Genomic DNA, 288,358 nt, shown 5'->3' with positions numbered 1-288,358 from the left:
AGACGAGCCATATGTAAAAATACTGAAAAATATCTATAGCGGCTGCACAGCCACCGTAGTCCTCCATAAAGAAAGCAACAAAATCCCAATAAAGAAAGGCGTCAGGCAGGGAGATACGATCTCTCCAATGCTATTCACAGCGTGTTTACAGGAGGTATTCAGAGACCTGGATTGGGAAGAATTGGGGATAAAAGTTAATGGAGAATACCTTAGTAACTTGCGATTCCCTGATGATATTGCCTCGCTTAGTAACTCAGGGGACCAACTGCAATGCATGCTCACTGACCTGGAGAGGCAAAGCAGCAGAGTGGGTCTAAAAATTAATCTGCAGAAAACTAAAGTAATGTTTAACAGTCTCGGAAGAGAACAGCAGTTTACAATAGGCAGCGAGGCACTGGAAGTCGTAAGGGAATACATCTATTCAGGGCAGGTAGTGACTGCGGATCCGGATCACGAGACAGAAATAATCAGAAGAATAAGAATGGGCTGGGGTGCGTTTGCCAGGCATTCTCAGATCATGAACAGCAGGTTGCCATTATCCCTCAAGAGAAAAGTGTATAATAGCTGTGTCTTACCAGTACTCACCTACGGGGCAGAAACCTGGAGGCTTACGAAAAGGGTTCTACTCAAATTGAGGACGACGCAACGAGCTATGGAAAGAAGAATGATAGGTGTAACGTTAAGGAATAAGAAAAGAGCAGATTTGGTGAGGGAACAAACGCGAGTTAATGACATCTTAGTTGAAATCAAGAAAAAGAAATGGGCATGGGCAAGACATGTAATGAGGAGGGAAGATAACCGATGTTCATTAAGCGTTACGGACTGGATTCCAAGGGAAGGGAAGCGTAGCAGGGGACGGCAGAAAGTTAGGTGGGCGGATGAGATTAATAAATTTGCAGGGACGGCATGGCCACAATTAGTACATGACCGGGGTTGTTGGAGAAATATGGGAAAGGCCTTTGCCCTGCAGTGGGCGTAACCAGGCTGATGATGATGATGATGATAATGATGATGATAATGGTGTTCGAGACGCAGGGATTGCAGGTATTTTGTCCTTCTGCGCAAAGTCGAATACTGAAACGTGCTTTGAAGCTCACGCGCTAACGTTCGGCGTTCACTCGTGCTGAGCAATTTATTTACCATCGACAAAAGGGCTGTTTCCGAACTGTGACCATCCGGTTCTTCCAGCACATCTGTGTGTTCAACCACTAATAAGGACGCGTGTTCCTTGGCGAAGGCTAATTTCATGCCACCTGTTAGTATAACGGGCTTCTTAGAACAGTTTACTCTCCAGAAGCCAGTGCGTCCGCCTTTGATCGACCCCACACAATGTGGCACCAACACATTCTTCTTCACACCGTTAAAGTGCATCGGTTCTACGGTAGCTTCGAAGCTGTCGGAATCGGCGCCGCAACAGACAACGGGAACGCAAACGGTAGATGATGCAGGTATGACCGTATCATCACAAGCACACAGTGTAGTTTCGCGATCTACAGGGTTCTCCAGGAGTCCTGATCGAATCCTACCACTTATGAATACCTTTTCTGTGCCGCAGTCGACAGTAGCACCACACTCCCGCAAGAAGTCCATGCCGAGAATAACATCATGGGTCGACCGAGGAATAATTACAAACTCTGTCGTAATAACATGCCTCCCAAAAACACGTCAGCACTACACACCCCAATAGGTCGCAACGGCTCGCCACTCACTCCACAAAACTTTGAATCTTCGTCCCATTTATAGAAAACCTTTCGCCCTAACACGGGTTTAAAAGAGACACTCATTACCGAAATTGTTGCGCCTGTGTCCACCAGAGCCATCACAGGGACATTATCTACAAGAACGCGCACTTTGTTTTTCAGCATCAACACAGGAGGTATTTCTGTCAGTAGCATGTCTCCAGCGACCTCACCTCCATCGGCCGCGCTAGCTAGTTTTCCGGTGACGAAGGGGACGTGGTGCGACGCCGCGGTGAGGGAGAATGGGGAGTACGACGTTGCAGTGGGGTGTCAAACTCCTGTCAGATGCCGGGAAGCGATTGCGGGAGCTGCTCAGCCAATACTCGTCGCCAGATGATACGTGTGCTGGCCACGGGGCACCGTGTGGCCGTTCGGAGGGCCGAGAAAACTCTGAGGGCTAGCCATGCCACGTGGTCATACGCTGGTTGCAAAACCGTGTTATATGACCCGGGACACCACAGGAATAACACACCGGGAGAGGTCGAAACCTTGGTTGTTCGTCGATGAAGCGGATATTATCACTTTCCCGCGTGTAGTGGGTTGGTTCGTGTCGTGTGTCACGACGATACATCGGGCGTCGAGGAGTCGTGCGTTGAGCGCGTTGGTCATAGCGTGGAGTCGGAGGGCATGTTGTCATCCTCGACTGTGGGACTGCACTGTACTCTACGGCCGCTGCGGTAACCATCGGTTGCCAAGGGGCCAAATGTGGCATCGTCATAGCCTCACGTGACGTGTACACGCCATGGTGGTCAGCAGTTGAACGCAACAACTCCTCGCGGATTATCTGTCGGATGGTGGAAGGAAGGTCGAGGCAAGGACTCGTGTCCACACTGGCAACCGTCGTAACGTTTGCCAACCGACCAAACTTAGGCGCAATCCGACGCATCTTGGGCGTTTCAAAAGTTTTGCAGTGCCGAATGACGTAAGACGCAGAACTGAGGCTCTCCTTTCCAATTAGAAAATTGTACACATCCTCAGCCACTACTTTCAGCAAATGTCCAACTTTATCTTCTTCCGACATGCGAGCACTGGCCACCTTGCACAGATTTACCACTTCTTCGATATATGTTGTGCACGTCTCACCTGGTAGGTGCGCCCGTTGCGACAGTGTCTGCTCCGCACGCTTCTTTTTGGCGACTGATTCCCCAAAACATGCCTTTAGCTCGTCAACAAAATCTTCTTATGTCGTAAGCGCGTCCTCGTGGTACTCGTACCCCACGAGGGTGGTATTGGTCAGGGAGAACACCACATTGCTGAGCTGAGCGGTTGCATCCCACCCGTTGGACTTGCTCGCTCATTTGTAGTGGACGAGCCACTCGTCGGCATCTTCCCCCGCTTTGCCTCCGCAGCAGCAGCAGTGGCGGTATGGCGTGTATGCATGCTTGAATGTTTCGCCTCGAAATCACAGGTTTACGCTATCGGCCTGCCTAAAGAAATCTTCAGCACCTACTCGCGACCCTGCTCGTGCAAGTAACCGGCCCAATCGGCAGCTGCGTGCGTCATCGGGCTCCCGACGTGATTCTGACAGCTCACCGCAGCCCTCGGATCTGCGCCTGCGCCTGGTCGCCAGCAGCTTGCCTATATAAACGTCCTATGGACCACTCAACTTCATTCAGCAGCAGCAGCAGTGGCGGTGTGGCAGTGTATGCATGTTTCGCCTCGACATCACAGGTTTACGCTATCGGCCTGCCTAAAGAAATCTTCAGCACCTACTCGCGACCCTGCTCGTGCAAGTATCCGGCCCAATCGCCAGCTGCCTGCGTCATCGGGCTCCCGACGTGATTCTGACAGCTCACCGCAGGCCTCGGATCTGCGCCTGCGCCTGGTCGCCAGCAGCGTGCCTATATCCCCTTCAGTCACGAATTAAAGCAAAGTGCGGGAAAATTATTCTACATGCTTTTTCGACAAGAGGATGTGCCCAGAATGAAAATAAAGCAAAGAAAAAAATTTTTTTTCCTCCTTACTGAATTTTAGCACGCGTACACATATGTGTACATTGTGACTCAGCCAGTACAAATGAGACAAAGTTGCATTTCGAGTCTGAGGCAAAGTATTTGTTTATTTCGCATAGAAATGTGATTCAAAAAAGGAAACTGAAAGCTCATTTGTTATGGAATGCGTAAAAGCAGTCATTTGTCGCTGAAAGACAAAGGAACACGTTGCATTTGCGGCATCGCACTCGCGTCCTTGAATTGCAGCCTTCTAGCTTGCAACGCTGAGCAAAGCTATTGCCTGTGTGTGCTGGCCAGTGGTTCATTCCGTCATACCGGACGGCATTTACGGGCCGCGGCTCAGCATTGTGCACCTTCCTTGGGGGCTCCTTCGCATCGTTGCTTGGGCGACCGCGTTTCCTGGCACCATTCTTGTTGCACATTATCAATGCCAAGCCCACATCATTCTGAAATGCCAACAAGTCCAGCATTTTCCTGCGTTGGAAGCAGTTGTCATTTGCGTCAGCCAGGTACTCTTGCCATCCATTCACTAATGAGAATGACGTGAAATGAGAGATGACGCGTACTGGCCACTTCCTTGTTCTTTGTTTTAGTGGGTACAACGACAGCAAAAAATCCATCTTGTCAACTCCGCCCATCGATTCATTGTACTGGCTGATGATTTCAGGGCACGGTATGTCGACATGCTTCTTTGATGCCTCACTCCAACGTTTAACATTTGTAGGCTCCCCAACACCCACGAATGTCGACGCAATATTCACAATGCCATTGTCCTGCCACCTGACAACTGTGACGTCACCACTTTTGGTGACACTGGCATCCATACTGCCGCGTCCTTCTTTTTTAAGGGCCTTCTCCGACTTCAGTGGACATCCTTGCAGCCTATTGCTACGGATGGTGCCAATAGCCCAAATACCTATTTCCTTCAGTTCTTGAAGCAGTGTTATCGAAGTGAAATAGTTATCAAAATAACATTTGAAGTTACGCAGTTTTGGGAGGTGCTGAGTCAACCTCATCACAATGGAGCCACCAAGCCCTAGGTGCTTGTGCTCCACTGATGTGCCGGTACCTTTTCCCTGGTAAAACTCGAAGTCATGCGCGACACCACTGGAGCTGCAACGAACAAACACTTTCACACCTTCGGGGTTGGGTTTGTTACGGACAAATTGCTTCGCAACGACTCTCCCTGTAAAGGGGATCATTTGCTCATCGATGCTGTTTTTTTCAGTAGGAGGCAGTTCAAGGCATCTCTTCCTGACAGCATCAAGGAGCGGTCGCACTTTCCAAAACTTGTCAGTTCCAGTGTGATCTGGGTCTGGCTCAGTGACATGTAGTGCAGAACGGAGCCTGAAAAATCTGTTCACGCTCATTGCTCCCGACACACTTGGAATTTGCGTTGCAGGACTCCAGTACATCCTGATGCGTGGGAATTTCAGTGTTCCCATTATCAATAACATTCCAAAGAACGTTTTTATTTCTTCTGGTGTTGTTCCAAGGATGGCTCCTGAAGTCTGAAGCGCGTAGATGTTCGTGCAACGTGCAATCTCTTCAAACAGTTCTTCTGTAAAGTACCTGAAGAAGTACTCACACGGTTCAATCACAGCACTGACATCACGGCCTGCAGAATGAAATGTGGTGTCGGGCGGCTCAAATTCCGCACTGGTCCAAACAGCTTTCCTCTTTTGTCGGCCGGCGTATTTTTGTTGCTCATCATGGTCTAGCAGAGGATCAAGACGCTCAGCTGCTCCGGAAGGACCAGCTTCATTGTCTGTGACGGCCGCCTGCCAAACAAAATTTATTTTATAATTGCCCAGGGAAACACGACAGAATCACAATCGCGGTCATTCCGCCACTTACAGATTGATTGGGATGCCCTTCTTCTTCCTCGTCGTCAGAAAGTCCAATATCCGACGTGTTCCCATCGCCAATTCTGGACAGCAGACTTTCTGCCGAGTCATCATCGAGTCTTCTTCGTTGTCTTCCATGATTTCTCAAGTCTGAAATGCGGAAACACCAAACGTTCTATCAGTAAAAACCTCAAGTACAAGATACGCCATCTTTCGGTTTGTGCCGATAGCGGCACGCCGTACACAATTGTGTACGCTCAAGTTTGAGCTGGATTTTCTAGCGCGGTAATGCAGCTCTAATAGATTTCGCGGTTTCTACGTGTTCCTTGTGTCTTTACGAGCATAAAAAACGGCGCAGTTGCTTCCCAATAGCACTATAAATCCAGAAACCTTTGGTTTGGTAAATCACTTACCAGCGTTCCCGTAGAATGCGGCGGCGTCCATCTTGGAAGTGGCTGTTTACGACTTCATTTCTTGATTGCAACGACAGATGGCGTTAGTAGTCTTGCCCAGTGCCCATACAAACCTACACAAACGTCTTTCGCGCGGGAAATTTGAACTCCAAGAGAGGAAAAAAATCCGCAAAATCGCGTACACATATGTGTACGCCGTGACTGAAGGGGATATAAACGTCCTACGGACCACTCAACTTCATTCAGCAGCAGCAGCAGTGGCGGTGTGGCAGTGTATGCATGTTTCGCCTCGAAATCACAGGTTTACGCTATCGGCCTACCTAAAGAAAGCTTCAGCACCTACTCGGGACCCTGCTCGTGCAAGTAACCGGCCCAATCGCCAGCTGCGTGCGTCATCGGGCTCCCGGCGTGATTCTGACAGCGCACCACAGGCCTTGGATCTGCGCCTGCGCCTGGTCGCCAGCAGCGTGCCTATATAAACGTCCTACGGACCACCCAACTTCATTCAGCAGCAGCAGCAGCAGTAGCGGTGTGGCAGTGTATGCATGCTTGACTGTTTCGCCTTGACTTCACAGGTTCGTGCACATCTTCCCCTGTGTACATATTGGTATTCATTTTGTTCATAATTTAGTGCCACTGCTGCTGCTGCTTCCGGTGTTATCATTGAACCTTGCCAACTGTCGCCGAACTGTCCAAACGCGTGGAACAGCTAGAAAATACCTTTAAAGAGAGAATTGATAACCTGCTTGAAAAGATAACGACAACTGTAGTATCCAAGCTAGATTCCCAGGCTTCCTTGATCATTAAAGGCCTAGAGGGACTAACAAGCAGTCTTGATTTTCTGAACAGAACTGTTGAATCCCTCGAATGAGAAAAGGAAGAACTAACTGCAATGAACAAATCCCTGATTGCGCATAACGAGTCTTTGGAAATACGAATTGGTAATCTGGAGCAATATTCGCGAAAAAACAACTTAGAAATCAAAGGCGCTCCAGTTACCCAGGGTGAAGACTGCATGACGATTCTTCAAAGTATTGCCTCTAAAATAGAATGCCCTATCTCTGTTAATGGTATTGATGTCATTCATCGTGTTCCGTCCGCTTCTGAGACAAAGCACTTGCTTGTCCGATTCCACTCTCGAGCCTTGAAAACCGAGTTCATCAGCAAAGCGCGAAAGGCACGCCTTAACACTAGTGACATTGGATTCGGCAAAGCACGAGGCAAAGCTTTTTTCGTAAATGACCACCTCACTCCACAGGATAAGCAATTATTCAGCAAGGCCTTGCAACTGAAGGAAGAAAAAAAGGCGAGGCAATCTACTGACAGCAAAGTGTTTCGCATAAGGACTGACATGGACCTTGCAGTATTCAGTTAAACTGTCAAATATATTTCTTTTTTTTCCTCGATTCCTGGTAACCTAATATGATTGCATGTCGTACATTTCGGTTAACGATATTCAATCCTATTTTTCGGCTAACTATCATTCAGCGATCCATTTTATTTCACGTAGTCTTCGTAAACATTTCCGTGATTTTCGGAGCCTATTGTCTTCTTTTCTTCATTCTTTCTCAATTATATGTGTTTCTGAGACATGGCTGAGTGATTTCGACAAAATCTTTATGGTTTTCCGTCATACAATTCAGAATATTGCAATCGCATTTCATTACAACATGGTGGCTCAGCTATGTTTATTAGGTCCGGCATTAGATACAAGCATAGGCTTGAGCTTCATTTAAATATCTGTGATTGTGAGTTCGTGTGGATTGAGGTTGATCATTTTGTACTAGGCATTGATAGTCATATTGTCTTCGGTACCATCTATCGACCAGCACATTTGCCAATTCATGCTTTTTGTGAAGCACTTGACACTATTCTTGACATTCTTTCAAAAGAAAAAAAGTCCGTTGTCATCTTGGGTGACATTAACATTAATTTACTTGATGCTTCCTCCTCTTATCTAACTCAGTATCTCAGCTGTTTCCAAGGTTATGGTCTTGAATCTCTACTCTCCCTTCCTACCCGTTGCACTAATAATGGTTTAGGAACACTTATTGACCATGCACTTTCGAACCTTCTTCATCCTCCCTCCGCATTCATTCTTCAAAGCAATATTACAGATCATTTCCCAGTTGTACTATTCTTTGAGAACAGTCCTCGCACAAATAGTGTAAGCTTTGTTAAAAACAAGTTTGATCGTGACTAATTCATAGAAATGCTATCTAATTCTGATTGGTCTTGTGTCACTTCAGTGAATAATGTTGAATCAGCATACACCGCTTTTATTTCTACAATATCCAATTGCGTATCTTCATCGACAACATGTATACAGTGCCATAAACATTATTCTTCCCCTAGAAACCCATGGTTAACAAATGGATTACTTAATAGCTTGCGTAAGGAAGATGACCTATATAAAAGAAAAAAAGACAGCCGTTTAATGCGCATCTACTTGACCGTTACAAGAAATATTGCAACACACTTAATACTCTAATGAAGAATGCGAAAAAGCGCTATTATCAAAACGAAATAATTGTACTGGTTCAGATATAAAAAAACAATGGCGCTTGATCAATTACTTTCTCAATAAAACCATTAACCCGCCTATAGCCAACATTAATCATGAAGGATCTGTTATATCTAACCCACTAGATATCGCCAATGTATTTAGTGACTACTACTCCTCTCCCATACCAGTTCCAGCTAGTACGCATAACGAACTTGATCATTGTGGCCACTAATTTTTTTCTTTTTCCTCTTACCCCGGATGAGGTAAGAAGAACAATTATTAGTGTAAAATCCTCTAGTGCAGGTATCGATAATATTTCTGCTAACCACGTGAAAATGATTGTCGATCATATTGCGGATGTGCTCACCTACATAATTTACACCTACATTTACACCTACATTTACATTTACATGTGCTCACCTACATTTACTTCACAGAAAATTGTAAACTAGAAATTGATAATGGTAACTTCGTTGGTTCTGTTTTTCTAGATTTTACTAAATCTTTTGATACTCTAGATTATGACACTCTTTTTTCTAAACTTGCATTTTATGGCATTATTGGTCACTCTCTCAATCTTTTCCGTAGTTACTTATCTGATCGTGAGCAATTAGTATCCATCTCCGGCATCTATTCCATTAAAAAAAATATTAACATCGGCGTTCCGCAAGGCTCAATTCTAGGCCCGCTTTTATTTTTGCTATACATTAATGACCTTCCACACTGTCTAACCACATTGTCAAAATGCATCTTATATGCTGACGACACGACTGTTTTATGTTCGAGTAATTCTCTAAGCAACCTTTCAACAACCCTTAACGCTGAACTTATTAACGTTAGCGCATGGTGTGATAAAAATAAGCTTTTGATAAATCCCTCGAAAAGTAAGTTCTTAATTTTTTATTCCAGGTTAATAAATAACGCACAAGTTATGCCCCTCTTTATAAACACACATCCTGGTCATCTATCAGATCAATGTTCCTTCCTTGGTATCAAACTTGAATCCCGCTTAAAATTTAATTTGCATATATTAATGAGCTACAGCGGAAAACTTCCTATGGTATTAGGGTATTACTAAAAGCTAGATGTTACTTTGACTTGACTACTTTGGTCACCTTATATTATGCATTCATTCACAGTCATCTAAATTATTGTATTGCTTCCTGGGGTCAAACATATCATTGCCACCTTTGTTCCCCCAACATGTACAGAATGAAGCCATTCGCATTCTCACCAGGAGCAACCGACGTTCACATGTTACTGATCTGTACCGGGAACCGCACATACTAAACATTGACAATCTAATCAAATTTAATGTCTGCAGGTTTGCTTATCAAGCAGTTCAATACCATAACCTTCTCAAGCTCGTTCTATTCCGTGCTTTTCCTCCAATAACAATCTTGTACTCCCTAAGGTACGAACTAACTATGGTTCACAAAGAGTAGCATTTCTTTTCATCAAACTTTGGAATTCATTGCCTTTTAACATTAAATGTTCCTTTTCTATATCGTCATTCAAGCATGAGCTTCGCAATTTCATGTTTAACCTATGGCTCCGTTTATTGAATATGTCTTTTAAAACACAACTTCAGTTCTGCCGTTTCTAATACTGTTTGCTTCGTTTCTTGCTTCTACTTAAGCCTTATCCCTACCGTTTTATATTTTCCATTGTATTATTCTTTTGCATCATTATGTATTTGCATTTTTATTTGCATTTTAATATTTTTATAACTCGCTGCCTTTTTTGCTGTCAAGAGGTATTACTGTTTTTTTTAACATTATAAAAGGTCCCCCAACTGTGTTTACAATATGGGACCTTTTTTAGTACTAAATATCAATAGTTTTATATCTGCACTAAGCATTCAATAAACTTCAAACTTTCCCCGAAGGTGGGTGGAACTCGTAGTATGGCAGTGGACTGCTAGGCGCTGCCCTCGGAGCGGCTCCTTCTTCTGGCATCTCGAAGACGGTCACGGCTGATGGCGGGTGGCCGGCAAGTCGACGGCTTCGACGAAGCTGCGGCAGTGACGGTTCCGTTATTGTGAGCGGTACCCCGCACCTCCACCACTTTGTAACGCGCGAAGGAGACCGTTTTTAACCCTTAAAGATGAAGGGGACCGTTTACTTGAGGTCGCGAAAGTGAGCGCAAGAGCGGCCAGCTGGTGAATCAACTCAGCGTCTTTCTCTTCTTCCTTCCTCCACTCGGGACCGCAAGCACGTTCACCGGTCTTCGTTTTCTTCATGCGTAACAATATATATATATATATATATATATATATATATATATATCAGGCTGGTTCAGCAAACACAGTAAACAGTGTGTTGATCAGCGCCATCGGCCTCACTAAAGAGGCTAGCGGAGACAAATCATAGTGATTTAAGGTGTACTTGACTTAAAATGCGTGAGAACGATGCGGGTGTATGGCGAACGTTTGACACCGCCCGGTTCTTCGATGTTTCGGGACTGCCTTGGGCTGGCCGTACACGAGCATTCGATCTGATGATTTAGTTCCTCTGCCGAGCGATCACATAGTGAGTAGATTTTCAATTTCCTGGAAATACACAAACACCGGTTCTCTTCGTTGAATTGAAACCAATACGCCCGAAATGTGTTCACACACGCCGCCACTGATGAAGCGCGTCACATACGTTTGCGCCTCCAAGAGCTTTTTCGCATACTGTAGTTACCGATGCACCGAAAGGCTGCACGTTGGTTCCCCTACGACCTTGTATGAACGGACATTGCGTACATTATAAAAAGCGCGAGCTAGGACATCTCCAATCGTTCTACAGCATGGGATAGCAACACTTTGAAGCAGTGCCGCGCCACATTGCACAAGCCTGAGAGGAGGAAACGCTCTCCGTGCACCCTTTCCTCAGCAACTAATGAAAATGTCTATGTGGTCACGTGGTTGTGACGCATAAAGAACACAATAGCAATACTGTGAATGACAAAACTAACTTTTACTGGGCGAACCTGTGCTCTCAAAATTGGCTACACTTAAATAAAAGCGACAACGGCGAACACAGTCGGTGATCGTCAAAATGTGATGAGCGGGTCAAGCGTGTCGGCTTTTGCACATGGGTCGTCGAATGTTGTAGACTAATCGCTGGGACCCGCCTGTCTTCCAGAAAGTTCTACACCATTCGCGTCAAGAGATGAAAACAGATAACACAAGGTTCGGTAAAAACAGACAGCGGATAGAACCATCGATAACTTACGAGAAACTTCCGATACATGCAGGCGCGTCCGGTGCTGTGCGATATCACTTGTTAGGCGATGAAACGTTATCACCTGATAGAAATATACAAGTACACGTGTCAATGCCCTCCTCTTAAAAATCATCGATACGATGTTGCAAATAAACGAAAGTGATAAGCATAAACAGCTCTAGTAGAGAAACAACAAACTAAGGAAGTTCGGCAGCGGACGTAAAATGCCTTAAGGCGCACCACGACGCAACACATCAGTTCGTGCGCGGCACCGCTCTCAATGCGAAATGCCGCCCGGCAGTATCTCACAGTCCAGTTCACCAATACGTCGAATGATCTTGTAGGGTCCGAAACAGCGTCGCAATAGTCTCTCACGGAGTCGTCGTCGGCGTATCGGGGTCCAAGCCCAAACACGGTCACTGGGACAGTTCTCGACGTAGCGTCGTCGGAGGTTGTGGTGCCGGCAATCGGTACGCCCCTGGTTGTTGATCCGTACTGGCAGGCTGGCGGGCGCTGATCCGGCGGGCGAGCTGTTGGGGTTCCTCGGCGCGCTGGAGATAGGTGGCGACGTCAATATTACCTTCGTCGGTGCCTTGCGGCAGCATGACGTCGAGAGCCGTCACCGGGTTCCTGCCGTAAATCAACTTGAACGGCGCGATCTGTGTTGTTTCTTGCACCACCGTGTTGTAAGAGAACGTTAAGTACGGCAGTACGGCCTCCCAGGTCTTGGGCTTGACGTCAACGCACATTGCTATCATAACGGCGAGGGTCTTATTCAGGCGCTCCGTAAGACCATTCGTCTGTGGGTGTTAGGCAGTTGTCTTCCTGTGCCTTGTCTCACCATACTGAAGAATGACTTGGCTTACCTCCGCAGTAAAGGCCGTTCCCCTGTCGATGACAATGACTTCTCGGGTGCCATGTCGCAGCAGGACGTTCTTGACGAAGAATTTCGCCACTTCGGCTGCGCTACCTTTCACCAGAGCTTTCATTTCAGCGAAGCGGATGAGGTGGTCATTAGCCACGATGATTCACATATTTGCGGTTGTTGACGTCGCAATGGGTCTCAACAAGCCGAGCCCGATCTGCTCAAATGGTCAGCAAGAAGGCCCGATGTGGTGTAGTAATCTCGCAGGCCTTCATGGTGGTGTGTTTATTGCTGGCTGTCTCGGCATGTCTTGACTTAACAAGTAACGCCGGCGATTAAGCGTGGCCAGTAATATCTTTCCTGTACCCTCGATAACGTCCTGAATATTATGAGATACCCAGCTATCGGATTGTCATGCAGGGTGTGCGGTACTTCTGGACGCAGCGCTGACAGAACAACGAGAACGTAGTTGGTGCGGACTGCTTAGAAGTTCTTCTTTACTAATAGGTTGGTATGAAACGAGAACGAAGAGAATCTTCGCTTAACTGCCTTTGGGACAACGTAGGTGTACCCTTCCAAATACTCGACGAGGCTTTTTAGCTCCGGGTCTGCTCGTTGCTATTCAGCGAAGTCTTCCGCGCTTAATATTCCAAGGAAGGCATCGTCATCCCCGTTCTCGCGAAGGCGAGTGAATGCGGGCGCGTATTAGGCAATCGGCATGAGAGTGTTTTCGTCGGGACTTGCAGGTCATGTCGTATTTTTGTAGTCTGAGGCTCCACCGGGCCAGCCATCCTGTAGGATATTTTAAGTTCGCTAGCCATCGCAACAGGTGATAGTCGCGGACGACATTGAATGCCCTGCCATATAGGTAAGAGCGAAATAGTGCTGTAGCCGAAATGATGGCGAGGGATTTCTTTTCGGTCGTAGAATAATTGCCTTCCGCTTTTGACAGCGACCCGCTACAGTAAGCCATGACTCGTTGAAATCTGTCTTTCCTCGGGACTAGGACGGCACCGAGGCCTAGGCTACGGGCGTCAGCGTGGATTTTGGTATCGGCGTCCTGGTTGAAGTGCGCAAGGACCAGCGGCGAGTGTATGCTTTGTTCGAGTTCTCGAAATGTGTCGGCGTGCGGTATTTCCCATTTGAACTCGCGTCACATTTCTTTAGATGTGTCAGTGGCTCAGCGTTGCGTGAAAAGTCAATAACAAAGCGCCTGTAGTAGGCACACATGCCAAGGAATCTGCGTACTGCATTCTTGTCAATGGGCTGCGGAAACTTTGCGATGTCAGCGGTCTTATGCGGGTCGTGGCCGACTCCGAATTCGCTGATGGCGTGGACCATGAACAGAAGCTGATCGTAGGCGAAGCTGCACTTTTTCGACTTCAGAGTGAGCCCTCACAGCTTGACGGCCTCTAATACTGTCTCAAGTGGCCAGGTTGATCGTCAAAAGTTTCGGCGACGCCATCCGAATAAACAAGACAGGGGTGCTATGCAGGATGCGACAAATTTCTCGTTCACCCGAATTTTACCCGAGTTGGCTCGACGGCAGTACGTGATCAGAGATAGCGTGGAACGCGCAAAAGCTACAGGCAAGAAATATGTAGACATAAAGCCGCGTATGACAACATAAGCGTTCCTGCGCGGCACCCTGCTTCCACGTTTCAAGCGCAGAAGTCTGCCCAGCGCGACGTGCCAGCGCCACGTATTGTTATCATCGGATTATCTCAACTTTACAATACGGTGACTGTCCAGTTGTATGTCTGCACACTTGCCGTGAGCCGCTTGTCAAGCCTTTCCCGGGCGTGTCAAGGGGGTGCCTCCGCTTTCGGGCACTATCTTTCTATCCTCCGACGAATGCGAACAGGGTACATGTGGTGCATTCCCGCACCCACACTTTCGCTCAAACGAATACGTTAAAATACAACAAATAAAATAATTTTTTTCTTTCTCTAAGTATGTGTTTTTGTTTTGAATGCTAGAATATTGAGGTGACAAACGGAGATCGAGCAAATTATTAAATTTTGCACTTCTCGCCACGAGAGGGGGCCAAGCAGTGCTGACGCACTTCGCATGGGCTCCTGCATTTTTCGGCAATTTTCCGGACACCTGCTTTTATTCATCGACACTGTGGCATCGACGGAAGCGGCACGGGAAGCGGTACCGGAGGATATCAAGTTTATGAGCGGTACGTGGAATTCTCGTCATTTTTTGCCGTTTGAAGGTTTCACGCCACGCTAACGGAGCTAACCCTACAAGGGCAAGCGGCCAGCCGAACGCGCGTGACCCGTGACCCGCGGAGCGTATCCCGTGGCTCGTGAGCGCTCGTGAGCCGCCGCTCGCTCTCTTCGAGGGCGACTCGGCGCTGCTGCTGTGTACCAATGACTGACGCATCCGACGCAGCAAGTACACGAGAACTGAGCCAGGAAAACAACAGCACTGAAATGCAGGTGGAGACGATACAAGGGCAGCAACAACTGGGAGCGGGGTGGACGTATGACGTGAACAGCGGAAAGGCGATAAACATCCAGGAAAAATGGCACACATGGGAGAGGAGAGGCAAGAAGACCCAGGTGCATACAAAACCCACAGCCGAGGAAGCAGACCAACTACGAACGCAGCAAGCGGGACCAACAACACCTATTGCGGGAAACATGCCACATTATAGAAAACCGAGACTTCCGCCTTTGCCAGTGGACGACACGAAGATAATCTACAGACCTAAGGCGGGATTACAACTCTCCAAATAGACATTGGTGGCAGTGACACATGCCATCGGCCGAGCTAGCAAGTTGTCCCAGAAAGACTTCTACGACAACATCCGGATTCAAGTGCAACATGCCGAGAATATAATCATCGCAAGTACACCAAACAAAGACATAGCGTACGACATGCTCCTCAAGATCACCAGCATCCAGCTTGGAGGGTCCATTTACGAAGTCAAAGCACATGTCAGGACCCCAGAGGGCATCAGCAAAGGCGTAATCTACAACATCCCGCCAGGCACGAGCGAAGAACTACTACAAGGACTACGAGTATCCGCAAGATACACGGTTCTCGCAGCACGCATGCTGGGAAGATCGTCAACAGCACTCATCTACTTCGACGGACCGCACGTCCCATACAACATCATATATAAATGCTGTGACTACCGCTGCAAACCATACAGGAAATCTGTGCAGTACTGCAGAACCTGCGGAGAACTAGGGCACCGGCAGGATATCTGCCCGAAACCACTTATCAACTTCTGCTACATGTGCGGGATGGAAAATCAGCCGGAAGAACATGACTGCCAACCCAGCTGTAAGATCTGTCAACAACCCCATGAGACAGCAGGGAAGGGGTGCCGACATAAACTGAAGCCAAATCCACCACCGTACAAGATCAGACTACAATGGGAAAACAAGATCCAAGAGCAGCAACGCAGATGGAACTCAAATTCAGACTCAGACTTTCCGGCACTATCCGAATCGAGCAGTACCTCACTACGGAGTCCACGCAGATCCAGAAGTGACTCCAAATCATCAAGTGGTCAAGCAAACGATGGACCCCGGTCAAGATCACGATCTGAATCCCGTACACGCAACCCACAAAAGCGAGTCACGTATGCAGACGCTGCAGGAGGAAACACACGAGCACAAGGACCCACGGAAACCGAACGAGACCTGCGAGCACAACTCCAAAATCAGCAAGTCCTCATTGACAAGCTCATACAAAGGTGCAAAGAACAAAACACCGCCAATCAAGCCTCAAAACCTCAAGGAATGCCAAACATCCCACCGCCCCTTACGGAAGAAAGAATCAAGGAAATCGTAACAATGGAGGTAAGGAAGCAGATACAGGAGGCCATGGCCATTTTTGCCAAGGAGATAACACAACAGCTCCTGGAACACATCACCGCTCAGCTGGCCCCTATCCATGCTACCCTCCAAGACCTCAGCAACTTCATGTCCTATGCCAAGCAGAACCACGTAACGAAAGCCACAGTAGAAAAGCTACTCAACAACACCGACACGGCTCGCAAGAAAGCGCGTAAAGACCTCCACAATGCAGCCAGACCGGAATCCATGGCCCGGGGCGAAGAGAACGATATCGAACAAGATGGCGAGTAATACTAAGAAGAGATTACCACAACTCCCAATGAAGCTGTGGCAATGGAACTGTCGCTCTATTCGAACCAAAAGAACAAACCTCCAAGAACTGACCAAACTGGAACAACCAGATATCATTGCTATCCAAGAAACTTATTACACCAATCTGCGCATACAGGGATATGATACACACACCGGATCTCAGAGAACAGCCATCCTGACGAAGAAAAATCTCACCACGCAGGATCACGCAATTCAGGGAACAACCGTGGAACACACCCTAGTGGAAGTGCTACCTGAGAAGAAGACACACCAAAGACTATTCGTACTATGCATATATAGCCCACCCAGGGATCCGTTATCCGACTTAGTAAACATCATCACGCAAGCCAGAAAACTATCTAAAGGACATAAACTCGTAATAATGGGGGATTTTAATGCCCCCCACACAGCATGGGGTTACCAGCACACGAACAAGAAAGGAGCGCGAGTGCACGATTCGGCGCAACAAAATCACCTCACCCTCTGGAATGATCCTAAACTACCGACTCGAATAGGCAACAGTGTGTCCAGGGATACAAATCCCGACCTCACCTTTACAGTAGGAATATCCAAGGTGGAATGGACCCGACTGGAAGAAAATCTCGGCAGCGACCACCACATCCTTCAGCTTGAAATCCTGCACCATAAGAAGCCGAGTAGAACAGGAACGGCGAAGCTGACGGATTGGAAGGCCTTCCGAGAACATGACATAGAAGAAAACATCGAAAACATTGACGAGTGGCTCACCGAAGTGGTCAAGACGGCGGAGAAGCACACTAAAGTCATCCAACTCACGATGGACACGCCGGCCGTAGACTCTCACCTCCTACATCTTTGGGATGCCAGAAGGGGACTACTGAGGCGGTGGAAAAAGATGAAACTTAACCGCAAACTGCAGAGACGGATTGCTCACATAACAAAGCAAGCGGAAGAATACGGAGATCAACTCAACAGGCAGAATTGGCATAAACTGTGCGACCAACTTCAAGGCACACTAAGCACGAAGAAGACCTGGCATATACTGCGAGCCCTTCTAGCTACCACCAGAACCAAGACCCAGCAAAGACATGACCTCAAGAGAATCATTAACTCCCATCCAGGAACAGACAAACAAATCCTGGAAGAAATCAAGCGTAAACTTGTCGGAGACAATGCCCCCAAGGTTACCGATCCCCGACCGTACAAAGGCGAACCAAATCTCACCCTCGACAGCCCTTTCACGCTTCCTGAACTCCATGCCGCCCTTGCCAAATTGACCCGTAACACATCGCCAGGAAATGACAAGGTGACCAACAAGATACTACGAAACCTCCCAGACAAGGCCCTAAATGGACTCCTCGACTACATGAATAACTGCTGGGAAAAAGGTGTGCTCCCAGCAGAATGGAAGCACGCAAATGTAATTATGATCCCAAAACACAACAAGCCACTACAAATCAGCAACCTAAGGCCCATCTCCCTTACTTCCTGCGCTGGAAAGCTGCTCGAACACATGGTTCACAATCGCCTCACCACATACCTCGAAGACTCGGGACTCATGCCCGACACAATGTTTGGCTTCCGAGAGCTCCTCTCAGCACAAGATATACTACTACAGCTCTAGGAAGACCTCTTGGACCACCTAGAACGCCACAAAAAGTTCTCTATTTTGACAATAGACGTAAAAGGAGCCTTCGATAATGTGAAGCATGAAGCAGTCCTCCAAAATCTCCAAGATACAAACTGCGGAATCCGGACCTACCAATACGTACACGACTTTCTCAAAGATCGCACGGCTACGGTGGGTATAGGCAACATCCGAAGCGACAAGTTCGAAATGCCCAACAAAGGAACTCCACAAGGGTCAGTCATTTCACCTTTGCTGTTCAATCTCGCACTGATTAAGCTCCCACAACAACTCGATGGCATCGAAGATTTAAGCCATGCAATATATGCCGACGATATAACGTTATGGACAAAAGCGTCCACAACCGGCCAACAGCAAACTACCCTCCAAGAGGCAATCGATCAGATAGAACAGTACCTCTCAAAATGCGGTCTCCAGTGCGCCCCCGAAAAATCGGAGCTACTTATACTCAAGGCAAGGACCCGGGGAAGACCACCAGGCTACGTCGCTCCAGATCCCAACGTCAGACTCAATGGAATCGATATCCCTCAAGTTGGCTCCCTCCGCGTCCTTGGCCTCACAATACATAAAGACGGTTCTGGGGCAGCTACACTTCCGAAGCTTCAAAAGACCCTAACACAAATAACCCATCTCATTCGGCGTATAACCACCCAAAGAAGAGGACTTAAAGAGCAAGAAACCGTCCAATTAATCCAAGCACTCCTTATAAGCCGGATCACATATGGCACCCCGTATCTACTCCTCAAGAAAGCTGAAATTGAAAAACTCAACATCATCATCAGAAAAGCAATCAAGAGCGCACTAGGACTCCCCAGTACGACCTCAACCACGACACTCCTCAAACTTGGCCTCCATAACACCTGGGAAGAAATGAGCGAAGCGCACAGAGCCAGCCAGCTGGAACGCCTTAAGCTGACTCAAACAGGCAGAGCAGTACTTCGCAAGCTCGCATACAGCGAAAACTTCATAGCAGACTCAGACGCGAAAGCCCGATTGCCGCCACTTCTTCGTGACTCTATCTCAGTCGCTCCAATACCTCGCAACATGCATGCAACATACCACAAAGACAGAAGACAAGCAAGAGTGAGAGCGCTGAGCAAGAAATACTCAAAGAACCCGAACACGAGATATACAGATGCGGCAAAATACCCAGGTAGAAGAGCTTACGCAATCACCGTGAGCAACAATCAAGGGAAGGAGCTAATCGCTGCCACCATACCGGCCAGAAATCCAGAAACGGCGGAGGAAGTGGCCATCGTCCTCGGCATCGCCAGATGCAAAGATACAGCAATCATCTTGAGCGACTCGCAAACGGCATGTAGAAACCTACGAAAAGGCCACATTTCTGCCGCAGCAGTGAAGATTCTAAAAGAAATAACAAGACGCCAAGAACTACCCGACACCTACGTCGCATGGACCCCAGGCCACGAACACCTGGCAGGAAACGAAGCAGCACATGCTGCTGCCCGAGAGCATACCAGCCGGGATTTCCTGCCGCATGGTCTCCGGAAAGCGACGAGGGTGGAGGACATTCCCATCAACTACGCCGTAATATTGCAACATTACCGACTGGAAAGAAGACAATATCCTCCACCTGATCCAAATTTAAGCAAGGAAGAAGCCACGGCCCTCCGCAGACTACAAACAAATACGTATGTACACGGAATTATCATGCACCGAATGCACCCCACCAAATTCTCATACCTATGCCGGTATTGTGACGTTCCAGACACGCTCCCACACATGGTGTTGGTGTGCCCGCACCGCGAGAAAAACAGTGATGATGATGCCTCAGAACCGCTACAAGCGATCGAAGAAACGTGGGAGGCAATGTTAAAGGCACAGAGCCTGGACGATCAGCGAAGTCTGGTGGACCGGGCCCGGGCTGCAGCATTAGCCAACGGCTTTCTGGACTGAGAGAGCCGCCCACCTAGGGCGAAGAAAGGACACTTTCTCGCTGTTTCTTAAAATAAACGTTCATTCCTCCTCCTCCTCCTCTCGCCACGAGTGGCGACAGTGAGGCGAAAGCTTAGAATCGGATACATTTAAAAGGTTCGCACGCATGAGGGAGTTCATACCGTGAGATGTCGCCTAGGGGCGCTACAGTGCTATTCTTCATAAAGTAATTCGTGACATTGGTCATGACCACGGTTTCTCTATTAGGGGAATGGAAACGCAGCGCTGCGACACGGATGTTCATCGCAGGCGATTCACTAGGCTATTAAGGCGCCCGCTTGACCAACTATAAACGACACAATAGTCATAGATACGGGAGCAACAGCTGCCGCTGCAAAATGGCCATACGTTATTTTAGGGTCCGTAGTGGCACAGTTCAGTGAAAAAGTACCAGTTTATTCTTGTGCGCGAAGCCTCTGCGATGTATTGCAACGAAGTGCGTGCTTCCCACCGACACAATTAATCGCTTGTTATCGCTTGCCCAATGAAGGTGCCTCTGAGCGCATGAGCGCAGTATTTGAGTGTGTTTTGCACTCCAAGGTGCTTGCGAATCACCTCCGCTAGAGCCAGCAGCGATCGCAGATGCATATCGTAACGACACCGCAGCAACCGCACTTTGGCAGGTGAGGGCTCTTGTGTGCAGTTATGAAATGAGACTTCGAACGGAGGAAGGTGTTGGAACTGTTGAATGCGCAGTGTTTGTGATGAAGAAATGCCATTGCACTGGGTCTAGAAAAGCTATCGATTCTTGGACGCTGATCGTGTCTACGATGCTGTGGCTCCGTAACATCACTGATGGCAGAGCAGCCATCTCAAACGACTCCTGCGATACGCACTCCTCAGTATCGTTGTCCCCCTCGGCGCATCGACGCCTTGCAAGCAGCTACAGTGATGTGCTGATAATTATTTACTGTGCGCTACGCCACCACAATGCAGGCAATGAAACCGCGTTGTGGGCCCATCTCAGCCCGAGAAGATATATGCATAAATCAGCGACAGTCAACGCTTTGTTTTCGATAGTTGTGCTTAGTACATAATCGATGACAGTGCTTTGTGCGTGTTTTATGTTGGCGGTCAAGATTATTGATGCCTCTCAGCTCGGCGCCGCATCGCTGTTGCCGAAAAATAATTTGGGCGTGACCCAACCGTGGTGGGTGCACGCACAAGAGTTATATGCCACGCGCGATGCGTGACATCTGGCTTTCATTCACAAGCGAACTCGTGCTGAACTCCTACATCGCGAAACCCCCTCCGAGTTCAACTCGGGAACATGGCGGTGCAGCAGCAGCCTCGGTCCTTGCAGTGGCAACAAGCGTCAGTATGACCCTCTGAACCGATTCACGTACATGACCGACCTGGACTTACACCGCCATTTTCGCCTGTCGAAGGCATCAGTGCGCTGGTTGTGACGAGCTAGGCCAAGACTCGACTGTGGAGACAGCGTGGCGGGCTTCATTCGCTCCCCGTCGAAGAGCAAGTCCTCTGCGCCCTCCGTTTCTAGGCGACTGGGAGTTTTCAGGAAAGAGTCGGCGCCGAATGGTATATTGGACGTCATCAAACTACTGCGAGCCGCAGTGTCAGTGATGTGCCTGACGCGTTTATCGATGCGGCAATGCGTAAGCGGTGGCTGGTTTTCCCGAAGACTGTGGCTGAACGGGCATATATAAAAGAATGCTTCTTATTCGCGGGAACATTACTAACGTAGTCGGGTGCGCTGACGGAACGTACTTAGGAATTTAGGTGCCTTCAATGTCAGCGTTACTGTGATTAGCATTGAAGCAATGTCTAGACACGCCATATTGCCAAATTTGTCACTTCTGCTGCGTACCTGACTTAAGTTTCGTGATAACGAAATCTGACATGCGGCTGCGTATGATACTGACTTTATGGCTGTTTGCTGTCTTTTGCCGATTGTGGTACTTGTCTGTCAGGTTGCCTTCCAAAGGCTCACTTTTTTGGGGAAAGAGGTTAATTAGGTATAAATACATAAATGAATAAATGGATATCACAAATTGTGTGAAGTACCCTGTGAATGCTAATCATATAATGAACTTGGGGTTCTTCATTGGTGAGATTACTTGGTACGCATAATGCTGCATTTTGGTCACGCGTCATCTATCGACCGCACTATGAAACAGCAAGGCATTGCACAATTCGTTGCAGCACGAGATGCGGATGTTGTGCCAAGCTGGTTGTGCCTATGCATTTGTGGCGAAATGAAAATGCATTGACAATGTCAGTTTGCTGGGGGTGCATGAACAAAATACTTCAGTGTGTCTTCTCTGTTCACTGTTGATGCATGTCCCAGAGGTTCAGTGTATACTTTTGAGGGGGGGGGGGAGGGGCATAGTTATTCTGGGTGTACAAAGCATATACTTTCGTCTCATAACGGGGCTTTAATTCTTAAGCAGTAGAACCATACAGATCGAATGCTCTGCAAAACTCGGTGTGTGTGAAGATATCATGAACGATGAAGGCATAATTGCATATCAGGCGAAATGTGGTGCAGATGTGAATTAAATGTAGGTCTTTAACCCACCATGATAAATATATAAATTGCAGCAGAGCAAATAGACCTTTTGCACAGCTTTAGAGCAATGATTACACGAAACGTGATATGCTCAAACGTGTAAAATCTTGCCGCAATGCCAACGTAGGAGAAGTGACAGGCAGCCAATTTTGGCATTGAAAATGTCTTGTAACTGCTATTTTTATTGTAAGTCTCGTTGTCACGCCTTTCCCTACGGCACTCCCTTTACTGAAACGCGGCAGTCTTTCCAGTGGGGTCATAATGATGATGGTAACGGCAGCAGTAAGGCTGGTCAATGCTTGCCTCTTTCATTCCTGTAAGTTTAGTTGTAAAAACATATGGCACCTGCACATACTTGAGCTCCAAAATTTAATGCTTCTGGTGATTTATTTGAGAGCTAACTTGTGTTGGCACATTTCAAAGATGCGCGCCATCTTGGCCTAATCACTAGAGCATTGATGAGGTAGAAGACTGGGTGCATTGGTATATAAGCTTGAAGTTGAATTGAACAAAAATTCAAGGGGACACAAAGAAGCGAAATACACATAGCAGAACGCTCGGATGTTTGTGTTACTCTTCTTTGTGTGCCGCAGAATTGTTGCGGGATCCAGCTTCAAATAGAACATTTTGCTTCTTTGGCGCAGGACCTGAGGAGGTTTGAGCTATTGGACAACAAGCCTGTGCCTTGCCACACAATTATGGAAGTCTGAAGGTTTGCAAACAAAGCTTTGCTTTCAAATCCACCTGCTCATGTAATACAAGCGCTGATTTAAAGAACTGCCATACGAAAATAATGGTGAAATAAACGGCCTTTGAAAAGTCTAATTTGTATATTAACACTGTTCCCATAATTGGTGCCACACCAGACTCAACAACTGTACTGGACAGAGCAGTTCGTTTCCTATGCGAAGCACAAACTTCCATTACATGCTGTGCAGATAACCAAGCTCAGTTTGTTTTGACGTTGTACACAGCATTCACTGTAATCTGTTTTTGGTTCTAAAGAAATGCGAAACCACCTCTTTTTCAAGGACGTCATGAGAATATTTGGCGAGACCTTTCACAGCCCCTCTTAATGGAAATGTGGCCAGCCAGCTTTGCTTGGATGCCTTTATAGATTTCTGCTCCTGATCATTGCGTGCTATCAAGTTGCTAAAGTATATGCAACCGCTGTGAGGCATTACGTGATTATATAGTCTGATACAGCTATAGGAGACCACGGAATCTGCAATTCAAAGGCATGTGAACACAAGCCTGCACCGATGGGCACGCACTCTAGACTGACGTCGTGCCGCCGGATGCACTAATACACGCTCGTTGGAGAGGGACTATTTCTTTACACTTGGAGGCCATCAGCTGCAATGCTTTGGTCATCTTGGTAGGGCCTCTCCTGTTTTCTGAAGTTGTATCCGACTGCAGAGGATGCCACTTTTCATACAACACAGAAGGACAAAGTGTACAATTATTGGCCTACGAAATGGATATATCACAAGTGAGCTATGCAATGGCTTGAGCTGTGTGAAAATTAGTACGTGCAAATATACCACCTTGTTAAAGAATATGTGGTATCGAACATGCATGAAATGGCACGCCATAATCCGGGAGGGTTGCATGCATATGCACAGTATATAAGTGATAGCATTGTTAAGACCCTGCTGTGTTTCCGGTCTTTTCATTGTGAATTAGCCACACCGTTCATCTTGTGACTAATCATTACGCACTGTATTCTTGCATATAGAAATAACAAACAGCACAATTGCATGTATGCTGCATTAGTGCAGTTTTCATTTACACGGTCCTAGAGTGGCACAGGCTGTCTTACATTTTTCTCAACTTTGAAGAGACACCAATTGCGTATTACAAGTGTTTTATTGTGCACAGCACGTTTACTGCAGTAATTTTATTCACGCTCTTGAACAATAAAAAAATAATAAACTGAAAGCTCTTATATAAGGTTTCTTCTAGGTGCTCGACTGGAGAGCAAACAGGGCATCGGTATTGCGGTTGCAGAGCCGCCCTCTGTAGCGCTGCCACACTCTCAAGAGCACGTGCGTAGCGCTCGCCTACTGCCACCAGGTGGTTAGTGCCTCCAGCAGCAGAATGTCTTGCTGCAAAAAAAGTTCATTGTTGGAGTGAATCAACCGCATATAAACCATTACTTGCAAAGAAAACTGCTCGGTGCACTATCGATACTAAGCGCCATTAACTGTTAAGGCTTTAGTGTAGTATTCCTAATAAAACAATGCGTCGGGACAACGTTTCTTTATTTTTCGTGACTGGTATTGTCTTTTTCGGAGCCACTTGTCATTTTGATTTGTGTGCCAGCAGCTGAGGTGTCTCGGCACCTTCACGAGTCTGTACTGTTAGCACACCACAAACCTATTTTTGTTGACTGCAAAACAAATGCCTCTCCCTGCAATCCCGTCTCATGCGAGCTTATTGCATCATATGCCCACAAACATCATATTTTTGTCCCATTACTCAAACTTCTACCATCCTCGGCTGCAGTTTTCTCTATAGCTGGAACGCAGCACATTACCATTCAGAGAGGGTGTGAACACGTTCTCTTGGAAATTAACAGCAGAGGCATAGGAAGCAAAAACAACATCTTTATACTCAACGCATACTGTCGGCCCTCCAAGAAGAACCTCGACATAGAGGGCACATTACTCGACAGCAAGAGAGAGGTGGGCAACCGACCCCTATTGATATTAGGAGATTTCAATGCGCCTCACACAATATGGGGTTACAAATTTTGCTCCAAGAGAGGCAGGGTGCTGGCGAACCTCATGGATCAGCCCACATTAGCCCTACTCAACGAACCAGACACTCCCACCCGCATGGGCACAAGTACAACCCGGGACACCACTCCAGACCTTACCCTGCTGAGTGGAACCTTGGACGTGTCGTGGCAGAACACAGGCGCGAACCTGGGGCCGGACCACGATATTCTCAGTATTACGATCAGGGGGCGCGCCTTCAAGGCCCGAATGGGAACAACAAAGATAACTGACTGGGACAAACTTCGAAAAAGGCAAGCAGCCGATGAAGACGAGGGCACGAACACCACCAAATCGTATGGGGAATGGGCTAAGGAACAACTCGAGCTGGTAGACAAATACACCCAGAAAATTGCGACCACACTGAAGACACCCTGTGTGGACGCAAAGCTTGCCCACCTTTGGGAAGCACGACACAGCCTCACCAGACGCTTGAAGAAACAACGACACAACAAGAAACTTCGCAAACGCATCCATGATCTCAACAAGCAAGCAGCTGAATACGCGTCCAAGCTGTGCAGAGAGACCTGGCTGAGCGTGTGTGATGGACTGCAGGGCACCCTTTTTACCAGGAAGACGTGGTGCCTCCTTCGTAACCTGATCGATCCTCTCGGCAGCAAGAGCGCCACTAATCGAAGCCTCACACGCACCCTCAACAACTATACTGGGGGTGCCGACAAAGTCATCAACGACCTGAAGGCCAAGTACCTGAAAACGGAGAAGGGTGATATCGCACCTCCCGACTACGCAGGACCTACCAATGAAGCGTTAGACAAGCCATTCACTGACACCGAGTTGATCTCGGCAATCTCCGAGAGCAACAGGGGCAGCGCGCCGGGACTCGATTCTATTACCTACAAGTTACTTAACAACCTCGAGCACAAGGCCCGCAGACAGCAGCTCGAGTATATGAACCGGGTCTGGGAGTCTGGCAATCTTCCACACGAATGGAAAGAGGCAGAAGTCCGCTTCATACCCAAGCCTGGGAAGACACCTCACATCGACAACATGCGACCGATATCCCTCACGTCCTGCGTGGGGAAGGTCATGGAACGTATGGTACTTAAGAGGTTGCAGCGACATCTTGATGCCATCGATCAGATGCCAGAGACAATGTATGGCTTTAGGCAACACCTCGGCACCCAGGATGTTCGCGTACAACTCAACGAACTGGTAATTAAGCGAGCAACGAAGCAGGCGCCGCGAGCGATACTAGCGCTAGACCTCACAGGAGCCTTTGATAACGTCACACATGAAAGGGTCCTCCGCAACCTGCGCAACACGGGTTGTGGAGTGAAAACTTACAACTACATCCGAGACTTTCTTCGTACCGAACGGCAAGGATCAGAATAGGAGAGGAGACATCCCAACCGATCTACCTGGGGGATCGAGGAACGCCGCAAGGTTCGGTCCTTTCCCCCCTCTTATTTAACATGGCTCTCCTGCCGTTGCACAAGCTTCTCGAATCAATAGATGGTCTGGGCCACGCATTATATGCCGACGACATCACCCTCTGGACTGCGAGGGCAGGGTCGGATGGCTGGATAGAAAACACGCTCCAAAAAGCGGCTGACACGATCTACAGCTATGTGAAGACATGCGGCCTTTGCTGTTCGCCTCAAAAATAGGAGCTGACCGTTGTCAGACCACGTGCATCACGTACACAAGCAGAAAATATAGAAATCACTTTGGAAGGGAACCGGATCCTCCCGGTACCACAACTCAGGATCCTGGGCCTCCTGATCCAGGCAGACGGCAAGGCAACAGCCATGATTAGAAAAATGAAGCTCACGTCAGACCAAATCTTGAACATGATCAGACGAGTGGCCAACAGGCGGAGGGGTCTGGAGGAATCGGACACCTTGCGCCTCGTTGAGGCCTTTGTTATATCACGAATCGTCTACGCGGCGCCTTATCTGCAGCTCCTCAAGAAGGACGTCTTACTACTTGACGCAATAATCAGGAAAGCCACGAAGCAGGCCCTGGGTATTCCAATAAATTCATCCACGACAAAATTACTTCAAATGGGAGTCCACAACACAGTAGCCGAGCTCGTAGAAGCCCACCTATCCAATCAAAGGGTACGCCTTAGCCAGACCAAGGCGGGCAGAAGCGTCCTCCGCAAGCTAGGATGGCAAGAATCGCACTACACCCACCACGACCAATTACCCGAAAAGTTGAGAGAGAAGTTGGATGCAAACCACTACCACGCAACATGAACCCCACAAGGCATGCCGGACGACGCGACGCCCGCGCAAGAGCCATCTCCAGGACCCTGGAGGAAGGCGACACTGTTTTATATACAGACGCCTCTCTATCGAAACGCTCCACGAGGGCAACAGTCGTGGTCACCGGGCTGGAAAAGCTGGTCACCTGCGCATCAATCTACACTCCGTCTTCGGAGGAAGCAGAAGAAGCAGCGATAGCTCTCGCACTCCTGCAACCAAACGTCACCAAGATCGTCACGGACTCACAAGCTGCATACAAGAACTACAGATCTGGCTGGGTGTCCCTTGGGGCACTAAAAATCCTTGGTAAAGCTACGCCTCCTAAACAAGCAATCGAATTAGTTTGTGTCCCGGCTCACTCCTTAGTTGAGGGCAATGAATATGCTCATCAACAGGCCCGAGCGCTAAACTCCCGGGCGAACGAGGAGGAGGCAAGGGGATGGCAACCCATCACAAATTACAGAGATATAGTCAGATATTACAGGGACGGCAGGAAGACATTCCCGCACCCCCACCACTCCTTGACTAGAGCCGAACAAACAATATACAGGCAAATCCAGGCAGGATCCTTTCCCCACCCCTGCCTCCAGAACAAAATGTACCCAGAGAGATATAAGAACACATGTCCTCACTGCAATGCATTAGGCACCCTTCGGCACGTCATAAGAGAGTGCAATTTTTCCATAGACCACCCCCCACCTATACCCATATCTAACCCCCATGCTATCCCCACTCTTTCCGAGCGATTGGAGATCATGCTGTCCAGCCCCGCCCTGGAAGACCAGCTCCGACTGATCCACAGGGGCCAGGCGGCCCTGGAAGCATATGGAGCCCGCGAAGAGGGAGCCACCCGATCAGACGCTTAACGCGTTTCAGTTCATAATGGACCAGTAAAGTTGTTTCTCTCTCTCTCTCTCTCTCCTTGACATCCATTCTGTCGCTTAAGTAATCATCTGTTATGAATTGGCAGCAAGTGATTGAAGACTTGCATAGCCTGCCCGCCAACTTCATTTTTTTTGTAATCTCAACAAGCATATCAGTTGCCACGATTTACTACGCCACTGTATTCCTGCCCTAATGCTATCTCGAACAAGTTTTGTTGAGTTTCTGCTAGTCCTTGACTTCTCAACTTTCTTTGTTAACCTCCAGTTTTATGTCCCGTATTGCATAACCGGTAGAATGCAATGATTCTATACTTTTTTCAAGGATATTGGTAACGTGGCGATCACGATTTAGAGATGCCTTCCATGTGCTATTCAACCAATAAAATTTTTGTATAAGTTTTCTCCTTTATATCAGTACCTGCTGTTGATATTTCACCTTGATATAGATATTCTTCAACTGATTCTGCGGGCAGAATGTCACTCATGAATTTGTGTTATCTTAACAAGTTAGTGAAGGTTACCTTTATCTTTTGAATATTTTCGTGCGTCCACGCGCATATAAAAGCGCGAACACACATTGGTTCTCAATGCCTTTTTTTAACTGCTGGACATTCTGTTCGTCACCACGAAAGTGGCTTAATCAGTGCACAATTATTATGCTAAATATGAAACAGTAGAAATATACTTATCTGCAGTTTCTTGATGTCTCCTTCCCTGTGTTGGTTGCGAGATCCATTGGCGGCACCACCTCCTTGTCGCATCGTAAGCTACATATGATGTCTTCATTTTGCACACACTATGTAATATTCGTGACGCTCGTAGTCACGCAGAGTGGAGGAACTCAACGCACTCACAGAAGCAGCACCGGACAAGTTGTTTCTTCAGCATTACGCCGTGAACAGTAGGTGCGCGTTGCGGTCTGTAAAATCGCCGAAGCAATTGACAGTGCTACGGGGTGAAAGGAAAGATTTCTCACGGAGGAACAGAACTATCGAAGAAATAGTGGTCATCGTCGAGCCTGATCACTACGTCGCGCATTGCAAGGTCGTTGCACGAGTTTGTTTACACTGGGCCTCTTCGATGTTTAGCCGCGATGCTCGACCAGTGAATAGATGTCAAGACGCCACGACAGCGTACCCTCGAGGTATAATGCGAAACATACTAAATTACAAATTATTCTAACACATATTCAGTGTACATATATTAAGCTTTAAAATGCTTCTAAACCACGTTAATAATATTATTGTAACTAACTAATAATATTGTACTTAATGCATTGGTTTTTTAACTTGCTTGTGCATGTAGTGCACTCTGGGGAACGACAAACAAGTGAAAGGCACGACCATGCAGCGACGATATGGTCATGTGAGCCCCACTTTGTCAACCGCCCAGAAGGCAACACCCAAGGAATGATAGCCACCCAGAGTGAATCTAGATAAACCATTGAAACTGGAGCCTTGTCGAAAGATAAACTGTGTCTCGGTACCATTTCCGCTTTCATCTTGGGGTGTCGCCAGAGCTCGTGAGGACCCTGAGTTTCGCCAAACTCGGCGCATCCTGCATAGCGCCCCAGGTCTGCCACTTCAACCCTGCTAACGTCTTGTCCGTGACGCGCTGGAACGTTACAGGCGCCGAGCACAATCCGAATGGCATCACCTTGAACTTGTAAACGCCATCTGGCGTGATTAAGATGGTCTTTTGGCGATCTCTCTTGTCTACTTCTACTTGCCAGTAGCCAAACTTGAGATCCATCTACGAGAAATATTTAGTGTTGTTGAGCCGATCCATTGCGTCGTCTATGTGTCGGAGGGGCATACGTCCTTCTACGTGATCTTCTTAAGTCGAGGGTAATCGACGCAGAAACGTAGGGTTCCGTCCTTTTTCTTCCCCAAGACTACAGGAGATTCCCACGGGCTTTTGGACGGCTGGATGATGTCGTCACGCTGCAATTTATCGACTTGTTGCCTAATAGCTACGTTCTCCTGTCGAAACTCGGTAAGGCCTCTGGCGGAGCGGTCAAGCGCACTCTTCGGTCATCATGCAGATGCTTTGCGACTGGTGTTTATCGAATGCTCGAGGACGTCAAAACGCAGTCGTCGAAGTTTGTAAATTTGTTTGTATCGTCGAAGTTGACTTCTGAGTTGTCGCTGCCTTATCCTGGGGAGACAGCTTTACGTCGAAGTCTGGTTCGGGAAATATGGTCGTCGGGGTAGATGCGGCAGAATTAGGGAGGACAAACGCATTGCTGCTTTCCAAAATTTGACGGTGTATGCGATCGTCGTGCCCTTGTTGATGTGCTTACACTCCTGGCTGAAGTTTGTCAGCAACACTTTCGCTTTTCCTCCGTGTAGTCGAGCGATCTCTTCCGACGCAAATTTCACGGTCTAGCAATAGACGTTGGTCACCCTCGATGGCGCCTTCGACGTCGATGACGCTTCACCTCCTTTATTCATGGGTAAATGCTATGACCAAACTCATTATTTACCTGTTCATTATATGCACCAACCAGCCGAAATTAACACCATACTAGAGCTCATTCACGCAGCGGAGTACACTTCTTTGCACTGCATTGCGGCAATTGGGCATGCTATCCCCAGTAGCAAACCGTCTGGTTCACTTACCTGCCTATGTTCTTGCATTCTTGATCTCTTTGTATAAAATACACTACCTTGTGGGAGAGAAAGCATTCTCCTCTTTTAGAATTCGATTATTTGTCAAGTAATTATTTTACTGTGCCAGCAACTAGACCACAAATGCGAGAACGAAACAGATTCTCATTTCTTCTCCGCGCTCACAGAGTGCGGCACGAGCGGGCAGTGCGCGCTGCGCTTCCGACGTACGGAATGGTAGAGGAAACTGCGAATGTGTAGTCAGCCGGCTTTTATCATTTCTTGATGTAAAAATGGTTACTTTACCATAAATATTTCTTTACTTGTACTCAAGAGTGGAGTAAAGGCCCCAAGGAAGTGACATTGACGCATCGGGAGCCAAGAACACAAGCGATGGATGCTTACGCTGCTTAAGTCTCGGCACGTTCTAATTGGCAAAGTTCCGAATTTGTCACTGTGTGGTGTTCGCTTGTGCGCTCGTCATCTGCCGTCAATGCGTGGGGATATTTGCGCTTAATGTGTTTCACTTCATCTGGAAAACTTTGCACGCTGTGGCATTGAAGAAGTAGTCCTGTGTTCGGGTGCACGTATGCGCATTGATACGCAATATAGCCTGCTCTCATCAGATGTTCAACAGTCTACGCACGCTCGTAACTTGCTCATGAGGTATGTCCATTTTAATTTTATTTGGTTTGCATAACGAAGGTGTTAAAATGATCTGTGGTAAGCGGGCGTCACGAAGAAAAATATTGTAGCAAAGCGGCAGTAAGCAGCGTCTTAGGCAAAAATGACGCATGAATGCGGGAAAGGATTACGTATCTTTTCAGATCGTTTTCAATGGTAGCGTGATCGGTTCGATCGGCATTGCCATTTTCCCTGCGACGCTCCTGACATCTCACTCAATTTTGTTGAAAGCGTACAATAAAACTGCATTTTTTGCGCACTTTATTCAAAGTTTGCGCCGGCTTGAGAGCATACTGTGTCCGATACGGCAAGAACTTCTGTTAGAATAGGGAAATGAACGTTTGAAATAATACCAGTGGCTCGCTACGTGTGATCGTCACTTTCTCGCTTTGTCTCCACGTTTCAATTGTAGTGACCAAAAAAAGAAGTTCGCTCTGGCTGCTCTGCTGAGTGTTTCCGTGGTGCAATAGCTTGCAGTGCACCAAGATGTGTTACTGCGAAGGATCGAGGCATCCGTCTCAGTAAGGAAGCTGTAAATGCGTCAGTTGCAACAAAATGTAGACATAAAATAGGAGCGAATGCAATCGTCATAGACCGTATTTGAAGAATATTTCAATTGTACTACTAAATCACAGAGTACATATGCATGCAAATCAGATCGTCTCGATACTTAGCAGGAACTAGGTAACTTATCATTATTAATTATTCATATTCTTTTACTGAAATACTAGTTATGTTGTCTTGCTGGCGCTAAGAAGAAGTCTGCTGCCTGCGATGGGTCCATCTCACTCAAGTTATCCCGGTAATGTTGCTCTCAAAGTGAGTTGATTTTTTTCCTCTCAGCTTATTGCGGCCTCAATCATGACCATCTACTTACCTGTGTATGTGATCATTGTTAGTGACATTGGAGTGCTGGTGGGCAAGCACCCCTTCATTACTACAACACATCTAACAAAGTGCAGCTGTGGCATTATGCGAAGGTGTTAATACAAAATGCGAATTACGTTATCTGAGTTATTATTTTCATATATTGAGGTCATTCGAGTGTGGTCTAGCAGGCAAGCATGCTAAACAAGGAAATACAATTTTAATTTGCACTTGATAATTTGTGTAAGTGAAAAAATTAAGCTGTTACATATCAACTGGGGTATTTGTAGGTGCGTTCTACAATGTTGCAATCTTGAATAGCTTTAGAGTTAAGTGGTACCACTATGACTTGTCTGTAAAGCATGCAGCAAGGTTTCGCATTCTAGGAGGCTGGCGTCAACAGAGGCTTCATTTACAGTGAAGTTCAAGTAAGGTGGTCCAGTTAGGGTGACTGTATAAAATTTATGCTTTAGTTCTAATGTAGTACGAGGCAGACTTATATGGAAAAATTGATTTCTGTTGAACAGTGGCAAAAATGCATGCGCAAAACTTGTATACATAGACATTACATCGCTATAATTAACGAAGTGGTGCCCTGCATGCAAAACTGACAGGCCTCTGATGGAATAATGTCAACTGTTGTTCTAACAATACGGAAACACGTGTTATATTATTAGCGATTACCATTATTTTTTACCATTACACTGAGATATTGGCCCTAAATGTATCTCGCTTTGCCTATAGAACCCTGTACACCAGTGCATCATGAAAATTTATCATATGTAGCATGCCATGCAGCTTACCAATTTGCATGAATATGTTTCAAGATTTTTTTTATTGTTTCTGGCCTCGGAATTCACTTCACGTTATATTCTTGTTTGCAACAAGAGTACAATGCAGATTTCTCTATTTATATTATGTGGCACTTCAAACTGCGCCAAGCTAAACCACTGCGCAGCAACACTGAAATCTCTGCCACGTTTGGAGCTGTCTTCAGACACACACCAAGAAACGCGGCTTTGCCTTGTTTGACTCTGTTGCAGGCACTTCTGAAGTACTGCATGTACAATAACCTTGGTGGCATGGAAGCACCGTACACTTCTAAGTGTTGCTTTCTGTTTCGTTGTGGCATCACATCACATTTTAATCGTAATATATATGTTCGTTTTCTAAGAGACCCATATTCCTACCCTTCTGTTTTATTTGCTGTCGCATTACTTACATCAGGATGACTAGTGCTCCAAGTTCCATTTTATCGCAAAGTAAACTGGTACCTAAACAGTTCTGTATAGCTGAAAACCAAAGCTCAACTGCCGAACAGTACCAAGGAGTGGCCTCAGTGCAGTCTCAAATAGACACATTGCATTGATCATGCAGAGGTGCACACCGTACCTCGTTATTACTTGTTGAACAATTACGCTCTGTGAAACTAAACTTTTATGTAAAGCACGTGCTGTTGGCGATTGCTTCTTCCCTCTGCAAACGTGAAAGATTATCAGGGAATTCCTTTTTCTAACTCATTTTTCTTATTGCAGTGGGATTAGTTCATGTGTAAGAAGGGAACAAATCACATAGGCAATCAAAAGCCAACAATGTGTGAACTTGGAACATTGATTGTGCAGTTTGATAACTCAGAAAAAGTATATATGTAATATAAACAATTAAAAAATTAACTTTTACTGGACACATGGCTAGGGCATAGATGAAGCATCCTGTATGCTCATACAGTGTCACGTACATTTAAATTGTACTGTAGCTTTCCATTGTATGCTTCTATTGGTGCTTTCTGTCAGAGGGCTGGTAAAATGTTTCACATGTCTGGCAACTAGCCTGTCTGTATACAGCAGTAAAAATGTACCAGCTGCTTTTTCTAATGATTTGATAAAATGTGTAGGTGGTTCGATTATAAAAATAAGGCCATAGAACCAAGGCACAGTCAAACGACTTTGTCCGCACGTGTTTCAAGTTCAAAATGTAAGGTGGGAGCTGTTACCAAGGTTCCGACCAGAAACGAAAAGCCAGTATAAGTGGGTCCACACCACTAATCTCTACTACAGGGGGTTGATAGCACATCGAGTGCCGTCTGCTTAAGCCAATCTTGTTCCGGAAAGTGGCGCTTCACGACTTTTCAGCAGCAATTCGTTTTCATGGATGTGTGACATTTCTTCCACTAAGATACCTGCCTGTTGTGCCGTAAACTACCCAAGTAGGCCAGAGCACTGTTTCGAGAAGATGTCCAGAATTTGACAGTGCAGACCCCACAGCTTCCCTAACATAAGTGGCACGCACTGGAAATACTAGTAAATCAGGAAACACATTATGTAAGCAATCACTATCGTATACGGGCACAGATTGTCATAAAAGCGCTTACCAGGCACGTAGAGACATCTCCTAAATTGTAGCAAACCAGTAAGAAATATTTTTACGGCAGCAATATTATCTGGTCACGCTCACTAGTTAGTCCACCATACGGCCTGCTTCCAGGACAAGCTCCTGCACGACATTGCATTTCCACTAGCATCCGGCGCAATTAGTGGTAGCCATTAAAGCACATTTGAAATCAGTGGTGCACAGTGTTTTGTGTCCACTTTCTTGACGTGAATGAAGACATGGTAAACCGTTTGAAAAGCAGAAAACAAGGGGCAAGGGCTCTGAACACACTGCACTTTAAATTGACTGGTACTGGGCAAAGAAGCTACTGTGGCATAGTAGATTTGCACGAGGCAAGCTAGGAGCCAAAAAGGCTGCTGATTCCTTGCAAATGGGCAATGTGTTAGCACGTTGAAGTTCTTTATTATTCCCATCGCTTATTTGTGTAGTGTAGACAGCGTTCACAACTGGAAAAGCCTTGGAAGCGTGAAACACTTCACGAAACCAGCTTCAATATATCATGTGTCTCAATCACATAACTTTATGGCTGCATGAGTGAAACCACTGGTTAACATTTTAAGAGAGTTCATGATGTTTGCTATGCACTATCCAGTTTATCTGCAGGTCAACCCTATCTTGAGACTTAAGCTGATGTTGCTTTTAGAGAAATTGTGCCTAGGAGCTTCTTTTCTGAGAGGCGGCTTTTGAGAATACAGAATGAGCTGCACACTACAAATACCAGAACAAGTTGATGAGGATTTCCGATCGAGGATTTTCAGAGCCGAATTCATTTAGTGGTGTTAATATTCTGCTGAAAGTTGTTGATTGCTGCGCTCATATTGGGTCCAAGCATTGTGGTAACTTCCTCACTTGGAGTACATTGCAAGGGTGGAGTCTACATAAGTAGGTGGCTTTTTGCTACATTTTCGAAAACAGGTTTCTTATTCAGTTGAGATTTTCGAATTTTGAATTGTTTATTAGGTGTTGTGTCCTGTTTTCTTTTTCTGCAGCTTCTTAGTTAAACATCTCAATAGTGAACCCAACAATTCTGCAATCAGCCCAGCGCCATTGGTCGAAAACGTTTTTGGACCACCCCCACTTCAGCTGTCTGTCACGCGACATCACGAAACCCGTGATGGCTCCCCATCTGATACGACATGTACACACTGATTATTCATAATTTGACCCAGCAAAACAAAATAGTTATTTCTGATTCGACGCCTTTTTGCCACTAGCCTTCGGCTATTGGTCCGAATTTTTCGGGCTGCACCCACTTCACGTTCGTCACACGACGTCACACAACCGCACAAGCTGACCGCATCAAACTGACGGGTACGCCTAAAAGATGCATCAATATGCCGAATCGCACTGAATTGTCTTCTGAATAGCCGCAGGGTGCCTCGTTCCGAATGGAATAAAAGATGGATGGCGCCGATCGCTCAGGCACTAGCTACTAGCACCTGCCGAAGAGCATGGGTTTATTTGCGTGTAAGAAGAATTTTTGCGTGGCCGTGTAACGTTTTTGAGAACTGTCGGCACGTTTACGATCTCGTTCTCCCTACTCTTTTCTACTGAGGATCAGTTTTAGCATCTTTCTTAGGCTTCCGTTGCATGCCGCCGCGATTGTAGACGAGCCACTGCAATCTAAGTAAGAGAAAGCGCAGCAATCGCTGATGCTAGCACCACCCTCTTCATCCGGGTAACGATACTCAATGCAGTGGCTCGGTTACATTGAATCCCTCTCCACTTGAGCATGCTCCTCGCCTCTTGTGAGCCTATTAGATAAGACAAGCCACTGAATGCAATCAATGTTATTTATTTTTCAAGCAAACAAAAGTGACCTCCTATGAACGAGGGGAGTATTTGATTGCTTTGTTCAGACAATCCTTGCAGGTGGCCGCCCCATGTTGCGTCCGCGGTTACGCAAATTTGACGTATGGAGACTGGAATAAAAACTTATTGGAATAGTTTTGCGTTATACGGTGTGTTATGTACAACAAAAAGGGGGGATTGGCATTTTGCAAAACTGCACGAAGGTTTTTACTTCATGCAGTTTAAATTAGAAACCTTCACATCTGATACCTAACACATTCTTCATAGCTTTAGGCTATACAGGCGCATTAGTTTACACAGAACACACTCTGCACCTCGGTAGGACCCAGGTGGCGATTCAGGTTCTTCAAAGGCGTTTCATTGTATCGGATGGCAGATAGCACCTAACGTATTTGCAAAATATTGCATGTCACTTGTGTCCTATGAGATAAATTTATTAGAGAGTTTTAATTTGCCCTAAATGCATTACAGATGTGTACCGATACACTGGCAGCCACTTGCAAATAACTACAGCTTCTGGAAAAACAATTGTAAGTGCCTTACTATGTGTAACTGTAAGTGCATCGGCAACAGCAATGGTATGGGCACACTAGTTTCTTCCACTCTGGAGATGCCTGCTTCACCAAGAAATAAAGTTTTTTCCTCCTCCTCGTCCACCAGATTGTAATGTGAAGTGGGGTGTAATTTGTAGGGTATACTCTTGCATAAACTTCATACACATTTGTCCTTCTCTGCGCCAAAGATCATGGTTGCTATGACTATAAAAGCAGGGTGCCCGTTTACAGCACCTGTAGAGAAGGGTCTGTGCATCTTTAATAAAGTGTAAATATCAATAATCGAGTAATTTTTGTACTTTGCAACAAATTTATCACTCCTTACCTCACACTATGGGGTTTTTCAAGTTCTAAGGTTGGCACGTCAGCACAAGGTTTGACTGCAGGGTGTCATTTTGCAAGAGAGCGCATTAGTGCGCATCCGCAATGTTCTGATGCATAGAATGTCATAAGCTCTCGTGTGCATCAGTCACCATCTCATAAACCGCCTACTACATTGTTAGTTGGAATGTAGCATTATAGTAAAGCACATATGATGTTCTAACAAAAGGAATTGTGCCCGCTGATGCCCTAATTCTCCTCACATGAAGCCTAGCATTGTAATATCATGATCGACACCATGAGAGTCAGTGTGGTGTATTATGTATATCTTGAGATGGGTGGTGCAAGAATTTTTGTCATTTTTGAATTTTTTCGGATGTCTTGAATCAGTATTGTGGAATGCTATGTGTTCCTTTCATTCATTGTTGCCAAGCTTCACTTTTGTTGTGGCAACAAGTATAATGTGGTTTGCTAGCTCTCCTGGCAACATCGATACTGTGTAGGCATCTGTGTTGTAAAAAAAACAGCTAGTTGTTTGCCATGAGCTAAGGTACATTTAGACAAATAAATTTGGAGTTTGCAACTGTGGCTATTACTGCTGAATGAAAGTCCACCGAGGGGAACTGCCCATAACAATTTTTTTCCATTATATTAAAGCTAAAGCTTTGAACAGCATTTGAACTTAGACTTTCTTTAAAAAAAATGACCCATTTCCTTGTTCAGAAACCTGAAGCCATCAACAGCAGCAATAATACAAACAGCGCTCAATGTATTGCAATCTTGCACCTGATTATCATATTGCCCATCCCATTTTTGTTTCACAGGGTCGTCTTGTTGTATGGTCATATCCAGTTTCTTTTGATTTCCCTAATTGGTAATATTTCGTGAATTTATTTTTTCTTCGTCGGCTTTCAACAAAATGTGCATTCGTACTGTGGCTTCATTTAGGATTTACAGTGAGCTGAACCAGATGCATCCTGATAAAAAATTTATTTTCCTTAATTTTTCATTGCTCTTTTTGAAATGTGCAAACAGTTTATTTTAGTTCCTATTTTGAATTCTGAGAAGTCTACCTGAATAATGATTGGTTACATGTGTACATCGTTTTCTGCTTTGGTCACCCGTGCTCTTTGCGAGGACTTACAGCAGTGCCCCTAACTGCTCCATGACGATCACCACTGCTAAGCACACCCTCCCTGCCTCTATTTTAACACTTTGGCTTCTCTCGACCTACTGCATGCACCCGCTTCTCCCCCAATGAGGGTAGGGGCCAGTGAAATATGCACAAAACAATGCTGCCAAGTAAAACAATTGCTGTCCTGATGACAAGCACCTCTGTTGAAATGTCGGCTAAAGCAACATCCCTTTTCTAACACTGTTGGTCAACGTACACGTTTTTCTAACGCAGTAGTGACTGCTTTGTTGTGTTCTGTGATTATCCTTTTGTGCCGCTTTCTCTATAATGGAAATTCGCGAATACTATTTGTTTCTCCTAACAGCAGCAAGATTATCCTTGCAAGGCGTCGGGGGTCAAGAACAATTTGCACTAGTAAAAAGTGCAAGAGGAGTGATTGAAGAAAATAGAGTTGCTTCTCTGATCTAAAGAAATTTAGGGCTGAAATTTTGCACCTTTTCATGTATACTATGCAGTGCATTCATATCACAAAGTGCAATGTCTTTTATCTTTCAGCTATGTCAGTGTGTTGGCAAGACAATTTTTTCAGTGGTGACCTGCTGCTTTGGCTATGAGCTGCCTTCATGACATTTGCATTGAAGTATAAGTACCACCATGGACAAACGGGCCCTCGAATTTCAAGCGTCGACCAAATTGTGTCTCTGCATTCAAGATCGCTGGAAACTGTGGGTCACGTATGCACATTGCGAACGCAGGTGTTAGCGCGGCTGATCCAAGCAGAAAGTGCACCAAAAAAATTCGGTCGACGCTCGCGCAGCTTGGGCGATTTCGTCCCAGATGGTAAATTCTCCAAACAATGAATATCCTCTGTAAGATGAAATACGGCAAGCACCTTTACTTTAACAGATATAGTACAGATTCAGCATAAAGAGTCTTTCGTTTTCTGAATAGACGCTACACCTGTATTGTAATGGGTATAGTACATATTCAGAATACAGTGTGTTCTGTTTTCAGAATACGAGGAGGACCGGTACTTTAACGGCTATAGTACAGATTTAGAGTACAGTGTATTCCCTTTTCTAAATGCGAGGAGCACCTGTATTTTAACGGTTATAATACAGATTCCGCGCAGAGTGTCTTCAGTTTTCTAGATACGAAAACACTCGTATGTTGTATTAGGCTTTCAGTTTTGTGGATGTGCGTTCTACAGAAATGACCGCTCTTTATTTACGGAAAAACGTTCCGTCACACATTACCAGCAGATTTGCTGTAAAGTGAGGAAATTGTTTACAGTGCGGCAGCGTGCACAATACGGCCAAGGCTCGTAATATGGCGACGGCCAAAATGGCACCTCAATAAATTCAGGCGAAGTTTGGCATGAATCAACACGTCAAGAACCCCTGAGGTTCGAGGTGTGTAGTAAACGGCTAGGACTTTACACAGTCTGAACGGCATAATCTTGATTTGGCAAAGCCCATTGGGAGCTACAAAAGCCAATTTCCTTCGGTCCGTGGGGTCCACTGCAATCCACCAATACCCAGTCGAAGACCTATAGAGCAAAAGTAAGGGGCACTCTACCGACAATCATGGGCATCATAAATTAGCGGTAAAGGGTAAGCGTCTATCTTTGTAATGTTGAGGTGCCAGTAGTCCACACAAAAGCACCTCGGTACATCCTCCTTTGTTAATAAACTAACAGGTGATGCCTAGGGACCAGATTATGGCAGGATAATATCCTTCGCCACATGTTGTGGACTTCCTGCTGAATGACGCTTTGCTGAGACGCAGACAGTGTGAGGATCAGTGAACAGGCCTGCAATCACCTGTGTGTATGCGTTGTGCCAAAACAGACATGTGGCCCAAAGGCAGATTATTGAAGTCGAAGATGTCTCCATACGGCGCAATTGTACGCCTGAGGGCGTCAGTGTGCTAAGAGAAGGTCATGGGCGATCATGCTGCGAATTTTGTGTCTGCCAGAGGTGGTCGGCGTCAGAGTGCTCTTCTGAGGAAATGTAGCACCCATTATGAATTTCTAGGTGAAGCCTTGCAGGCGGCAAAGCTGGGCTACGGAAAGCCCCTCTGGATGTACTTGCTTGATGAAGCCGTAATTCAGAAGTGGAAGGCAGGTTCTGTTTGTGGTAATGCTCAGGTAACGCAGTGACAGCGTGCTCAAAGAGGCATCATGTAGTAGTCGCCACCTGTAACAGCCGGCGAACATGATATCTCGACAAACATCAATGTTTGAGATGGTAGATGGTAGCATGTCCTGTATGAACAAGTAAGGCTCAGTCGACGTCTGGTAAACTACCACCAGTTATTTCTTGGCGGCAAGCGGTCGACCAAACGGGCTGCCAGAAAGGTCGAGGAGCTTCTGCTTGAACGTGTCGCAGCATGTGAGATCATCCTAGTGAGCCCGAAACCAGATGCGAGGAGTTCCACCGAGGTAAAATGTCACGTTTTCGAGCGTTATAGTTGTATTCCAGCTATTATGTTAGCCGACTCGCTCGCACATGCTGCTCCACTCATGCACGCCAAGGTTGTTCGCCCCTAAAAAGTTACGGGATCGCGCGACCAAGCGAGGCCATTAAACAGGGTAATGGTCGAACCCGTAGCTCGCTGTGACGTGTTAACACCTGGAGATATGGCGTTAGAATTGAGGTGGCATCCGTTGCGAAGTTCCGTCGTCGCAAGTACTCCATCATCAGACCTCCATCCCCATCAGACCTCCATCAAATAAATGCTTCGTGAAGGTAGGCTAAGAAAACTATTTACAGGTTGCATTTACAAGGGCAGCAACCATTGGCCATCATGAGAGCCAGCAAACATCAAGGAAGGCACGTCGTTGGCATCAGATGAGCAGTGGCCGCTTTGGGTATGTCCCACTAAATTCAATCATCGTCTTCCAGTAGAACGTAACAATATGATTGCTCTTGTGAGCGCACGACAATACCAGCAGGCATGCGAGCTAATATTCTTTGTTACAACTCACTCACACCTTCTAAAAACATCATGCTCAGGAAATCAAAAGAGAACGCTTGTCTGCGGCAGTAACAGCGTTCCATGTGAAGAAGCGCTGTTTATGATTCTAGAAATTGGGTTCGTTAAAACATTTTTCACTTGTTATTGATCAAATCTGTTGGGTATAAAAACCACGAAAAGAGGTAGTTATTATTGTATAAACGATTTACCATTTAGGAAACCATGAACCATAGGAACGTGGGCTCGGTAAATAAAATAATACTGCCTCACACCTACGACAGCATTTGTCGTCTGCCTCCCACCAATGCCGACGTACATACGGTATAGTGCTCAACCATCACTGTTTCCAGCACATTGTTAGTGAATTACTAGATAATCATGGTGGATCAAAGAAAAACTCATAAAAATAATCTCCCGTGTTGTAAGCGTTAGCACTGCATAATTCGTCTCTGACCTGCACGCTTTCCACTGCAGTAAAAAAATGGGTTAATAAAGATGGCCTTAGGTCGCACTCTGTTAGCTTTGCACTGCCTTCTAGCATATAGTAGTTACACCTTTGTCCTTTTAGTTCACCTACGTCACACCGGATGGCTTGGCCCTCTTGCGAGAAATGAATTGTTCTGGTAATCATTTCTTGAATGGCTGCCCTGCAGTGGCATGTGTACCAGCCATGCCTAACTGATCGCTGCACGTCTCGTTGACAGACGCGTTTGTTGTAGCTAATAAGTGGAATATCAATCCATATTCGTTAGCGGCTGGGTATTAAAAGGCTTCTTTGGAGCTTGTGACAGCTAGACGCAGCAGTAAGTAGCTTGATGCGCCCCCGAGCGTACGTGGCTCGTGGCTTTTGAGTGAGCACGGAGACTCGGTTCGCTACATGCTCTTTTCTCCTCATTTAAGCACTTTTAAAACTTGTTCAAATGCCTTGTGTACCTTGCCAGATTCACGGCCCCTTTCTTAGGTGCAGTTAAGAACCATGGTATTAGGGCCATTTGTAAATCTTTCATCCCTATTTTTTTCTCCCGTGCTCTCGACTTGGTAGAATGAAGCGAATAAAGAATATAGTGTTACTTATGAGCAAAGCGATCAGCCAAACTCGTCTGTCGCTCATGTATAAAGTGAGTTTTGAGGCATGTAAGATCCTCTGGGCTGGTCTTCAGCGCCTTGAGGTTGTATCGCCTCGTACAGGCTTATATGACTGAGCTGTCTGGGATGCTCACTTCCTTTATCCAGAAGTTGAAATTCTTTTTTTTTTCGAAGTGTTCGATTGGAAGCGCTTCATTTGTAGGTATATGACTGATGCGGTGACATGATGCATAGGTAGAACATTTGGCTTCTAATCTGAAGGTCGTAAGTTCAAATCATGCTCCAGTACACTAGATCTGCTGGCTTGAAGTGGCGCCTGCGACGTAAAAAAATGTGTCGAGAGCTAGTGGGGTTATGCTAGTCCAGGTGCAACCAAATTATGTAGACGCGTTGAGTTCCAAGTAAGACACTCCCTTGCCATAACAGGAACTGGCCTCTCTAGCGCAGTATTCAGCCACTACCTCCCTCATAACTCCTACAAATAAGCGTTGGCCCTCAGTTCCCAGCGACTGCGGAGCACTTGACCAAGGAGGCGGTGAGACCTGCGATGCGGTACAACGTGCCAAGAATCTCCGGAAGCGGACAGGCCGCCACTGAAAACGGAACCTGACGACGTTCAACAGACGAACCCTCTCGAGTGATGCTATCTTAGCCGATCTTTCCCAATTACTATAGGACATTGCGTTCAATATTATTCGCCTTAGCGAGGTTAGGAGAACTGTTGAGGCTTAAACAGTGCTGGATAATGGCCCATCCACAAGTGCAAAGACTTACAGATAACAGACAATAGGGGGTTGGACTCCTGATCTATAAGGACATAGCAGGCAGCTTCGATGAATAGGACAGAAAGAATGAGAGGGTAGCAGCAGTTGCGATAAAGCTAAATAGGAGGTATAGAATAAAGGTAGCAGAAGCCTACGCAACAACCTCCAGTTCGAATGACAAATAAGTACAACAGTTTTAGAAAGATGTGGAATTAGCAATAAGAAAAGCGCAAAGGGAGTCACACTGTAGTTAGTCATATTGTAGTCATGGGCGACTTCAATGCAAAAGTGGGGGAAAAGCTGGCTGGTGAAGAAACTGGCAACTACGGCAAAGATTCTAGGAACACTACGGGAGAAATGTTGGCGGAATTCGTGCAAAGCAAGATCCCTGAATAATGAATACCTTCTTCAGTAAACGTAGCAACAAGAAGTCATCCAGCAAAAGATCTAAAGGAGAAACAAGAAATGAAACAGATTTCATAATCTATGGCAATCCCCGTATAGTGCAGCATTTAGAAGCGTTAGGTTGGATAACGTGCCGTGACCACAGGTTAGTGAGGTCTAGAATTTCTCTCAATATGACGAGAGAAAGAGTAAAATTAGTCAATAAGAGAGCAGCCAACAAAGACGCAATAAGGATAAAAGGAGACCAATTCAGGCTAGCATCCCTAGTGCTAGCAAACAAGCAAGCCGCTTTAGAACAGAGAGATGAAGGTGACATTGAAGTAACGAATGAAAATGCAACTAGGCTAGGTTCAGAAGCGCCAATAGAAGCCTGAGCTATGGCAACAACGCAACTAAGAGGTAAGCCCTCGAAATTAGCAAAGGACCTAATAATGAAATCACAAAGCATGAAAGTGCCCAACTGAAGAGGTCGCCGAACTGTGTAACTAATGAACAAGGAGAAAGTAAGGAATCTGAAATTACAACGTGAGAAGGACTGATGAAACAGCAAAAAAAGGACGCACCATGAAATGCGTGAGAAGGAAACTTAACATAGGACAAGCGAAGTTGTATACACTGAAACATACGCAGGGTAATGTCATCAGCCATATCGAATATACAGCGAGTGCACCGAAATAATTCTATACTGACCTGCACTGTACCACCCAGAGAAGCCACGCTGCCTCCACTAGGAGTATGTATCAACGGGATACAGAGGCTCCTTCTACAACTAGCGATGAAGATAGATGGGCCTTGCAATACCTAACCTAGGTAGTGGCAGAAGAAGATGGAATAACAGCCGGTTTATTCAAAGGTGCCGAGATATAATGCTTGAAAATATGACGTACTTTATCCGCAAAATCTCACGACTTCAAATGTTCCAGTGAACTGGAAGAATGCTGACAACAAACTAATCAACAAATAGAGAGACAGTAAACATTAAACGAATTATAGGCCCATCAGCTTGCGCTCAGTATTGTGTCAGCGAAATAATTTCAAAAGAATAATACCCCTACTTCGCTTCAGTCAACCAAGAGAACAAGCTGGCTTCGGGAAGAGATACTCTACAATGGATAACATTGGTGTTATCAATGAGGTAATCCATACATCTGCAGGGTACAATTCATTTCTCTCTATGGGCGTCATCGATTATGAAAAATCATTTGATTCAGTAGAGATAGCGGCAGTCATAGAGGAATTGCGTAATCATGGAATATAGAGGCACACGTGACTATCTTGTGCAATACCTACAAAGACTGCACAGCAACCTTGGTTATCCACAAGAACAGTATAAATATATTTAAAAGAAAGGGGGTTAGGCAAGGAGACACTCTCTCCAATGCTATTCACTACATTCTTGGCAGAATTATTCAAGATATTACACTAGGAAGGCTTACTTAGGAGTGAGGATACATGGAGAATATGCTAGCAACCTTCGATTTCCAGATGAAATTATTATGTTCTGCAATACTGGGAAGGATTACAACAAATGACTGAGCACCTTAAAAGTGAAAATGCCAGAGTGAGGTTGAAGATTAATATGCAGAAGACAAAGATAGTGTTCAAGAGCCTGGCAAGGGATCAAGAGTTCAGAATCTCCAGTAAGCTTCTAATTTATATGAAGGAGCACATTCAGCTAGGTCAACTACTCACAGGAGAGCCTGATTACGAGCAGAACATCTACAAGAGAATAAAACTGTGTTAGAGTGCACACCCCAGGCTATGCCAGATCTGGACTGGAAGCTTGTCCCAATCACTGAAAAGAAATGCGCACAATCCCTGCATTCTGTCGGTGCCAGATTATGGCCTAGAAACATGGAGGTTGAAGAAGTATCTCGAGAACAATTTAAGGGCCCCATAAAGAGTGATGTAACGAAAGATATCAGGTGATATGTTAAGAGATGGGAAGATAGCGGTGTGGATTAGAGAGCAAATGGCGACAGCTGATATTCTAATTTACAATAAGAGAGAAAAATCGGAACGGCGCATGCCAAGCAACGAGCTGGATGGAACACCGGTGGGCCACTAGATTCACAGAATGGCTGCCAATAAAAGGGAAGCGCAGTCGAGGATGGCAGTAAACTAAGTGGGGTGATAAAACTAGGAAATTTGAAGGTGCAAGTTGGAATCAGTTGTCGCAGGACAGGGCTCAATGAAGATCGCATGGAGAGGCATCTGTGTTACAATGGCCATAAAAATTTGCTGATGATGATTACAAAAATATGTTGTCAGACCTTTGAGACAAGTTAGTGTGACATGATTTGTTACCGTCTAGCGGAGTTAACATTGTATTTCTCCGATGCATCTGGAGTACTCAGTTGGCCCCTAAGTTATTGCATCAAAGTTTGGCGATGGTGCCAAGGTGAACCACCAGCGAGTGCATGTCAACTGTTCTGATTTAGTCTGCGGTTAGGTGAAACAGTGGTTCGTAAGCAATGCAAGAGCGGCTACGGTCGATGGGCAATATGCCAGACACGTCGCCTGCAAAAAAGGAGTGCGATTTCCACATATAGCTCTGGTTGCTGGAGAGGCGCGATTGCGAAGCTACGTGGCACGGTGCTACGTTTGGTAGCAGATACAGTATTTTCATCAGGATCGATGGATGCATAGATGGATGTATGTAAATTATGAGCATCCCCTATGGAACAGGGAGGGGGGTTGTGCCACTGAGTTCTCGCTGTTAAACTACGTAATGCCTACCAGGGTAAAAACTAAAGAAAAAAGAAAAAAGTCCTCGTTTTTGTCGTTTCACTACTTTTCTACAACAAATCCTCAAATCGTCTCTTACTAGTCTCTACCGCAGACAACTTTACTTTCCGCTTGCTCATGCTTAAACAAAGGACTTTAAGGAGCCCAGTGGTGCCTAAATCGATATCTTTAGCTGGGCAGATATCTTCACATTCTAATAAAACATGGTCCACAGTTTCCCTAGTTTTACCGCATCAAGCACACACTTCTTGCTCCTCACATCTCGCTGAATAGGTGCGTGTTCTGAGGCATCGTGATTTCACTTCGAAAGTAATGAGCTTCCCTTCAAGTTATCATAAGTTCTTTCTATCCTAATTTCATTTTTTACTCTTAATTCGTTACTCATGGCAGGTTTCTTTTCCACTGCCACCACCCATGAGATTATTTCAGCCTCGCTGATTTTGCGGTTGAATTTCTTTGTTGTTGTGTTGCTGACTGTACGGGCCGCGTACTTGCTGATAAGCTTCCTAGTTCTGTTCCTCCACTGTGAACCAATATCTTTCCTATGCCTATCCTATGCCCCAACACTCTCCCAGCCCAGTTACTTCCTTTCATATTCCTCGGTCGTTATTCGTAATCAATTTTACTGCGAGCTTCCCCCACTTGAAAACTTGTCCTGCCCATACCATCCTGCACAGCTTCATTGACCGTTTCCCGTGAGCGCCCAATGAGAGACGCCCATTGACCTTTCGTCGCCATCAAGTCCTGATTGTACCCCCGATTTAAAGCAAATAACCGTTTTTCTAAAAACAAGTCCTGGAACCATTGCGCCTTTTCACATACCCCCGATCACCTCGTACCTATTGTACGCCAAAGCGCTGTTGGTTCAGTATGGCTGCATTTCTCTTCCCCCTTACTGATATCGTTTTTTCCTGTGTTTTCATATATCTGTTGCCTTCGTTTGTCCATTTATCAAGGTATTTATAATCATTCGCTCCAGGTATTTCCTGGCCCAGTACTGCCACTTTATTTTCACTGTTTTCATTGAATACTATAACACCTGGGGCCATATTCTGTAGCGGTTCCTTTGGGAACCGGTTCCTTTTGGCTGTTACGTCTGGATTACGTAACTCGGAGAAAGAGTGGAACGGGGCGGCGTGAGGGGAACCAATCAACGAGCGGCGGTCTGCCGGAAGATCACGTCATCATTTTTGTTTGTACTTGGGGGACGGTATAGCAATTGAAGGATGTTGCTGGTTTGATAAAAAAACATTGGTTTGTATAGAACACTTGCAAATATATTTTCAGTAATAAATGTGAGCTTGCGGCGCAGACCGCTACTGGGAGTTGTGTGTTTATTTGTGTTGTTTTCTTATTTATACGCTAGGTGGTGTGCCATACGTTATGCAAACAAGTTGCCTCGCTTTGTTTACGTTTTGGACTTGCCAGTTTGCGCGCCGCGGATCCAAAACGATGTTCTCGCAGAAGGTTAGCCGGCTGGGTCCTCATGTTTCAGCGAGGCAACGCGATATACTCGTGCCATTTGTTGAAGAGCACCCGTACCTTGCGAAGGCGTCGTGTGTGCTGGGTCAACAGCTGACGGCGGCGCGCAAGGAGGAGTTCTGGCAGCAAGTGACTGCCTTGCTGAACGTGAGGGCCCGGCAGTGAAAACTGCAGCCCAATGGCGCGGCGCGTGGAAGAAAGACGTGTATAACGCCCGCCGCGATGCAGCCAGGTAAGCACACTCGTGGACGGAGCTTTTGCGCACCATATTCTAACAAACGTGTTAATCACAGAGGAACCGGAGGAGGCAGCCTGCCCGGACCGCGAGGGCGAGCGAGCGCCATCGGAGTCTGCCCGCCGCTCTTTGAGCCCGACGAAGAGGTGAACATCAGGCGCATGGGTTTCAATAGGTCAACGCCAAGTCGACGTGCTGTCGCGATTCGCTCAGTCACCGCCGTTACGGCTGATGTGTGGTCGCGCGCTAGTGTTGCCGCTCAGAAGATGGCCCGAGCTTGAGCGGAAATCTTCAAGCTATTTACTATCGCTTGCGTCAAGTAAGGTTGACATTCAAACATTAGTGAGGTTAATAGAGTTGATTTTCCGGTCGGAGCCGGCGAAATGTCTGAGGTTGTATTTAGTGTGACGAGCATCGAGCGATTATTACAGAGTTTGAAACGGACAAAAGTGTGTGGTCCGGATGATATCTCTACATCACTCCTTATCAATTGCTCGGGCATCTTTGTACTTCTGTCGCTTATTTCAAAATTTCTTAAATAACAGCGTTGTTCCTGGTGATTGGAAACTAGCGCGAGTGGTGGCACTTCATAAGAGTGGACAGAGGGACAGAGTTGAGAATTACGGACCAGTATCCTTATCTAGCATTTTATGTATGTAAGGTTATGGCACATGTTCATACCTGCATCATGTCTCATCTTGATAACAATAACCTTCTTCATCCTAGTCAGCATGGGTTTCAGCAGGGTTTTTCGTGTACGACACAATAGGTTGCATTCACTCATGAGCTAGTCTCAGCAGTCGACAAGAAACAAATTGTTGATTGTATTGCTGTATTTCAAAAAAGCCTTTGACGTCGTTACGCATAGTCTACTGATCGCTAAACTTCGACTTTACAAATCGGATGAGAAGGTTATCGCATGGATTGCCGAGTATCTTCGTTCAAGACAGATGTCTGTGGCTCTCAACGGATGTTCCTCTGAATACGTACCTGTGACTTCTTGGGTACCCCAGAAGTCACATTTATGGCACCACTTCGCGCATTACATCATTTACAGCATGGTTTCCAAAAAGGATTTTCTTGCGAAACCCAACTACTAGAATTCACGTCAGACTTACACTTTCATATGAACAGTAATAAACAAATTGACTGCATCTTTTTGGATTTCTCGAAAGCATTCGATCGTGTAGCCCATAGCCACCTGATATCAAAGCTCTCAGCAATTAAACTGAACTGACTAACCCGATCATGGATTCGTAATTTTCTTACTAATCGCGAACAGTTCACTGTTGTTGCTAACTTTTCCTCTGGCCTCTCTGACGTCACCACTGGTGCACCTCAAGGCAGTGTACTTGGGCCTCTTCTCTTTTTAATTTACATTAACGACTTGCCGAACAATATATCATCTTCTGTACGAATATTATTTCACAGATTTGTTCACACAGTTGGCCTAACCTTATCAAACCTGAAAGAAGCATCCTCGATGTCACAACGACTGAACAATCAGTTCAGCTACACCCGTATTTATGGCAACACACACGCTTTTAATTTTTCACCTTTGCCCCGTGCGGTCCGTTTATGGAACGTACTCCCAGATACCATTGCATGCCAATCTAAACACACTGCATTTCGCAATCTGCTGAGCAATCAATATGCCGTTTCAACCGTCTAAACATGTCATGTCTATTGTAATTTACTTGCATTTTTTCTACAAGTTTAGGAATTTCAGCGCTCCCAATTTTTTTACAATACTTACTACTGTATAACATGTAAAAACGTTTACAATGTTATTATGCTATTATGTTGTTGTTTACCATTTATTGTTGTTGCTCTACATATTGTATTTGCTAATGTAATAATTTTCCATGTTCTGTGTGCACTCCTTTCATTATACTGATATTTATTTCTTTCCCAATTCTATACTAATATGTTACCGTATTTCCCCCTTACACTATGCCTTCTCGAAGGCCGGTAAGGTACACGTAAATAAATAAATAAATATTTAGAATGTTTGCAGATGACTGTATAGTATTAAGGTCATCAACAGCGAATCTGACCAACAAGCACTACAACATGATTTGGATTTGATTGCCACATGGTGTGAAAAATGGAAAATGTCACTGAATGAGAAAAAGAGTGTCCACGTCACCTTTACCGGCAAGCGCTCATATGACAGCAATCGTAACACTATAAATAATGCTACTCTTGAACAAGTGTCAGAATATAAATACTTAGGTATATTTTTTTCTGCTGATCTAAGGTACAACAGACACGTTACTCATGTTAGGAACAAGGCTGTCGGAGCATTAGATTTCTTGAAACGTAACTTTAGTAGCTTGCCACAGAAACTTGGGGAGCAACTGTATTTCACACATGTGCGCAGTACACTAGAGTATGCGTGTGTTTGCTGGGTTCCATATACTACAGAACTTGTAGATAAACGAGAAAAAGTGCAGAACAGGGCACTTCGGTTTGTCCTTGGCAATTATGACAGGATGCTTAGCATGACAGAAAGCAAAAAAGCATTAAATTGGCATCTTCTTGAACACCGTCGCCGAAACCTCAGATTAAAATTTCTTCATAACATATACCGCTCTAATACGGGGACAGCCAGGTAATTGTATTTTCAGCCACCCACATGTTTCTCAAAGACGAGATCACAGAGTAAAAATATGTGAGATTCCTTTTGACCCTCTATTGCATGAATTATGAAAAGTGATTTTTTTCAGCTTTCATTATTGATTGAATGAACAAACACGACTGTAATAATAAAGATAAAGCTTTGTGTCAAATATGGCACACCATGAAGATGGCTGAGCGCTCTTGCTGCCATGGGCGGAAAACAAAGCTTCACAGACGGTGGTCTTTTTAGTGCGATGTGGGGAATGAAATGAAACAGTTGTTTGCTGCGCACAGGCACAGATGAATGTTGCACTTCCTCTATCTTACCAACAACTTGTTTGTGCAAGGTGGCCGCTTACATCTTTGTTTCTTCTCGTCAAATTCTGGCCAGTGGCCGACTTGGTCAGATCGGTCGTCTTTGGGTGGCATTGCGGCCGCTGGTCCCTGTGCTTTTTTTACTTGAACCTGGAATTCGATGTCCTGACAAGAAGTACATCCTGGTCGCTAGTTTGGTAGGCACTTGTTATGCGAGGTAAGGTAATCTGCAATTTCTGCTTTTAAATGAGCCAGCGGTAGTACTTGTCTCCTCCTAAGCTGCTCCTGCACCCTCCTGTACAATACCCATGCTGTTACTACCGATAAGTCTAGCATAGGCGTAAAAATTCAAAAGTGCCATTTCTTCGACTTTGATATGTATGCAGTAAAGTCCAAACAGTGAGTGCAGCAGGTCAACACCACCCATGTGCGTGTTATGGACCTTTACTACGCTGGGGCAATCAATTTCGCGAAACACCTTGGCGGAGGTAAACCAGCGCTTAGTCTTTTGGACTGGATGTCCCGCAACAAAGCTCGACAGACATGTCACGGGGCGGTTATCGTATCAACGCACACACGTTAACTCCACGTCATTTATCGCGCTTGTGAGTGCCTCTGAAGCACCACGTCCTTCACATTTCAGTACCTTTTCGCTTTTCAGGCAGCTGTTTGGTAGACAATTCGCCCTTATCCTACCGATCGTCAAACTTCCATCTTGTGATAGAGTGACCTGCAACTTCGGGCTATTGAACAGATGGCAGCACGTTACCATGTTTTGTATTTCAAGTTCATACTGTACCAAATATGGCACACACCGATTTCGGTTTCTCTGCTGTAGTTGCAGGCGAAATTGAGAAAACTAGTAACTGCCTTGAATTGACGAGACCAAAAAATATGCCAAAATAATTTTTCGATGTTTCTGCGGTCGAAATTTTCAGAGAAAAAAAAAACAATTGCTCGTGTTTGCGCCCTCAGAGTTTCACGTCGCATCCCAAAATCTACTTCACCTGTTTTGCGTATCGCTCAAGAGATGGCAGCACTTGCCCATAATAACTGCACATAACTATGAGATTTACTCTGATGGTATCACATTCTCAACTGGGAATCTCACACACGCGAGAAAGAATGGTAACTGGTATGTGCCAAATATGGGACGCCATGCACTAGAGGGTTAAAAGCGACGCTTTCCACTACTCTTTCTGTGTTCGTACTATAAGGAATTGAAATACTGTACCACCTGACACTGTCTGTATTTGTTCAAATGATGATTTCTTCCATGCTTTATGAATGTAATTTTGAGTGTTCATTTATATGAGTTGTACCTTCCCTGCTGTAATGCCTGAATGGCGAAGCAGGTACCCAAGAATAAAATAATGTTTCATTGTCATGATTTTGTTTATATTGTGTTATAGCGTAGTTGCACCTTGTTAAGCAGCAATTACGAGCATTATGTGAAATCATGGGTGCAAGAAATACAATGTTGAAGCAACTCTTGAGTTTAAACAAAGCAGTAGTAAGCATGAGTGTCTGCTATTTAAAGAAATCCTGCTCCAAAAAGTGCTTGGCATGTCTCATTTGTTGCTATACGTTTCAATATGTGCTATACAGATTGCTGTGAACGACATTTCAGTTGCTGTGTAACTTGTGCTGTGCTTGTGTTTCACACATGAACAGACACTTTCAGCTTTGGAACAATGCAAACTGCATAGTAACATAGGCATCGCAAAGCAATATTCAACAATGCAAGATTAGTTGCCATTCACCTTTGAAATAACCTTTATTTGAAGAAAATTCCCTGGCGAGACAATATTCAAAAGCACAGTGAACAAAGCAAAGGAGTAACATAATGGCACATGGTTATTTGTCACTGCATGTGTAGCTGTCATGCTCAATATAGACAAATCATGTGCTTTTCACTACCGCAGTATGCAGCATACTACGATTAGCCACATGTGAGCACACGCAATATGTTATGTTGAAGTGCACGGCCTATTTACTTCATGAAAAGAAAAAATAAAACATGTTACACCAGCACATGTCTCCGCCTCATTTGCCAGCGAATGCGCCGGCGCACACTTTGCAGGTAGGAAATGCGCAAATTTCTGGGCAGCCGAAACACACCAACTATGGATTCGCGCACCGCACGGCCTCTTTGAAACAATGCTCGAGAAGGCTGTACAGTGTGCGCTTGCGGTGGCACCTGTACTTGAAGTGGCATTTGTGCCTGGGCTGGCCTCTGTGCGCTGTCGTCATGTGCACCGTCGTCATCTGGGTCGTCTGGCAGAGGCACGCCTACTGCAAGGCAGAGGTTATGCAGCGCTGCACAAGCTGCAACAATAGTGGCTGCTTTCTGAGGCGAGTAGTAAAGCACCCGATACCTGTGCAGGCATCGCAAGCGGCTCTTGACGACTCCTATGCACCGCTCAACGGCATTTCGCATTGATGCGTGTGCCTCATTATAGTGCCCCCCTGCCGTGAGGCGATTTGGGGGACCAGGCACAGGAGTCATGATCCATGGCTCTAATGGGTACCCAGAGTCCCCTGTAAAGTGTTGCACGTCAGTGAACGAAATGGATACAATAAGGCACAATGCAAGAACACAGTCTACGCCAGGGCCCTTTTACAACAGGAGCGGGTCTTGGATTTATTGTTGCAATATCTATGAAACATTGACCTTCCCGGAAAGTTGTAAAGAAAGTTCAACTCATTTTAAAGAAAAGCCCAATTTCACCTGTTGTCTCGGCTGCAAATCTCATTCTCAGGTCAAGTTGGACACGTAATATTTATTTCATACTCGTGGTTTTCTGCTCCGTTCATCCCATTTGCCCCTCCCTAAATGTACATCTTCTACTAAAACTTATTAGCTCTTCTCTCTTCAGAAGTGTTATTTTATAAAACACTTCTAAGGTCTACTCTGGAATATGCTGCCAGTATCTGGGATCCTTGCTCTACCTTTCGTACCTCTTCTCATCAAGGTACCCAAAATCGAGCTACCCGTTTGATCCTTTCTAAACACTCCAGCACCACATGTCACTGCAACAAAAAAAAATCGCCCACATTGCGACACAAAGCAAAATAGCGCAACTTGCACCATTCTACAATATATACTACACCGATCACTAACGTCGATGCCGAAAGTTTCACGCACACGCTTATTCCTTTGTTCCAAGGACAGGGACAGGTCTCCGACTCCATTGTCACCAACCCTTTTCCACCATACTTGAAAACTGCCATTTCGACGTGTTCTGTAGAATTCCACCCCTGCCTGTAGCGCTCCACGTGGCATTCAGTGTATTGATTTTTTTAAATAAACAGCATAACATGTAAGCTGCTGTATACATGCTGGTACAAATATCTGCCCTTTAAGAGAGACTTGTTTCTCTCGATAGTCACTGCAGGTTCATTAGGTACTGCTGTATTCAGAACACATTTCTAGCAAATCACGCTTTCTTAAAGCTTGCTAGGATGCAAAACTATTTCACTGTGTATGTGTTACATGTGGAAGAAGCACTGCTGCTTTAGGTGCAATTACCAAGCAAGACTTCTCCATGAAGTAACAGGCCACAAGTGAGGCGGCGGCGAAATGCAGAATGCCTCCAGACGGAAGAATCGTGGCACGATCCCGGAAACCGTAAGTCAATTTCCAGGATATTCAGCTTCGCGTCGCACACCTCATAAGGGAAAGCAAAGAGAAGGTGTCAGTGCCACTGCAACAAATATCTGGCACAACCTTTTGCTTACAACACTACTTGCCAACCAGTTACTGTTCAGTCAGTGAACACAATTACAGAACAGGAGATATCAACATACGCAGTAGGCAGTTGAACTAATGATCAGCATGATAACAATGTCATCTTAACCTACAAATGCAATGTTGGCATGTGTTCACAAGCTCATGTATGGCGTGCGGTAACAACACAATGTGCAAAATAATTCCTTTGGTTTCTTCCGTCCATATTGTATAAGATTCTGCTAAAGAGTGCCACCTGTGTTTTTGTTTTTGTTTTTTCAGACAAAGTGCCTATTACAAGCGGAAGAACGCGGAAACAGCATGTGCCGTATAAACAGCTAGAGCAAATGGGTGCCCACACATTCTCATTCTCCCTCACACCATTTTCATTGATGGGATGCTCCTTTTCACGTTTACAGTCTGTTGGCCACAATGCTTTAGTTTTACGTCCAATAAGAATCACAAGGGCTCGTCTTCTGTTAGGATCGATCGCAGATGAAGACTCCCTTCACTGCTACGGCGTCTATTCCGGTTTAAGTCGCGCGTAATGTGTTTACATTGTAGCATCAAAAAGGCTATTCAACTGTGATTCGAGAGCACTGAAAAAGTGCGGCCGTGTTCTATGCAAAGATCAAAGTCGTCATTACACATACAACACACACGCTACTTTCTCTAATAGGAACGCCAGTATTACCGGCAATTGATGAAAAATAACGAAACGAAGTTTTTTACAACGTGCACTCGCGCAAACACATATCGAAAATATTTGTCAATGAACAATACTCACGACCAAGCAGTTGAGGGCGTAATACCCTTTACGGCTCCAGTACGATCCCGTTTCGCCGGGGCCGAGCTTCTTAGGGCGAACGATGGCTATCAGACTCCCGTCCACACATCCTAGAACTCCTGGAATTTTTCCACGGCTAAGAAAGCCTTCCTTGACGGCGGCTTTCTGTTGTGCCGTGGATGGGAATCTAACCCATCCTTTTTCCTTGCCCACAACCGTAATGGCCTTGGCGACGGCTGTAATGATCCGGCTGACCGAAGGCTACGACAGTGCAATCGCTTCTTCATTCCCGACGCACTGTTGAAAGCTCCCGGTGGCCAAAAACCGCAGCGCGCACAGCACTTTCATCGTAGTGTCAACACCACGCAATCTTTGAGGTCCAAGATGTCCTTCCAGCTCATCGCAAAGACGTCGCACCATGTCTTCGGAGAGCCTAAAATGCCTTCGAAACTCTTCTTCGGCCATGCCGAACGTGTCGCGTCGTTGCCTCTTGTCGTGTCGTTGTCTTTCGGCCCTCTCCAGCAGCACAAGCATGGGAGCCGCCATTGCCGTCTCTGTCTCGTCTCGTCTAGGTGCCGGCTCGTCAGCTGGCGCAAGATTAGCCGACAGCCACAGTTGCCCTAGCAACCCTCGACATCATGCTCGCCCCCGCGCGCGACTCTCAAACGAACCACTTCTCCGCGGTTCCACTCCTAGCAGGGAACCGGTTCCTTTCCAGATGATTGGCAACCTGCGTGACGTCATCAAAATTTGTCGTCCCGCCCACCAGGGATGACGACATCGAAGCGCCGACCAATGCCAACAGCCAAAAGGAACCGGTTCCCAAAGGAACCGCTACAGAATACGGCCCCTGATTTCCTAACGCTAAATTTCAATCCTAAATTCTCACGTTGTAATAGTACCCTGTCCGTCCTCGTCATGTACATCATCAAGAGCAGTGAGGATAAAGGCGGGCATCCGTCAGCGCCACCTACATAGTCATAGAAACACTAACAAGTGGTAGGCACGGCTTGGACCGATAATAATAATAATAATAATAATAATAATAATAATAATAATAATAATAATAACCTTTATTTCAAGAAAGTAGTACAAATTCAAAAACCGGTCAGCCCATCACATGGAGGCTTCTCGGGCTCTACCCGGCAGTCAGCGACAAGTACTCAAAGAAAGCAAAAAGGCAAGGTTAGCAAGTTATAAACTGAAGCAAGCTACAAAATGGAAGCTAACTACAACACAACAGGAGACCACAACACCAAAGCGAAGTACCAAAAGAAAGCGAGCTATAAGCAACGGCAAGCTAGAAAAGTTATAAAGGGAAACAAACAAGGATACACACCAATCAAGACCGAAGAGACTAATCGAAACTATGGCACGGGCTCTAATGACAACCAAACAGAAAAATAATTGGTACAGGTTGAGTGGTACAGCTACAGTTTGCGTGCTCGTTTTGATGAGATTGAGTACAGTACACTGCGTAAAGAGAAAAAAAACCTTAAGAACATACCATTTTCTGGTATAACAACCGAAATGGGTATAACACCACATAGCAGTGAACGTCACATGATGTCTCAGTGGTCTGACAGAAACGAAACGAAAAAGAAAATCACTGTGCCCAAAATGTTTTATCACAACAGTTTGAAAAAATAATGCGTCAAATGAGGACAACTGTAAATAGGAAAATTTTTATTATTAGAGGGAATGGTCTCATTGTAGGCAACATTTCGAAGAGCCGATTTCAGGATAGAATTCAATTTTCTGCGCCATTTAAATGAACAGTAATAAAATATGGTAATTCCGTATCTAACATAGCTGTACACAAGTACGTGAACAAGTACTTTTTGGACAGAAAATGGGCACAGGTATCAAGTTTTATGCAGAAGAAAAGATGTGGTGCGAAGCTTTTTGATAATACCTCCAAAATGAGTGTTCCATGTCATGTCAGACTCAAACATGATGCCTAAAAATTTTACATTAGTTTAGAGCTCTAGTAGTATGCATTTGCAGTTTATACAATTAGAGTCATGAACACATATAGGACAAGACGATGAATTTTTGGGAATTATGAAAGCAAAGTAGTTTGGTCTTTTGTCTATTAATTCCAATTCCGTTAATTATTCACCAGTTCATTACAGACGTGCCATCTGCTTAAAGCATATAACCACATGTATTAAAGAGGCTTGAGTTATCAGGAAGACAGTGTCGTCGGCGCACTAGAATGTGGGGAATTCTGATACAAATTGAAGCAAATTCTTGACGTACAGGTTAAATAAAAGTGTAGATAAAACAGACCCTTGAGAACACCCGGTTTTAGCATTAGTTTTGCACTTGAATAGTCACTTATGCGCACTGCCTGAGCTCGATTGCTAAGATAGCTAGACCACAACTTTATAAATGGACCCCCGCAACTAATTCTTTCTAGCTTATCAAGAAGCAATGTTTGAATAACGGAATCAAAAGCTTTACTTGCGTCTAAAAAAAAAGCGTACATACGAATTCGCCATTATCGATAGCTCTATAGATAGTGTCCGTGAATTCTTCTAGTAGGGAAATAGTGCTTCTTCTCTTGATGAAACCAAACTGTGATAGTGACATAATGTTTTCTTTATTGTTGAAATTGGTCATTGTCCCGAGCAAGTGTTTTCCAAATATTTGACTCCTTGCAGGAAGAATGGAAATTGGTCTGTAGTTCTCTGCACTGCAATGAGAACCATTTCTATGGAGCGGCTTAACCACAGCTGCTTTGAAAGCACCCGGAATACCGCAACTATCCGCATAAACAATAATAATGAAGAGAAGGACGGATTCAAGAACTGAAAAAACAATGTTGAATGCCATGTATGCCGACACCATATGGAGGTATATGTCACTGAAACCATCTGGTAAAATTATGCCAGAGTTCTTGCGCTTTTCGTCTGATTTACATTATTATACGACAATGGTCACAACATAATATCGCTTTGACATTCAAGCACAATAGTGCAACCGTTAACAGAGCATATACATGCATGGCATGGTGTTCCGATAGAAACATTATGCGTGCTGCCTAAACACATGTAACTACCTAAAACTAATTGGGTAATATAACCATGGCTGTTTGACCTACACTGTAGTGTCAGTGCACGCATCACTTCTACGTAATTAAAGAATACATGTCGGCAGAGTACTTGTTTGGATATTACAACCTAATCGGAATCTCAACACTATATTCACCCCTTTATAAAAAGTAGCACTATATGAAATGTCTTTGAATTAGTTTTTTTCTGATTGTCGTCAAAAAAAAACGCACACAGCGCAAAAACAAGCGAGCGACAGGAAAGGGCGACACGCACACAGCGCTCCTGTCCGTCTTTTGGGCGCTGGGTCCTTTGTTCTAATGAATCGCCAACACGCCCAAGCTTGCGCGTCAACCCCCTCCTAATTATCAGCACTGGGACAACATGCGCGAAGTGCTGGTGTTTCGACAGTAAAAAACGCCCTTACCATCACAAGGCTGTTTAAGTGGACAATACATTGTAACGGAAATGCAGAGGTTGTTTTTGCAGTGAAAGCATCCTTAGACCCACATTCTTACAAATGTGACGTAAATGCGTTTTTGTGCTAAAAACACCCTTAAGTGTTACAAATGGAGCATTTGAAAATAGAAGTAAGCGTCGCAAAGGCAGCAGTAAGAATAGCAGCAAAAGATATATCAGCACCAAACTTGCGCAAAAATAAGCATGGAAATTCTAACGCACTCGTAGAATTTATCACAACCGAGACACACTGGTATTATGGCAAATAAATGTGACGCAAATGGATACATGAGATGTGGAATTGCATTTTAAACATACCTGATTATTTAGAAGTCGTGTAAAATGTTACCACAAGCTTACGTGGCCTCAATGTAAGTAACGTGTAGGAACCGATTACTTATAAGGTCTTGGGAATGATTAAAAAAGCATTCTAAACAGGGGGTTATTTATGAAGAAAAAATAAACATGGGATACAACCGGCGACGCCTAAGAACTCAGAGTTAACAGAGACTTAATCATTCGCCTCTAACCCATTACCCTCGCTTCTGCGCAGATCTCTCACTTATTATATCCGGAGAGAAATTCCTTTTGCTGGAAATGTTCCGTGTGGTTTTTATTTCTACGCAAGAAATGCATTGGAGACTCCGCGCTGCCTCTGGTAGGTAAGACGCCGCTTGCAAACGTAAAATAAAAAGAGGCAAGGAAGCTAGGCCTACATACTACACTCTAAGAAAAATCCCGGGGAAAACGGGAGTAACTGCGCCGTTAGTCCTAAAAAGGGCGCTTTCGTCCCTTAAAGGACTAACTGCATGAATGTGCGTGCCGTGTGCAAATTTCGGAGAGTAAATGTTTAGTCCCTGCTCGGAAAGAGAGCAATGGGAGGACGAACGGCAACAGTTACTCCCCAGGCACTTCGCTGCTTTCGTCCGTGTCATGCGATGCGGCGAAAACGGTATTCTCTATAAATCATGAACGGTTCGAAGTTCGTGCATTGTCTATTGAACTACATGCAAAGCAGCACCTTGCCTCTTCGTGAAAAAAATTACGTGAAACTTAAAACTGGAATGTGAAGAGGCATGCCCTTCGTGAGCACCCCATAAGTGAGCGATGCACATTAAATGCGCAAGTCATTGATAGACGGCTAGATTTTCTTGGTCAACAGTACCTAAGTTCCTTCCGTTCCAAGGAGGTTGCGAACTGAAGCGAGGTGTAGCTCAAACGGCACACGCTAAGCGACATAGAAATTGCCCTTCTCTGTTGTCTTAGAGGTGGCCCGTTTGAGCTCGCTACACGTATCCATGGCGTAGTGCCTCAGTTTAAATCCCCCTAAGAATACTCGGGCTCAGTTCCTTTCGCAGTCGCTTATGATTGCAAGTACACTCAACGTTAGACTCTCACTGAATAGCTTGCACAAAATACGGAGTCACTTTTATATTGCGGCACTTGCGTTCCAATGCTTAACTATGTCTAAATATCCCGTCTTCCCAAGCAAGCGGCGTGGTGTGTGGTCAGAGTACCTGACTTGTGACCGAAAGGACGTGAGTTCGAATCCTTCTCTCGGGCACGTTTTTTTTTTCAGCTCATTAATTTTTTTTATTAGGGTATAAATGCCTAATTTAATTAATTCCAACTTTGCGGAGCATCGGAACGAATTACAGTTACTCCCTTGAGGACCATCGGGCAGGGGCAACTGTTAGTCCCCGAAGGAGTAAGCGCATGGGGAGTAACAGTTCATCCCATGTCAGTTCGTCCCCAAAAGGACTAATGGTTGTGGCAAATCAGTTAGTCCCCAAAAGGACTAACCTCCCTACCCCTTTTAGTCCTTTTTTTCTTAGAGTGTACTCCTGAGGCGCACGATAACCTTATCAGAACTCTAATAATCACAAAGCCTTCAGAATCCCATGCTTTGGAACGACCAGTGAAGCTTGGCAATGACACATGTTAAGCAACACTTTAGAGGGACAGTCCGCTATGAAATTTTTGGGTTTTACATGCCAAAACGACGACGTGATTATGAGGCGCGCCCTAATGGCGGACTCCGAAAATTTGGACAACCTGGGTTTCTTTATTGTGCTCCTAAATATAAGTGCACGGGTGTTTTACGTATTTTGTCCCCCATAGAAATGCTGCCACCGGAATTCTATCTCACAACCTCGTACTCAGCAGTTAAACGCCATAACCACTAAGCAACCACGAGGCTTAACAGCGCGCTATGCTACAACGCTTGCTTACAGTCTCCTAGACATGTCCAGTCAGGATAATGCGTCCAGGATTGGTCTTTTCTATTACAGAATTTCGAGGACTGGCCGCTTAGTATTACACAATCTGCGTGATAAGCGTTGTTTTCGCTACAGTTTATCAAAACGTGGCTGTATCTTTATTACAACATCCTCAGATCAGTACTTTACAGCACGTTTTGTTGTTACTGGCATAAGATACTTGTATCAGTACACTACTTTGGTTGTGGGGCCACTTTATTACACAAGGAAACGCCAAAGTACACAAAATGCAAGGAAAGGGGTGGGGCGCAGCCAAAAAAGTCTTTGCGTTATTGAATAAGCAATAGACGAGAGTTCGAGTGTTTATTGTATATGAGTGTTTATTGTAAATGAAAGAATTGCGTTACAGAACGCAATTGGCCTCATAGCAGGCAGTTGGCTGTTCGTCGATAGTTGGCAGAAACTTCGGTGACAGAAACTTCGGTGACACTCCACCGTCGTCATCACTGGAGGATCCCGGCAAGGGCGCATATCGAGCAGACGCTGGCTGGGCTGTGTCGTTTCGGCGCCTTCGCAGGAGAATGCCACGCCCTGTTCTTGATGGGCGGGCGGCTTGGACAGAATGTGCGGGGCGGTGCGTATCGTAGTTGCTCCAAGCTGATGAGCTCACTTCATTCACGCTGAGTGCCTGCATTTTACAGTTAAATAGTTAGATCGGCCTGACATCAACACCATGGTATGGTGTACGTTTGAAGACAATTAAAACAGCGGTAGGGTCGGTACAGCGTATGAAATGCTTCAGTCAGAGCACAAATAATTCGCAGACGCAGCGCACATGTTTGCACCTATGCGAAGCGAAGCTGAGGTGAAGAAGTTACAGAATGCTTTACAGCAGACGCCTACGCACGTGATTTGGTGGCGACTACTGGACGCATATAAACGTATGGCATGAGTCAGGCAATATTTAGGGTTTCTGTACATCTTGTTTTACAAGGAAACATACCCGGTCTGGAGGATATGCCAAGAATAGGCAAACGCCCAGTGGTACATCCCGAGTATAAAAACGAAGTGGATGATAGCAATTGTGCAATATTAATAACAGTTATGCTCACTGAATAGAGTACTTTAGCAGTGAGCGATATTGTATCTTTGTATTTTACGAAGAAACCGTACATGGTAGGACAAGCCAATCCTGGAAATTGGGGCTAGAAAATAATGGCACCCTTTCAGGGACTAAATAAGAACTAGAACAGAATCCCGTAAATAGAACTCACCGTATCACTACCAGATCAATGTGCCCTGGAGATGCATGTGAGTTGAATTCTATGTGTATTCTTCATTTAGGAAGTTTTGTTATTGTTTCGCAGAACAAAGCTGGTCACACGTACGTAGCATACAAAGTTTATGTGAACCACTTCGTAGGCTCCTGCATACAACTTTTGTATGTATATATATATATATATATATATATATATATATATCCGAAAATATGCCAGGCATTTCTACGACCACTAAGTAATAATAATAAATGGCCGATTTTGAGGTAAAAACACATGCAAAAACACCGATGGCAGGTTCCTTCGGACACATGCCATCGGTGATGGTGGCCAAACGGTCACAGGTGATAAGTAGTAATTAGCTCCTCATGAAAAAGGCATTCTTATTTACTTTACCCCCTTTTATTTAGTGGGCTTTCTACAATTGCAAAATTGAAGCGAGATCTCATTACAAATCATACCTACATTTGGATCTGTAAAAACACTAATACAAGCGGAACAGCGGCACAACGAATTTAGGCTATCACTGAGCGTGAAATCGAAACTGGCAGACTGCTGCGTGCCCAAAGCCGGGTCCGTGGAAGCGCGTTACATTATGTCACCCAGCAGGGGGCAAACAACGCGCTGCGACCGCGAGGTGCACGGAGCAGCAGCATTCTTGAATCCGGCAAAAGTTACGAATCAGCGAGCCCTAAGTTGGCACTGGTGTTAACTGCACATGCATTGTCGAAGTAGTCGGTCGGCCCAACCCGATTCCTTGGTGTCTTGCGTACCTTGTGTTCAGATACATCGCGAAGTAGAATTCACATAATAATGATGAAGGATTCAGCAAGGACTGTGGGATGAAAGGATCCAGTGGCCCACATCAAGCTCAGAAAAGTGATGGTGTACAGTAAACGCTGGCAGAGCGGGAATACTTACATGGCGTCGCAAAGTGTCAACATATCAATCTATCTTATTAAACTAGAACACATACAAATCCGACGGAGCATGTCGAGGACTGGTTCCCGTCTTATCACGAGAAGGCGATTAGAAATGGTGCATCCACCTTCATCTGGTAGGATGTGGAAAGTTAAGCGGTGAACGGTTTCGGCTTTAGCATTGGAAGGATACATCATGTTCGAGTCTTATACACGGTGGTCATCATTACGCGATGTGAAACAGTTGTAGTTCTGTTATCGGGGAGGGCAACATTTCTAGCCAATGTGGGCACAAGAGTGAATGATGCTTTTTAGAGCGCGTTTCATTGTATGTTGTATATTGCGATTCAATTATTATTGCAATTAATATGCAATTCAGGTATTGATAATGGTACCATGAGTAATTACTGTTGTCCTAAAATTCAGTGTAAAATAGAAGGCAGCGTATTTAAACTTTGAAACAGCCGCATTCATTTATTATTTTAATCACAAAACTTCATAAATCGCAGAGCTATTTCCTGAAGGAGTACAATACGTTTACAGATGAAACGTATGTGTGATCACATGATGCTATGTAGTAGGATAGATGGCTGTCGATTCTGCTAAAGCAAACTGCTCTCACAGTGTCAGTGTCAAAGTAATAATGGCATTTGTGCAGAATAAATGAAGTTCTGCTTTATTTTTGAGAGAGTGATGGACTATTGCGCTTCCAATGAAGATGTTTGTGTAGCGTTACGCTCAAGTACAATGTGGTAGAAAGAATGCGAGTAGCATTCTGTGAGAGGTGTTTTCGAGGAAGAATTACGGAGAATATGTTTAGTTTTTGTTTTGATACAATATATGACGTAAAGTCTATTAAGAATATATAAAGCTTATATGACCTAAAGCAACTGATAATACTCAGGAACTCATTATTAGCCTCTTGGAATAATGCTTTATCCAGAGAGTCTAGCGCACAACGTAAAACAGTGTGGTCTGGATACGCTACAGCGGAGAAGTCGTTTAATGCATTAGGAAGATTGTTTACAAATAAAAGAATATTCGCCCTAATACTGAGCCTTGTGTAACACCTACAGCCATGTCGCAAATGTCGAATGTGGTTCGTGCAATGGTAAATAGTTGTTGTTTCGTCATTGAGATAGCTGCGGCAAAACTCCATAGTTGAAACTCGAAAGCCATTTAGCAGCATCTCATTATCTGCAGTCTTAGATGGTTTTGCAACTTCTAAAAAAACATGGTTAGGACAGTTTTGTTGTTCTTCAAGTGGAACATACCTAGTCACAAAAAACTAGTACTTCTCTATTCATCCTTTTTTGAGCTCGAAAACAATGTCGGCAATGTTACAAAGTGAATTCACGTTCAAGAAATCAAGCGATGCGCTTGGCGATAAGTGTAGGCAACTTGTGAGAGATATAGGACAGTACTTTTCAAGAAAATATGGTTCCGTTTTCGTAAATAGGAATAACAATGACCATTTCTAATTTGTTTGGTCAAGTACCAGTTTAGAAACTGAGATTGAATTTGTTTTCTAATCACTTGAACAGTATATGAATGCATAGCTTTAAGGTCATTTGGATATATCAACGCGCGCAGTAGCATTAAGGATTGGCATATTGCTCACTACTCACACTCTCCTCCACCGTAATGCTGACAAAACTAAATGATCTGGTCGTCTTTTAAGGGCTAGTACAAAAAGAAAGAAGAGGGACGTTGTTAGATATTGCTTGAACAATGGTACAGAAGTACAATTAAACAAAATTGCGAAGCATCTCTTAGGTATTCCTTATATTTTCCAAGTCAACCATCGTATTTACTCTCACCGATGGCCTAACTACTGCATTGATAATGCACCATGTAGCCTTTGGATTGCTAGAATGATGGACTATTAAACTTGTGTAATACTCTTACTTGCGAATATGTATAGCACTAGTTACGGTATTTTGAGTGGTACAAATTTTTTTTTCGATAATTGTTGCTTCTGTGTGAGTTTAAACACTCCATTCATCATGCTAGGATAGATAGGAGTGTTATAATATTTTTTTTTCTAATGCGTGGCGATTACGCTACTGCGCCACACTATGCTTTCCTGAAGCTGTCAAATTGCTTATTGTGAGTTATCGGAGGATTTATCTTAAATAACAGAAACACTCATGTAATACTGGATACCTCAATACGAAACTTAAGAATGGCCCTGAGAATCAGTGGAGCAAAGGAAAAAGGTTACGGTAGGTCAATGCTCCTTTACAGCCGAATTATAAACATTGCACCAGCTTGTATCTGTGTTCAAGTAGCATTGGTAGGGCCAATCAATGTGAATGCCAACGAAGTTGCACGTGTTGGAGTTGAAATGACATTAGAGACTCTGTATCTTCTCACAAAATAAAAATATTTGACACATGCTCCTTAATTTGATCAATAATAATGTATTCACCCACAAATATTCATTCATTGATAGTGGCTGCATAAATTAATAAATGCTCAAAATGCTGCGAAAAAGTTCACCTATTCTTGTATGCAGCATTGTAACTTACCTCCATAACAAACTATTTACAATTCACAACAATCCTGTAAAATTCGTTCGCGAAAGAGAAAGAGCACTTCATAATGATTGAGTGCGATATAGAAACCTGACAAAATGTGCATTGTCACCTCCCTCATTTACCGCATTTCGATTAGTGCAAAAAATGGTTATCCGGGTATATGCTGCCATACGTCCTAATGAAACCATAATTAACCAATCATGAAAGAATACAATGACAGAAGAGAGCAAAGGTCGTCGTTGTGTTTGTGCAAGCTGCTCACATTACAATAAGATAAAGTTTCAAGGGAGGTATTGTTCATAAAATTGTTAGAAGTACCAATGAAATGACGCGCTGATAGTGATACCCTCGGCCTATAAAATGGATTTAAGTCGCTCATTGTGGACAACGCTTGATGTCTGTGGCGCATGGTGCCGTTAAAAAGAACAGGCGGCAGCACATAGCTCGGTGCAATAGCGGGGTTGTCGTGGTCGTAGTTTCAAGATGTGATGCCATCGAAGCTGGAACAAGTGAGGCCATGAAGTAAACAACGGAGATAGTCATGCAGGCTGGTAACGAGGTTTATTGTTTGGAGCTCGTTTACCATGCTGTTGTGATCGACATTACAGAAAGCCTTTTGTAGACAACTGAAATGTAGTCTTCAGTTAGGGGTTTCAGGTGTGGAAGATATTTATTGTAGGGTCGAAAGAGCATGGCATAGGTAGAGGTGCGTCGTCGATATGCAGTAACGTACTGCTGTAGGCGTTGTGTAGTATTCGGGTGTGCGTGATAGCGGTGTGCGTGATAGGGATAACTGGCCACCCTGTATACGCAATGCCTCATGACCTCGAGCGTACCGCAATCTTTGAAGAACGCTAACATATACTTAATTCATAAGAAAGGGGACGCCAAAGACTTGAAAAATTATAGACCGATCAGCTTACTGTCCGTTGCCTACAAACTATTTACTAAGGTTATCGCAAACAGAATCAGGAATACCTTAGACTTCTGTCAAGCAAAGGACCAGGCAGGATTCCGTAAAGACTACTCTACAATAGACCATATTCACACTATCAATCAGGTGATAGAGAAATGTGCGGAATATAACCAACCCTTATATATAGGTTTGATTGATTACCAGAAAGCGTTTGATTCTGTCGAAACCTCAGCAGTCATGCATGCATTACGGAATCAGGGTGTAGACGAGCCGTATGTAAAAATACTGAAATATATCTATAGCGGCTCCACAGCCACCATAGTCCTCCATAAGGAAAGCAACAAAATCCCAGTAAAGAAAGGTGTCAGGCCGGGAGATACGATCTCTCCAATGCTTTTCACAGCGTCTTTACAGATGTATTCAGGGACCAGGATTGGTAAGAATTGGGGATAGGAGTTTGTGGACATTACGTCAGTAAGTTGCGATTTGCTGATGATAATGCCTTGCTTAGGAACTCAGAGGACCAATTGCAATGCATGCTCACTGAGCTGGACAGGCAAAGCAGATAGGTGGGTCTAAAATTTTGTCAGCAGAAAACTAAATAACGTTTAACAGTCTCGGAAGAGAACAGCAATTTACAATAGGTAGCGAGGCACTGGAAGTAGCAGGGGAATACATGTACTTAGGGCAGGTAGTGAACGGCGGATCCGGATCATGAGACGGGAATAATCAGAAGAATAAGAATGGACTGGGGTGCGTTTGGCAGGCATTCTCAGATCATGAACAGCAGGTTGCCATTATCCCTCAAGAGAAAAGTGTATAGTAGCTGTGTCTTACCACTACTCACCTACGGGGCAGAAACCTGGAGGCTTATGAAAAAGGTTCCACTCAAATTGAGGACGACGCAACGTGCTATGGAAAGAAGATTGATGGGTGTAACGTTAAGGGATAAGAAAAGAGCAGATTGGGTGAGGGGACAAACGTGAGTTAATGACATCTTAGTTGAAATCAAGAAAAAGCAATGGATACAGGCAGGACATGTAATGAGGAGGGAAGATAACCGATGGCCATTAAGAGTCACGGACTGGATTCCAAGGGAAGGGAAGCGTAGCAAGAGGCGGCAGAAAGTTAGGTGGGCGGATGAGATTAAGAAGTTTGCAGGGATGACATGGCCACAATTAGTACATGACCGGGGTTATTGGAGAAGTGTGGGAGAGGCCTTTGCCCTGCAGTGGGCGTAACCAGGCTGATGGTGATGATAGCGGTGTAGAAATATTCGCTGCATAAGGTTTCCCTCACCAGAAGGGGCCAAATTGGTTGGAAGGCTGCGTGTACGGTGTGTTTGCCTTGTTTGCGTATGAAAATGATCATGGCCATTTCAGTTAACTGAAAAGTATGTCATAGTGCAAAGCCCTGTCGTTTGCGTTACCTATGGTGGTACTCCTTGCGTCGTTAGCATAAATCCTGCGCATGTGAGCTTCGCTGGCCACCAGACCTCAGTTCTATTCGCCGTTCTACACCAGTGTCTTCATGACATCATTATTGGCCATGACTTCCTGCTCACGCACTTTCCTCTTTTACTGCTCATCTTGCCTTCTACAGTTGGACCCGACCTCAAAACCAGTCGCCACCCCGTTTATGTGTTCGTTCGTCTGCGACCAGCTACCAGAACGAATGTCACGTTGATGTTGTGGCTGTTGCGGGCAGTTGGGCAGATATACCTTTCCCTAATTTTGGACGGACACAATTTCTTCCCCAAGCTATCACGATGGTCAGCATTAATCTTCAGCCGTACACGACGCTCTGGCCCTGACTATGGATGATCCAAAGTCATCACCTGCAAGCCCGGACACAAGTACTACGCCTGACGATCTCCTTGACAGTATGATTTCCCCTCACCTCTCGTTCACTCAGCCCGAAAATCTCCGCCACTCATTATCGTTTTACTGCGATATTTTCGATTTTTCTTCGCTGCAACTTCACCAGACATCTCTCGTAACCCATCGCATCAATACTAGGGATGCCAGACCAATCCATAGGCGCCCTTTCCGAGTGTCTGCTTCCGAACGCTGTGTCATTTAAAAACAGATGTTGACAAAATGCTGCATAAGGATTACATCGAACCATGTGCCAGTCCTTAGGCGTCTTCCGTGGTGCTTGCCAGAACCAAAGACAACAACTGGTGGTTCTGTATCGACTATTGGCACCTGAACGAGATTACTAAATAAGTACGTCTACGCTGTGCCACGAACAGACGGTCCACTCCACTCTTTTCATCGCGCGATGTACTTCTCTCCCATAGAACATCAGTCCCGCTATTGACGAATTGCCGTTGACAAGCATGATCTCGAAAAGGGCACCTTCATTACACCGAATGGGCTCTACCAGTTTAAAGTTCTGCCTTTTTGGCTTGCGTGTTGCCGCGGCAGCATTTGGAATAATGATGGACTTTCTCCTTCGCGGGTTCTGACAAAAGCTTATCAGCTTGCCCCTTTGACATAAAGGACTTGTACTGCTCCTTGCCTCAATAGAAACTAATAGCATGCGTGGAAGAGTCCATCGACGAGTATGGTGTGGTTGCATATCAAAATTCAGCTGGTTTATTCGTTCAGGCCTTTTTAGATATGCTTCATTGCTACCTTCACTCACTTCACGTATGCAGAATGGAATGGCGAAATATTCATCCAAAAGCAGGGTGTATGCATTGGTTCATATTTGGCGCCTATACTACGTGACATTTTTCTAACCCACCGTAACGAAACCTGTCGCATACTTTGTCGGAACACAGGGTGGTTAAAGTTGTCAGGTACGTTGGTGACTACCTTGTCCTTTTCGAGCCAAACGCAGGTACTACAGTACACAAGCTTTACGAAGTGTTTTGTGCGGGTCTTAGGCCACTTACCCTCACGCTTGAAGAGCCGAGTGATACCGTGCTGCATTTCTTTGCTGTTCAGCTCACGTTCATCGAACGGCACACGTGTTGGGACTATAAATCCAGGGCTAACAAGTCCTTGTTGCCATATCGTGCCGCCCCCTCGAAGCTCGTCAAGAGGATCATTGCCAACTTGTACTTTGGAAATGCATGAAAGAAACAGTGCCGTCATGAGATCTTTACCAGTCTTATGGAGCAGTCGCTAAGGTTGTCAGCAGCAGGGTTTCCGGAGTCAGTACAGGTTTCGCTCGTAGAAGGGCTGCTCAAAATATGCGTGTCACACAGCACAACTCGGGACGTGGCAAATCAACAAATGGAAAGGAAAGGGAAGGTAGCGGTAATGCTCTATCTGCCTAGAACGGCACATGGGCTTTCAGAAAATGGCTAGCCATGTGTAGACAAATATGGTCTTTTCAGCGCCAGAAAAGCTTGCAATATATGTCGGTTAACGAACCCGTACCGTAAGACAGCTGTTGGATGCTCTATGAATCATCGTAAAGTTCCAGTGGGTTGCGCAGAAGCTGTTTCTTTACGAACTTGCGCTGTCCTGCGGAAAAATAAATACATCGGACCGACAGGAAGTTACGATGTATTACTAGACCATAGTCCAAGCGTGAGAAATAAGCAATACGGCCATCTTTGAACACACTGTCAGTAATGTGGCTTTGCTGCCGGTGTATCGGTCCTGCCGTGTTCTTGCGGAGCATAAAGATAAAGATGTGCGAGCGACTATTGAGGCTCAGGCTGTCATTCTGAATAGTGATACGTTTGATAGTGCCCCTTCGCTTTTCTTGTTACCTAAGGAGACGGCTTTCTTGAATGGTACAAAATTTGGATGATGTGACACCCCTCTGCATTGTTCTTCCAAATGACTTGCACCACAATTTTACGGCATAATAGTGGCCTAACCACAGTGCGGTTTATGTGTTTTATAATTTATCACAGTCTGATTACGTCACTGCGTTCTGGACTAGGCATGTAGCCTCGATATTATGGTTCTACCGTCGGCTCACTGTTAAAAGAAGTTTTTTTTTTGTCCTCGCGTTGCAGTGACCGCCTATTCGTTTTATAGATTAAATGGTATTATTATTAATAAATTATATTGTAAGAAATGAAGAAGTCAGAAGAACCACCAGTGTTCTAGCTCGTTTTTAACACAAGCCAGCTCTGCCGGCGTGCTACCCACGTGTTGTTAAACAAGCGCGGAATATAAAATGGCGTGCTTATTTTATTTCTTTTTATTTGTTATTTATTTACCTGGAACAACACAAGAGCTCACATCTGATATTCAGGGAATCGTACCCGCCCACTGTGTGATTGGCCTGGCGCCACAAATCCTTAGCTCCTTTCAGGAAAACTCCCTTTGTTCTTGTTGGTCTTCAAATCTAACTATAGTAGTTTTGCCCAAAGTAATGCACGGACACGTTAAAATACAGTCAAAGAAGAAGACAGGCGTTGCTGTCAAATATGTAGGTTTTTCAGTTTATTACTTTGAGTTTATTACTAACGTAATGTCTCCATGACTGCTGAAGATTCGACTGCGTCAAACGCTTTCACGTAATCAATCAAAGCTATATATAAGGGTTGGTTATATTCTGCGCACTTCTCTATAACCTGATTGATAGTGTGAATATTGTCTATTGTTGAGTAGCGTTTACGAAATCAGCCCTGGTCATTTGGTTTACAGAAGTCTAAGGTTGTCCTGATTCTATTTGGGATGACCTTAGGAAATACTTTGCAGGCAACGTAGAGTAAGCTGAACAGTCTATAATTTTTTCAAGTCTTTGGCGTCCACTTTCTGATGGATTTAGATTATATCGGCGTTCTGCCAAGATTCCGGCAGGCTCGAGGTCAGGAAACATTGCGCGTACAGGGTGGCTAGTTTTTCTAGAGCAATCTGCCCACCATCCTTCAACAAATCTGCTGGTACTTGATCCTCCCTTTCTGCCTTCCCAATTTGCATAGCTCACAAGGCTTTCTTTACTTCCTCTGGCGTTACTTGTGGGATGTCAAATTCCTCTAGACAATTCGCTCTTCCGGTGTCGTCATTGATGCCACTGGTCTTGCGTAAATCTCTTTAGAACTCCTCAGCCACTTGAAATACCTCCTCCATATTACTAATGATATTCCAAGGTTTGTCCCTCTAATCATACGTCTGATTCTTGCATAATGGTAGATTTTCCTTCACTGCGTTTAGGCGTCCTCAGGTCCTGAGAGCATGTTCAAATCAATCCACATTGTACTTCCTTATGTCGGCTGTCTTGCGCTTGTTGATAAATTTCCAGAATTCTGCCAATTCTGTTCTAGCAGTACGGTTTCATATAATAGCGTTTCTTAATCGGATTATTCGTCTCCTGCGATAATTTACTGGTACCCCGTCTAACGATGTAACCGCCGACTTCTATTGCACAATCCTCAATGATGCCCATAAGACTGTCGCTCATTGTTTCAACACTAAGGTCCTGCTCCTGAGTTAGAGCAGAATACCTGTTCTGTAGCTTGATCGAGAATTCGTCTATTTTCCCTCTTACTGCTAAATGATAGGTGGGCTTGCTATGTACCAGTTTTTTTCTGTTCCCTCCTCAAGTCTATGCTAATTTGAGTTCTTACCGGTCTATGGTCACTGCGGCCTATGGTCACGTCTTCATAAATTTCGACTTTCTTGTCATCATGACTGGATGCTGTTACTCTTGTTAAAAACAACTCTTGTTATCAGTCGGAAATGCAGCATTGTAGGTTGTTCCCCGCTGTGAAGAATTATGAGCGATGATACAGCCTCTCGGTCGCACTTTTTGTTATAGTTAGTGTACGTTGCCTGTTTTACCGAAAATAAAATAGCGGCTAGTAGAGGAGCTATTATTTTAAGCTTACGTCGATGTGTGCATTAGTCATACAATGAATGCACGCCTCGAAAAGACTTGTCTCCAGCCTGCTTCTTGCCTACGCTGACATTGAGGGCGCCCATCGGTACACTGCATATTGTTATGACTTTACCCATAGCCGATTCTACGTCTTCATAGGAGCTTTCAACTTCCTGGTCATCATGACTGGATGTAGGGGCATAGACCTGTACGACCTTCAATTTGTGCCTCTTAATAAGTTTAACAAGACCTGCCACCCTCTCGTTAATGCTATAGAATTCCTGCTTGTTACCACCTATATTCCTATAATCAAAAATCTGACTCCTAGTTGCGGTCTCTCCGCTATGCTGTGGTAGCACAGGACGTGCCCATCTTGAACACTGTATATGCTTTATTTGGCCTCCTAACTTCACTGCACCCTATTATGTCCCATTTACTGCCCTTTAATTCCTCTAACAGCACTGCTACGCACGCCTTACTACGTAACGTTCTAGCGTTAAACGTTGCCAGGTTCAGATTCCCATGGTGGCCTGTCTGGACCCAGGGATTCTTAGCACCCTCTGCTGCGTCAGAGGTCAGAGCACCGCTGTGGTCAGTTGCTTCCCAGCTGCTGGGGACTGAGGGCCGGGGTTTGATTGTTGTATTCATGAAGTAGGTTGTGGCCAAGTAGTGCACCATGGTGGCCGATCCTGCTCTGGTTAGGGAGTGCGTTACCGGTTCTGGTCACCGGGATCAGGGCGCATTCCAGGCCTGTTTTATGGAATTTTATCTACACGCGGATTTTTTTTTATCCGGTCGAAATTTGCGCGGCACCGCGATTCGAACCATGGTCCTCTTGCACGCGAGGCGGAGGCTCTACCTCTACGTCACCGCTGCACACCTATTGCATACCGTATACAGACGATGGACTATTAGAATGACAGAATGGGTGCTAGGGGAAATGCGATGGAGGAGGGCAGAGAATAACGTGATGTGATTAAATTAGTAAATTTACTGGCGATAGGCGGAATCGGCTAGCACCAAACTCCGATAATTGGAGGTGGCTGGGAAAGGTATTTGTTCTGCAGTGTAAATAAAGAGAGGCTGGTGATGATGGTAATGTGCATGTACATTGGCATGTAATTTATGTATATGTGTATATACGTTTGCATAACAAGTCTGTGAGAGCGGTTCAAGCGTTCCTGTGAGGACATTGGTCTGGGGATGGTATCACGTCGTCGGTAGAGCAGGAACGCTCAATGTCGGGGATGACTTGAGAGAAATATTGTGAACTGTTCTCTAGACGGCGCCATGATGCAATATACGTCAAGTAACAAGAAGTGACCGACATCAGTTGCAGAACTGATTGGCAGCGTTCGGGTAAGTGAGTATGCGTAGCATGATCAGTAGCTACGGCTGTCCATGTGTTTCCCAAGGTGAATTTGGGAAAAGGGCCCAGGAGATCTAGTCCAACGCAACACAATGGTTGCATGATTATGCGAATTGATTGCAGGTGTCCTGCATGCAGTAGCAGGGATATTAGCGACGCTGGCACCACTGGCAAGTAGCCGAGTAACAGCCGACGCAGCGTTCAATGCCTGCACAAAAGAAACGACGATGGTCACACTCGCATGTGCGAGATACGGCGAGGTGTTCGGTAATGGGCGCATCGGGAAGTTCGGTGAAGACACTGACTCCTCTGTAGTGTCTAGGCACTACAGCTCAGTTTCACCAAATTCAAAATATGCATGCTATATGAATCCTCCCGAACCACAAATTTGCTTTTGGATGTGTCGTTTGGCCATGTTTCCAGGCGATTGATGGTTTCTCGTAAGGAAGGTTTTGTTTTTTCTTCACCCATGTGAATCAGGTGGGACATGGAAAAACTAGAGTTGTTCGTGTTCTCCTGTGCAATCCCGGGGTTGTGAGCCGGATACTGGGACGAGCAATCTGCACCCTCATGCAGGTGGTCGGATATGTCGAATAGCAAATTGAAAATTCATGTGGGCGAAGGGCCCAGCCATCTGAAAAGTTTTTTGATGGAGGACAGCCAGCACAGAACGTCGTGGCCAGTTACTGCAGAAAAGGATAGTTTTAAGAAACATTGTCTAAATTTCTCAACTGGTAAAATGAGAGTCAAACAGTGGCGCTGTCTAATGGTATAACTGCGCTCAGCGGCTGATAGTAGGCGGCTAGTGTATGTTATGACACAGTCGTGTTCACGTTGGTCTCCGGCCAGTACTACAGCGGTGCAGTGTAGCAGATTGGTGCGGACATCGGTAAGCGCAGTACGGTCAAAGGGGGCAAGTACCGAGGGATTCGTGAGCTGTCTGATGAGGTGCGAGAGCGCAGAAGCCTTTCCCGGGCCCCATGGAAGAGGATGGTGTTGTCTAAAAAGCTTACTAAGTGGCCTCGCCATGTACGCGAAATTCCTTGCGAAGTGACGAAAGTATGATCATAGCCCTAGAAAGTTGCGCAGATCCATTGTATATGGGCGAACAGAAAAGTTGACTGCGTAAATTTGCCCCGGCTCTCTCTGGACACCACTAAGGTCTGCGAGGTGGCCTAGCAATGTGATTTGGCTGTGACCAAAGTGACATATTATCGAATTTAGCTGCAGTCCGGCACGACGAAGAATGTCAGGGACGGCTAAGAGGCGCTATATATGAGCTTTGAAAGTTCGTGAAAAATCGACGCTGTTTTCCAAGTTACATTAACATGTGGGCCATATAAACCCTCTGAGAAGACATTGCATCATGTGGTGAACGATGGATGGAGCGTTACAATACGGGAGTAGCATAATCCTGAATTGGTAAAGGCCATCTGAGGTTGCAAATGCTGTCTGTTCACGGTGGATATCGTCTACAACCATCTTCCAGCACCGGCAGCCTAAGAGTGCAGGAGAAATAGCGACAAACAGGCAAGCAATGAACGGCGTCATCAATGCGCATACTGGGTATACTTGGCCCGTCCCTCTCTTCAATGAACGTTTCGCCAATTTCGGTCAAAGCGCATTTGTCACTTGGTGGGCGGCAAGTCATTGGAGCAGTCTCAGCGTTTGCAAGCACCACCACGTGTACCGTATTGCCTCTGAGGCCATGCGCAGGTTTCTCCATGCTACTTGACAGCGAAGCGTGTGCAGAAAGAAGTGTGCGAGTGAAGCCGAGCAGCCCCATGATGCGTTTATGAGTGTTTGCACGCACCAGCGCATCGTAATTTTCGGAGGCCACACGCAGGCTAGGTGGTGGCGCCACTAGATCGCATCGAGTGTTCTTAACCCTTCAGTGCCCACAGTTTTCTAGGAGGAACAGCCCGAAAACTATTTCCCACGAAGGTTGCCCCCGTCATGATACTGTTCCCGCCATCTGTGAGGAGAGACCGAGCACCTTGAGCCTTAAACAACGATGTAGACATGGTGGCACATTCAGGAATAGCGCGTTCTTGGGTCTGCTGAAAGGTGGCTACGCGAGTTCAGCGGACATGAGAAAATATCGTGAACAACACTGAAACAGGGCAGTACTACGTTAACCGTTAGAGATAAAACAGCTCAGAAGATGTTGTAGGGCATTTCTGATGACGTTACACGATGTGGGCGTACTTTTCACAGTTGAGTTTTACCTGCTAAAACTTGTGTTGCTCATGAGGAACACCGGGCATGTAAGGAGGCGCGATGAGTTATTAGGAGGTATTGATGGCAGTAATCCCCCACTGGACTGAACGTAAAACAAACCAATAACAAATTATTTATTCTACGGAATAGCATAAATGTTATCAACAGGGCAATATTTCCTTTCTTTTAAATGTAAATGACGGTACCGAAAGAAAAAGTGGCTGACTCACGAAGAAATCCTGGAGCGAATATTCCTTCCAGATGGCTAATTGTCCTATATTGACTTCGACAGTTACCTGGATGACCCTGACTATGGTGCTAAAGATAGTGGAAAACTCAATGATTCCTGTTGATTTGAAATTGTGAGTAACCTTGGCATGAACAGTCATGAAAACAGAAAGACGCAGGAATGCCAAGTGATCCTGTCGAAGCTTTGCCGTGAACTTCCCATGCTCGCGCGTTGGCTTAGCGCAGAAAGAAGAAAGAAAACGTTCCTAGAATACGGCTTGCTTCCAAACCGTAAGTGTTTCAGGGCCTTCCTATGTAATATAGTACCTAGGTGCCCAAGGTTGCTCTGGTGCAGCATAGTATTGTTCAGCTATGAAGCTATGAAGTTTAGCTATTCTGTCAGTCCTTAACGCGTGCGAAAGTGTCGCTGATGTTGCGGATTGAAATAAAGTTTTGGACGTCAAAGGGTTAAGCAAGTGCCAAAGCGGCGCCCCACTGCAGTTTAAGCCTCATAGATAGCTTTTGTATAGGGTAGCAATACGTTATGTTGCAAAATTGATTCAATGCTAAATGCGTTAGCGTCGAAAGTCATCGGGAGATGTGTTCTGCAGAACTTCTTTTGGTTTTGTTTTATAGACTCAAATTAACGCCCTATTGGCAGCTGCCATGGCAGCTAGTTAGAGCCGTTAGCCCCAAAAGTAGCGCAGCTCTTTCGGTGTTTTCTGCCTTAGCGCAGCAGCCACAGCTCGGGTGATAGCAATACGCCCGAAATGACAACTTTCAAGACACACGCAGATGGCAGTGACTTTGAAAGCTAGCGGCTCTCAATCGCAAGGCAGATCATTACTTACTTTGTTGTAGTCAGGTGGTTGTCCCTCGACGTCGCTAGGCGGAGACGCTAATGGCCCTTCAATGTGGTCATCGCTGGGTGATGCAGGAGAGGGTAAATGATGTGGCCGGGCTAGAGGGCTCCCGATGTTTTGACTCTCCAGGAAGACACCGTCCTGCACTAGTCCCACTGGTTGAGAGCGCCGACTCGAGGGGGGCTTGATTCCAGCCAATGAGCTCCTGTCACTGGTGGGACTCCCGAAATATGACTGCACCATGCGATGAGCGTGTCAGCAACAAATTTGTCTTGGGCACTAAGCGAATCACAATAATTGCAGCTTTAGCTCAGTATTTCTAGTGCTTTAACGGCGATTATTTCAAAATAAAACCAACCTTTGGCGCCCTTGCACAATCAGAAGGAAGTCCTAAGTGAAGCGGTTCATTTTGAGCGGTGGTGAGAATACCTTCAGTTGCTTGTAATTAAATCTCATACTTCAAAACACTGTCCGTACATGACTGCCTAATTTGAAAGGTTTCAGACATATGAAGCTTTGCAGCACTTGTTACCATATCTTTACAAAAGAATTCATTCATCCACATCAAATTTACTTCGCCAGAACAAGGGCCACAGTTAATTACTACCACCGCTTTTCCCTCCGGGAACTCAATTATCGGCTAAGTTTGATTTCGTTTGCGTTCACAGTACTCACAAGGAGCCGCATAGAAATAAAGTTCTTTTCGATAAACCTTACACTTTCGAAAATGCTTATCGCTTACCTGCGTAGTTTACTGAAATGTGGATAACGGACCATACATATTGAAAAACAAAATCTATTGTATAATGTCTCCGGGCTTGTGGAATAATATGATGCTGGTAATCTTTCAGTTGTTAGGTGCACTTCAAGTCGTGAGAGAATGCGTGTAATGGGCCGTAAGATTTTCAAGCATATTATCTCCGCCATATTGTCGTTGTTGGCGATTTTAGTATAGATTTAACAAATGGTACAAATAATAACTATATTTCGTTTGTGCAGTCTGTCAACCTCCATAATTGTATGATGGAGCCTACTCAAATGACTGGCGCAATTACTTTTTAAATTACCATACACTCAGAACATTCGTGCCGGACAGTGTGCTGGTGTATATAGCGACCCTATTAGCTGACCACATGCCGGCATTTCTGGTAAGCAAAGATCAGAAGTGTCGAAAATCAAAACCTCTTTATCCTACATTGCGTACCCGGATAGAACCACATATTATGGCGAAACGACTTTATGCTACCTATGACCATGACCAGTAAATTTGTCTCTCTCTCTCTTTCTCTCTCAACATAGAACACAAAAAAAGGCATTAGCACTGTTAAATCCGGGTCTGAATGGATGTTTAGTAACCGCTGGGAAAAAGAAATATGAAAAGCCAGTCTTCCCCTTCCTCACAAGTTTCATTTAGAAGTAACAAAAGAAGACAAAAGGTATCACAAAAGGCTACATAATAAAAGTAATAATTAATATCAGTCGGTTTAGGCGAATCAATAGCATGTATATTGAGCTAATGAGACGAGAATACTTTTCCTCACATTGTGTACAGCGGAAACGAACTTCGCTCTAACGTGCAGATATAACCTGAAATGGTGGTTCTAGAAATAGTGGATAACTTTACATGATTACTTCGTAATTAGTGGTCCGCGCCTCGGTATACAGAATCAACAGGCTCTGGGTAGTCAACAGTCTCTAGACACCGTGGCGAAAGGATTTGTAATAGAAAACAATGATTTATCTGAAATGTTCTCACTAGTCCGAAACTAGAAGTAAGCAAATCAGCTGGACATGATACAATAACTGTCAAATAATAAAACTCTATAAATGCCAATGACCGAAGAAAGAAAGTGGCTGACTGACGAACATATTCAGGAAATAACCTTTCTTCCAGATGGTGAATTATTCAGTTGCCTTCGACAGTGACCCCCGGATGATCCTGACTATAGTGCTAGTAATAGTCGAAAACCTTCTAATTCCTGTTCATTTCAACCTGTGAGCAACCTTCGCTATGTACAGTCATGAGAAGAGGTAGACGCTGAAATGCCAAGCGATCGTGTCGAAGCTTTGCCGGGAACTTTCCGTGCTCACGCGTTGGCTCAGCGCAGAAAGAAGAAAGAAAACGGTCCTAGAACATGTCTTGCTTCCAAGCCGTAATTTTTCAGGGCCTTCCAATGTAAAATAGTACAATAGGTGCCCAATGTTGCTCTGGTGCAACACCGTATTCTTAAGCTATGAAGATTTTTTTCTGACAGCATATGCGAAATATTCTCACAGTCCTTAATGCGTGCCAAAATGTCACTGATGTTTCAGATTGAGATAAAGTTTTCGACATCGAAGGGTTAAGCAAGTGCCAAAGCGGAGTCCCACTGCAGTTTAAGCCTCATAGATAGCTCGTGTATAGGGTTGCAATACGTTATGTTGCAAAATGGATTCAGTGCGAAATGCGTTATCGTCGAAAGTCATGCTGAGATCGGTTCTGCAACCTTTTTTTGTTTTATAGAGTCAAATTAACGCCGTCTTGGCAGCTGCCATGTTTGCTAGTTAGAGCGAGCCGTAAGCCCCAAAAGGTAGCGCAGATCTTTCGGTGTTTTCCGCAATAGCGCAGCAGCCACAGCTCGAGTTATAGCAACACGCCAGAAACGACAATTTTCAGGACACACGCAGATCGCACTGACATTGAAAGCTAGCCGCTCTCAATGGCAAGCCACATCCTTACTTACTTCGTTGTAGTCAGGTGGTTGTCCCTCGATGTCGCTAGGCGGAGATGCTAATGGCACTTCGTTGTGGTCGTCGTTGGGCGATGCAGGAGGGGGTGCATGGTGTGGCCAGGCTGGAGGGCTCCCGGTGTTTTGACGCTCCTGGAAGACACCGTCGAGCGCCAGTCCCACTGGTTGAGAGCGCCGACTCGAGGGGGGCTTGATTCCAGCCAATGAGCTCCTGTCGCTGGTGTGACTCCCGAAATATGACTGCACCATGCAATGAGTGTGTCAGCAACAAGAGCTTTGGCTTGGGCACTAAGAGAATCACAATAATAGCAGTTTTAGTTAAGAATTTGTACTGCTTTTTTGGTCAATAGTTAGAAATTAAGAGCAATTTGTTCCCCTTTGCACAATCACAACCAAGTCTCAAGTGAAGGGGCTCATTTGGAGCAGTGGTAAGAACAGCCTAAATGACATTCAATTAAATCCTGTGAGTCAAAATTCTGTCCGTATTACTGGTTATTTTTAAACCTTTTTCACATATGACACTTTGGCGCACTCGGTAACAATATTTTCTTCACAAAAAGTAATTCATCCACTGTAAGTTTACTTCGCCAGAACAAGGACCATAGTTCCCTCCGCCTTCCGCTTTTCCACCCCGGAACTGTGTTATCGGCTAACTTTGATTTCGTTTGCAGTCACAGCACTCCCAAGGAGGGGCATAGAATTGGCGTTTTTTTTTTCGTTAAAAATTATACTTGCGAAGCTGCGTTTCGCTTACCTGCGTAGTGTGCTGAAATGTAATTATAAGTAAAATATTATGAAATATTGACATGCTGACGAAGGAGATGTTTTCATCTTAGTCGGATGAAGAAGACGCTCTGGACTTCGCACGCTGTCTACCATCTTGTCAGCTGCTACAATTATTGCAAATATCCTGTAAACGTACGTCTCACAGTTTTTAGCTCCGAAACACCTTTGGTGGCGGTTGCGGGATCATTATCAAGACGGATTTACGCAGTGGGCGCTCCTTGGCTGCATCTGCAATGCCAGCTCAACGCGAGGACTTTTCGGGCCCGTCGGCACCCATGCCCACCGTCATTCTAGCACAACCCCGCGACTCAGGAACCTTTTCTGCCATCGACGACACTGATATTGAACACTGGCTTCTAGAATATGAGTGTATAAGCGACAGAAACCACTGAACCGGACCATCACGCTCGCTAATTTGATATTTTACCTCGCAGGCACGGCATGCGTCTGGTTTCAGACCCGCGCAGAGGAACTTACCAGCTGGTAGATTTGTAAACAGAAGCTGAGACATTTGTTTGGCAAGCCTGTTAGACGTCAGCGCGCCACCGAAAAAGATCTCGCTTCGCGTGTCCAGACGTGCACTGACTTCTACCTCACGTACATCCAGGACGTGCTCGCTATGTGCCGCAAACTTGATCCGAAGATGCCCGAACCCGATAAAGTTGCACATGTCGTTAAGCGCATAGCAGATCATGCATTCAATCTCCTTGTGTTCAAGAATTCTTCCACTGTGCAAGCCGTTATTACCGAATGCCGGCTGTCTGAAGAAGGCAAGATTCGCCGCATTGTTCAATCCCGCCTTCACAACGCGGCTGCAACGTCCACCTGCGAAGACCTCCACACTCGTCCATGCCCAATTGCTCTGATGGCATCCTACATGTCATCCGACGTGAAATAGAAGCCGCATTTCCTGTCCCGACCCCAACGCATGGCCCCGACAATTGCCAGGTGACTGTCTGTTGATCCAGTCCATCATACGCTAAGAATTGCCCAACGTTGGCTTGACCAACGTCTACTCAGTTAATCGGCCAGACTATACTCCGTCCAGCAGCCTGAATGCCCCAACGCGCTATCGCAATCCGGCCTAATGGCGTACTCCAGACGACCGGCATATATGCTTCACTTGTGGCAGTATCGGCCGTATTTCACGTCACTGCCGGACTTCGTGAAATTCGACCCCCTGGTCCTACCTCCCATCCCACAGGCCTCATGCTGCTCCTCGGTTCCCCCGGCAAACGTAGTAAGTAAATTCTGGCGACACTTCTCCTCCTACCCGCTCTAGACTCTCTCCTTCACAACGTCACCGCTTCTTGCGATCCCCTATTTGAACCGCAGCGATGGCACCGGCTGTTGGAATCTCAGCGCTGCCACCAGCTGTTGGAACCTCAGTGCTGACACCCGTTATTGCAATCGGACCGCTGGCGCCCGTTGTTGCAAATGGGTCGCAAGCCCCAAGGGTAGCGTTGGCCTGGCGGCCTGGGGCACACTGGAAGCATCCGAAGGTCCCAGCAAAGCATGAGGCGACTGCTAACAGAACAACTTGTTTATTCTAGCATCGCAAAGAGGGGGCGGTCAGGTCGACCGAAGTAGAGACACGGGAGAGCAGGTTACTCAACAGAAGAAATCGGAGCCTCTCTCCTCGCGTCCGGGGGCAGCTGCTCTTATACTCTCGGAGTTGAGGGCAAGAGGGAAGGTCACGGGACTACGTCACGTGACGGTCGGGCACGGACGGACTGAGAGACATGTAGAGACAAGGAGGTGACGCATCAGCCGGGCCGGCGCCGGTCAGACCTCCTCGCTTCACACTAAGGGAGCTCCTCTCCCCAGCTGCCGCGCTTTGACAAGCGTGGGCACACACACACACACGCACACACAAAGACACGTGGCACTGAACATGCCGGGACGCGCTCGGCGGGGATGCGTCGCGGCCGCTCCGAACGGGCCAAAATGTCCGCCGCTTTGAACGAAGCCCCGGCGTCCGTTGAATCCGCGCCGGATACACCGCGCGTCACAGGCGAAACGTAACAGACCGCCCCGCCGGGGGAAGGAGATCCCGATGGTCAGGGGACTGCATCCGCTGTCCGGAGGGATGTCGCTCGATGATGCTTATAACCGAAGTCGGTCGTCCCTCGGCGTTTCTTGAGCGCAGCGCACCGAGAAGGCCTCGTTCTCACGTTCAGGTTCACACAGGACACTGCAAAGTGACTTCGGGAGAGTTCTCATTTTTCTCTCTTTCCCAGCAAGCGTTAGAACTACGCCGAAACTCAGCCGCTCAGTCAGCAAGCACGGCACAACCCTCACTAAGCCATGCCAGGCTCTTTCCCCTTTTATACTACTGCCTAGTTCCTTACAGTAGTCTATAGCAGCACTCAGAACGCGTCCACAAATCGGGAAATTGCACTACAAAGCACATCATCACTTTGAAACACTACACAAAAGCAATATGTTAAAAATCCTGCCTCAGGAAGAAAAACATCAATAACAAACAATTTTGAGGCTGATTCCCACGTTAGGGGCTTCGACTTAAGCCATCGGCGTTACCGTTGAGACTCCCCTTTTTGTAACGCACCTCAAAGAATGTTGTTGCCTAGCGAGGCTCCAGCGCAGGAGGCGGCCATTTGTGAAGCAGATGGTCTGCAGCCATTAGAGAGGGCAGTGATCCGTTTCGAAGCATGTGAAGCGGAGATCGCAGCGAGCGACCGTACACTAGCTCAGCAGGCGAAAACCCCGTAGCCGCATGCGGCGCGGTCCTTACTGCAAACCTCACCCCAGACAGAAACAGCTCCCAGTAAGTTTGCTGTTCAAACCACAATGCTCTCAACACGCGCTTCATGACGGAGAGGAGCTTCTCAAGGGAATTCGACTGTGGATGGTACATTGAGCTGTGTAACAGCTTTTCCCCGCACCTTTCGAGATAGGCTGTCGTCAAAGCGCTACTAAACACTGTGCCCTGATCTGATTGGATTTCCGCAGGAAAACCAACTCGCGCAAATATGGACAGTACTGCATTTACTATCTCAACTGAGCTGAGTTCTTTAAGCGGCACTGCTTCAGGGAACTTTGTCGCTGGGCAGATCACAGTCGAAATGCGTCTGTACCCCGTGGCTGTTACCGGCAGAGGTCCCACTGTATCAATAACGAGCCGTCTAAAAGGCTCCGTAATGATAGGTAGCAACTTCAACGGCGCCCTCGATTTGTTTCCTGGTTTGCCCACCCGCTGACAGGTGTCACATGTCTTCACAAAGTGGTCTGCGTCCGAAAACACCCTGGCCAATAGTACTCTTGCAAGAGACGGTCCTTAGTTTTCTTAACTCCTAGGCGTCCGGACCACGAACCCCCATGCGACAAGCGCAACAGATCCTGACGATAGCATTGAGGCACGATCAGCTGATCGAACTCCACTCCCCTGCGGTCTAGATACTTCCGGTACAGGACCCCACCTCTTTCCACAAAGCGAGCATTTTTCTTGGCGATACCTTCCTTGACAATGCAGCGTATGTTTTCTAGGCTGCTATCCTTCTTTTGCTCGGCTATCAAAGCCGCACGGCTGACTTTTAGCAACCTATTAAGTCCGTCTGACGTAGGCGCGATGAGCAAGTCTGCAGGTAGCTCTTCTAACTTTCCCGCATCGGGAATTTCCTCTCCAGTATCTGGTGCCTCTAACGGTACAGGCTCAATTTTATTCAGTTCGGGCGTGCTCTGAATATCAGCTTGCTGCGCCTCTGACCCTTTCTCATCGTTTGACAACGTCGGCCCCGCAACTACTGCCTTTGCAGCGAGCTCCCGAACCTTCGATCTGGTTAAGGCCTGAACGCTAGCCTCACCAAACAAAAGCCCCTTCTCGCGCAGGAGGTGATCGGACCTGTTCGAAAATAGGTACGGGTACTGGGGGGGCAGCATAGATGACACTGCCGCCTCCGTCTCAAGTGCTCCGAAAGGACCTTCAATAAGCACTTTTGCTACGGGCAGACACACGCTATGAGCTTCCACGGCTTGTTTATCCATGCGCACTCACCCGTGAACATATCGGGTTCTACGTAAGAGGGGTGAACTACATCCATCGTAGCTGCGGAATCGCGAAGCACTCGGCACTCTTTCCCGCTTACGAGGAGGTATCGCATGTAAGGCTCGAGAAGCTTCATGTTCTCGTCAGTGCTGCATAATGACAAAAACACGACTTTTGTTTTTGTTTCCGGACACTGAGCCAAAAAGTGACCCGGATTCTGGCACGTATAACACACGCGCGCTTGCCTCGCCTCGAACCGCTTTCTGCGTTCGGCTTCGGCTGCCGCCGTACCCTTACGTTCAGTCGGACTGCTTTCACTCGCGTCCGCACTACGTGTGTCCCCCTTTGCTCTCATGGGCGTGAACTTCGGCCTCTCAAACTTGGAGCCAAATTCACCCTTTTGACCGTCCTTAGCTCCGCGAGCCCGACGCGTCACAAACTCTTCGGCTAGCTCAGCGGCTCTAGCCACCGTACTAACGTCTGGCCTATCCAAGACCCAGTAGCGCACGTTCTCAGGTAACCGACTATAAAACTGTACTAGCCCGAAACACTGCAGAACTTTCTCGTGGTCACCAAACGCTTTCTCTTCTTTGAGCCACTCCTGCATGTTTGACATTAGCCTGTAGGCAAACTCTGTATATGACTCACTTTTGCCTTTCTCATTTTCTCGAAACTTCCGACGGAACGCCTCCGCTGACAGCCTGTACTTTTTTAGCAGACTCGATTTCACTTTGTCGAAATCCTCTGCCTCCTCTCTATCCAAGCGAGCGACTACGTCGGCCGCCTCGCCGGGTAACAAAGTGAGCAAGCGCTGTGGCCACGTTTCCCGAGAGAACCCCTGCTTCTCGCACGTTCGCTCAAAGTTAACCAGGAACAAACCAATGTCCTCTCCAAGCTTAAACGGCCGCATCAGGTCAGTCATTTTAAACAATACTCGTTCTCCTGCACCGTGTGCCTGATTTCCATTACGAGCGCGTTCCATCTCTACCTCGAGACGCTTCATTTCTAAAGCGTGTTGACGGTCACGCTCTTCTTTTTTCTCTTGTTGCTCTCGCTCTTTTTCTTTCTCTTGTTGCTCTCGTTCTATCTGTTTTTCTTGTTGCTCTCGTTCTATCTGTTCTTTACGTTCACGCTCATCTTTCTCTTGCTTCTCTCGCTGTTGCTGTTGCTGTTCTTTAAGTTCGCGTTCCTGTCTTTTTGCCGTCTCCCTCTCCTCAATGGTCTCAAGGCATTCCGACAGCTCGTCATCCTCAGCTCCTAACTCAAGAATAGCCCTTAGCAGTTCTGGTTTTCTGAGTTTGTCTGAGACATCCAGACCCAACTCTCTTGCAAGCTCCAACAATTTCGGTTTGCGCAACGACTTCGAATCCATGGCTGCTCTGAATGCTGCTTTCTCTACTGCCTACTATTGTCTTGCCGCAAACTAACCCGGCAGCAACGACAACCACAATTACCAGCTCTGTTTCTGACACTAACAAAAGCCTGGCAAAACTCAGAAGAAGAAAGTCCCGCACTCACCAAACCTCGCAGCCAAGCCAAGAATTCGGCGCAGTCGTTCCGCTGCAGGCAACCAGTCATCACACAGGGCTCGTTGCACTGCTCCCGGATGGTCGTTGTGCTGCTCAGCATACAGTCAACCGCATATCTTCGCTGCTGGCCTCCGTTGTCGCGATATCACCGCTGGCAACTAGCTATTTGATCCGCACCGATGGCACCGGCTGTTGGAATCTCAGCGCTGCCACCAGCTGTTGGAACCTCAGTGCTGACACCCGTTATTGCAATCGGACCGCTGGCGCCCGTTGTTGCAAATGGGTCGCAAGCCCCAAGGGTAGCGTTGGCCTGGCGGCCTGGGGCACACTGGAAGCATCCGAAGGTCCCAGCAAAGCATGAGGCGACTGCTAACAGAACAACTTGTTTATTCTAGCATCGCAAAGAGCGGGCGGTCAGGTCGGCCGAAGTAGAGAGACGGGAGAGCACGTTACTCAACAAAAGAAATCGGAGCCTCTCTCCTGGCGTCCGGGGGCAGCTGCTCTTATACTCTCGGAGTTGAGGGCAAGAGGGAAGGTCACGGGACTACGTCACGTGACGTTGGGGCACGGACGGACTGAGAGACATGTAGAGACAAGGAGGTGACGCATCAGCCGGGCCGGCGCCGGTCAGACCTCCTCGCTTCACACTGGGGGAGCTCCTCTCCCCAGCTGCCGCGCTTTGACAAGCGTGGGCACACACACACACACACAAAGACACGTGGCACTGAACATGCCGGGACGCGCTCGGCGGGGATGCGTCGCGGCCGCTCCGAACGGGCCAAAATGTCCGCCGCTTTGAACGAAGCCCCGGCGTCCGTTGAATCCGCGCCGGCTACACCGCGCGTCACAGGCGAAACGTGACACCCCTATCTCGTCCATCACTATCACCTAGCTCCTTTCGGCGCACCCTTCCAGAAAAGTAACGTGTGCAGCACTTTGAGATGGTGCTGCCAAACCGATGCTACGCAATATCCTCGTCTGATCTTGCCCACACATCGGAACCTCATTAAAGTGAACATGGGTGGTGTACCTATTACGGCTCTGATTGACACTAGCCTGCACGTATCTGTGATGCCTGCTCAGCTTCGGAATCGTCTGAAGACAGTCCTAATATCTGCCCTGTCGCCTGTGATCTATGTCGCCGACGGTGGAACACCAGCCATTATTGGCATGTGTCTGGCTCGCGTGAGTGTTGCCGGACGTCATACTTCTGTTTTATTTTATCGTCTAGAGCACTGCCCTCACGACCTCATCCAGAGCCCTGACTTTCTGTCTACACAATCCACTTTGATAGACTGTTCTGCTGGTGCTGTACAACTCCCCCTACCTGCTGTTGTTGACCTTCCCGATAGTGCTCCGATATGGCTATGTTCAACAGGGCATATTCGCCTCCCTCACGGTGCCGTTACCTACATAGGTGTCTCCCCCATTCCACCTGTACCAGACGGTGGCTACATCGTATCCCCTAATGCGGATGTCCTGGTCTCACATAACGTCGCTTTTCCTGACACCGTCATTACCATTTCGGACAACACATCCTGATTTGCGCTTGTAAACTTTGGACTTTGTACACAAGTACTCCCGCGCGGGATATCGCTGGCACAAATAACGCCAGCCGGAGACTAACACAATTCGGCTCTAACTTGCGACAGCTCCTCGTGTTCAACTCTTACTTCGCCCTCTGTCCCTTCAGCCTTGAATGCCCTAACAAAAATGATTGCTCCCGACCTTCCGCCCCAGCGTGCTCAAGAATTACGTTGCCTCCTTGCCTCATACTGGGACATACTCGACTTTGGAGGGCTCCCTCTACGACAAATATCTGTCGTAAAACTTCAAATATACACCTGTGATGCGAGCCCGATCGCTCGGCGACCCTACCGCGTCTCGCCTACTGAACGGCATATCATCCAACATGAAGTTGACAAGATGCTTTCTCGAGACGTGTCGAGTCTGCTTGCAGCTCACGGGCATCCCCTGTTGTACTAGTTCAAAAGAGGGAAAAGAGTTGGCGATTTTGCTTCCATTACCGACACCTCAACAAGGTAACAAGGAAAGACGTCTATCCGCTACCACGCCTGGACGATGCCCTGGATTGCCTGCATGGAGCACAGTATATTTCGTCCATCGACCTTCGCTCCGGCTACTGGCAAATTGCCGTTGATGACATGGACCGCGACAAGACAGTTTTCATTACTCCAAATGGTCAGTATCAGTTCAAATTGCTGCCTTTCGGTTTATGGAATGCCCCGACCACATTTGAACGAATGATAGACGCCCACCTACAAGGTTTCAAGTGGTCCATCTGCCTCTGTTACCTGGACGACGTAATCGTTTTTTCTCCGAATTTTGCGACACTCCTCGAACGCCTATCGACGATCCTATCTGTTTTCCGTCAGGTGGAGCTACAAGTAAATTGCTCCAAGTGCCACTTCGTTCGTCGTGAAATTTCGGTGCTCGGGCATCTCGTCGATTCTTCTGGTGTACGCCCTGATCACGATAAAATATGGGCAGGGAAAGACTTTCCCTCGCCAACATGTACCAAGGATGTCCGCAGCTTCTTCGGCCTTTTCTCCTACATCCATCAGTTTTTTTTTCGAAATATTGCGAACGTCGCGCGCCCTCTCAATCAGCTCCTCAAGAAAGACGCTGCATTCGTTTGGGGCACTGAGCAAGCTGGTGATTTCACCGAACTGATTGAGCTGCTTCTGTACCCGCCCATTTTCGCTCACTTTGATGCATCAGCTCGAACAGAAGTTCGTACCGAGGCCACTGGCCACGCTATTGCAATTATCTTGGCACAGAAAAAACAAGGACGAGAACGTGTTGTTGCCAATGCCAGCCGTCTTTTTTCCTCTGCTGAACCCAATTACTCTATCCTCGATATTATATCTATCCCCAAACGCGAATGTCTGGCTCTCGTTTGGGCAGTGGGTAAATACCGCCTCTATTTTTATGGTCACCAATTCACAGTCATCACTGATCAACACGCTCTGTGTTGGCTTTCGTCCCTCAGCGATCCTTCAGGGCACCTTGGCCGCTGGGCTCTGCGCCTTCAAGAATACAACTATTCAGTTATTTACAAGACCGGCCGATTAAATCAACATACGGATTGCTTGTCGCGCCATCCTGTCGACCCTCCAGACGTTTCTACGGTCGGCATACCTGACACCGTTCTCTCTCTGGCTGCTTTTCGCGATATTGGAGCCGAACAACGTCGGGACGTCCATTTGTCACACCTTATTGAACGGCTCACTTCAACGACGCCCGATTCTTCCCTTCGCATGTTCGACCTTCGTACCGCTCTAACATGCGCCTGAACGGCCCTGACCAACTCCTCGTCGTGCCTGAGCATCTACGTCAGACTGTTCTCGCCCACCTGCATGATGTACCAACTGCCAGTCAACTTGGCATGTCATGGACTTATGACCGCGTTCGTCGGCGCTTCTTTTAGCCTACTCTATACCGGGAGGTCTGTCACTGTGTGTGACGTTTGTGAACGATGGAAAAAGCCGACCACACTCCCTTGCTGGTCACCTTCAACCACTTGTCGTACCACCAGAGCCATTCTTCCGTGCAGGTGTTGATTTTTTAGGTCATTTTCCTACGTGTACGACGGGAAACAAGCGGAGAACTGTAGAAACAGACAACGCCAACAGATATGCAATCGGACGGGCTCTTCCGAGAAGCTGTGCAACCGATGTCGCTGACTTCCTCCTAGAGAACGTCATCCTTCACCACGGCCCCCCTCGACAGCTCCTCACCGACCAAAGGCGCTACTTTCTAACGCTGTGTAAGACATTCTACAATCATGCGACACTAAACACAAACTAGCTACTGCTTACCATCCACCAACAAACGGTCTAACCGAGTGCCTTAACCGCACCCTTACTGACATGATGCCCATATATGTCTCTGCTGACCACGGAGACTGGGACGTTGCAGTGCCCTTCGTTACTTTAGCCTATTAGTCGTCTTCTCTTTAGCCTTTTAATTCCTTCTCTTGTTTGGCGGCAACCCTACGCTATCTTTCGACAGCGTTCTGCCTGCTAGTCTCAATTCCACGTCTCAATACATCCGTAAAGACATACTCAAATCAAAATAAGCACGCCATTTGGCCCGACCACGACTTTCGGAGTTTCAGGACAATTAGCGACACTTATATGACGCCCGCCATGGTGACATCCATTACATAAAGGGCACGCTGGTTCTCCTTTGGTCACCGTCGCGACGCCTTGGCCTCTCGGAGAACTTACTTTCATGCTAATCTGGCCCTTACCGTGCCTTGCGTCAAGTAACTGACGTGACGGACGAAATCGCCACTTTTGAGCCAACCGTGCCTCAGCATCGCTCCGACGTCGCTCTTATGACGTCGCTCTGCGACATTGCTCCCACGTCGCAATCTTAGACGAGCGACGTCCGCGTCGCTCGTCTAAGATTTTATCATTTGCCTGCCTTCTAACCAGCACCGAGTCGGTGCTGCAGCCGCCAGGGCTCAGGTGATAAGCAGCTGTTGTTTTCATCTTAGTCGGAAGACAACGACGCTCGGAACATTCCTACTTCGCGCCCTGGCTACCATCTTGTCAGCAGCTACAATTATTGTAAATATCCTGTAAATATACGTCTGACAGTTTTAAACCCCATAACTATATATATTTTTTTATTGCTTAGGACCTCCCTGCCTATGGATACCATATAAGGTTCGTACTCTCAATAGTTAGCTACACTTGAAGTCGTGAGACAATACGTGTAAAGGGCGTAAGGTATTCAAGCATGATATCTCCACCATATTTCATTAAATTGTAAACGCAGCATTACCTTCAAAGTTTTGAATACTGCGTCTGTAAGCGTTGAGCACACTGAAGCACGGTCCATGAAGTTTAGTTGCTGTGCTGTTGTTGGTGGGGTCTACCGCCCCTCCCGTCCGCAGATCGGCAATAACATGGGTTTGAGTACAATTCGATTCATCTTGGCTACAGTATCTCAAGGAGATCACGGCCTTGTTGTCGTTGTTGGCGGTTTTATTATAGATTTAAGATATGATATTAGTCATAACTACACTTTGTCCAGTCAGTCAACCTCTATATTTGTATAACCCAGCCTACTCTAGACGATGAGCAAAACGTGAACAAGGTGAATGCAGGAGCCAACGTTATGACAAGTGTACCTGTCTTCTTCAAGGGGACATATGCTTTCCTCGACACAGTATATATAGGTGGGGTTCTTCTAAAGAGGAGAGGGTGAGAGGCGGGAGGACGCGGAAACGAGCAAAATGTGTTAGCGTGTCGAATTGAGAGTAAAGGACCGCTGTGTAAAAAGTCAAAGCCAGGGCACCCCCCCCCCCCCCCCCGGTGTGTCAACACACGCGCGTTAGCCGGCGTGTCAAGGGCGTCTGCTACGCCGGCTTACCAAATTACGGGAAAGAAAAGGAAAGGGGAAAAAAGGGGGATACCCCAAGCAATCAAACCAATTGTTGTTGCCTATAGCTTGAAGTTTAGCATAGCGAATGGATCCTAAAGCTCCCTTTGAAACGTTTATGCCTGTTGATTGGAATGTCTTGAACCTATACATAAGGTATGATTCTCTGTATTTTCTTTCTCGATCAGAACCAAAATTTGACTGTAAGATGTAGAGTATATGTTCATCAAAGTTATGATCTGGTTGGTTGAAATGCTCGGCGACGGCTTTGGGAAAGTTTTTAGCTATGTCCACGCGATATCCCTTTAATCTGACGTTCATTGATTTGCCTGTTTCACCGATATATTCTTTCTTACCGATGGAACATTCAAGCATACAAATCACATCCGAACCTGTACAAGTGAAGCTAGATTTGACTTCATATGTATAACTATTTGCGGTGCTTTTAATTTTATAGTCTGTTTGAAGGTGCCTGCACGTTTTTCTCCTAGGGCGACAACATGCTCTTATTAGGGGAGAATGCTGCTGGCTGACATTTGCGTGCACTAACATGTCTTTAAAATTCTTGTTTTCGCGATAGGTAACCCTGCGTACATCCGGGAACGCTTTTCGCAGACGCTTGTTACTTGATAATATTGTTTAGTATTTTCTTAGGATGGTATTTATGTTTGGGAGTGCATTAGAATATTTTGTTATAAAGGCCGGCGGTCTGTCAGATTCTAATGTGGGCTGTCTCCTCGTAAATTCCGAATTCCAAATGCATCTCCAATGTTGATGCGGCATCATAAGCTCTATCGACAGCAGCGTGAGGATAATTCCTTTCTGCTAGTGTTGATTTAAGGTCATTTAGGTGGTGGATATAATCGTGGACCTCGCTGCAGATTCTACTTATACGTTTCGCTTGTCCTACAAAAACTCCTTGCTTGCAATGTCGCGGGTGATTACGATTGTAGTCTAAATATTGCTGGCTACCTGGAGGCTTCCGGTAAAGTGTTGTTCTCAGTTTTCCATTTTCTATGTAGAGCGTCGTTTTCAGCAAGTTGATCTGACTAGGAGAGGGGTGAGCAGTAAATTTATTACTCGGGTGAAACGACTGAAATGGCGAATTAAGTCAGTTAAGGCGCTTGTGCCGTGTTCCCATATAATAAATATGTCGTCAATGTAACGGAGAGAGGCGTGGGGTTTTAAAAGGTAGTATTTCAGCAGGTCTGCTTCGAGCTGTCCCATGAAAATGTTCGTATAAGTGGGAGCGATTGGCGCACCCATGCTAGTGCTGAAAATTTGCAGGTAGTGTATTGAATCGAATTCGAAATAGTTGAGCGTAAGAACTAACCCAAGGAGCGATAAGTACACTTCAGGAGCGTGCGCTTGGGGATTGATTGCGGGGGATCTACAAACGGCTTCAATTTCTTTACTCATGGGAATGTTGGTGCAAAGGGCAGAAACATCCAAAGTGACTAGAAGAGCGCGGTCGGAAAGGATTGGGTTGGCGTTGATGCCGTCGATAATTCGAATGAAGTGCGGCGTGTCTTGACGAAAGATGGGAGGGTGGTGGGTATGTTTGACAGGTGGTGATTTAAGAATTTAGATTATGACTCAGTAGTTGTGTTATTAGCAGACAAAATAGGCCGGCCTGGGATTTCTGCTGTAAATATTTCTTTGGCCGGATCTTTATATACTTTAGGAAGAAGATAAAAGCAGCCTGCTGTTTTGTTCTTGGGCATAATGAAGCGATATTCAGATTGCGTGATTAGTTCCCTGGACATGAGCTCCGCTATTGTGCTTATCACAATATTGCTGTAATCTGAAGTTGGGTTAAAGTCAAGTTTTCTGTAATGAGTGTGGTTGCTCAGTTGTTTAGAAGTCTCATTCTTTTACCTTTCTATATGCTAGATTACGATCTGCTGCCTTTTTCTGCTGGTTTTATTGCAATATCATCCCTTTTCGCAAGTTCTTTAAGCATTTGGTGTTGAGCGGGTGTGAAAATTCTGCGTTTCCGGCAATGCCGCGTTGACTCTAGAATTTCCTTCGATAACAGATTTAAGTATAAATCGAGGTCTGGGCACTGTTCGGTTTGCGGTGTCCAAGTGCTAGGCGCTCTAAGAGAGTCTTTATCTTCTTTTCCTACATGTGGTCTACCGAAAAAGAACTCCTTGATGCGCATGCGTCGTGAAAACTCTGGTATATCTTTGTGGAATTCGCATTCGTTTACTGCGTTGTTCGTCGGACAAAACGTTAGACCACGTTTCAGGAGATCAACTTCTTTGGGGCTTAGACTCTGGGATATGTCTACTACATTGCTGCAGTGCTGTGGATGCTCGCCTGTAGGGCAGTCGATGGAGCTACGTGCTGCAGGGGTTGCATTAGTTTCTTTGGGTGGATCTGCAGCTGTATATCTTTGCGCTTGTATTTATCTAGTAATTTTTCCTCCTTCGTTTGGACGAATTGTTTAGGTTCGCTTTTTTCTGTTCAGTTGACGTGATGCTGTCGAGTTCATCAGAGATTATCATAAGTTGATCTTTGCAGTGTTCTTCGAGAATGTCGATAAGGGAGAGCGATGCATTTTCAAGGACAGCATTCCACTTTACAATAGCGTGGAGGGTAAAGAACCGAGGGCGCATCTAACCTTAGTTCTGAGACCTGTTGGGATTTTCCTCTGCTTAATGCAGCTAGTGTAAGTTTTTAGGTGGAATATGTAATTTGTTTGTTTGTCGACGAGTTGGCGGGATTGGAGGAAAAGGTGAGATTTGTTCTTGCGTTTGCTAGCCCTAATGTCTGGTAGTCATTTCTGATTGATTCGGGCAGACCTACGGGGTGAAAATTCTTCAGGTGGTTTCTTTTTACGCTTAATTTTCATGTCGACGCCTGCAGCCATGTCTGTCCGCGTATCGGTTTGCTTGTTATTTTATGTAGCTGTTTGCGTGAAGCCTTCGCGGGTGGTTGTGGGCTTCCGTATGCGCGGATGTTGTAAAGGTGGTGTTTGTTCCCCTCCGCCGTTTGTGTAGATGCTTCTTGGGTTCTAGCTTCGGTGGAACGTGCGTGCGAGCTGGTGTTGGAAGTTTCAGGCGTGTCTTCCAGTTGAAGGTAACTCGGACGCAGGATTTATTGGTGTTGTAGGTTGCGTCGATTTAAAAGAGTTCCTGAGCCTGTACTCGATATTGTTAGCCATCACTTTGACGCCAAAAAAATTGGGGTGAAGTCCGTCCCAGGCGAGCAGAATGTTCGGGTCCTGGTGTTTTTCAGCGTGGTGGATGACATCGACGTTCTCGTGTTGGTTTCCAATGTCAAGAAGAAAATTATTGAGTTTACGTGTCCTACGTGCGTGAGCTAGGAGTGTCGCTGATTGTTGAAGAAGTGGCCTGTGTATGTTTGCGATCCTGGGAAGTGCTGTTGTCAAGGTGATTTCTGCGTTCGGTCTGTTGGTGTGCAAATCGTTTATGAGAGTTTTCATGGCCTCAACTGTGTTGTCACCGGTGTCGTGGTTAAGGTCATTAGGCCCGCAGTGAATGAAGAAATGTGTGATATGCTGTGGTGCTGCAGCAATGAGCTCTTGGATGGTGTGTGTTGTGGCGCCGCTCTTAAAGCTAATGTATGGTGAGTGTTGGCCGGGTGGGAAGTGTGTGTGCATGTACTTGTAGTGACTGTCTCCAATTAGCGCTGCGTGTGAAAATAAAAGCAGAGTGCGCTCGCCTTGTTCCTTCATCTTCCGTTGGTAGAAATCCAGAGAAACGACTGGGAATGGGGGAGATGGAAATTCAAGACAATGAGCAAAACATGAACAAGGTAAATGCAGGAGCAAACGTTTCGACAAGTGCACTTGTCTTCTTGAAGGCGACATATGCTTTCCTCGCCACAGTATATATAGGTGGGGTTCTTCTAAAGGGAAGAGGGTGAGAGGCGCGAAGACGTGGAAACGAGGGAAAATGTGGTAGCGTGTCGAATTGAGAGTAAAGGAGCGCTGTGTACAAGGTCAAAGCCAGGGCACACCCCACCCCGGTCTGTCAACACACGCGTGTGAGCCGGCTGACAAGAAAAAGGGCAAGGTGAAAAAAAAAGGGGGGGGGGATACGCCAAGAAATGAAACTAAGTGTTGTTGCCTAGAGCTTGAAGTTTAGCATAGCGAATTGGTGCTAAAGCTCCCTTTGAAACGTTTATGCCTGTTGGTTTCAATGTGTTGAACTTATGGATAACGTATGATTCTCTGTATTTCCTTTCTCGTCCAGAACGGAAATTTTACTGTAAGACTTCGATTTTAAGTTCATCAAAGTTATGACCTTGTTGGTTGAAATGCTCGGCGACGGCTTTGGGAAGCTTTTTAGCTGTGTCCGCGCGATGTCCGTTTTATCTGCCGTTCATTGATTGTCCTGTTTCACCGATATATTGTCTCTTACAGAAGGAATATTCAAGCATATAAATCACATCCGAACTTGTACAAGTTAAGCTAGATTTGACTTTAATTCAATTACGGGGTTTTACGTGCCAAAACTACTTTCTGATTGTGAGGCACGCCGTTGTGGGGGACTCCGGAAATTTGTACCACCTGGGGTTCTTTAACGTGCACCTAAATCTAAGTACACAGGTGTCTTCGCATTTCACCCCCATCGAAATGCGGCCGCCGTGACCGGGATTCGATCCCGTGACCTCGTGCTCAGCAGCCGAACACCATAGCCACTAAGCAACCACGGCTGGTTAGATTTGACTTCATGTGTATAACTATTTGCGGTGCTTTTATTTTAATGTCACTTTGAAGGTGCCTGCAGGTTTTGCACCTAGGGCGACAACATGCCTTTATTTCAGGGGAATGCTGCTGGCTGACTTTTGCATGCACTAACATGTCTTTAAATTCTTGTTTCGGCGATAGGCAACCCTGCGTACTTCCGGGAACGCTTTTCGCAGACGCTCGTTACTTGATAATATTGGGTGGTATTTTCTTAGGATGTTCATTATGCTAATTCTGGCAGTGCATTAGAATATGTTTTTATAAAAGCCGGCGGTCTGTCAGACTCTAATGTGGGCTGTCTCTTCGCCAATTCCAATTGTCTCTCCAACCTTGACGCGCAATCATAAGCTCTATCGAGAGCAACTTGGGGATACTTCCTTTCTGCTAGCGTTGATTTAAGGTCATTTAGGTGGTGGATATAATCGCGATCTTCGCTGCAGACTCTTCTTATACGTTTCGCCTGTCCGACGAAAATTCCTTGCTTGCAATGTCGCGGGTCATGACTCTTGTAGTGTAAATATTGCTGGCTATCTGGAGGGTTCTGGTAAAGGGTCGTTCTCAGTTTTCCGTTTTCTATGTAGACAATCGTGTCCAGGAAGTTGATCTGACTAGGAGAGTGGTGAGCAGTAAATTTATTTCTCGGGTGAAAGCGATTTAAATGGCTAATTAGGTCGGTCGAGGCGCTTGTGCCTTGTTCCCATATTATAATTATGTCGTCAGTGTAACGACGATACGTGTGGGGTATTAAACGGTTGAATTTCAGCAGGTCTGCTTCGAGCTGTCCCATGAAAATGTTCGCCTACGTGGGAGCGAATGGCATACCCATGCTAGTGCCGAAAATTTGCAGGTAGTGTATAGAATTGAATTTGAAATAGTTGAGCATGAGAACTAACCTAAGGAGCGTGCGCTTGGGGATTGATTGCGAGGGCTCTAGAAACGGCTTCATTTCCTTCACTCATGGGAATGTTGGTGCAAAGGGCAGAAACATCCAAAGTGACTAGAATAGCGCGGTCGGAAAGGATTGGGTTGGCGTTGATGCCGTCGATAATTCGAATGAAGTGCGGCGTGTCTTGACGAAAGATGGGAGGGTGGTGGGCATGTTTGACAGGTGGTGATTTAAGAATTTAGATAATGAGTCAGTAGTTGTGTTATTAGAAGACAAAATAGTCCGGCTTGGGATTTCTGGTGTAAACATTTCTTTGAACGGATCTTTATGTATTTTAGGAAGAAGATAAAAGCGACCTGCTGTTTTGTTCTTGGGCATCATGAAGCGATATTAAGATTGCGTGATTAGTTGCCTGGATGACTCCCTGGACACGACGGTCTAAATAGAAAACGGAAAACTGAGAACGACCCTTTACCGGAAGCGTACAGATAGCCAGCAATATTTAGACTACAACCGTCATGACCCCCGACATCGCAAGCAAGGAATTTTTGTAGGACAAGCGAAACGTATAAGAAGAATCTGCAGGAAAGTCCACGGTTATATCCACCATCTAAATGACCTTAAATCAACACTGGCAGAAAGGAACTATCCCCAATTTGATGTCGATGGAACTTATGATGCCGCGTCAAGCATCGAGAGACAGTCGGAATTGGTGAAGAGACAGACCACATTAGAATCTGACAGACCACCGGCCTTTATAACAAAATATTCTAATGTAATCCCAAATATAAAACGTCATTAAAAAGTGACATTAAAATTAAAGCACCGCAAATAGTTATGCACATGAAGTCAAATCTAGCTCGACTTCTACATGTTCGCATATGATTTATATGCTTGAATGTTCCTTCAGTAAGAAACAGTACATCGGTGAAACAGGGCAATCAATGAACGTCAGTATAAACGGACATCGCGCGGACACAGCTAAAAGAATTCCCTAAGCCATTACCGAGAATTTCAACCAACCAGGTAATAACATTGATGAACTTAAACACTACATATTACAGTCAAATTTCCGGTCTGAACGAGAAAGAAAATACAGAGAATCATACCTTATCCATAAGTAGAAGACATTGCAACCAATGGGCAGAATATTTCAAAGGGAGCTGTAGAATCTATTCGCTATGCTAAACTTCAAGCAATGGGCAACAACACTTAGTTCGATTTCTTGGCATATCCCCCCCCCCCTTTCTTTCACCGCTCCTTTCCATTTTTCTTTCTTCTTGTCAGCCGGCGTGTCAGACGCCCTTGACACGCCGGCTCACGCGTGTGTTGACAGGCCGGGATGAGGGCGGGGTGGGGTGTGCCCTGGCTTTGACCTTGTACACAGCGCTCCTTTACTCTCAATTCGACACGCTACCACATTTTCCCTCGTTTCCACGTCTTCGCGCCTCTCACCCTCTTCCCTTTAGAAGAACCCCACCTATATATACTGTGGCGAGGAAAGCATATGTCGCCTTCAAGAAGACAAGTGCACTTGTCGAAACGTTTGCTCCTGCATTTACCTTGTTCATGTTTTGCTCATTGTCTTGAATTTCCATCTCCCCCATTCCCAGTCGTTTCTCTGGATTTCTACCAACGGAAGATGAAGGAACAAGGCGAGCGCACTCTGCTTTTATTTTCACACGCAGCGCTAATTGGAGACAGTCACTACAAGTACATGCACACACACTTCCCACCCGGCCAACACTCACCATACATTAGCTTTAAGAGCGGCGCAACAACACACACCATCCAAGACCTCATTGCTGCAGCACCACAGCACATCACACATTTCTTCATTCACTGCGGGACTAATGACCTTAACCACGACACCGGTGACAACACAGTTGAGGCCACGAAAATGCTCATAAACGATTTGCACACTAACAGACCAAACGTAGAAATCACCTTGACAACAACAGTACTTCCCAGGAACGCAAACAAACACAGGCCACTTATTCCACACTCCTAGCTCACGCACTAGGGACACATAAGCTGAATGATTTTCTTCTTGACATAGGAAACCAACACGAAAACATCGATGTCATCCACCACGCTGAAATACACCAGGACGCCGACATTCTGCTCGCCCGGAACGAACTTCACCCCAATTTTTTGGCGTCAAGGTAATGGCTAACAACATTAAGTACAGGCTCAAGAACTCTTTTAAATCGATGTAATCTTCAGCACCAATAAATCCTGCGTCCCAGTTAGCCTCAACACAGGAACACACGCCTGAAATTTTCAACACCAGCTTGCACGCACGTTCCACCGAAGCTAGAACCCAAGAAGCATCTACACAAACGGTGGAGGGGAACAAACACCACCTTTACAACATCTGCGCATACGGAAGCCCACAACCACCCGCGAAGCCTTCACGCAAACAGCTACATAAAATGACAAGCAAACCATACGCAGACAGACATCGGTGCAGCCATCGACAAGAAAATTAAGCGTAAAAGGACACCACCTGGAGATTTTTCGCCCCGGAGGTCTGCCCAAACCAAACAGAAATGACTACCATGCACTAGGGATAGCACACGCAACAACAAATCTCACCCCTTCCTCAAATCCCGCAAGCTCGTCGACAAACAAACAAATTACAGATTTCACCTAAAAACTTACACTAGCTGCATTAAACAGAGGAAAATCCCGAAAAGGTCTCAGAATTAAGGTTAGATGCGCCCTCGGTTCTTTACCCTCCACGCTATTATTAAAGTGGAATGCTGTCCTAGAAAATGCATCACTCTCCCTTATCGACATTCTCGAAGAACACTGCAAAGAACAACTTATGATAATCTCTGATCAACTCGACAGCATCATTTCAACTGAACAGAAAAAAGCGAACCTAAACAATTCGTCCAAACTAAGGAGGTAAAATTACTAGATAAATACCAGCGCAAAGATATAGAGCTGCAGATCCGCCCAAAGAAACTAATGCAACCCATGCAGCGCGTAGCTCCACCGACAGTCTTACAGGCGAGCATCCAGAGCACTGCAACAATGTAGCACACTTATCTCAGAGTCTAAGCCCCGAAGAAGTTGATCTCCTGAAACGCGGTCTAACGTTTTGTCCGTCGAACAATGCAGTGAATGAATACGAACTCCGCAAAGATACGAACTCCGCAGAGTTTTCCCGAAGCATGCGCATCAAGTTCTTTTTCGGTAGACTAGATGTTGGAAAAGAAGATAGAGACTCTCTTAGACCACCTAGCACGTGGACACCGCAAAGCGAACAGTGCCCAGACCTCGATTTATACTTAAAACTGTTATCGAAGGAAATTCTAGAGTCATCGCTGCATTGCCGGAAACGCAAAAATTTGAACCCCGCTCAACACCAAATCCTTAAAGAACTTGCGAGTAGGGATGATATTGTCATAAACCAGCAGACAAAGGCGGCAGATCCTAATCTGGCCTATAGAAGAGTACACGAACGAGGCTTCTAAACAACTGAGCAACCACACTCATTACAGAAAACTTGACTTTAACCCAACTTCAGATTACAGCAATATTGTGATAAGCACAATAGCGGAGCTCCTGTCCAGGGAACTAATCACGCAATCTGAATATCGCTTCATTATGCCCAAGAACAAAACAGCAGGCCGCTTTTATCTTCTTCCTAAAGTATATAAAAATCCGGCCAAAGAAATATTTACAGCAGAAATCCCAGGTCCGCCTGTTGTGTCTGCTAACAACACACCTACTGAGTCACTATCTAAATTCTTAAATCACCATCTGTCAAACATACCCACCACCCTCCCATCTTTCGGTCTAGACACGCCGAAGTTCCTTCGAAATATCGACGGCATCAGCGCCAACCCTATCCTTTCCGACCGCGCTATTCTAGTCACTTTGGATGTTTCCGCCCTTTACACAAAAATTCCCATGAGTGAAGGAATTGAAGCTGTTTTTAGATCCCTCGCAATCAAGCCCCAAGCGCACGCTCCTGAAGTTTACTTATCGCTCCTTAGGTTAGTTCTCACGCTCAACTATTTCGAATTCAATTCTATACACTAGCATGTGTTTGCCATTCGCTCCCACGTACGCGAACATTTTCATGAACGAGAGCTTTAAAGACATGTTAGTGCACGCAAAAGTCAGCCAGAAGCATTCCCCCGTAATAAAGGCATGTTGTCGCCCTTGTTGCAAAACGTGCAGACACCATCAAATAGACTATAAAATTAAATGCACAGCAAATAGTTATACACATGAAGTCATATCTAGCTTCACTTGTACAGGTTCGGATGTGATTTATATGCTTGAATGTTCCTTCTGTAAGAAACAGTACATCGGTGAAACAGGACAATCAATGAACGTCAGATTAAACGGATATCGCGCGGACACAGCTAAAAAGCTTCCCAAAGCCGTCGCCGAGCATTTCAACCAACCAGGTCATAACTTCGATGAATATAACCTCTACATCTTACTGTCAAATTTCGGTTCTGAACGAGAAAGTAAATACAGAGAATCATACCTTATCCATAGGTTGAAGACACTGCAACGAATAGGCATAAACATTTGAAAGGGAGCTTTAGAATCTATTCGCTATGCTAAACTTCAAGCTATAGGCAACAACACTTAGTTTGATTTCTTGGCGTATCCCCCTCCTTTTTCCCCTTTCGTTTCCTTTCCCTTTTTCTTGTCAGCCGGCATGTCATACGCCGTTGACACGCCCGCTAACGCAGGTGTGTTGACTGAACAGAATGAGGGGGAGGGGTGCCTTGGCTTCGACCTTGTACACAGCGTTCCTTTATTCTGAATTCGACACGCAAACACATTTTCTCCTTTTCCGCGTCCTCCCGCCTCACACCCTCTTCCCTTTAGAAGAACCCCACCTATATATACTGTGGCGAGGAAAGCATGTGTTGCCTTGAAGAAGACAAGTCCACTTGTCGAAACGTTGGCTCCTGCATTCAGCTTGTGCACGTTTTGCTCATCGTCTTCAATTTCCATCTCCCGCATTCCCTGTCTTTTTGCTGGATTTCAGCCTACTCAAGTGACCGGCGCAATTACTTTCTTTAAATTACCATGCCCTAATGAACATTCATACCGGACTGTGTGCTGGTGTATAAGGCGACCTTATAGGTGACGATTAATTCATATTCCTGGTAAACACAGATCAGAAGTGTTGAAAATCTTAGCCTCTTCTTTTACATTGCATAGACCGATAGATTACGTCTTATTGAACCACATAATAATTCAAAGAACATATATTAGCACTGTTAAATTCGTTGTGACTGAAGGCTTAGTAACACCGGGAAAAAAGAAATATGAAAAGCCACTTTGCCCTTGGATGACATGTATCATTTAGAGCTAATAGAAGAAGACAAATGCCGTCACAAAATGCTCCATAATACAAGTATAATTGTTCTCCATAAGTTTATGCCAATGAGGAACATGTAAATTGGGCTAATGAGACAGATGAGAAGGAAATATTTGTCCTCATGTTGCATAAATCACAAACGAGCTTCGCTCTAACATGCAGATATTGCCTGAAGTGGTGGTTCAGGAAATAGTGAATAACTTTAAAGATCATTTCGTAGTTATTGGTCCGCGCCTCGTGGTGCAACATCAACAGGCTCTGGGTAGTCAACTGTTGCTACACACCATGCAAGCAGTTTTGTAATAGAAAACAATGATTTATCTTAAATATTTCCAGTAGTTCAAACCTACCGATAAGCAAATCACCTGGGCCTGATACAATAACTGCCAAATTGCTAAAACACTATAAATGCCGACGTCAAAAGAAAGTGGCTGACTCAAGAAGATATTCTGCAGCAAATGTTTCTTCCAGATGGTGAATTATCCATAGTTGGCTTCGAGATTGACCCGAATGACCCTGAATATAGTCCTAGAGCTAGGCGAAGAGTGACTGGTTCTTGTTTATTTGAAATTGTGAGCAACATTCGCTATGAACGCTATGAACAGCCTTGTGAAGAGGAAGGCGCAGAAATGGCAAACGATCCTGTCGAAGTATTGCCGGGAGATTCCTGTGCTGACGCGGTTGCTCAGTGCAGGAGGAAGAAAGAAATTGTTCTCAAAACAATGCCAGCTTCCAATCCGTTATTATTTCAAGGCATTCCATGTAGGATAGTGCCACAGGTGCCATTGTTGCTCTGCAGCAACACCTTGTTATTCAGCAATGAAGAATCTTTGTGAAGCATAAGCGGGGTATTTTCAGTGCTTGATGCGTGCCAAAGTTTCCGTGATGCATCATATTAAAATAAAGTTTTTGGACATCAAAGCGTTAAGCAAGTGCCATCTCGGAGTCCCATTGCAGTGTATGCCTCATGAATAGCTCGTTTCTAGCGCGGCGATACCTTATGTTGCGATATTGATTCAATGCAAAATGTGTTACTGTCGACAGTCATCGTCAGAGGGGTCCTGCAGAACTTTTTTTTAGTTGTGTTTGATAGACTAAAATTCATGGCAGCTAGTTAGTGCCGTAAGCCCCAAAAGGTAGCGCAGCTCATTTGGTGTTTTCCACCATAGCGCAGCAGCCACAGCTCGGCTGATAGCAACACGCCTGAAACGACAATTTTAAGGGTACACGCAGTTCCCAGTGACTTTGAAACTTACCGCCTCTCAATGGCAAGCCACATGAAGGAACTTACTTTGTTGTAATCAGGTAGTCGGCCCTCGACGTCGTTAGGTGGCTGCGCTAATGGCACTTCATTGAGGTAATCGCCAGGGGAGGGTGCATGCCGTGGCCAGGCTGGAGGACTGCCGATGTTTTGAGGCTCCAGGAAGAGACCGTCGTGCGCCAGTCCCACTGGTTGAGATCGCTCACTCGGGGGCGACCAGCTTCCAGCCAATGAGCTCCTATCGCTGGAGTAACTCCCGATATATGACTGCACCATGAAATGAGCGTGTCAGCAACATGAGCTTTGGCTTGCGCACTAAGACAATCACAATAATAGCAGCTTTAGCTAAGGATTTTGGCTGCATTAATGACAAGTTATTTTAAAAATGAAATCAACCTTGTGTGCCCTTGCACAGTCCCAACGAAGTCTTAAGTGAAGCGGTTTATTTTTAGCCTTGGTAAGAACATGTGCAATTCCCTGTAATGAAATCACATGCTTCAAGATAATGTCTGTATATGACTGTTTATTTTGAAACCTCTCCGACATATGACGCTTTGCCGCACTTGTTAACGTATTTTTACAGGAGTAATTCGTCCCCAGTAAGCTTTCTTATCCAGAACAAGGGCCACAGTTCTCTCCGCCCTCCGTTTTTCGTTCCCGGAACATTATTGTCGGCTAACTTTGATTTCGTTTGCGTTCACTGTACTCCCAAGCAACAATAAATAATTGGGGATTTTTTCATTAAACATTGTACTGGTGAAACTGCGTATTGCTTACCTGCGTAATTTACTGAAATGTAGTAATAAGTACAAATATTTTGAACATCGCCAGGACATCCTTTTTATAACTTGCCTCTAATTTTGAGAAAATATGAGGAAGGCGTATGCTGTTTACTTGGCTGACGACAAAAACAAATCAAGTTCCAAAGTCGAATGATAGCATGAAAATTAAAAAACATTGGTCTTCGCTAAATGTTTAGGAAGCTTCTGATGACACCGTGAACGTGAACATGTCATAATAAGCAGCTAGGATGCTGCCCCCCACTTTACTGTGAATTATAAACATTTAACTAACCTTGCATTACACAGGGAGACTTGGAAGAATGGGTGATAGACATCGTATGACACTTTCTAACACTGAAATAACAATTTTGTCCTCAACCATGTAATTTCGTCTAGAGATGTGTTATAGCCCTTCACCCTAACTTATACCTTTTATATCGGTGGCATTTGTAGTTCTGTTATAAACCGGCTAAATTATGCCCCTCTCGCTATACTTCACGAGAACGCTCGAAAGCGCTTCCATACTTAATATTTTGCCTGTGCACCAACTCAGAAACTTCCCATCTTCCCTGCACATAAACATCTACGCAAATCAAAATGCGCTCTAATACGCAGCCTGGATGGCTAGAAAGAAAGAGTCTGCTGAAGAGCTGCTCTATGTATGATACAGACTTCCACCAATATCAAACATTTATTGTGTCGGGTGTGGTTTTCACCGCCCCGCGGAAGCTTGATTGTCAATGCCTCTGAGTTGGCTCTGGCACTTATAAAACTAGTAGTTGCCGAAGAAACGCACTCAGGCATTCGCGAAATGTGTGATGGGTGTAGTTCACGAAATGGCACTCTCCTGCCTGAAGTTTTGTGCCGCGTAACTTGAAACTTGTATGTCAGGTTTTGTATTTATTTAGAATATTTATAGCTTAGAGTGTCTATTCTGCAGTGCGTGTAAGCCATACAGTGTTTTACATATTGGTACATTCTATGTTTTTTGCGCTACATGTCTCATCACTTGTAACATTTCTTTATAAGTTGGCCTAGCATTGTAGGTAAGAAAATGTTTCCTTATTTGTAGCTTCCATCCAAGAGGTTTTACAAATAATATTGGTACGGAAGCATAAAAGAAGAGAGAGGAAGAAGATCACGGGGCACTGGCTGCTGCGTGGTCTTACTAGCAAGCCATCTTAACCTCGTTGACTCTGCTTGTATATAGATTTTAAATGCAGTCTTATACTAACAAGAACCCCGTAACATATATTCACGCAAATGTTTCACTGGTAATAGCAGTCTTAAGGAATTTGTTTTGCAGTTTATGAACCCCAAGAAAATTTTTTTTGCGTTGGTTTTGCAATACTTCACGGAAGAAATTGCCGTGAGAATAAAACAATGTGTTAAAGGTTAGTATTATATTGTGAGGTTGCGATATGCGGCGAATACGATAAATAACACTAAGATTATTTTTTGTGTTTTCTTCAAGAGCATTAGTGCAAAGTGGACATCTCTTGACATGTTTTCTTGCAATACAATGCTTAACTTTTTTACCATAAAGGACAATGTCAACCTCTACTGATCCTATCAATATGATTTCCACCACCATCATCATCATCGTCATCATCACCACCTTCGTCATCATCATCACATCTTTATCTCCACTGCAGGACTAAGGCCTCTCTCTGCGATCTGCAATCACACATGTCCTGCGCCTACTGATTGCAACTTGCACCTGCAACTTTCCTAACTTCATCACACCAACAAGATTTGTCGCGTCCTCGACTGCGCTTCCATTTTCTTGCCACGCATTCTGTAACTGTATTGGCCCACTGGTCATCCACTCTACTCATCACATGACCTGCCATTTCCCATTTGACATAAGATCTTTTTCTCCTAATCTGAAATAAAGAAACAGCTAACCCCGTTCGTTCTCTGATCAACACGGCTCATTTATTGTCTCTTAACGTTACGCCTAAAGTTTGTAAACGGGGATAACGTGCCTCAGAAAGGCTGGCCAACGTTTCGATAGGAGAACATATCTTCGTCAACGGCGGCTTCGTCAACCTCGGTATGTTAGTTATAAAAGGTTAGTGCAGTGACGCCACGTGCGGTTGTTATTGGTGGCGGTTCTTTATAAAGGAAGAGAATTCACAGATAATGAGCACAGTCGCCTGATATGTGTGAGCGTGGTACCCAAGACTAGGGAACAAGCGCGGGGGAGTGGGAAGGCGGTGATAAAAGGAGGCAAAAATTGGGGGAGGGGGGTACCGCAATTTAAAAAAAAAATGAAAGAACAAGAAAAGAAGGGGGACATGGGAGGGCATTGGAGAAGCGAAAGGTTAGGGAGCATTCAGGGGTTTCGTTGGCGGCATGTTTTTGTGGCTTTAAAAGGGCGGGTCAGGCGGTCAGTGCACTAGTAACACAAAAGTCAAACAAAAATTTGAGTTGAAAGAGTGACTATAGTAGCATAGCAGCAATGCATCGAGTAATTTTAAAGTATTTAAGAGGGAAACAAGGAGTCTGGGGTGCAATGTATGGGGTAACTGGAAGCCGGTGGAATGGTCTTTCATGAGACGTTAGCGCCAGAAGCTAAACATAGGTGTCATTACGGCGCTATAGAGGAATGGTGATACCCTCTGTGACTGAGGCGCCGAAAAAGGTATACTGACGTCTAGCACTTTGGAATGTGCTGGTGAGGGTGTTGCAAAAAAAACGTATAATAAAAACAGATAAAAAAGAGAAAGGAGGGAGGAGACCGAAACCGGAATAAGAAATAGGATGATGATGTCTGCAGAAGGGGACGGGGGCAGGTGTACATGAAAAAAAGAGGGTCGTGCAATTGATATAACCGGATAAACATGAAATGGCATAATAAATTGAGTAGTAGGCAGAAAAAATTTTAGATATTGTCACGTGGTAGTGACGGCGAAGAAAGAAGCAGTACGGTGGAATACAAAACTAGCTTTTATTGGGCGAACCTGTGCCCACAAAACAGGCTATACTTATAGCACAACGAAAGCGGCGAACACAGTCGGCGATCGTCGAAAATCTGATCAGCGGGTCAAGCGCGTCGGCTTTTATACAGCGATCATCGAATGTTCCAGATTAAGCGTTGGGACCCGCATGCGTTCTAAAATGTTCTACACCATTCGTGTCAAGCGATGAAATCAGATAACACAACGTTCGGCGACAACAGACAGCGGGTAGAAGCATCGATAACTTTCCAGAAACTTCGGATATATGCAGGCGCGTCCCGCGCTGTGCGATAAGATTTGTTCGGCGGCAAAACTTGTCGCCCGATAAAGACAAGTACACGTGTCAATACCCCCCTCTTAAAAAGCATCGTCCCGATGCTACAAACAAATCAAAGTAATAAGTAAGCACTCATAGCAAAGAAAAAAGCGAAATAAGGAAAGTTCGTTAGCGTCTGTAAAAGGGTTCAAGGCGCACCACGTGGACCACTTCAGATCGTGCGCGGCGGCGCTGTGAATGCGAAATGTCGTCTGGCACGACCTCATAGTCCAGAGCGCCAACACGTCGGATGACCTTGTAGGGTCCGAAATAGCGTCGCAGTAGCTTCTCACTGAGTCCTCGTCGGCGTATCGGGGTCCATACCCAAACACGGTCGCCGGGCTGGTACTCGACGAAGCGTCGTCGGAGATTGTAGTGTCGGCTGTCGGTCCTCTGCTGGTTCTTGATTCGCAGGCGGGCGAGCTGTCGGGCTTCTTCGGCGCGCTGGAGATAGGTAGCGACGTCAAGATTCTCTTCATCCGTTACGTGCGGCAGCATGACGTCGAGCGTCGTCGTCGGGTTCCTGCCGTAAACCAACTTGAACGGCGTGATCTGTGTTGTTTCTTGCACCGCCGTGTTATAAGCGAATGTTACGTACGGCAGGACGGCATCCCAGGTCTTGTGTTCGATGTCGACGTACATCGCTAGCATGTCGGCGAGGGTCTTATTCAGCCGCTCCGTAAGACCATTCGTCTGCGGGTGGTAAGCCGTTGTCCTCCTGTGCCTTGTCTGACTGTATTTCATAATGGCTTGGGTGAGCTCCGCTGTAAAGGCCGTTCCTCGGTCGGTGATGAGGACTTCTGGGGCGCCATGTCGCAGCAGGATGTTTTCGACAAAGAATTTCGCCACTTCGGCTGCGCTACTTTTCGGCAGTGCTTTTGTTTCAGCGAAGCGGGTGAGGTAGTCCGTCGCCACGACGATCCACTTATTTCCGGTAATTGACGTCGGAAAGGGTCCCAGCAAGTCCATCCCGATCTGCTGGAATGGTCGGCAAGGAGGCTCGATTGGCTGTAGTAAACCGGCTGGCCTTGTCGGCGGTGTCTTGCGTCGCTGACAGTCTCGGCATGTTCTGACATAACGGGCGACGTCGGCGGTCAGCCGCGGCCAATAATACTTTTCTTGTATCCTCGATAGTGTCCGGGAAAATCCGAGGTGTACAGTGGTCGGATCGTCATGTAGGGCATGCAATACTTCTGGACGAAGTCCTGACGGGACAACAAGAAGGTAATTGGCGCGGACTGGCGAGAAGTTCTTCTTCACGAGCAGACTGTCTTGAAGCGTGAAGGAAGATAATCCGCGCTTAAATGCCCTGGGGACAACGTCGGTGTGCCCTTTCAAATAATCGACGAGGCCTTTAAGTTCCGGGTCCGCTCGTTGTTGTTCGGCGAAGTCTTCCGCGCTTCTTATTCCATGGAAGGCGTCGTCATCCTCGTCATCTTGCGGCGGCGGGTCAATGGGGGCGCGGGATAGGCAATTGGCGTCTGAGTGTTTTCGTCCGGACTTGTATGTTACGGTGATGCCGTATTCTTGTAGTCTGAGGCTCCACCGTGCCAGCCGTCCTGAGGGATCCTTTAAATTCACTAGCCAACACAAGGCGTGATGGTCGCTGACGACTTTGAATGGCCTGCCATAAAGGTAAGGGCGAAATTTCGCTGTAGCCCACACGATGGCGAGGCATTCCTTTTCGGTTGTAGAATAATTGCCTTCCGCTTTTGACAACGACCGGCTAGCGTAAGCTATCACGTGTTCATGTCCATCTTTTCTATCGACCAGGGCGGCGCCGAGGCCTAGGCTACTGGCGTCAGTGTGGATTTCGGTATCGGCGTCCTCGTCGAAGTGCGCAAGTACGGGCGGCGACTGCATGCGTCGTTTGAGTTCTTGAAATGCCTCGGCCTGCGGCGTTTCCCACTTGAACTCGACGTCGCATTTAGTTAGCTGCGTCAGCGGCTCAGCGATGCCTGAAAAGTTCTTGACAAATCGCCTGTTGTAGGCACACATGCCAAGAAATCTACGCACTGCCTTCTTGTCGATGGGCTGTGGGAACTTTGCTATGGCAGCTGTCTTCTGCGGGTCGGGGCGGACTCCAGATTTGCTGATGACGTGGCCTAAAAATAGAAGCTCCTCGTAAGCGAAGCGGCACTTTTCCGGCTTCAGAGTAAGTCCTGATGACCTGATGGCCTCTAGTACTGTTGCCAGGCGCCTAAGGTGAACGTCGAAATTTCCGGCGAAGACGACGACGTCATCCAAGTATACGAGACAGGTCTGCCACTTCAATCCTGCTAAAACCGTGTCCATCACGCGCCGGAACGTTGCAGGCGCCGAGCACAGTCCGAATGGCATAACCTTGAACTCGTAGAGGCCGTCTGGGGTGATGAAGGCGGTCTTTTCACGATCTCTTTCGTCGACTTCTATTTGCCAATAGCCAGACTTTAGGTCCATCGACGAGAAGTATTTAGCGTTGCAGAGCCGATCCAATGCGTCGTCTATCCGTGGGAGGGGGTATACGTCCTTCTTCGTGATCTTGTTCAGACGACGATAATCGACGCAGAAACGTAGGGTTCCGTCCTTTTTCTTTACCAGAACAACAGGGGATGCCCACGGGCTTTTCGACGGCTGGATGATGTCGTCGCGCAGCATTTCGTCGACTTGTTCTCTTATAGCTTCACGTTCTCGCGCCGAAACTCGGTAAGGGCTCTGACGGAGTGGGCGAGCGCATTCCTCGGTGATTATGCGATGCTTGGCGACTGGTGTTTGTCGAATCCTCGATGACGTCGAAAAGCAGCCTTTGTACCGTGGGAGCAGACTTCTGAGCTGCTGTTGCTTAATCATAGGGAGATTTGGATTAATGTCGTAGTCTGGTTCGGGAACCATGGTCGTCGTGGTAGATGCGGCGGAATCCGAGAGGACAAACGCATTACTTGTTTCCAGAATTTCCTCGATGTACGCGATCGTCGTGCCCTTGTTGATGTGCTTGAACTCCTGGCTGAAGTTTGTCAGCAACACTTCAGTTTTCCCTCCATGCAGTCGAGCGATCCCTCTTGCGACGCAAATTTCATGGTCTAGCAATAGACGTTGGTCGCCTTCAATGACGCCTTCTACGTCAGCGGGTGTTTCGGTGCTGACCGAAATAACGATGCTGCAGCGAGGCGGGACGCTCACTTGATCTTCGAGCACACTCAAGGCGTGGTGACTACGAGGGCTCTCCTGCGGCATTGCTTTATCTTCCGACAGCGTTACTGACTTCAACTTCAGGTTGATGATTGCGCCGTGTTGGTCCAGGAAGTCCATACCGAGAATGACGTCTCATGAACACTGTTGGAGGATAACGAAGGTGGCAGGGTAAGTCCGGTCATGAATGGTTATTCTTGCCGTGCAGATACCAGTCGGTGTGATGAGGTGTCCTCCAGCGGTGCGAATCTGAGGGCCTTCCCATGCGGTCTTAACTTTCTTCAACTGGGCGGCGATGTGTCCACTCACTACGGAGTAATCGGCCCCTGTGTCGACTAAGGCAGTGACTGCGTGGCCGTCGAGAAGCACGTCGAGGTCGGTTGTTCTTTGTCTGGCATTGCAGTTAGGTCTTGGCGTTGGATCACGGCTGCGTCGTGTTGAACTGAGGTTGGAACGGCGCGTCGTCAAGTCGTCTTTCGTCGGTGTAGTTTTGGCTTCCAGACTTCGTCGGGATGGCGGCGTGTCGTAATATCGTCGAGATGGTCTCTTCGTCGTCTTCGTCGGCGGCGGAGGATCTTCGTCAGTTCGACGAACAGCAACCGCACCTCCATCGGTTGCTGCTTTTAGTTTTCCGGGTATGGGCTCGCAGAGCGGCCCCGGGCTGGGCCAGTGTATGGACGGCGCTGCGGTGACAGGTAGCGGCCTGGTGACGGCGAACGGGACGGTCGTCGAGAGTTCCACTGAGTGGCGGCTAGGTAATCGGCAATGTCACGTGGGCGCTCCCCAAGCTGTGGACGCGGCGCCTTGACGGCGAACCCTCTCAGTCCCATGTCGCGGTATGGGAATCGGCGGTACACATGGCCGGCTTCTCCGCAGTGATAGCAGAGCGGGCGGTGGTCGGGGGCTCGCCAAATGTCCGTCTTCCTCTTATAGGTGCGCTGGGCGACGGGTGGGCGCGCTGGCGGCGGCGGCGGTGGACGACGGATTTGCGGTGTTGCAGGACCTTGGCGCGGTCGCGCAGGGGGGCCTTGACGGCGGGCGACGGCGGCGGCGTAGGTCATTGCTTCCGGCTGCGGTGGTTCTGGTTGCACCTCAAGAACTCCAAGGGATCGGTGCACCTCTTCCTTCACGATGTCGGCGATAGAGGCCACTTGAGCCTGCGACAAAGGCAGGACCTTGCGCAGTTCTTCGTGCACAATGGCCCTGATGGTCTCTTGAAGGTCGTCCGAACCTAGTCCTTGGATGGTATACTGCGGCGTGTGCCTCTGGCGGTTATATTGCCGGGTGCGCATCTCCAGAGTTTTCTCTATCGTCGATGCCTCTGCAGAAAACTCAGCCACAGTCTTCGGTGTGTTAAGAATAAGTCCGGCGAAATGGTCTTGCTTGACGCCGCGCATCAGGAAGCGAACTTTTTTCTCCTCCGACATTTCCGGGTCGGCGTGCCGGAAAAGACGGGCCATCTCCTCCGTGAAGATTGCGATCGTCTCGTTTGGCAGCTTACTCTGGTTTCTAGTAGAGCTTGGGCTCGCTCTTTTCGCACGACACTTGTAAACTTGTGCAAGAAGCCGCTTCGGAAAAGGTCCCACGTCGTTAAGGTGGCTTCCCGATTCTCGAACCACGTCCTGGCGGCGTCTTCCAATGCGAAATAGACATGCCGCAGCTTCTAGTCGCTGTCCCAACTGTTAAACTTAGCGACCCTCTCATACGTTTCGAGCCAGGTTTCCGGGTCCTCGATAGTTGATCCGCGGAACGTCGGAGGTTCCCTGGGCCGCTGCAGCACGATGGGGGATGCTGGGGCTGCCATTGGGGTTGCCTTGTCCACAATCTTGTTGGTCTTCTCAGGTAGAAGTCCGTGCTCCGGGGGCAGCTGTTGAAGACGGCGGCTTGCTCGATGTTCCGGGACGGCGCTGGTGTTGTCTTTGCGGTCCGGGCTTGTATTAAGGCTTGTCGGGGGCGTCCGGTACATGGACGTAAAGCACCTCCACCAGATGTCACGTAGTAGTGACGGCGAAGAAAGAAGCAGTACGGTGGAATACAAAACTAGCTTTTATTGGGCGAACCTGTGCCCACAAAACAGGCTACACTTATAGCACAACGAAAGCGGCGAACACAGTCGGCGATCGTCGAAATTCTGATCAGCAGGTCAAGCGCGTCGGCTTTAATACAGCGATCATCGAATGTTCCAGATTTAGCGTTGGGACCCGCATGCGTTCTAAAATGTTCTACACCATTCGTGTCAAGCGATGAAATCAGATAACACAACGTTCGGCGACAACAGACAGCGGGTAGAAGCATCGATAACTTTCCAGAAACTTCGGATACATGCAGGCGCGTCCCGCGCTGTGCGATAAGATTTGTTCGGCGGCAAAACTTGTCGCCCGATAAAGACAAGTACACGTGTCAATATGAAGCAACAGGTGAGGTTAAGAATTAACGTAAGCTGGTGGCATAAAGTGTTTTGTGCGTTGGTTGATGACATGAGGATTTAAGTTACCGCTTTTAGCGATTCTAAGTTCCCACGTGCCAAATTAATTGGCGTCGGTTGTACGCAATGAAACTTGTGTATGAGGTATGATTCCGCATATTTCCTTTCGCGAGGTGAACTGAAATTTGTTTGTAGTATACAGAGCCTTGCTTTGCGGAATATATGACCTCGTTCATTAAAGTCGCCGGCTACTGCTTTAGGAAAATCGTGTTTTGTGTCCGCGCGGCGACCGTTGAGACTTGTATTAATTTGTTGCCCAGTCTAACCTATCTATCGTTTGCTACAAGCGGCTCATTCTAGACAGCAGACTACGTTGAATAATGTGCAGGTGAAAGCCGAAATTCCCTTGTGTATGTAATTCGAAGCTGTACTTTTTACTGTAGTAGTAGATTAAAAATGTTTGCATGTGGAGCACATGGGGTGGCAACAGGGACCAGGTCCCTACTTCAACATTGTCCTTAGTTAGGCACTCACAAGGATATCTTTAAAATTAGTGTTGCGTCTGTAGGCTACTCTGGGTGGGTCGGGAAAAATCCTATTAGGTTGTGGCTGCTGGTGAGAATTGGGTATTATTTAGTGAGGATGTTACTCACCTTTGGGAGTGCGTTTGATAATTTAGTAGTAAGAAGAGGCGTTGTTGTTCTTGTGATTCTCGGGCGGGGCTTCAGGACCTCGGCTCAATCAAGTTTTGTTGCAGCGGTGTAGGCTTTTCGAAGGTCACTGTTTGGGTGGTTCTTGTTTGATAGGGTATCATAAGATGATTAAGTATCGAATCGAGTTTATCTATAAAGTTGAGTCATAAGATCTACAGTCGGATACTAAATCGGCCACCTGCGCTATCACAACAGATGCCCCCACTAAGCGCATGGGCAACAGACTCGCCTACCTTATCGAGGGCAAAACATCCGTCCTCTCTTGATGGAAGGGACGATGGCTCAATAGAACACAGACAGAAGGTCACACTTCTCAACAAGGAAATTGAAGCACACTGCCGCGTTCCAAGTCAACAGCAATGGACAGAGCTCTGTAACTCTCTAGACGGGCAACTCCGCCACCTCCGCTCATGGAAAATCCTCAAACGTTTGCTTCATAGCACCACCACCCGCTCATAAGAACAAAATTGCTTCACCAAGCCTTTATTCACAGAAAGCAAGACGCATGGCCAGGACCACGTTAAGAATACCTTACTTCAAAAGTACATTCCATCGGGGCCCATTCACCCTCACAGGCCATAAACAGGCACCTCCAACCCTGCCTTTAACCCGCCGTGGTTGCTCAGTGGCTATGGTGTTGGGCTGCTGAGCACGAGGTCGCGGGATCGAATCCCGGCCACGGCGGCCGCATTTCGATGGGGGCGAAATGCGAAAACACCCGTGTGCTTAGATTTAGGTGCACGTTAAAGAACCACAGGTGGTCAAAATTTCCGGAGTCCTCCACTACGGCGTGCCTCATAATCAGAAAGTGGTTTTGGCACGTAAAACCCCAAATATTATTATTAACCCTGCCTTTCATGAAGAGTTCAGCGTGGCAGATATTCATGTTGCCCTGCACAAGCTGAACAGCAGTTCGGCGCCAGGCCCAGATGGTGTTACGAATAAAACACCAAGAAATCTAGATGCCCCATCGTTGCAACTCACCGAATACATCAACAACTGCTGGCGCCAAGAATCCATTCCTTCAACATGGATAACGGCTAAACTAATTGTCATCCCCAAGCCCGGTAAACCATTGAGCCTCGCCAATTTCCGGCCCATCTCGCTAACTTCATCTGTAGCAAGGTGAGCCAACATGCACTCCTAACCCGTGTAAACACTCACCTCGAAGACACATCTGTTAACCCCCACTGGATTATTGGCTTTAGACAGTATCTTTCAACCCAAGAGGCTATGCTCCAACTTCAACATAAAATTTTAGATGACAAATCCCACCACACGAAGGCATTATTGGGCCTCGACCTCAAGCACGCCTTCGATAACATCAGGCACTCCAACATCCTCGAACGTATCTTCTTGCTCAACCTTGGAGAATGCACTTCCAACTGCGTAAGAGAATTTCCATCCAATCGGAAGGCTTTCCTGTTGGTCGGAGACATTCCATTGGAGGAACTCCCCCTCGGCACACGGGCACACGGCAAGGCTCTGTCGTTTCCCCAAGACTGTTTAATCTGGTTACGTTCGGATTAGCACAAGAACTACAAAAACTCGACGGCATTGAACACACCATATATGCCGACGACATTACAATGTGGGCTGCAAAGAGAAGCGACGGTCAAATCGAAACTGCCCTACGTGACACCATTGACGCCGTCGAAAATTATCTTCAAAGCACGTGACTCCGCTGTTCCCCTGAAAAGTCGGAGCTTCTCCTTTACCGCCTCACACTCCATTGACGCCGCCCATGGTGCTCCTCGAATAAACAGCAGTACTAGGAAATCGAACTCCACCTGAGGGATGGCACACCCATACCCGTGGTCTCTAGCATCCGCGTTCTTGGTATGACCATAAAAGCCAACGGAGTTAATTCTACGGCTATCTCCAAGATCCTTCGACAGAACGCGAATACATCCCAAACTGCTGAAACGAGTGACCAATCGACGAGGGGGTATGAACGAAGAAAGCGGCATCCACTTTGCCCAATTTTTAGCATCTGTCACAATACTTACGTTGCACCCTTTCTCAACTGGTACAAAGCTGAAAAGATTAAACTGGACATCATCAGAGGAGCCTATATGCAGGGCTTGAGGCTACCCAACCACACCGACAAGGAACCTCTAATACAATTAGGTATCCACAACACGCTAGTCGAGTTAATCGAAGGGCAACGTCAATTCCAACTGGAGCGGCTTGCTCTCACGGAAACGGGCCGCAGCATTCTAACCAAGCTTGATATCACCTACCACCACCAACATTGAGACAAACATCCAATACCACGCGACATTCATCAATGGATACACGCCGACCCTATTCTCAAAAACATGCACTCAGATTCCAACAGAGAACGTAGGAAGGCATGAGCTGCCTCCTTCATCAACGCCCTTTCTGGTGGTTACCACAGCAGGCGGCTTGCTCCGACATGCTGCCAGCATCGTTACCCAAAATTCCAAAACGGCCGAGGAAGTGGCCATCGCTATAGCTACTCATGACCCAGCCTGTCACACCATACTGAGGGATTCTCGCGCAGCAATCAACAACTACACCACGGGTCGTATTTCTCGACAATCACTCCGTATCTTACATGCTCCGCATTCGTCTAAAAATGAAATTGCCCTCGCCTACATCCCAGCAAACGCCGGCGTTGTCCACCCACACCTCGCCAACCTCAACGAGGTTACACACTCTGCGGCACGAGGCCTAATCAACCGTGTCGAAGATGGTGGAAGTGCACCCGCAGAGCGCGACAGCCTTATAATATACAACGACCTTGTGAAGTCATTTTACCTGGCTAAAAGAACTTTCCTCAGCCCTCACGGCAAGTGAAATAGAGCACAGGTAACCACCCTTCGCCTGTTACAGACCTATACATACCCTCCCTCACATGCTATCACATCATATACACCGACATATACACAGCCAGACGTGCCAGATCTGTAAAACTCGATTAGCAACACTCCCCCACATACTATGGGAGTCCATACGTCAATACTATGACTTTATACCCGTGACCCTTTCGTCGAGATGGCACGCCGCCCTGCGCAGCCCCAATCTCGACGACCAACTCTGGGCCACCCAGAAGGGCTAAGAAGCGCCGAAGAGGCAAGACCTCGAAGTCCCATCATGGGGGGGGCCTAGGCCTAGCCGACAAAACTGCTGGCTCTCAATAAAGTTCCTTCTCTCGCTCTCTCTCTCTAGTCTCCCTGCTTGTGGACCAGTATAATGTTCGTATTCTTTCAAGTTTACCTGCACTTGAAGTCGGGAAGTAATGCGTATAAAAGGCCGTAAGGTTTCAGGCATGATATCTCCTCCACCTTTGATTAACTCTGAACCCGCCGTGGTTGCTCAGTGGCTATGGTGTTGCGCTGCTGAGCACGAGGTCGCGGGTCAACTCCCGGCCACGGCGGCCGCATTTTGATGGCGGCTAAATGGGAAAACTCCTGTGTACTTAATTTAGGTGTACGTTACAGAACCCCAGGTGCTCGAAATTTCCGGAGTCCTCCACTACGGAGTGCCTCATAATCAGAAAGTGGTTCTGGCAGCTAAAACACCATAATTTAATTAAATCTGAAACAAAGTAATATCTTCAAATTTCTATCCCCCGCGTCTGCAAGCGGCGAAGACACTGAAGCACCGTTCGTTTAGTTAGTTGTGGTGCTGTTATTGCTGCGGCCTACCGCCCCCTCCACCCACTCGGCAATAAGATCGTTTTAGGACTATTCGAATCATCTTGGCTACAGTATCTCAAGCAGATCGTGGCTATATGGTTGTTGTTGGCGATTTTATTATAGAGTTAACAAATGGTATAAATCATAACTACAGTTGCTTTTGCAGTCAGTCAACCTCCACAACTGTATGACTGAGCCTACTCGAGTGACCGACGCAATGAATTTTTTTTAATTAGCCTGCCCTAACGAACGTTCCTGCGGGACTGTGTGGTGGTCTAAAAGCGACCCTACAGCTGACCATATGCCGATATTCCTGCTTTGCAAACACAAGAAGGGCTGAAGATTGAAGCCTCTTTCTTCTATATTGCATGCGCGGATGTATTACGCCTTTTTGCATGATATAACCGGCCAAACCGACTTTTATGCTACCCTTGAGGAAGACGTCACTATAGAATAAAAATTAAATTCTGGGCTTTTACGTGCCAAAACCACTTACTGATTATGAGGCACGCCGCAGCGGAGGACTCCAGAAATTTCAACCACCCGGGGTTCTTTAACATGCACCTAAATCTAAGCACACGGGTGCTTTCACATTTCGCCTCCATCGAAATGCGGTCGCCGTGGCCGGGATTTGATCCCGCGACCTCATGCTCAGCAGCCCGACACGATAGCCACTGAGCAGCCACGGCGGGTGCGTCAATATGGAATACTAAAAATGTATTACCACTCCTAAATCTGTTGTGCTTTCAGTCCCAATTGATTTCGAAAACGGCGGGAAAGAAGAAATAATAAAGGTCAGTTTGCTCTTGGATGGCATGTAGAATTTAGAAGTAATAAAAGAAGACAAATGATATCTTAAATGGCTTCATAATAAAATTAATAATTATTATTAGTCAGCTTAGGCGAATGAGGAGCATGTCTATGGCTGTGGGCGTCAGGACAATAGCGCATGCATAATGTTCTACCGTTGCCTATTTTTCACGCAGTGTCTGGCTTTGCTCACCGTACTCGTACCCAATGTCCATGTGCTATGTCCCTTTCATGCGCCTACGGCCCTCGTTAGGTCACCTGCCTCGCACATGATCGCGTGAGACCCGGCCACCTCGTGTGTTGAGCTGGTATATTTCCCACCTAGATTATAGTTCTGGCTCGTCTGCTATCGTAATCCTGGTGCCAACCCAGTAGAGTGCCTCCGTAGTTTCGTTCGATCCATCAGTATTCTGGATTTTTCGTGAGTGACCTCAGCGACCGTAGCTATAAAGGCAGCACTGCTGCCTGGGATCTTCAGTGGGCGTTAGGTCAGCAGCGCGTGCACGGTGTTGAACCCTTGCTTCTTTTTCACGCAGGTATGCGTTCTTGAAACAGCTCGTTCTTTTCGTCCCGATGACCGCTTTTTGCTACTCTTTCCATGCCCACGCCATCACGTCTTTGTCTTTGTATACTCGTTTTATGCATTGTGTGAATAGTCAATATTCAATCAGGGACACTGAACGCAACCCTGACCCCGGGAAAAAGCAACAGGGAACCAGACCAGCTACCCGATTAGCCGTAATTCTTCCTCAGACGAAACTTTCGAAAATAGCAATGACGAGCCCTCAGTTGCCGAAATGTTTAATAAACTGCTTTCAGGACAGAAAAAAAAAATGGCTCTTGACATCTCTGCCATCCATCACACTGTCAATTCTCGGTTTCAAACCATGGAATATCGGGTTGCTGCTCTCGACTCTTCGTCCCCTAACACAGACGCCACTGTGGAGTTCCAATATAAATCTCATCGTTCACTCAGAAGCTCGATTCTCTGTTGGCACAAGTGGCCGCCTTGGAAACAAATTCCTCGAGTAATGAAGTCAAGGTGACTACCTTCGTTACTAAGCTGACTTCTCTTGAATGTTCGCTGTCTTCTTAACGCAGCAATGTTGTTACGCCCCCTGCCGAGTCTTCTAATATATTCTTGTCCGTAAGTAACACGCTCAACAAACTTGTTGACAAGAATGACGATCTTGAGAACCGCTTACGCAGAAATAATGTTATCCTGTTCGCAGTTCTTGAACATCCTAGACAAAGCACTAGTTGTTTGCTGCTAAGCAACATTTCTGCGTTTTTCGCAGAAAAGCTACAGATCAGTTGTCCCAAGGTTGAAAGATACCACAGAATTGGAAGACTCCAGTAGGGACATACACGTCTACTAATTCTTAAGTTCTTCGAATTTTACGATAAGATTGAAGTATTAGGGAATGGTCACAAACGTAAAAACGCGGACATGCGCATTGGTGAACATTTTTCCGCTCGTGTAGCATCCATTCACAGGAAACTGTGGGATGCCACTGCCTCCCACAGAAACAAATGGCTATGCTGTGCGTATAAGGTTTGACAACACCGACAACACCCGCTATGAGTGGGATCACAAAATTAACGCGCTTACCACTGTTTCAACTCATCATTCTTTTATTTCCCCCAAGTCTGCTTCAGATGGTTCAGAGTGGCTACAGGAAATAAGGCATGAAGTCCTGAAAATTGTGAATGTGAATGCCAGAAGCTTCGTTATCAGGTTCCTTATTTTGTCTCCCTGACCACTTTTATAGCTCCTCATACCATTGGTGTGGACGAAAAGTGGTTATACCGTGTCATTTCCGATGGTGAAGTTAGGACACCTGGCTTTACCATTGTGCGCTGCACACAAACAGAACACACAAAAGGGGTAATGGTGTAGCTCTATTCTTGCGGTCAAATCTTACCTTTTCGATTCTCTGTGGTCCAAATGAAGTAGAATCTGTGGTGTAAAGTGTCTCTTGGCCACTGCTTTCTCATTATCGGTGTAAGTTATCGCCCTATGGGGTCCGATGTTGAGCAACTGTACTTTTTAGAGGCATTTCTTGTTCAACTAGGCATGTCATCTTCCAACTTAGTTCCGCTGGGAGATTTTACAGAGCAATACATTTCGTGTCAATCCTGGTCTTACGCTGGCTACCATTACTCATTCGGTAAACAACGAATAAATATCGCCCTAAAACTTAAAACAAATTGCCACCGAGAATAGCAGAGACCACTGTACTCTAGACCTTGTGTTTCTTAGCAGAAATCTTGTTGAAAATAGAAATTCGTGTGACGCTGTGGATGTAATTGCTGACCACAAACAGGTGCTAGTTCTTATTGATTCTCTTGATCCTAAAACTAAGTTTGTTCTTCGTACATTTTACGAGTTCACACAAGCTGATGACCAGTCTATCAGTAATTTCTTGCTGATTATCTTGCGAATTTTGAGCGCCGCAGTACCTATGACGATGTAAATGGTTTGGTTGAGTGTTTCAACGCCACCGTACGTAAGCCGATTTGTTCCTCTCAAAATGAACAAAAGAAACGTTGATCTGCCATGGATGGCCAGAGAGATCCTTCACCTTTCTCGCCACTTTGCTAGACTTAGGCAACAAAGACGCGCCGGTGGTACTCTTATGACCACACTGTTTATGACTATTAAGGAAGAAAGACTAAAAATTTAAGCAGCCAGCGATTTCTTCTACGACATCAGTTTACCTAGTTGGTAAAATTTATTCCTAAAAAAATTTAGGGTGTTAATTATAGTGGTGAAACCTCGCAATCCTTCATGATAAACGATGTTTCCACTAATGACCCTCATGTTATTTGATCTGTTTTGAACTCCTATTTTCAATCAGCCTTATCTGCAGACAACTTTGAAATCCTTCCTTTCATTTCAGAATCAAGCTTTGCTATTAATACATTATATGTATCTATGTCAGGTGTCTTAAACTTAGTTTTAAACTTAGATTATAAAAAGGGTTGCGGTTCTGATAACATTCATAATTCATTTATCCTATGATATGAAGTACGGTCCGGCAAGTTTCTTACAGTGATATTTAATGAATCGTTGCAATCAAGTAGCGTAGAATTAGCCTTTGCAGAAGTCTTAGTTATAGCAAAGAGTTGTGCTAAGTTAAGTTATACATTTGCACAAGTCTTAGAGTAAACAAGACGTTTCCAACTACAGACCAATTTCCTTAACCTCTAGTTGCAGTAAGTTCTTAGAACATGTCGTCTGCAAACATTTTCTTGAGTTTCTTGAGGCCAAGAATATTTTAAAAGTTTTCCAGCATAGATTTCGCAGTGGCCTCAGCTCCGTTATGCAAAGAAAAAGTTTACTCATGGCATATAGCAGGCACTTGACCTAGGCATTCAAATCGATGTCATATTCATAGAAATTTTCAATGCCTTTGATACAGTTGTACATTACAAACTTTTGCATAAACTGAATAGTATTTTAAATATTCCTAGCTTGGTGACCTGGATCTCTAGTGTTCTGTGAGATAGATGGCCATACGTTTGTTTTGACTCTGCAAATTGACCAATTGTGGCCGTTACCTCTTGTGTTCCGCAGGGTTTAGTTTTATGCCCGCTTCTCTTCCTCCTGTATGTAAAGCACATGCCTAAGAACATGCTTCGAAATAAAATCCGTCCATACGCGGATGGCTGCGCTATCTATCCCACCCTTACCAGTCATGGAGATCACGCCATGGTTAATAAAGTATTTTCCAAATTTTGTACTCGGTGTAACGAGTGGCAGATCAACATAAATTTTTGCAAAACTGTCTCTATGTCCTTCTCGACACATGCTAGACAATAGCATCTTGCTTATTGTTTCAACGGTATTCCTCTAGAAAACATTTGTTAATATAAGTACCTTGGCATTCTATTCACACACAATTTATCCTGGTCCAAACATATTGAAGCAACCTGTTCTAAATGTGTAGCACGCCTAGGTTACCCAAATTGTTCTCGGTGCTCACCCCCAATGAAACAAAATTGCTCACTTATGAAACCCTAGTACGGTCCATCTTGAATTGTGGGTGTGCCATTTGGAATCGATACCTGAAACACCACATAAAAAAAAACTCGAATTCATCCAAAAAAAAGCTATACAATTTATATGCCAGCGTTACGACAATGACTTCTCCCCTCTTCTAAGCTCCCCTCCTTCAACCGCTCTTCGCTAGTATAGCGGCGTAATGTAGGATGTCCTAAACTGTTTTACACCACTGTTAACTCTGAATGGTGTTCATACTTCAAATATTTCGGTTTTCTAAAGCATCTTACACACGGAATTTTCCCCCTCTGAATATAGCGCCCCTGTACACCCGCAATGACAAATTTAAATATATTTTTTTACCCGATGTATTGAAATGTAGAACCACCTTCTTCCTAATATACGAAAATTGACATTTGATGATTTTGTTAAGGCAATCACTGTTTGATGTCCGTCATTCCTAAAACCATATATACTTCACTGCGTTTATATGCATTTATGCATGTATTGATATCATTTTCTTTCTTTCTCAACATGCTCTTATACTGGTACTTTGCTTTGTACCTTTGATTTGTGTACCTCTTTTGTTGTGTGTATGACACCCTTGATTTTGTACCCCACTCTTGCGATAACCCTCTTAGGGTTTCGATATGCAATAATTATTAAATAATTCGGCTAATTAGACAGCTCTGCAGAGAATACTGTTCCTCACATTGTGTACATTGCCAACGAGCTTCGCCTTCGCCTTCGGTGGTGGTTCAGGGAGCAGCGAATAACCTTATATGATTATTTGGTTATTTTTTGTCCACGCCTCCAGGTACAGCATCAACAGGCTCTGGGTTGTCAACAGTTCCTAGACACCATGGCGGAGAGTTTTGTAATACCAAACAAAGATTTATCTGAAATGTTCTCAGTAGACCAAAACTAGAAGTAAGTCGATGAGCTGGGCATGATACATAAGCTGTCAAATCGATAAAACACAGTATAGATATATTTGGATACCTAACCACTTTCAATACCTGTTTACCAACTCTCTAGAGATATCAATTTACCCTATTGTACTTAAGATTGCAAACGGTATTACGAACTACAAGGATGAGGATCAGCCAGAAGCATCCAGATACAATTTCATAACAGGTTTAAGCACAATCCATTTCGTTAGGAAATCATGTCTAGCCCCATAAAAAGCTTCCTTCATAGATACATTATCAACACTCTAGCACGGCTTTCGAGGAAGGAGGTCCACATCTACTGCGACTCTCAATCTTATTCAACTTCCTAATAGAGCCCTGCATAATAACAAGGTAGCCATTGCAGTTTATGTCGATGCTCGTAAAGTTTTTTTTTATACAGTTAATCATCAAATTGTACTCAAGAAACAAGAGAATTATGGTCTGAGAGGAAGTGTACAACAGTTTTTTGAAGAATCACCTAACCGACCGAACACAAGGCGTAGTAATCCCTGAGCATATCTTTACTACTAAAGTGGTGCTTATTGTGTTCTACAGGATCGGCCCTTTGACGAATCTTCTTTTCGTTGAACGTAGATGACTTCTGTAGAACCGTAAATCATTCCGAGATTGTATTATATACGGATGATACCCTTCTTATATTTATTGGTGATGAAATTGAAAAATTTAACTGCAATTGCAGGAATTATCAAATATATCGATACGGCTTACCATGAAGCAGTAGCCCCCCTAATGAATATGGTTATGTCGTTTACGTTTACTGCATGTTTCCCGCAGTTCACATGAGGAAATGTTCATTATCTTTCTCCAGGCCGAAATTTGGCCACTGTTTTTATGTTTCCTTCATATGTCCTCCCTTTAGGGTATCGCTTATGTTACCGTACTTTGTGTTTCCTCCATGTTGAAATTTCGCCACTGCTTTTATGTTTCCTTCGTGTGTCCTACCTTTATGCATCCTTTATGTGGCCTCAGTGATTAAATCCTGTATTTTACATAGACATGCATAGATGAAGAGTTCTGTGTACACATTTCATGTTTATAAACTTTACCTGAATTTAAAAGTTTTGCATTCTTCTTCATTGTAAGGTTACTGTTTTCTAATGATGCAGCATACGGATTTGAACTATGCTATGGTACAGAAATTCATGCCAATTAGTTCTAAAATTGCAAGCTAATTACACTTCATAGAATATTTTAGTATAACACTTGGAGTACCACTGTACGTTCCTCACTGCAGTGCTGTTGTTGTTCTAGCTATGTCTTTGTTACTAATATAAAATGTTTAGATGGAAACATCAAGTTGGATCAGTGCTTGCACTTTTAAAAGAAAGTTTTGACAATACTTTGCAAAGGTTTGTCTGAAACTACGAACTGTTTATTGGACTATCTGGATGTTACTTCAATTCGCCACGTCTGCTCACAGCCGACCTCTGGAATGTGGTGTTTGGGTGAGAGCTCACAAGGCACCTGAAAAACAAAACAAAAGCCAATCTTTTTTACTTATTAAAAAATATTCATATTAGCAAGAACAGCTTGGCCTGTATGCATACAGCTACGAAACGTGGAGAAGTCAAAAATAGCTCATAAAAACATCAGGGCAACACAGAAGCTTTTAACTAATTGTTGTTTGAAAGACTGAGCTGCCAGTCCACCCAGGTATAAACTGCTCACAAATTCTTCTAAACATTATTGCAGCAGCTGCTAAGTAGTACATGACCTTTAGGAGTAGGCAACTGGCCAATAAATCTTTGTGTGCCTGCTTGTAAAGATGTCTCGTAGTTATATCTCAAGTGGTTACACTGTTATATGGAAAAATTAGGGTGGGAATAAAACCAGCAGCAAACATCATACTACCTGGGAAATTATCCCCAAAACTTAGGTATCTAATAAATCAAACAACACTCGATTATGAGCGGTCTAAAACCTAGGCGGCAATTTTATAGCGATCCCTTTTCCGATGCTTCTCCTTTTCCTCATTGATCTGACCGACATTCCGCTCTCATAATTAACTAGAACAGCCAGCCGTGGAAGATGGGTTATAAGAGTGGCAAGCATCGAGCGGAAAGCATCACAAGAAAATCGTAGGCCCTATTAAGCAGTGCTACAAGCCACTGTCTTCAACAATTGCAGGAGCTGACATCCTGTTGTTCGGATGAAACTAATAATGAAAACGAGCGTCTGATTGACATGCCTCAATTAAAAAGGAATTTTGCTGTTGTAATGTCCGTCGATATTTGCCCTACAATATAAAAGACAAATACGCGAGCACGTCGAAGAACACAAACAATGCAGGCAAGTTGTCGCGAAGTTGGACTTCAAACTGAACACTATCAATAAAATAATGTTCACACAAGCTAATATCTGTTCCAGTGTCAAATACCGCAGTCGTGTGCCAACTCGCGATGCCCACGACACATCGACATGCATTGCACATGTAACTTGCGGAAATGCGTATTCGCGGAAGCATTTCTTGCCGGAAAATACCGGGGAAACAGTGACTTTCAGCATTTACGTAAATGTTCGCCCATCCAGTCCCAACAATCAGCACTGGTAGCACATCAATGCAGAAAGCAAGTAAGATGTCAGAAATAATACATTTCACGGAAACTCCCACTGTGAAACGGTTTGCTAAATGTGCACGGTCACATGGAGAACATACGCTCCGAAAGTTCTCTGTTGTCAGTGCACAAAGCTTATTACATGAACTAAAAGCTGCGAGAATGCACGAAAGCGTCAGACTTGCTTACCTTCAACGTGTGGTCAGCGAACGCTCCTTCGCATCGCAGGCACCACGCGACGACGCTCTTTCCAGCACGAACAATGTCGAATCATCGATGAATACCAGCACCCGAAAGCACAACTTTCAACAAATTCTTCCACGCAGCATAATTTGAAGCCACAGTGCCAGGTATTTCAAGAGCGAACGCGGAAAGGCGAGAACAAAGGCAACTCGGATGGGTGCTGTAGTACACGGAAGTCACAGGCTTATCACAGGAAACAGAAGACGAACTAACAGCGTTACACGAGTCCAGAAGTTTTCTGATGGCTAATGCACACGATACGGATCACATTCTGTTTATGCACGTTTAAAATATGATTTATTTACCGTCTAACTGCCGCGAGCACTCTCACAGCTCACTCCAACACAACGTGGCTCAGCTCAATATATCACCCACTAATTTAACCGAGCATAAACGTCACACTGCAGCAACGCAGCACTGCGGTTAACAAAGGAATTTAGCCTCCGAGATTCACATTTGCTCCTAGGACGTGCAGTTTGCAAAAGCACAGCCGTCGTGATTAAATTTTGTTACTCAGGGCAAGTCGTAGCTCGAAGGAAGGCTCGTATTTAAACACAACTTATTGAGTTTATTTGCCTTGGTGTGCTGCCTTGTTTTTAATGCATACACTGATATTTTAGACGAACTATGCGCGAATTTTTTGCTGGCGGTCAGGAGCCAATCAGCGCGCAACATGTGCAGCTCCGTCTGCATGGGATGGCGGACCGTTTACGGGCAGCCGTGATAGCTGCGAGACCAACCAGTCAGAAATTCGGGGTCACCACACATATGCACACTTCTTATGGCGCCCACTGGCATGTTTTTGAGAATATGAGGCCTTGTCTTGAATAGGTGTAACAATATTTCCTCGTAGCTTAAGGGATAAAGGCGACAAAACCTGGCGATGGCTGGCTTGCAGCGGTAGCTAGAGCTTCGGCCAAAGTGAAACAGCCGTATTGCTTGCATGCTCGAGTAATCAAACAGATACGCCGGACATTTCTGAGGGACACAGCCTATCAGAAACGTAATAGGATATTCAATTTCACTACATCCTTTCGAACTAGGCATTCGGAAAGTTTGCGTCAGCTCCATTTCAGCTTTGGAGGTGGCAGCGCTATTTTCCGCTGACGGTTGCAACGAAATCTTAACGACCGTATAATACAGAGACAATCCTAATGGACTTATTATATTTACGTGTAATGACGCTATCATGATACTAATATAACATGACGAACAGCTACTTGAATGGTAGGTTGTATATTCATATACGCTCATAGCAAAGCGGCGGATTGGCGCCGGAGGCGTCCGCCTCTTTTCCGGGTCATGTAACGCAAGCAAACGGACATTGCGCGTCGTGCCACCGCGCGTCCACCGCCGCGCAATCGTTATTTGTCGTGAGAAATAATTCGCTGCATGAGGCTTTGATGTACGTATGCAGTGTTGATGGCGCGTGGCCGTCAATGCATCGGATGCGGCGAAGATAGATAGAGAAGGGGAGGCAAGCGCCCCCGTCTCCCCATTTTTTTTAAATGGATACACCAATAGTTACACTTATTTGAGGTAGATGATCTGTCTCGAGGATGTGCGAAAAGGTAATCAATGGGTGCACTATATGTTATCCGGATGTGCACTCGAGGGAGTACACAGCCAGGTAACATATAGTGCACACACAAGTAACATCCTGCCGTAAACAGAGAGGGAGTACACAGCCAAGAAACATAGAGTGCACGCACAGATAACAGCGTGCCGTAAACACAAAGGACACATCCTACAGGAAAGATAAAGTTCGTTTCCTCGAGTTCGAAGAAAGGATGAGTAAACATGCCGCAAAGAGAAAGTATGTTTCATCAAGTTCACATCAAGGACAAGGAAACATAAGGGTCACACAGGGCACAAGAAGGAAACATACAGGAAACATAAAGGTTATGATCATTTTCATAGGGACCTAACGAACGAACATAAAGAAAGTATGCGGTGTTTCATTCTAGTTGAAAAAAAATAAATTACATGTTAGCCATAGGCTTAGATGGTGCGAAGCTGGAACAGGTATCCCGGTTCAATTGCCTGGGTTTCATCATTGAAACAGATATGCAAAAGGAAAAAAAGAACGAAGACGCAGTATTTGTTGAAACTTGCCTATGCTTGTCACTTACAGCTAGATGTTCCTTTTTAACTCCATATCTTTGTATTCTTTATTTTGCTTTTGTTCACAGCCAACTTAGCTTTCGTACCTTATCTTGGGGTAATACTTATAGGACGTATCTAGATCCATTTGCCGCGTGCAAAAATGAGGAAAAAGGATTGGTACGTTCGTGAAGTGCACTCACTGAACAGATCCTTTATTCAAGTCGAGGATACGGCTAAATTAGACTCCGTAATCATGCTAAACACTGCAGCAATTGTACATAGCCATGTAGTGCCTTATGACCCACCGCTGCAGCCTGCCCACAAGAATCAGGACAGCTGCGACTCAGGACAATAATAACCTTCTGCCATGTCATAACACTTATCGTCGAAGACTGATCGAATTTAATGGTGACCAAGTCTCACATAGAATTTCTAATGATATTGCTACACGCGTGTGGAATTTAATTGTTTGAACGAGACACGTGGTTGCCATCACTCGATAAAACAGAAGGAACAACAAACGGGGCTCGCCCGGTGAATCTAACCGGTCAGCGCTGCAACCGGTTTTGTAAATATAACCTGTAAATAGTTGCTCGTCTTAGTGACTCGGCCTTCGCGTCAGATTGTGGTGGATGTCCCACGTCCATGTCTACAACCTGTAATGTGCATTATTTCGCTCCCAGACCACGGAATCCGGCTGAATGGCGAACGCCAGAGGACAAACCGATCTGATTCCGCTGCCACCGCGTTGGTCATGTATCCCGTCATTCTCACACCATCTGGATACCGCCATACTGGAGCTCATTCCCTGCACCTCGCCCCATACGCCTACGCTGGCCATCATCAAAAAAGAAAGAATGGTTTAGTTAGTGTATAATTTTGTTGCACTTTTACCGCGGAGTTATCTGCGCTTTCTGCGGTTCATTTTGTGTGCGCTGGTCTCTGGTGGCGTTCTTGCATGGATAAACAGTGTATTGAAAGCTGAATATTTGCACTTTATAATTGTATAACTTCAAATTGTATTGTATTACTTGTATTAAGTGTATCGCAATTGTAATTGTATTAGTTGTATAACTTCAAATTGTACAACATAATTTGTATAACGATGTCTGAATATGGAATGAGTTTTATCTTTTTGTATGTATGGATTTCAGTGAGTGCTGATTGTAACTCAAATATATTTTTTTATAATTTGCTGACTGCTACGTGAAGTTGCCAGTGCGGGGGCCTGCGGCCTTGTCAAGCTGCAATGCGACAGCTTTTTCTGCAGGCCTCCAGCATCGTGTATTTCGGATGCAAATAAAGTTATTATTATTATTATTATTATTATTATTATTCACCTCGCCGTCTGTACCCTACTTCTGATGCCCCTGACAGCCACTACCCCGCGAGAACACCGTCACCTCAACGCCGTCGCTCCCATTCGCCCCAACCTCGCCGCTTTTCCTCGCCAAACCGACGGACGGAACACCAGGCCATGCAGCTCTTGGAGGCAGTGCTGCATCACGTTCGTCATGTCCAAATCCTCCGTTGACGCTCCTCACCAACACGAACCTAATCGAAGTATACGTAGATGATGTTCAGTTGACGGCATTATTTAATACTGGAGCCAAAGTGTCCATAATGAGCGGTGACCTATGTCGTCGCCACACACACTTTAAAAAAAAAAAACACATTGGCAGTGGCTTAGCTCAGCAATGCCAGGATACACGTAGCGTGAAGGGACGTATATATTTGGTTCATTCACGTCGCACCGCGCCCGCTGGCAGTGGCTCGACTCTCCTTAACCTCCACGTCGAACGCGCTGCATCAACCGTCTCTCCCGCGCACGGTGCGCCCTCCTCGCGCATGCGCAGAGCCGCGCGGCGCCGCAATCGTAAAAGCGCGTTGTCCGACGTTATCGGCGCGCGGGCCAGCGTCGTTAGAAGCCGTGGGCGTCGAGCGCGTTGGCCTGGTTGGCCCCGTCTGGTTACGTTGGCAGCGCCATTGCGTCAAACCATGGGTCGAACTATAGGCGCTATTGCTCTCGATAACGTGACGTAAGGTGTGCGCGCGTGCATGCTACGTCCGACTAAATTTAGGCCTTAAATGCAGCAGCGGACGCACACAGCGCCGGCGTGTCTCCTGAGCCTGCGATTTCACACCCCTGGAATGCGCCGCAGTCGGCGGCGGCGAGGGCGACACATGCGCAGTGTGGCAGGCGCACACGCACGCGAAGCAGAGCTCCAACCGGCGTAGTGTAGCTTTACGTTATAAAAGTTGTTACGCCTGCCATCACTCGAGCCGTACGCGTCGCCAATGGAGCCACTGCTGCCGTCAGTGGCCATCAGTGGTATATGCACTGCTCTAATAGGAATTGCTGGCCGCCAAGATCCAGTCCTGCTCATCGTGCTGACGAGTTGCCGTCATGAGATAATCTTCGGGCTCGATTTTCTGACGATGCATTCTGCCCTCACTGACTGGTCCACTCGTTCGCTGTGCCTGGAGCTTCCTCTTCTTTCGGACGTTCGCCCCAAACAACCGAACACCTTCTGCACTACAGCGTTTGTTCACTTACCTCCAAAAGCGCTAACGTTCGTAGAGTTGACCTCAACGTCAACCCTGCCTGATGGCGACTATGCCGAACCTATTCATCATGTCCTACTGGCGCGCGACATCTCTGTGCCACACTCCGTCGTAACCCTTGCCGCTAATCAGATGTGTTTCCCCGTTATCAATTTTGACTTGACGACGCAAGGGTTGCGTGAAGTCATAGCGGTGGCCACGCTCCGGTCAGTGACAGACGACCTCCTCACGGCTTTTGCAGCGGACGCGTCTCCAGATCCTCCTTATTACCCGCACGATGCATTAAACCTCGACGGTAATTACGTCCGATGGTCGCTCCAGGCCTCGCACCTGGCCAAGCGGCCACCCTATATCACCTTTTGTTTTCCGGCCGCGTCATACTTGACACTGACAATCGACCACTTCGTCAGAAGTCCCTTGTTAAGCATCGGATAAACATTGGAGATGCTGTTCTCATTCACCACCGAACGTATCGCGTGTCCAAGGCAGGGCGGCAACTTATGCAGCGGGAAGCAAACAAGATACTCACCAAAGGCATTGTTGAGCCTTCGTCAAGTTCTTGTGCTGCGCCGGTCGTGCCTGTCAACAAGAAAGATGGCACCTGGCGTTTCGGGGTTGATTAGCGCCACCTAAACCGATTCACTAAAAAGAACGTTTACCCCTTACTACGAATCGACGACGCGGTTGGTTGTCTTCACGGTGCCAAATACTTTTCGTCCATCGACCTTCGATCTGGTTATGCCAGATTTCCATCTATGAGCAACACCAAGAAAAGACCGCTTTCGTCACTGAAGTTGGCATCAAGATTCAAGGTTATGCTGTTCGGCTCATGCAATGTCCACGCCACGTTCGATCGGATGATGGACTGTCTGCTTCTAGGTTTCAAATGCTCAACTTGCCTTTGTTACCTGGACGACATCCTTGTGTTTTCTCCTACATTTGAGGCGCACCTTGAGCGTGTCCCAGCTATCCTTGACGCATTCCGCAGGGCTGGGCTCCAATGAATCTAATCAAAGTGCCACTTCTGGCACCGACAAATTACAGTGCTAGGCCATCAGGTCGATGCTTCTGGAGTACAAACCAACGCGCAGGAATTTCGAGCAGTAACGACTTTTCCTGTACCTCAGTCTGTCAAAGATGGCCGGAGTTTTGTCAGGCTCTGCTCTTACATCAGATGGTTCGTGAAAGATTTCGCCGCAATCGCTCGACCGCTCACTGAACTTCTGAAGAAAGACGTGCCTTTTACGTGGGGTCCCCCTCATGGGGCCGCATTTTCACGCCTTATCACGATTCTCACAAATCCACTGATCTTGGACCAATTTCACCCGTCCGCACCTGCAGAGGTCTTAACCGATGCCAGTGGTTATGGAATCGGCACCGTCATATCGCAACGCCAACAGAGACAAAACCGCGTTATAGCCTATGCTACATATAGCCTATGCTACATATAGCCGGCTCGTGAGAACTGCAGAGCGCAACTATTCGATTACCGAGTGCCAATGTCTTGCTCTTGTCTGGGATGTTTCAATGTTCCGCCCATATTTTTATGGCAAGCCCTTCTCTGTAATCACAGACTATCACGCGTTCTGTTGGCTTTCGTTGCTCATGGATCCTACTGGCCGCCTCGATCGTTCGGCCTTCTGACTACAACAATATCCCTACAAAGTGACTTACAAGTCAGGACGCCAACACCTGGACGCACATTGCCTCTCTCGCCACCCAGTCGAAGACGCGACCTTTACGTCTGAGACTGACACCAACGCCTGTGTTCTCTCTGTTTTTCCACTGCTCCATGTCGCCGACGAGCAGCGTCGTGACCCGCCCTTGCGTTTCGTCACTGACCGCCTGGTATCGTCACTTGCCGACAGTTCCCTTCGCCTATTCACACTTGAACATGACGTGTTCTAACGCCACAACATTCACCCCGACGACCGTGCAGTACACCTTGTGATCCCTAAACACCTTCAATCGGCTGTTCTCCACGAACTTTACGACCTCCCCACTGCGGTCACCTGGGTGTGTCACGTATCTACGACTGGATCCGCCAACCTTTCTTTTGGCCAGGGCTAGCTAGCTCCGATCGAAGATACGTAGCTGTGTGTGATAACTGCCAGCGCCGCAAGACGCCTTCGACGATTCTTGCTGGGTACCTTCAACCACTCGACATTCAGGAGAAACTATTCTTTCGTGTTGGTTTGGATTTACTTTACCCTTTTCCTCCTTCAACCTCTTCGAGCAGGTGAGTCGCTGTGGCCACAGATTACGCGACGCGCTATGCCATCACGCGAGCGCTTCCTTCGAGCTGCTCCACGGATGTCGCCGATTTTCTTCTACGCGACGTGATTTTATTACATGGAGCTCTGCGGCAACATCTCACAGGCCGTGGCCAGACATTCTTATCAAAAGTTATTGCGTACATCGTGCAGTCCTGTGACACGAGGCACAAACTACCCGCCTCATACCATCCGTAAACAAATGGCCTCATGGAGCGTCTCAATCGCACTCTCACAGACATGCTCGCGAAATATGTCTCTTCAAACCACACTGACTAGGACCTCGCTCTACCCTTTGCAACATTTGCTTATAATTACTCGCGCTCGACGCAGCCGGTTTTTCCCCATTTTTGCTTTCGTTCGGCCGAGAACCAGCACTGCCACTCGACACAACCCTCCCTGTTCACGCGGCTCCAATGAGTTAATATGCAGTTGACGCCATCGTCCGCTGTTGCCACGCAAGGGAAATTGACCGTGACCGCCTTCTGAAATCCCAACAGAGTCAAAGGCGTTTGTACGACCGGCCACACCGCACCGTGCACTTCCCTCTTGGTTCTTTCAGCGCTTGCATCGTGTCCGTCAAGTCAGGTTGGCTAGGCAGCAAAACTGCCGTCTCGTTACACAGGGTCGTCCCGAGTGCTTCGTGCCGTGTCTCCCGTCACCCACAAATTCCCCGCTGACGCCCCATCTCCTTCCCAGCCCAGGGATATTATGCACGTTACACGACTGAAGAAATATGACCCACCAAGTGATGACAGTTAGACGCTCCGGGACATCGCTTCTGCCACCAGTGGATTATGCTACACGCGTCTGTCATTTCATTGTTCTAGCGAGGCGCGTGGGCACCATCACTCGAGAAAAGAGGAGGAAGAACAAACGGGGATCACGCGGAGAATCTAACAGGCCAGCGCTGCAACCACGTTTGTAAATATAACCTGTAAATAGTTCCTTGTCTTACTGAATCGTCCTTCGCGTTACAATATAAAAATTAAAAGCAGTTTTTCACTTGTATTCGAAACATTTAGACAGACGTCACAACAACGAAAGCACGTAGGCTTGTCTCCATCGTCCATGGGCACGAATATTTTAATCTAGGCTTAAGTACTAATAATTTGTTTAGACCCTTATGGGGTGCAATAGTAACCTGCACAGATGCAGACGCCTCTTCGTTCATTCTTATTGGTAAAGCGAGGTGTCTCGGAGAGTGTAGTAAAAGAAATTTTTCTGACGCCGTCCCCCCAGTGAACTTCCGCAGAACTGACTAGCCCCTATCAAAAGCAAATGAAGGCACACAATTGTTTTGTAGCCATCGCCACTTAGATCATTTTAGCATCTAGGCAACAGTGAGAGAAAGCAAGCTGATGCAACAGTGAGTCTTCGCAGCTTGACAGAAAGCCAATTATATGGTGTTCACAATGATGCAGCTAGAATCTGTGCACCTTATGAGCAAAGTCTTTTTGGCTTTGATAGTTATATATGCTGGAGTGTTAAATTCGCAAAGCGAATAGGTGGAATCAATGTTAGATACTGCACCATAGCAGTAGTGTAATAGTTCTTTCGTTACTAACCCGCCGTGGTTGCTCAGTGGCTATGGTGTTGGGCTGCTGAGCACGAGGTCGCGGGATCGAATCCCGGCCACGGCGGCCGCATTTCGATGGGGGCGAAATGCGAAAACACCCGTGTGCTTAGATTTAGGTGCACGTTAAAGAACCCCAGGTGGTCAAAATTTCCGGAGTTCTCCACTACGGCGTGCCTCATAATCAGAAAGTGGTTTTGGCACGTAAAACCCCAAATATTATTATTATTCTTTCGTTACTACATTACGAATATATTCGAACAGACACTTACTGAGCTTTATCCGTTAAGAAATATCCAAGTGAGGTATGGCAAAAAATAGAGCATCACAATATCGTCTCTTAAGCAATAGCGATAATCACAGCTCATGTTATGTGCATCTGACTGAAAGTTACAGCGTGAAATGGCGATGACGTACTCACCTGCTCACGTGGCCCGTCTAGAATAAGAAAGGAGCGCTCGTCTTGCTTGTATTCCTTGAAATTGCATTCCTCGGCGCTGTTCTTGGAAAGTATGCAGCTGCATGAGATTGTAAAAAGATTGAACAGCAGAGTACGGAAAGCAAAAATATGTATCATTCGTGCATAGTCGTTACCGTAAGTATATTGACAATGCGTAAGGTAAAATCACGACACCGTGCGGAGGGGTAGCAGGTTTTCGAGCCTTTTGATGCTAACCATTTTTACAATGCCCTAGGCAATCTGACGCGGTAGGCGGGCAGCCAGGCTGCAAGAGGGTGTGATCTTTGTCTACGTGGTTGATTATTAGGGTGACAGAACAGCACTTCACACGCAGAAGCATAGCGTTCATATGGTTTCATGTACTGTTTCAACCTTTTACAGGCAGGTATTCAGGTGTTTCAGCAACATTTGGCTTTCAGATGACATTGTATTGTTCAGCAATGCAGAGAGAAAGGGTGGGGTTGAAGATTGATATGCGGAAGACAAAGACAATGATCGATAGCCCCACAAGAATACATGAACTGAGGATTACCAGTGAGCCTCTAGACTCTGTGAAGCAGTATGTTTATCTAGGTGAATTTTTTGCAGGGGACCCTGATCGTAAAGCGGAAACATACAGAAGACTAGAAATGGGTGGGGTGGAGTGCATATGGCAGACATTGCCAGATCCTTACTGGGAGCTTACCACTGCTAATGAAAAAAAAAGGTGTGCAATCACTCCACTCTACTGTTTCTAACATGTGGGACAAAACTTGGAGGTTGGCAAAGAAGCTCGAGAACAAATAAAGACCGCACAAACAGCGTAGGAAAAAATGTTAGGCGCAACATTGGCAGTGGGCACGGGAGAGCAGCTACCATGCGGTCGCTGCTAAGCTCTCATTTCTGCTTTCTAGTGCAGATTGCTGTTTTCGGCTCATCGTTGTCACCGTCTAGCACGTGTGCTACGTCTACCTCTCTATCGAATTTCCTGCTGGATCCACCGCTACAAGCAGCTGACAACAGCCTTGATTATCTGAGCATGGAAGACGTCATCATCTTCACGCCGGTATCAAGTGGGACACGGACACTGCCGCTAGCGGCAGCACTGCACCGCTCATATTTAAGCAACTGGCATCAGCAAGGCGCTTCCAGTGGGCACGGGAGAGCAGCTACCATGTGGTCGCTGCTAAGCTCTCCTTTCTGCTTTCTTGTGCAGGTTAGTCAGTCCGAATCGCTTTTTTGTAAACGTACAAACAATGTCAGTTTGCTGCACTTCCCTTCCCACAAGTGCTGGCTGCCATTCTGAGTGATTGTGTCTCTGTTGCTATGTTGCTCTCACTTTCCGGGGATGTAGAATTAAACCCTGGTCCCCATAGTGAAGCTCAACATAAGCACAATGAAGTTATGGCCGCCATAGCTGCTTTGTCGATAAAATTTGACATGCGACATGCCGAGATGATGAATGCCATAGCTGACCTAAAGGCTAAATAAGAAAACCGTACTGAGACTGTTGCAGACCTTTCCAATAGACTGACTGCCGTGGAAGCTGCGGTTGAGTCTTTTGAAAATATGCCTTCAGGAAGTAATATTACTACCGCAGTCCATGCAGCAGTTTCAAATGAAAGCGCTGCACTCGCGTCAAGACTAGACGTTCTGGAGGACCATTCAAGACGCGAAAACATCATCTTCTATGCGATCTCAGACAACGTATCAGAAACGTGGGCTCAATCAGAAGTCCAGATCCATATCTTTCTTAGAAATTGTCTGAACATGACTCCCTCGGAAGTCGCAATCGATAGGGCTCGTAGGCTAGGCACACACGTTGTCGGCAAGATACGGCCTGTTATAGCTAAGTTCGTGTCTTCCGAAATGAGAGACCGTATACTCTCGCAAAAAGCGAAGTTTAAAGCCGATGGTATTTGAGTCGGCGAAGACTTTTTCAAAGCCACTCGTCAATCGCGAAAAGCACTAAATGATTTTGGCAAGGCCAGCGGCCAGTCTTTTTCTTTGCGACATAACAAACTAATCATGCGTAAAAAATGTTATGTTTATTGCGCAGCTACAGATGAAGTATGCGAGATCGGACCAGCTCGGACCCGTAATCGCGCTCCTATAGGAGCGCGATTACCCAAACAAACAACAAACCATCGGGTCCACGATCTTCACATTTGAATGCAGCATAGCTATCTCGTGTTCCAAAGCAAGCAAATTCCTTATCTCTTCTTTTTGCAAATGTCCGAAGTATCGCCAACAAACGCACATCACTGTCATCACATATCGACGCATGCTCAGCTGATACAGTTGTGCTCACCGAAACATGGCTTTCAGCAAAAATTAAAGATAGTGAAATACTAGACTGTCAAAAAACATATAACTTTTACAGGTACGATCGCGATTTCCGTACGGGCGGAGGTGTACTGATTGCCGTGAGCTCTGCTATCCGTTCCTTCACTATCTCCATTGACTCACCATTAGAAATAGTTTGCACTCGTGTTGCGTTTCCCACTGGCGACCTGATCTTTTGTGCGTGTCATAGGTCCCCATCCTCCACTACCAATTTTTGCGCTGACCTTCATGATGTCCTTAACAAATTAGTTGTTCGATGCCCAAAACCACATTTGTTTTTACTAGGTGATTTCAATTTTCCAAACATAGTGGGCAAAACGGTGTTCCCTCCCTTAAGCAGTCATCTTCCGAGTGCACCCATTTTTTAGACATCTGCGCTGATTTTAATCTAACCCAGCTGATTAACGAACCCACGCGCACTACCACATCTTCCTCTAATACTTTAGATCTCTTTTTTACAACAGCTCCAGATTTGGTTTCTCCTCAAACATACCTTAAAAGAATAAGTGGCCACTCGGTCCTCCACTTAACACTTAAGAGGAAAGTTCGCTCGAAGAAAACCGTTAAAACAATATGTGATTACAATGCGGCCGATACCACATCCATTTTAAATGAACTAGAATCATTCATTACTACACAGTCAACTTTTTTGAATGTACCGTTGAAGAGAACTGGTTATTGTACAAGAACAAACTGCTAACACTAATGAATCGCTATGTGCCTAAAAGAAAGATTGTTTCGAATCCTTCCTCGCCATGGTTTACTGGAATTCTACGCCGTCTGCGCAACAAAAAAGAAACGTATTTTTCGTCGCGCCAAAGCAACTAACCTTCCCGAACGCTGGGCAGCGTATCATTGCATTCACGCTGAATATACTATCGCTATTACAAATGCAAAAAAGATCTTTTTCGATAACACCCTCCCATCACTTTTGCAGTCTAATCCACGTAAATTCTGGAATATTGTTGGTGGCAAAGAAAGCAAAACAATCCAACTAGCCCGTTCTGACAATGTCGCGATCCCTCCGAACCAGTGCTCTTCCGTTTAGAATGATGTATTTGCTTCCGTTTTTCACAAATGTGCTCCTGCCACTCTACCGTCGGTAATTAAATGCTCCCATTTACCAATGAACTCCATTTATATTGATTGGGTCGGCATACAAAAGTTGATTGAAAACCTGAAAATATCTTCTTCGTCAGGTGAAGGTTCAAATACCTGTAAAATGCTTAAAATTACTGAATGATATTCTTCAATTATGCTTTCGATGCTCTTTTCCCAGTCTCTAGGTTCCTCAGTTATTCCAAGCGATTGGAAGGTAGGCAAGGTTGTTCCGGTCCCTAAATCAGGTAACACTCATTCCCCGGATAACTATCGTCCTATATCACTGACAAGTATACCATGCAAAATATTGGAGCATATTATTCATTCTCATCTGATTGACTTCCTTGAGTCTAATTTCTTGTTTTCGACTGAACAACACGGCTTCAGGCAAACATTTTCATGTTGAACGCAACTCATATGTTTTACTAATGACCTATTTACCCATACTGAATGGGCTTCGATGTAGACTGCGTGTTTTTGGACTTGCAAAAGCTTTCGACGCTGTTTCACGTGATCTCCTCATTCTTAAACTTAGCATGCTTAACATTGACCCTAATGTACTAAACTGGATTGAAAGCTTTCTGTCTAATCGAACTCAGTACGTTTCAGCTAATGAATGTTCATCCTCTCGCACTTCCGTAACATCGGGTGTACCACAGGGATCGGTACTGGGACCCGTGCTTTTCCTGATTTACATAAACAACCTTCCTAAATGCATTTCCCATTCAACTATGAGGCTTTTCGCAGATGACTGCGTCATTTATCGCAAAATAACTAACAACACTGATTCTGATAAGCTTCAAGACGATCTTAGATGCATATCCAACTGGTGCGATAAATGGTTCATGCGACTAAACGTTAATAAATGTAAAACAATGCATGTATCAAGCCGCGCTAATACTGACAACACGCGTGTTTACTTACTTCACGATACTTCTCTTGAATCCGTCAACTCTTACAAATACCTCGGTGTCCATATTTCACGGAACTTATCATGGCATACGCACATCAAACACGTCACTAATAACGCTAACCGGGTTCTTGGATACTTGCGTCGAAATTTCTCTGCTGCGTCTATGCCGATAAAGCTTACCCTCTACAAAACATTAGTGCGAGCAAAGCTAGAAAATGCATCCACCGTATGGTATCCCCATCAAGTCACACTGATAAACACTCTAGAATCCATCCAGAATCGCGCAGCACGTTTCATATTATCTAAATATTCCCGTTACGCCAGCATTACTTCCACGAAAAACACACTTACATTACCGGAGCTTTCATTGCGGCGTAAATGTTCTAGACTGTGTCTTTTCCACAGCCTGTATCACCACAACCCACTATTAAAGGATCATCTTATTACTCGCCCTTCATACATTTCATCCCGTTTCGATCACATGTTTAAAGTTGGTATTCCATATTTTAGAACGAAGATGTGTCATGGTTCTTTTATTCCTAAAACCAGCGCCGACTGGAACGACCTTCCTCCCTCCATCGCTGCCATTTCTGACGTTGGCAATTTCAAGAGTGCTGTATTTTCTGCCATTTTGTAATACCTATTCTTTTATAATTATGTACTTTTTTCACTTACCACTCCTTTCTGTAATGCCTTCAGGCCAGGAAAGTATCCGAAATAAATAAATAAATAAATAAATAAATAAATAAATGAATAAATAAATAAAAACCTTAAAAGACCGGAAAGGAGCGGCATAGATCTGGGGGAAAACGAAAATAACTGATATCCTAATTGGTATTAGGAGGAAAATTGGAGCTGGACTGACCATGTAATGCATTGGGTGCACAACCAATGGGCCGCTAGAGTTAAAGGATGGGTGTCCGGGGAAGGTAAGCGCATTTGAGGGCGGCAGAAAACTAAGTGGGCTAATGAAACTTGTTAATTTATAGGCGCTAGATAGAATCACTTAGCACATGATAAGGGCAATTTGATATCGCAGGGAGAGGCCTTCATCCTGCAGTGGACATAAAATAGGCTGACGATGATGATGACGTAGGTGTAAAGGTGGATGATTAGCTCTCTGCGTATACATATGTGGGGTGATCAGAACTACCTGCAGCTGGAGCGAAACGCGTTAGCACTTATTCTTTGCGTCTCGCTTTTCCATGACTATCATCTCGGCGAGCAGATCAGCCTAGTCACTCACCGTGCTCTCATGCTGGAATTGCTGGGGCCTCGTCAGCAGAGCCAGCGACTGTATTCAACGGTGGTCACTCTTCCTGAGTGGCTGGCTATTAGTCGAAGCTACAATACGTGCCAGAAAAACAACTCCTGACAGCGAAATGCCTTAGCGGGCTTCCCGTGCAGGTGACAGAACCAGTGACGGAATGTGAACCCCCCAATTGCTCTTTTCGTTAGAAACCGGTAACGAAAATATTTTAACCCGCTATGAATTACGCGAGCTGACCACAACAGACCCAGTGTTACAGACCACAAAACCGAGTGCTACGAATTGCATTGGTTGCCTCGAACGCCTAAAATATTGTAGTTAGCATAGTTATCATTTCTCGATCCCAAGTTAGAACAGCCGTGGGTCGACCGGCTAGTCTACTGAGGAAGCTGAAGCGCGATACCGTCAAAGCTTCAAGGAAAGATGTTGCAACTGTTTCATGAAACACACCAGGGCTCCTCGTCAATGAAATCTTTGGCGCAAACATTGTTGTTGGGGCTAGGATTGAACAAGGACATAGAGCGCAAATCGGCGCAATGAAAAAACTGCACGATGAACTTGTTTTGAAGGCGGCAGCCTCACCAGAATACTGGTCTAAAAGTTGAGTTGAATGCTATGGTAGGTACGTCACAAAGCCACGAGTTGATTATGAGGGACGCCGCAGTGGAAGATTCCGGATTAATTTAGACAAGCTGTGGATCTATAACGGGGCTATCGCATGGACGTTTTCCCGCTCCACCCATATCAATACGTGGGCTTCGCGGCCCGGTTTTCGTCCCGCCACCTGGTGTTTAGCTGCGCAACACCATAGCTGCTAAGCTAATGGGGCCGGACAGGTCTCAAAAATGTCTTGAGCTTGCCTCGCATCCACATTGATTTTTCAGGCTATCAGCAGGCCAGCTGTTCCTGGTGTAAGAATGCCTCGCGGTAATATTTGCCGTTCAAGGGCTTCGTTCTTACCTGTATGGACGCCCATTTACAGCTGTCACCGTCCACCACTCGTTGTGTTGGCTTGTGAATCTTCGTGACACTTGTGGCCGCCTTGCGCGCTGGGCGCTCGGACTACAAGAATACAGCTTCACCGTCTCTTATAAGGGTGGTCGAAGATACGCTGATGCGGACTGCCTCTCACGTGTATCACTTAGCACGACGGACTGTGACGCCGACAACTTCGATCACCTCATGGCTTCTTTGTCGCCGCGTTTTCCAGACTTCGACTGTTTCAAAGCCGAACAGCGAAAATGCGCTAAATTAATACCGCTCTTCACCGCTACGACCACCTCGACAACAGCAAACCCTTTCTGTGTACGTGATGGACTCCTGTGTAAGACTTTTTCCAGCACTGGCCCACGTTTTGGTATCGGAAAGCCTTCGCACAGCGATTGTGAGTGCGATGCACGAAAACCCGACGTCTGGCCATCTAGGTTTGGCGACTACGCTCTACCAGATTCAGGAACGCTTTTATTGGCCTGGAATGCGACAGTCTGTTGAGACCTATGTGGCCAGCTGCATGTAGTGTCAGCAACACAAACGGCCATCTACTGCTCCAGCTGGTTGCCTGCAGCCAATCCCGCCTCCAAGCACGCCTTTCCAACAAGTGGGCAGTGACTTCGCGGGCCCTTTTCCAAAATCAGCCAAGAGAAATCTTTGGATAGTTGTTTGCGTCGACTGCCTCACACGCTACTGCGAGACAGCGGCCGTGCCCTCTGCAAATAGCCATTGACATTTCAACATTCCTGCTGCAAAATGTTATCCTGAGACATTGTCCGCCTCGCGCGATCATCAGCGACCATGGACGACGATTCACAGTGGATGTCGTAGAGAAGCTACTTTGTTTGTGCGAGTCTCACTTGCGTCACTCCTCCGCATACCATCCACAAATGAATGGGCTTACTGAGCGCACCAACCGAACAATTGTAAACATGCTATCCATGTATGTTTCATCCGACCGCAAGAACTGGGATGACATACTGCCCTTTATCACGTACACGTTCAACACCGCCAAGCACGAGACTGCCGGCTACAGCCCTTTCTTCCTGCAGTACGCATGGCCACCCCGGTACACAATCGACACTGTTTTTCATTTCTGTAGTCACCAAAATTCCTCTGTCGCCGAGACTCTCTGCCTTGCCGAAGAAGCTCGTCGTATTGGTGGTTTGCGCACTTCGGCATCGCAGGACAGATCCAAATCAAACTGTGGCATTCGCCACCATCCGATAACCTATCACCCTGGCGATTTATTCTGGCTTTGGACTTGAGTAGGGAAACGTGGATTATGCCAAAAACTTTTGACCACCTACGATATACCGTTCGTTACTATCAAGAGACTCCAGGAAGTTCACCTATAACATAGCTCGCCTCACGGCGTGTGCTAGACGAACTGTCAAGACCCAAGTGGTCTATGGCGCCCACTTGAAATTGTTCACTTCAAGACAAATAGATTGACTGGCCCGGCGGGCTTCGTGTATGAGGAGAAGAATGTTACGCGTGAAGAAAACGAAGACTCGTAAACGTGCCTGCGGTCCCGAGCGGGAAAGGAGGAAGAGGACGACGCTGAGTTGATCAACCAGCTGGCCACTCTTGCGCTCTTCTTCGCGACCTAAAGTAAACGGTTCCCTTCATCCGTAAGGGTGATAAATAGTCTCCTCTGTGCGTAACGTTATTATTGTCATGGATATGATTAATTGTATAGAGTATCTCTTCGTGAAGCCATCCAGTCGTCTTGATTGAATAAAGACAAGTGTCCACCCGGTTGTATTGAAAGGTATCTTGGCAAATATTTTATACAATACCGAAAGAACGCTTACAGGCCTACAATTATTCATTTCTTTACCATCTCGCTTCTTACGGATAAGCACAACATTGGCATTCTTCCATCTCTTTCCTTCTCTTGCAGTTGTGAGGCATGCAAGGTTTTCAAACATATTATCGCTATTTTAGTCGACTCTTTTTCCATCTTCTCCTGCTGCTTTTCCCCGGGACATGTCTGGCAAGGTCATTCTAACTTAATTTCTACTTATATAAGACGCCTCTTTATCCTATTCATCACAACGTAAAATGAAGAAACTGTGGCTGCTTTAGGTACTGCACAGGTGAGTATAAAATTCATCTGCTGCTTTTATTATATTGTCACGCTCTAACACAAGAATAAGTGACTGTAGGATCAGCCAGAGATGAAAAATGCCAAGCACTGAGCGACGGTTCTCCAGCTGGCGCGGGATCTTCGACTTCGTCGTCTTCTTCGCCGTTTTGCTGGGCACGCAATGCTGAATGTTCGCTGGCTCAAAACACCAGGTGGCATTATTCCCCCTCCCTATGAAGCATCGACTCGATGGTCAAACACAAGACGTACACGAAAGGTACGCGCATTAGGTAGGACATAAAAAAAATGGGGGAAACGCGCTAGCACACATACGGGCATGCACACGAGGCAAAAAAAATGGGATCTGTCGGCGGGAGCAAAAAAAAAGAAAAAAATCGCTTCGCAGTTCTTTGGAGGACGACGCGACGACAGCAAAAAAACAAGAGTTTGTTTCACCACTAGACTTAACATCACCGTGCAAAATACGGCTTGAGGCGGACGACATGTACAGTCTCTGCGCGTGGTAAACGGCGCTTGGGCGATGGTAGGTCTCCGTCTGGAATCACTTCATAGTTCACGTCGCTTACACGCCTTAGTACTGTGTATGGTCCGAAGTACTTGCTCAGGGCTTTCTCACTGAGGCCTCGCCGTCCAACGGGGGTCCAAACCCAAACTTGGTCACCAGGCTCATAGGTAACTTGTCGATGGTGAAGATTGTACCTTATGGCATCTGTACACTGCTGCTGCCTTATGTTGACACGGGCCAGTTGACGTGCTTCCTCGGCACGTTGAACGTACTCCTCGACGCCAGGAGCTAACTGGTCGAGCTGATCAATGCCTTCATATGGAATCATGGCGTCTAGCATAGTTTGAACTTCTCGACCATAAACGAGGTGAAACGGCGTAAATCGTGTAGTTTCCTGTGTGGCAGTGTTGTACGCAAACGTTACGTACGGCAGGATTTCGTCCCACGTTTTGTGCTGCACATCGACGTACATAGAGAGCATGTCTGCCAGTGTTTTGTTTAGTCTTTCTGTCAAGCCGTTAGTCTGAGGGTGGTATGCAGTGGTCTTTCGATGAGTCGTGTAACTCAACTTCAAGATGTCGTCCAGAAGCTTCGCCGTAAATGCCGTCCCTCGGTCAGTGATAATGAATGATAGTGCGCCATGCCGAAGCACAATGTGGTGCATAAAGAACTGGGCAACTTCCGATGCTGTCCCGCGTGGTAGTGCCTTCGTCTCAGCGTAACGCGTCAAGTAATCTGTTACGACAATGATCCACTTATTGCTACAAGAAGGTCCATTCCAACTTGATCAAACGGCGTACACGGAGGGTCGATGGGTCGTAGAAGCCCTGCAGGCTTGAAGGGTGGTGACTTTCGGCGCTGGCATTCACGGCATCCTTTCACGTAGCGTTTGACGCAAGCAGTCAGTCCAGGCCAGTAGTACATTTGCCGTACCCTGTCCAGAGTCCTTGAGTAACCCAAGTGACCAGATGTCGGCTCGTCGTGGCAGGCTAATAGGATGTCGTCGCGAAGGGCTTGAGGCACTACTAGAAGATGTGGCTTGTCGCCGGCACCTGTGTTTCTTTTGTATAAAATGCCCTCTCGAAGGCAAAATGACGACAACCATCGCGAAAGTGGGCGAGCAATGGGCGCGATGCCGCCTTCTAAGTGATCAATGATGGGCCTTAACTCAGCGTCCGATCGTTGTTTAGCGAGCAGGTCCGGTCTGCTGAGGGCTCCCAGGAAGGCGCTGTCGTCTTCCTCGTCAGGATTCTGAGATGCCACAGGTGCTCTTGATAGCGTGTCAGCATCTTCATGTTTCCTACCGGACTTGTATACGATGGTGATGTCGAATTCCTGGAGTCGCAGACTCCAACGTGCCAATCGTCCAGAAGGGTCTCGGAGGTTGGTCAACCAGCACAAAGCGCGATGATCGGTCACCACTTTAAATGGCCGCCCGTAGAGATACGGCGTAAACTTTGTAGTAGCCCAAATAACCGCAAGGCACTCCTTCTCTGTGGTGGAATAATTGGACTCTGCCCGTGACAGAGTGCGGCTCGCGTAGGCTTAACTCGTTCAGTTCCGTCTTGCCGTTGCACCAGGATAGCTACGAGACCGATATTGCTGGCGTCAGTGCGCACTTCTGTGTCAGCATCCTCATCAAAGTGACCGAGCACGGGAGGAGAAGACAATCGACGCTGTAGCTCCGCAAAGGCAGTCTGTTGTTCATCAGTCCAGAGGAATGGTACGTCGTCACGTGTAAGACGAAATAGCGGCTCTGAAATCTTCGAAAAATTTTCAATGAAGCGCCGATAGTAGGCACACAAGCCCAAAAACCGTCGGACACTTTTCTTGTCGGTTGGAGTGGGAAAAGCAGCTACGGCATCAGTCTTCTCGGGATCGGGCCGAACACCTGCCGCGCTCACGACGTGACCAAGGAACTTCAGTTCCTCGTAACCGAAATGGCATTTCTCTGGCTTGAGTGTAAGGTCAGCCGATCGAATGGCTTCAAGTACATTCCGAATGCGTCGAAGGTGCTCGTCAAAAGTCTCCGAAAAGATAACGACATCATCGAGATAGACGAGGCAGCTTTTCCATTTGAGGTCAGCGAGAACTGTATCCATCATTCGCTGCAATGTGGCTGGCGCGGAACAGAGGCCGAAAGGGAGTACTCTAAATTCGTAAAGGCCGTCCGGAGTCACAAACGCAGTTTTCTCACGGTCCCGCTCATCTACTTCAATTTGCCAGTAGCCACTTTTCAGATCGATAGAGGAGAAATACTTCGCGCGCCTCAGTCTATCCAGAGAATCGTCGACACAAGGCAATGGGTACACGTCTTTCTTTGTGACGTTGTTTAGCTTCCGGTAGTAAGCACAAAACCGAAGCGTGCCATCTTTCATTTCAACGAGAACGACTGGCGATGACCAGGGACTGCATGAAGGCTGTATTACGCCGTCTTGAAGCATTTCCTTCACCTGCATTTGAATTGCATGTCGTTCGGGCGGGGAAACACGATAAGGCTGTTGCCGTATGGGGGACACGTCGTCATAGGTGATGATACGGTGTTTCGTAAGCGACGTTTGACGTACCTTCGACGACCGTGCAAAGCAAGAGTGGAACTGGAGCAACAGCTCACGGAGGTGTTGTTTGTTCTCTTCAGGAAGCGTAGGACTAATGTCGACGTTGCGTATAGATGGTTCAGCATTGTCGACTGCCTCGGACACAAAACACTCCGTGACGTCGGCGATCGGGTCGGCGTAGGCGATGACAGTACCGGGGAAAAGGTGCCGGTGTTCATAGCTGAAGTTCGTGACAAGAACTTCACAGTGGCCATCATGGAGATCAATAAGGCTTCTTGCTACGCAAACACCTTGAGAAAGCAGGAGAGAGCGATTGCCTTCTGCGACCGCTTCACCATGTAAGAGTCTGTCACATGCCACCTGAACCACGACACTTGCACGTGGTGGTAACGTGACAGCGTCGTCGACGACACGAAGAGGTGCTCGAGGGTGGATGGTGTTGGTCGTCGCTGCCGCGCTCTTTGTCGAGAAAGTGACGAGGCGTTGGCGAATGTCGATGATAGCTCCGTGCTCCCTGAGAAAGTCCATGCCGATGATTAGGTCTCGAGAACACTGAGGGAGAATGCTCAAGCTGGCAACAAACGTAGAGCCGCGAATCTGTATTCTTGCCGTGCACATGCCGAGTGGGGTGACGATGTGCCCGCCAGCTGTACGAACTGGCGCTTGATTCCAAGGCGTTGTCACTTTCTTCAGAAGGGTGGCCAGTTTTTCGCTGATTACAGAATAATCCGCTCCAGTGTCCACTAAAGCAGTCAATTCACGGCCGTCGAGGAGTACAGGAATGTCCAAGGAAATTCTTTTTCTGTAATCAGCAGGTACCGTCGTCGTCGATGTATCGTCGGTCCGCGTACGCGTCAGTAGGGGTCCTTGAGCACGTCCAGACTGAGCGGCCTCGCCCCCGAAGGCCGCTGTGGTTAGTTTCCCGGCGCGGGCTGGGCGACCGACCCCGCACCACACTCGAATACGTACGGCGAGTCGGAGAAAACCGCCGCGGCGAAGGGGAGCGTGACTGGTGTCGAGTTGATGGGGATCCGCACTGTTGGGCAACGTATTGGTCGATTTCAGGAGGACGCTGGCCGAACCTAGGTCGCGGCGAGTTTGCTGAAAATCCGCGTAGTCCGAGCTCTCGATAGGAGCACTGTCGGTAGACGTGCCCAACTTCACCACAGTGAAAGCAAAGGGGACGGCGATCAGGTGCCCGCCACACGTCTGATTTCCTTGGGGCCTGTCGGTGGTCCTGGTAATACGAGCCCGCTTGGACGGGCTGTAGCATGGCCGGGCACGCGGTGAGAAGCGGGGATGGAGGTGGGGCAGGTTGCCTCAAAGCTTGCGCATACGACATGCGGGAGCTGTCAGTTCTTAGTGGTCGAGCTTCGGTGTTGAAGGGTGGTTCTCTTAGCGCTTGCTGGACTTCGTCACGGAGAACGCTGGACAAGGAGTTGAGCGTCGGCTGTGAGGGTACCGACAGCTTCTGGAGTTCTTCGTGGATCACGGAACGAATGAGCTCTCGAAAGAAATCGACGTGGCCCCCGAGAGCTCCGAAGAAGTCCGTAGGTGAGGCAGCGTTCACTTGGCGTTCGTATGATGGTGCCCGCTGCCGAAGCGTCTGTTCAATGGTGACGGCCTCGGAAAGAAATTCTGACACAGTCTTGGGAGGACTGCGCACGAGACCGCCGAACAGCTGCTATTTCACTCCGTTCATCAGGTACCGCACCTTCTTTTCTTCCGACATGCTGGGGTCGGCTCGTCGAAAGAGACGCGTCATGTCCTCGACGTATATTGCGACACCTTCGTTCGGCATTTGTATACGGGACTGAAGATCACGCTCAGCTCGCTCCTGGCGATCAGGGCTCGCATACGTCTCAAGAATCCGGCGTTTGAATTCTGCCCATGAATTTAGGGCATCTGCACGGTTCTCGTACCAAACACGTGCACCATCGTTAAAGCTGAAATATACGTTTTTCAGTTTCTCTGCGTCATCCCACTTGTTGCACGCGGCAAAACGTTCATAGTGGACCAGCCAGTCTTCAACATCCTCATGTATGGCGCCGTGGAAGGGATTTGGCGTTCGCGGGTTCAGCAGCGTGCAATGAATCGGCGTTGGGCCTTCCATACCTGTTGGCGTGGTCGGAGCTGCCATTTTCTCTGGGAGGAGGCCAAACTCAGGGGCTTGTCCACGGATCCTTCTGCTGGCGCGGTGTACAGGCGTAACCACCGGTACGGGGCTGGAGCTCCTACTGCTCGGAGGGGTGTGGTGCATAGATTAAATTACCCCGCACCTCCACCAGTTTTTCACGCTCTAACACAAGAATAAGTGACAGTAGGATCAGCCAGAGATGAAAAATGCCAAGCACTGAGCGACGGTTCTCCAGCTGGCGCGGGATCTTCGACTTCGTCGTCTTCTTCGCCGTTTTGCTGGGCACGCAATGCTGAATGTTCGCTGGCTCAAAACACCAGGTGGCAATATTGTTACGAGCATGGGGAAAAGGGGTTTATTTAGGCGTGCGAGAGCAGGAACGGCAAGCTAAGAAGAACAGGAATGGCCGCTGCACAGTCTTCGTTCTCCTCTTCCCATTTCTTCTTGATCCCCGCGTCCCTTTGACGCACTTGGACGTAACATACCTCCCCTCGCAGACAAAGCCCCCTGGGCGAGTCAACTAGCTTGTCATGGCGTGCATGATTTCAACCATGCGACATGCGCGATTTGTGTCCTCGCAGAACGTCTACCAGTGTTCGTGAGGCGCGTGAGAGTATAGTTCACTTCGCTGACTTTGTCGATGACAACATACGGTCCATCGTAGTTTGCCAGCACCTTTTGACACAAACCACGCTTCCTTGTGGGAGTCCAAAGCCAAACGAGATCACTAGGGTGATATGTAACAAGCCAATGTCGTGCGTCGTAGTGAGCTTTGGAGTTTTCTTGTGATGCCAAAGTCCGAAAACGCGCAAGTCGCCGAGCCTCTTCAGCGAGGCATAGCGTATCGGCGACCGTAGGATTGTCGTGGTGGTAAAAAGGGAGGTCAGTGTCGAGCGTATACTGGGGCGGCCGAGCATATAGAAAGAAGAAGGGGCTGTAGCCCGTTGTCTCGTGCTCGGCGGTGTTGTAGGCGCAAGTAATAAACGGTAGAACTTCATCCCAATTTTTGTGATCGGACGCAACATACATGGAAAACATATTGGTGATTGTTCGATTAGTGCGCTCAGTGAGGCCGTTCGTTTGCGGATGATACGGCGTCGAATGCCGGAGGTGCGAGTTACACAACGCACAAGCTCTTCCACGATGTCCGCCGTGAATTGACGTCCCCGGTCACTTATGATAGCACCAGGCGGTCCATGTCGTAGAGCAATAGCGTGAAGTAAGAAAAGTGACACTTCGGTGGCAGTTGCCGATGGTATAGCCGCCGTCTGGCAACAGCGTGTGAAATAGTCGGCGCAGACAATTATCCAGCGGTTCCCCTTAGATGACTTTGGAAAAGGGCCTAACAGATAAATGCCAACTTGCCGAAAGGGTGAGCTGGAAGGCGGCAGAGGTTGAAGGAGACCAGATGGGGCAGTGGTTGGGCGTTTCCGACGTTGGCACTGTATGCAGCTGGCGACATAAAACTCAACCGAATGTCGCATCCGGGGCCAGTAAAAGCGTTCTTGAATGCCATAAAGTGTGCGCACAGTGCCTAAGTGACCGGAGGTAGGGTCATCATGCATAGCCTGAAGGACTGCTGGCCGGAGACGCTCCGGCACCACTAGAAGGAAGCGTGCACCAGTGCTTGAATAGTTCCTTTTGTACAGGAGCCCGTCACGTACACAGTAGCTGCTTGTTGCACTTGAATGGGCAGAAGTGAAGAGTGGCTCCAATTTAGTGTCTGTCCGTTGTTCTGATTTGAACGCATCAATATCTGGAAAAGTGGGTGTCACAGAAGCGACCAGATGATCAAAATCGTCTGCGTCGAAATCCGTCGTGGCAAGCGGCATACGGGAAAGGCAGTCTGCGTCACCGTGTTTTCGGCCACTCTTGTAGGAAACAGTGAAGTTATATTCCTGCAACCTCAAAGCCCAGCGCGCAAGGCCACCACAAGGGTCGCGAAGGTTCACAAGCCAGCACAGAGAATCGTGGTCTGTGACGACTTGGAATGGGCGTCCGTACAAGTACTAGTGAAATCGCTGAGCCGAAAAGACACAGCGAGGCATTCTTGCTCTGTCACCGTGTAATTCCGTTCAGGTTTGCTTAATGAGCGGCTTGCATAAGCAATCACGTGCTGACGGTCGGCATAGCGTTGGACCAATGCGGCACCCAGACCAACGCCACTAGCATCTGCGTGGATTTCTGTCTGCGCAGTAGGATTGAAGTGGCGAAGGATAGGTCGGGAGGTTAACAGGAACTTCAGCTGACGAAATGCAGAATCGCACTCGGGTGTCCGCTCAAACCGTGCGTCTTTATGTAGCAGATTTGTCGGAGGATAAGCGACGTCAGCGAAACCAGGAATAAATCGGCGAAAGTAAGAGCAAAGACCCAGAAAACTACGATGTTGCTTCACTGACTGCAGTGCACTGAATGCCTCGACAGCTGGCGTCTTGAGGGGATCAGGCCAGATACCGTCTTTGTCAACAAGGTGACCCAGCACAAGGGTTTGACGGTCACCAAAGTTACATTTCTTGGAGTTCAGAACCAGGGCAGCGTTTTTGATGCAGTGGAGGACAATATCCAGGTGCGTATTGTGCTCATTGAATGTGCGCCGGAATATAACAACGTCGTCAAGATAGCACATACAGATGTTCCACTTTAACCCACGCAGAATGGTGTCCATGAACCTTTCAAAGGTTGCTGGAGCGTTGCACAACCCAAATGGCATCACATTGAATTCGAATAATCCATCCGGGGTTATGAAGGCTGTTTTCTTCTTGTCTGCAGGGTGTATCGGGATTTGCCAATATCCTGAGCGCAGGTCCACTGAAGAAAAATAAGAGGCCTAATGCAGGCAATCAATTGCATCATCAATCCGGGGCAGGGGGTATACATCCTTCTTAGTCACGGCGTTTAATCTTCGAGAATTGAGGCAAAATCTCCAGTTACCGTCTTTCTTTCTGACAATTATGACCGGAGCTGCCCAAGGACTCGAGGACTCTCTTGTATTATTCCACTTTTCATCATGTCACTCACTTGTTCCCCGATTATCTTCCGCTCATTAGGCAACACGCCATAAGGCTTTTGCCTGATCGGGCGCGCAGATCCCGTATCTATAGTATGGCGTGTTCGTGACTCGGGAATCGAGAACGCTTTGTCAGGCTGCGCAAAGTCAAACACTGACAGATGCTTAGAAAGCGTATGCACCAAGGTATGGCGCTCCCTTGTGCTGAGTGACTTGTTTATAATAGACAGAAGCTTTTTGTCAGAGACGTGGCCAAGGTCAGCAGGTTCACATGGCGAGTCTGTTAGCACGGCTACGGACGAAGACGTGTATTCTGTAAAGTAGGCGAGCTTCACACCGTCTGGAAGCAGGACGGGTTCCGCTGAGCAGTTGGCCGCCCACTAGCCAGCACGCCCGTTGCCGATGGATACCACACAATGAGGGACAAAAATGTTCTTCTTCATACAATTTAGATGCATTGGCTCTATGGAGGCATCGAAACTGTCTGGAACTTCACCGTGACACACCACCACCACGTACAGAGAGGTGGACGCAGGCACAACAGTATCTGCAGATACAAAAAGTTCACCTTGACTGCAAGTCTCCTCTAAGAGCCCGGACGAAACATGGCCATCGACGCAAACTTTCCCCGTGCGACAATCCACGGTCGCACCACACTGTCGCAAAAAGTCGATGCCCAAAATCACTGCGTGCGTCGATCGGGGAATAAATACAAACTCCGTCGCGCAAACGCCACCAGCCAAGGATACGTCAGCAGTGCACACACAAACAGGGCCCAACGACTCGCCGCTCACTCCACAAAACGTTGCAGCCTGGTCCCACCGAAATACAACTTTACGCACCAGCCGACCTTTAAAACCGAGACTCATTACGGATATAGTTGCTCCGGTATCCACTAAAGCCATTGTAGAAACACCATCAACAAGTACATGCACTTCGTTCTTAATCATAGCAACAGCAGGGGGCATTTCTGTCAATAGCACGTGTCGAGCGACCTCACCCCCATCGGCCGTGCTAGCTACTTTTTCGGTTGTGAAGGCGAGGTGGAGCGGCCCACTGGCAATGGAGATTGACGTAAACGCGGTGCACGAGAAGTCGGCGGTGGCGTTAAACTCCTGTCAGATGCCGGCGAGCGGCTCCGGAAGCTTCCCTGCCAGTAATCGGTGCCAGAAGGGACGCCAGCTGACCAAGAGGTGGTGTACGGCTGTTGAGTTGTCCTCGTAGGAGGTGTGAGCCTTGTTGAAGATCCGGATCGACCATTCCACGTTGTTGTGCGACGATTGCAAAACCTCGCTATGTGGCCCGCGACACCACATTGAAAACACACCGGCAGATGCCTCAAATAGCGATGTTCTTCCATGTAGTCATGCATGTTGCTGTCGACTGCATAGACAGTAGGTGGGTGACATTCATCATGGCTAGGCATCGGCCGCTGGGAGGCGTGCGTGCGGCGTGGGCGCGTGTCGTAGTCATGACCTTGATAGCTCATGGTCCCTCTCGTTTGTGGGGCAGACCTATACTCGAGGGTCGCTGAGTTCACCGTGGGTTGCCATGATGTTGAAACGGTCGTGTTTCTCACCTCGTGTGGTGAGTACACGCCAGTGATGCCGGGTGTGCAACGGCACATCTCTTCCTGGTGGAGCAACTCTTCGCGAACAATCTGCCGTATAGTGGATGGAAGGTCAACGCACGAGCTCGGATCTAGACTTGCCACCATAGTGACATTAGCCAGGCGACCAAACTTCGGTATTATCCGTCGCATCTTCAGCGTCTCAAAGGACCCGCAGTTTCGAATGACATCAGACACGGAATGCAAGCTTTCCTTGACGATCAAAAAATTGTAGACGTCTTCGGCTATTCCTTTAAACAAACGTCCAACTTTGTCATCTTCAGACATTTGAGAGCTGACTACTTCACACAGTTTCAGCACTTCTTCGAAATAAGACGTACAGGTCTCGCCGGAAATCTGAGCTCGTTGCGAAAGCGTCTGTTCAGCGCGTTTCTTTTTTGCGCTAGAGTCTCCAAAACACGCTCTGAGCTCCTCGAAGAAAAGCTCCCATGCAGTGAGCGTGTCTTCGTGATTCTCATACCAGACGAGCGCTGTGTCGGTGAGGGAAAACACAACAGTGGACAATCGTGCGGTTGAGTTCCAATCGTTACACCGGCTCACCCTTCGGTAGTTCTTGAGCCACTCGTCGACATCTTCTCCGGCTTTTCCTCAGAAAGTGAGCGGCACCCGGTAGTATTGCCACGGAACACCAGGTGTTGGCCTTGAAGCCACGTCAGATCCTTCGGGAATCAGGCAGGCGTGTTCGGGCATGGCAGGTGAGGGTGGCGGAAGTCCGGCAAGTCCACGGCTTCGGCGAAGTTGTAGCAGCGTAGGCTCCGTGGTTACGAGGTGTACCCCGCACCGTCCAACAATTTGTTACAAGCACGGGGAAAAGGGGTTTATTTAGGCGTGCGAGAGCAATAACGGCAGGCTACGAAGAACAGGAATGGCCGCTGCACAGTCTTTGTTCTCCTATTCTCCTTGCTTCTTGATCCCTGCGTCCCTTTGACGCGCTTGGACGTAACAATATAATTGAAATTGCTTCTGACATTATCCTCCTTATCTTCCATCCATATTTCTTTGTTTTGCAAAGTTTTCTTCTCAATGATTTCATGCTGCGGTAATTTTGACTTGTTCCTCAGTCTTTCCCACGTTATATTTTCGGACATCCTTAACTTTTTTCTTGATCAGTTTTGAAAGTTTTTCGACTTCCACCTGATCTGCTAAGTTACACCCTGCCATCATTTGGCGCTCCATTATTATGTCATTTCCTTCTTGCGGCTGTTACCTACTAGTCGCTTTGATGCCTTACATCCCACTCGAATTGCTGCTTCTGAAGTCATCACATTTGCACTTTCATTGGTTGCATTGATGTTATACTCATTTTCACTTCTAAAGCTGCACATTTATTTGCGAGCACAAGGTTCGCTAGCCTAGCGTAACTGCCCAGCTTTATTCTACTTAACACTTCTGCATCCTACACTAATGCTGGAGTGGCAGAGAGTACGCATTTCATTTGTTGTCTCTCCAATAGGGTATTTTCAGGTCAAATTCCTGTTATTTCGCTTCCTGAAGAAAGTATAAAATATTCGGAGCCTATTCCTTCTCGCGAATTCTACTAACATATCTCCTATCACCAGTTTATGACTGAACTCATACACAGCACAGCTTAGTTAGAGTAGCGTAGAAGCTCCTCACCGCGTAGGAACTCTGTGGCCGTGAACCCACGGATATCCTGTCCCGCATTATACATGTAATGAAAGACCGCACCGCTTCACTTGGTACATCGATCCTTCGCGAGCTCTTCCTGCCGCGACTGCCTCAGCAAGTTTTCATGGTGTCTAATGTGTCCTACGAATCCCTCGACTTGTCAGTACATATAAATGACAACCTCATGGAAGTCGCTGTGCCCACAGCGAATGCCATGGAGGGACTACATGGGCCAGTTCCATTCCGCTTATGGGTGCTCGTCGACGCCTTGCACCATTAAGTTGACGTAACTTGCTGGTTTCAGTGGGCGTTGGCGGCCAGCAAGTATGCAGACGTGGCTAAAGACATGGTTCTTCTTTATCCAGCTTCTGGATTTCACCTGGACTTCATTCGTTGCCTTGACGGATCAACCTGCTATCGTGGTGCGCCAGATGAATACTACCGCCCGCCACGTGCTGCTGACGGCGGCAGATGATTATCCAATTCTTGTTTCCAAGTTCCGCCTGGAAACAGCACCAGTGCTCCCTCTGGGCTGGTCAACCACATCACTGATGACGTCACCAGACGTGCTGTACTTATGCGACCAGGCATCGTCCGCACCTCTCAGTGGGCGTTGGCGGGCAGCAACTATGTAGACGCAGCTAAAGACATGTTTCTTCTTTATCCAGGTTGGCACTTTCTATTTCTTGCATTCTAAACGCGCGAGTAATCGCTACTTGCTGCTCGTCCCACGCCCACATGTTTCGGTACTTTTGGTTGCGGATTGCTTTCGAGATTTGAAGATGTTGCTATTGTCCGGTGATGTGGAGCAAAGCCCTGGTCACGATAAGGTTAAAAAGGGTAATGCTGAAGTACTGGCTGCCATAAATGCTCTCCCGAGTACGATGGAAGCACGACACGCTGAAGTGATGTTTTCATTTGATGTGGTGAAAGCTAGTGAAAAACTCTTGGAAGAACGAGTGTCTGATATCACCACGAGATTAACAACCGTTGAAGGGAAAGTAAGCGTTCTCGAAGGCACACACAATGTGGATGCAACCTAAGTTCACCGCATTGCTGCTAATACAGTGCGACGTGAAAACGCTGCACTGCAAGCACGCCTTGATGACTTTCAGGACTATTCCCATCGTGAAAACTTAATTGTGTGTGGTTTGAAAGACAATCCTTCAGAAAGCTGGGTTCACACTGAACAAGCCGTACGAGCCGTGTTTGCAGATCATCTACATTTAGAATTTCCTGCAGGTGTAATTACACGAGGGCATAGACTTGGCTCCTTTTTTACTGGCAGAAATCGTCCTAGGGTTGTGAAGTTTGCTTCGTTTAATTATTAAACGAGCGCATAGACTTGGCTCCTTTGTTACTGGCAGAAATCGTCCTAGGGTTGTGAAGTCTGCATCGTGTAAAACAAGAGAGAATGTTTAGCACACAGGTCCAAACTGAGAAATACGGGAGTCGTTCTACAAGAGGAAATCTGTAGAACAACAAGGCAGATAGGTAAAAAGCTGATCAATTTCGCCAAAGCTACCACACAGCCCTACAACCTAAGACATAATCGATAATATATTATTAAAAAATGCTACGTCTACTGCACAGAAACTGATAACGTCTGTGAAATAGATTCCCCTAGCGCCTTTACATCTGGTATCCACGTATTTTCTTCAGATCCGCAACACGTTGCCAGTTTTCCTCCGGCACACGCCCTCGACAATCCTTCAACTTCCAATGTGTCACACCCTCATAGTGCTCCGACTTGGGAATTACTGGCCGTTCAGACGAAGCACATCGGCGACTATTCATTCCTTCTTACGAACATCAGAGGTATATTAAAGAAGCGTGATACCTTGTCATGTTTAATGGACACGTGCGTAGCCGATATCGTTGTTTTAACCGAGACTTGGTTGTCAAGTAGAGTCATAAATTGTGAACTCTTTTCTTGTGAAAAGAAATATACAGTGCACAGACACGACCGAAGAGACCGATTAGGGAGTGATGTTTTGATTGCCGTTTCTTAAGACAAATTCTTACGTTGTCCCGATCCAATCAGAGCTTGAATTTCTATGTACATGCGTTACCTTAAACCATCCCGATGACATTGTTTGTGCATGTTATCGGCCCTCGGTTACTGCCACCACGTTCTGTGATGAACTCCATGATAGTCTGAACAAAGTTGTGTCTAGATACCCGAAAGCGCTAATATTTCTTATGGGGGACTTCGATTTTCTAGGTATTCAGTGGAGCAAATCTAACCCCATTGTAACTACTAATTCATCCGAGTGTATAGCTTTCATTGATTTACGTTCTACATTTAACCTTTCGCAGCTTGTACAAGAACCAACTCACGTTACCCCTTCGTGTGCAAATGTACTCGACCTTGTGCTCACCAACTATCCCGATTCTGTCTCTTCCCTAACGCTACTCCAGGTCTAAGTGATCACTTTACAATCCATTTTACTACGCCATCGCGCTCGCGCCGCCCATCGAAACATTGCACCATTGCCTTGCACCATTAGGTTGACGTAACTTGCTGATCAACCGCAAATTAGATTAGCTAACCACCGAGGTGAGCTCACTCAAACAGACCAATGTCACAGTCAAGAAGCGTTTCCCACGAGTCAACCACAACTCCAACTGGTTGCCTAATTTGTCCCGATAAAAAAATATTGGCGCTGTCACCAGTACAGTGACCACGCTTACCAACGCCCAGGCCATGCACTGGTGGGCCCGGTGCCACATTGCCAAGCTCGAGCCACCTCTCCCACGTCATCGATTGAATCACCAATGTACAAATTCGTCTTCGACACGGCTGCAGACGTATCCGACATCTCTCCTACGCTGTAGAAGCGCCTACACCATCACACCATGTCGCTTACCGCCTCAATGCCGAGGACTTTCGACCCCACGCTACACCACGGCGGCTACATGCCAGCACGAACGACGCAGCTCAGTCTGCCGGGGACCGGGCACTGGCGAAGTGAGGAAGGCGCAGCTTCGCCTCCGCATTCACCCCGCGCTCGAGTCAGAGGGCACATGAGAAGAACCTCTGAGGCATCTACACATCCGCACACCATGCTCGGGGTCGCCTTGCCTGTCCATGTTACCGACGCCTCAAAGCAGCTACAAAAGGGGCTCTCACGCCTCAACACATGCCCGTAATGGTCTTCACCGAAGATATATGATGCCAACTGAGGTCACTGGGTATGTGCCAGTCGGTGTCTGCCACTCAACAATGACAAGAAAGGCATTATTAAATTTAATGGAAGGTGGGGATTCGTAACTCACATCACACGGATTCCTCAAGGACCTGATTCTTTGGCAGGTTGCGTCACAAGTACGCTGTGTATGTGCCACGTTTAGATGACCATTTTCATGTACACGCTTTAGCGAGCTGCGCCATGAATGCACTAGGTATGGGCCGTTCTTAAATGAACCACTCGCCAACTTGCGTCTTTCTGCTTTTGCTAAGGGCGCAAAGTAACATAGACAAAAAAATGACAACACGGCGCCTATAAACTCGCCCACCACCTTGCTCTCGTGGATAATCGTGCATATTCTCCTGGATGTGCAGCAAGAGAAAGAACAAATGTCACCCCTCGAGCGTCCTAACGAGCCACGCTTCTCCCTTCAGAGGCCACTCGCGTAGTTCTATGCAGTGCCGCAAGATCTTGCTGCGTGATTGGAAAGAAGAGAGAAAGAAGAACGTGCGAAGCGCACGTCGCGTTTTGCGGCGTTCGCGCGCACCAAGGTGCCATGCACATGGGTGGTTGTCAGTAATCTTCGCGGAGATGTCACCGAGCGGTTTTGAGGAAAGAAGAGGTTGATACAACCAGATCAGTTAGAGGCTTAGGTAGCGGTGCAAGGAGAGACATATAGAAGTTTTGAGGAAGAGAAAGAAAGCTTAAGGTTATCTATACAAAAGTACTAGTGTGAAAATCATGTATGCCGTACCTCATTAGGTCATGCCCACTTGGTGACTATTTGTTTCTGCCCCATTTCAAAGTGGATGCCAATAAAACTTCATCATCACCAATTTCGAACGTGGTTGGCGTGTTGGTGGCACAAAAGAGAAGGCTGTTTCAGGTTTGTGGCATAAGAGTACGGGGAACTCAAACAACGGAGGGGCACAAAAACGAACTTCGAAATAATGGCTCGGAATGTTTGATGCTGGTAATGTTTGGTCACTAAAATCAGATAGGTAAGGCATTCGGCAAAATAAGAACAACCACCTCGGTGGCGCACCCAGCCATGCCGTTTCAAAGAGGACGCTGAGAATGACCAGAAAAGAGTGCCGTTGCAATACAGACTTCATATATAACTCGTTTAGACGGGGCAATACGTTTGATCGCTAAAGTGATTCACTGCTCAACGTAGTACTGTCGAGAGTCAGGGCCAGATGGGCCTTTAGGAATGTTTGGTTGCCTTCAATGTCATCTACAATACATTGCGCAGCTTTCTTTAAACGTGTGACGTGACATGAATGATGTGTCATCTGGTGAATATCATGATTTGACAAAAACGTCGTGCACGCTTTGCATATCAAGGCATAACAGAGATTCCAGTATTCACTTTACATAATAAATAATATACAGGCCGTGTCATGATAAAAATAACATTTTCAGCGTGACATGATGCATATACGACATAATAAATGGTATGGCATGAAAGAAATGAGATAACGACAGGAGCTGTGGTGACACCAGATGATACGCGTGATATGCTCAACGTAGTACGCGTGATGATACGCGTGATATGCGAAAATGACATGAATTGCAGACATAAGATGTGTAACATGCATACAATATTATGCATAACACGATATGAGTGACAAATCATGGCATGTATTTGTGATGTGAATAACACAGCATCTTGTGACTTTACTATAGTACTGTGCATGCACGACGCGATATGAATGATGTAACGTAAATAGCAAGATAAATATTTATGTCAAAGGGTTCGCTGTCGTCGTACCTGCAAGTAGTGTAAACGCATGCAGGTCATTTCACTGATGTGATAATATATCTGACACGCATACCATGAGATTCCTGTTGTAATATTTTTATTTTTTATTTAGTACATACTGCAGACCCTTTTCAGGGTCCAAGCAGGACAGGCATATATTCTTAAAACTCAAAAGATACAGAACACAATGAAAAGAAATATACATAAAAATGAGGAGACAAATATTGCAAACTATTAAGATGTCATAACATGGTTCCAATCGGATATTGTCCGCGGAAAAAAGGAATATTTAAAACAGTCAGTTTTCGCAAAATACGGTGTCAATGAGTGAATGTGATGATGTCGGGTATAACGTGTGGTTAGAGGGGATATGTACTGTGAAGGATCCAAAGCAAACTTATGGTTAAGTAAAGAATAAAGAAACTCAAGGCGATACTTTCCTCTTCGCGTTTCAAGTGTTTCAATATTGTTAGCCGCCATGAGGTCAGTGGGGGAGTCGGTGATTTTAAATTTGGAATAGATAAACCTAACAGCTTTTCTTTGAACCCTTTCTAATTTATCTATGTTAAGTTTAGTGAATGGGTCCCAAACAACCGAAGCATACTCGAGCTTTGGCCTGATGTAAGTGTTATACGTTAGAAGTTTTACGTGAGAAGGTGAATTTCTTAGTTTATGCCTCAGAAAACACAGCTTTTTAAATGCAGAGGAGCATATGTTATCTATATGTGAGTTCCAGGAAAGACGGCTTGTGATTGTTACACCTAGATATTTGTAGCTATTAACCTGCTTTAGTGTTGATGATCCGAGTGTATACACGTGGTTAATTGGGTTCTTTTTATGTGTTATTTGCATCGAAACTGTTTTTTCAGTGTTAAGAACCATGGAAAACTGGTATACGTGGTATGTAAACCACGAACGTCATAGCATGACGTTATGCATGTCATTCATGCATATAAATAATTCCTCTTATGGCACACATCAAAAAATGACCGCGAAGAACCACAAAGAGACATAAGTGACATTTATGTTATTGGTATTAAAAATATGATGTCATGAGATGGAGTGAAGTCAGGTCACGCATATCATGAATAAGTCTAGTTAACGGTGATTTTTTTAAATATACAGCAGAACCCATCTCATTATGACTGTCGACGGTGATGCTATTATCACTGAAACAATCGAGTGACACATTGTATTGCTGAAGTCATGTTTAGTTAAATCAGTAGTAATCATATTCTTATAGGGAGTTAGACAGCACGTCAGGCCGGGAGGTACGATCTCTCCAATGCTTTTCACAGCGTGTTTACAGAGGTATTCAGGCACCTGGATTGGTAAGAATTGGGGTTAAGAGTTCATTTCATTTCATTTCATTTATTAATACTGTCAGCCTCATTGAGGGGCTATAACAGGAGTGGAAAAAACGGAACTGAACAGCAAAATAAGTAGTACACAACATATTGAAAACCATAATTATGCATTAGTTAAAAGGAAAAAAAAAAGATCATCTCGTGAAATGCACACATAAACAAAAACAAAAATGCATCACTCAGAAATCAGAACAGTAATCTTATACAGCAGCAATCGTATCTCATCGCCCTATGCTAGTGCCATAGATGAAATTTTCTAAGTGGCGTAGGAATTCAGCTAATGATGTCGATCGAACAGCAGAATCTGGAAGAGAGTTCCAGTCTCTAGAAATTCGGGGAAAATAACTAAACTTGAAACAATTATTTCTTACAGTCGGTAATGGGATAAATTTACTATGACGATGCCTTGATGTTTCATTAGTTTTGATCTCAAAGTAATCTGATTTATTTATTTTGAGATAATTATTGATAATGAGGTAAAGAGTTTTTAGTCTTTCATATCTGGTTTTGGTTTCTAGCATAGGTAGTTGGGCTTGTTGGCAGAGTTCTGTTGGAGAGTGGTTCCGGCGGTATTTGTTAAAGATAAACCTTACAGCCAGTCGCTGAATCCTATCAAGCTTGTGACAATTAGTTGCTGTGTGAGGATCCCACATTACTTTAGCATATTCGATTATCGGTCTGACTAGGGTTTTTTAAGCGAGGCATTTTACATCCGGAGTAGCACTGTGCATAGTGCGTCGCATGTACCACAGTGTTTTAAAAGCTTTGGAAATGACCATTTCATTGTGGGTGTTCTATCCTAGATCTGATGTAAATGTTATGCCTAGGTATTTATACTGACCGACTCTTTCAAGCATATAACCGTTGATTTGATAATTGCAGTCAAGAACATTTTTCTTTCTAGTTACTGACATGAACACAGACTTTTTAAAGTTTAACTCCATCTGCCAGTCGTTACACCATTTCACTATTCTTTGCAGGTTTAAATTTAATTTAATCTGGTCATCAACTGTATGTACGGTGTTGTACATCACACAGTCTTCTGCAAAAAGTATTAATGGAACATCGATGTTACTTTGTAAATCGTTAATAAAGATCAAAAATAGGAGTGGGTCTAAGACGCTACCTTGCGGTACACCAGAAGCAACGGGAAGTATGCTGGACTGACAACCTCTAACAGTTACATACTGTTCACGGGAGGATATATACGCAGAAAACCATTGTGTGAGTGTTCGATTTTGAAAGACCGCATTAATCCTATATAACAATTTTTGGTGCGAAACTTTATCAAATGCTTTTGCAAAGTCAAGGTAGATAATGTCTGTTTAACCACGTGAATTTATTGTTTCTGCGAGGTCATGAACTATTTCTATCAGTTGGCTAATCGTGGACAGTCCCTTTCGAAAGCCATGCTGACGATAATACAGGATATCATGCTGGTCGAGATAGCCGAGCAGGTGTTTGGATGTCATGTGTTCAAGTAACTTCGAAACTGTACTAGTGAGCGAGGTCGGGCGATAATTACTAACAGAATTATTTCCGCTTTTATGAACCGGTATACCTTTTGCTCGCTTCCAATCAGTTGGAAAGCATCCCCTACTCAAAGAAGACTGAAAACTTTTGGACAAGTATTTAGATACCCATTCAGCGTATCTATATAAAAACTCATTAGGGATACAATCTTGACCTTGGCTTTTCCTAATGTCAATATGTAATAGCAGATTTAGAACACCTTGCTCGTCAATCTGTAAAACAGCAATAGGAGGTCTTTCAGTGTCAACATTAAAAGGAGGCAGTATACCATTATCACGTATGTAAACAGATGAAAAATATAGATTAAAATCTTCAGCACGCTTATGGGCGTTTTCCTCGGTCTGAGCAGGGTGCAGAACTTTAGGCGGATTTATATAGCGCCAGAATTTGCCAGGTGACTCGTGAAGAAATTTTGTGAGCGTCACATTATAGAATCTGTCTTTTGATTCCTTAAGAAGTCTCTTCAAATCCTGACTCATGCGGCGAATACATAGTTTATTTTGGGGGTTTGGGTTGGGTGAGTAAGCCTTACGTTTGCGTTTAAGTCTTCGTTTGAGATGAAGTATATCTCTGGTTATCCAGGAATTCTTTTTATTCTTGCGCTTAGTTTTCTTAGGAATAAAGTGATTAAGGCACCGTTCTGCTAATTGCGAAACGAATTCCCATAGTTGGTCCGTGCTAGCCCCTAAGTCATACAGCTGCATAAAATCTGAATATGAATAATCAAGACAGTCTGTCACAGGAGCGTCATCAGCGTCATGAAAATTAAAGAACCTTTTTTTGGACGAAGTACTTATGACATCTGGTGATGCCTTTAATGACAACAAAACCATCCTGTGATCTGACAAGCCCTCCAGTGTTTCACATTCGCAGACAGAACTTTGTATTCGTTCGGAAACAAAAATTAAATCAAGTACGGATGATGTTGTAGGACATATCCTTGTGTAAGCAGACACAACTTGAACTAAATTATGACAAAAAGCCAGTTCAAGTAACTGCTCTCAACTAGGCACTTCTCGTGTTCCAGGCAATTGCGAACACCAGTCAATGCCGTGTAGGTTGAAATCTCCAAGTAACAATTTCCTACTATCCTGAGGCAGGTAAGTGTCCATAAATGTTCGTAGATTTACCAGGACGTCCAACGGAGCATTTGGAGCCCTGTAAACACCACCAATGACGACTGTTTGTGTATCTAATTTTATCTTGACCCATAGTGCTTCTATTCACATCTGGAAGTACAGTAAATGCTATGTTGCCTTTGATAATTAACGCAACTCCCCCCCTCTGTCTTCTCGATCCCTTCTTACTATTTTATAGTTAGGAGGGACTGTGGACAATACGTAGGTAGTTTGTCGACAATACGTCAGTAAGTTGCGATTTGCTGATGGTAATGGCTTGCTTAGGAAATCAGAGGACCAATTGAAATGCATGCTCACTGAGCTGGACAGGCAAAGCAGATAGGTGGGTCTAAAATTTGGTCTGCCGAAAACTAAATAACGTTTAACAGTCTCGGAAGAGAACAGCAGTTTACGATAGGTAGCGAGGTGCTGGAAGTGGTAAGGGAATACCTGTGCTTAGGGCAGATAGTGACCGCGTATACGGATCATGAGACTGAATTATTCAGAAGAATAAGAATGGGCTGAGGTGTTATTTGCAGACATTCTCAGATAATGAGCAGCAGGTTGACATTGTCTCTCAAGAGAAAAGTGTATAACCGTTGTTTCTTACCAGTACTCTCTTACGGTGCAGAAATCTGGAAGCTAACGAAAAGGGTTCTACTTAAATTGGTGACCACGCAACGAGCTATGGAAAGAAGAATGATGGGTGTAACGTTAAGGCATAAGGAGAGAGCAGGTTGGCTGAGGAAACAAACGTGAGGTAATGATATTGTAGCGGCAGCAGCATCGGCGTCACACGAGGAATGACGTAGACGCTCGCGTCTACACGAGGCACGAGCGACTGGCACGCTCCGGCACGGGCTAGCGTTCCAAAGATTCATTAAAAAGAATGCTACGCTAAGCGAGGGAGCGTCGGTTCTTCCTCTCCTGCGAGAGCCCGACTTTACCGGTCTACGTGACCGCTCGTCGCCACAATATCTTAGTTGAAAGCAAGGAAAAGAAATGCGCGTGAGTAGGGCATGTAATGAGGAGGGAAGATAATCGGTGGTATCTAAGAGTTACGGACTGGATTCATAAGATAATGTAGGCGCAGCAAGGGGGCGGAAGAAAGTTAGGTGGACCGATGAGATTAAGAAGTTTGCAGGGGCAACATGGCCACAATTAGCACATAACAAGGGTAGTTGGAAAAGTATAGAAGAGGCCTTTGCTTTGCAGTGGGCGTAGCCAGGCTGATGATGATGAATCATATTGACACTTGCGTTGCTTCGGTTACATGCGGCATATATGGTTGCCAGTATCAGCCTACTTTGGTATGGTGTTAGTTTGGCAAGGTCGCCCCTGAGCATGAAAGCACAATGCCGAACTTAAGAAAAGCATTCTGTGACGACGATCGATTGACACAGAATTTACGATGTCCACCAAACGACAAAGATGGTGTGACAACAGTGACACTGCGATTCTTAAACTATGTCGACGGTAAGAAAACTGAAAAATGACAAAGATGCCATAGTGCCAATTCAACGACGATCAGTGCGTGAGGACGATGGCTTCACGAAGAGGGTATCATGACTACCAGATGACTTAGCTGGAATGAAAGCGATGACATCACACTAACAGTATGACTACAGGTTCGGGACGCTAACTGTACAACGTCGCAGTGGTGACAATGACACGACAACGCAGGCATATTTACTTTTAAAAGACAATAACATATTACGATAGAGTGAAAACGAAATAAGGACGTCGTTCAACGAAGAATGCGATATAGCGAAGACGACGGCATGACTACAATGGATTCAGTTTCAGAGATTCAGAGTTGAGGCTTGCGCTGTGGTTCACCATGTCTTGTAAGTGGTCTTCGTACTAGATGTGGCTAAAGTGGCACCAAGGTCATTAAGCGACGCACACGGGGGTCGTCAAAATAGTTATGCTAAAAGACGGCATTCCCTAAACCAATGTGCCAAGAGATGACAAAGCACTCGTAGGAGCGTGTTTCGTAGAAGCGAGCCATGGTGACGTGGCCTTGGGTAAGGGAGAAATGAATTCCGCTGGGTACCACCTTTTAGTACCCGTGCTACTTTTAATCCCCATGCAACCAAAAACCACTAATTGCTCGCTCATCCCTAAAGCGGGGATGTCGGGTAGCTGCCAGCTGTGAGCAACTGGAAGTGCTTGCGGGGTGGGACGTAACGTAGTGCCACTTCCGTAGGGGCGGGAGAAAACGGGCGCACTGAATGTACGCGTTTTCTTGTGCTTGTTGTTTGACCGATCTAGACCAAGCTCTCAAAAACGGAAACTAGGCATGAGACAGGACAGTTGTGGGGATAGAGCCACGACCGAAGATTCCTGCTGAATTAGGTGCTTCCTCCAGCGGTAGTCGGCTCTTTCATGGCGTCGCCACGTGCGCTCGAGACATTGAGGGAGGTCGCCTAGGACCCACCACCTATGTCATAATTATGCATCCCTAATTTATGGGATTGCGTTTCCGAACTGATGACGATGGAAAACGGCAACGTGATGGCAACGGTATAGTGACCATGGACGACCAAAACTCCAAGACGAAGATAGAATGATGACGATGGAACGCCCAGCACGCCACGACAACGACTGCGTACGACCGAATGCATGCCGACGCAACGGTGACGAAGCCATGCGTACGAGAGTAAAGGCATGACATTGAGTGCGCGACGATGGCATGATGACGATTGTAATATGGAGAGCCAGTGACAACGTTGGCGTGATGACAACTTCATGACGAGAGTCAGATGACAAATCTGGAATGACGATGAAGCAACGACGGCGACATCACGACTGCCAGCACATACCTAGCCACCCGAGGTATGAGACAACTTGGGTAACTGGGTCGGTGTAGAAAGCGTGATGATGGCTGCATGGTGACAGTCAGATTACGAAACTATGAGGACGACAATATAACGACCTTGATGGCATCAGTACATAGCGGCCTAATCTGGTATGTAACTTGTAGCAGAGCACCGCTCTATAAGGCCGAATACATAGGAAGATAGATAGATGGCCCCAAGACGCCGGAAGTGCTCAAATAATGATATTCGCACAAAAATTTTCAGTACGGTCTCGGAACGACGTAAGACGTGAAAAAGACAGACAGACAGATAGGCATACGGATAGATAGATAGATAGATAGATAGATAGATAGATAGATAGATAGATAGATAGATAGATAGATAGATAGATAGATAGACAGACAGACAGACAGACATACATACATACATACATACATACATACATACATACAAACATACATACATACATACATACATACATACATACATACATACATACATACATACATACATACATACATACATACATACATACATACATACATACATACATACATACATACATACATACATACATAGAGACGGACGGACGGATGGACGGACGGACGGACGGACAGACAGACAGACAGACAGACAGATAGACAGACAGACAGACAGACAGACAGACAGGCAGACGGACGGACGGACAGACAGACAGACAGACAGACAGACAGACAGACAGACAGACAGACAGACAGATAGACAGACAGACAGACAGACAGACAGACAGACAGACAGACAGACAGACAGACAGACAGACAGACAGATAGATAGATAGATAGATAGATAGATAGATAGATAGATAGATAGATAGATAGATAGATAGATAGATAGATAGATAGATAGATAGATAGATAGATAGATAGATAGATAGATAGATAGATAGATAGATAGATAGATAGATAGATTCATCGTGTCTAAAGAACAGAAAACGCACCGAAGACCGTCGACGAGTTTCTTCACGAATTCAGCAGCATTGATAAAACTCTTGAAATGCGGAACCGCCAATTCAACCGCCGAACAATCCCAGCAAACCACGCCGAAGTTCACTCATTGGTCACCGACGACCTACGCGAGACAATTAGAGCAATCGTGCGACAGGAACTTCAGATGATGTTCCCAAAACCCAAGCCTCAGGTTGCCTCGATCGCTGACGTCATGAGAGAAGTGATCCAGCGGTCACTGGAACTTCCCAAAGCGCAGGCACAATCGCCACAGGCGATGATCTACGGCGCCTTCACCCGCCGTCAAATTAATCATCCGCGTTAGCGCCAGGGCGTTGTAACGGTTCAGTTCCGTTGCTGCCACCAACTCGCCCACCCCTCGCCCAGCGAAACTATCCAAGGAAGACAGACGTCTATAATAAAGACAGATGGAAGTCTATATGACACCATAAAAAAAAACACTGGTTTGCGAGTAGACATGCAAGTGAGGTGCATGGGGTAAGAGTTCTCTAGGCAAACGCCACCCCCACGTCTGGATCAGAAGACGAAGAAAACATTACCTCGGCATCTAGGCTCCGAATAAAAGCCGATTATGTCTCACGCAGTTCTAGGAAACCGCATGCAGGACAACGCGCAATGGAGCGCACATAAAAAGTTCTCAGGTGTCGTTACACGTCGCGTCAGACACGAGAAGGTGAAAACGTTATAAAGCCTACTGTTATTCTAGATTATCCACCTTCGTCATAATCATCAACATCATCATCTGCCTGTTTTATATCCACTGCAGGACAAAAGCCTCTGCCCGCGATCTCCAATTACCGCTGCCCTGCGCCAACCCATTCCAGCTAGCGCCTGCGAGTTTCCGATTTTCATCGCTCCACCTAGTCTTCCGTCGTCCTCGATTCCTTTCCCTTCTCTTGGTATGCGTTCTGTAACCCTAATGACCCAAGGGTTATCTAACCGGTGCATTACACGACCAGACCAGCTCCATTTTTTTCTCTTGATGTCAATGAGAATATCGTCTATACCCGTTTGCTCTCTGATCCACACCCTTCCCTTTCTGTCTCTTCAAGTTATGCCTAGCATTTTTCGTTCCATCGCTGTTTGCGCGGTCCTTAATTTTTTCTCAAGCATTTTTGTCAGTCTCCAAGTCTGCGCCCCATATGTCAGCACTGGTAAAACGCACTGATTGTACACCTTCCTTTTCAATGATAATGGTAAGCTTCCAACTATATGCGGTGCAACCGATTGTTATTCTTCTGTGAATTTCTATCCCAAGATCAGGAATCCCCGTGAATAATTGATCTGGGTAAACGTACTTCTTCACAGACTCTAGAGGTCGGCTGGCGATCCTGAACTCTTGTTCCCTTGCCCGTTTATTTATCATTATCTTTGCATTCTGCATAATAATTTTCAGACCCTGTTAAGGTCCTGTTGATGACCTGTTAAGGTCCTCAATCAGTTGTTGTAATTACTCCGTAGTGTTGCTGAATAGAACAATGTCATCCGCAAACCGAAGGTTCCTGAGGTATTCGCCGTTGATCCTTACACCTAAACCTTCCCAGTTTATCAGCTTGAATAATTCTTCCAAGCACGCAGTGAATAGCAATGTAGAGAGTTTGTCTCCTTGTCTGACCACTTTCTGTATAGGTATCTTCCCGCTTTTCTAGTGTAGAATTAGGTTAGTATCAGAACTTCTCTAGACATTTTCAAGGTATTTGCGTAAGTGTTTTGCACTCCTTGATTACGTAATGCCGCTTTGAATGCTGGTATGTCTATTGAATGAAATGTTTTTTTTTCGTAATTTAGGAAAGTCATATAAGGAGGCTTATTGTCCTCTACTGATTTCTCAATAACCTGATAATTGACATGGATGTGATCTATTGTAGAACACCCTTTCTTCACATCTGACTGTTAGCTTGATTGACTAATGTTCAATGTTGCCCTTATTCTGATGGAGAATATTTTGGTAAATATTTCGCATAATACTGGGAGTAAGTTTATTGGCCTATACTTTTTTAGTTCTTTAACCTCGCCTTTTTTGCGGATTAGTATCATGTTTGCATGCTTCCAGCTTTCTGCGGCCCTTCCAGTCGATAGACACTTCGCATAGAGAGCCGCCAGTTTTCCTAACATTATGTATCCTCCTCCTTTGTATAAATCGACTGTTATTCCATCCTTTCCAGCCACATTACTGGTTTCATGCCTTGCAAGGCCCTTCTGACCTCTACTCTAGTTATAGGAGGAGTTTCTCTATCCTGTTCATTACTGTTCAAATTAGAGGTAGTCTGACTTCTCTGGCTACTGCACAGGTCAGTACAGAATTCGTCCGCTGCTTTTAGTATATCTTTGAAATTGCCGATGATAATACCTAGCTTATCTTTCAGTACCTACATGTTGGTTTGTTCTATACCAAGTTTCTTTCTCACTGATTTCAGGATGCGTCCATTTTTAAGCGCTTTTTCAGTCTTTTTCACGATATAGTTTCGTATATCACTTATTTTCGCCTTGTTGAAAAGTTTTGATAGTTCCACGAATTCAACCTTATCTCTTGAGTTGGACACTTTAATTTTTTCTCCTTTCTTTATTAGGTCATTTTTTACTTGGGAGAGCTTGCGTACTTTTTGCCTTGATGCCTTCAATGGCTACCACTGAAGCCAACCTAGTTACGGTTTCATTCATCAGCTACATGTCATCATCATCTCTCTGTTCTAAGGCTACATATTTGTTTCCAAGTACCTGTCTGAAATTTTCTGCTTTTACCTTTCCTGCTCCTAATCCTTAACAAAGAGGACGCCAAAGAATTGAAAAATTATAGACCGATCAGCTAACTGTCCGTTGCCGACAAAGTATTCACTAAGGTAATTGCAAATACAATGAGGAACACCTTAGACTTCCGTCAACCAAAGTACCAGGCAGGATTCTATAAAGGCTACTAAACAATAGACCATAGTCACACTATCGCTCCGGTGATAGAGAAATGTGCCGAATATAACCAAACCTTTTATATAACTTTCATTGATTACGAGAAAGCGATTGATTCAGTCGAATCCTCAGCAGTCATGGATGCCATAGGGAATCAGGGTGTAGACGAGCCGTATGTAAAAATACTGAAAGATATCTATAGGGGCTCCACAGCAACCGTAGTCCTCCATAAAGAAAGCAACAATATCGAAATAATGAAAGGCGTCGGGCAGGGAGATACGATTTCTCCATTGCTATTCACAGCGTGTTTAGAGGAGCTATTCAGAGACCTGCATTGGGAAGAATTTGGGATAAGAGTTAATGGAGAATATATTAGTAACTTGCGATTCATTGATGATATTGCCTTGCTTAGTAGCTCAGGGGACCAATTACAATGCATGCTCACTGACCTGGAGAGGCAAAGTAGAAGGGTCGGTCTAAAAATTTATCTGCAGAAAACTAAAGCAATGTTTAACAGTCTCGGAAGAGAACAGCAGTTTACGATACATGGCGAGACACTGGAAGTGGTAAGGCAATACATCTACTTAGGAGAGTAAGTGACTGCGGATCAAGATCATGAGACTGAAATAATGAGAAGAATAAGAATGGGCTGGGGCGCGTTTGGCAGGCATTCTCAGATTATGAACAGCAGGTTGCCATTTTACTTCAAGTGAATTAGGTATAACAGTTCTGTTTTACCAGTACTCACGTACGGGGCAGAAACCTGGAGCCTTACGGAAAGTTTTCTGCTTAAATTGAGGACTACGTAACGAGCTGTGGAGAGCTATAGGTGTAACGTTAACGGATAGAATAAGGGCAGATTGGGTTAGGGGAGAAACGCGAATTGATGATATCTTAGTTGAAATTTAAAAAAAGAAGTGGGCATGGGCAGGACATGTAATGAGAAGGGAAAATGACCGACGGTCATTAAGGGTTACTGATTGGTTTGCAAGAGAAGGGAAGCGTAGCAGGGGGTGGCGGAAAGTTAAGTGGGCGGATGAGATTAAGAAGTTTGCAGGGACAACATGGCCACAATTAATACGTGACCGGGGTAGTTGGAGAAGTATGGGAGAGGCCTTTGCCCTGCAGTGGGCGTAACCAAGATGATGGTGATGATGATGATGATGATGATGATGATTCTTACTGCCTCTAGGTTGGCCTGTTTCTTCTTGAGCAATTTTGCTCTTTCTCAATTAAAATTGAGGTGAATCCTTGCCATCACTAATCTATGGTCACTGCACTTTACCCTACCTATCACTTCTGCATGCTGCACTTTGCTGGGATCAGCAGAAGGTATGAAGTCAATTTCACTTCTTATTTCTCCATTAGGGCTTTTCCAGGTCCACTTTCTGTTGCTACGCTTCCTGAAAAATGTGTTCATTATCGAAGCTTATTCCGTTCTGCGAATTCTACCAGCATGTCTCCTCTAGTATTCCTAGTATCAACGCTGTAGATCCCAATTGCTTGTTCACCAGCTTTCTTTTTCCCCACTTTTGCACTGAAGCCGCCCAATACTACAGTAATATGAGTTTGCACTTTTCTCGTCGGTAATTGAACATCTTTATAAAACTGATTCACTTCCTGATCATCGTGATGAGATGGTGGAGCATTGGCTTGCGCTACGTTTAATCTGTACCTCTTATTAAGCTCAATCACGACTGCAGCTACCCTCCGAATAATGATGTAGAATTCGTCGATGTTGCCCGTTATGTCCTTATGGATTAAGAATCCTACGTTGTATTGCCTCTTATCTAGAAGACATCTATAGCAGAGGACATGTCCCTTATTCTGCAATTCATGAGCCCCATCAGTTCTAATCGCACTAAGGCCGATGATATCCCAAGCAATGTCTGATAGTTCCTCAAAGATTCCTGCTAAACTAGGCTCACTCGGCAGAGCTCGGGTGTTAACGTTATCAAGGTCACTTTCCATTCGCGTCCTGTCCCGACGCCGAAATTCTTAGCTGAGTTTCTGACCGCCACCTTGGTCAGGTGCTCCGCAGCTGCTGGAGACTGAGGGTCATTGGGTAACTGAGTGAGCAATTTGGGAGGGGGTGGCCGAATATTGCCCCAGGGAGGCCAATTTCTGTTCTGGTGAGGGAATGTCACGTCGAAGCTTACTGGGCCTTCCCAATTTGGTAGTACCTGGATTAGTATAGCCGCACTCGTTCTGGGCGTCTTTTGCCGGTGACAGGCGTCACTCCAAGCCTGCAGGTGTGCACTGGAGGAGGTGAACTTCAGGCTCACCATCGTAAAAAATTGATAGCCGGATTTGGACTTTGGACTATGGCAACCGAGCATTCGACCTAGCTCAATAAGATAATCGCACAAACGACGAGGCTACGTTTTCGCCGTTAAGTACAGCCCCGAGGGCCCTACACGTAACAACTTCTTTGATTTATTCGCGGTAGAATTGTTTTCCTGATCGCGATGGGTAACTCAATATACACCTATTTCTAAACCGCTCTGGCCTTGTCGTTCCTGAATCGCACGTGCGCAGCCGGCCGTGAACTAGGCTTGGTAGGGCCTACAAGCGTACCGAAGACCACACATATGCAGGCAGTCATGAATTCGGCTAGGCGAAAACTATACTGCCGACTGCGACTTCCATGAAAAATAATATCATAACGCACGATGCGGTATTTTCGAGTCAGTTAAACATGATTTCGTATATCTCAAATGCTTCAAAACATGTTAAAAATTTTCCGCGCAACAGGGGCTTTGCTGATCGCAAGCAGCTGATATGGCATAATATTCCTCAATGGTTCTAATGTCGGGGTTTCAGAGTCACCCATACGCATGGGGCTATGAACGCGCCTAGGTATACAATACATGTTCGGCGAACTTGAACAATATCTATATGTATTGTGGCAAAGAAATGAGAAAAATAAGGACTTTCAGCGCTTACTACGAATTAAATAATCTTGTGTTGACGGTGGTACGCCAAACAACTCACGGTCTCGGCTGCCTGTGTCACCTATCGCAGAAATCATTTCTAACGAGGTGGAACTGATACTGAATCGCCGCCCAAGAATGAGGCGCGAAATGAGAGAAGGATGCCTTGGCAGAGACCTTCCCTCAAAGGGCAAATCCTCAGACTGGGGGGACCAACAGAGCTGAGCTGCGCGTAAGAAAGGCCTCCTGGGAAGGCACCTTGTTTCGCCCTAATCCACGTCAATTCACCCTATTCCACCTTCATCCACCTTATTCCACCATAATCCTCCTTCATCCACAATAATCTACCTTTATCCACCATAATCCAGCTTAATCAACCTGAATCCACCTTGATACAATCATTTAGCAATCTTTAATTAACTCTGCTGATCAATAATAATGCTTTATACATGGCTGGACATGCTTTGCTTCTTTTCTGGCCTTCCTTGGGTCGCGTGAAATTTTCTGCACCTCCTGATGCGACCTTGAAACATAGAGATCTAAGGCATTCGCCTGAAAAGTAAAGGTGGCGCCGCATCCTGCCGGCGTTGCGCGACTAAAGTGTCCGTATCCAGACTCGAACCACGCGCATTCTATGGTGCTGGTGCGGCAGTGCGAAACTGGATTGGGCCCACTGACACCTATTAGGGAAGGCCGCCCATTGAACTACTCGCTACAGCATAAACTTGTGAGCTCGTTTCACACTCACGCGCTTGCCACGTGGTAGAAGAATGCCTGCGGCGGTTGTCTTGCAAAGCGCACTACAGATAGGGGTTCGAGGCCCCTCGTCACTGCCAAGCGCGATCCCTAATGTTGCACTGGTGGTTTTCTTTCCTTCCCAAACTATACGGTAGTTAGGAGTACCAGCTGCATGTTGGTGCACTTGCGTGGAAGATCCGGCTATGTCTGTGTTAGCCACCGAAAGCCATTACTCAAGTGGCATCTGTGCGCAAAGTTCTCGTAGAGACGGAAGCCGCCTGCCCAGGTGGCCCAGGCCACGCTTTTCAGTTTGTTTTCTACGATTTGCTGCGGTGTGCCTACACTGAATATTCACCAATAGTTTGTATTTACTCGTCTCAGAACGTTACACGAAAAACATCCACGCACACATCAAAACGTCGTTAAAGCCTCAAGCACAATTTCCTGGTACTCACGCACTTTAGATGATAATGCAGTGGAATCTGCAAGCCAATTACCCTCGTTGGCACTCAGCTTCGACAGTATCCACATAATTTTACGTCCACCGAGAGCCTACAGACCACCGTTGAAAGTGCGAATATGTGTTTCTTACGAAAGATGGGGTTACAGTTAACTGTTCTTGTACCTCCAGAAGTACAACAATAAAATCTATCACGATTAGGTCTTTGAAAAAATATTCTCAAACTGAGCAATTTCTGGCTAAAACGGTAACTGCAATGCAATTTGAGAACTGTAATTGCATAATCGTAATTGCAAGTTCTGTTATTTCGCCACTTCAAGGCTTCTAGGTGTAGGCTCGACGGCATCGAATATCGGAGAAATTAGCACATTTCATAATGTTTTTTTAATCAGCCTCTTCTGCCCTAATAAATTATATTGGTTATAGGTTCCGATATGCGGCAATCTGAGGGTACAGTGTACTAGAGCGGACTGATTACTTAGCAATACCGCGCTAGCGTCGACTGGCCTACCGTTCACCGCCTTCTAACGGCGCGAAGGAAAGATTTCAGTAAGAGTACTGCATGCGCACAAAGTTCACTGGAAGCGCATGTTTCACCTGCTTGGCGCTTCCTACTAGCAAAATCCCGCCTCTGGTACTATTTATTGGGCGCAAGCATCCGGGATTATTGGAGAAAGCTCTAGTGTTCTGAATTTGTCTGTGCCTGTTCTATTGTGCAGAGGCATGAAAATCATGAACAAAGTGTGCAAAGCTGCAATGCACCTAGATCATGCATTTTTGCGTGTTTTGCTCTCTGCCTTACGGTGCTTGTGCACTACTGCGCCATAAGTTATAAAAGAGACGCGTTTGGGTTCACGCGCACTTGCTGTATTTAATAGGCAAGGAAGCTTACACTGAGTTAATCACGGTGGTGTCATGCCTGTTGGAAGACCCAGCAGACAAAACTTGTACTTCGAGTAAACTTGGTGCGCATGCGCTACTCTTTCTGATCTCGTCGGTTCGCGCCGTTAGATAGCGCTGACCAGTCGGGCAGCCTACACTCGCGCGGTAGTATTAAAGAATCGGTGGTCGACTTTACATAGTGTATGTTGCAGCCACCATCGACCAGTGTTCTCAGTTGTAAATTTAAAACCTTCGTAATTATCTAAAGCTTTCTTACGACCCCACGCATAGTATTTTGCTTCGTGCTCTGATTCAGAATTGTACGGACGCATTGCGGTACGAGCCATTTGTATTCGTCTCATGTGTCGCGTAAGTAAGCCTAAGTGTTTAATAGCCGGTTACAGCCGAAGAGTAAACAAGTTCTACTCACAAAAATACAGTGAACCTGCCCTTCCCCAATTAAAAAAAATCTGCGCATCCTAGAGTCTACTCAGACTTAATGATTTTACTCTGCTATTCAAAATGCTAGGCTCAGTGAAAAATAAAGGCTCGTTGCTTCACACTAAAGATCAAGTTTCCCTGAGGAATGATTTGCCAATTAGCCACATAAATTGCCAAGAAATTCAGGATCTTTTTTTCCTTAACCAGTGAGACAAAACTGATCTGTACGGAGAAAAGGCCTGTTTTAACAGGGACAAACCGCTTGATGTCAATGAAATAGGCAAACACAACTGACTGGTGCACCAATGGAAATTGTATTTGGTGTGGACCGTGGTGCATATTTCGCTCTATTCTTATATGTAATCAAGTACACAATCTTTTTTGTCATGTGTATAAATTGCCGTTATAACTTTAAAGAGGCAATGCCCAACCATATCACTTGTGAACACCTTCCACAAATTATTTTCTCAAAACTCACTCAAAATTGGCAATAAAGCAATATTTTAGCTCTAATTAAACAATTACTTATCCAGTCATTCGTATTGCCATAATGAGCCAGCTTTAACGAGTCAGCTTTTCTGGTAACCCTTAGCCCGCATACGTTCCGAATAAAATTCCGCCACACAGGACAGAACTACACGAAACAACACGCGCAATCTCTTTCGGGTGCACTGCACTGTTTTGTTTGTCACATCATTATCATCATAATCATCATCATCGTCACCAGCCTGTTTAATGTCCACTGCAGGACGGAGGCCTCTCCCTGCGATCTCCATTTACCTTTTCCTGTACCAACCGATTTCAACTAGCGCCCCCGAATTTCCTGATTTCATCGATCCACCTAGTCTTTTGTCGTCCCCGATTGCGTTTTCATTCTCTTCGTACCCATTGTGCAACCCTCATGGTTGAACGGTTATCTGACCAGCGCATTACGTGGCCTGCCCACCACCATCTTTTCATCTTTATGTCAATTAATATATCGTCTATACCCATTTGCTCTCTGATCCAGACCGCTCTCTTTCTGTCCCTTAACGTTATGCCTAGTAATCTTCATTGTATCGCACTTTGCGTGGTCATTTACTTGTTCACAAGCTTCTTTGCCTTTCTCCAAGTCTCTGCCCCATATGTTAGCACAGGTAAAATGCACTGATTGTACACCTTCCTTTTCAATGATAATGGTAAGCTTCCTGTAAAGAGCCGGCAATTTGTGCCGTATGCGATACAACCCAATTTTTTTTCTTGTATGAATTTCGTTCTCATGGTAGGGGTTCCCTGTGAATAATTGACTTAGGTAAACGTATTTCTTCACAGCCTCTAGAGGCTGAATGACAATCCTGAACTCTTGTTTCTTTGCCTGGCTATTTATAATTATCTTTATCTTCTGCATGATAATCTTCAACCCCACTCTGCACTCTCTCTCTATTAAGGTCCTCAGTCATCTGTTAATACTCGTCTGAAGTATTGCTGAAAAGAACAATGTCATCGGCAAACCGAAAGTTGCTGATATACTCGCCGTCGATCTTTACTCCTAAGCCTTTCCAGTTTAATAGCTTTAATACTTCTTCGAAGCACGCAGTTAATAACATAGGCGAGATTGTGCCTACCTGTCTGACCCCTTTCTTTATAGGTATATTCCTGTTTTTGTTGTGTAGAATGAAGGTAGCTGTACAACTTTCCTCTGTAGATATTTTCCAAGGTATTTAACTTGCCATTCTGCACACCTTAACTTACTCATGCCTCTATGACTGCTGGTATATCTAATGAATCAAATGCCTCTCGAGGCCGACTGGCGATCCTGAACTCTTGTTCCTTTGCCCGGCTAGTTATAATTACCTTTGTGTTCAGCATATTAATCTTCGACCCCACTCTTACACACAATACTACACCAAATCGCCTATGCCTCTCCACTGCCTAAATGTAAACACTTTGCACAAAAGTTAATATGGATTCGAAGAAATAACGGAAGTACGATGGCTACCCAAAACCAAACAAGTCACTCTTCAGAGAGATTGCTGACGCAATCCTAAAAACACTAATGTCTTGTAGGTGCCTGCTTGAAGCAGATATCTTAAAATGACTGCTTTCCATGGAGAGTTATGAACATGCTTGCCACTACCAATGTTTTTTATTATTTAAACCTAATACGCCACGCATAGTCGGACGCTAAAAGAAAAATTGCATTCCTGAAAGAGTTGCTCGTTCGCGAAACGTTTTGTTTGAATGCCAATTCATCTAAAAAATGAGGAATCTGTACTGAAGGCACTGGTCAGTGGGCATTGTGCTGGTGTGCTGGTGCAAGAGAAGAAGACGACGAGATGGGTTTGCTTCCCCGTTACGATATAGCGCCAATCTAAGCCTAGCGCTACAACCTATAACTACTGACCCTTCTGCTAGGCGAACACCCCCATTGCAAATATTGAATGATGTCCATCGAATATTACGAATAAAAATTTCACATTCAGCTACAACCTGCACCGCTTCTTCACAAATTTAAATATTTATAGAAATCGTTTACTTTGGTTGTCCAGTCCTGGTATTATAACAATTAGCAATGTTACCAGTCAGTTACCATGCTCATTGATTACCATTACATGACAAGTATTTACTATTTATTTTTACAAACTTGTAGTTAGTTCTTTTGCGTGCTGGCCTCGACACCACCAGTGTCTGCCAATTTGACCATCAGGCAAAAAGGTTTAAAGGCGCCTGATTAAAAACTTGTAACTTTAAGACCGTGCCGCTTTCTCAGTTCTGACGGTTAATGTTAAAGCGCGCATAGCTAATCTAGTTGCACCAAATAATCAGAAAATACGAGACAAGTTGTACTGTCAGCTGTAGATGATTTGTGGCAGACGTTTTGAAGAAATCATGTATACACTGCAAGTGGGCTTATAATTTACATAGCTGCTATCAAAAATGGCAAAACCTAGTACAAAAAACTTCAGTTGGTGAGCGGCCTAACGCAGCACCGTTGCACCTGGAAATATAAACAGCTTAAGCGGTGACGTAGTGCTAGTCAAAACCGCGTTAAGCGACCAGCATATGACATTATTTCTGGCTCAGTCCTAACTGCTTAACATGAGTTAACTCCTGCAATCATGCTAACATGAGGTACTAGACCCTAAAACATTATTGACTGTCTTGCTGTAGTTCAGATGCATTACTCACTGATCTGCGTCTCAAAATAATTACCTCAGTAGCATGAGAAAGATGACAGCAAAAGTGAGAACAACAGGACAGGTGCTCTGTAGCGAGTGTTTCGTCGTTCTTTTTTCTGCAGTCGTCTTCGTTAAGCTATTGAGGTAATTCCGGAAACGTGCAGTGTAGCCCTAATCCCGTTGTTCCAGGGTTCAAAATAGGTGAAAGAGCCTACTATCTTTACAAAAGTTGAGCGCTAGCCACCGAACGATGGCTGCCGACGGTAATGAGTTTAGCATAGAAATATTATAGCGACAACAGAACGCAACGTATTGGCGCCATCGAAATGGAAGGCGGGTGATCCAGCAGGCCTACTCCTTCAGCTTGATCAAGAACCATCGGCGTGACTTAGCGGAGCTGCGGCGAAGCCTGCGCATGATTTTCGAAATTGACGGCGCACCAGCGCATGTGAATGCTTGAAAAAGTCCCCATGCGGCCATCACGATCCTCCTTCGAGCTTCTTTCTAAAGACGCTGTGCTATCTCGTGGCCCTGCCGAAAAGTTCCCGTAATGAATCAGACACTAGACGCGTGCGAACATTTACAAATGTTCCGGCTGCTTGCCACACACGCAGTGGCACATACGCAGTGATCGAAGTCATAGAGAGGTTGATTGAACACTGGCACAAACCCAGTGCATCCATGGCTCAGCTCACTAAAGCATAGGCGTGAAAGACGTCCAAACAAAAGCAGCGCATGCCCAGTGCATATGCGGCGGAGCCTGCTATAGCTTTTTGTTGCTGTTTTTTTTTTGAGGAAGCCCTGTAACGTGGGCTTGAGTCCGTCCATCATCGGATAAATTCCAAGGATCTTTTTTGTCACTGCAGAGCACCATGCACCTACTGGGCTTTGCCGAGTGACCGAAAATGTCATTAAATAAGCTGCTGTTGCTGCCTCCAAACACAACCTTCCACAAAACTAGCACCGACAGATTGGCACACATCCACTGCCCGTAGCCGGCGTCAAAGAGTTTCGTTGCATAGCGGTCGGTTTACAGTCGCGCATCTACAGTGGCGGGAAAGAGGTTCTCTAAAGAGCAGCACTTCTGTACACAAAGTCGCAAACTCCAAGACTCAAGCCGGTCCGGCACTTCGTTTCAAATCCGGCTCACTCAGTCCATCAGCCCCGTGCTTTAACCATTCTGCCATGAACCACACAGGGATGCAGGTTGTCGAAATAAATGCTATGCACAAACATACATAGATAAGAGCGGAAAAGTCGTGCTATGCTTACGCAATGAAACGTGCGTTGCATCCGTATTTTAGAAATTTTTAGTATTTTTAATGGCATTAGTAACCGGTCTCATGATGAAGGCGACATGGCTGATTATTTGTTTAAAGCATATTTTAAATATTAAAGGTGACAAATATCTACTGAGAGATTTCCTAGTGACCAAAGTTGTCTTCACAGAGCCTTATTAAAGAGTGACACGTACGAACTGTTACATACCCAGGGAGAGAATTTCGCGGCAAAATGTTTAGACTCGGACACAGAGACAGACAGACAGACAGACAGACAGACAGACAGACAGACAGACAGACAGACAGACAGACAGACAGACAGACAGACAGACAGACAGACAGACAGACAGACAGACAGACAGACAGACAGACAGACAGACAGACAGACAGACAGACAGACAGACAGACAGACAGACAGACAGACAGACAGACAGACAGACAGACAGACAGACAGACAGACAGACAGACAGACAGACAGACAGACAGACAGACAGACAGACAGACAGACAGACAGACAGACAGACAGACAGACAGACAGACAGACAGACAGACAGACAGACAGACAGACAGACAGACAGACAGACAGACAGACAGACAGACAGACAGACAGACAGACAGACAGACAGACAGACAGACAGACAGACAGACAGACAGACAGACAGACAGACAGACAGACAGACAGACAGACAGACAGACAGACAGACAGACAGACAGACAGACAGACAGACAGACAGACAGACAGACAGACAGACAGACAGACAGACAGACAGACAGACAGACAGACAGACAGACAGACAGACAGACAGACAGACAGACAGACAGACAGACAGACAGACAGACAGACAGACAGACAGACAGACAGACAGACAGACAGACAGACAGACAGACAGACAGACAGACAGACAGACAGACAGACAGACAGACAGACAGACAGACAGACAGACAGACAGACAGACAGACAGACAGACAGACAGACAGACAGACAGACAGACAGACAGACAGACAGACAGACAGACAGACAGACAGACAGACAGACAGACAGACAGACAGACAGACAGACAGACAGACAGACAGACAGACAGACAGACAGACAGACAGACAGACAGACAGACAGACAGACAGACAGACAGACAGACAGGCGGGCGGACGGACGGACGGACGGACGGACGGACGGACGGACGGACGGACGGACGGACAGACAGACAGACAGGCAGACAGATACCAGGATGATCATTAAAATTTGAGCGTCCAATGCGCGCCCATGTTTTGCATACTCACCAAATGGCGCCGTCTAGCATCCGACGTACTTCTGCTTTGGCGGACAATTCCGGGAGCACACACTGGTCCATGCACTCCAATACATCGACCACGGGCATGTTGCAAAAGCGGATGCATTTGAGTACCTCGACGATGTATGGCTCGCGCTCAGGCCATTTCGCGCTGAACCAGGTAAGCGCTGCCCGGAAGAGTTCCATCTCCCTGTCAGATCACAAAAGCATCAAGCGCAGATGTTACTCCAGTTACGCACAGTCACCAGTGTCATCATCACCATAATCATGAGTTTAATTTTGCGTCTACTGTAGGACGAATGTCTATCTTATTGTTATTTCTCTTTAACCTATTACAAAAGTCATGCAATAACTGATACGGAGTAAGCCCTGAAAATTTGTTCGTTATCTTATTTCTTCAGTTATCTAACACTCGTCTGCCATCGACTGAGCTTCCTTCTCTTGACACCCATTGTAGAACTTTAATAAGCTATTTGCTACGTGGTCCACGCATTAGATGCTCTGCTGAGCTCGTTTTTCTTCTTAATTTCAAATACAATACTGGCTACTTCTCAATGTGCTCTCTATTCAACAACACTGTCTGTCTGTCAACAGACAGGAAGAAAACCTACCACTTTTTAGGCTCACCACTCATGGTGCGGCAGTTAGCTTATTTCAAAGCTTGTTTTTTAAGCTTCCAATGACTCCATACATTTTCACTGGTAGAATGCAATGACTGCACACTTTTCAAGAAAACCACTAAGCTCCGGGTCATGACTTCGTAATGTATTGAAACAATTTGTGTTTGAGGCTGTTGTTATTTGATTTTACCTTTTAGTACAAAAAAGTTAAAACGCAGGAACAGTTAGACAGACTGTACGCTTTGTCTAGGTCTGCCATATTGTGCTTTTGTCTTCTGCGCGCTAAAAGGTTGTATTTCATAATGCCTGCCTTATGATCTCTAATACTTTTTCACCTATCTCAATATCTAGGCATACCTCGCATCGGTTAGTTGGTAATCCATAGCTCTTAGATTTCTGTCCCTGTACTCTAGGGCTGGAAATCAACTTGGAACATGAAATGAAAGGCACAATGCCTACTTTAAACCCAAGGTAAACGCCAGACACTTGGAGGAAATATATAGAGGGTGACGTAATTCATATATATATATATATATATATATATATATATATATATATATATATATATATATATATATATATATATATATATATATATATATATATATTGTTACGGATTATTGCAGCCAAAGAGGGGAATAAGCACATCAGAGATGCTGGCTGCAGCGTGTTGTTGGTGGTCAGCCATCTTAACAGCTATGACTCCTCCTGTATATATACTGTAAATATAGTTCTAAACAGGCAGTATCCCCGTAAGATATTGGTGAGAGGTACGGGGTACTACCGCTGGAAACGGAGCTCCTAAGTTGACATCGCTTCACGATCCGCACCATGAATGACGGTGAGCACGCGGGATCAACGTCGTTGACACCTACAACGTCACCGTCACCAGCTATGTCACTGTCACCTTCCATTCTCCTTGTGCAACCACAGGATCCTGAAACTTTCTGCAGGGACCGCTGGTGCCGACGTTGAAGAGTGGGTGGCCATGTACGAACGCGAGAGTGGAATCAACAAATGGGACCTTACGCTTAAGCTATCTGACCTGTTGTTTTACCTAAGCGGCACGGCGAAGGTGTAGTACGAAAACCATGGAGAGGAGCTAACCAGCTGGGGCCAATGCAAACAGAAATTGACAGAGTTGTTTGGCAAACCAGCCGGCCGTAAAATTGCCGCAAAGCACGAATTGGCCTTCCGTGCCCAGTACCCCACGGTTATCTATGTCTCGTACATCCAGGGCGTGCTGGAACTTTGTCGTAAAGCCGATCACGACATGCCAGAAGCTGAGAAGGTCGGAAACGTGCTTAACGGCATTGCTGATGACGGGTGTATACTCTTTATGTGCAATAGCTGCTCTGCCATTCACACAACCATTAAAGTGTGCCGACAATTCGAGCAGGCCAAAAGCCGGCGCGTCTTGCAACCATTCACATCACTTCACTTTATTTCCTTAAAGACCCGACAAGGGGGTGTTACATAATGGGTGGGTTGTACAGAGATGTTACTAATACCACATGTGGTTAACAACACAGGTATATGGATATACTTTGAATAAAACGGGATGGACAGGTGACTAAAACATTGTCCTGGGGAAGGCCATTCCGTTCGCGGTAAAATAATGATGCAGAAACAGTTTTGGTGCCAGAACGGGGCAGGGCGACTTGAAGTGAATGGCCCGTGCGTGGGAAAGTGCGCGTTGCGGGAGCGATGTAAGGTGGCTGGCTGAAAGAACTGTGATAAAACTTGTAGTAAAGTGAGAGTGTGGCGATCCTTTGTCGAGACGAAAGAGTAGGCAGACCAGATTCATTCTTAAGGGATGACACGCTGATATCGTATGAATAAGAAGAATAAATGAAGCGAGCAGCATGATTTTGCACTGCTTGGATAGCATTGAGAAAATACACTTGGCGAGGGCTCCAGATTTGAGATGCCTACTCAAGTTTGCGCCGAATTAGCGATTGGTAAGCCAAATGTCTCACGTGGCAGGGTGAGTGACGCAGATGACGTTTTAAAAATCCTAATGATCGGTTAGCCGATGAAATGATATTCGTGACATGGCTGCGCCAAGAAAGATGAGGGGTTAGTGTTACACCAAGGTATTTATAGGATTCACTTGTGTCGACCGGTATAATAGCGATTTTATAGGGAGATTGGAGCGGGTTTTTGCGGTGGTGGAAGGAAACCAATTTACATTTGTTAGGATTAATGTTCATTAGCCAGCGGTTAAACCAGTCGAACCTTTATTAACATCTTTCTGTAGGGCTGTTTAGTCAGATATGTTAGTTGTATTGCGATAGATAACACAGTCGTCATCTAATATGCGGATGTTGCATGATAAATTGTTAGGCAAGTTGTTGACATATACTATAAATAAAATGAGTCGAGGATAGATCGCTGCGGCAAGGCGAATGTTACAGGAAGAGAGTTAGACTTGACATTGTTAAGGGAATTAAACTGAGGGCGGTTAGTCAGAAATTGGGTGATGCAGTTTAGAACGTCGGGCGGCAGACTTATTTGAGAGAGATTCACTAGTAGACGCTTGTGTGGTACTTTACCAAAGCCTTGCCGAAGTAAGGCAAAATAGGATCTGTTTATAGGTTAGTGTCGAATTTAGCATGCATGTCATGAAGAAAAAGGGATAGTTTGGATTCGCATGAGAGGCCTTTTCGAAAAAAAGCTGTTAGAATCAGGAACTGCATGATCTGAGAGTATATGATATGTTTCATGAGTTTGCAACACACATGGGTTAGAAATATGGGTCGGTAATTTAACGGACAGTCTCTGTTGTCGGCTTTGTGAACTGGAATGACCTTCCCACACTTCCAGTCGGCAGGGAGAAGTCCTGAGGAGAGTGACTGGCAAAACAGCAATAGTAAACATTCTGCGGATATGTGCTTAGTGTTTTTGAGAGCTTGGCATTTATTTCGTCCGTACCAGTAGAAGATGACAACTACATTTTTCTTTCAAACAAGGACAGGATACCAGAGAAACTAACGTTTACGGGTGGCATTTCAGGTAAAATAACAGAAAACAGTTGTATTTCAGTAGAGTTAGACTCATTCGTAATGACAGACGAAAATACTATATTAACAATATTGTCGCTTTCTGAACAACTTGCTTCTTGACCAGATTGATTAGTAAGGATAAAATGAGGGGTGTCATCTGGGTCTAGTATTTGCCAGAAACGTGATTTTTGGTAGTTCAGTGCAAAAGAATGAGTACTTCGCCTTGCTCACTTCTGTTTAATATGCTTTTTCTGCAATGTTGTCCCATGCGCGAACACAGTTTCTAGTCTTGGCGACGCGAAAAAGCATTTCTTCTTGTTTTCAAGTGATTTTAACGACTTAGTAAACCAAGAATTTTGGCGGGTGGGACGGAAAGTTACGCTAGGGATGAACCGGTTCATTTTGCTTTTGAAGAGTGACTAGTTTATGTTAATAGGTCGCTCCCAAAAACCGTCTTTTTTACGTCAGGAAACTGGAATAGGTTTACATTATAGGGCCCTACAATTACATCAAATTCAGACAGCTAGAACCAAGTATGTCTTGCACTTCATAAGAATCTGCGGAGATTTAAGATAAAAGGTATGCGTCGTTGATAAAAATTCCCACGGCTATTCTTCGAGCTCTGCAAATCTTTAAAAAAATTTGGAAAACAAATTAGGTTAAGAAATTTTCAACTCTTCGGTTGAATATGATAGTTTGCGCATTGCACACACGGCTGATTGATTAGTGCAGCATATATATATATATATATATATATATATATATATATATATATATATATATATATATATATATATATAATATGTTTCTTTAATGGAGAAAAAGACTATGACGTACGTTGAATAAGCACAGCATATTTTACTGATGTTGCGGCTGGTGAAACAACCTGGTGGAACAACGAGATGGGGACGTTGAAGAACACAGTAGCAATACTGTGAAAGACAAAACTAACTTTTATTAGGCGAACCTGTGCCCAAGAAAGCAAGCTACACTTATACCACAACGATAGCGGCGAACACGGTCGGCGATCGTCGAAAATCTGATCAGTGGGTCAAGCACGTCGGCTCCTATAGATCAGTCGTCGAATGTTTCAGAGTAACCACTGGTACCCGCGTGTCTTCCACAAAGTTCTATACCATTCGCGTCGCGCACACATGCAATCAGATTACACAAGTTGCGGTGAAAGACAATGGACGGAACCAACGATAACATTCCAGAAATTTCTTTTACATGCAGGCGCGTCCTGCGCTGTGCGATAACATTTTTAGGTGGCGAGAAATGGTCGCCCGATAAAGATAAAGAAGTACACATGTCATTACCCCCCTCTTAAAAAGCACCGTCCCGATGCTACAAATATAGAAGAGAGAAACGCAAAAGAACACTTATTAAACAAAACTAAGAAAACAACGAAAAGAGACAAAGTCCAAAGGTCAGTTACGCCAAGTCCCAAATTTCTTTAACGCTGGTAGTACGGCTTAAGTCGCACAACATGGACTATTTCAGATCGTGAGCGGCGCCCCTGTGATAGCGAAATGCCATTTGGCACGACCTCATAGTCCAGTGCGCCAATACGTCGGATGATCTTGTACGGTGCGAAGTAGCGACGCAAAAGCTTCTCGCTCAGTCCTCGGCGGCGTAAAGGGGTCGAAAACCTAAAATGGTCACCGGCCTGGTACTCAACGAAGCGTCATCGTAGGTTATAGTGTCGGCCGTCGGTACGCGGCTGGTTCTTGATCCGTAGGCGGGCGAGTTGTCGGGCTTCTTCGGCGCGCTGGAGAAAGCTCACGACGTCAAGCTTCTCGCCGTCGGTGACGTGCGGCAGCATGGCGTCGAGCGTCGTCGTCGGGTTACTGCTGTAAACCAGCTTAAACTGCGTGATCTGCGTTGTTTGTTGCACCGCCGTGTTGTAAGCAAAGGTTATGTACGGCAGGAACGCGTCCCACATATTGTGCTGAACGTCGACGTACATTGCTAGCATGTCGGCGATGATCTTGTCCAGGCGCTCTGTAAGACCATTCGTCTGCGGGTGGTAGGCAGTTGTCCGACTGTGGCTTGTATGGTTTTACTGCAGAATAGATTGGGTAAGCTGCGCTGTAAACGCTGTGCCTCTGTGGGTGATGAGGATTTCTGGTGCACCATGTCGCAGCAGAATGTTCTCGACAAAAAATTCGCCAATTCGGATGCGCTGCCTTTCGGTAGAGCTTTAGTTTCAGCGAAGCGGGTGAGATAATCCGTCGCCATGACGATCCACTCATTTCCGGGTGTTGAAGCCGGAAACGACCCAACAAATCCATCCGGATCTGCTGACATTGTCGGCAAGGAGGTTTGATAGGCTGTAGTAATCCTGCTGGCCTTGTCGGTGGTGTCTTGCGTCGCCGACACTCTCGTTATGTCTTGACGTAACGGGCAACGTCGGCGGTCAGACGCGGCCAGTAATACCTTTCCTGTATCCTCGACAGTGTTTAGGTGAATCCGAGGTGCCCAGCGGATGGATCGACATGTAGGGCGTACAGTACTTCTGGACGCAGTGCTGACGGGACAACAAGAAGTTGCCTGGCGCGGACTGGTGAGAAGTTCTTCTTAACGAGCAGGTTGTTTTATAATGTGAACAAAGACGATCCCCGCCTAAATGCCCTAGGTACTACGTCGGTGTTCCCTTCCTAATACTCGACGACGCCTTTTAGCTCCGGGTCTACTCGTTGCTGTTTAGTGCATTCTTCTGCGCTTATGATGATGATGATGATGTCCTTGATGAGTTTGGCGCTTACTCACTCGCAGGGATTGGCCAAGAGTCGGGCAGACTTTGCTTATGAGTGCAGAAAATGGAGGTAAAAATCTAAAATTTTGTTACATGAATTTAGGCGAGGGAAAATCGAAACGGTTCAGTAGATTGTCATGCTACGTAGATGAAAAAAAATAATTGTCTATAATATATCAATGAGGCAATAGAGGAGGAATGAATAGAATAATACGGTCATCAATGAAATCGGTTTGATTCAGTAATAAATTTTTCTAAGGCGAAGCACACATTCCTGTGTGAGTGCCCAAGCTCAGACGCTCCGAAAGACAGTAGTACTGGTGTGTTCAATGGCAGGCCAGGCTGTCGCACTGTAATTTCTAATGTCATTTTCCTCATGGAGGAGAAACGCCGGCATTCCAGTAGGTAGTGCTCAATCGTCTCTAATGCATTGCAAAAATGGCACAATGGGGATATTGCCAGACCAGATCGGTGCATGTAAAAATTCAGAGGTGGGACTCGACAACGTCGTCTCGTTAATGTAACTTCCGTTTGTCTTGTTTTGCGAAACTTTCTGCTCCAAGGGAATTGTAAGTGGCGTAGTTCCAAGGATGATTTGAGGCTCGATTTAGATGTTAAAACGATGTATCTTCTGAACCTGGCGGACGTGATAAAGCCCATCGTTGGAAGAAGGGGATGCACTGGGCCACTGATAGAAACCTTGGCGAAGCTGTCTGCCACCTCATTCATAAATATGCCCCGTTGCCCAGGTACCCATATTAACCGTAAACTTCTCAAATGACATGGAGCCAGTGAGTACAAAGTTTTGAATATGTGTGTCTCGTCGGGAGCAGTATGTGAGGTGCACAGAGAAAAAGAATCTGGGATTACGACCGCCACTGATCTGGAAGATTGTAGCTTTCGTAAAGCTAGGACAACAGCAAGGAATTCGGCTAGGTATATAGGAGTGAAGTCGGGAAGCCGAATAGAAAAGGACCAGTCCAATGATGATGAGAAGATTCCAACTCCTGCCTTTTCTTCACTCTGCGAAGCATCCGTTGCTATAATTACGTTAGTGTGGAGTTGATTCAAGTTATCATGGAGTAAGCCGCTAGGAATATGCGAGAGAAGCTGCTTTGCATTATTTGGGTATAGGTCATCGTAAGTAATAACTAGTGAATTTGAGAGGCTGTTTTCCGTGATTATATCATTTATATTTGCGTCTAACGGATTCAATAAGGATTGCGATACAATGACTTGTGGCGTGTGAAACCGAGGCCATCTGACTCCAAAAAATTGGAATTGTTGTTTGATGAAGATAAAGTGGTTGTTTGATGAAGTGGGGATTCATAGAGCCTTATAAATGTTTGTAGGGTAATTATTTTAAATCTCATTTCAAGGCAAGTTAATCGTGCTTCCTTGCAGAGCACAGCGTTGGCTACAAACTTTGGTAGCCCCAGACATAAGCGAAGCGCTTCCCGTTCCAGCAAAATTAGTGGGCGTAGCTTGTAAGTCGCGGCGCCGGAGAATAACACACAACCGAACTCTAGTATAGGTCGAATATACATGCGGTAAATCATATGAGCGTGTCTTTGCGCATCCCCATCCATACTTACTTATCCTTCGTAATATCCCCATTGCACGAGAAGCTTTTGAAGTTATATGTTCAATATGCTCATGCCAATCAAGATTACCATCATACATAATTCCAAGGTACTTGACCTTTTCCACTTGTGGGATAGTGGAGTGACGGTATGAAAGGGATATAGTAACTGGGTGTTGTAGGGGAAAGACAAGAACGGCACTCTTATTTACATTAAGGGACAAGCGAATATTGTCCAGCCATGCTTCTAGGTCGAATAAGTATTCCTGTAAGCATTCGTACAGTGACTGAACATCACTTGCTGATGCAAAAAAAGCTATATCATCAGCGTAAACCTACGTGCTTACATTTCGATGATGAGGAATGGAGCTGAGTAGGATCTTAAACAGCAGCGGGGACAAAACTGCCCCTTGAGGAACCCCGCGTGTTTGTCTGAATTTTCCAGATGAAATTCCGCTTTGTGCACAGTAAAACTCCCTGCCCTGCAAGAACTCAGCAGTCCACGTCACGAAGTAGCCTGGCAATCCAATATCCTGCATCCTCTTTATTAATAAAGGGTATTCCACACTATCGTATACTTTAGATATGTCTAATGTGACTAGGGAAGCATATTGTTTTTGGTAACAAGCCAACTGAATTCGGCTTTCTAGGTCGATATGTGCGCACCAAATGGACATCCCTGGTCTGAACCTAATTTGGCAGGGGCTCAATAATTATCTTGCGGTCACAAACTGAACCATACGTGCGTTTAATAATCTTTCTATTAGTTTTACGAAATTTGATGTTAGAGAAATAGGCCGAATATTGTCTAGGACATACTCTTTGGTTTGGTCTTTCGGCAGAGGAATCACCCTCGCAATTCTCCACACAGGAGGGAACCATGCATATTGTACTGAGTAATTTGGGGTATCTAACAAGCCATTAGGAGCGACTTCAAAGAGAAGTTTAATCATTTTGGTAGTGACTCCATCGGGACCTGGGGCTGCAGCTGGTAAACTGGAAACGGCTTGGGACAATTCTGCCATGGAAAACTCTTCGAATTTTTCTGAAGAGCCCTGCGCGTAACGAGAGAAGAGAAGAGAGGTAGCGAAGCGGGTCTCTAACCCTTGCGCGATTACATTTAGGGAGTCAGCTTTTTCGCCTCTGGTTAAAACTACCGAATCTCAGTTCAAGGGGCGTGGAATCATATTTTGGGATCTTAAAAACCGAAATAATGCACGCTTATTATTTCCTTTCGAAAGGAACTCGAAATGTCGGACCTTGTAATCGTCTTTTGACTTACCTACCTTTATTTTAAATGTTCCAGCAATAAATTTATAGTTTTGCAGTTTTTGGGAGATTGGTTATGCATGAGTTGTTTCCATGCAGCCTCGCGTCACTTGTAGTCCCACGAGCAATCGTCACTCTACCAATTTGTAGAAGCAGTGTTTTTACATGCCTTTACCTGGAACTCTGATCTTTTGCACGAAGTATCAATGATTGCGCAAATATCCTCGGCTTTCAATGGAGAATTTTCCATTGATTTGAAAGTAGTCCGCAAGCAATTCATAAATGTACGGTAATCAACAAAAGAGTGGATTCGAGCCTGCACGGTGGACTGCGGACCTACCACTTCAAACACAACAGGCAAATGATGGCTTGTCGTCCCGACATTCACCGTTTCCCATGCGGATGTGGGAATACCTGGACCTGAAAATGTAAGATCCAGCACAGATATGAACTGTCCGCGAAGAAACGTAAGTGATCCCGAATTTTGACACGAAAAGTTATTTGTGATTGCCCAGTCCCATAGACGCCTTCCGCACGGGTCTGTCCTGGATCCCCATGATACATGATGAGAGTTGAAGTCACCTGCCAAAATTATATCTTTACCGCATTTCGCCATAACCGAGTCTAGTGGGTATGTGTCCTGCACACCCGAGGGAAAGTATATATTGACTAATGAGAAAGGCCTACTGCCAGGGAGAGTAATTTCTACTGCTAGAATTTCACATTCTGGGGACATCAGCTGGAATAGATATATTTGCCCTGTGGCAAAACTTGCTTGAGACCATAATTAACAGTCCCCCACCTCTCGATGGGCGATCTAGGCGAAAGGACCTAAAATTGCGCAGAGAAAATTGTTTTTCAGGGGATAACCAGGTTTCTTGCAGTGAAATTACATCTGAAGAAATTTGAGACGATAGAACGTTTAAATCTGTAGAAGCAGCGAATACTGATCTGCAGTTCCACTGAAATGCCCTCACCTACCTTCCAGTGATGAGAGCACCGCAGAGGCCACAGCCTCCTCCAATATATTACATTTCGGGTTGACTTCAGGGAGGATTTTCTTGGATTTACTAACTGAGTGTGAAGTGGTAGCCTCAAGGGGAGAACACCTCCTTCTGTGTGCCCTCACGGCAATTTCCATGTTTGAGTTATCTGGATAATCAGGGATGTCTGAACTATGAGTCGCCTTGGTTGAGGTACCTGCGACAGACCTGACTTGCTCTATATGGGTTGCCGACGCCTGCTTCATTTTCCTGAGAGTGGGTTAAACAAGCATTAATGTCAGAGCATGATGGCATGGCAGTAACTCTCGGTAATAATATTTCTAACTTTGAGGTAACCAGTCCATTGAAGCATTCCATGACGCTTTCTACTATGCGTTCCATAAATTTAGCCAAAGACTTTTCAATAGCATGTGCGATTACCTCTGACAGGCTTCCATCAACGACAGCTTGGGTTCGTGCTGCCACACTCGCATAACCATGGGCTCTTTCCGTTACCGCTGCAATTGCCTCTTGACGCGAGCAGCGCCTTTTGTCCATAACCTCTATTATTTGGACTTCTTGAGTTCTCGCAGGGCCGGTTGAGCAATCAGCTTTGTGGGCTCCACCGCAGAGGCAGCAAGACTCCGACTCGGCCGAGCAATTACTAGCGGAATGGCTTCCGCCGCAGACGCAACAACTAAGGCTGGATTTGCAACCACCCATGCTGTGACCATAGCGACAACAATTTCGACATTGTAATGGGCGCGAGGCAAGCCGGTCCCCTCTGAATATTAGAGGCCAGACTTTTATCTCTGTAGGGCAAGACGTACCTGCAAACGCGGTAATTACTGGGGTGCGATCGCGCAAACAGCTCGCTTTTCCGTTCTCTCGCTTGCCCTCTCGTGATTCGTTGGCGCCCGCGCGTTTCGTCACGGCCGTCATTGCGCCGGGGCGGGACCACAAAATGCGCTTACGTCACACTCCTGTCAATCATTCCAAAACCGAGTGAAATCGGCCGCTATCGTGGAACGGTCGACAAGGGCATTCGTTTCGAAGAATGAATGGCCGTTGCCATAGCAGCGCTAGTAGCAGACGATGCGCCTGTCGTCTGCTCGTAATGTCGTCGCTCGCCGAGCTTGGTTGGCCCTGCCGGGGGTCCAGTTTTTTTAGATTAAAGCGCGATCCGCCACTGCAGAACGTTAGCGATGTTAATTATTGAAAACAACTGTGATCACATGAAATTAAATGTTGTGCCTGCGCTGTGATAAATATAACTAGTGTTCTTCTTTTTAATGTTGTTTGATCTGACCTCATTTGTCGAGAATACTCGCCGTTTCACGTTGTGCTCAGAGAATTGCGTTCATTGTTCGGCGGTTTGACGCTCACGAGTCACGATAACAGCTCCTATTATCGCGCTTTTGGAGTCTCTCGGGCAGCCTCGGCGACGCATCTCTCGCGACGCATTTGACGAGCTTACCGAGGAAAAGTTCCGCGAGCAATTCAGGCTCTCGAAGAGCACTGTACGGTGGTTCTGCGAGCAATTGGAAGACGTTATGGGTGGCCTTCGGACCGGTGGCATCACGACGCAAGGCAAGGTGCTTTGTGCTCTCCGTTCGCGACGGGGAGCTTCCAAAGATCCATTGGCAGCGAAGAATTTGTATCCATAGGGCTGGCTTCCGTGAGCGAGACCATTCGCGCAGTTGCGGAAACAATAACCGGGCTGCGCCGGCAACAGGGTTGGGTGAGCTTCCCGTTGACAACGGCCGGCAAGCCTAGTGCAAAGGCGGCCTTTACGGATCGCGGCCGCATTCCCGGTGTAGTGGCCTGGGCCGCTATTTTGTAGCGATGCCTTATGCCTTATTCTATGCTATTCTTATCATCCACCACACACGGCGGCCTGATCCCGTTGATAGTAGGGGCAGACCGTCGCTCTGACCACTGGCTTAGCGCAAAAAGCCTGAAAAAGCATAGAATCGGAAAAGGCATCGCTACAAAATACCGGCCCTGTGTCGACGGGACGCTGTTGGGTCAGCGCGCGCGATGTCCGCACAAGGTACGGATGGCCCTCTATGAACGCGACCAACAGTTCGCGTTGGTGCGGCGACACGTGCGGGTCAAGTCTTAGATTTTTGTGCGACGACATCACGATTCGCAGTCGATGAACAATGATCGCCAATTGAACTGCGCGCTCCTGCCAATTTGTTTTGGCGTGTGCGATACCACCTAGCGGACTAAACCAAAATATATGCCGCTTAAATTAGTTTTCTTCTCTCGCATCACATTTCCGACGCAGATTATATGTTGCAACAGAAAGTGTTTTTTTTTTCTTATATTACGTGTTTAATTATTAAAGCATCACAAACATTCTGCACGTAATATATTGTCCCCGATCGAAGCCCAAACTGGTGACGCAAACTTCCGGGGCTGGGCTCGCTCGTTTATTGGCTGTGCTCTCCCTCCCGTTCTCACAAATCTTGCGGACGGCCCACTTTGTGACGTAGCAGCCAGACCGAACGAACGGAAAAGCGAGCTGTTTGCGCTGATTCAGTAGGGATGCGTCTATTGTTCACCATTCCGTTACACCAGTAAACAGCAATTACTACCACCGCGGAGAGCTTTTCTAGGGTCTCTGTCGGACTTAAGGAGGAGTGTACACCACGAACTATTCCCTTAGTGCAGGCAAGATGTGGGGGAATGAAGGCACTCACTTGCATCGATCCAAATGATGGGCACACAAGTAAGTCGTACACACACGCCTGGTCTGGCGAACGGCAAACAATCCCACCTCTGCCAAACTGTCGCACATCAGAGATGTGCAAGTAGTGATGCGTTGCCGCCTGAAGTTCCGCTTGCATTGCCTTCGGGTTGTTGAGCCGAATGGCTCCTCCATGCAGAGGCACCAGCGCTACAGGAGTGTTGTTCACCCCACTACGAAAGAAAGCTTCAAGAGGCATTTTATCAGGTGGTAGCGAGGCCGACCAGGGCGGAGATCGCCCCGTGCCGTCCCCTGGAGAACATTTAGACATTTGTGGCTCTATCTCCGTCGCAGACAATGTAAATTTATCTTTAAACCCTGCTTGGTATCTACAAAGTTGGATTAAATCCGCCCGACACTTAGCCAAAACCCCGAAAGCTCACTGTTGGGATCCGAACGACTTCTTCGGCTTGCGACGCCGGGACGCGTCGAAGCTGACGGTACCTCGTCGTCTTCCGGTGGGGGATCGATGGGGGCGCGTGATAGGCAGTCGGCGTCTGAGTGTTTTCATCTGGACTTGTAGATTACCGTGACGCCATTTTCTTGCAGTCTGAGGCTCCACCTCGCCAGCCATCCTGAAGGGTCCTTTAAGTTACCTAGCCAACACAACGCGTGATGGTCACTGACGACTTTGAATGGCCTGCCATATAGGTAAGGGCTGACTTTTGCTGTAGTCCAAATGATGGCGAGGCATTCCTTTTCAGTCTAGAATAATCGCCTTCCGCTTTTGACAGCGATGGCCTAGCATACGATATCACCCATTCATGTCCGTCTTTCTTCTCGACTAGGATGGTACCGAGGCCAAGGCTGCTGGTGACAGTGGGGTTGTCGGTATCGGCGTCTACGTCGAAATGTGCAAGTACCGGTGCTGACTGCATGCGTCGTTTTAGGTCTTAAAATGCGCCGGCCTGCGGAGGTTCACATTCGAACTCGACATCACATTTGGTTAGATGCGTTAGCGGCTCAGCGGTGCGTGAAAAGTCCTTGACAAAGCGCCTGTAGTAGACACACATGCCAAGGAATCTACGCACTGCCTTCTTGTCGGTGGGTTGCGGGAACTTTGCGATGGCAGCCGTTTTCTGCGGATGGAGGCGTACTCCATATATGCTGATGACGGGGCCTAGGAACAGAAGCTCATCGCAAGCGAAGCGGCACTCTTCTGGCTTCACAGTGAGCCCTGATGATTTTATGGACTCTAGTACTGTCACAAGCCGCCTAAGATGATCGTCAAAATTTCCAGCGAAGACGACGACGTCATCCAAGTAAACAAGACAGGTGTGTCACTTCAATCCTTCTAACACTATGTTGATGACGCACTGCAACGTTGCCGGTGCCAAGCACAGTCCGAATGGTATGACCTTGAACTCGTAGAGGCTGTCTGGCGTGATGAAGGCAGCCTTTTAGCGATCTCTCTCGTCGACTTCTATTTGCCAGTAGCCAGACTTTAGGTCCAACGACGAGAAGTATTTAGCGCTGCAGAGCCGATCCAATGTGTCGTCTATGCGTGGAAGGGGGTATACGTCTTTCTTCGTGATCTTGTTCAGTCGACGATCATCGACGCAGAAACGTAGGGTTCCATCCTATTTCTTCACCAGGACAACCGGAGATGCCCACGGGCTTTTCGATGGCTGGATGATGTCGTCGCGGAGCATTTCGCCGACTTGTTGCCTAATAGCTTCACGTTCTCACGTCGAAACTCGGTAAGGGCTCTGCCGGAGAGGTTGAGCGCACTCTTCGGTTATTATGCGACGCCTTGCAACCGGCGTTTGTCGAATCTTCGATGAAGTCGTAAAGCAGTCCTTGTATCGTCGGAGAAGACATCTGAGCTTTTGCTGCTTGGTCATGGGGAGACTTGCATTTACGTCGAAGTCTGCTTCGGGGACTATGGTCGGCGGAGTAGATGCGGCAAAATCGGAGAGCACAAAATCATTGCTCGTTTCTACAATTTACTCGATGTACGCGATTTCCGTGCCCTTGTTGATGTGCTTGAACTCTTGGCTGAAGTTGGTTAGCATTACGTCCGCTTTTCCTCCGTGGAGTCGAGCAATCTCTCTTGCGACGCAAATTTCACGGTCTAGCAGTGGACTTTGGTCACCCTCCATGACGCCTTCTACGTCGGCAGGTGTTTTGCTGCCGATGGGAATGACAATGCTGGAGCGAGGCGGGATGCTGACTTGACTTTCGAACACGCTTAAGGCAAGGTGACTACGAGAGTTCTCTGGCGGTATCGCTTGATCTTCAGACAGGGTTATCGACTTCGACTTCAGGTCGATGATTGCGCCGTGTTGGTTTAGGAATTCCATGCCGAGAATGACGTCACGTGAACATTGTTGGAGAATAACAAAGGTGGCAGGATAAGTATGGTCATGAACGGTAATTCTTGCCGTGCAGATTTCAGTCGGCTTAACCAGGTGTCCTCCAGTGGGCCGAATTTAAGGGCTTTCCCATGCAGTCTTAACCTTCTTCAACTGAGCAGCGATGTGTCCACTCATGACTTAGTAATCGGCCCCTGTGTCGACTAAGGCGGAGGCTGTGTGGCCGTCGGGGAGCACGTCTAGGTCGATGGTTCTTTCTCTTGCGTAACACTTAGGCCTTGGCTTTGGATCACGGCTGTGTCACGTTCACCTATGGCTTGTATGGGATGTCGTCAGGTCGTCTTTCGTCGTCGTATTCTTTGGTTTCACACTTCGTCGGGACGGTGGCGTGTCCTTATTGTGTCGTCGAGATGGTCTCTTCGTCGGCTTCATCGGCGGCGGAGGATCTTCGTCAGTTCGACGAACAGTACCCGCACCCCAATCGGTTGCTGCTTTTAGTTTTCCGGATATGGGCTCGCCGACCGGCCCCGTGTTGGGTCAGTGTATGGACGGCGCTACGGCGACAGGTAGCGGCCTGGTGACGGCGAATGGGACAGGTCGTCGAGAGTAGCACTGAGTGGCGGCTAGGTAATCGGCGATGTCACGTGGGTGCTCCCCAAGCTGTGGACGCAGCGCGTTGACGGCGAATCCTCTCAGTCTCAAGTGACGGTATGGCATCGGCGGTACACATGGCTGGCTTGGCCGCAGTGGTAGCAGAGTGGGCGGTGGTAGGGGGCTCGCCAAATATGTGCCTTCCTCGCGTAGGTGCGTAGGGTGACGGGTCGGCGTGGTGGCGGCGGCGGACGACGGAATTGCGGCATTGCAGGGCTCTGGCGCGGTCACGGAGGGGTGCCTTGACGGCGTGCGATGGCGGTGTGGGTTATCGTTTCTGGCTGGGGCTGTGGTAATTGAGGTTGCACCTCAGGAACCCCAAGCGATCGCTGAACCTCATCTTTCACGATGTCGGCGATCGAGGCCTCTTGAGGCTGCGACGAAGGGAGTAGCTAGCGCAGTTCTTCGCGCACAATGGCCCAGATGATCTCTTGAAAATAGTCGGAACCCAGTCCTTGGATGGCGTACTGTGGCGTGAGCCCCTGGCGGTTATATTGCCGGATGCGCATCTCCAGAGTTTTCTCGATCGTCGATGCCTCTGCAGAAAACTCAGCTACAGTCTTCAGTGGGTTACAGATAAGTCCGGCGAAAAGTTCTTGGTTGACGCCCCGCATCAGTAAGCGGACTTTTTTCTTCAGCGACATTTCCGGGTCGGCGTGCCAGAAAAGATGGGCCATCTCCTCCACGAAGATCGCGATCGTCTCATTTGGCAGCTGCGCTCTGGTTTCTACTAGAGTTTGGCTCGCTCCTTTCGCACCTCGCTTGTAAATGTTTGCTAGAAGCCGCTTATGAACTAGTCCCACGTCGCTAAGGTGGCTTCTCGATTCTCGAACCACGTCCTGGCAGCGTCTGGCAATGCGAAGAAGGCATGTCACAGTTTCACGTCACTGTTCCAGCTGTTAAATGCAGCGACCCTCTCATGCGTCTCCAGACAGGTTTCCGGGTCCTTGAATGTTGAACTGCGGAACGTCGGAGGCTCCCTGGGCTGCTGAAGCACGATGGGGGACGCTGGGGCTGGCATTGGGGTTTCCTTGGCCACAATCTTCTTGGTCTTCTGAGGTAGAAGTCCGTGGTCCGGGGGCAGCTGTTGAAGACGGCGGCTTCCTTAATGGCCCGGCACTACGTGGGTGTTCGTTTTGCGGTTCAAGTCGGGATCACGGCTTTTCGGGGGCGTCCGGTACATGAACGTAAAGCACCTTCACCAGATGTCACGTGGTGGTGACGTTGAATAACACAGTAGCAATGCAGTGAACGACAAAACTAACTTTTATTAGGTGAACCTGTGCCCGACAAATCAAGCTACACTTACAGCACAGCGATAGCGGCGAACACGATCGGCGATCGTCGAAAATCTGATCAGTGCGTCATGCGCGTCGGCTTTTATAGATCAGTCGTCGAATGCTCCAGAGTAATCGCTGGAACCCTCGTGTCTTCCACAAAGTACTACAATATTCGCGTCGCGCATACATGCAATCAGATTACACAAGTTGCGGTGAAAGACAATGGACGGAGCAATCGATAACATTCCAGAAACTTCTCTTACATGCAGGCGGGTCCTGCGCTGTGCGATAACATTTGTTAGGCTTTGAGAAGTGGTCATCCGATATATATATATATATATATATATATATATATATATATATATATATATATATATATATATATATATATATATATATATATATATGTGTGTGTGTGTGTGTGTGTGTGTGTGTGTGTGTGTGTGTGTGTGTGTGTGTGTGTGTGGTGGGGCGTCGGGTTTGAAGCCGTAGCCTGCGCAACTCGCCGTAACTCTGGCACAATGGTGTAACTTCAGCGACATTGTGAGGACTCTTCGATAATAACAATTACAACGCGTCGTCCTGAATGCCCTTCATTATATGTTTGATCTTCTCCTCCTCTGACATTGACCCATAAAGTTTTTCATTCATTCATTCTTTCATTCATTCATTCACCCTTTGGCAAAGGTTAACAATGTCTTCAATGCAGCTCGTGAAGTTCTCTCTGGCCTCCTGGGATCGTGTGCGCAAACGTTGTTTTGCACGAAGCTTTCGCACTGCTGGCCGACCGAAAACATCGGTAAAATTGGTCTTGAAGACCAACCACGAAGTGAGGTCGGCTTCATGGTTAAGAAACCATAGTTTAACAACATCCGTAAGATAGAATGTTACTTTTTTTTAAGTTGATAACATCGTCCCACTGGTTATGGGCACTCACTCTCCAACGTCTTTGTCTTTGACGTCTTCAACGTCTTTGTCATCTGTGCCGGAGAAGATGGGGGGATCTCGCTGGCGCATAGCACCGGCCCAACCCAAGGTAGCCGGTGCCGTTGGAGGAGCTGGAAGAGTACGCGCGTCGTCGGGCATGATGGGGGGTGGAGTGCGACTCAGTAGTTACAGGGTGGTCGAGACCCAGCACCTCCACCACTTGCTTAGAGATTGATTAGCAACGGGAGCGAGTGACTAGCCGTAACAAGCGTTCGGCCAAAGATAGCAACCACGAGCTCATGCCGGTAGTGATGGTGCTGTGGCGCAGGCAGGCTACTCTTCTTCGTTACAATATATAGACATATATATATGGTGTCCCGAAGAAGAGAGACGCTAGTGAGCTGAGTTCTCTTACTCGCTAACGTCTCTCGTGCTTGGAAGCTGTCACTGTCCTGACCGTTGACGTTGTGGTGCTCCGCGCTCTGCCAAATAAACACCATTAAAATTGGTAGTGTGTGCTGGGTGACATCAGACGATCATCCTGGGACTCCGGTCCTGTACCGCACAATCCAACGTGCCTCACGACGTCCACCAGCAAACGCCTCCTCCCGCACCCACTGCGTTTCCCGGTGTACCTCGTCACTGCAACCCTCCTATCTCACTCGAGGAGACGAAAGTGACGCGGACGAATGCATCATGGCGTACGACGGGCTGAGCGCCCATAACAACTGAGACAAAGTGGCGAAACTGAGCCACGTTCTCTTCTACCACACTGGTGTGGCCAGCCTAGGTTATAATAACCATGAAGCAAAGTTCCAGACATGGTCGGAATCTGAGACTTCACTAGCTCACCAATGTACTTGGTCATCCTCCTGCTCGCAAGATGCATGCCTAGCAGCGTTTGCGAGAACGAACACAACAGCCAGGAGAAACCTTCACCAGTTACATTGAAGATGTCCTGCGCCTATGCCGGAAAGCAGATTCGACAATGGTGGAATCTGATAAAATCCAAAACATCCTGAAGGGCGTAGAGGATGACGTCTTTGACATGTTGATGGCCAATATCCTCGGTCTGTAACCGAAATTATCAATCAGTGCCAGAAGTATGAAGAACTTCTCAGGCAGCGGTCACTGATCCTTCCACCTCTACCGCGTGACGAACGCTGGTTTTGCTAGCAAAAATGAAGACGTTCATCCATGAGGTAGTTGCCCAGAAACTCTCATTGATGGATTACGCACAGCTGCAGCCGGTCACGCGTCAACACCGAGTTTCGTGCCTCCACTTCGCAGCGCCATAGCGCAACAAATGAACCACGTTTTTCCTGAGCGCCAACAGCACGTTTCTGCGGCTGCGCCTCACAGCTACACTGAAGTTATGGCCAAGCCCCAAAAGATCCCGACGGCTGCGCCACTCAGCTACCTGGAAGTCGTTACGCAGCCCCAACAACTCCCTGAACGGTGACCTGAAACGTACGCCGAAGTCCCAGCTATGCCCCGACAACAGCTTGCCGTGCAATCACTTCACCGGCGGCCCCATCCAACGCGTTCTCTCACATAGATGGGGCCTGCCGTAGCGAATCGGTGGTATACAGGGGACAATCGCCCGATATGTATTGCGTGCAGCACTTATACGTGGTTTTCTCGTGATAGCTCTTTTTCCACGCACAAAAAGTCTACTTTTTAAGCTTCAACGTTCATATTGTTATCTCTCTTCCTCATTTTATACACCTAAATTAGCCACCCGATTCATAGACAATCTCCCACTGTTCGTATGTGCGACAGCCACTCAGGACATCTTGGCCACCATTGCCCTATGCGTTAACGTATTGTGAATAGCTTTGTTGATCAGCTACACGTAAAGTTATTTGGTAATGGTGGATGTTCCCCGTACCTACTATGGAGCTTTGAAGCGGTCGCAGCGTCGACAACGGCCCTTCGACTATTCCTTGCGGCACTTTATCTCCGCAAGCCTCTAAAGCTGAACCACGACCTACCTCACCATGCACCCCGCCCCCTGGTGTTTTCACCGGAGTCGGCAGTCCTGATTTTGATGACTGATTCAGCTTGTACGAACGTGTCAGCACCAGTCACTGGTGAGGTCCGACTATTATGCTCGCAAACATTCCTTTCTACCTCGATGGCACTCCGCTGGCATGGTTCCAGACTCACTAAGAGGAGATCACGAGCTGGGATCTGGGATCTCTTCAAAGAGACGCTGCAGTACCTTTTGGCAATCCATTTGGTCGCTAACTCATTGCATAGAAAGCTCTTGTCGCACGCGTACAGATGTCGACCGAGTATTGCGTACGTGTCGAGTCCTACGTACGTGTCATTTGAAGCAACGCCAACCCTAATATTTCGGAGAGCCACAAGCTTAGTCACGTCCTCAAAGACATTTGTCGCGACGCCTTCAATCTACTTGTGTTTACCAGCGTCACCAGCAGCGATACGGTCCTGAAGGAATGCCACCGTCTCGGGCAAGCTAAAAGCCGCAGAGGAACATGCATCACGCACCTTCCCATGGCAGCTGATGCGTCATTTTGTGACGACCTCTTCCACCAGACCTCACGATGCGACAACTTAACCTGCGTCATTTTTCGTGAGGTGGGAGCAGCATAACCCGGGTCCACTTCCTTCCCGTCATCTGATCCTTCTCCGACGACGATCCCCTTGACGTCGTCCGCCGAGAATTGCCAAATGCTAGTATTCCCTCCGTTCATCCAGTGCGCTCTTAACCTCTTCGTCCACACGTTCCCCACCTCGCTCCTCTTACTATTCTTAAGGAGAACGTAACCTGTCCGAATGGTGCTCAGTCGGGGACAAGTAGATATCTTCTGACTGTCGACGCACAAGGCCTATCACTCGCGCCTGCCACAGTCGCTGGACTTCTCCGATAGGCTATTCTTCTGCGGAGTACCCTCGTGCCTCTAGTTCATCTCCATTACGCCCCTTCACCTTCGCTGTCCCTGGGTCACTCTCGTTCACCTCCTTCTGTGCTCCTTCTCTAAAGTATTCACAGCACCCTCGACCATAAAACTAGAAAGTGCAGCTTCTTCAAATGGAACTGCATTGACGACACTGGCGCAAATTCCTTGCTTGACCGTACCCACGAACCAGAATCCTTTCAACGTTCTTGTTGACAACGTTTCTGCATGCGCTTTGACTGACACGGGCACATGTGTCCATTATGAGTGCTGCTCGTCGCCGCACGCTAAAGAAAGTCTAAACGCTTGCCCGAACGGAGCCGTATAATAGCACACGGCGACGCTGTCGCTATTGTTCGCATCTGTTTTGCCCGACTCACAAGAGCGGTGAGAAACAGCGTTGTCCTCTCCACCGTTATCGAGTATCGGCCTTGCGAACCCATTCTCGGTCTGCATTTTCTTGCCACTCATTCTCCCTAATTGGTTGTTCAGCCGGCTTTCTTCGCCTTGTCTTGCGTTTTCTTGCCTACCCTTGTAGCCGCCTCAAAGCCGTTTAAGTTGCATGAATTTTATTCGCCTCCCGCCTAAATCTGTCGACCACGTCGACTTAATTATTCCCAACCCATACCCGCTATACCTGACAGCAATTAGATGGTCGCATCAATTACATCCATTAGGCTTACGCATGGTGTTACCGTTGCGCATAATCGGTTGACAATTATTGGCACGCGGACCTGACCCCCCCCGTCCCCTTTGTCAATAGTGCGATAACAGCACGAAGCTTCCCACAAGGAATCCAATTGGCTGAAATTCGCGTTCGGAATTATAATCAGATCAATCACTTCACAGTAGAAAATTGCCGCCGCTCAGCCCATACCGCGACATCATGACACAGCAGTGGCATCAACAATAAGAAGATGGTTTTTTCTCACCTGACACCTGCTCTTTTGCTGAAGCTGTCTGTTGGGTTTTGAAGGCTGTCGCGACATTTTTTTACTTTGACAATTGACCCTTAGGTCAAACGTCGGTTGGGAATGATCGCATAAATACTAGTGATGCAAACACTTTTCTTGCGGCCCTGATCATGCCGCTTCTTTTTCTCATCTCACTACTTTGTTTACCACGCCCTCCAATCTTGGCTCACTTTGACCCGTCTGCCTCAAAGGAAGTTTGAACCGATGTCACTGGTCACGACATTGGAGACGTGGACATATTCGCGTTAAAGCCTATGCCAGTCCCTTCAATTCCCACAGAGCGTGAGTGCCTGGTTCTTGTGTGGCCAGTGGTGATGTTTCGTTCATGCTTGTACGGACGCCCATATCACCACGCTGTCAGTTGGCCATCCTCGCTCAAGGACCCCACGAAATGGATCCGTCGCTGGGCTTTACAGCTGCAAACCTGTGCTTTCTCTACTGTATATAGGACGGGATGCTTGTAGCAGAATGCAGATTGTTTGTCCCGCTACACCGTGGAAGACCCAGCAGATGCGGGTGCCACCACTTCCGTTTTCTTTTTGTCGAGGTTGCTTCAAATCGGCAAAGAACAACGCGGCGATACTTCGTTGTGAGCCCTTATCAACCGGCTGCAGTATACACCTTGTGACCTCCCTATCCGGATGTTTCTTCTCAAGGAGGGAACTTATACCGTCGTAATTTTGGTGTCCACGGCTCTGACCTATTGCTCGTCATCCCATCACACCTGCATTCGAATGTACTCCGCCATATTCACAGTGGTCCGTTGGATGCGCACTTAGGCGTCTCGTGCACATGCGACCGTGAACGGTCGCTTCTTTTAGCCTGGTCTCGCCCACTTGCTGCGGCATTACATTGCACTTTGTGAGCCATGTTAGCCCCGGAAGAAGCCATCTACGCTTCCAGCTGGATGTCTCCAACCACGCAACTTTCTACGCGAACCCCTTTTCCGAGTTGGTCTAGTCCTTCTCGAGGCGTTTGCTCCTCACTCGGGATCTGGAAAAAAATGGGTCGCCATCACTACCAATTACACCATGCCATACGCCTTCACAAGAACCCTCCCGAGAAGCAGCGCTACTGAAGTTGATGACTTTTCACTCTACGGCATCATTATAGAGCACGGTGCTCCGTGCAAATTTCTAACTGACCATGGCCGTAGCTTTCTTTTGGCAGTCGCCGAAGGCATTCTTCCCTGCTGCTCGACGAAGCACAAGCTCTGGACGACATACATTCACCACGAAGCGCCTCAACCTGTCCATCACCAACATGCTCTTGAAGTACGTTGCTGCCAACCACCATGACTGGGATCTTCATTTGGGATATGTGACGTTCGCATCTAATTCTTCGCGTAAAGACACCGCCCGCTATTCACCACTTCATCCCCCATACGATAGAGACCCGGAATTGTCGTTGGGCACCTTGCTGCCTTTGCGCGCACATTCTGGTACTGACTAGGCCTGCGACGAGACCGCACGCACCGATCATGAGCTACAACTCACCCACACCCGTCTAGAGGCCTCACAGGAGCATGAGACACGCCTGTATGATTGCGACTATGGCGACGTACACTTTTTTCCGTGTCATGCGGCGCTTCTCTGGTCGCCCATCCACCGTGTGGGCCTTTCCGACAAACGGTTGCTGTGATAAACTGGTCATTACCATGTCGTGCGACATGGGACCAATGTCACATATGGAATCATACCCGTCGACTCTTAAACGTCGTTTTCAGCTGCAAGTGACATCGTTCATGTAGAGAGACTAAAGTCATGTCACACACTTTTCACCACGGATCGAGAAACTACGCTCGAGAAATTTGACATTTCTGTTTCTGTTGCTTCCTCAGCGATTAAATTTGAAACTCTGTTTTGTCTTCGTCCCCATTCAGAAAGCAGAACTTCACTGTTGACAGGATCAAGTAATGTTAGTTTGAAAGGTCCCTAATTTCTACAACGAGCATAAATGAGAAACAGACATTCGGTCTTCCCAAATCCTAAAGCACCTAGCCCCACCGCACCACAATGAACAGTGGTCTTCCAAAAAGCATAGCTGGCAATTATTAAGGCCATTGTTGGTTTGCTAGATTCCCGTTTGGTGAAGTGAATGTCCGAACTTGTTCTGCTTTCATGATAAAACAGCACTTCACCAACGTCGCTGGCTTGTACAAAAGTTTGACATTATTCTTGAATTTGCAGAGCAAGAGCGGAAGTCTGTTAACACTTTCTTGCAACACCGGTACAGCAGTAATTTGAATTACTTGGGTTCTTATAATAAAAATTTGAGCCCGCTACAAATGATGCTGCAACTGAGTTCTTTAATACAATTCTGTCTTGTTGCGAAGTTGGCTATAGTTCGAGGAATGCATGTCCCGATGACTCTGAAGCCACCTGCAAAAGCCCCTCCTAGACTTCCTAGACGTGGCTTTCTGTAAACACGAGCTTTCCCTGGTGACTCGCACTCCGAATGGACGCGTCTGAGCCTAGCATTTTGAGGAATAATGCTGATATGAACATCAACAGGCTGTTTACTGCCCTAATAGGCACTAGGCCAAGCTGGCGTGGCGATTCTCAACTTGCCCACTGTGTCATCTTCTCTTTCCCATAAACATCGTCACCATACATACTCGCACCCCCATCTCAGTGGAAACGCCCCAACAAACGTCAGGGCTGCCGCTTGGCGGCACATTTCATTAGCCGAAAGTGCGACCGCATAACAATATGCACTGTGCCTATCATGTTAGCGGCATAACTATAGTTTTTGTTCTGAGCATACGCAATGATTTAACTGCCTGAGAAGCCTAGCACTTACACTAAACTCGACCATGGGACGCGATAATTCAGCTGCTGTTTATGGGAAAGCAGTGGTCTGATTGAATGCTTAGGGCGTCATGATTCACCTATTAAGGGCGGCCATTTCAGGAAGAATATCCTAATCCGCCACTGTAGCTTAGTGGCGGCGACGCTGCGCCGCTTAGCTGGAGGTGATGGGTTTAATCCCAGCCACTTGGACAGCATTTGAATGAGGAAGCAACACAAGGACGCTCCTGTATCGCCCCCTGGATGCTGATGAAGGAAACCCAGGTGGTAAAATTACAGAGGAGCTCAACAAAAAAATTATCGCACCACTGAAACTCTTATCTGCTCCTGTCTGTGACTTATTGCAAAGTTTATAAAAAAAGCACTAACACATATTGTTCCATTATTTTTACAAAGATTTTTTAGCAATCACTTCAGAAATGTCGCCTTCTGATTTCAATGTGGGGAATGCGATTCCATTCCACAAAATAGGTACTAAATATTTCCAATTGAACTAGCGGCCTATTTCTTTAACCATTACTAAATGCAAAAGTTTCGAACATACCCAGTTATCTCATATTGCCTAGTTCTTCGAAGCAAACTCGTTTTTTCTTCTAAGTTTCGAAAGTGCCTCTGCAAAACCTATTCACGTGACACCCAACTAACATCACTCACACATAAACTGAACCTACTGCTGATGAGACCAGTCATTCAGATTATACTTCGTGCTCATCTGACCCCGATAGGACCGATGATGACGAACAAAATTCCCGGAATGCTGAGTGAACTATTAACTGGGCAGAAACTCACGGCTCGCGACATCGTCGACATCAAGCTTTGCCAGCAAACTGTCATGAAACGCTTCGACGCTCTGGAATCCCGTGTGGCCGTCCTTGAAAAAAAAAAGCCACCGCTGTTTCTAGAGTTCAATTTCATCTTAATGGCCCTGTTGTACGCTCTCTATTTTAAGCCGTTTCCGAAATAAGCAAAAATAACGAGGGCCTCGAAAATGGTTCCAGCCGCAACAAAATAATCTTGCAGGGTCTAAATGAACATAATGCTGAAAACACCATCAAGTTTTTGTCTAATGTAGGTCAGTTTTTAACAGAGAAACATCAAACTCAATGCCCGACCATTGAACGGTGTCACAGAATCGGTTTCGAACCAAAATATAACGGCACCCCGTTCCACTTCGGGTACTAGATTTAGGTCATCATCATCATTATTATTATTATTATTATTATTATTATTATTATTATTATTATTATTCTGGCTACGCCCCCTGCAGGGCAAAGGGCTTTCCCCGGTCATGGCCATGAGCTAATTGTGGTACCGTTGTCTCTGCAAACTTAATCTCATCCGTCCGACTAACTTAATACAGCACCTTGCTACGCTTCCATTCTCCTAGAAGCCAGCCCATAACCGTAATGACTACCGATTATTTTACTCCTCATTACATGCCCTGCCCATGCCCATTTTTGTTGATTTCACCAAAGAGATCTTTAACTCGTGTTTCTTCCCTCATCCAATCTGCTCTCTTCATATCCCCTTAACGTTACACCCATCATTCTTCTATTCATAGCAAGTTGCGTCGTCCTCAATCTAAGTAGACCCCGTTTCGTAAACCTCCAGGTTTCTGCCCCGTAGATGAGTACTGGTAAGACATAGCTTTTATACACTTTTCTCTTGAGGGATAATGGCAACCTGCTGTTCATGATCTGAGAATACCTGCTAAACGTACCCGCGCCCATTCTTATTCTTCTCATTATAATTTCAGCCTCATGATCCGGATCTGTGGTCACTACCTGCCCTAAGTAGACGTATTCCCTTACCACTTCTAGTGCCTTCCTGCCTATTGTGAACTGCTTTTTCCTTTTTAGACTGCGAAACATCAATTTAGTTTTTCTGCAGATTAGGTTTAGACCCACCCTTCTGCTGTGCCTGTCCAGGTCAGTGGGCATGCATTGCAATTGGACCCGTGAAATAATAAGCAAGGCAATATTATAAGCGAATCGCATGTTACTAAGGTATTGTCCATTAATTCTTATCCCCAATTCTTCCCAATCGAGGTCTCTGAATATCTCCTGTGAACACGCTGTAAATGGCATTGCAGAGGTCGTATCTCTTTGCCTGCCGCCCTTCTTTATTGAAATTTTGTTGCTTTTTTATAATGGACTATGGTGGCTGTGGAGCTGCTATAGATATCTTTCAGTAGTTTCGCACACGGCTCGTCTACACCCTGATTCCGTAATGCCTGCATGCCTGCAGAGGTTTCTACTGAATCAAACGCTTTGTCGTAATCAATGAAAGCTATGTATAAGGGTGTGTTATATTCCGCACATTTCTCTATCACCTGATTTATAGTGTGAATATGGTCTATTGTTGAGCAGCCTTTACTAAATGCTGCTTGGACCTTTGGTTGACAGCAGTGCAAGGTGTTCCTGATTCTATTTGCGATTACCTTAGTAAATACTTTGTAGACAATGGACAGTAAGCTGATCGGACTATAATTTCTTATGTCATTGGCGTCCCCTTTTCTTATGAATTAAGATTACGTTGGCATTCTTCCTAGATTCCGCTACGCTCGAGGTCACGAGGCGTTGCCTATACATGGTGGCCAGTTTTTCAAGAACAATCTGCGCACCATCCTTCAACAAATCTGCTGTAACCTGATCCTTCCCAGCTGCCATCCCCCTTTGCATGGTCCCCCTTTGCATGACTTTGGTTACTTCTTCCGGCGTTACTTGTGGAATGTCAAATTCCTCTAGACTGTTCCCCTTTCAAAGTTCTTCGTGGGTACCACCAGTACTGTATTATTCTCTATAGAACTCCTCAGCCACTTGAATTATCTCATCCATATTAGTAATGATATTGGCAGCTTTGTCTCTTAACGTATACATCTTATTCTTGCCTACTCCTAGTTTCTTCTAGAATGCTTTTAGGCTTCCTCCATCCCTCAGAGCATGCTCAATTCTATCCAGATATATTGTCTTATGTCTGCTATCTTACACTTGTTTAATAACTTGGAAAGTTCTGTCAGTTTTATTCTAGCTGTAGGGATATTGGCCTTCATACATTGTCAGTTTTTGATCAGATCTTTCGTCTCCTGCGATAGCTTACCCTATCCTGTCTACCGAAGTTACCAATGACTTCTCCTGCGCACTCTTTAATGATGCCCATAAGATTGTCGTACATTGCTTCAACACTACGGCATTCTTCCTGAGTAAAATCCGAATACCTGTTCTGTAGCTTGATCCGCAATTCCGCTATTTTCCCTCTTACCGCTAACTCATTGACCATATTCTTATGTAGCAGTTTCTTCCGTTCCCTCCTGAAGTCTAAATTAATTCAAGATCTTAGCATCCCATGGTCACTGTAGCGCACCTTGCCGAGCACATCGACATCTTGGATGATGCCGGGCTTAGCACTCAGTATGAAGCCTATTTTATTTTTAAACTCACCATTCGGGCTCTTCCGCATCCACTTTTCGTTATCCCGCTTGCGGAAGAAGGTATTCATCCTCCGAAAATTATTCCGTTCTGCAAACTATACCAATAACTCGTCGCTGCTATTCCTTCAACCTATGCCATATTCCGCCACTGACTTGTCTCCAGCCTGCGGGAGTCGCCCATCAGTATAGTGTATTTTGCTTTGACATTACCCATGGCCGATTCTACGTCTTCATAGCAATTTTCGATTTCTTGGTCAACATGACTGAATGTGGCCGCGTGGACATATACGACCTTTACTTTGCACCTCTTATTAGGTTTCACAACAAGACCTGCCCCATTCTTATTAGTGCTATAGAATCCCTGTATGTTACCAGCTATATCCTTATGAAAAAGGCATCCAGCTCCTACTTCTCGTATCTCCGCTAAGCCCCGGTAGCACAGGACGTGCCCGCTTGTTAGCACTGTGTATGCTTCTTTTGTCCTCCTAGCCTCTCTGCCTCTCTGAGCCCTATTATATCCCAAATTTCTGCACACAAATTGCTCCAATAGCACTGATAGACTCACCTCACTAGACAACATTCTTGCGCGAAACGTTGCCACGTTCAGATTCCAATGGCGGCATGTACGGACCCAGAGATTCTTAGCATTGTCTGATGTGTCACAGGTCTGACTGCCGCCGTGCTCACTTGCTTCGCAGCTTCTGAGGAGTGAGAGCCGGTGTTTAATTATTGTATTCATGCAGGAGGCGGTGGCCAAGTACTTGCAGGAGGGCTGCCAATCCTGCTCTGGTGAGGGAGTGCATTACTGCTTCTGGTCACCGGGATCAGGCCGCACTACAGGCCTGTTTTCTAAATTTTATCAAAGCGCGTATTTTTTTGTTAAACCGGTGATAAATTGCGCGGCACTGGGATTGAAACCACGATCCTCTTGTACGCGAGGCGGATGCTATACCTCTACGTCATCGCCAATCAGTTAGAAATAATGAAAAGTGTCTCAAAGCTTAGAGGTCTCGTCTCAAGCTTAAACGTTTTACACCACCAATGATTTTTCAGCTAATATACGTGCGACTAGCAAAAAGATGTATGGAGAGGAACGTCTTTTTTCGACACCAGGTTTGTGTGGTGAGGTTGCGTTATGAACACATTTTCGTAAATGGTGTCCGCTGTAGGTGGAGTGACACCGCTGACGACCTAGTTGAACATTCAGGTCTCGCTGCAAACATTCCAGTGAATAATTCCACTCTATCTACATGCTTCCAAAACATTCGCCCCGGCTATGTCGTCTTCATATTTACATAACTGCGACTCTTGCAAGCTTACTTTATTGAATTTGAATGCAAGAACTCTAGTGACTTTAAGTTCGCTCTGTTTTCTTCCCTGCTAATCTCCCATTCCTCTCATTTTTTTTTGTCACTGAAACCTGGCTTCAAGATCACATATATGAGTCTGAAGTCACTCCACCCAGCTATTTAGGTGTCGACCAGACGGAAAGACTGGTAAGGTAGTTGGAGTCGCCCTTTTTTTAAATCTGACTTCAAGTTATCGGTTATGTATGCTCCAGCAGATCTAGAGTCTTCTTGGTGCAAATTGAATCTGGGAAAAACATAATCACAGTCTCCGTTTTCTATCGTCCACCTGTATACTGATCCGATAACCTTTTTCTTCTTGCTGGATATATCAACACGCAGAAATTCCATGCATGTAGCTTATTTCTAGTGGGGCACTTGACCGCAGAGGATTTTCAGTGGCCCTCACTTTTGCATCATAGTTCATTAGGTAGTGAACTAATCTACTCTTCTTTTTATTTTGGCTTACACAAGTAGTTGATAACGCAACAAGACAGAACGCACTTTTTGACCTGGTGTTTATTAGTTTTGACCTTGTTGATTAGCTGTCCGAGTGTGAAATTACTGGCGCAATTTCAGACCACATAGTCGTGGTTATATCACCAAGTTGCACAGACTATAAACCATGTGCTGAAATTCAGACTAGTTCCTTCTTTAATGGCTCTGATGACACATGTGTTCTTGAAGCTTTTTCAGAGGGTTTCGAATCATTTTGCACACTCAGTAAAGAATATTACGTGAATACCCTGGTTCGTGAATTTGAAAGCATCAGAAGCTCTACCTTCAACGCTTTGTTCCATTAAAAAGAAAGAAAACAAAACATGCTATTGTTGAATGTGTAGAGACACTTTGCAATTATGACGCCGTGTTAGTAAATTGAGATGTTCAAAACGCAATAATGCCACTGATGCCTGTGGCGGATTTAAATCTGCAAAGAGGGACTAAACTTTAAAATTAATCTGGCCAAAGATTTCTTCTTTTATGTATAGTAGCTAGGGTTATTAAGAAAAAACACTTGGAAGCTCTGACGTTCTGTCATGCCTGTTACTGATTATACATCTTCATTTACTATCAGTGTTGAAAGTCTAAGTGATCCTTTCCGCATGTCCTATGCATTCAATGAATACTTTCAAGCCATATATGCAAATATTATTATGTATACTCTGCTTTTTATTATAATTCACCGATTTTATTTCCGACATAACATTTAATATTATAGGCGTCGACAATTTGATTTTAAATTTCAACCCAAACAATATGGTGGCTCTGATTGTATTCCAAGCTCGTTTTTATTTCGCTATTCAAGATAGAAATCACGCTAGCTTGAAATTATATTCAATAAGTATCTAGAAACCGGAATGTTCGTTCTTCATGGAAACTTGCAAAAGAAATACCGTTGTATGAAACGGGCGACAAGACCAACCTAACGATTTACCGATAATTTTCTTTATCTCTCCTCTCATGCAAAATACTGGACTATGTTATTTACTATAAATAACACTTTTTTGGTCAAACAACATTCTAGCTAATCTTTAGCACGGTTTGAGACGTGGTGTCAGTACTATCACGCAATTAACCAAATTTACCGATGATATTGCTTACCATACAGCTTTCGGTAAACAGTGTTGCTATATTCATTGATTTTTCCACAGCTTTCGACTGATTACTTCATTCTCCCTTGTTGTAAAAATTAAATGCGCCACTAAAAATCCCCGCCTAGTTGATTGGATTGTTGGTGTTGTTTCAAAGCGCTTCCGATGCATCGAGTTTAGTTCCGCAAGGTCATCAGTTCTTGAAGCAGGCTCTGGAGTTCCTCAACAACAGTGAAGGACAGCAGACGTACCCTTAGTTTATATCAATGACCTTCCAAAAAATGTTCTTTCCAGCACTCGCCTTTATAGTGACGATTGTGTCTAGTACGACATGAACTGACTCTGTGACTACATATAAACAACGGAACGGTTTCTTTGCATCTTTCAGTGCTTGGTGTGCAAAATTCAAAATGAAAATTAATTAGAAAAACGGTTGTTTGGACTTTCACAAAATACGGCGCCAATTATTGCGACATATATTTTATTGGATCATCCTTAACCAGAGTTCCACAATATAAATACCTTGGCATCACATTTGCTCACAGTCTGTCATAGTCCTCACATTTACCAAATGTGTTCAAAGGGCCAAAAAAAGTTGGATGCCTACGTCATACTATACAAAAGGCTCCGAAGGCTACTAAACTCTTAATGTATAAAACTCTTGTTCGCTCCATTACCTATTATGCCGCCACTGTATGATGACATCATAAACAATATAAAATTACAAAACTAGAACTAGTTGAAAAAAGCCGTTCGTTTCATTTTTTCACCGGTGTTACTGCTATTTTTTACCCTCGTCTTTCCTACCTACGCTGAAACTGACATTAACTTAAGTACGTCGTGATGAGGAATCATTAAACTTTTTTGGGCAACATCATTAACATATCCTTCCATACTTCGAACACACCATCTATATATTTCACCGAGCCTTTTTGCACACGGAAATTTGACGAGCACAACCGTAACCATATCTATGCCAGAAGAAATGCTTTCAAGTACAACTCCCTTCCCCACACTATAGAAGTATGGAATCCCTTACCTGGCTGCTTTCATTCAGTCCCTATAAGCGAATATGAAATTCCTCTTTATCAAAACCGGTATGGGTAGCTGCTTAAATAATGTCTATTTTATTCTTCATATGCATGTATTCAACTGTTTCGCAGCGTCTAGTATTTAAGAAAATAATTGTTCAGTGATTTGACTGTTTGAACATACTCAGAGTTGCTAATATTGTAAGAATCATTTTTTTGGTGTCACTTTACTTATTCATCACCACAGTATTCACTCACTTCTGCAGTAACCCTCCTATGGGTCTACAGTGCGTACAGATAAATAAATAAAGTTCAGTACCCATGGTCCCACTTTATTCTTGTAAAACTTTTTGCTTTGTGAGAAGCGAAGAGGCACTTTGGCCACCGGGCACAGGGCTCCTACCTGCTCGCCTCGATTGTCTGTGCAGATAATATATCACACACATGCTGTGCGCTGAGCTGGCAGAACGCAGGACTTGCGGCCACCAGGCGAAACGTAGACAGGATTCTACTGTAGGCGCGGTAATAGCCGGGCTTGACGTCCAGCTTTCTGCTCCAGACGTATATGGACAGCGTGTGTATGGGGTCCACGGACAGGTTGACCAGCGATGTGAACACCTGCGCCAATGCAAGCACAATGATCACGCATGTATTTCGCAATACAAGAATACGCAAGTTTCGTGGTACTGAGGTGAAAAGTTGACATGAGTCGCCTGGCTGGGCGCTAGCGCCGTGCGCCACTTTGTGCACAGGAAGAAGAAAAATACCAAGCACCTACAGAGTACGAACACTATACAGGAAAAATTCAACCGTAGGACATCACAATATTGGTTTCGAATTAAAAAATATATGTGAGTTTAGAGATGGTCGTACAGTAAACCTGTCAAATACATAGGTATCGCAGGACTACTGTACTGAGAGAGACAGTTCCAAGCATGTCCGTTATTAGCGGGTGTTGACGCAGGAATGGCAACTTTTGGTTAATGAAGAGGACGTTTCAATGAAGAAAAAATAGGTTGTGAAGGCCAATAATGATAATTGAATTGAGTTAGCCGAAACCAGGCCGAAAGTGAATCGAATGAGTTCAGAACACTGGGCCAGACTACACAAATATTGACCACGGCAGCAGTTATGAAAAAGCCGTAAAATGCATTTTACGCGGCATACACAGAGAACAACGTAATTATTCCAGCACACATATCAATAGTATACACCAGCAACACTTGCGATATGCAAGAACTCACATAATAAACATTCAGCAAAAGTTGAGAATAAACAACAATAAGTTCCTGGTAACAATGCCCATCCCCTTGTACATTGCCGTTTTATGATATATGTGTTCCTTGCTAATTGCATTAGGTAGATAAAAGAACCAGCGTCAGTTTGCGATAATGTTGACGTGCACTTATATTTGTATCCGAAGTTTCTGTACAGTTATCAATGCTTCTATCCACAGTCTGTTGTCGCCGAACCTTGTGTTATCTGATTTATTCGCCTGACGCGAATGATGTAGAACTTTATGGAAGGCACGTGGGTCCCAACGATTAGTCTGGAACATTCGACGACTCGGTATAAAAGCCGACGCGCTTGACCCGCTGATCAGACTTACGACGATCGCCGACTGTGTTCGCCACTCTCGTTGTGCTTTAAATGTAGCCTGTTTTGTGGGCACACGTTTACCCAATAAAAGCTAGTTTTGCCTTTCACAGTATTGCTACTCTGTTCTTTGACGTCACGACCACGTGACAATATGTACTATGTCTTTACCTGGTAAAGCTTCCTATTTTTGTCTAGTATATTTTGGTATGTTTTATTTTAGTCGAGCTAGTGTTTTTATGGTGTTGCTATTGCTAGCTAAAGCAAATTTGAATTAGTATTATAAATATATCTTTGGTGAACTAGACCAGTATAATATGAAACCGATAGTGTTCAGGGCCACGCGTCGGGCAAAGTCCGGATTCTGCGGCCAGCGTCCGACGTCGTTTCGGCAAAAATATTTTTGAACAAGGCGCTCCCTGTGGCGCACCTCCCAGGCGCTCCATGTGGCGCAACGAAACTACTCAACTGAATCGCTTAAGCTAGAACACGTAGAAAAGTCGTAAAGTACGACTTACATACAACATACACACATGATAGCCTCGGATTTTAATCTATACGAGCAAATGTATATCAGTTATGAAAAAACTCAAAGAAACAACTCCTGTTGCAGTGTTGTTACCAATCAGAGGCAGGCCACGGCGTCCGCCATTTGCAAGCGCCCACGCGTGAATATGCTGCAGAACACGAAGCGGAGTGCCCGGTTCGTTGCAACAACACCATTGAGATGACGTTCGCCTCCGCCTTGTCGCAGACCACGCAAGAGGCCGCGTTTCTACCTGAAAGCGCGCCTTCTCGCGCAGCATTCGTGGTAGCGTTTCCCGGCAGACATTACGGTAACGTAGGCTCCAGCTGCGCAAATGCATGAGAAGTTGCCAGGAATCTTTGAATGCAATCGCGTTGCACTCTTAAAGGCGAAGCTTCTGGGTCAGCCATCTTTTTGTTTTATTATCACAAAGGTAATAACGGCGATGGGCTGCAGTGGCAACTTTGACGCAAGTCTGCTAATTACCTTCTAGAGCGGAGCTATATATGAGCACCCTCCCATAGAGATTTCTTTCTCCGTGCCTCAAAACTGCCGCTCCTCCATTCAGGAGGCAAAGCAAACCAGTAACAAATGTGCTGACACCTGGCGCAGAAGGAGCGAATCTAGGAAACGGATGGCTAGTACCAGCGAGGACCGTGTCTGAGAGGCTCTCTGTAAGTGGCAGACTGTAAAAAAGGTGGGTCCCGTGAAGCAGAGAATGCGGCGAGGCAGCGCAGGTACCGTGCCAGTAAAGTCGAGGAGCACAAGGGTGCGTTAGGAAAATTTCAGAGGGCCTTCATGGGGAGACATTTGGGTTTCAGTTCTGCGGTGTGCGACAGTCGGCGGTTCAAGAACCATCTGATGGTCATTGTAACGTTCGAGATGTCGCGAAGCGTCAACATGATGCGGTGTTCTCCGCTATCCCAGCTCCTGACTCAACGAGCTGCTCGGTTTGACTGCGCCGAGGGAGCGTAATGGCCGTGGCGCGCATCAATAATTTGGCGCAACAGGTGGTCGCTAAAAGGCCACGTGCTGTATTTCCACACATCAGTAAACAACCGAATGGGCAGGTAATACGTTACGTGGGTGGGTGTGGGGAGACCGCGTGTAGTGCGTCGATGGATGGATGTACTATTCATGTTCTACCGATGTTATCAGTGTCCCATTTGCAATGGGGTGGTGGGTTGCGCCACTCTCGTTTTGTTATTTTATTCCCTAATGGCAACAAAATAACAAGAAGAGAGAACTGTTATTGCCAATGGCAATAGTAAGAAGAGAGAACTACTTTTTTTCGAATGGTAATCCGAGTCAGGACCCGGATCACCCTAGATGGGAGGATTCCTTATTCCAAGAACCCTCTGGCTTGGGCTGTCTCCTTGGCCCGTGCGACGAGATTGGGTTAGTCATCCAGGTACTCAGAGGAAAGCTTGGGCTCCCACGTTTCAGTTGTGGTATAGATCTGCGTTGAGTTGGGGCGTTCTTCTTTTGTTTCTATGGCACAGCCATTTTGGAGTCGTCTTGCGGCACTTGTGAGGTGGGATCTGCGGATGTTGGACCATGTGTTGCAGGTTGTCTGGGACGTCGCAATGGGTGCATGTGTACAAGTACTGCGAAGGATATAGTCTGTGCATGATTACTCAGTGTACGTAGGTGTTTGTCTGTAGGCGGTGGAGGACGACTTCTCCCTCTTGGCTCATATTCTAGTGTGGTAAAGGGTACGTTCTTCTGCTGAGTTAGATGGACGGGTCACGGCGCTGCTTGTCGGCGATATGCAGGAGTGGAAAAACAGAGAGAACACAGGCGTCGGTGTCAGTATCAGACGTAGAGGTCGCGTCTTCGATGGGGTAGCGAGAGAGACAGTCTGTAGCCTGTTGTTGGCGTCCCGGCTTGTAAGTCACTCAGTAGGGATATTCTTGCAGTCAGAGGGCCCAACGACCGAGCCGGCTAGCAGGATCCTTGCGCAACGAAAGCCAACAGAACGCGTGATAGTCTGTGGTTACAGAGAAGGGCTTGCGATGTAATTATGGCCCGAACTTTCCAGCAGCCGCGACGGGAGCAAGACATTCGCATTCGTTATTCAAATAATTGCGCTCTGCAGATTTCAGGAGCCGGCGAGCGTAGGCTATGACGCGGTCGTGTCCCTGTTGGCGTGGCTATGAGATGGCGCTCATCCCATAAGAACTGGAATTGGTTCTGACTTCTTTAGCTGCGGACGGGCCAAATTGGGCCAATACTGGTGAATTGGTGAGTATCGTGATAGTGCGTGAAAATGGGACAGCCTGAGGGGAACCCCATGTAAAAGGCACGTCTTTCTTCAGAAGTTCAGTGAATGGTCGAGCGATTGCAGAGAAATCTTTCACGAACAGTTGGAAATAAGAACAGAGCCACAGAAAACTCCGAACCGATTTGCAGACTGGTTACAGGAAAAGCCGTTTCTGCTCGAACCTTCTCCAGGTCGGTTTGTACTCCAGAAGCGTCAACGAGATCGCCTAGCGCTGTAATCTTTCGGCGTCCGAAGTGGCGCTTCGGTTATTTTAATTGGAGCCCATCCTTGCGGAAGACGTCAACGATAGCGGCAACGCACTCAAGTGCGTCTGCAATTCAGGAGAAAACACAAGGATGTCCTCCAGGTGACAAAGGCAATTTCATGTCGATCATCCGTTCCAACCTGCTAGGGGCATTGCATCAACCGAACGGCATAACCTTGAATTACTAGAGGCCATCTGGAGTGACGAAAGTGGTCTTTTCTTGGTCTTGCTCATCGAAGAAATCTGTCAATATCCAGATCAAAGGTCGATGGAGGAAAAGTATCTGGCACCGCGAAGACAATCAAGAGCGTCCTCGATTCGTACTAAAGGGTAAACATGCTTTTCATTAGTGTGGTTGAGGTGGCGGTAATCAACGCAGAAACGTCACCTGCCGTCTTTCATTCTTGGGAACATGACCGGCGACCCCCAAGGATTCGACGAGGACTCAACAATGCCTCTGGCGGGCATCTCGTTTACTTCCTGCTGAATACCTTGCCGCTCTGCCATGGGCACGCGATACGGTCGACGGTGAATGAGAACAGCATCATCAGTGTTTATACGATGCTTGACAAAGGACGTCTGATCAAGTGTTCGATTGTCAGTGTCAAATAGTTCGCGGTAAGAAAGCAAAAGGCGATATAAGGCGGCTACTTCGTCAGGTGTAAGGTCCTGAGCGATCACCAGACGTAATGGGCCGTCGAGTTTCAAGGCATCATGCCAGTAAACAAGAGCATCTGGAGACGCGTCGGCTGGAAAAGCTGTGACGTGGTCGTCTGTCACTGACCGGAGCGTGGCCACCGCTATGCTCTCAGGTAACTTCCTTCGTCAAGCCAAAATTGATAACGGGGAAAAACATCCGATTATCGACACTGGTTACGGCGAACTGTGGCACAGAGACGTCGCGCACCAGGAGGACATCACGAATAGGTGCGACGACATAGTCGCCGTCAGTCACGCTTGCCGTTGAGGCCAATTCAACGGAGGTTAGGGCTTTTGGAGGCAAGCGAAAAGACGCTGTAGTGCAGAGGGTCTTGGTTGTTCAGGGCGAACGTCTGAAAGAAGAGGAGGCTCGAGGCCCAGCAAACTGATAGAACAGTCGATGAGGGCGGAATGCGTCGTCAGGAAATTGTGCCCAAATGTTAGGTCATGATGGCAACTGGTAAGCGCGGTGAACTGGACTGGAACTTGGTGGCCAGCAATTCCTATCCGAGCAGTGAACATATTCTTTACGGCAACAGTTGCACCACTGGCGACGCGGACGCCTCGAGTAATGGCAGGCGTAAGAACATTTTGTAGCGTAAAGCTACACTACGCGGGTTGGAGCCAAGCTTCCCGGGTGTGTGCGCCTGCCATACTGCGCATGCGTCGCCCACACCGCCGCTGACTGCGGGGCGTTTCAGAGGCGTGACGTCGCAGTCTCCGCAGATGCGCCGTCACCGTGTGCGTCCGTTGCTACATTTAAGGCGTAAATATAGCCTGACGCAGCGTGAACGCGCGCACACGTTACGTCACGTTGGCGAGAACAATAGCGCCTATAGTTCGACCGATGGTTAGACGCACTGGCGCCGCCAACGTAACGAGACGCGGCCCATCAGGCCAACACGCTCCGAGGCATACGGCGTCTAACGACACTCACCCGCGCGCCGATAACGTTGGACAACGCGCCTTTACAATTGCGGCGCCACACGGCGCTGCGCATGCACGAGGAGGGCGCACCTGCATAAAAATGCGTGGGAGAAACGGTTGATAGAGCGCACACGACATGGAGGTTAACCCATATATGCCTGAACTTGGGGAAATTAAGAAAAGTGATTTATTTTCCCGTAATAATTGCTTCTGGTACCTCAGAAAGTAGAATCAACCTTTTATTCAAAAAAAAAATTTTTCGAACTGCGTTTTTGTAGCCGTCCTACATATAGGACACTAGGCACATATACTACTCCTTTGAGTGGTACAATTTGAAACATTTCACATGGACTCCGATGTCGCATTTTTCACAACGTGTTGTGGTCTTCTCATGGCAATGAGCACACCTTGTTTGCTTCTCTTGAGGAATCACTGTGTGGTCAATGCGGTCAAATCGGCTTTGGGCTTCCAGTAAAGATTGCCGGCTTTTTCCACGCAATGGCTTGGTGCCATAACTCTTCATATACGACACCGCTATCGTCCTTCGAAATGTGAGGAGCTCTGTTTTGGTCGTTCCAATTCTGTACAACTGGAATGCATTATTCACACATGCATCAACCAGATATGTCAGGAGTGAAGAATACCACTTCTTTCCTCGAATGGCTGTGCGGTACTTTGAAATATTTTGGTCTGGTCTGTCAACTCCTCCCATGTTGCCATTATAGCTCGAAATCAAGAACGGCTGCTCCACCGTGACTTTGGACTTGTTTTCTCTCGAATATCTTTTCACCATTTGTGTTGGCTCGACCCCGTGAGCATTCGAGACGACGGTCACTGTGCTGTTGTCCTTCCAGCGACGTACAATCATTTCAGATTCAGCGTCGACTTTGTAATCGTAGAAGCCTCGATTCTTGCTTTTCATTTCTTTCTGTGTCAGGATGGGACAGTTTTCTATTCGGTTATCCCGCACGGTGCCTGTGTACTTGACACCCATTGACGAAAGCATTCTAACAAGTTTGAGACTTGAAAAGAAGTCAAAGAACACATGAAAAGAGTAATCAAGCCTTTCTTTCAACCTGGACACAATTTCTGTAACAACAGATCCTCATAGACCAATCTTGTTTTTATCATCCACATTGACGCCATACCTCCCTTGGTAGGGCTCAAGAGAAAGCAAATAGCCCAATGGGGTGCAAATGCGCCACAATTTATAGCCAAATCGGATTGGTTTCCCTTTCATAAACTGCTTGCATCCATGCTTTCCGAAGTACTCGCACATGCTTTCATCAATGCTGAAGCAGTCTAGTAATGGAGCATACAACAGAAACCGTTCATTCAAGAGCCTAAACAGTGGTCGCAGTTTTGAGAATTTGTCTTCGTGTACTAGGTTGTTGTTGTCAGCCACATGTAGGTTGGTGAAAATGGCATCAAATCGGTCCCGCCTCATAGAGTTCGCGACCAGTTCATTATGAGAATCACGTGAGTTTTCCCACGACATGCGACGCCTTGGAACCGGCACATAGCCACTGAGAAGCAGAATGCCGAGAAAACATCTCATCTCACCTGTGTTCACGTTCAACAACCGATTCTTCTGTTGTGCATAGGTGTTGGTGTTTGCAACAAGCAGGTTGATGACTTCATTATCGAAAAATTTTTCAAATGCCTCTACTGGAGTTAGCGGTGCTCCTTCAGCGGAGTCTGAATCACACGAGTGGCGAGTTGGGAAACTCGCGTTCAAATCGCGTTTATCCTACTTGACACGTCGTTTCTGTTGCTTAGCTGGTGGCTCCTGGTCGTTCTCGTCCTCACTTGACTCTGAACAAGTGTCCAGAACTTCAGCACGAAGAGTGCTCCCCGGCAGACGGTCCATGCTGGTGCATTCTTCATCACCGCTTTCTTCATCTGTCACTGCCGCCGCGTGATTTTCGGGCGGAAGAATGGCCACCGTAGACGGTACATCTTCCCCAGCGTCAATCTGGTTTAGAATGTCGGTGAGCGTTTGCGGATCTCTTCTGCGGTAAAATGAACTGCAGGGAATCCTCTGACTGCAACTGGAAAAAAAAAGTTTCTGCCATACGTCCATATGTATTTTACTATGCTACTTCAACGCTACGCGCGCGACGCATCGCGCGTTCCAGAGTGACACAACAGCGACCCCCGATCTGCCTAGCGTCCTACATATAGGACACCGCTGTTTGACAGATCGTAAACAAAAAAATGTTGCCTATACCACAGTGACATTGTTTTCACAGCATATTCAATTACTCAGGAATAACTGACAAAAATCTCGAAAACATCAAAAATCATTTCAATTTATATTACTTACATTTTCTTTCTCGACATGGCGTTCGTCGACGCTCACGCGGAACGCCGATTTTGAAACTGCAAGCACGTGGCGAGCTGTGCTCCCACGCTAACCAAGACTTGCACGCGAGAAGGCCATAGCCTCAGAAACACCCCTTAGGGGGCGCTAGCTTTTTGACGAAAAAAATTTTCGAGTTATTTGAAAAATTTCAGTGTCCTACATATAGGACACTAGGCATATATGGGTTAAGGAGAGTCGAGCCGCTGCCAGTCGGCGCAAAAGACTGGAAAATTAACGAAACACAAGCGTACATTTACGCTACGTATATCCTGGCATAGCTTAGCTAAGCCACTGCCATTTTTTTTTTTTTTTTGAGGCGGCGACATAGGTTATCGCTTAATATGGAGCTTGGGCTTCAGTATCAATTAATGCCGTCAAGTATAACCCTATTAGTCTACTTTTGTTAGGTTCATGTTGGTGACGAGCATAAGCGGATGATTTGGACCGGATGAACGTGATGCGGCACTACGTCCAAGAGCTGCATGGCCTAGTTTTCCGTGGGTTGGTTTGGCGAGGAAAAGCGACGAGTTTGGCGTGACGGGGAGCGACGGCGTTGAGGCGGCGGTGATCGCACGTAGGAGCGGCTGTCAAGCGCGTCATGAGTAGGGTACAGACGGCGAGGTGAACAATGGCAAGCGTCGGCATATGGACGAGGCACAGGCGAATAACTCCACTACGGCGGCATCCAGGTGATGCGGCCATGGAGGGATACATGACTAACGCGGTGACAGGGGAAGCTGATCGGTTTGACGTCTGGCGTCCGCCTTTCAGCATCACTGAATGGTCTAGGGGAGAAATGCTGGTCAGTACAAGTTGTGGACATGAGAATCGGTGCTGAAACAGGTAGGGAGACAGGTCAGGTGGGCGACATGCCAAGGGTTTCAATTTCGTGCCACACAACTGCTTGAATAACGAAAATAGTGGGGGCCGCTTGCTCAAAGGTACCATAAGGGATTCGTGGATGAAGGGGGGCCGGAGTCAGCGCTTCAATCTCATGGCTAGCGACAGGTGTTACGCTCTCTTGAAATGGTCGTGCGGCAATAAGAGCAGAGCAAGAGGACGTGGCAGGGGGGTTTGAGAGCCGGGAAAGCTGTGGGACGTGGCGGCGGCTTTTGGCCACCTCGAAGCGGCGTGATTCTTTGACCATGGCGTCGACTGTAGAAACATCGTTATAGACGAGCGAGTTGAAGGCATCGTCCGCGATGCATTTTAGGCTATGGCCAACCTTGTCAGCCTCGGTAATGTGCTCGTCGACTTTCCGGCAAAGTGCGAGCACGTCATATATATAAGAGGCATACGACTCGGTCGACGACTGGACATGAATGGAAAGCTATTTTCGCGCAGCCTGTTGGCGACCTGACCAGTTGCCAGATTGGTAACGAAGCCGCTCTTTGGAAATGTCCCAGCGGTGTCCCGTCCAGATAAAACATAACATAGGCAAGCATGATGGCATGGTCGCAGTGGTGGCTTTGGCTAACACGCTCATACATGCTGAGCCTGTCGTCAACGTCAACGTCATTTTGGGCGGAGAATGTCCCAGGAACACGTAGACTAGGAGCGGTAACGTAAGTTGTGTTGTCGCCACAGGTGTAGGTGGTGAAGGGGTGGTTCTATCAGAAGCCATGGCTAAGAAGACTACGGTGTGGCCGCTTCGGAGCTCCGTGGCGAGGACGGCGAACGTTCCACGTCCACCACAATGTTACGCGGAGGATGAGTCAGTAAGACGAGCAACTATTTACGGGTTATATACAACAGTTGCAGTGCTGACCGGTTAGGTTCACACCGCGAGCCGAGTTCGTTTTTCATCTTTACTCCTCTGATGGCACCCATGCTCCTTGCTCAAACAATCAAATGCCACACTCGTACAGCGATATGATGACTTTTGTATGTTTTTAAATGAGTTTGGGTTTTCTTTCTGGGTTATAATGCTAACTGATACATGGTACAATGATCATACCACTACAATTGGTCGGATACAGTGCCGTTTACTTGAATAGGTAATCGAGAAGGGGAGGCGGTGTTTCCATGTTTGTAAACTTGTGCGTTAGCAGTGACTTCCTAGGTGACCGGTCATGGTACGCAGGTCATATTGAAATAATTTGTTTAAAATGTGGCAAATGTCTGTTTACTGTGGTGTATAGAACACCTGATGGTAATTTGAGCATGTGTTTCATGTGTCTAGATGCGTTTTCATTTGTTAACGCAAATCAATACATTTTAATTTGAGGAGGCGACTTGAACATAGATATGTTGGTAAAATCTACTACGCAAACTGAATTATCAGCAAATCTCGATTCTTATTGCTTGTCTAGTGTTATACCCGCCCCTACACGTATTACTGCAAACAGCTCAACACTTATAGACCTTTTCATTGCCAACCTATAACTTGACCACCTTGTTTCTGGTGCCAATAATGTGACTCTTAGCGACCCTTTTCCCATTTATTTTGTCACTGACACATATTACACGGTAAAAGACATCACTGCGAAAATAATATATTATGACATCAACACGGTTGCTCTGTCTCAGTTCTTAGATGAAATCGCCACGACCGGTTGGAACGAGGTTCTTGCGTGTTCGTCAGCTGATGCCGCATATGAACGCTTCATTGAAATGTTTTCCTCTCTATATAAACGATATTTCCCTACAGAGAAATAACGAAGCCAAAACGTGCACCTATAACTTGGTCAAGAGTAACTCACTTAAAAAAGACACGTACAAAAAGCAGGCTCTTCCAGGTGTTCTTGAAAAATTGCGATTAAGATGCACTAAAAAATATTAGGAACTTGCAAAAACAATCGTACCAAAATATGAAGGCAAGCCAAACGTAAATATTACTTTACTACCTTCGACAGCATGATATAGACAAACGAATGTGGAAAACCCTAAGCACAATTATATCTTCATGTAAACAAGCGCCCCGCATCGACGAAATTAAAATTGAGAAACATATATTTAAGGGAACAGCAGTGACCCATAAATTTAATGGCCATTTTAGTTCTTGATCGGACAGTACTCACGACGAGAATGCGTTACCTTTGTGTGCCCCAAAGAGCAATCTGAAGTTTTTCCTGTTCCTATAAACTTAATAAAACTGAACGCGAAGACATTGACGGCATGAAAATGGAACCGGTTATTTTGTCATTGATTTATGAGTACCGGTTCTGACCAATATATATATATATATATATATATATATATATATATATATATATATATATATATATATATATATATATATATGTATAATGTTTACTGCACAGGTGTGTTCCCTCGGCGTATAAAAAGGCCCAAGGTCATGGTATTTCACAAAAGCGGTGACAAAGACGAAAGCAGTAATTACAGGCCAATATTTTCACTATTGCCAACATTTCCAAAGGCTAGGGGAAACATTATTTTCACTACACTATCTCAATTGTTCGACATGCATTCTGCGATTACAGTGGTGCAATACAGATTCCGGTCAGGTGTATCTACAGACACAGCACTTCTACATCAAAAAGACGCCTCACTCGGTAACATTGAAGCAAGAAAGCTCACACCAGGCATATTTGTGGATTTTACAGAAGTGTTTTATATGATTGATCAGCCACCTTTCTTAAAAAAATTACCCTAATATGGCATCAGAGGCATCACATTTCTTTTAATAAGGGTCAATCTTAGCGATTGGAACCAGCGTGTGTCAATAAATAGGGAAATATCTATGTGCCAAAAAAATCAAACGTGGTGTGCCGCAGGAAATTGTACAAGGTCATCTTTTATTTAACCTTTATATCAATGATATTGTACAAATAGATCGATCAATACCAAATATTATCTATGCAGATGACACGAGCTAATTCTTTACAGGAACAAACGTAGATGAGTTGATTTAAGCAGATAATGAAAGTTTAGACAAATTATCTGAATGATCTTGTCGCAAACCGTTACAAATAAACAGCTCTAAAACCAAGGCCGTTCATTTCCGCGTGAAAGGACGGGCTTGCAAGTACATGCAGTATCTGCTACAAAATAATCTTGAAATTTAACTCTCAGCGAATATCAAAGCTTTAGGTATCATTTTTCTTCAAAATATGCTTTGGGATTCCCACGTTGAACAATTATGTATTAAGCTAACAAAAGCCCTAGGTATGCTAAGGAGGTGTCTGTTGTTTCTGCCGGTTCCCCAGAAACTTTATATTCTTAATGCGCTCTTTAATTCCCACCTACGCTACTGCAAGTTGGTATTGGCATCTCGAGCTCAAAGATGAATGAAAAAGCTATATACAGTTCAGGAGTGTGAATTGCGGGCTGTTGCAGATTTAGGCTATAGAGATCATACATATCATGTATTTATAAAGTTAAAGTTTTAAAGTTCTGTGTTGTCAATGAACATCAATTGTTCTTGTCGTTGAGGTCTGATATTCGCAGAAATGGCCTAAACTTAAGAGGTTTAGCGCATTTATAGCCGAACATTTTATTGCGTCCCGCCAGAAATTCTGAATACTCACACATCCTCCGAACACGAACAAATTGCGAGCTGCAAATATTATAGTTCCCCATTCTAACCGTACTCAATATGTTCAAGCTTACAGAAGATCACTTACGTGTCCTTTAAGGAACGCAGTTAGAGTTATTCTGCATGTTCACATAATTCGCTACAGACCTAGAGAAATTATGTCGAAATGAAGCAATCCTTTCTTTTCGGAGTATGTCTTATTGTTATGTTACCCTGCAGTAATATTGTTGCCTTCGTCTTTGGTTTTGTTTTTTGTGCGTGACTGACTGATGTACTTGTAGTCACCCAAGGGCGCATATAATTCTGTCAACTTGATAGTTATCTTATAAATTTTATTTATTTATTTTGTTTATTTTTTAGCATATATTAAGACTGTATGAAGTTTTCTCTACAGTCATTCTGCTGCCTTGTACGGTTGGGAGGTGGGGCTAGCCAAGCTGCATCACTGGAGCTTTTTTCCCACTTTCCACGCCACAACTTTTCTGTATAAAACAGTTTATACTGTTGGTGCTGAAATAAGCTTCAGCATCAACTTCAAAGAGTCAGATAGTTTATTCACACAACGTAGGGTACAGGTGCCTAGGGCGTAGACCAAAAGGCAAGTGAATGCCTGACAAGGAGTCTGCGCCCTTGCTGCCATTCGAGAGCACGAGACATTCAGCGCATAAAACAAACACTAAACGAGATGGAAATAGAGTGGTTTCTTTCACATTGAAAGTGGAGTTATTTCATATTAAACATTTATGTACGATTGGGAAAATGCTGTAAGAAACACCATAAAAAAGGAACAAAAGCCTGCAGTGAAAATAGATACATAGTGATGTTATTTTTGAAAGCTTTGAATGATTTATTTCCTGGATATGGTTTACAGCAGAATGGTGATCTTTCAAAAAACTGCAAATTCGGTAGCCCACTTTCTCGGTGCCGTAGTTCGTACGTATTTTTTTTCTTATCGTAACATATGTGCCGTGTGTTGTAGGTATGTGTTTTCGATCGATACTGATGAAAAAAATGCCGTAGGATCGGAATGCATTTGCAGGTAACTAGCTAACGCAATATTTTGTTTATAACGTTCCACAGTGTAAGCAGTTGATGTTTTCTAAACAATGGGGCAGTGTGGCTAAGGTATGGTGGATTATCTATTGGGCGCAAAAATTTCTTTTGTAATAAATATATGCTTTCTATGCTTGTTTTAGGTGCTGTGCCCCAGACAAGAAGACAAAAGTGGAAACGCGAATGTGCCAGTGTGTAGTACAGTTGTTTCTTTAGCCAGATAGGCAAAAGGTTCTTTATTTCATAAATGATACCAATGGACGTGGATATACCAGTGCGAACTTTTTCAATGTGAGGTGACCAGTCAAGATACTCGTGAAATATGACACTAAGAAACTGATGTGTTGTTACACGTTCGATAGATTCATCGCGAAATTGGATAAGTATTTCTTGTTTTATATAGTTGTTACGAGCGCGCAATACAATTTACTTAGTTTTTTGGTGTTTAACTGTAGTTAATTACCGTGGAGCCACGTGAGCAAATTTTTCAGCCATAAGTTGGTTTCTACATGGAGGACTTCTAGGTCTTGTCCGCAGATGAATACATTGGTATTATCAGCGTGCAGTTTTATTTCTGGTGTAGGAGGCACGTTAATTATATCATTTATATAAAGCAGAAATACCAGCGGCCGAAGGATGGATCCTTGTGGAGCTCCATAATGTATCTGACCTAAGCTGGACTTTGCATTCGCAGTATGCGTGTACAGGTGACTATTTAAGAGGTAATTCTTTATAAATGTGACAGCCCTTCCTCTAATGCCGTATTTATATAACTTGTACAGTAAAATACGGTGCCTAATGGTGTCGAATGCCTTTTTAAAGTCTAGAAAAACACCTATTGTATATATATTCTGCTCAAAGTTGCCTATTATGATGCCCTTAATTTTTATTAGCGCCATTTCAGTAGATTTCCCTTTCTAGAATCCGTATTGCTGCTCGGCGATTATGTCGATTTGCCTGTAGACGTTTAGCAGCCTGATGTTTATAACTTAGGACTGAAATTAACCTATAATGATTTTTGTCATTTATATCACCTCTCTTGTGTATGACAGATATTTTCGCAATTTTTAATTTATCTGGCGATATTCCGTTACTCAAAATCAGGTTGCATATATGCGTAAGTGTCTGACTAATTATGTGACTGATGGATTTTATAGGTTGAACTTTAATGTCATCAGCACCACATGCACAGTTATTTTTAAGGTTCTAGACTACTGTGCAGATTTCTAATTCTGTAGTTGGAAACATGAAGACTGAGTTTTGAATGTTGGACGTGATATAGGTTGTAAAATCACAGTTACTTGCCTGTGATTTACTTAAAGCCCCTGATATAAGTGCTCGTTAGGTTTGTCAGCAAGCGATGCCCCTTAGTAAGGCACTCCATTTATAACGAGCTCAGAGATGTTGTCTCTTTTGTTGTTGGACATTAGCTTGTTTACTGTATTCCACAATTGTTTAGGGTTGTTGCAGGTATCAGTAAACTTATGTTCGTAATAACTAGTCCTGGCTTTTTTAATATCAGTGCTTAACTTATTACCAATTTGTTTTTATTCAGCCGAACAGCCCGTATTTTTCGTTCTGAAGAAAGAGGCATATAGTCTGTCACGTTCTCTGATTCTTTTTAGAAGGTCGGCGTTTATCCATGGCCTTCTGGCTTTTTTACACTTCTTGAATTCTACGGTAGGGAAGGCTTGATTGCAGAGCTCAGTAATTGTTTTAATAAAGACGTCATAGGCTACGACGGGATCAGATAGTTGAAGAACATCTGCCCAGCTTGTTTCTGTTTCTAAGTTTCCAAATATTGTGGTCTTAGCTTCATAATAGATTCTGTTTGTAATGGGTGCACATGTTTTGGAATGACTCTGTGGTGCACAGTAGGGTTTAAAGAACATTAAAATAGGTACGTGGTCACTAATATTAGCTATTAGTACACCTGCTTGCACATCATCCTTTTTGCAACCTGTAAAACACACATCTAGTAAAGTATGGAACATGTCTGTCCCTCTAGCTGGCATATGTATTACATTTTCACAACGAAACGAGAGAAAAATATCAAGGATTTCTTGCTTAGGTTCAATAAGCAGCCTAACGGCAACCTCGTCTAGCCCTGTAGCTGTGCATTTCGGAATATTCTTTTCGGCTTTCTCCCAGTTGAAATTTGTCATCACCAGCTCATTTTCATCTGGTTCTGTTTCATGCCCCTTTTCCCTCAACTACAACCTCGTCATTGCCTTGCAAGATTCGGCAGTTATTTTACGGATGTTTTTTAATGTTGCGTCCCCGTACAATTTGTTTCCAACTTCATCTAGGATATGTTGTTGTACCGTTCCAGACTTCCTGCCTAATAATGATATGTGGTTTTAAAATATTCTAGGTGCGGCCTTCTCTTTCTCACGGCATTCTAAAAACAACCGTTCACTTTTACCGTTTATCTTTGCTTGCACGAATATTGGAACCATAAATTTTGTCTCCTGGTATATTTACTACTTTTTGGATATTTCACGCTGTGGCACCTGCGCATTCTTTTATTATTTTTTTTTGGGGGGGGGAGGGGGGCTGCCTGTGCTATCAGTATGGTTCCTGTCGTTCGGTGATCCCTTCTCCTATCTCCCTTTTCCACCAGCTTTTGCGTTTCTTTTTTTCCTGCCTGGCGATCATGTTCCTTCACTTTCCGTATTTCCGTCGTTATTACACTTAAAAGCTCATTATATTCTCACTATTTGATTGGCCCTTTGTCAAGTTCTTCATGGGCTCTTGTTATTATATTTATTTATTTGTGTTCAAATTTAGACTGGTCATTTTGTGCTCCTTGCTCTCTTTTCCAGTTCATATCCCATTTTAAAAAGGACGCGTTTATGGTTACTCTCAATGCTTTTATACCCTTCCTCGTCAATGATCATTTCTCTAAACTTATCATGAATTCCTTCTGTCAACAGTCAGTCATCAATGGGCGATTGCCGGTTTCCCACTTCCCACGTTATCTGCCCTTCACACTTAGGCCCTATATTCACTATACGAGGTCATGTTGCTCGCAAAAGTCTAGCAATTACTTCCCGCGGTTGTCGGTATAGCCATCTAAATGCTGTATACGGGCATTCATGTCACCTAATCGAACAATTTCAGCACCATTCCCAAACGCCTAACATCGGTGATTATGCATTCCACTTACTCATTATTCTTCTCTGTGCAATGATTTCCGGTCCACAAATACGTAACGCCCAGCCAATTTTTTTTCCCACTCAGTGTACATCATAACCAAAAATGCCCTTGACATTGTAAATTTACTCTTTTTCATTTGGCTCCTTGATAGATGAGCATTCTGACTCCCCTCTCCCTTTCTTTCCGACTTAGTTGCACCCTTCCCAAACATATTTCTCAATAACTGGCGTCTCTTCCGAGTCTCTATGGTGCGTTTTTGTTACCACACACACCCATATTTCTTGTCTATTTACCTGCTCCTCAATCTCTACCCACTTTTCCTTTCTTCAGCCTCCCGGCATGTTTATATAGCATATTGCACTCTTCCTCGTTTTCCCCCTTTTTCTGGTGTTGCAGGTGATGAAATTCTGAGGATCCCCTAGGGCACCTTCCTCATTACTACCTACACCTGCTTCCTGAGCACCTGTGAGTGCCCTAAAAAAGATATTGTGCGACGAACAATTCGCCAGCCCACTTCTCGTCGAAGCAGGCAATTGGAGTGGATCGCGTCTCGTTGAAAATCAACATACGTGCTCGCTTCCCTCTTTACTTCGACAACCTCGAAACCTTTCTATCAGCTATTTTTCCATATAGCCTCGTTATCAGACAATACGGCTCTTTCTGCGTTGCGGTCACGTACAGGCACCTCCGACACCGTTCATATCGCGATCTGGACCTTAGGGGAGAGATTGCGCAAATCGTCTTCCCCATTTGCCAAGCGTTGGACTGCTATATTCTTTCTTTTTGTTTGGGGCGTCATTTAGCCCACCTACCAAATGTGTGCCCTGGAATTGTCCCTACCGCCACTCTTTTATCGTCTTTCACCCTCTGCGCAATTTCTTCTGAGCACCCAACCAGGTTTCGCCGGCTATAATCACCCTTTCCCCTTCCCCTTCTGCCTTCCCTGCTCAGGCATCTTCCTGCTTGCACTTGCTATCCTTTTCCGTGTGATTCGGATTTGACAAAGGGCGTTGACCTGTGCGTTAATTATTTTCCTTTGTGGCCGCATCAAGTAAGTGCAGCTCTTTCCAGCTACGCCCTCTCCACGTTGCACGCAGTCCCACGTGCGTTTTTTATACTCCTTGTGCTGTCGCGTCGGGAGACTGCGTTCCCTTGTCAGGACGATTTTCGTGCATGACGGCGGCCCTGTTCAGCTTTTCCTCGACTGCTTGAAGTCTTTTTTCCACCGTTTTCAATGGATCACCCTCCATATTTAGCTCATTTTTGAGCTCTTTCACCTGTTTCACAAGCTCATGCTGGAAATACTCCATTTTATTTAGCCTAGCATCGACACCACAGTTTCTTCCTGTTGACTTGATTTCTTCGCAGCTCCCATCATTGCCCTCATATACCTTCAGGGACCCCCCGCACACTAAACGATTTGCCGCCTTTCTTGTCATGTGTTGCATTTAGCTTTTTCTGATGCAAACACTAAAACATTCAGAGCACGCGCCTTCTAGCGAAAGCCGCTACACACATTATCTAAATCGTACAAATGCCGCAAAGTAATTATCATCTATATTTTAAAAGCAAATAATGCCGCGCCGACTTAGGGAGTATGACACGTGTTCACCGTATGCAACCTCGCAGCCATGTTCTCACTTTCCTTCCAAAGCAACATTCGCGATAACGAAGCGCACACAGTAAAACAACTAATAGCTATTGGTATTGCCACTTCCAAAGTAACATTGAAAAGCTAGAGCAATTACCGTCCCACACAGTTGCACGTGCTGAAGCACGTGGCGCAAAAGGACGCTGCGACTATCCTGGAAAACCAAATTAACACAAAATATACACGCCAACACAGAAAAAAGAAAGAGCAGAGAAAGCTACTCAATTAATATATAAAGGCAAGAAAGATAAGCAAATTAAAAACCGAAGCAAGCTCAAAGCATTCACAAAAAAGTTCTTGTTTTCGTCGCCGCCATGGAGCCCTGAAAAAACACGTCCGCGTGCCACAAACATCCTCACTCAGATAGTGCCGAAGAACAACTCCACTGGTGGCCCACATTCATAAAGTAGAATGGTTGCGATTTATTGTAGATGCTTTTGTGACGATCATTGCATGTAAGTGATTTTTCGACTGCCCTAAGGTGCGTTTCATGTCCTGTTATTTCCACTAATAAAAACACTATATATCAGCTATGCCACATGAAAACACACTTGATATTTTAAGTAAGCATGTCGGTCTATTTTATATTCGTAACTTTTGTCATCGTTGCGAACACTTCATTTCACCTAAAAAACTGGCACACTCACGTATGAGTTAACTGGCAGAATAGGATGCAGCTATGAGTCTGCGCCTGAGTGACAACGAGAGTCAGAGTGCAAGTTGGCCTCAGTCTGAGTACGTCCCATTCTGCCAAGCCTTGTCAGTGAATCGTGCCGAGGAACATTAATCAGGCTGGGAGGTGATAATCAGTAAATTGAGATGCGTCATGGTGTGCTATTGTGTGACTAATTTCCGACATGAGTTTACATTTTTTTCCAGTCCTAAATCCAACAAGGTTGTTGCTGCTACAGCTTGAAGCCCAATACAAAAAGAGAACATCCTTCTAAATTAACCTAATTTTGCATATCCACCGTTTCTGCTTGACTAAACGGCCTTATCTATGAGCGACCTAGTGAAAAAAAACAGGTGCCCGACAATTAGAACTTCACATATGTATAGTTCCACCTTAGACGACAAAAATGCGCAAGAAGTTCGATGCGAGAACGCAGCCCACGAACCAGTTATGGAACACTGTTTAAAAAGTGTAGACTGTCTTCTCCATTCTCATCATTCGGTGATGTATACCTCTGCGCTATCTGGGAGAAGTTTGAGGTGCAGAAAAAGAAATCGTGTAGCAAGGCGGAGGGAACTAATCAATAAAGGGAAAATGAGACATCCACACAATCGTGGAAACTGCTAAAAAGGAAACCCATGTGGGTTCCTCAAAAGCAATAGATTCGCAGTTGAAGAAAATTTAATCCTTGTCTGGGACTCGAACCAGGGACCACCGCCTATCAGGCGCAGCCGCTCTACCACATGATCTAAGCAGGCGGCTAGCCGATGGTAGGGCGCAGTCGAACTCATCAACAACACTGAAGCAAAGGCAAGGGTTTGACTTAATAGTTTTGCGGAATCCCTCAAGGTGGAGGGAAGTTTTTATTGAAGGAAATTCCCTTTATTAATTACTCCCCCTATAGTGCGGCTTTCCGCCGAACTATTCAGTCATACCCTTGCCTTTTCTTCAGTATTATTGATGAGTTCGCCTTCGCCTTACCATATGCTAGCCGCCTGGTTAGCAGATGTGGTAGAGCGGCTGCCCCGAAAAGACGGCGGTTCCCGGTTCGAGTCACGGACTACGATGAATTTTTCTTCAACTCCAAGCTATTCCTTTTGAAGAAACCGCATGTGTTTCCTTTGTAGCAATAGCCATGATTGGGTCGATGTCTCATTTTAATTTTATTAATTACTCAATGGCTGCAGCAACGTTGTGGACACCTTCTTTTGCGAGAACTTGTGTACACATTGTCGGTGACCTATCAGGAATTAAGAGACTGTTTGGGCGAGTGCTTTGTCACGATTTGCATTCTCGTGATTACACACACAAATCTTCCCTGTGGTGCCTTCCTCAAGCGAATGCACTACGAAAAATAATCTACATTCGTACTTGCATAACAGATGTATAATACACGATTACATGCAAGAATACAGTTGTCCGCTTAAGTGAGCTGGCTGCTGGCACGCATGCTTCTTAACCTTCCTTCGGTCAGTATTTTTCGCTGGGCTAACAAATTTTAAACGTCGCTCGGTGCAGGACGTGCCTGCGCCTATCAGAAGTTTCTGAAATGTTACCTATATTTCTGTTTGGTTGTAGCTGCCAAACCTTATGTACCCTGATTGTATGCGCGACGCGAAATGTTTAGTTCTTTCTCGAAGGCACGCGGGAACCAGCGATTACGCTGGAACCTTCGACGAGTCATGTATAAAACGGGACGCGCTAATCATATTTCTACGACCACCGACTACGCTCGCCGCAGTCTTTGAGCATAGAGTAACTTAGTAAACGAAAAAAAGGGGACGCTCCAGCCCTTTCACGGCCAAGCCATGGAGATTCGCCGAATGTGCTAGATGGCAGAGCACATCACTAAAAATGAGTCTGCTGCTGCGGCCACGGCTAGCGGCTCGGCAGGCGGCACCGCCCAGCACGAGCGTCGACGGGCTCGTGGCGTCCTCATCCTGTGAAATGCGCCTCAGGATCGTTATGGAGTTCTTTTTTCAGAGCCTTACACAACTGCTTCGTCGCCGTTTCATGGAAAGGCCCCAGGAAGATATTTTGCACGTTATTACAGACTTATCATCTTCGTATTTCATTGTGTCGCTGTTAACCGCAAGAACTAGATACGGAGGGGACATGGCGGCCATGAGGCCATAAAAATCTGCTGCCAATTTGTAACATTCAATTTCATTTTGCATTCTTTTTCTATCATGAACTCTAATGAGTGGCGATGCCAGTGATAACAGCATCGCGGCAGTCTCCGTGCTTCGAGGCATCTTCCAAACAGTGTTGAAGTACGTAAAACAAACCAAATAAAATCGTTCATTTCTACACCTAGCGGAAAAGGTGGGGACACAGTGAAAACCGACTTGTATTGTGCCCTAGATGCGGAAATAAAACACCAACATGCCAAATTTACGTTATTTCAAGTGAAATGGTTCGTTAAGTAATGTGGCCTATGAAATCGCCATTTCCTGCAGAGGGCTTGATGTTGACTGGGAAAAGGTGTTGGGCTGCTGAACACGAAGTCGTGGGATCGAATCCCGGCCACGGCGGCCGCATTTTGATGGGGGCGAAACATGAAAACACCCGTGTACTTCAATTTAGGTACACGTTAAAGAACCCCGGGTGGTCGAAATTTTCTGTGTCCTCCACTGCCGCGTGCCTCATAATCAGAAAGTGGTTTTGGCACGTAAAACCTCATAATTTAAGTTTTTTTTTACCGGTACAAGACGACGACGCTGACGGACTGCATGCGCCTGGTATGGGCTCGGTATATTTCAAACTCTTGTGGCCAAACAACCACCGCTTGACCCAAACTAACGTCGGAACCAGTTTCCGGAAGGGGCCACCTACTGACCAAGATCAGCCTCGGCGCCAGGGACCGAGGACAAGGATTTCTAAGACCACAAGATTCCTAACGCTAACGAGATATTCATCTGCTCCATCTGGCTGAGAAACAGGAGGGCTATCTCTAGGGAGGCGTGCGGCATCGCGGTCGCCATCCCGGCTTCCGAGGATTTCGCCCAATGACTCGCGTCCCCGTGAGATTAAGTAAGCGCAGCCCCTCCCCTCGATATGGGGGTAATAGAGGTTGAAGGCACGGAAATAGCCTCCGAAGAAGTTATCGATGAAGCAGGGTGGCTTGTCAGCCACCGTAGGCAACGACAGACTACGCAGGCGTCATCCTTACTCATGCATGGATCCCTCCATGCAACAGCAAGCTCGCGCATGGAGAGTACTAAGCAGTCAACACTATGCCTAAGCATACCATGGCAACCACGACTTCCGAAGAACGACATCAACATCGCCATTCGCCCAAGAGACGGTTTGAACGTGTCGTAACTAGGAGAGGCCCGGATACGCGACGCAATACTACAGATCATGCGAATTACAACCAAAGGAGCAGAGAACGATATTTAACGCTCATGCACGGATAATACCGTCATTTTACTTAGCACGCCAATCATGTCTAACGCCAAAAAATACTGCCGCATCCGCAGCCTTCCGATGGGAGCAGTCGGCTTTGCTGCCACAGTATGCACCACACCACCGGAGGACACAGCCGAAATAGTTATGAATAACATTCCTTCATATGACATGGAAAAAGATGTTACCAACAGACTCGTTTACAAGAAGAACCCTAAAATTCTGCAGGCTCGACACATAGGCAATACTAATTCAGTGATCATCGTATTCGACGAAGAACAAGTACCGTACCGTGTCTACTACTGCGCAGCACAATACAAGTGCTATTTACGTAACACGCGCATCGAGGTCTGCGATATCTGCGGTACCATCGGCTACAGGGCCGATGTATGCCCCACTCCAACCCAAAAGAAAAGCCACAGCTGTGACACAGTAAATCCACCGGCTGATTGCCTCTGTCACCATTGCTGCGTGCTCTGCGGCAAAGACCAAACGACTGTTGATGAGGCCGGCCATCGCCGCTTCCACACACCACACCTCCTACTCCAATGACGATGGGAACGCCTAGGACTGGAACAATAAGCAGCGGGCCAGTAGATGTGGCCATCGACTTCTGCAAAAGTAGACTCAGCTCTGGCAACACCGAAGTTGATGCCACAACCACAGGCTCCCGAGCGCAGCAATTCAAGTTGACGCAGTCGGTCTCATGGACGCAGCCGCTCCCGAGGTCGCAGTGAGTCACACGGATTCAGCCACTCCCGGAGCGGACCCGATTCAACACCGACGCCGCAGCAAGGAAACGCAAGCCTTCGAACGATCACACCTGAAGTTCAAGACGCACCCCTGAATGCAAGATGGGCCAGCATTGTAGCCCATGCGCAGCTTCATGCAGGAGCTCCGATCCTTATGTGCTGAGATACCATACCTGAAGACAGGAAACGCTAAGCTAAATGCACAACTTGTAGACACGCAACCCAAACTCTTGCCATCAAATGCAGATATCAATCCTGCCCCTGCAACAAATTGTCCGAAAACTGCCCAACAACCAACTCCGCCCGAACGCAAAGCCCTCGAATCGGTCTCAAAAGCGGCAACGCAACCATACGCTTCAAAAAGAAATGTTAATTGTGAGGCCCCCACTCAGCTGCAACAGGGGATAGAACGTAACCTCAACGAAACATTAGACCGTAAGCTTGCCATATTGCTCGACGCTTCCATTGCAAAGGCACTGGCACACCCAATGCACACCCTCCTTACTGCGAAACTCGACACACTATCACTGCCAGAATTCAGCACGCCTTTGCGGCAAGAGAGCAACAGCGACCGGAAAAATGGACGACGCGCGCAAAGTTCTTAAAGACATGGCCGCGACTCGGGCTCAAAATCCCAAAGCTCGTTTTACAGAATTGCAAAACATCCTAGTCCGTCCCAGAGCAGGACCCCCAAGGAAGCCATACTCGCGTCCTGACAAAGATGGCTGCGAGAAATCCCGAACGTGTTACCTACTGCATTTGGCAGTGGAACTTCCGGAGCTTCCTCTGTAAAAGAGCACACTTAGAGCAATACATTACCTCTCTCGCACCACATACTTCCCCCTATGTTATCGAATTACAAGCGACCAGAGATCCGGCTAAGCCTTCGGGATACGCGGCATACACCGCAGTTTGGGATGATAACCGCATTCCCAAGTAACCACACTAGTTATGCGAAACATTCCGGTTATAGAGCATCACACAGGAATTCATACAGCAGCCCACATTTTACTGAATATCATCCAGTCTGCAAGGCGCACGCAACAGAGCCTCTTCATTATTAATGTGTACAGCAGCCCCAGACAACAACATAGGTTTATATGGCTTTTCACCAAAGCAGATCAAGTAGTCTGGGGAGCCGCCCTGCTCATCGCAGGTGATCTAAGCGCCCCTGCGATGGTTTGGAGATACCCAATGAGCCGCTGAAAGGGAAGACAATGATGCCTTGACGGGCAAAATCAAGGTCTTGTCACGGATCCAACTTGTTCCACTCGTATGGCAAACAGCGTTAGACACTACTCCGGACTTGACATTCGCAGAACTAATTCCTCAAGCAGACGGGATCAACACGCAAGACAACTTGGGCAGTGACCACTATTTAATCGAAACACCAGTTCGAGCGGGCCCACAAAATCCTGAGGGCCATCAGCTCTGCATACCGAACTGGGACACTTTCCGGCAGGCCAGAGCCCTGAGCTCTTTCCCCGACACCCAACCCCCTTTCAAACATTAGGTCCCATCCTTGCTGCAAGACGCGAGCGAAGCCCCTAAACTGGTGCCTGAGGAAGCCAGTCTGCAGGGGGTAGATAGCAAGTTACTGCAAATGTGGGAAGTCCTCGCCAATCTGCAACGCACGCACAAACACAACAAGCTCAACGAAACGCTTAGGATACGTACCAGCATTCTCAGCCTTCACACCGGTGACTATGCACAACAACTTACTCGTTAGAATCGGCACAGTAAATGCGACAGCATGAAGTGGCAACCGAAGCTGGCTAAAACATGGGATATTCTCCGTTGCCTCCTAGATCCAGTGAACAGCAAGAACATACAACAGCACAACTTGCAAAAAATATTCACACCTATCCGGGCATGGACGTACACGTTCTTCAAGAGCTGATTGACCGAAACGTACGACCTTAACCTACTTCACCCACTCCAACATACACTGGAACCGCTAACGACCACCTGGACGCGCCCATACAAGCAGTAGATGCACGTGAAGCCATCCTCACTCTCCACCCAAACTCGGCGCCCGCATTTGATGGCATTACTAATAACATGCTTCGCAACCTTGATAAGGTTTCTATACTAGCCCTCACAGCCTATTTTACCGCATACTAGGAAACTAGAAACAGCCCCTCCCAATGTAAAAAAACTAAAATTATTATGGATACCAAACCACCGAACCACCTCCTACTCAAAAACATCCGCCCTACCTCCCTTACTTCATGTGTCGGAAAAGTCATCGAACACGTCATCCTCACACGCTTACACAGACATATGAACGACAACGACCTCTTCCCAAGTACCATGGTTGGCTTCCGCCCGAAACATTCTGCTCAATATATCATGATTCAGCTGAAGCACCAAATTGTCGATGGCGACAAAAACTCTAGTCAGGACACCAGAGCCATCGTGGGGCTAGATCTAACCAAGGCCCTCGACAACGTCCCACATGAGGTGATACCGAAGCAAATGGCATAGCTCCAGATTGGACATCGTGAAGAATACCTACGTGAAGAATTTTCTCACAGGCTGTCCTGTCACCATTACCAATGGAGGGTTGCAGTCGCCAATTATTGACTTCGGCAGCAAAGGAACGCCCCACGGATCGATTCTTTCTCTTTTTCTGTCTAAAATGGCCGTGGTCGGACTACCGCCTGCATTAGCTAGCATCTCCAACCTCAACTATAGTCTCTACGCGGAAGATATCACCCTGTGGATCACCGGGGGCAACGACGGGGACATCCAAGACACGCTGCAGCAAGCCATGAATGAGGTCGTTGCATACGTAGAATCGCATGGCCTGGCATGTTCTGCACAGAAATCGGAGCTTCTTCAGCACAAGCCTCATTGGGGAGGTCGGGGTCCGCACCCTCACCCACCCGAGATAGAACTCCACGTGCACCCGCAAGGGATACCTGCAGTATCTAGCATTCGTATCGTTGCCTTGCGCATCCAACAAAACGGCAAAAACAGGGAGATAGTCGAGTAATTGGATACTCATATACACCAAACCAATCGGCTGATTGCACGAATTGCAAATCGACATCACCGCTTGAAAGAAAACAACGTTATACACCTGGTACCTTTCTACGCCCTGAACAGGATCACCTATGTCGTACCGTACCTTAGCCTCACTGCAAGTGACAAGCTGAAACTCAATACCGTGATCACGAGGGCCGGTTAACAAGCTCTACATTTTCCCATTTCCACCTCTAATGAGAAACTGCACGTCCTCGGCATCCACAACACCATAGACGAGCTTATTCAAGATCTTTGTATTCGCCAATATGAACAATTCGCCAATTCCACCACGGGCAGACACATTCTAGGCATCATAGGCATAACCTACACCACGCACTTCGGACCGAAAGCACCCGTCCCTTGGAACACTCGCGGTCAGGTAGTTATACCTTCCATACCTCGCAATATGTACCCTGATCACAATCAGCAGCAACATGCGGACTAGCTAAATGACTACAACAGCGCTATGACCAAAGCGCAGACGCAGCCTACGTGGACACAGTGGAATGCCCTAACGAAAACGCCAAGGCGGACGTCGCAGTCGCGGGCTTGCAGTACCGCCTCACTGCAGCCACATCAATACTCACCACGCAACCCGAAGAAAGAGAAGAAAAGGCCATCGTCTTCCTACCAATGCACGCTGCATCATGAGCGATTCTAAAACGGCAATTTGAACTACGCAAGAGGACCGATAGCGCCCCAAGCGCAGGATATACTCTCTGGCACTCCTCCCTCAAGGCAACGGCGCGTCCAGATCATTAGGGCCCCTAGTCACTCGTGTCTGGCTGCAAAGGAAGCCACTCACGATGCCACGCGACCTCTCGCACACCAGGCGCATCATCCTTCTCCTGAGTCTTCCGATCCCGACCAGCCCTCTGTTCTGCATCGCGGTCACGCACGGGACAGAATAGTCACGTTCAGCGGAATTATCATCCACTATCACAGAGAGCAGTTACGCTACCGCCCAGCACACAAAACACTGAATAAATTTCAACCCACCACTTCGCGACTCCTTCAGACGTGAGCTTTCCCGAGCATCGTGCCTTACAACCGCATTTACCCCGATTTACCAACCACATTTACAACCGCCATTACCACTCTGCAAAGCGTGCGAGGCCCACGCTGATCTCGATCACACAATCTGGTAATGCCCCAAAGCCTCACCCACCAACACCTTATCGCAATAACACACCCATCATAACTACGGCCAAGCAGTGGGAGAGTTTGCTGCTCAGCTTTGACCCAGAGGAGCAGCTCCGGGCCGTCCGGATGGCCGAAGACGCCTGCCAGAAACCAAGAACTGACCGCCGTCTGAGGCCACCCCCGCCACCCATGAACCCCTCAAGGACCTAAAGAAAATTTTATCTCTCTTGATGTTGATTTGTTCAAGAACAAAATGCGCAGCGGCTTCTTGAATTATATGGTGTGCCAGTGTCTCACGATAAATGTAGCTATATCTAAAGCTGCACACCTGCAAAAGTTTCAGTACGGCAAACGCGCTCTTGCAACCTCTGTCCCATGTTTTAGTTGCGCTCGAGCGTTGGTAACTGTTTTGCATGGGGCTTAAGATGAGTCTTCTTACGCTTAAATTGCGTATGCATTCCTTACCGTAGAAAGTTTGTGGTTTCTGAGTATTTATAACAATGCATACTTCACAGCTATTCCTTTTGATGACATTCATTATTTCCAGAGACATTCGCTCTGTTAGATCCCAAAAATATGCATGTCTGAAGGCATGTAGCTACTACGTTCAAAAGCTTTGAAGACTATGGTATTGCTTACCTTCTGCCTCTGTTGTTCTACGCAATGCAGGAACCTCCACCATTCGTTCGTGAAAATAATCTAGAGCGTAAGGACACCACACATATTCAAGGGTATACTTCCAAATATTAGAAGATGATTGCAAGGCTACGAATACAGCAGATGAAGACCCCATACGCAATCCAACTGCCTAATTGGCTTAAATGACGATATATTGCCGCTGTTTAATGAGGGACTCACTGGATTCGACATTGTGGGTTGATGTTTGTGCTTGCCCAATTGTCTATGCATCCATTTTATATTTTCCAAAACCACTCACATAATTTTGCTACGTTAATCCGCCTATTTATTATATGAATACTTGCCAAACGTCTTAGGTTTTTTTGATGCTTCTATAATGTTGATTACCATCACGCCATTTATTTCAGAGTATTCTCCATTACTTGCATTCGACTTCCAGTTCCAGTGTCTTCCAGTTATTATGCGTCCGCCAGTGTTCTCAAACTAATGCTGCAATAAATTATTCCCTGCTATTTTCATGCTCTTGGCTGTGCAGCAAGTCGATTGATATTGAAGAAACATACCACATTTATATACAACACTCCTTTTGGTTCGATTTGATAGAAGTACGATATCACAAATGGTAAAGTCCTACTTCCTCATTAACATTAGGCATGATTATTGCGCTAAGTTACAGCTTGAAACATAACGAATATCAGTTTATATAAAACTAACGCAAAGTAATACAACCGCTTTGTGCGCTCTTCGTCGTACTATATAAACAGTGACCTAAGCTACATGCATTTAAATTACCCCATGATGCATGCAACTTTCTCTCAGAGTATTTACCAGTATTTCTACTGTGTTCTTCAACGTCGCCACCACGTGACATCTGGTGGAGGTGCTTTTTGTTCATGTACCGGACGCGCCCGACAAGCCGTGATCCAAGCCCAGGCCGCAAAGAGAACACGAACGTAGTCCCGGACCATCAAGCAAGCCGCCGTCTTCAACAATTGCCCCCGGAGCACGGACTTTTGCCATAGACGACCAGGCAGATCACCACCAAGTCCACCCCAGTGGCAGCCCCAGCGTCCCCCATCGCGCTGCCGCAGTAGAGCGAGCCTTCGACGTTGCGCGGTTCCACGTTCGAGGACCAGGAAAGCTGGCTTGAGACATACGAGAGGGCCGCTGCTTTTAACAACAGGAACAGCGAAGACAAACTGCGAAATGCCTTCTTCGCATTGCAAGACGCCGAAAGGACGTGGTTCCAGAACCAAGAGGCCACATTAACGACCTGGGAGCTGTTCCGATGCATCTTCTTGCAGACATTCGCAAATCCCGGTGCAGCTACCGAATGAAACAACCGCGATCTTTACAGAAGAAATGAGCCGCCTATTCCGCCACGCCGACGCGGAAATGCCTGAGGAGAAGAAAGTGCGTTTACTGATGCATGGTGTACAGGAGGAACTTTTCGCCGGAATGGTACGAAGCCCACCGAAGAACGTCGACGAGTTTCTTCACGAGGCCACTAGCATCGAGAAGACACTGGAAATGCGGAACCGTCAATTCAACCACCGCACGAACTCGACAAACTACGCCGGAGTTGCGTCACTGGCCACCGACGACCTGCGCGAGGCTATCAGAGTGGTCGTGCGTGAGGAACTACAGAAGCTGTTGCCTTCATCACAGCCTCAAGTAGCTTCGATTGCCGACGCCACACGTGAGGAGCTCCAACAACAACTCGGTGTACGCCCTGAATTACCACACCCCCTGTCGCAAGCGATGACGTACGCCGCTGTAGCCCGCCGTCACGTTCCCCCTCCGCGCCCACGGCAGGGCCTAGTGACGACACAGTTCCGACGTCCACCACCACCCCCGTCGCCAGCATGCAAGCCGTCACCTCACGCGGCGTTCCATGGAAGACTGACGTTTGGCGCGCCCCCGACCACCGTCCGCTATGCTATCACTGCGGAGAAGCCGGGTACGTCTACCGCCGATGCCAAAACCGGGAGAAATGACTCCGAGGGTTCGCCGTAAACGCGCCTTGACCACAGATTGGCGAATGACCTCGCGATATCACCGTCTACCTGGCTGCCACTCAGTGGTGCCCTTTACAACCGTCCCGTTCACCATCACCAGGCCCCTACCTGTCGCCGCTGTGCCGACCGTACACTGGCCCAGCCTGAGGCCGCTCTGCGAGTCCATATCCGGAAAAAAAGCAGCATCCGATGGAGGTGCGGTTGCTGTTCGTCGAACTGACGAAGATCCTCCGCCGCCGACGAAGATGACGAAGAGACCATCTCGACGACATAATGACACGCCGCCCTCCCGACGAAGTCAGGAACCCAAGACTGCACCGAAGAAAGACGACTTGACCACGCGATGTACCAGCTTCAGTTCAGCACGACGCAGCCGTGATCAAATGCCACGACCTAACTGCAACGCCAGACAAAGAACCAACAACCTCGACGTGCTTCTGCACGGCCACGCAGTTACCGCTTTATTGGATACAAGAGCTGATTACTCCGTCATGAGAGGACACATCGCCGCCCAGTTAAAGAAAGCTAAGACCGCATGGGAAGGCCCTCAAATTCGGACCGTTTGACGATACTTCATCACGTCGACTGGAATCTGCACGGAAAAAATAACCATTTATGACCGGACTTACCCTGCCACCTTCGTTATCCTCCAACTGTGTTCACGAGACGTCATTCTCTGTATGCACTTCCTGAACCAACACGGCGCAACCATCGACCTGAAGTCGAAGTCAATAATGCTTTCGGGAGATAAAGCGATACCGCCGGAGTGCCCTCGTAGTCACCACGTCCTGAGTGCGCTCGAAGATCAAGTGAACATCACGCCTCGCTTCAGCATTGCTATTTCTGTCGGCACCGAAACATCCGCTGACCTAGAAGGCGTCATCGAAGGCTACCAATGTCTACTGCTAGAACGTGAAATTTGCGTCGCAAGAGGGATCGCTCGACTGCATGGAGGGAAAACTGAAGTGTTGCTAACAAACTTCAGCCTGGAGTTCAAGCACATCAACAAGGGCACGACAATCACGTACATCGAAGAATTTCTAGAAACAAGCACAGCGTTTGTCCTCTCGGATTCCGCCGCATCTACCTCGACGACTATTGTTCCCGAACCAGACTACGACATTAATCCAAATCTGCTCGTGATTAAGCAACAGCAGTTCAGAAGTCTGCTCCGACGATGCAAAGGCTGCTTTTCGACGTCATCGAGGATTCGACAAACACCAGTCGCCAAGCATCGCATAATAACGGAGGAGTGCACTGGACCACTCCGCCAAAACCCTTACCGAGTTTAGCCGCGAGAATTTGAAGCTATAGAGAACAAGTCGACGACATGCTGCGCGATGACATCATCCAGCCGTCGAAAAGCGCGTGGGTATCCCCTGTTGTCCTGGTAAAGAAAAAGGACGGAACCCTACGTTTCTGTGTCGATTATCGTCGTCTGCACAAGATCACGAAGAAGGACGTATACCCTCTCCCACGGATCGGCTCTGCAACGCTAAATACTTCTCGTCGATGGATCTCAATCTGGCTATTGGCTAATAAAAGTCGACGAACGAGATCGCGAAAAGACCGCCTTCATCACCCCAAACGGCCTCTACGAGTTCAAGGTTAAGCCATTTGGACTGTGCTTGGCGCCTGCAACGTTCCAACGCGTGATGGACATGGTTTTAGCAGGATTGAAGTGGCAGAGCTGTCTCGTTTACTTGGATGACATCGTTGTCTTCGCAGGAAATTTCGACGATCACCTTAGGCGGCTTGCAACAGTACTCGAGGCCATCAAGTCATCAGGGCTCACTCTGAAGCCAGAAAAGTGCCACGTAATTTACGATGAGCTTCTGTTCCTAGGCCACGTCATCAGCAAGTGTGGAGTCCGCCCCAACCCACAGAAGACAGCTGTCATCGCAAAGTTCCCGCAGCTCATCGACAAGAAGGCAGTGCGTAGATTCTTTAGCATGTGTGCCTACTACAGGTGATTTGTCAAGGACTTTTCACGCATCACTGAGCCGCTGGCACAGCTAACTACATGTGCCGTCGAGTTCAAGTGGGAAACGCTGCAGGCCGACGCATTTCAAGAATTCAAACGATGCATGCAGTCGCCGCCCGCTCTTGCGCACTTCGACGAGAACGCCGATACCGCAATCCAAACTGAAGCCACTAGCCTAGGCCTCGGTGCCGTCCTAGTCCCGAGAAAAGATGGACATGAACACGTGATACCTTACGCTAGCGGATGGTTGTCAAAAGCGAAAGGCAATTATTCTACAACCGGAAAGGTATGCCTCACCACCATTTTAGCCACAGCGAAATTTCGCCCTTATAGGTAAGGGCGAAATTTATCCTATGAATGCCCTTTGAATGCCCGCCTTTATCCTATATGGCAGGAATTCAAAGTCGTCAGCGACCATCACGCCTTGTGTTGGCCAATGAATGTAAAGGATCCTTCAGGACGGCTGGCACGGTTGAACCTCAGACTACAACAATACGACATCACTGTAACATACAAGTCAGGGCGAAAACACTCAGATGCCGGTTGCCTATCACACGCCCCCATTGACCCGCCGCCACAAGATGACGAGGATGACGACGCCTTCCTTCGAATAATAAGCGTGGAAGACTTCGCTGAACAGCAAAGGGCAGACCCGGAGGTAAATGGCCTCGTCGAATATTTGGAAGGACACAACAAGATTGTCCCTAGAGCATTTAAGCGTGGATTGTCTTCGTTAACGCTTCAAAACAACCTAATCGTGAAGAAGAACATCTCACCAGTCCACGCCAACTACCTTCTTGTTGTTCCGTCAGCGCTGTGTCCAGTAGTACTGCACACCCTACATGACAATCCGACCGCTGGGCACTTCGGTTTTTCCCGGACGCTATCGAGGATACAATAAAGATGCTACTGGCCGCACCTAACCGCCGATGTCCATAACGTCAGGACATGCCGAGACTGCCAGCGACGCAACACACCACCGACAAGGTCAGCGGGATCACCACAGTCGGTCAAGCCTCCTAACCCACCTTTTTAGCAGATCGGGATGGACTTGTTGGGACTGTTTCCGACATCAACTTCCGGCAATGAGTGGATCATCGTGGCGACGGACTATCTCACCCGCTTCGCTGAAACTAAAGCTCTACCGAAAGGCAGGGCAGCGGATCTGGCGAAATTTTTCGTCGAGAACATCCCGCTGCGACATGGTGCTCTAGAAGTCCTCATCAGCGACAGAGGAACGGCTTTTACAGCAGAGCTCACGCAAGCCATTCTGCAATACAGCCATGCAAGTCACAGGAGGACAACTGCCTACCATCCGCAGACGAATGGTCTCACGGAGCGCCTGAACAAGATTCTCGCCGGCATGCTAGCATTGTACGTCGACGCCGAGCACAAGACGTGGGATGTGGTCCTGCCGTACATAGTATTCGCTTACAACACGGCGGTTCACAAACAACACAGATCACGCCATTTAAGCTGGTTTACGTCAGGAACCCGACGACGACGGTCGACGCCATGCTGGCGCACGTCACTGACGAGGAAAATCTTGACGTCGGTACCAGTATCCAGCGCGCCGAAGAAGCCCAACAGCTCGCTCGCCTGCGGATCAAGAACCAGCAGAGGAGCGGCAGCCGACAATACAACCTCCGACGACGCTTCGTCGAGTACCAGCCCGGCGACCGTGGATACCAGCCCGGCGACAGTAAAGGGCCGTTTATAGTCCGACGTAACACGCGCGCGCGCGCGCGCTCGCGCACGCTAAGTTACGTTGGCGAAAACAACTCCTTCTACAGTCCGACGCACTGCAGCGCCGACTTACCCGGCGGCTGCCAGCGCGCCCCGACGGGCCCGGTGCAGATTTGGCTCCTGCTCCATTCGCACGCCGGCGCCGCCAACTGCGTCGACCCACAATGCATTGCGCGCGAAGAAAAAGGCGCCAACACAACTCCGCAGACAGCTTTTGCGGATTACTTTCGTTTGTTTGCAGCATCGGTTCCATGCTTTTTAGGAGGGGGGTAATGACACGTGTAATTATCTTTATCTAGCGACCATGTTTCGCCGCCTAAGAAATGTTATCGCACAACGCAGGACACAATATATCCACCATGTCAGCTTGCTGATTGGCTGAGGAAATACCCCTTGAGGAGTGTCACGGGAAGCGCCTTTCCGTAAACGCCAACTTGACGCTGTGTGACGATGCGGTGGGCCACCACTGCTGAGATAATACGCCCTAAAGGCGGAACCGCATGGCGCGATTTCAGGCGCGATTGACGCGCGGATGGTGGGACGCGCGCGTCATTTTGACGCGTGCCAGCAGGATCCATCACGAAATCGCGCCGCCACGTGCTGCTGCTCGGAGTAGAAAAAAACGCGTCGCGCGGGCGCGTCCACCAATCAGAGTTCAGGGAAGTCACGTGGCATTTGGTCACATGACATTTTGGTTATTTTTTTGCCACCAGATGGCCCTGGTCTCTGCGCATCTCGACGGAACCTCCTTGGCGGAACTTTTTTTTTTCTCGGCAGAACTGGCGCGCGCGTCAAGGAAAACATGTGCTACCGTGATTTCGTTTCCGCATCGTGTTGGTTCGCGCATCGTGTTCAGCTAAAATGAACAAAGCAACCTTCAACGAGGCCCTAATAACTAAGGTGGAGAAGCGTCGCGTCTCATCGCTAACTGGCAAGATAATTTGCTAATAATACCAGTGTATGGTGCTCGCTCTCTTCTCAACCAAGAAGCCTGCACCCACATGTACCTCCTGACCCGCATTTTTTCTTGCTTCAGTATCAGCATCCCCCTTAATAGTAGCAGTCGCCTCTTCTGCTCGGTAGTAAGCGGCCGACCCTCCTTTTTATATGTGAAGTTGTAAACGAGCAGCGGCTTCTCAGCATGCGGAAGGTACATAGTCGCAGTTTCGCACACAATATTGCTGCTTGAAATTATGCTTGATAAGTACACCTCGGAAAGAACTGTCGCTGTCTAATTACACTCAGATTATTTTTATTGTAGTGTTCTGTAAGTTTAAGGGCATATTATATATGCGGTAACAGAGACAATACATGTCGTTGAGAGTTACGTTGTCTGGCAACCCAGAAAACGCGGCGCGAAAGCGCCGCTCCTTTTTGTAGTACGGGTGCTCGCGCGTCGGCGGCAACGCGGGCGTTTGCCGCCCGGCGCGTTTTTCGCTCGCGAAAAACGCGCCATGCGGTTCCAGCTTAAATGATGGTGCGACGAGCGGCGCGAATTATGATAATGAGCGCCCATATGCAACTGCGGCCGGGATGCATGCCTATCGTCACATTTTCCCCATCGTTTAAAGTCACAAAAACATTTTTGTATATGCGTGCTCATTTCAGTGTATAACCCTTGGTTAATGTTGGCATTTGTGTATTGGGCCTTCGTTGAAAAAAAAAAAACAAGTCGATTTATCCTATTGTTTGAACATTGCAAATCTGCAGCGTTTTCAGCTTTTCATTGTCATGCTTGTATTTTTATCAATATTTATGACCTTTAGCACCATCCGAGGTCATGACAACGGGGGCTCTGCATTTATAAGTGAAATGTGCTCAAGGTGGTGGTTTGAAGTTTCCTCGCGTGGTGCAAGTAAGCGGCGATGATAGCAACAGATGGCAGAGCTGGCGCTTGCGCCACGCAATCGGATACTTCTGATATTCGGCCACTTCTCAGCCAGCCGAGTCGGGCTGAATCGCTTGCGCTTCACGAGATAGCGATAACGCGGCGTAGAACATGTGCTCATCACCAGTGATAGGTCACGTATGTTCTTTCATGGTAGTCTGACGAAGAAGGTCGGCAGGCTAAAAAGCCCCGTTGCCATCGCGTGGCTCATACCCAGTTCGTTCACTGAATGCGCCCTAGCTGCTGCTGCCGCGTTGGTCGCTGCTTCTCTCGGACCCGAATAACCCCCCTTTACAATTGGTGGACGTGCGGGGTACAACAGGAATTCTGGAACTTCGCAACCGGACGCTGCAGCCTGTCTTCATTATGCCGGAAAAAGGGTGACCGCAACCACAACCCGCTGCCCCGGCGACTACCGTGGTCTGCCCCGGCCCGTTGCGTCAACGCGACCCACCCTTTTTCAGCGGTACCGAAGTCCATGACGTAGAAGACTGGTTCGCTGACTACGACCGGGTGAGCATCCACAACCACTGGGGCGACACCGAAAAACTGAATTACATATCGTTTTATTTGAGCGGTGTGGCCAGCGTGTGGCATGGCACCGCAACCGTGAACGTGATCTCATGACGTGGACAGCCTTCAAAACTAACGTGACGGAAGTATTCGGGCGCCCCGCCGTTCACAAGCTTCGCGCCGAGCAACGTTTGCGCAGTCGTGCGCAACAGTGCGGGGAGACATTTACTAGTTATATAGAAGACGTTGTCGACCTCTGCAACCGCGTCGACGTCACAATGGCTGATGCCGAGAAGATCCGCCATATATTAAAAGACATTGAAGACGACGCCTTCCAGATACTGTTGGCGAAAAATCCGGCGACAGTCTCTGAACTCGTCAGTCTCTGCCAAAGCTTCGACGAACTCTGCAAACAGCGCATAGCCACCCGCCAATCTCCTCCTCAGGTGATTTCAATGTCGAGCTTGGCTGTTTCCCCGGATAACACGTCGCTGCTGCTGCAGATCAAGGAGTTCGTCCGTGAAGAGGTGGCTCGTCAGCTTTCTCTGATTCCCCTTACACACGGCCTGTCGAATTCTCCGTACGCGCCCGCCCTCCAATCTGTCATCAACGAGCAGGTAGCCGACCACATTCCACCTTCTCTCCAACAGGCTCCGGTTGCCGCTCCCCTGACGTACGCCGAAGTCGCTTCGAGGCCTATACCACAGACCTACGGTCCCCTTCGCCCGCATTTGCGCCCACCCGTATCTGCTCTAGTCCAGCCACTGGTGCAGTATGCACGACCACAAGATCATTGGCGCCCGGAAGACAATCGTCCAAATTGTTTTATTGTGGCCGTGCTGGACACGTAGCACGTCACTGTCGCCTGCTTACACCGAGCGTCTCCAACAATGTGCGTCCATATGTACAACGTTTCCAACAACGCCGCAACTATTCTGACACCATTGAATCTCCTGTCGTCGAGACCGCATTCTCCGCTTGCCGTTCACCTTCTCCTCGCTGCCGCTCCCTTTCCCCCAGGCACCGTCCGCGGAGCCCTCTGCGCCAGGAAAACTAAATATCGCAGTTCAGGAAGCGAGGACTGCGGTGTCTGCGAAATGTATAAGGCCTCATACTTCCCCGAAAAACTTTATTGAAGTCGCAATAAAAGGAGCATCGACGCTAGCACTTGTCGACACCGGCACTGCACTTTCAGCGATAGATGCCCGTATTTGCCGCAAGATAGGAAAAGTGACGACGCCGCTTTCTGGACTGTCTCTTCGAACTGCCAACGTGCGATCCGGCGCCTACACCGCTCGTGTCCTCATTCATGAGGTCCTCTATATCATAGAATTCATCGTGTTGCCATCTTGTTGACACGACGTCATATTAGGTTGGGACTTTTTCTCCACACATCTTGCGATCATTGACTGCGCCCGCGCCAAAATCGAGCTGTTTCAGTTTTCGGGCGATATTATCACTGACCAGAGGGACCCTTGTCACAAAACCACCGTTTCTGAAGAGACCGCTATACCTGCCTGGTCTTCCGCCCTTGTCAGTATCTCTTGTGACTCTGTAGATGACGGAACAGCACTGTTCGCTCTGTCTGAACTTTTAGTTCGCCGCCGTTCACTACCACTGCCGTTCGCCGTCCTCGAGTTCAAAACTGGCGCCTCTCTGATGTGCGTGTCAAACCCGTCAGCCGAACGAATTACTTTACGCCGCCGTGAAAGCCTTGGCCGAGCAGAACCCCTGGCCTCATCTTCAATATTTGATACGACGGACGACTCCACTTATCTTTCCGCTCTCGAGGCATCGCCTCCTCAGTCACTGCAGCGTTCTTTTACGCCAGCTATTGCCAGTGACCTTATGTCGACGCAGCGCGATGAACTCCTTCACTTGCTCGAAGGCTTCTCATCTCCCTTTGACTACCAAGCAACATCCCTCGGCTGCACAACGACTGTCTTGCACGCCATCGACACTGGTAGCTATGCGCCCATTCGGTAGCGTCCCAGCGAGTATCGCCTACTGAAAGACGCGTTATCAATGACCAGGTGAACGATATGCTAAAATGCGGTGCCATCCAGCCTTCTAGTAGTCCCTGGGCGTCACCAGTCGTCCTAGTTAAAAAAAAAAAAAGATGGCACCATACGATTTTGCGTGGATTATCGAAGGCTTAACAAGATTACCCGAAAGGATGTATACCCGTTCCCACGTATTGACGATGCCCTTGACTGTTTGCAAGGTGCAGTTTTTTTTCCTCCTTATATCCCCGCTCTGGCTACTGGCAGGTGCCCATGGCTGACGCTGACTGTTCTAAAACTGCATTTGTAACACCAGACAGATTGTATGAATTCACTGTATTGCCGTTCGGTCTGGGCAACGCGCCCGCCACTTTTGAGCGCATGATGGTCGGCATCCTGCGCGGCCTGAAGTGGTACACTTGTCTCTGCTACCTCGACGACGTTGTAATATTCTCCCCTGATTTTCCGACCCATCTTCACCGTTTACATCAAGTGCCGACCTGTCTCCGGAATGCTGGGCTCCAGCTTATTTTAAAAAAAGTGCCTATTTGCTGCTCGGAAATTGAACACCGTAGTTACTCGATTCTAAGCACCCCTTTTTTTTCATTATTGCCATGCCCAAAGTGAGGGGGGGTGCTTAGATTCGAAAAATCTAGAATGACCCCCCCCCCCCTCCCTTGCCCCTCTTGGCTGCGACATCACGACGGCACGGCTGCGAGAAATAAAATTTTACTGTGCAAGTATCCGAAAGAAAAATCGGCGCAGAGAGTGAGCCCACCGCTTGTCGGATGCTCAGTCACTATCACTGCCACTCACGAGTCCGCGTGGCTCTGCTGTGTGGCTGTGCGGCAAGATCGCGCGGCGGACGCCGTTCCACCCCGGGACTCCGACGGCTCCAGCTTGATGACAGAGCGAACAAGCGCGCTTAGTGGTCTTGGCTGCTTAACTTGGCTCTTCCTAACAAGTAGGGGGTGCTTAGATCGCATGCAAACTTTTTCTCCCAATTTTTTCGCGAAAGTAGAGGGGGGTGCTTAGAATCACGAAAATACGGTATGTATATTAGGCCATGTCGTCTCCAAAGACGGCATCCTTCCTGATCCTGCTAAACTTCGCGCCGTATCCGAATTCCCGAAGCCAAATAACATAAAAGCACCACGCAGCTTCATTGGCCTGCGCTCCTATTTTGGACGTTTTGTTCGCAATTTCGCTACTGTGATCGCACCACTAAACCAACTCCTACAAGGCGACAATGAACTTCCTGCTTGGTCGGAAGCCTCCAATGATGCCTTTACGACTCTTCGTCGCCTACTCACGTCTCCGCCGAAACTTGCGCCATTTTGATCCAAGCGCATCTGCAGAACTTCACACTGACGCCAGTGGTGTCGGCCTTGGTGCCGTGCTCGCACAGCGACAGAACCCTAATGCCGAATACATGGTCGCTTGTGCCAGTCGTACACTCACAAAAACTGAGGCCAATTACTCAGCAACAGAAAAAGGAGTGCCTGGCTATCGTTTGGCTCTTCAAAAATTTCGCCCATATTTCTATGGTCGACCCTTTGACGTGGTGACGGATAATCACGCTCTTTGCTGGTTGTCTAACCTCAAAGACGCGTCGGGACATGGCCTCAGAGCAACGTAAAGACCCATGGATCGTCATGATATCCGACTTTTTGTCAAATCCTCCGGCAGCGTCGGGTACCTCGAGCGTTACGCCGACAGGCGCAGCATTTCACCATCCGTGACCGACTTTTGTACCGCCGCAACTACCACAATGACGTCCGCACATGGCTCTTAGTAGTGCCCCGCCAGCTCCGACAAGGTTTATGCTCCGCTTTTCACTCTGATCCGCAGTGTGGTCACGGCGGAGTGTCGAAAACCTACACACAGCTTCGCCTACGATATTATTGGCGAGGGATGTACAACTTCGTCCACAAATACGTACGCTCCTGCATTGCCTGCCAACGCCACATATGTGTACCGCATTTCTCCACCACACCTCTTCAGCCACTTCCCTGCCCAGCTCAGCCTATCGACCATGTCCGTGACCATGACCGGGCCTCTTCCATGTACTGGTTCCGGTAACCGATGGATTGTTGCCGTCGTAGATCATTTGACGCGATATGCCGAAACCGCCGCCTTGCCTGCGACATCAGCAAAAGACGTCACCTCATTCATTCTGAACAACTTTGTTCTCCGCCATGGCACACCCCGTGAACTGCTGAGCGATCGGGGTCGCGTATTCCTCTCGGAAGTCCTGCAGTCACTCCTATTTGAATGCCAAATTATTCACCGCACTACTACTGCTTATCATCCACAAACCAATGGCTTAACAGAACGATTCAACAGAACTCTTGGTGACATGCTATCATTGTATGTTGCGTCTGACCGCTCCAACTGGGATCTTCTACTTCCATTCGTCACATACGCCTATAACACTGCCTCTCAAGCCCCTACCGGATTCTCACCATTCTTTCTGTTTTACGGCCGCCATCCCTCCAGCACCATTGATGCGGTTCTCCTGTACCGGCCGGACCCTGCTGAGTGCTCACCTGTTTCTACGGTCGCTCAGTTCGCCGAGAAATGCCGACAACTGGCCTGTTCTTTGACGTCTGCTCAACAGTGCCGCCAAAAAGAGCGCCATGACCTAAGCCCACCCCCTCACCCCTTCCCTATAGACTCACTCGTGTGGCTTTGGGTACCGCCTGTTGCTGCCCCTGGCCTTTCGTCCCAGCTCCTACCGATGTACCACGGGCCCTACCACGTGGTTGCGCAACCATCACCTGTTAATTACGTGGTCGAGCCCGTGTCACCATCTCCCGATCTGTGTTGTCGGGGACGAGAGACTGTCCACATTGTCCGGCTGAATCCACATTACGATCCTCTTACCTCTTCCTAGATCGCCAGGACAGCTACTCTTCAATTCCGGGGGTGATTGTGACGAAGAAGATCGGCAGGCTAAAAAGCCCCATTGCCTTCGCGTGGCCCATACCCAGTTCGTTCACTGGATGCGCCTTAGCTGCTGCTGCCGCGTTGGTCGCTGCTTCTCTCGTACCCGAATTAACGCCTTTTACAGTAGAAAGTATGCGTATCTCACGGGCATACGGCATCCCAGCTAATGAAGTCGGTTACTTGTACGCTGCAGACGACGGAAGCGAGCAAGATTTTTGACGGAATAATCGTGCGCTTTGAGGTACCTACTTTATGTTTATTGAGGGGACAAACTGTACATGACCGGGGTTGTTGGAGAAATATGGGAGAGGCCTTTGCCCTGCAGTGGGCGTAATCAGGCTGATGATGATGATGATGAAACTGTTTCAATTCATCAAGGCAGTTAGGTTCGGTGCCTTCGTTTCTAAGGCAAAACGTCAAGCTTGGTTCGTGTTGCGAAAGCAACAGGACCACCAGTGCCAGTATGCACACGTCGGGTCTACGTCATACCTCAAAGAAAATGGCGGAATCTGCAGAATGGAGCATCAGGAAGCCCCATCCATAGAGCTCCATCAAAAATTAATAGAGGGAACTCAATAGCTTGTGTCCACGCGCGCTGCATTGGGTAGAGGATCGGGCAGCATGGGAATTATCGGATGTACATGGGCTGTGTTTCAATACTCGTCGTAGATAGCCAAATAGACGGCTAAGCGGAGAGCGCCCATATTAAGACAGCATCGAAGTCAAAAACGATAACCATGCAGGATATTTTCTTGTCCAAAGATGACGGTGGTTGAGCAGGACACTTGGAACGTCGAGTGAAAGGTTGTCTGCGCACGAGAAATAAAATGAACATAGACACAAGTATGCCATTATTGTAAGCTACATCATGTTTTTCATAGGCTTGCACGTACAAATACTTGAAATACAAAAAAAACATCTGCTTTTCTGAACTTGTTGCCGCGAGGTTTGGTCACGTCGCAGAAGCGTCTTCCATATGGCTGAAATCGCGTTCAGTTACGTGGCCTCGGAGCTTCCTTGGCTGTCTCCTTCGCCGTTTATGTAGCGTGCCTCCGGCGCTGACCAGAATCGTAACACACTCTTGGATTTGCTTAAGCTCCGTCGTTCTGGATTGAAATGGCTTCCAGATTTAATGACTCGGTGAATACCACTGAGTCATTAGTTATTCAAAAAACATAGTCAACATTGTGTCGCATGATACGACAAGCGACACGAAATGCACATGTAAATTGAGTGCGGGCAAGCCAGTGCCTCGCTACACAATTGGCCACCTCGACAAGCTGAGCCATTGCAATTGCTGGAGATTTTGCGTGTTCGTAGCGCCTTCTGCCCTTCAAAAAGTATAGAGTGGTCTGAAATTTACAATAGAGGTCCGCACGATAACTTTAATTCTAGACGACAGCACTCGTTTCCCCTCTGGCGGAACGACTTCACCCCCCGTGGGTGCACGTAGACACCGCTTCCCTTCAAGGTCACGCTGGCACTGCACCCAAAATGTCTCTTCTTTGACATAGCGCCTCTTCGTAAGACTGGTAATTAGTATTGTTTTCTTAACTGGAACACCAACAATGTTAACACAAAAGGGTTGCCGCCACCACTGAAATTCTACCGATTTCCAAGAATATTCTTTGCAAAACGCAGACAACAGAAATAGATTAGCGCGGTGCGTCCAACAAAGTAAACAACTGGCAAACGAAGAAGTCTCGTTCATGGATCGCTCGTGAGCGTAAGATCATTTTTGGATGTAATACAAATGAATTTCATGAACACTAAGTATATAATAATTTTATTCTAAAAACTTTCAGTTGTTACACTAGCGCTTATACTGCCTCATTTATTGTGTTTCCGTTGTGTTTGCTCTGCCCGAGGATGGAAACATTTGATACATGTAACACCAAAGGGTAGGACATTGAGCGAGCTGGTACGGTAACATGATTTTAAATTTAAGCGCGAAGTGACACAGACAGGGACTAGAAGCAGACAGAAGGAGCGCTTTTCAATGTGAAAAAATAGCGCTCCTCCTGTCTGCTTCTAGTCTCTGTCGGTGTCATTTCGCGGAACAATTCATCATCATTTTGCTACATGCGCTAGCAGTCGTCAGAGTTCCCGCGTGCCGAGAAATTGCACATGTACACGATGTATTGAACATGACCGGAGTTTATTCCTGGATTTCATTAGAGTTAGTGGGACACACAGGCTCGCATCTTGGTTGCGCCGGCATTGCTGAAGCAGAAATCATAAGTAATATATTCAACTTCCGTTTCTTTACCACTGTTGAAGAACACCAAGTTATTTGCGCTGCTACCCCTGTTCTATATTATAGGGTACATACTATATAAAGTTTCTACACATATTGTATTTATGGTGTGCGACTGTATATCTGGTAAATTTCCGCACGGTGCTCACGGAAATCCATGGTCGCCAACAGAGGCGACAAGGATTTGTCAGAGACATATCGTGCATACCAACACAGACATACCAACTAGGCCAAACTGAAGTTCTTCTGATGCAAAAATGAGTTTAGCCAACACCCGCCCTGTGTGGCGATGATTTCTCCGCCGGCACGTACGATGTCATCTCAGATCAACTGCTCCTCATCACCTACATAGCTAAGCAGACGCTGCTCTCTCGCGACATTGCAGCCACGAAAATAATCGTGAACCACACAGATCTGGTTAAAGCGAGATCGGAAGCTTGTACATCGTACACACGTCCTTCGAATGAAATGTCCACACAGGCAGGCACACACCGCGCGCTGTACGATACCTGCGCAAACATGTACAGTGCAGCAGGCAACCAAGGCAGTGTTAAGGGGAGACTTAGAGATGTACACCCACTGTGTAAAATTTTACAGCGCATGCGGCGCTCTCATGCTAGCACGGTAGCGCCGCTCGGCGGTTGTCTGCGAAGGCATATAGCAATAAACAAAACCACTAGGACGGATGAATCCACAAGCACAGAAATCCGAAAGTCAATGTATTCCAGCATTCCCATTGGCTCTGACCGATCGCAGCACCAGAGATCCCTCTAGTAATTATTGCAGGAAACTCGTGGCCATAACCAGGAAGAGCGGGTAACGGAAATCTTTTTCGTGAGCAAGCATATTACTTCAAAGCGAAAGCTTTCTTTGGCAAGCTCTTCAGCCTTTTCACGCGAAATGTGCAATGCATTGTATCTACAAAAAATACGTAATTTGCAAGGTAAGACATTTAGACGTTAAGACAGTGTAAATGTAGAAGATTGCTTGTTGTTTTTTAAGAGACAAGGAACAATTTACATAAATATAATTGGGAGCTAAAAAACATAAAAGAAAGGTGCAGCAAGAAAAATAAAAAAAGAGAATACCCGCCATCGGAGGGTAACTGGAAGAGGATTTCGAAGATTCTCATTTCGGAGACATGGAGACAAGTCAGGCACTGGCAAGATTGGCTCACGTTCACGTGCCGTCAAGGACAAGATGGCCGTTTGGGACCAGCTCTGTTACGTCAAGGCATCCACAGAGCTGGAATATTGGTTGAAGCCTTCTGGCAAGACGTGATTCGTGATGTTCCGAAGCGGAGCAAGGTAAACCCGTGTACTGGACGCGTGATCTATCTCGACCACGCTTCGGTCCCAGCTGGAGTGCACGACCTGCTGATCATAGGACCCAAGTTCGCCTTGGCACCGAGCTTGCGTGGTCACCAGCTTCTATCCACTGTCCGGGATATATCACGAAAAGCGCATTCCGAGGAGTAGAAAAGGTGCTTATCAGAGGGTATTGAACAACTCCAGAATTCACGACCATCTCCTGGTGCCTCAGAAAAGCTCATGCGGCCTGTTGTACGTTTCCTCGTTGACAATGACCTTGGAACTCTGCAATCTGATGAGGAAGGGGGTATTGTTGTCTTCCCGAATACTTCGTTCACTAAGAAAGCCAAAGAAGCTTTGAACAAAAACTTCAAGGCTGTGTGCGTAAAAGCAGAGAAAGTGAAAAGAAGTGCTTTGTAGCTGCTAAAGAGGCTTAACCTCGAGTTGTTAGAAAAGACAGTTAGGAAGAGCAAGGGTGATGTACTTTCCGCATTTTTCACTGTAAAAACGCACAAGCCATAGTGACACAGTGACAGAAGAAGGCTCATGGCAGAAGCCTGTTGGAGGGTTCTTGCAACGCTCCTTGAATGCCCTTGCCACTGAGGACCCATTCAGCATTGACAGTTCAAACGTAGTGATCGACGCCTTGCGATTGGGAGTGTTCACAGCGAACACGGCATTTTCTGTGGATTTTGAAGAACTGTATTATTCTATCCCACATGAAGAACTTTTTGTGACACAGCAGGAAACTATTGAATGCCAAGTATAGACTTCTTTTCAAGGTGGTTGGGGCCTCTCGACTGAGATGTTTATGGAACTCTTATATTTTTACTTGTCGCCAACTTTTGGTACATTCGATGGCAAGATGTTTTTACACATGAATGGTATATGTATAGGGTAAAGTGTTGCGCTGGTACTTGATGATCACGCATGTTGACGATTTCCTGGTTCTCCTAAATATCAGATGAAGTGATTGCCTCACTGAGATCATTTGAAGTATTTTATCAGCTTTTCAGAATTGCTCTCGACATCTTAGTTTAACCCACGAGGCATCACAGGAATATTCCATCCAGTTTTTAGATTTGACTCTAACCTTTCACACTCAAGGTTACATTTGCTGGGCTCATAGTCATCATCATCATCATCATCATCATCAGCCTGGTTACGCCCACTGCAGGGCAAAGGCCTCTCCCATATTTCTCCAACGACCCCGGTCATGTACTAATTGTGGCCACGCCGTCCCTGCAAACTTCTTAATCTCATCCGCCCACCTAACTTTCTGCCGCCCCCTGCTACGCTTCCCTTCCGTTGGAATCCAGTCCGTAACCCTTAATGACCATCGGTTATCTTCCCTCCTCATTACATGTCCTGCCCATGCCCATTTCTTTTTCTTGATTTCAACTAAGATGTCATTAACTCGCGTTTGTTCCCTTACCCAATCTGCTCTTTTCTTATCCCTTAACGTTACACCTATCATTCTTCTTTCCATAGCTCGTTGCGTCGTCCTCAATTTGAGTAGAACTCTTTTTGTAAGCCTCCAGGTTTCTGCCCCGTAGGTGAGTACTGGTAAGACACAGCTGTTGTATACTTTTCTCTTGAGGGATAATGGCAACCTGCTGTTCATGATCTGAGAATGCCTGCCAAACGCACCCCACCCCATTCTTATTCTCCTAATTATTTCCGTCTCATGATCCGGATCCGCCGTAACTACCTGCCCCAAGTAGGTGTATTCCCTTACGACTTCCAGTGCCTCGCTGCCTATTGTAAATTGCTGTTGTTTTCCGAGACTGTTAAACATTACTTTAGTTTTCTGCAGATTAATTTTTAAACCCACTCTTCTGCTTTGCCTCTCCAGGTCAGTGAGCATGCATTGCAATTGGTCCCCTGAGTTACTAAGCAAGGCAATATAATCAGCGAATCGCAAGTTACTAAGGTACTGTCCATTAACTTTTATCCCCAATTCTTCCCAATCCAGGTCTCTGAATACCTCCTGTAAACATGCTGTGAATAGCATTGGAGAGATCGTATCTCCCTGCCTGACGCCTTTCTTTATTGGGATTTTGTTGCTTGCTTTATGGAGGACTATGGTGGCTGTGGAGCCGCTATAGATATCATTCAGTATTTTTACATACGGCTCGTCTACACCCTGATTCCGTAATGCCTCCATGACTGCTGAGGTTTCGACAGAATCAAACGCTTTCTCGTAATCAATGAAAGCTATATATAAGGGTTGGTTATATTCCGCACATTTCTCTATTACCTGATTGATAGTGTGAATATGATCTATTGTTGAGTAGCCTTTACGGAATCCTGCCTGGTCATTTGCTTGACAGAAGTCTAAGGTGTTCCTGATTCTATTTGCGATTACCTCATAGTCCAAGAACTAAAAAGACGTGGCTACCGCACCAACCCACTCACTCGAAACTGGTCAAGCGTGGCGTAGCCTCTTTGTGCTTCTCGAATGCGGTGGAAAAGAGTTGTACGCATCTAATGCAAGACAGTGCCGCCCAGCAAGAAAGGAGACCGTTAGCGGCAGGCTATCCAAAGACTTCCATCACTGCAGAGGCTGAATCTTTGTACAAGCGTTTGAAAATGAAAAACAGGGGGATCGCGAAGTGCAAGACAAAATAAAAAGGAACTTGGTGGTTATGTCTTATGTAAATGGCATTTCACGAAAATTGAAAAAGGTTGCGGCGAAAAACGACGTCAGTTTGGTTTGTTCTGCGCCGTGTAAGCTTGCAAACCTTCTGCATGAGGGTCTCGCAGCACAGTTCGCGAAAGAGTACGTGCAATACGAAGCATGTCGTGAAGCACCGCACGCGTGACACATTTGTAGTGTACAGTATTCCTTTGAAATGTGGTAGAGATTACATAGGACAAACCTGTCGCTGTGTGAATGATCGCATGCGTGAGCATGCAAATCTAATAACCACAAGCACATGAGGTAATCTTCCGCTGCATTGTAAGGAGTGCGGTTGTAACCCTATCGTCAGTGACGTTCCAATCTTTGCGAAGGCTAAGACTCAGCAGGAAAGAGAGCCGATTGAAGCCTATCGCATCTATAAACTTAGCCCCGAGAAGTGTATAAGCGCGCAATCTGTGTTCCTAACCAAGAAAGAGCTTTTATTTCTTGATAACTGTAGGCGTGTATAGATAAGGTGTTGACCGTGTTTTTATTTTGTTGTGCATGCGCATGTTTAGTACCGACTTGGGCGACGTCGTTTTCATGAATGAAGTTCAGCTGTTAGTCGAGCCACCTTCCTGTCTCTTTGTCTATGTCTGCCTCTTGATTTTTCGTACCCTCAAGTTTGCTGGCATTCTCCCAGAATAACCATATACCAACTAGCCCAACAAGCCACTCTCATGAACCCTTGGAGACACAAAGGCCTTCTTCAAAAGTACATGGGCAATCTTAGGGAAGTTGCGTGCCAACTGAGATTTTGGTGTCGGCCAACGTAAATTTGGGGGTGGGTCAATTTAAATTCGCAAGTGGGCGAACATAAAATATGTGGGTGGGCCAATTTCAAATGCGGGGTTGGGCTAGCCTAAATTTGCGTGCAGGCCCACTTGAGATTTTGGGGTGGGACAATGTCTATTTGAACGCTTCTGAGCGTCCTTTGAGTTATGAACACCTCGCGGGCGAGGGATGGCAATGCGCCATGGGTTCGTTTTCATTGGGCCTTACCGAGGCGCAGTCTGAACCCAGGTGAGAGCTTGTGTGGCCAAGGAGCACGCGCATAGCGCAGACTTGCGAGAGCGACAGCGAGGGGGACATGCTACCATGGCGATCCACTCTCCCATCAAGCAACGCCTCACGCGCTACTGCGGCAGCTCGTGTTCCCTGTCCGCCAGTCTGCTCTGACTAGGCGCGCTCGTGCACGGTTTTCCGGCTCAATTTATACGATTGCGTTGAAGGGGCTGGATGCGGCAAGAAAATCTGATGACTGTCCACTAAAGCTTTAGCAATCTTTGCCACAGAAAAGGCCATAGGTAGACATGCATAACCTAGTAAAGGCAAGTGAGCAAAACATTGCAGAAGCAAAATCACAGCCTAGCAAAACAAAGCTTAGGACATAATGCACAATTGTCTTAATTTCTGTAGCTTTTTTATTAAAGCAAATATTGACAGAAAGCTAAATATTGAGTACGATTTCTTTACGCAACGTAGCTTCCACTTGGTTGCTACGTGCAGATCTGCAAAAAAAAGTGTGTTTCGGCTCCGCAGCTTTCTCATCGCTGGCAGATCGGATCGGAAAACATTTATCGGGCTCTAGAAAAGAGATCTTCGCGGCTTCAGACGGCGTCTTCCATCTTCTGATGGATTCTTCTGTCTGCAATCACAGGGTTGGTGCCCTAGTCCAAGGCTCCACTGAGTATGGCCAACCCGCGAGCTCGCTCTACTAGGCGCTTTTGGCCGTTCAAGCTTACGCTGGAAAGCATACTCTCCCACTGTTCCGCACTCGGGTTTTTAATTTTATAGATAGTTGGGGACTCAATATTTTGACAGGCCCATGATATGTGGTACAGATCTGGTTTCTCTCCGCACCATGGGCACTTAGCCTCATATTGTGTAGGGAAAATTTTATTCAGAAGGTTTAGATTCGGGAAAGTACCCGTCTGCAGTTGTCGCCATGCAACAGCATCCTCTCTGCTTAGATGCTTCTCCGGGGGTGGGTACTTCAGTCTGACCCCTTTATAATAATTTAGTATATCTGAGTAGCCCATGGGTACTGACTCGGGTTCCTCAAGGCTGGATGTGGCGGACGCCCGGTTGGTATGCCCTCGAGCTATCCTATCCGCCTCTTGGTTCCCTGTTATGCCAGTGTGCCCTGGTACCCAGATTACGGTATGGTGAACTTTGTTTCCCGGGTCGCATGAGCAGAGTATATGGCGTGCTTTGCGCCCAATTCTGCCGTTTGTATAATTACGGCATGCTGCTTGAGAGTCTGTTATTATTGTTAGGGACCTGCCAGATCGATAGCCCTCCAGTGCTGCCACAGCCACAGCTGCCTCTTCGGCCTCGACTACCGTGCAGTCCTGTAGTGATGCGCTGGTGATCTCCTTGAGGTCCGAATTAACCACCGACGCCACTGCTCTGCTGTTGTGTCTTCCGTCTTTGACGAACGTTGCCGTGTCCGTATACCTTGTGTTGTCCTTGTTCGCCAAGGTTCTCTGCACGTACTCCGCTCTTGCTTCTCTACGCGCCTTGTGCAGGTTCCAGTCCATATTCTTGGGTATCGGTGCGACTCGCAGTGTACTGCGATAGTTTCCCGGAATGGCCTCGGTACGCTCGATCTCTTGGATCATGTTGCCGCCGCCATATCTTCGCAGGAGCACCCTTCCCGTGGGGGTCTGCATCAACCTACGTGCCTGAGAGCATAGTAGTGCTTCTCTTAGTTCACTGAAGGTATTGTGCAGTCCCAGGGCCAGAAGTTTCTCGGTTGATGTGCGCTGCGGCAGGTGAAGCGCAGTTTTGTACGCCTTTCGCAGTATGGCGTCCGCTTGTTCTTCTTCTTGCTTGATGCATTTGTGGTAGGGAAGGCTATACACCACTCTGCTAACCACGAGGCTCGTGACTAGCCTAAGTGTGTCGCTCTCCTTCATACCGTGTCTCTTGCTAGATACTCTGTTGATCATACGGGCTACCTGCATGGTGGCAGTCTTCAGCAGTGTCAGAGTATGATTGCACCGTTGATTGGATTGAAGCCACATCCCCAGGATCCGAATGGTGGTCTTCTCCGGAATGCGTTGTCCCGCGAGGTATACGTTGAGGCTGAGCTCATCGCTTGTAGGGACCGTTCGATTTTGTTTGCCTCGCCACACCCTTAGGAGCTCGGACTTCTCCGTCCAGCAGGTGAGGCCCCTGGCCCTAACGTAGGTTTCTACGCAGGTGGCCGCTTTTTGCAGGCACTCTTCTTTTTCGCTGAGCGATCCCCGGTTCACCCATACCGTGATGTCGTCAGCGTAAATGGCGTGCCGTATGCCTTGAAGTTGTTCGAGTTGTCTTGCTAGCCCGATCATTGCGACGTTGAAGAGGATGGGGGAGATGACCGACCCTTGAGGAGTTCCCTTGTTTGGGGTGCGAAACTTCTCTGATCTGACTGCTCCCAGGCCGATTGTTGCTGTCCGGTTAGATAGGAAGGTCTTGACGTAGCCATGAACCCTTCTGCCACAGTTCAGGCTATCCATTCCTGTGAGTATGGCTTCGTGGCTGACATTGTCGAAGGCTCCTTTATTGTCCAGTGCCATGATGACGTGTTCGCTGTTTCGTGGGATGTTGCTGAGCACCTCCTCCTTGAGCTGGAGGAGCACGTCTTGCGTCGATAATTTAGCGCGGAATCCAAACATGCTGGGGGGGTACAGCTCGTTGTCCTCCATATAATTTTGTAGCCTCATTCTAACCACCCGCTCGTACAGCTTGCCTAAGCATGACGTGAAAGAGATTGGTCTAAGATTTTCTACTTGCAGTTTTTTGCCAGGTTTTGGAATCATCACTACCTCCGAATGCTTCCACTCCTCGGGTACTGTCTCCTCCGCCCAGTGCTTGTTGAGATAGTCAGTAAGTTCGACTACCAGCTCATCACTCAGGTTGCGAATCAGCGCGTTTTTTATCTTGTCTGCGCCTGCAGCCGTATTCCTAGTGGTATTTCTTATTGCTGCGTATACTTCGTCTTTGGTTATAGGCATGTCCAGATCAGAATTTTCCTTCCCCTTGTAGCACTCCGTGTAGGCTGCTGGGTCACCGTCCCCGAAGCACTTGTGCCTTACTCTTTCCATGAGCTCATACTCTGAGCCCTGAAACTGGTGAACCAGCCTCTGTATGGCCTTGTTGTTCTCCGACTTGGTTTTAGTCGGGTCCAGGAGTGCTTTGAGTATGCTCCACGTTCGAGCGGTACTCAGGGTTCCGCTTAAGGAATTGCTAAATTGCTGCCAATTTGCTCTCGCCAATTGTTCCGCATACTCTTCTGTCTTTTGCGTAATTTCCGCAATCTTCAGCTTTAGCTTCCTATTAAACTTCTGTCTCTTCCACCTTTTGGTCAGGCTCTGTCTTGCCTCCCATAGCCGAAGCAGTCTAGAGTCAACCTCCGGTATTTGCTCTGTGCGGTCGATCTCCTTGGTGTACTCGCTTTGCCTTTCCTTCAGCATATTCCCCCATTCCTCGATTGACAGTATCGTGCCCAGCGGATGTCCATCACAGGCTTGTCTAAAGGCATCCCAATCCGTTATTTTTGCTGTACCTATCCGACGCTTTACGTGAGCCTTTCCAATTTGCGTCTTGATGATGTAATGATCACTACCCAGGCTTTCCAGCATATTTTCCCAGACCGCCTGTCTCGCTCTTCTTACGAAGGTGAGGTCAGGGCTGGTGTCCTCCTGGACGCTGTTTCCCATCCTGGTGGGGACCTCTGGGTCCGTTAAGAGTTGGCAGTTTATGTTGTCATCCGCCTCCTTGACTGTCGTACCCTTTTTATCGGTGGTCTTGTATCCCCAGCTAGGATCCTTGGCGTTGAAGTCTCCAACGATTACGAGCGTGTTGTTTTTAGCCAACCTGCTCACACCGTGGAAAAGGTGCGTGAATTTGCCCTTCTTCTGCTTTGGAGGACTGTATACGTTTACAATAAAAGTACTTCCCCCATTCTTCTTTTTCGGTATAATTTCGGTAATCTCATGATCTATGTCTGTGTCAGCAATCTTGTCGTGTGCTATGGCGGCAAGGGTGTTGCTGATCAGAATGGCTGTTCGACCAGTGACCTCACTTACTTGGCATGTATACCCCTGTAATTTTGGCGTGAAGCCCCAGGTCTCTTGCAGAGCAATGACGTCGGGCGGAATTAACTGCTTGTTGATGAACTGTTGTAATTGTCCTTGTTTTCTTCGGTAGCCTCTGCAATTCCACTGCCAGATTTCAAGTTTTTCGTTTTTGCCTTTTCCTTTATTGGGTCTGGCCATGATTAGTTATCTGAATACAGGCCTAATGTTGGACGTCGCTGGTCAAATTTTTCTTTGACCCCTTGTGTTCTTTCTTGTTTACGCATGTTGCGTATGTCTGTGTTTTGCATCTCTATTCGTTGCTCTATTATGTTGAATTTCTGTCTCATCTCTGCTATGAACTTGACAAAGTATTCTGGTGCTTCTGATGCCCGTTCTTGTGGATGCGATGGCCTGTGAGGGGCTCCCGATTGGAGGTCCCTAACTGCTCTCATTAGCTCTTCAATCTTCTTATCCTGCTCCTCTACCTTCTCTCTGAGGACCCTATTTTCTTTTTCTAACTGAGTCTCGTGTGTACTGATGTTATTTCGACTATTGTTGCCCGAGTGCGGAACAAGCGATTTGGGAGGGCCTGCATCCCAGCTCACCTTGCCGTTGTTAATGTTGTAGTTCGGCTTCTGCTTCTTCTGGTGCCGCTGCTGCTGCGGCTGTTGCTTGCCTCCCTTGATGCCTTGGGACGACTGGGGAGCGTTGGTCCGTGATCGGCTTCGTGAACGGTTCCGTGAACGGCTCCGCGAACTCCCCCTCCGCTCCTTGCTCTGGTTCCGGGATTGGCTATGGTCACCCTCTGAGCTGAGCCATCTCTTCCGATGCTGCTGCTGCTGCTGCTGCCCGCTCCGGCTCTTTTGGCGGCTTTACTACCCGCCATAGGCCGGCCCGCGAAGCTCCTTGAACTGCTTCAGGCGCTCCTTGCAGTCCCTGGACCCGGTGGCATGATCGCCTCCACATACCAGGCACTTTGGCTGGCATTGATGTCCTTCCGGCGGGTTCCGTGCTCCACACTGCCTGCAGGCCTTGGCATCCGGCGTCGGACATACGTCAGATCTGTGGCCTTGTTGTCCGCAGTTGTAGCACACTTGCCTCGTCGGTCGGTATGGGTGGCATTTGTATTCGCCTCCCCACCAGTTTACCATCCTGGGAATGAAGGGTCCGTCGAAGGTAATGAGGGCTGTCTTCGACTTCCCCAGCATTCTGGCCCCCAGTATGGTTACACCCTGGGTGCGAAGTGTCATGTTTTCCATCAATTCTTCTTCCGTGGTCCCAGCGTCTATCCCGTGGATCACGGCACGCTTGCAATCTTCAGGTGTCGCTACGTAGGTGTTGACTTGAAAGGAGCGTCCTCCGAAACTCAAGCTGGTGATTCCTCGAATTATCTTCGCGGTCTCGTCGCTTGGTGTGCTCGCTATTATGATGTTGGAGCCTAGTCGCAATCTGATGATAAAGTCCTTGCCGCCTCTAATCTTGTTTCCGCAGGCCGCACCGATGGCTTTCGCTACATCGGCTCCTTGTACTGCCTTCACCGGCAATCCATCCTTCGGTCTAATAATAATCTTCGCGTCATTTTTCGGGAGCGGTGGCGCCCTTTGCCTAGGCCGCTGCGTTGCTCTCCCTCCGATTGAGTTTGGTGCGCTCGCGCTTTCCACGCAGGCAGCTGCGTCACTCGTTGTGACGGCACTCGCCGGCGCCATCTTGCCATTGTTTGCCCCTGCCTGGGGCTCTCCGTTCTTCAAAATGGCGGCGTTCCGTAAACCGCGTTTTTGGGCCTTAATTTGGCGCTTCGTCAGGAAGAGTGTCCAATCGTACTCACTCCTCGGATGATTTGTTGGGTCCGCTGCTTCATGAAGCATCAGGGTGCCTTCGTAGTCGTCGGTTTCCGCTGCCTCTAGGTCGGAGGTGGCCTCGAAGTGGTCGGCTTCCATATCTTGAGCTTCGAGCGGATTTTCGGCGACTCCGCTCAGTGTTGATTCAGAATTCGGCAAATTCGTGCGGCGGAGACCGATTTCAGGCTGCGTCGATGCCATGGTGTCGGTCTTGCTGCCCGCAACCGCCGTCAAAGCCCTGGACCTAGCATCAGGCCCAGCGCCTGCGCTCCGCTCGGCCACGCGAGAGGCCTGAAAAGTCCGATAAAAACCCAAAAATCGGGCCTATCGGCTTGAAACCGGTATCCAGGTGGTCGGAAACTTGAGCGGTATCAGACGCAACCAGTGGTTGATGGCTCGTTGATGGGTAGCGGTCCGAATAGGTCGAAAAATGCGGAGCCCATGCAACGCACGGCCAGCGTCTCACGAACTTCTTCTTCCTTCCCTCGCTGGCAGAGAAACTTGTCGCAAGGCATATGTAATTCACTGTAGGACAGCTTTTCACAACTATATCTTATATATGCTCTCTCTTCTTTATTTCCTAAGCAAACTTTGGCCAGTACCCCAGCCCTGTCACGCGACCACTGCCTTATCCCGGTATTTGCGCAAGAATGCGAATTTCGCGAAGACATTTAAAAGTTACACTAGTGTAAATTTTGCTGACTGGTAGTGATAGGGAACAATTTAAACCGGAAATTACGAAAAGAGAACACCCATAGCAATACATAGGGCTCCTTAGAAAATGCTGGGAAGGCTATAGTAGCAGAGGGCAAACTGAAATTTGAGGTCTGCGTCAACGTTAAAGCCTCAGAATGGCGGAATAAACAGGAAGATGGCGATGCCGCCTAAGTTTCGCTATGGACAATCCGCTCAATGGTAAAGTCTGTTCAGTTCTGAACAAAACGGAAATAGTAGCGCACACATCCACAAAGTGTATCAAGCTTTCGCGAGCGGCCCAGTCACGAACCTCCCAAGATAAGAAGAGCTGATTTTCGTTCAGTGCCGCAGGACACATTTTCTTACTGTCGATATTGTCAGCCCCGTGCCTGCGCTCCACTCTTTACTGTCATGATGAGAATAATAAACTTTTTGCCATATGCCACTCGAAAGAACCTGACGTACCGCGACGCTCGTAAATCGACCAGATACTCCAGCCATTCCTTGTTGCATCATGATCGTGGCTCCTGTCCGCTTCCACCACGCGACTGTTCGTCGCCACACACTAAAGAACGGTGATCGCCGGAAAGGTTGACTAATGCAACTACCGGGGGTGTGGGGGCTCCCGGCGGACCCCAACCTCCAATCCCTCTCCTATCCCTGGCGACGCTTCAGACCCTACTCGCTCTTGAGGTAGACAGCCTACATATCACGAACCTGATCGATACCTGTGCACATATCTCTGTCATGAGCGCTGATATCCGAATGCGGCTGAAAACAGTGCTCACCTCTGCCGTGCCCCGCATTGCACGGATCGCCGACGGGGGAACTACAGCTATGGTTCGAATATTTGCCGGCCCAGTGAGCGTCGGTGGTGGCACACATCTGTTCTCCTTTACGTACTTTACCAATGCCGTCACCACGTCCTCTTTCACCTCAATTTCTTCTCCACCGAATCAGGTATATTTAGATGTTCGGCCGGTATTGTATTAGTTGACATGCCTAAACTTCTCGACCTACCCGACACGGTGACCCGCCGTGGTTGCTCAGTGGCTATGGTGTTGGGCTGCTGAGCACGAGGTCGCGGGATCGAATCCCGGCCACGGCGGCCGCATTTCGATGGGGGCGAAATGCGAAAACAACCGTGTACTTAGATTTAGGTAAATTTCCGGAGTCCTCCACTACGGCGTGCCTCATAATGAGAAAGTGGTTTTTGCACGTAAAACCCCAAATATTATTATTACCCGACACAGTGCTGATCCAGTTATGTTCTGCTGAATTTTAGAGCCTGACACCGCAAGAACTGACCAGTATCACTTCTTTTCCCAACCAATAAGTATCAGATGGCGGCTATGTAGGCCAGTGGCCTGCTGTCACATAGCGTGTCTGTTCCCCGCATCGTATAGATAAGCGATAGGATGCATGCATCTCCTGCGGCTCACATGCTCAGAATATGGGTAGCCATGCCTGTGCCTGGCAAAAAACCAGCGCAAATAAACGATGCGATGCTTTTTCTTTCCTCGGAACTCGTCCTTGCTGTTCCTCTGAATTAAAACCAATGATACAAGGATCACGCACAATAGTTGGCACGAAGTACTGTAATGCATTTCCACAGGACGAACTGGTGGGCTTGTAGACTGCGCATGTATATTTGATCACAGTGCGCAAGAAATTGACAGGAATGCATCGTATTGATAAGCGATGGGATGTGTGCAGTACCTGCGGCGCAGATGCTGAGAAATTGGGTACCGTTCCCCAGACTGCTATAAAAACAACGAGAATAAGCGCTGCGATGCTTTTTCTTAGCTGGCAACTGGTCCTTCTTGTCACTCAGTCTGCATCACCAATGATACAATTAACCCAAAAAATAGGTACCACAAAGTACTGTAATGAATTTCCGCACGAAGAACTAGTGGAATTGTAGGTTGCGCATGTGTATTTGATCACAGTGCACAATAAACTGAGAGAAAGGAATCGTATAGATAAGCGACGTGATGCGTGGAGCAACTGCGGCGCGGATGCTCAGAACTTGGCTACCCTTTCATGTGACTAGCAGAAAAGCAGTGCAAATAAACGCTGCGATGCTTTATGTTTGCACGGAACTTTTCCTTGCTGTCACTCTGACTGCAACACCGACGATACAAAAAACGCATAGAATAGGCATCACAAAGCACTGTAATGATATTTCACAGGTCATACTGGTGGACTTGTAGGTTGCCTATGTCCTTTTTTTCGCAGTGCAAAAGAATTTGACAGGAATGTATCGCATAGATAAGCGATGTGATGCGTGGAGCAACTGCGGCGCAGATGCTCAGAATTTGGGTACCCTTTCTTATGAATGCTATAAAAGCAGCGCGAATAAACTGCACGATCCTTTTCGTTTACTCGGAAGTGGTCCTTGCTGTCATTCTGACTGCAACACCAAATATACATGGAACGCACTGTATAGGTGCCAAGAAGTACTGTAACGAATTTGCACAGGACGAACTGGTGCACTTGAAAATTACTCATGTCTATTTGATTACAGTGCCCACAAAAGTGACGTAAATTTATCATACCAATAAAGGATGTGAAGCGTGCAGCATCGGCGGAACGCACGCTGAGAACCTGGGTGCCCTTTTATGCGACTGCTCTAAAACGGGCGCGAACAAAGTCTACTTGCTTTTTTGTTTTCTCAGAAGTGGTCCCTGCTCTGTCACTCTGATTTCAACAGCAGCCATACAAGGAACGCACAGAATTGGTACCACAAAGTACTTTAATCAATTTACACAGGACAACCTGGTAGACTTGTAGGTTGCTCATGCCTATTTGATTAGAGTGCTCAATAAATTGACAGCAATTTATCGTACAGATAGGCGATGGGATGCATGCAGAATCTGCGGCGCGCATGCTCAGAACTGGAGTACCCTTCCCTGTGACTGGCACAAAACCAGTGCGATTAAACAATGTGATGCTTTTTGTTGGCTCGGACCTGGTCCTTGCTGTCACTCTGACTGCAACACTTACGATACAAGGAACGCACGTAATTGTTAATACACATTAATGTAATGAATTTGCGCTGGTCGAACTGATGAATGTGTAGGTTGGGCATGTCTTTTTGATCACAGTGCACAATAACTTGACAGGAATTTACCGTACAGATGAGCAAAGGTATTTGTGCAGCATCTGCAACGCGCATGTTGAGAACTTCTTTATATTTTCCCGCAAATGTTCTAAAACCAGCACAAATAAACGCTGCGATGCTTTTCGTTTGCTCGGAACTGGTTCCTGCTTTCACATTGCCTTAAACACCAGTGATACAAGGAACACAAAGAATGGTTTGCATGAACTACTGTGAAGAATTTCCGCAGGATGAACTGGTGGACTTGTCAGCTGCGCCTGTCTATTTCATCAGTGCGCAATAAATCGACAGGAATATATCACACATATAAGCGATGTGATGCGAGCCGTATCTGCGGCGTGCGTGCTGAGAACTTCGGTACCCATGCTGCGGTTGGCGTCTAGCACCCCGTCCAAAAAGGATTCTCGCGCACCATGCCTCATCGAAACGAAGCAAGACTTCCTAAATCGCGATGGTTGTCTCGAGTGTACGCCGCTCTGGCAGAAGCTCCGCAGTGTTTACATGCCCCTTTTGTGTGTGCGACTTTAGAGGGACCCTTTCCTTGAACTGTCAAGCTCAGCAGGAGAACTTCGGCGAACCAGCAACGCGCGAAAGAGAAGGGTTCCGCTGTCCACTATTGCCAAGACTGCGGACTCCCGCCTGCAAAGGCGCGCTCGCGAATACCTGAACAGGGGAGAATGGATCAGTCGCGCTTCCGCAACTAGACGCCTTTTCCGCGAACGAACGTCGCCTATATGAAAGGAAATAGCCAGACCTGCGGCTTGGTATATCTGAAGGCGGGACGCTCATTCCTAGCTGCATTATTCGTATCTACGGTGGCGGGAAGCCCTTTCCGCGAACAGACGTCGCCTAGAAGAAAGGAAAAACGCCTAGGGTCCTGCAGCTTGGCATATACGGAGAGGGGAGCAAGACCCCTTCCCCGATTGTAGAGAGCATACTTAAGGAGCTCCGAAATGTACTTTCAATCACTTCATTCTCTTCTTATCTTCTTTCACCCACCTTTCAATAAACCGTGTAGGTTTCACACTGAGAAATCGTCTCGTCATTGCATGGTCGCCATGATCTACCCGATGCCTGCAGCCCGCTGACAACGCCACGCTACACAATAGTAACGTCGGTCGAGCTTCGATATTCAATCGTCGCTACAACTCGGAAGCAGTACGATACGCTACTCTGGAGTACGCAACAAGCAGGCTGCCAACAATTGGGATAGGCAACCGTGGAGACCCCAACTTGGACATCTACGAGATTGTAGCCTCTTCGTCCTCGTGACAACGTTCGGAAGGAAGATGTCTGGTTTCATGACTGCAAATGGTGAGTGCACGGCTTTTCTTCACTAAGACATCACTTGGCTTTACGTATCTTTGGGAAAGTACAGTGCAGTGATATTTCTCTAACCGATGACGACAGTTTGAGTACGTCAAGTTTGGTATAGAATGAAGGGTTAGCAGCACTAAGGGCAGCCATGAACTTGAAGCACTAAAGAAGCCGGAGTTATTGAGCTTGGCCAATGAGTTGGGCCCCCAAATTGCTGAATCAAAGAGAAAGCCGAAGATCATTGAGGCGATCGAAGCAATCGGAGCAGACGACGACGAGCCTTAGGAAGGCCTAGAAAGCATTGCGGAGAAGGAAGAGGAGCGTAAGCGCCTAGAGCAAAAAGCAGAGTGCGAGCGCGCAGCACGTGAGTCCAAAGAAGAGCGGGACCTCGAAATGAAGCGCCTAGAGATTGAGCTTCTAAAAGCCCAAAACACTGAAAGATCTAACACTGAGGCACGTGAAAGCGAGCGCAGAATCACAGACTTGATGGCAGCCTAGGCAGCACGAGGGTACATAGGTCTTTTTCTGGTACAGTTTGAGCGCACGTGGACTTCGAACCAGAGGACTTCGATGAAGTCAAAGCGAATCTGCTTAAAAAGTATGAACTATCAGCAGAAGCATTTAGGCGACACCTTGATGGTAAACCTGAAGGAGTGGCTCAGAGAAGAAGGTGCACTCGGCGATGCCGAGAAGACAATGCAGTGCGTTCCTTTAGAGCTATTCTACCGCCGGCGGCTAGTGAACATCAAGTATTGGGTTCAGGATAGGCCAGGCATAGGCACTACCAAGAGAGCGGCCGATCTCGCTGAGGAGTACGCAACTGGCCGTGCGGACGAAGGCCAGTTCACGGGAGAATGTGCTTGGATAAGGAAAGCCGTGGAAACCTCCAGTGTTTGTCTCCCTGTGGACAATATATGTATCGAAGGGTGTTTTGGAGTACTGCACACTGAATCAGCCGTCTCGGCACATCTCCCACCTCAGTATCCACATTTCCTTTCTAACAAATCTGAGGATTTCCAGCGACGTAGGATAATCGGGTTTAGTGAAGAGATAGTGCAAGTGTGAACTTAATCCAAAGCAAGGGAGCTCCCGATTAAGGCAGTGTACGAATATTTAGTGGTGGTGGAAACAGATTTGACGGAGGATTAGTCAACCTGCACCAAACTGGACAGCCCTATAGGGGATAATACGGAAAGCTAATTAAAATGCGGAAGCTAATGAAAACGTCAGGCAAGCGCCGGAGCCTGAAATGTTTCGTGAGGCAGAATGCAGCAGAAAGCTATTCAAAGCTATTGCTGAGCTGGAAATGCGTCAGGCAAAAAGTAATGCTAAGCATAACTCTGGCAGGAAGACTCGGACGCGACGCTTTGAAGTTGGTGAAAAGGTAATGATCCTGAAACTTTCATTGAAAAACAAACTAGAGGTTCAGTGGGAAGGACCGGTTGACATATTACAGACATTTTCTGAAACAAACAACGTAATCACGGCACCAGGAAAACGAAGGACCCCACAAGTGTACACTAGCAATCTACTTAAACACTACCGGCAGAGGCAGGCCATTGTGAACACCTCTTTTAGCCAACCTGAGGAGATGCCTGCTGACTTTCCGGAGTTAACAGCAGTGATGGAGGCATAAGACATTCACGAAACCATTGACAAGCTAGTACAGCCGGCGGAGTTAAATCCCAATCAAAGGGCCGAACTGAGGGATTTCGTGTTTGAATTTAAAGACATTTTCGGACACACCTAGCAGGACCACTGCAATTATTCACGACATCAAGTTAACCTCGTCGGACCCAGTTCATTCGAAAACTTATCGCGTTTCACCTCGTTAACGTCAAGTCATGGCGGCTGAAATAAACAAGATGTTAGAGCTATATATACGTGTAATTCAGCCACGAGATAGTGATTATACCTCGCCTCTTGGTTGAGGTCCGAGGAAAGGAGTAGCGACAATGTATCGACAACCAAAGGTTCAATTTATTCGCGAAGGACCAGACTTATCTAATACCGCATATCGAGGAAAGTCTTGAGAAAGTGAGAAGTGCTAATTTCATATGTACGCTCGACTTATTCAGAGGGCACTGCCAGGTTCCGTTGACCGAGAGGGCAAGCAAGCTTGCGGCGTTTATTTCTCCCATGGGAACATTTCGGCTGAATGTCGTGAGCTTTGGATGGAAAAATGCTTCATATTGCTTCTCTTGCCTTATGGACCTGGTGCTACGAGGAATGGAGGACTTTGCACTTCCGTATCTCGATGGCATAGCAATCTTTTCTTCACCATGGGCGGACAATATGCAACACCTGCGAACCGCGCTGCGCCGTCTAGGAGAGGCCAACTTAACTGTCAACGCACCCAAATGCCAATTAGGGCACGCGGAAGTAGCTTATCTAGGTCACGAAATAGGGCAAGGACATCGTCGGCCTTCTGAGGTTAAGCAGACTGCAATAGGCAACTTCCCGCAACCACGCAACAAGTGGGACACCAGGTCATTCCTAGGCTTGGCAGGCTATTAGCAAAGATATATCCCGCGTTATTCCGAGATTGCGAGCTCCTTAACGGATGGTCTCAGAATAACAGAACCACAAATGGTAAAGTGCGACGACGCAAAAGAAAAGGCTTTTAGTATGCTGAAGAAAGCACTAATCAATCAGCCAGTATTGAACGCGCCCGACTACTCTAAGCCATTCAAGGTTCAGTGTGATGCCAGTGACAGGGGTATGGGGGCAGTGCTTTGTCAAAAGAGCGATGACGAGGACGAACACCCTGTACTGTACGCCAGTAGGAAGCTTTCAGCTCGTCAGGAAGCGTACAGTTCCTCTGAAAAAGAAAGCACCTGCATAGTATGGGCGGTGCAGAAGCTAGCTTGCTATACCGCTGGTTAAAGGTTCACTTCACCGTCATAGAGACTTACCACCATCCCCTGCCATGGCTGCAGTCCCTGTCTACGAAAAACGGTCGTTAATTGCGCTGGAGCTTGGCTCTTCAACAGTGCGTCTTCGCTATTCGCTACAAGAAGGGTAAGCTTAACGGCAATGCCGATCGTTTGAGTCGTTCCGCCTAGAGCAACGAAAGCCTCATGCTCACCCGGCTTTCCATGGCATTTTTACGTTTGTTCATACAGTTTTTTTTTTCGAAATATAGACGATTGTTAGCTGATTTTAATAACCACGTCTCAAGACCCTCATGAACGGATGTTTCTAGTGTTCTGGAGGGGAGGACGCGCGAAAGGAATGGGAAAGGAGTAGCGGACTTTCTTTTTATATAAAGCCTGGTTTGTCTTGGAGGAGGGTTGCCTTGCGCTCGCTGTTTTGTGGCTGTGGGTCCGGCACTGTTCTGGGGTGATTGCTTGCCCACGCAGGAGACGAAAAGTTGCGAGACCTGCTTGCAAGTCCAGTTTCACCGGACCGGACCGGGGAGAAAATTCACACGAACGCCACGAGGACTGATGAACAACTACCAGGAAACTGCCAGCTACGAACCAAGGGTTGGTAAACTATGAGGGGAATCCTGCTACTGAAACGCCGATCCTTCGCACAGTGGTTGCTGGCGCCCACCCGTCTGGATCTTCCTCCACCACCAGAGATGCTGTTTTTATGGTTCGCGTCTAGCACAACGTGCAAAAAACACTCTCGCCCACCCTGCTCATGGAAACTAAGTGTGACTTCCTAATTCGCCATGGTTGTCTCAAGTGCATGCCGGTCTGGCGGAAGCCCCCCATTCTCTACAGGCCCCTTTTGTGTGTGTGAGACTTTAGAGGGACCCTTTCCTCGGACTGTCAAGCTCTGCACGAGAACTTCCGTGAACCAGCAACGCGCGAAAGAGAAGGGTTCAGCTGTCTACTATTCCCAGGACAGCGGACTGCCGCCTGCGGAGGCGCGCTCGCGAACCCGTCAACTGGGAGAATGGATCAGGCGTCCTTCCGTAACTAGTCGCCCTTTCCGCTAACTAACGTCGCCTAGAAGAAAGGAAAAAGCGCCTACATTCGCAGACCTGCCGCTTGCTATATCCCGAGGCGGGACGCTCATTCCTTGCTGCAGGCTCTCAGTGCAGGCTGCAGTGCGATACGCTACCCTGGAAAACGCAACACCCTTTCCTGTGAATGGCACGAAACAAGATCGAATACATGGTGCGATAATTTTTGTTTGTTCGAAACTGCTCCTTGCTGTCACTCTGACTGCAACACCAACCATACAATGAACGCACTGCAGAGGCACCACAGAGTACGGTAATGAATTTCCGCAGTACACAGTGGTGGATTTGTAAGTTGTTCATGTGTTTTTGATAAAAGTGCACAATAAATTGACAGGAATCTATCGTACAGGTAATTGATTGGATGCATGCAGCATCTGCGGGACGCATGCTCAGAACTTGGGCACCCTTTCCTGCGAGTGGCACAGAACCCGTGCAAATAAACGCTGCGATGCTTTTTGTTTGCTCGGAACTGGTCCTTACTGTGACTCTGACTTTAACGCCAGCGGTTCAACGAACCCGCCGAACAGGTGCCAGAAAGTATTGTGTTGAATTTTCACAGGTCTAACTGGTGTTCTTGTAGATTGCCTATGTCACTTTGGTCACAGTTTCTTAATTAATTGACAGCATATATCGTACAAATAAGCGACCTTATGCGTAGAGCATCTACAGCATATGCTTAGAACTTGGGTACCTTTTCCTGTGACTGATACAGAACCACCGAGAATAAACGCTTCGATGCTTGTGTTTGCTCGGAAATGGTCCTAGCTGCCACTCAGACTTCAACGCCAGCGAATAAAGGAATGTACAGGACAGGTAACCCAGGGTAGTGTAATGAATTACCGCAGGACGAACTGGTGGACTTGTAGGTTGCGCATTACTGTTTAATCAAAGTCCACAATAAACTGACAGGGACGCATCGCATTGATAAGCAATGTGCTGCGTGCAGCATGTGCGGTACGTATGCTCAGGGCTTGGGTACCCTTTATTGCCACTGGTACAAAAGCAGTGCGAATAAACGCTGCGATGCTTTTTGTTGGCACGGAAATGGTTCTTGGTGTCACTTTTACTACGACGCTGACAATACAAGGAATGCACTAAATAGGCGCCATAGAGTACTGTAACGAATTTGGAGAGGACGAACGGGTGCGCTTGTAGGTTGCGCATATCTATTTGATCAGAGTGCAAAATATTTTGACAGGATTGTATAGCATAGATAAGCGATGTGATACGTGCAGCATCTGCGGCGTGCAAGCTCAGAACTTGGGTACACTTTTCTGTGACTAGCACAAAACCAGTGCGAAAAACATTTTGCAAAAATGTTTTTGCAAAATTTGCAAAAAAAATTTTGCCAAAAACATTTGCAAAAACAAACATTTTGCAAAAATGCAAAACATGCATTTTGTTTGCTCGGAACTGGTCCCTCTTGTGACTGCAACATTAACGATACAAGGAACGCGCAGCATAGGTGCCACAAAATACAATAATGAATTCCCACAGGACGATCTGGTGCACTTGTAGGTTGATCATATTTGTTTGATTAGAGTGCACAATAAATTGACATGAATTTATCATAGACACAAGCTTTGTGACGCGTGCAGGATCTGCGGCAAAAATGCTCAGAACTTAGGTACACTCACATGTGACTGGCACAAAGCGAGCACGAATAAACTCTACGATGCTTTTTGTTTACTCGGACCTTGTCCTTGCTGTCATACTGACTGCAACAACAACGATACAAAGAACGCAGAAAATAGGTACCACAAGGTACACCAATGAATTTACACAGGACGAACTGGATGAATTGTAGATTGCACATGGCTATTTGATCACAGTTCACAATAAGTTGACAGGACTGTTTCGGTCAGATAAGTCATGTGATGCGTGCATCATCTGCGGCGCGCTTTCTCAAAACTTGGGTACCCTTTCCTGCGACTGCTATAAAACCAGCGCGAATAAACTCTACGATCATTTTTGTTTACTCGGAACTGGTCCTCGCTGTCATTCTGACGGCAACACTAAAGATACAAGGAACGCACGAAATAGGTACCACAAATTACTGAAACGAATTTGCGCAGGACTAACTGGTGCACTTGCAGGTAACTCATGTCTATTTCATTACAGTGCGCAATAAATTGACAGGATTGTACCGTATCAATAAGCGATGTGAAGCGTGCAGCATCGGCGGCACACATGTTAAGAACTTGGGTGCGCTTTCCTGTTACTGATATTAAGCCATCACGAATAAACACTTTGATGCTTTTTTTTTGTTTCTCGGAAGTGGTTCCTGCGGTCACTCTGACTTCGACACTAGGGATACAAAGAACGCACAAAATAGGTACAACAAAGTACAATAATGAGTTGACACAGGACGAACAGTAGGGTTTGTAGGTTGCGCATGTCTATTTGATCACAGTGCGCAATAAATTAAAGGAATGTTTCGGTCAGATGAGTCATGTGATGCCTGCGTCATCTGCAGCGCGCACGCTCAAATTCTGAGTACCCTTTCCTGCGACTGCTATAAAACCAGTGCGAATAAACTCTACGATGCTTTTTGTTTACTGGAAACTGGTCATTGCTGTCATTCTGACTGCAACACCAAAGATACAAAGAACCCACAGAATAGGCAGCGCAATGTACTGTAACAAATTTCCGTAGGAGGAAGTGCTGCTCTTTTAGGTTGCGTATATCTATTTATCACAGTGCACAATAAATTGCCAGGAATGTATCGTTTAAATGAGCGATGGGATGCGTGAAGCATCTGCGGCGGGCTTCTTCAGAACGTGTTTTGAGGAAGCATATCACTCCAGAACCTTGGCGCGTTTTGTGTCAAGTAATGCCCGAGCTATAGCAGCCTGTTCCGCCACATTGACCGAGGAGGTCTTCAGTGAGGCTGCCGAGAGGAGCTCTACCCTGTCATTTACTATTGCTAAGGAAAACTTGTTCGCACTGGCGTGTCGCGATGGAAAAAAAGGTCTCCGTTCCGGATAGGTTCTTTAAGAAACTTCTAGCCCTAGAAAAGACTGTAGAGTGCAGACCCCTGGAAAAGGGTCCACAATAAAGGAGTTCCTTGGTTGAATATCAAGTTGTGCGGTATCTTACTGAGTGAAGCTAGGACAGAGGCCTGCTGCATCCAGCAGTCTCTTCTGCCTGCTTTGGAGTTTGATATTCTATTAATTTGTGCTTATCTTTGTGCTTCTATTAACTCCGAAGTTGTGAACTCTCAACGTCATGAGTTTCCTTGTGTTAGCCGTGATTGGCCCGCCAAATACCCTTTTGACACTTTTGCGCATAAGCGTGAAAAATTTATCTATTTTCGTTTTGGTCCAATTGAAGGCCCCGACTATGTAAATAACATGACTCGCGCGGAAAGCATGGTGAGCCCTAAGCACAATATCCTCGCATAGGCCGCCTTTCTTGTTCGACACTTTCATAAATATTCTAATGATGTTCTCAGTTTTTATAGTGAGATGGGCTATAGTCTTAGTGTTGCAGCCGTTTGAGTCTATTGATAGCCCTAGGAATTTGCTGGAGTCTGCTCTCGGGATAGTGTGCCCATCTCTGGTCGCACCTGACCGCATCTGATCGAGTGGGATGAGTCCCCTAGCTCCTGGTCTCGCCTGTCTGTACAGCAGGAGTTCCCACTTCACCGGCGAGAGTGCCAGTTCCGTACCTTCCAAGAAAGACTGTAACATCCAGACCCTCTTTTGGAGCTTCTTCGACGGTTGCCTCCGATCCTCCAGGACACCAGATTGTAATATCGTCAGCATACAAGACGTGACCTACGTAAGGAATTGCTGCAAGGCTTTCCAACAACTTGCCCATTGCTATCTTAAACAGAAGGGGTGAGATAACTGCCCCTTCGGGATTACCCCTTATTTCGAGTGTGAAAAATTCTGAGACTTAATGCCTCAACTTCATGGCCACCGTCCTGCTCTCGAGGAAGGATACAACGAAAGAGAAGAATTTAACTTCTAAGCTCATGGCCGATATCTCCTGAAGGATAAAGTTATGTGCAATAATATCGAAGGCCTTGGATAGGTCCAGTGCGAGGATTCCTTTTACATCTTTGCTTTGAGAATCGATTACCTGTGTTTTGTGAAGGAGCATGGCAACCTGCGCTGAAAGCAAGGGCCTAAAACCAACTATATTATACGGAAATAGTTTATTCCGCTTTATATCTCTCGACATCCTGTTACCCATTGCATATTCCGCTACTATGCTAATGCAAGAAGTAATGGAGAAAGGACGGAGGTTCTGCAAGTTGGCTGGTTTACCTGGCTTGGGGATTAAGAATAATGTGGCGTTCTTACAACTCTCGGGCACAACGCCCTCCTCTCATACCTCATTTATCTCCTTCACTAAAGCTTCCATTGCCTTGTCGTCCAGATTTCTTAAGAGCCGGTTTGTAACCCCTGGGGCAGACCTTTCTTTTAGATTGTGCAGAACTTCCCTTATCTCAACCTTCTTACTTACCTTCTCCTCACCTTCCCTGATCTCGACCTCTTACTTTACCTTAATTTACCTTCTCACTACGTGTTGCTTCCAAGAGCAGGACGTACAGCATTGAAGCTTAGAGGAGCTTAAATTAGAGGAGCCTTGCGCCTTAAAACGCCGGCGCAATTGCACTGCCAGATGATTATATTTCCGGTTTATCCCGCCATTTTGATGCCTATTGAACTAGCATAGCGTGCAGGGAACTCGTGTTATCGGGATCCCGCTGTACTTTCTCGGCTTTTGCAATGTTGCCGGTGGTGATGGTCTTGATTTCGATAGAGTCTATCATATTTATTTTAACCTCGAAGATGCCAACTCTAGGAGTTAAGTGGGAGATATCACCGTCCATATGCTCGACAGTGCTAGATTGAATGGTTCAGGCCTTTCTCATCTGCGTGAGCGATTTCTCAATTGCAGCCAAAGACGCGAGTATCTTTGGCTCTGGCTTAGGGTCCTGAGAGAGGGAATCGTCAGGTTGCATGCGCTCTGTTTCCGTGGTCGCTGGAAGGGGGGGGGGGCGACAGCTTTACGCCTAATCGACCCTCCTGCTTGAACCGGGATGGGTAAGGCTACTTCGCGGGGTTCATGCGAGTTAAGGAAGAGCTAGAACTCATACCTCACCGTTCGTAGTGCCTCTTTAAGCTCTGAATTTTCTTTCTTACGCATTCGAATCTCAGATTGCTCTCTTTTATGCTCTGGCGAGATGTCCTTTGTTACTTTTCTTCCGCTTGGGGTTTTCGTCCTCGGCTTGTCCGGCCAGGACATTGGTTCCTGGATGCGGACCCTAGAGCCCGATCATCCTCCCGAATGGGAGCGTCTGCTGCTATTGTCGCACCCTCTGGAGCGATAGCGCGATCTGCTGCCATGGCGCCCTCTGGAACGGGAGCGGGAGCGCCCTCTCGATGCCGATATGTTGCGGCGGGGCGAGAAGAAGGGTTTCTCTAGCGCCATTTCTTCTGCGCCGCTAGCTGTGTCGAAGCCACGTGGTCCTGCCGCCAGCTGAGCGTGCTGTGCGCGCCTGCGGTGCCACCTGCTTTGGCGCACTATTTATGGCACCTGGAAGCGCTGTTTTCAATTGCGGTCTGCCGTTAGGTGTTCCCAACCACAGGTGGCACCCTTGGGACCACATTGATGATCCTCTGATGGTGTGAGCATGCCACATTCGCGGCAATTTTTCTGATCTTCTCCCTTCGGGCAAACATCGGCCCAGTGGCTTAATTCTCCAGACCCATAGGAAACCTCTACTTGCCTGCGATACAAGTAGCAAGGATAGGGAACACAACCACACACGATGTTTAGGGGGAACTTGTATCCGTTGAACAACATGATCACTGTTGGTGTCTTCTAGATTCTTCGACCCATCAGAGCACCGGGGTTTCTCCGGTTGACGATCATCTCCGTCAGTTCAGTGTCACTGATATCCAGGTTGATTCCGCGCATCAATCCATTACATGTGTCGTCTGACGCAGCAAAGTAGGCCGCCACTTCTATGACGATGTTTTGCATAAAAATCTGTTGAACCTTGGCGTATGCGCACGCGTTCGCCTCGAATGGCGTGGCAACCACGATAATGTTCTGGAAGGGGTTCGTGCACAAGGTGTCGCAGAACACCTGCTCCGCCATTAGAAAAGCCGCCTTGGCGGGCACACGCTTGAAGATAATAAGGTCCGTCTTCTTAACATCCAGCCCTCCACGAGGCCGTATAATGATCTTAAAGTGATCCTAGGAAGGTCCGCGATTCTGGAAGCTTCCACGGCCCGTCTAAATACATTCTTTTGTGCGGCAGTGCGGCCGCCGCTAATACCGCTTCCTTTCCCTGACGTCGGCGCGTTAGAATCACACTGTTCGTCATGTTTCTTATTTTTGCTCACAACTTCAACCAAGCCTGAGAACTCTGCTTCGTCCGGATTGATTTTCATGCCTTCTACAACCAAGTTATTGGGGTTGGAGGCCATTTCCTAGCTCGATGGCGCGTTCGGCCTAGGCTCGCTGCCCGCCCGACCAATGGCTTTGCACGTTTGGCGTAGCTCTGCGTAGCGTGCGGTCGAGAAGTCTCAGGGAAGTTCCGAAAAATCTACACAAAGGCAAGATTTTCTTAGCCACTTGTTCTTTGGAGCAAACTGCATCGATTGATGCACAGTTCCTATGGGTTGAGGCAACAAATCTGATCCAAAATGTTTATAAAAACGGGAGCCAATATGCCTTCGAAATCGTCGTCTTCTTTTTATATGGAACTATACGCCTCGTGCACCGCCTATAGAGGCGCCACTGAAAGCCACCTAGCGGACGCTTCCAACAGCAGTAGCAGACGACAACCCTTTGCAGCAAGGATGGCTGTAGTTTGCGGCTGCGATTTCTCCTTTGTTCGGGTGCCAGGCTGCTTCTTCTGCGGTGACAGCTACAGGGAAGATGCTGACCTCTGTGCGAGCGGGTATGAACACGACGTTACCTGCTTGGGACAACATGGTCCACATACGTGCAAGGTGTGTCCCGCAGACAAACGCCATGAACCCCATTTACATGACGTGTAGCTCATGTTCACTAGCCGATAAATTTTGTTGAGTGAAGCGATCTCTCGATGTTTTTTTTTTTATTCTACCCTTGCCGCAATGCTGCTTCTGTATCTGAATAATAAGCACCCGTCGTTACTGCAGACTTATATCAAACAAATCCGCATGGTGCAATCTCTGAATATGCCGTTGTGATTTTTCTGACAATGAATACATGTGACATCGCCGAATAAGTGCAGTCGAAGTCGCCTCAAGAAGAGTAATTGCCAATTTATTGGTGGAAACGCGTACACTACCCAGCGAAGTCATGAAACACATGGGTTAATAAAAGTGCGTGTTAGTGCTGTACCGCCGATGCACTTCTGCTGCATACGCCGATGAACTACCGTTCCCACTGCAGTTTGTGCAATTTTAAATTCCCCAAGGGAGCTGCTTCGAAACGTACAGAGCTAAAGACTGACTAAATTTTCAGTACTTCTTATATTACTGGAGAGAGGTGCCACATGATAAATTTAAAGGCAGAGCAATGCCAGTCAAAGTAGATGAGCACTGGCGGCAAGGCCCGGTTTAGTCGTCTGCAGCGTAAGTATAAGAACGAATTCTGTTGAGTACAAAACTCACATGCAAGAAGGGTCTACGCTGTGAAACGAACAAATCACTCGGCGTGTTAAGTTTGCTTAGGCAGCATTGAGGTGTGATGACTTCCCAAACAGAACGCGAACTTTTCAGCGAGAAATGGAACAAAAATACCATACGCAACAGCTATTAGCAATTCTCGACCTGAACTACCCATTTTCTAAACACATTTCCGAAAGCGCAAACAATATCTAAGATGCCCTCGGGCGAAACGAATAAAACTGTTGAAAGAGCACTTCCTTGGTATCATTCCAAAAGGACACAGCGTGATTTATACCCTTTACAAACAATGCAGGGTGAAAACTTCGCAGCTCAAGAGAATGGACAAGAGTTATGCATGGAGCAACTAGCAACAGTTAAACATGCGCGAAGCCACGCATAAAATTGATGTAAAAACATGAATTGCGCGAAGGCTGATGCGAGGATTTACCTCGCCACATGAATCCAACAATTTCTGTTCTTGCAAACATCAGTAGCTTTAACATACAACGCAATGAGCTCGTGCAGTGGTGCTGCCTAGCTAGCGCAACGCGGTAAAGAAGCGGAAAACAATATAAGTGGCAAACAGCATTCCGAACTTTAGTGAAATGCCTTTAAATATCATGCTGCACTGCAGACGAACTTCGTTGCTCACGCGTCTAACTATGATCGAGTGGAAAAAAAAACACTGACGAGACAAAGGAAAGGATGAGAACAAGAAATTTCCCTTCGAGGCGAGGATCCATTTTTGCTACCGTTGCTCGCGCTGATGAGGCTTTGCCGGGAATGATTAGAACCGTATCGCCGGCACGTTTTCACCGGTATTTGACCCCCCCCCCCACCCTGCAACAATTCTTCTTCGAGAAACCCTGAAGCTTTGGCCCCACCACACGTGCGAATGGTGTTCCCTATCTTGCTGTGAAAACGTGAATAAGACACAGAAGCACGATCAACGACACAACAAACTACGGCGCGTGCCAGGCTCCTCTCCCGCGTGTTCTGCGCAAGGCCGCCACCAGTGACGCGTCCGTCGGCGTGCACGGCGCGTATCTTATGGATA

At 46.6% G+C, this 288,358-nt stretch overlaps 2 protein-coding genes across 2 annotated transcripts; both read right to left on the bottom strand.

Moving 5' to 3' along the window:
- Positions 1–3,778: 3,778 nt before the first annotated feature.
- Positions 3,779–5,982, bottom strand: LOC139052963 (piggyBac transposable element-derived protein 3-like). Its single transcript, XM_070530108.1, has 3 exons — positions 5,952–5,982; positions 5,549–5,688; positions 3,779–5,472 (listed from the first exon to the last, which is right to left on the bottom strand). The coding sequence occupies exons 1-3, from the start codon at positions 5,980–5,982 to the stop codon at positions 3,841–3,843; spliced, it is 1,803 nt and encodes a 600-aa protein (XP_070386209.1). The 3' UTR covers positions 3,779–3,840.
- A 56,335-nt stretch (positions 5,983–62,317) lies between these two features.
- On the bottom strand, positions 62,318–224,321 carry LOC135905549 (uncharacterized). The gene is made up of 8 exons (XM_070530109.1): positions 224,267–224,321; positions 216,068–216,282; positions 183,402–183,602; positions 136,311–136,407; positions 104,780–105,016; positions 80,779–81,024; positions 78,044–78,289; positions 62,318–62,617 (listed from the first exon to the last, which is right to left on the bottom strand). Exons 3-8 carry the CDS (start codon positions 183,596–183,598, stop codon positions 62,333–62,335), a joined length of 1,308 nt encoding a protein of 435 aa, XP_070386210.1. The 5' UTR covers positions 183,599–183,602; positions 216,068–216,282; positions 224,267–224,321; the 3' UTR covers positions 62,318–62,332.
- Positions 224,322–288,358: the final 64,037 nt, after the last annotated feature.

The sequence above is a fragment of the Dermacentor albipictus genome, unplaced genomic scaffold (genome assembly GCF_038994185.2).
Source record: "Dermacentor albipictus isolate Rhodes 1998 colony unplaced genomic scaffold, USDA_Dalb.pri_finalv2 scaffold_47, whole genome shotgun sequence".
NCBI classification, from domain to species: domain Eukaryota; kingdom Metazoa; phylum Arthropoda; class Arachnida; order Ixodida; family Ixodidae; genus Dermacentor; species Dermacentor albipictus.
The sequence above is the reverse complement of the archived record's forward strand: the minus strand, read 5'-3'. Positions and strand labels throughout refer to the sequence as shown.

Coding starts and splice junctions, on each gene's coding strand:
- LOC139052963 (XM_070530108.1), bottom strand. CDS start 5,982: ATGGACGCCGCCGCATTCTACGGGAACGCTG. Junction 5,689..5,951: donor CGCATTCTACGGGAACGCTG/GTAAGTGATTTA, acceptor TCCGCATTTCAG/ACTTGAGAAATCATGGAAGA. Junction 5,473..5,548: donor AAGGGCATCCCAATCAATCT/GTAAGTGGCGGA, acceptor TTTGTTTGGCAG/GCGGCCGTCACAGACAATGA.
- LOC135905549 (XM_070530109.1), bottom strand. CDS start 183,598: ATGGAACTCTTCCGGGCAGCGCTTACCTGGTTCAGCGCGAAATGGCCT. Junction 78,290..80,778: donor AACCACCTGACTACAACGAA/GTAAGTAAGGAT, acceptor CGCATGGTGCAG/TCATATTTCGGGAGTCCCAC. Junction 62,618..78,043: donor AACCACCTGACTACAACAAA/GTAAGTAATGAT, acceptor TGTAAAATGCAG/GCACTCAGCGTGAATGAAGT.